General features: G+C 46.4%; 2 protein-coding genes and 1 long non-coding RNA gene across 14 annotated transcripts; 2 read left to right on the forward strand and 1 right to left on the reverse strand.

Moving 5' to 3' along the window:
* Positions 1–908: 908 nt before the first annotated feature.
* On the forward strand, positions 909–22,639 carry Socs2 (suppressor of cytokine signaling 2). 9 transcript variants are annotated; one of them, XM_041670708.1, is made up of 6 exons: positions 2,101–2,302; positions 2,764–2,937; positions 3,727–4,087; positions 5,862–6,313; positions 9,276–9,367; positions 10,760–11,052. In XM_041670708.1, the coding sequence occupies exons 3-6, from the start codon at positions 3,949–3,951 to the stop codon at positions 10,863–10,865; spliced, it is 789 nt and encodes a 262-aa protein (XP_041526642.1). In that variant the 5' UTR covers positions 2,101–2,302; positions 2,764–2,937; positions 3,727–3,948; the 3' UTR covers positions 10,866–11,052. The 9 variants fall into 9 exon arrangements, with proteins under 9 accessions (XP_041526652.1, XP_041526642.1, XP_041526667.1 ...); XM_041670718.1 differs by lacking the exons at positions 2,101–2,302; positions 2,764–2,937 and adding an exon at positions 909–1,210; XM_041670733.1 differs by lacking the exons at positions 2,764–2,937; positions 10,760–11,052 and adding an exon at positions 22,540–22,639.
* Positions 22,640–79,740: 57,101 nt separating this feature from the next.
* Positions 79,741–226,332, forward strand: Cradd (CASP2 and RIPK1 domain containing adaptor with death domain). Of its 4 annotated transcripts, none has more exons than XM_041677792.1 (3): positions 79,741–79,853; positions 95,151–95,457; positions 225,637–226,332. In XM_041677792.1, exons 1-3 carry the CDS (start codon positions 79,782–79,784, stop codon positions 225,936–225,938), a joined length of 681 nt encoding a protein of 226 aa, XP_041533726.1. In that variant the 5' UTR covers positions 79,741–79,781; the 3' UTR covers positions 225,939–226,332. The 4 variants fall into 4 exon arrangements, with proteins under 4 accessions (XP_041533726.1, XP_041533733.1, XP_041533753.1 ...); XM_041677799.1 differs by lacking the exon at positions 79,741–79,853 and adding an exon at positions 93,955–94,051; XM_041677819.1 differs by lacking the exon at positions 79,741–79,853 and adding an exon at positions 94,195–94,213.
* A 33,347-nt stretch (positions 226,333–259,679) lies between these two features.
* LOC121464760 lies at positions 259,680–260,225 on the reverse strand. The gene is made up of 3 exons (XR_005976552.1): positions 260,201–260,225; positions 259,905–259,965; positions 259,680–259,742 (listed from the first exon to the last, which is right to left on the reverse strand). It is a non-coding gene; the product is annotated as an uncharacterized LOC121464760 (long non-coding RNA).
* Positions 260,226–287,752: the final 27,527 nt, after the last annotated feature.

The following is a 287,752-nucleotide window of genomic DNA, read 5'->3' on the forward strand; positions in this document are numbered from 1 at the left end:
AAGTAACCGATTATACCTGTTTCCTGGCCCCTTCTCTAGCAGACGGCACCACTAACTCCTGCCTATGTGGAGGGGGTCCTCCAGCACCCAGGCCTTCCTTGGCTACGTCCTGTAAACGATGAAACAAAATCAATCCTTCTGCCCCCTACACTGCCGCTGCCAGGTGTTTGGGCACAGAAATCCGTAAAGTAACACAGTCACAGTTGGAAGATATAGTCTAACTGATAAGTAGGAATTGATTTGTTTAATTTCTGCACACACTTTATGAATTCATAAGCATAGGCACACACTTTCTCGAAGGTTCTTTACCAAGAAACCATCACACATACAGAAAATGTTGACCTTTGTGAACCAGAGACATTTTAGTGGTTTAAAGTTTAATTTGGGCCTCTGACTACTCGGAGACGCTATGGGGGATCTGATTTGTTCATCGGTATTAACCTGCCCCAACAGCTTTCATCTAGCTTTTAATGTTACGGAAAAGGTTAGGGGTGTATAGGAGGCGAGCGCCCTGTTCGGTTACTCGACCGCTTTGTATTACAGGCTTTCTCAAACTTCACTAGGCTCCACCCTTCCCTTCGAAGAGTCCAAGAAAACAAACAGCTCCAGGCTCACGAATCCATCGCCAACAAAGCCCCTCTCTAAACTGCGTTACATCCCCTCTGTTCACTGTCCTGTCACGTGTATAGGATTATTTAAGAGGAAAAAATTACTGTGGATAAAAATTGGTCCAGGGCTCCTGACCTTGGAGCTGGTTGGTTGTGTTTCCTTTCAGGGCCGGCAGGCGGGGCACCAGGAAAGGCTTGGAAACCGCGCCTCCCCCACCCTCTCTTAGCCTCCCTTGCCCAACTTCCCCATAGCCGCAGCTTCAACTAAAAGTGGCCATTGACCTTTCAGGCTTTTGAGCAGTGATGCAACAGGACAGTATTTCAAAGAAAAGTGGTTATCGAAGTTTTGAATCTGGTTTTCCCATGAGTGTTATTTTGTTTGTTTGTTTGTTTTTCGGGGAAAAGTAGGTCACATTTAAAGTGGGTCACTTTTCAGGGCCCGGCGTTGATGAATGTAGGATGGGAGGCCAGGTGACCTCCAACAGTGTGCAAGGTGAGGGTCCCATTAGGAAAGAGGTGCTGGGATCCGGGTCCCCGGTTTTGCGGGGAATCACAGAGACAGACGCACCGGGCCCGTCACCCCGCAACCGACCGGGGCACAGGTAAGGGCACCTTCTCTGTGGGTTCGAGCAGGTGGGCCGGGTGGGCCTTTCGGGGCTTCCGGAAGGACACGTTGGAGTCGAGCGGAGGAGGAAGGGAGGAGCTGGGCAAAGCTGGTGCAGGGGACTACCCGCCCGAACTCCAGGGGGAGGGATTGAGAGCAGTGAGCGGCGCGGCTTTAAGGAGGCGCTGGTCTCCGCTCGCTCTCGTTATTCTAGGGCACTGGCGGAGGGGGGGGGGGCGCCTCTGGTTAGCTTCCGAGGCCCCCAGGAGGGGTCATCGACCTGGGCAGTAGCCTGCTTTCCCTAGCCTGCTTTCTCGGGCTCCGTGTGTCTTAGAGAGGGAGGGACCGACTTCTGGCCACCCCCACCCCCGCCCCGCCTCCCGCCTGTCCGTGCACCCGGGACTGCAGAGGGTCGCGTCTGGCAGGCCGGTGGTGGTGTGGATGGCTGGAAAAAGATCCCCTCCTCCCGTGGCGAGCCAGAGAGAGGGGCAACTCTATTCGGAGGGGGGGGGGCGGGGACCAAGGTGCTCAGCTGCTGCCGATAGGGGCAGGCACTGGCCGCCTAAAAGGCACTGGCTAGGGACTTCTCCCACTTGTCCCCGAGCACCCCGAGGTGCAGGGTCAGAGGAGGGCGGAGTCCCAGACCGCCACCCCGCAGCCACCGGCATCCGCACCGGCTCTCAGGCCGGCTCCCTTGAAGCCTGCGCATTAGCGCCCGAGCCTCTTTAAAGCGCTGGCGGGGGCTGCGGTCACGTGAGACGGATTCCTGGAAAGTTCCTGGAAAGCGGCCTCCGCAGCGGCCGGGCGGGGCGCAAGGGGCGGAGGGAGGCGGGGAGCAAGCGAGCGCGCGAGGGAGGGAGGGAGGCGCGCGGGGCTGGGAAGTCGCGCGCACACTCTGCTCCGGGGACAGACGGTTAACTCTTGCCAAGTCTCGCCGCCGCTGCGGCTCGCGGGCCTTGGGCTTCCCTTGAAGCATGAGCCTTCCCTCCCGCTACCGCCGACGCTGCGCGGGTCGCGGACAGTGCACGCCGGGGCTCCGGGCGCGCGGACTCAAGATCCCTTGTGCCCCGAGCCCGGAAGCCTGCGGCAGGTACCGCTCGCGAAGCCCGAAGGCTCCGCCCGGGGCAGAGTGGCGGGGGGGGGGGGGGGGGGGGGGGGAGGCGGGAGAGGGCGGCGGAGTGAGAGCGCTGGAGCAGGCGGACTGCCTGGGCTTCCTCAGTTTAGGGCTCTCGGGGAAGAGTTCGAGTCGCGGCTCTGCCCCATCCGGATGCAACTGCCTCCTCTCCTGGGTTCCTTCTCAGCCTCGCGAAGTCTTCGGAGCCCCCAACCCCCAACCACTGCTATCCAAATTTATAATCCTAATAACCTGATCTCCCGCTCCTCCCAGCCAGCCTCCGCCCTTGCTCCCCCCCCCCACCCCTTCTCTTTCGCCCATCTCCTCCGCCACAGCTGGAGGGAAACCCGGCACTAGCGAGCAGGGGTGTCAGCCTGGGGTGGCTGGGGAGAGCGAGGCGACGATCCCTGGGATTTTTTTGTCTGCTTTCGGCGCAGCAAAGTCCGGCTGCTTCTACCGAGCGCAGAGCCGGTTGCATCCCCAGGCATCTCGTTCTTCAAATAAACACCAACGGGGGAACTCAGACGGGCACCCCTCCTCTCCCCGGCTCCCCCGCCCCATGTCCGCTGGGGAGGCTTCCTGGTGCGGAGGCGGCAGTCGCCGCGGCGGAGGTAAGACCTCGGTGCTGGTTGATGGCACGACCCGCTGCGCTCGCTGTCGCGGGCTCAACCCCTGGCCTCATCTGGAGCTCGGGCGGGGGCTTCCCGCTCCGGCCGATTCCTCGACAGCGCCCGCGGCGGCAGCTGCAAGAGCAGCGTTCCGCGTCTCGGAGTGACCGCCGTTGAGCCCCCTCGTCCTTGTCCCGAGCGTGCTCCGGGAAGCCCTCAGGAATGGGGCCGAGGCCGCCCTCGCGGCAGGGATGCAGCGGCTGGCGCACCGCAGCACCCTCGGCTGGCGACCCAGGAGCCCTGCGGCGCTTTAGGGCGTGGAACCAGGTTTTGCCGGCTGCATCCTTCCTAGGGCCATGGGGCTGCCCGAAGTGTGGGATGGAAATGCCAAGTGCAGAGAACTGCCACGTTCTTTGCATTTATTATGCTTTTTTCCTATTTGCCCTTGACAAAGGCCTGTCCCGACCCGCAGGTGACTGTTCCCTAGGCTCTCTGTGTGTGATTCCAGCACAGTTCTTGGGCGGGAAAACACCTTGTTTATTCTCACCCTGTCTTCCATCTGACCCTCTCCACTCAGGCCAACTCTAGCGTCTTGGGTCTGGGCTCTCTTTTTACCCGTCTTTCCCCTAGAGCTGGGCAGGGCGTTGACTGGATGCCTGGGGTTAAATGGTACAGAAGCACGCAGGCGGAGGAGTCCCTGGGATTTTCCACGTGTCTCTTTCCCCACCCCCACCTCGGCCGTAGGGGTCCAGTCCAAACTGACCCAATCTCTGCCCCATTGTCTCTTCCCAGGCGATCTGTGGGTGACCGTGTCTGCGAGAGACTTTGCCACACCATTCTGCCGGAATTTGGAGAGAAGGAACCAGCTGCTTCCAGTCCCCTCCCCCTCCGCCACCATTTCGGACACCCCGCAGAGACTCGTTTTGGGATACCCTGTGACTTCCAAGGAGGACGCGAGGTCCTCTGGCCCCAGCTCGGGTGACCACCTGTCTCTGACGTGTTGACTCCTCTCCCATGACCCTGCGGTGCCTGGAGCCCTCCGGGAATGGCGCGGACAGGACGCGGAGCCAGTGGGGGACCGCGGGGTCGGCTGAGGAGCAGTCCCCGGAGGCGGCACGACTGGCCAAGGCCCTGCGCGAGCTCAGTCAAACAGGTAGGGAGCTGGCGGCTGGCAAGGAGTGCGAGACGGGGCGCCTCCCCCAAGGCGGTGGAGAGAGCGCGGCAGGGACGCCGGCTCAGGTGGGGAGCAGTGAGAGCGATGGGACTAGTCTCCGGCGTCCGGTCCCCGTCTCCGGAGCCGGGGACCCGCACAGAGGGATGCCCGCCGGCTCGGCGGGATCTTAGGTGGCGACAAAAAGCAAAGTGGAGGGACGCTGGAGCTTGGGCGGAGGGCAGAGTGCGAGCTGGGAATGGTGTCCCAGTGCGGTGACCCTGGGCTGCTTTCGGCCGGGGTTCGGGCTTAGGCGCTCCTGCTCGCACCCGCGTGGGAGAAAAGCGGCCGGTGCCTCCCTTAACGGAGGGCGAGCCGGCGGCCAGTGGGGCTGGACTGAGTGCGCTCCCGGGGCTCAGCCTCCGCCGCAGCCCGGGACGGTGGCGGCCAAGTTGGGAGACAGACAGTCTGCGTGGAGCGCAGCTGCAGGGTAGCCTGGCCGAGAGCAGCTGGCAAGGGCCGTGCCCAGGACAGCCTCCAGGTACAGCTTGGTCTCAGGCGGCGCTCTGCGCAGTGCGGAAGCGGTTCCCTGCATCTGCGGAAAAAGAAAAAGTATATATAGTGTTTTTCTCACGAAAGCAACTCTTGTAGTTAAAAATCTGTCTTGAGGCAAGACAACTTTTGGTAGCAATAAGATTGTGGGAAGGAGGGGCAAAAGTTCCAGTCTTTTCTTTCTGCTTCCCCCCCCCCCCACCCCGCCCCCGGCTTTCCCTCCTCGGGAAAGTTTCCCGGATATATACTGGCGGTGTGTGTGTGTTGTTTGAAGAGGGGTGTCGGCCGAATTGGAGGGCACGCTATTCAAACTTATTAAATGAAATGTCTTCTGTAAGTGAGATTCTGGATATGACCAAAACAATTAAATAAAAGTTTCAGAGAACAGGGGTTGTAATTGGGGTTGTAATACAATTTGAACCAGGGCAAAGTCCAAAAGAATATGGTGAAGACTGTCAACTTAAAGTTCCAGATACTATGCACTCTCCCCCCAAACTTAACTAGTTTTAACCAAAGCAGTCCACAAAGTAGTGCTTCCTAGGACTTCTAAAAGAGGCTAAACATTACAGGTTCTTTGAGGGCAGCTCTGGGGGCTACCAACCATTCAAAAAAGATGCTTCTGTTTTTATTGGAAATACTGGAGATAAGTTTTCCACTTTTCCCCTAACTTTTAATTTATTTCTAATTTACTTAGTAGGTTTTTGTCTCAATTTAACTATACTGAAAGTATCATTTTTTTTTCTCAGCCAACATGTCTATCATATTGCAAATGTTCTTTTGGCTCGTTAGAGGAAAATCTTAATGTAGTTTGAAGAAGAGCTACGGAAAATCTTTTAAAAAGAAAGAGCTTGGCTTACTGTTGTGCCTAGAATGGACTTAAGTGTTTATTAAATACCCATCAAAGGATTTGTGATAGTTCCTGATAAACTTCCACCAGCAGGCATTTTTTAAAAAATAGGTATAACAAGAAGAATTAGTTGAGCATGGTGGTGCAGGCCTGTAAATCCCAGGACTTGGGAGGTGATTGCAGAAGAATCAGAAGTTCAAGGTTATCCTTGGCTACAAAGTAAAATTGAGGCCAGCCTATGCTACATGCGGCCCCGTCTCAAACAAAACAAAACAAAACAAGTAGAAAGATGACTGCCACGTGCAGACCATATTCCAGAAATTCTTATAATTAACTGTTTCACTTTCTTTTCTTTTTCTCTGTGAATGAAAACCCCAGGATGGTACTGGGGAAGTATGACTGTTAATGAAGCCAAAGAGAAATTAAAAGAGACGCCCGAAGGAACTTTCTTGATTAGAGATAGCTCGCATTCAGACTACCTACTAACTATATCTGTTAAGACGTCAGCCGGACCGACTAACTTGCGGATTGAGTACCAAGAAGGGAAATTCCGATTGGATTCCATCATCTGTGTCAAGTCCAAGCTTAAGCAGTTTGACAGTGTGGTTCACCTGATTGACTACTATGTTCAGATGTGCAAGGATAAGCGGACAGGCCCCGAAGCCCCTCGGAATGGGACTGTCCACTTGTATCTGACCAAACCTCTGTACACGTCAGCGCCGTCTCTGCAGCATTTCTGTCGCCTCACCATTAACAAATGTACCGGTGCCATCTGGGGACTGCCTTTACCAACAAGACTAAAAGATTACTTGGAAGACTATAAATTCCAGGTATAAGTATTTCTCTCTTTTTTTTTTTTTAAAACACATGCCTCATATAGACTCTCTCCGAATGCAGCTATGTATAAGAGAACCCGGAGGCCCTTCTCTGGATAAACGGCGCAGAACTCTTTCTTAAGGACAATCGAGCTCAATCTAATTTAAAGGTGTGAAGATGTAGCTAGGTATTTTTAAAATTCCCCTAGGTAGTTTTAGCTGAGTGATGCCTCCTTTCCTATGGCTGATCAAGACCAAATGGCCCTTTAAAATTAAAAACAAAACATCCCAAGTAAAGGCGAGGGAGTCTTGCTACCAGAATGACTTGCCTTTTTCGGGTTCCTATGCACTGGGTTAAAAGTCCCAAGCCCCATAGGCGAGAAAGTCCCATGTGAGTTTCTGAAGGAGGAGAAGACCCTGGCTGACCCAGGCTTAGCTCCACTTCTAGATGCCTGGCGGTCAGTCTGCGTGAGAACACGGGATGCTTCCCATCCTGGTGTATGCGGTAGGAGTTTCGTTAAACCGATCATGTTTGTATTTACCCCTCATCTTATGCAATTAACCAAACCAACCAAAAACCAGTCACTGCGAGATCCTGTATTTGTCTTTTTACTACACGTATGAACTCTCCCGTGAATGAGTACTGTAGTAATCCATTTCGAGACAGCCTTACTTACAGAAACATTTCAAACTGGTGCAAACGGAAGAGACATCTCTCTTTTCCTTTAAGGCTAAAGACAAGAATGTCATGCTACACAGGTGCAACTCAATCCTCGATAATAAAACCCAATGTAGATAGAGACATTTTACCCCTTGACGTAGCTGTGAGTCTTAACCTACTGCCATTGATTTTTGGAAATGGCTTTAGAAGTTTCCGAGTTGTCCTTGAATTGTCTGACCACGGACATCAGCAGCTGTCTCCCTTCTACCATGTAGAATACTGACTTACTTTTCTTCCAGATATAGGGGGTAACTTGCCTGTTTTTCAAACTGTTTATTTACTGCTGTTACTATTCGATTAGAATGTATTAACTAATAAAGAAAAACCTCTGACTTTTACAACTTGCATTTATTACTTTGAGTTGTAGATGTCCATTTCCGTGGTAATAAAAGGTTGTCATAAAAACTTACATCAAGTGAAACAGATATAAGCAATCAGCACAGGGTAGAACATTAACTCACTCGCCTCCAAATTAGGCCTGCACCTGCCCTGCGTGGTTTAGAAAGCACGGTTTACAGACGAGGGGCTGTCAGACAGCCTGGTCCTGTGCAAGCTGGACGGGTATAACCCTCAGGCCTTCGGCGTTTTCAAAAGGAATGGTTTAGCAACGATTGGAGTGATGTCAGGGGTCTGCCCTTTAACAAGCTGAGCAGACCCAATACTAAACAAAAGTGGCAAAGCTTCCGGCCCCTTTCTTTGGGTCCCAGTCTCATGACTGCTACAGATGGGTCATCTTTTCTGGAGCCTCGATGTCCGTTTTTCTCGCCACTCATTTTCCCTGCCAGCCCCTAGACTCCAGTGTTCCAGGCGAAAGACGAGCCTGGTGTACTATGGGTGTACTTGGAGTGAGCAGAAAACTATCAAGTGCAGATTAAGAGAACTCGCTTCTCACATATCGTACGTACTTTGCAGTTTTTGAAATTCCCAAGTAGTTTAGCACCTCGAAGGAATTATTAAGTCTACCCAACACCAAGGATTGCTGGGCGTGGCGTAGGAAGAGCCTCTGTAGCCTAATCTTGAAATAAGAGCTAGTTTTATAGAGTCTAGTCAACGGTGGGGCAATAACCTTCTCATTGGGACATTTAGATGCTGCGTTTTTTTCTTCTTCACGACACGGACATTTCTTTGGTAGAATGCCTGACTCCTGGCCGATCTCTTATATGATGAGTAGCAAGGAGCTCTGTGGAATGCCTGCACAGGTCTCCTGCCACTTCTCAGCCGATGGGGGCGAGACATGAGAGTGCCTGTGGCATTAGGACAAGTTCCACATTATGGCAGCAAGTGACCTGCCGCTGGAGATGGCCCAGGCTTCTCCGCCGTTGGCTGTGAAACCGATCGCTTATATCTTCCCAGTCCAGGAAAGTTGAGAGGCATCAGGGGACAGCGTTTTTTTGCTTTACAGCTTCTAATATTTATTTATTGAGTTCCTTGTGTGCCAGTTTCTTAGTCAGTACCTTACCCATATTATCTCGTTCGATCTTCACAAGGACTGAAAGAGCAAAGTACAGTACTTACGGGAGGTGATTTTTTTCGACACCTATTGAGTTAACCAGTTAGAGCAGGCTATGGTAGCAACTGTTGCCTCAACCAGACTAGTACAGATACCTTAATTAGTGTTGCACTCTGTCTGTGTGAGGTTCTACCCAATCTCTGAAAAAAAGTTAAGAAATGTGTTATTTGTATCTACGCATGTGAGTGTGCATACACTTGTGCCAGGCTGTATGTGTGGGAACTTCAGGACAATTGACTTGGATCTGTTCTCTCCTTTCATTGTGTGGGTCCCAGAGATTGAACGCAGGTCTTCAGGTTTGCTGGCAGGCGCCTGTACCCACTGAGACACCTCGCCGGCCCTCCAGCCATCAGTCTTGTCAGTGGTTTTTTCCTTGAGCACCCCCTAAAGGGGAGCTCATAATAAGTGGCGAAGGGGTCAGTTTGCCCCTTTACTGGGTGGCTGCTAAACGTTGCCAGTTACCAGTGATCGCCCCATTTTAGATCCAGTAAAACACAAACAAAGAACATATTCCCCTAAATGAACCTCAGTAGAGGTTGGAAAAATTTTCAGGGTTGTCTTTCTGTGGGGGTGGGGGTGTGAAGCCTTAGTAAGGCTATTTATTGTTGTTATTCTAAGTGTTGCTGTTGTCGTGGGGTATCCTGTGCAGGGTTTGACTGTCCCCCCAGACTTAAGTGACTGCTCTGAATGAGCAGAGATGAATGTCCTTCCTTCCAGTGGACAATGACAGCTGTTTTTTTTTTTAGGGGCCGTACTCTGGCTTGTATGAGCATGGAGGTCTTGCTTTGTGTTGCCGGTATGGAAGTCTGACTTCATCGCAGTTACATAATCCGAATAGGTGACAGGAAGGGACTGTTGGTTGTTCCATGCTGTTTATTTTCTTGGGAAGGGATCCCCTGCTTTTAGAAAATTGTACCCTGCTTGGCGGAGGGTAGAGACAGAGACGTCATCAAGTAATCCAAGGGATGGAATGTCCCGAGAGCAGACTGTGCCCTTCTGGTTGTGGGTTTGGGCACAGGGCAGGAGGGGGTGAGTGGCTGTGGCTCTAACAGCTGGGCTGAAGCCTCCCTGGCTCCCAGTAGCCCTCGTCCATCTTCGGGTCCTTTCTACCCTCCCAAGGAAAGAATGTGGCTCTGAGCCTGTCATTTCCTTAGAGGCCTGTATTCTCTCTTCCAGTTGTTAACTCCCTAGAACCCTGACATTTGAACACACTGTTTGGATCCGTAGTTTAGGTCCTTTATATTGCCAGAGCTTTTCAGATTCATAGATTAGGTTTCTGCCCGTGCTGTAGCCAGCAAACCGGCAACCTTCAAGCAGGTTCTCGGGTTCTTGGAGCAGTAAACTCGCCGCACGTCTTCCCTTTGTTCAAACGGCCCGTACTCTTCCTTGCTGCCGTTAATGCAACTCAAAATTTTCTTCCTCTGACATGTGAAATCAGGCTTTGGAATAACACCACAGTGGGATACTTTCAATTCTTGGCTCCTTCTGCCTCAGTCTCAAGGATTAGCTACTCCGCTGGATTTCAACATGTCTTGATCCACTGTAGTGTTTTGCGTTCATTTGCAATTCAGGCATCTTTTTTTTGTGGGGGGAGATAGTTTTGGAGATTGAACGTAGGGCTTTCCTCAACGCTTGGCAAGCATTCTCCCGCAGACCCACATCTCCAGCCCAGTCTCAGCGTTTCTAATCTCCGTGCTGTTTTAAAATCTCAGCCCTCCCATCCCTGCTGTCTGATGGGTTCAGGATGCCTGGCAGAGGTAACCCCCCCACAGCCACGGTGCTCAGGTGACTGTCTGCTCTCCGGTGCTCACCAGTAGAGTCCTCTTTGGCTCCTGTCCCCTCTTGGGCACATTCCTGCCTTTCTTTTTCATTTTCTTATCACGGCCCGTTAGATTTTAAATTCTTGGTGACTGTATCATGGGCCTTTGAAAGAGGGAAGCAGTCGTCTCCTTAAGCTAGGTAATTGACAGATTTAGGATCCTTAGGATTAAACCTGTTTCTCTTTAGCTCCCTTAAGGTTTTTAAGCACAGCTAGTCCCAAACACCGCACTTCGAACTTTTTTTTTTTTTTAGCTTGTTTATTTAAACAAGCAGAGCTTCTTTTCCAAGAGTTTATGCTCTGTTGGGAAGGAAGGAAGAGGGCCCTTCTTCAGTTTGCTGCTGAGAGCAATTCTTCTCTCTTCGGCTTGCTCATCTTCTCCAGCCTCTTTTAAATAATTTTTTTTTTCAGTTTCTCTCCTGCATGGCTACAGTCACTTCACCTCACACTCAGTGTCTGTGACAGCTGTTGCTGGAGCCAGCCTCGAAAAGCCTCCCCGTCCCAAAGGCTTGAGTAGGTCAGTCGATGCAGAGGCCTGCTGTCTTCCCGCCCCTTCCCCAGCTCCCATCCACAAGGGAGGTCGGACCTGTTGAGTGCCTTCCTTCACAGGGAAGGGGATGCTCACTTCAATAAACATTTACTGAGCCATAAAAATAAAACTGCTTTTATAGACAGCTCTCACTTTGAACTCCATCCTTCACCTAGAGAGACCGTGTCACCTTAGAGAAGGAGCACGCTTTGGGATGGCTGGAATAGGTTACAGCGCTTCTGAGGCCTCGTCTGTTAGGAACAGGGGGAAGGGAAAGCCAAGCCAGAGGCTTGGTGAGAGCTGAGGAAATTATGCCAGCTGCTTCCTCCTCTGTCCAAGCCCACGTTCCTCCCAGGGAGCCCCTTTGCTGGGTGGAACGAGACATATTTGCTAGTTAAATCATCGCAGGACATCATAGACTTTCCTAGATTGTCCCCGTTCCCAGTGGTGTTAAGATAAAAAGATAGCCTTTTTGCCAAATGGTTTTCCCCCTTCTGTTCATCTGGCAGCCCTTTTCCTGTTTAGATTTTGATCTTGTATTGCTGTGATCTTCAGCTTTCAGGAAAACCGACTCCCTGTTGTTTCTTCCCCTGGATGTTATTTTCCGATTTTAACTTCTGCCACCTCGATGAACGTCACTCTCTTAGGTTGCCGGCTTCTTTTCCCTGTACTTCTAGGTAGGAGACCTTCATTCTGGGTTGGCCAGAAAGTGTGTTTGTGTTTTGCAAACCCTTTATTTGCTTCTCTGCTCTCCATTGTCTGTGGTAATAAAGGGTGGAGAAGGTCGGGTTAAGACGATTGGTTTTCAACAGCTTCTGCTTCCTCTCCATTCATCCCCATTCCTGGAACCACTGACAGAGAAATGGCTTCTTATCCTCCTTGCCCTTCTTATTTAAGGATATTGATAAGCCACCGAAGAATTGGGCAAAAAGTAAAGGGTTGAAGCCTCACTAGTGTGTTGGGGGGCTCTCTTGAGTCCATCATGAGGTACCCCGTTAGCTCTCCTAAAATTAGGACCAACTTCTTTCTTTAAAAAAAAAAAAAAAACAGCTTTATTTTATGTGCATTGTTGTGAAGGTGTCAGATCTCCCGGAACTGGAGTTATATAGACAGTTTGTGAGCTGTCTGTTGACTTGAGTTTCCTGCCCTGCCCAGTTCCGCAGTCGTTAAGTCCCAAAGAAATCACCCAGAGGTCTACATTAGTTATAAACTGATTGACCCATTAGCTCAGGCTTTTTATTAACTCTTATAACTATATTAGCCCGTTATTCTTGTCCATGTTAGCCACGTGGCTCGGTACCTTTTTCCAGCAAGGCAGTCACATCTTGCTCTGTGGCTGGGTCACGACTGCGGACTGCGCTTTCTTCTTCCCAGAATTCTCGTTGCCCCACCTCTACTTCCTGCCTGGTCACCCTGCCTATACTTCCTGCCTGGCTGTTGGCCAATCAGCATTTATTTAAAATATAAGCGACCGGGTGCAGACCATTGTCCCACAGTGGCTGTTGTGTGTGTGATAGGAATTGAACCCACGTCCTCTGGGAGAGCAGCCCATGCTCTCGACAGCTAAGCCATCTCTCCAGCCCCAACCAATTCATTTCTATCGTCCTTTGTACCAATCCTAGTTCTGAAGTTGGGGCAGGAGTGGGCAATTTTAGGAGAAAAAAAATCCTTCTGAAGCAGGGTCTTGAGTACCTAGACTCAAACTCCCCGTATAGCTAAGGGTGATCTTGAACTTCTGATCCTCCTGCTGCCACCTTCCAGTTGCCAAGATTACACAGATAGGTGCCAACCCCTGGTTGATGCAGTGCCAGGGAGTGAAAACAGGGCTTCCTGTACTCCAGGCAAGCACTGTTACCAAGTGAGCTACTTTCTCAGAAACAGGAGTCATTTCTAATAAAAACCGGGTTCTACCTTTATATAGGGCAACGTTACCTTGTCCTGGTGGACCAGGTCCTTTCTCCCTCAGCATCTTTTCCGCATCAGCGTTATCTGTAGGGTTTAGAGCCGAGGAGAAGATCTTATTTTTATTCACATGTATGCATGTGTATCTGTGTGTGCATGGATACTCAAGAGAGGCCGGACATCAGAGGATAGGTGTGAGCTACCCTCTCACACCTGTGGGTGCTGGGAACTGAGTTCAGGTCCTTGGAAGAGTGATGAATGCTCATGACACTGAGCCATCTCTCCAGCCTCCAGCCTCTAAGCCTTGTGGCCAGTACTTATACTCATCCAGGCCTAACAAATCAGGGTGTTTTTTTTTTTGGCTTCTATTTATATTCATTTATTCCACAACATCCCCTCTACTCTTCTTTCTCACCTGCATGCTTCTCTGCCCCTCTCCTTCCCGGCAACATTTATTGGGCACCCGTTGTGTTATTCACAAGGAACTCAGAGAAGAGAATCCTCTTCCACTAAAGGAGCCCCTTTCCCTTATGGGCAGAGGTGGAGTAGATGGGATTTAGACTTATTCAATAGTTTGATCTGCCTCCTGCCCTGTGGCGCCATTCCACTTCGTCTCCACAACAACCCGGAAGGTATTACATTCTCCTTTTACTGAAAATAAAACGGAAGCTTGAAGATGGAAAACACAATGCCCGGTCATCCTGCCCGAGACTCTAACATGTATGCAGGGATAGTCATAATAGTTACCACAGGACGGGAGCCCCGAACTTGCCTTGAGGGCTAGGGAAGGCCTCTGAGGAGGAACCTTAATTCCTAATACTTAGGTATTAAGGCAGGAAGGCGTCTTCAGATGAGGTACGTATCTTCGGTGAGGAAGATCTTTTGGTCTTGGGGTTGAAGAGGGTAGAGCCAAGTCTTGTGGGGGCGTGCTGACATAGAGAGCTGGGAATGACTTTAGCTTGATGAAAAATTTAGATGTATCCTGTAGAGAGTAGGGAGCCGATCAAAACCTGTTTCCTTCTCCTCCTCTTCTTCTTCCTCCTCCTCCTTTTTCCCCAGACTCTTCCAGTAGGATTTCTTTATTGTTACCAGATAATCATTGCACACACAGTAAGGGGTTCACTATGATATTTTGATCCATGTATGTAATATGCCTGTTATCTACCCTTTTCTCCTCTCCTGGTCTGATATGAAGCTCCTTATATGAACAAACAGCTGGCTTTGGCTTGTGCTGTGTGCTTGCTGTCCTTCTGGAATCCCTGAGGGTTGGGGTTGGAAACAGGAGAGTAGACTTAAGGAGAGGGATGGGTATGTGGCAGATAGGAAGACAGTAGGGTGCCGGCGAGGAACAGACGGTGGCCTCGTTTGCCACCAGGCTCAGGTTTGGAGTTTTGGGTCGGCCAGCTTTCCATTTGATACTGGCAAGTTGGGATAACTCTGCATTCTCAGGAAAGCAGGGATCTGCCACACTGTGGGTGCCCTGCTGAACTGAGACGGGAAAGACCTCGAGACTGTCTCGAGTTGCTTTGTCCTAGGCCAGACCTTGAACTTCTTAGAGTCTTAGTCACGACATTTGTAAAATTCAGAGATGGAGTCGTGGATGCTTTTTTAGTCAGTCATTTTCAGGAAGTTACCTCACCTGTGAGCACGCTGGGAGGGGAGGAGACAGGAAGGGCGAATGCCACATTTTGTTGGAGCCTCAGGTTGACATTAAGTTTTAGCACAGATTTTACTTCTATGCTATAATAGAATCTTGGAGAAACAAATTCTTTGTGTGTGTGTGTGTGTGCGTGTGTGTAATATATATTACATATATTTCCTTTTCATAGTCTTTTAGCTAGGTAAGAAGAATTTTAGGTTTTTCTCTGAGTTGTGGATCTGTGAGCCCTGGAGTGTATTTAGAGTTTAGACTTGGGGTTTTAGACCTTGGTTGTGATGGAGTAAGCTCTGACATATACCTACTGTTAGCCTAATAACTCTTCGGCTGGGTTTCCATCATGGGGGAGCACAGAGAGCTGTCTTTGCTCTTCTCTGGCCTCTCTGGAAAATGTGGGCAATGGCTAATGTCTCCAATTCTAGACTATTCTAGTTTTCGATTGATCCTTAAAGGGTAGGCAGGTAGGTGGCCGTTGAACTTGTGTTCACTTGACAAGCAATTTGTTACAAAAGCTATGAAAACACCACCAGCACACTATGTAACATATTAAGGAGATTCTTAGATTCCTTAATAAAACCAAAAAAGTTTTCTCTTTTTCTCCATTACCCCATTTGAAAACAGCTTTGGATGTGGACATTCTTGCCTAGTCTATCCATCTTTTTGTTTGTTTGTTTTCGAGACAGGGTTTCGCAGTAGCTGTGGAGCCTGTCCTGGAACTCACTCTATGACCAGGCTGGCCTTGAACTCACAGAGATCTGCCTGCCTCTGCCCCCCAAGTGCTGAGATTAAAGGCGTGTGCCGCCATTGTCTGACTATCAACTTTTTTTTTAAGTTTTATTTTTATTATCGATGTACGTGTGTGTGTGTGTGTGTGTGTGTGTGTGTGACTGTGTGGGCACATGTGTGTGTGTGCCGATGGGGGCCAGAAGAAGGCTTCAGCTCACCTGGACCCGGAGTTACAACTTGATATGGGTGCTGGGAACCGAACTCTGGTGCTGATTCTCAACAAAAGAGCAGCAAGCATTCTTAACCACCAAGCCATCTCTCTGGTCCCTAGCCATCTTAGATTTGGTCTCCTCCTCCTGAGCTTCATCATCTGATACTTTGGTCTCTGCCTACTGCGGAGGTATGCTATAGGTATGGCCCCATCATGCATGGCTCCTCCTGGGCCTGTCTTAAAGCAGGGGTGTTGGCTTCGACTCTTGACCACCACCATTGTTGAGTTCCCCTTTGCTCCCAACGAGAGTCAGGTTGACATTTACTTGCTATTATGATAGCCATGGAAAGGTGGTAGAGACTTGTTTTTTTCTCACAGAATAAGTTAGTCACCATGAGACTGAGTTGAAAGTCTGGCTCTCTCTGTGGGTGCACCTCACTTCTTTTCTTTATAAAATAAAACCTTGGCCGTCTGTTAAGCTAGTAGAAAATAGACGGATGTAGTAGTCAGGGAGAGAATGGGGGTATGAACCTGACAATTCAAAGCTGCCGGGAGATGCAGGTTGAAGCTGTGTTGGGTAGGCCACGGAACTCATTGTGTTCTAAGCATGGGAAGACGGCAATGATTCTAAAACAGAGCAGCAGCTCTTGGGTTCCCAAAGGACCGGGGAAGAAATCAGTAATGCCAGGCGTTGCCCTTGGTACTCACCATATACGACCTCGTTGAAGGCACACAACAAACCACTGAGCTCTCCTTTAGAGATAAGGAGACTGGAGTCATTAAGTTAGGGTATGAAAAGTTAGAGCTGGGATTTGAGCGCAAAGCTGCCTGACTCCAAAGAACAAACCAAAAAAAACTATGACTTTATTCATTCTTCCCTATTTCTGTAGTAAACGTATTATACCTTCATTCAGTGCTGTATGACAGTCGGATGTGGGTAATATGTAGCATGTGATTAATGTCAAGAGGGCATGACTCTTCCCAATGTCCAAATACAGTATTGTTAATACTTTACGGAACCGCCGAGTCCCAGGCTCTGACTCTAGAAGACTCTAATCTAAATGTATTTCTTCCCCCTCCCCCTTTCTAAGCTTTCCATTCCTAGCCAGTATAAACCACACCCCTCATCTCTTTCCAATTATTCTTTTGTTTTCTTAGGAGGTTAATTCTTCGAATATACTGTCAGTCACTGTTCTGTGGCTGGGAAGAGACACCATGACCAAGGCAACTCTTATAAAGGAAAGCATTTAATTGGGGACCAGCTTACAGTTTCAGAGGTTTAGTTCATTTACATCATAGTGGGGAGCGTGGCAGCACACTGGCCGGCTTTACATCCTGACCCACAGGAAGCAGGAAGAGAGGGGGAAAGCCTCAAAGCCCCACCCCCAGCCACCCACCTCCTCCAACAAGGCCACACCTCCAACAAGGCCACACCTCCTAATCCTTCCCAACAGCCCAACTGGGAACCAAGCAAGCAAACATATGAGTCTTTTGGTGGGGGGGGGGGGGCAATCTCCCTCAAACCACCACAGCACAGATGCACCATTCATAGCAGGCTAGGTTCTGCTGTTTGCGAACCCAAGATGCTTGATGACTTAAACAGCAGAGGTTTATATCTTAAAAATAACGAAGATCCCTACATCCGAGTCTGTCAGGTCGACAACAAGGCTCTTAGTCCCGCAAAACCCCAGTCTGAAGAAGCAGCCACCAATTGGATGGTTCTGGAGTGCTGAGCCAATGGGAAAAGAAACATCTCCTGCCAGCATGCATGCTTACCAGTACCTTAACCACTCTCTGTACATGGGCAGGCAGGGCAAACCTCCCTGCTCTCCAGAGGAGAAAACAAATGCTTGGTGAGTGGTACGAACCACCACAGACACCACGCTGCCTCCTAGACAGCTTTTCTCCCACACTCAGCAGGACACCTATGGGTTGGTTAGTGGTGACCCACCTTCCTTTCAGTATTTCAAAGCCTCTGCAAGTAGGGCACAATCCCTCCTTTTCTTTTAGTTATTTCTGAGCCAAAGGAAAGGTCTGCGGCTGTCTTGAGGTGAAACCGGGCATCGTAAAGAGCCAAGCTCTCTACTAATGTCTCTCTGGGCTTCTTCACTCTGTTAAAATTAAGCCTGTCTTTTTCTCCAGTGTGAATAATTCAACACAAATAAATTATATACTCATTCACTTTCAATGTTTACTCTTTCACCTAATTGGCCATGAAGTTGAAAAATAATTTTTTACAAGTCCCTCCCTCCCTCCCTCCCTCCTTTTTTTTTCTCTCTCTTTCTTTCTTTCTTTCTTTCTTTCTTAGATATAGTTTTATGTGGCACAGGCTGACCTTGAACTTGCTATGTATCTGAGATTGGCTTTGAACTCTTGATCCTCCTGTCTTTACCTTCTGAGTGCCAGGATTACAGACATCCATTACCACGCCCAACTTTTTTTTAAAACTCAATTTTCAACCAAAAATGAAATCTTTTTTTTAGACACATTACAAATGAAATACGTTTCTCGTGATAAATTGATACCTAATCACTGATTTTAATTTGCTTTTGAGAGGACTGTATTCTCATTAGCACCAACTGAGTTCTACACTCTATTTTGGGGTACAAGCAGATTGGGGTCTTTTTCTACAGGAAACAGCTGTATAACAGAAGAACATGCTCTGTTTCAACAGACAACAACCCTCTACTAGATTCTTGGACTGTTAGTTCTAACAAGACTAGGACATACAGAATCTACTACTACTTTACAGCTTTCCAAATGGAATTCAGGTTCTTCCTCAATAATACATCTCGGTTTTGCTAGACTAACCTGGCTTGGAGACTCTCACGCTACTTACTTCTTCCTCTTCGTATTTATTTATATCTTTTGTGTATTTATTTAGTTATTCATGCATCTGCTTACTCACACAGTCATCCCACAGTTGCATCTCTGTCTACCATGCATACGACATGGTCCTGGGGAAAATGAAAAGGATATTGTCTTTAAGAAGCCTCCGGCAGCAGTTACAGGATAAGTCCTACCCCTGTCTTGGGGGGATGGGTTCCATGATTCCCGGGGGATGTTTGAAGTTATGGAGAGTATAGACTGTGACACACACACACACACACACACACACACACACACCAGTAAGAAGGTTTCACTTGTAAATAGACACAGTATAAGATTAACAATAGGTAATATTAAAACAGAATAATTGGAAGCGCTTACCTAAATTGTTCTATTATTAATACAAACTCAGGAGTCAGATATTGGGTTACAAACCCGATAGATCTAGAAAATAGCAGAGGAATGACTAGCTGACTCTCTCCATTTTCCCAGATGGAGAGAAAGAGCTGAGAATCTCTCCAAGTCCCTCCCTGTCTGTTCCTGTGCCTCTCTATCCGGGCCCTCCAAAATCTCTATGTCTAATTCCGGTCAGCTAGTCATGGACTCCGCCTCTTGACTCAAGGCTTAACTTTGTTAACAAGGTTTAACTCCAGAATGTCACAGTGCATTCAGATATCCGGCAACAATAATTTTAACAATGTACCAGAAGCAAAGCTATTTGAAACGTATAGCGGCAGGGCATGGTGATGTACGCCTTCAATTTCAGCATTCAGGATGCAGAGGAACTGCAGCGGCAGGCAGACCACTGTGAGGTTGAGGCTAACCTGGTCTACATAGCAAGTTCCAGGACAGTCGGGGCTACATAGTGAGACCCTGGCTGGCTTAAAAGTGAGTTAGTAAGTAAATAAGTAATAATAAAACATGTAGTAGAGTACTTACTTGGCTCCTGTGTGCAAGATGCTGGTTCAATTCTTGCCCACCAAAGAACAACTAGACCCAAAACAAGACAACACTAGAAAAAAAAAGTTGAGCATTTTTATTCCTAGAGTTGGCTACTTGATATTTTCAGACCACAGTTAATCACGGAGCAGTGAATCCAAGGGAAAAGGGCCCTGGGCTGATCGGACTACTACATGTTGTTTCTGGATAGCACAAATAAAGGTGCTTTTTAGAAGATTGTGCTTGTACCGTTCATGCACAGGTCCTTGTCCTTGTCTCCTGCATGTTGTGTCGATTGTTTGACATACATGTGGGGCATCATATGTGATCTAGAAATGACTTAAACTCTGCATGTAAGTTATACAAAAATGCTCTGCCATTTTGCATAAGGGATGTGTGCATCTGAGGTTTGGGGGTGTCCTGTACAAGGTCCTGGAGCCAACCACCGTCTGGTCCACAGAGATACTTATAACTTGGAAGAGCACTGTGCCCTGGGAGGAAACACCTAGATTTGTTTTGGGAAATCAAGGAAGACATCAGGGAGGAGGGGACTTTTGTCCTTGGGCTTAGAGGATGAGTTGACCTGATTAAAACCCTGAGGGACACACAGCACTAAGGGCTTTGCCCATCTTCCAGAAATCTCAGCGTTTACCTGGGAAATGAAAACCGTCAAAAGCTTTTGCGAACTGACTGACCGCCTCGGGCATAGGATTTGAGCTTCTCAACCTCGGCTTTGGCCACCAAGACTTGCATGGGGTCTGTGAGCTTGACTCGGAAACCAGTCTGCACAGTCGTTGTCGCCATCTTCACGATGAGAAATAGCAGTCCTTCAAATGTGAGCCTAGCGACAGAGGCGGGAGAATTACAAAGGATGGGAGGTTATCCCCCATAGAAACCTGGTGTTTTGGTCTGGGATCACAGTTATCGCGTATATTTCAAAACCCCTTCTAATTTTGTTTATTTTTCTTCAGATTTATTTTTCTTTTATGTGCATGTGTGTCTGTGTGAGGGTGTCAGACCCCCTGGAACTGGAAGTACAGACAGTTGTGAGCTTCCAGGTGGGTGCTGTGAATTGAACCTGGGTCCTCTGGAAGAGCAGCCAGTGTTCTTAACTACTAAGCCATCTCTCCAGCACTGCAAAAATATCTTTTATACTTTTAAAAAAAAAAAAAACAACAAACTGAAGTTAATATGGGTATTAGATCTATTGCTGTATCTTGTTATTTAAGGAATCAATAAAGAAGCACATAAATTATTGTGTCACAGCTTAGGGAAATATTTCACATTTATATTTTAGTCTTATTCAATTTTTGCACACACACACACACACACGTGTGTGTGTGTGTGTGTGTGTGGTTTAAGTACATTTTTACGAGAAGGCCCCATGATCTTCACAATATTTACAGAGACCAGTACTCTTGCTGGATGTGTGGGAGATTATAGAGACAATGAATTTACTGATGGATCAGGGATGTGAGGCAAAGGAGGGGTTCAGAACCTCACTGTACCCCTCCAGCTTCTGCTGGGGGTAACATTCTTTTTTTCTTTAATTATTTCTCTTATTTTTAAAGATTATAACATGTAATCAGATCGTTTCCCCTTCCCACCCTTTCCTACAAACCCGCCCATAGATTCCTTCTTGCTCTCATTCAAATTCATGGCCTCTTTTTTTTCCAGCAATTGTTGTTATGTACATCCATGTATGTATGTATGTATGCATATACACATACATGTTTATCTGTGTACATGTATATTCCTAAGTACATAAATACCACCTTCTTAGTCTGTGCGGGGTTACTTAGTACATACGTGTTCAGGGCTGACTATTTAGTGTCGGATAACCAGTTGGTGCGCTCTTCCCTGGGCAGACTCTTTGTCTGGCTTCAGCATTTCTTAGTAACCTGTGTTCTTTGTAGGGTCAGGGCCTCCTGGCAGCAACCTTCTTTTATGTTTATTCCACCCTTTCCTGCCTCCCGTACCTACCTCTTAAAATTTCACCCTAGTAAAACCTGGAACGTGTTTCCAACAGTCAAGTATGAAAAGCCGTACTGAAAAACAGCCTCCTTGGCTCGCTTCCTCTCTGTCTGTCAGTCCTGGTTTTTGTTTTGGTTTATGGTTTTTGAGACACCCTCATATAGCTCACGTTGGTGTTGACCTCCTTACTTCACTGAGGCTGGCCTCGAACTCCCGGTCTTCCTCCTTCCACCTCCTGTTTCCCTAGAGAGGCCTGGCCCTGCTTAAGCCTACATACACCTTTTGAGCCTCCAGCTGATTCTCTGGCCAGAGTGCAACCTGCACGCAGACAGTGCCCTGTAGTCTGTAGCATCTGCTCTATTTTTCCCAGTAGGTGCGGAATGACTATAAGATAAGCTGATTCTTCCCAAGGAGACTTCTTGTTTCAAGGTCACTGTATTGTTTATCAATTCTCGATATCAGTTTTAGAAGCTGCAGTTGCAAATACGTTAGGTGAGCTTCTATGTTGATTCCTGCGCCATGGGTTGAATGTGTTCAATGTGATCTCAAACCAGGAATAGGAAAGGTGGCTTGGAAGAGTCCCCCTGCCACTGCCCTTTACAGTTTTTACTTTGGCTTGGTTTTCTTTGCCGTTGTGAGCCGTGGTTAGTGACAGTTCTGCCGCCTGGGCTGTGGACTGCAGACACCACAGCAGCTGGGCTCCCTGGTTGGCTCCCCACAGGTTCCTTGCCACTCTCCGTGTGAGGTCCAGGAATGTATAGTTTCTGAGGTCTGATATATTTTGATGGTTGCCTGAGAAAATCGATGTCTGCCCCCCCCTTTTTTTTCTGGGAAAAACACATCTAGACATTTCCAAGTCGATTTGTAGGACTTCATGTCATTAGGACGCCGTGGCGAAACTTTTTCTCAAGTGGCTGAAGAAAACAAAGACACTTCAGTCTCCAGGGCTGTGACACTGGGTCCTGTGAGCGCCACAGCTGAAAGGTTGACAAAGTCCTGGATTGTTTAGACGGCCTTTCTTCAAAAATAACCGGGTATTTGGCCTTTTTCCAATAAGGAAAATAACAGCTTTAGCTACTGACATCAGATTAGTGCCACGGCTTAGGAGAAACAGGGTACCTTTTCCTCTCTAGTTTCTAATAACGACTCAGTTTGGCGACAGCCTTGAAAGGTTTGATTGCTGTTTGCCGTTCTTGCTGTTTTATTTTTATTTTTTGGCAAGGAGAGCTACGTTTGGGAGAAACGGGCTTTTGAAAAGTTAGCTTCCCAGACCAGGCATGCGAAAGCACAGCCTTCCACTTCATTTATATCCTCAGCACCCGAAGTTAAGAGGCTGTTGTGAGCGAGTTAAGAGTTAAGAGGCTGTTGTGAGCGAGAGCGAGTACCTGGCAATACCCGAGTTACTTCTTCTTTACTCTCCCTAGCTCCTTCCTAACCCCAGCGGATGGAGAACAAGCAAAGGCTTGTTGGCGAGCAGCGAAGCCTCGGCATACTCTTGGAACAAAATGACGCTTGAAAACAACAACAACGAAAACGCAGTTTTTACGAGATACGCTTCGGCTAGGGAGCCGGGAGTAAATGTTTTAGATTTGGAAGAAGTTAAAAAAAAAAAAAAAAAAAAAAGCTGCCGGTCTTCCGAAAGACTTGACATCTAATTCGAGAGTTATTGAGGCCCGAGGAGAGAGAACTTGGTCTCTTAAAAGCTGGACAGGACTGACTCAGCTAGAGCCTGGAAGCAGCCCGACCTTGATTTACATACACAGAAGCGAGGACTAGGCCGGCTTGAGCTATTTCGAGGAACTGGATGAGGGAGAAGGATCAAGATAGCAGCAGAGAAGCAGAGAGAGAGGGGGGGGGGGGGGGGAGGGGAGGGAGGGGGGAGGGAAGGGAGGATGACTGCAGGAGGGGGACGTCTCCTTTATGGTCTCTATTCTTTCTGTGGGGTCTGACGCTGTCTGGGGCGCACCCCGGCCTTGGAGAGGGAAGGGTTGAGGTGCCACCGGGCGAAGCAGCAGCGTTCTTTGTCTGCCACCATCCCCATCCCGGAGTGCGGAGCCCAATGGGTCTGCAGCGTGGCAGCTGCTGCTGCCGCCCCAGCGCCCTGCGGGTCTCTCGGGGACCTTATGTAAAGCCACCACAGAGGCGCGTGGCACGGGGCGCACACCGCCGGCTTTGACGCTTTCCGCTACACTGAATGGGTTAACGTCTTCCCCTAGCCCCAGTTATCCTCCTACAAACCGGGTTCGGGAATGTGGTAGCTGCCGGTCTTGCTTCTGTTAATCCAGAGTAAATATAATCTTTTATTAACTAGTTTCCCAATTAGTCTGAAGGGAACAAACTCATGGTTAAAAATCTAGCCAGTTCAGCATGTCACTAAAGCGGGGGGACGAAATTGCAAACCCTCTTCCCCACCCCACTCCCTCAGGGTACTGTTACTTGTTTTAAAAAATATTTCGGAACGTTCTAATTCTAGAGAAGCATCTATTTTTTAATCGGTTTTTTTTTAAAGTGCAAGCGAACAGTGTAATACACACACACACACACACACACACACACACCCCATTCTGTGATTTGCTTCCCAGGTTTGCTATTGAGGGGTCTGTAATAGCTTTTCATGTTTTCATGTAGCTTCATTCTTCTCAACAGCTGCACCATATTCCAGCCCATGAATGCACCCCTGTTGATGGGTTCGGCCCCCTAGCTATCAGTGGATAGTTAGGTCGTTTCCCGCTTTCTGCCATTTCAATCGTTTCCCGCTTTCTGCCATTTCAAAGAAGAATGTATGTAAGCAAAGCTGGTCAAAGCACTGTGTGCTTATGGGAGCATGGGCATGGAGTAGGTCCCTGGCCGCAGAACTTTTGGATAAAGGGGTCCCCACACCAGACACGTTTAAAGGTTTTCAAGCACATAGTTCCACCGATATCCAGACTTAATTGCGTTTTTAGCATCGTTCACATTTCAAGCCCTTACAAACCTTTCCTTAAGAGACTGTTAATATTTAAAAAGCACTTTTGGTAGTGAGAGCAAATAAGCCCGTGTTTATCCGCTAATTAAATGCCTTTAAAGTTAAATCTCTATTCCCCCAAACAGAGGTCTCTAGAGTGTGCCGTGCTCTGCCAGGGCCTTTAGAACTAGCAAGAAGCCAGCCTTGGCAAACTCATCCCACTGTCCAGGGACCTTCAGGGCTGTGGCATGTGATTCCATGCCTTTACTGTGACCCCCAGAACACTGGCTGCTTTGAGAAGCTCTAGGGTAGAAACGGGGAAGCATTTGCTTCCTGTGTAAGAGTGTTGTCTCTAACTAGTTCAGTTCAGAAACAGAGATTAAATACAGCCGAGGCGAGAGTCTCCCCTCCCCCTGCCTCTCTCCATAGAACCTCCTGGTACCAGATGGGAACCCAGTTCTAGGAACCACAGGATTAATTGTCTGCCACTGGAAGGTGACCCAACAAGAGGATTAGCTTTACCCTGGATAGTCACCCCGGTGGCGCTATGTTTTATCTCCACTTGCCCCCAGAGGCCTGCATATGAGTGGCTTAAAGAATTCCACCTGCACCAAACACTTCATCTTACTTCTCCCTTGAGTTTTATAGGTAAAAATATTGCAGGTGCAACCAGATCCCAGTGTGCAAGTCAAGTTTTAGAACCTGGGATTCAGGCTGCTGTTAAATTGCTTTATCAGTGATACTAGTAGCTCCCCCCAATTGCCTTTTAGATTAAAGTCAACTTTTGGGGGGCGGGGACCCGGATAGAACTTTGAGTTGTTTTATTTCCCAGATGACCCACGTGACTGGAAAATGGCGAGTTCAAAACCAGACTCCTTCACCCTCAAAACTCATCTTCAACAAAAACACAGTCACATTGGGGTACAGGGCCTGGGTGTCAGCCAAAAGGAAAACAAACAAACTAGCAAACAATAACAAAACTCAAACCAACACAAATAGAGTGGAAACAAACTTTCCAGCCCAGGTCTGAACCTGTGGCTGTCAGGTGCTGCCACCAGCACACAGATTTTTGTCCTGAGATAGAGCAGACAAATCAACAGGCATGGAAAACCGCCTCATAAAAGCCTTTGATTTCAAACCAGTTTCCAGTAACGCACGAGAAGGGCATTGGAAGAGCGAGCGGGTGAAATGAATTGTCCCATGATGTCCTGAAATAGAACGCTCCTTTCAACTCTCAGGAAACACCTGGGGGCTGCTTTAGACATTCAGACCAAAACTGCTTCTGAAATAAGGGAAAAATAAGCTGGGTCCTTGGGCCAATGCCTTTAATATCTTCACACATTTGTTTTGTTTGTTTTCACCTAAATGACAGTGATCATGAATTCTAGACAGTAATGTATTTAACTCTTTTTGGGAGGGCGGGGAGCAGATGATGCCAAGCTAGGGAAAGCAGACAGGGCACTTAGCTTTCAGCCCTGACTCTCCTCTTCTTGCTTTGGCTGGGGCTGTTCTTCAAGTACTTTCATTTTGACAGGCCTTTTCAACAGTCTGTTTAAAAGTTGAAAAGTGAAACAAAAATGTTTCTTAATTGTTACAACTTCTACCATCTCTTTTTAATTCATTATTATTTTTTTTTAATGTCCACGGAGACTTCAGAGCAGGGCTTCTCAACTTTCCTAATGCCTCGACCCTTTAGTGCAGTTAGTTCCTCATGACCTCCAAGCATAAAATTAGTTTTTCTTTGCTACTTCATAACTGTGATTTTTATACTCTTATGGATCCTAATGTAAATATATGATATACAGGATATCTGACTCTTGTGAAAAGGTTGTTCAGTCACAAAGGGCTGAGGAGAACCACTGCTGAAGAAGACATTCTTTCCCCCAAATCTGCTTTAGTTAGCAAATGACTAGGGCTCTTAATGGGACTTTTCCTTTTTGCAAGTATTCCAGCTCTGTTGTTACTCTTTAGAGACGATCAAGCCTTCGTTTTCCCTTGGAGGTTTAATATGAAGCCAGTTGATTTGCTTGAGCATTCTGCTGTCCTAACACCTGATACCATAAGCACACAGTCACCAGGCTACTGAAGGATGTCATGAATTAACCTCAGAACCCCGGTAGTTACAAGGGAAGGCTTGAACTGGTCTGCCATGGATCTTTGCATTTTAAACAAGAATTTCAAAAAAGCAAATCCGTGGTTATATAACCAGCCCTTGAAGCAAGTTTTACTACATTTTGTTCAAACTGAATAATCCAGTCAGAAACACAAGATCTCAAGACTTGTCAGCAGAATTCTGAAAGTAAAGATTTATTGAGGCTTCTCTCAGCGTTATGACTTTTGCAAGTATGCGATGGCATTACTCTTAGATTTACTGGGGTTCTTAAGGTCTTGTCAAAAATGAAACAAGCCCTTTCTGTGGTATGAGTCGCCTGTTAGCACGGCGATGATGGGGGGGAGCAGCTTTGCCCTTGGGATCTCACTCATTACTGTAAACAAGATACGCTCAACTCTTCCCTTCCAGTAGCCGTATTTGTTTTTACTGATTCGGAGCCAGTAGTCAGCTCGGGGGGGGGGGGGGGGGGGGGGGGAATGCTTCACATGTTCCTGTGAGTAGCCTTTTAACCGCGGGTTGAGTTTCTTCCCCCTCATCCCATTTAGAACCGTGGTGATGTGTGTCTGAAGCCCCGGTGCCAGTTCTGTCCCTGTATGCCGTAGCGGGAAGCCCGGCTCCTCCTGCGGTTCTTTGTGGTCCAGAGTCCAGATCTGAAACAGGCTCATGGTCCCCTCGAACCCACCTTGAGAGGCAGGAACTCAGGCTCCTGTTTCCTGTCTGTGTGTGCCTCTCCAGCTGGAATTCCTTTCTCCTGCCAACTCCAAGTGGAGCCTGCTCCTCCTCTTCTCCCAGATTAAGCCTGCTTTCGCTCCTGGGCAGTGGGGTTGGTTCATGACCAGAAGTGCCTTCAAAGACAGGCAGAAAGAAAAGAAAACTTCAAAACCAACCAAAACCACAGCCTATAGATTTTGGGGTTTTTTTTTTTTTTCCCTCAGCTATTTTGGATTTAACAGAATCCACTTTCTCCCTCCTCCTCTCTCCTGACACCCTTTCATCCCCCCCCCCCCCTTCTTCTTCCTTTTCCTCCTATCCAATAACTTTCTTTCTAGAGTCCTGGAGTTTTGTCCATGTGAGAGACTGTGTATGCAAATGTGCATGCATGCAGAAGCCAGGAACGTTTTTCTTTTTTCTTTTCTTTTTTTGGTTTTTCGAGACAGGGTTTCTCTGTGGCTTTGGAGCCTGTCCTGGAACTAGCTCTTTTTTTTTGTTTGTTTGTTTGTTTTTTGGTTTTTTTTTGGTTTTTCGAGACAGGGTTTCTCTGTGGTTTTGAAGAACTAGCTCTTGTAGACCAGGCTGTTCTTGAACTCACAGAGATCTGTCTGTCTCTGCCTCCTGAGTGCTGGGATTAAAGGCATGTGCTACCACTACCTGGCCAGGAAGGTTTTTCTGTGGTTATTTCTATTTCTATTTTTTTTTTTTTTGAGACAGGTATCTCTGGGACCTGGGGCTCTTTGACTAAGCCAGACTGGTCAGTGACATAAGGTATCTGCCTCTTCCCAGCGCTGAAATTACAGTCCTGCCATTATGACTGGGCTTTACCTGCTTTCTGGGGATTGAACTCAGGTCCTCATGCTTGCGTGGGTGGGTACTTTACCTCTGAGCTGAATCCCAGATGTGGTATCTATTTTCTTTTTTAAAAAATTATCTCTATTTTTATTTACTTATACATGTGAGAGCGTGCGAGTGTGTGTGTGTGTGTGTGTGTGTGTGTGTGTGTGTCCTAGAGGTGGCTGTGAGCTCCTGATCTGGGTCTTGGGAACCAAACGTGGGTCCCCTGACAAAGCAAGTGCATTTTTTTGTTGTTGTTATTTTGTTTTTGTTTATAGAGACAGGGTTTCTCTATGAGTCACGGCTGTCCTGGAACTCACTCTGTAGATCATGCTGGCCTTGAACTCACGTCTCCACCTCTTGAACATTGGGATTAAAGGCATGTCCCGTCAGGCCACTGATTGTAGGATGCTGAAGCATGGCAAAAAATCTTAAAATGTGACACTTAAAATTGTTCAGATAGGCAGAGGATGTGAGGACATCAAAGGGTTGCCAAGTGTGGTGGTTTAAATGGCATGTTCTCCTAGAGTATCTGGTCTTTGAATACTTGATCCCCAGGTTGTGGGACTGTTTGAGTAGGATTGGGAGGTGTGGCCTCGCTAAAGGAAGTACATCACTGGAAGGGGGCTTCTGAGTTTCAAAAACCTCAAGCCCATTCCAAGTTCTTCCTCTCTGCTTCCCGTTTGTGCTTCAAGATGAGCTCCCAGCTCGCAGCTTCCAGCTCCAGCCACCCTGCCGGCCTGCCGCCACATTTCCCTGCTGTGATGTCGATGGACTCCTATCCCCATCCTCTGGAACCATAAGCCCAAAATGAACCCTCCCTTCTGTAAGCTGCCACGGGCACTGTGTTTTATCACAGCAATAAAAAAGTGATGAATGCAGAAGTTGGTTCCAGAGGGGGCACTTGTTATGACGGGCCTGAACTGATCATGATTTTCTGCAGGAATGTGGAAGACTTGGGACCTTGGACCAGAAAAGTGGTTGAGAGCTGTACGTGGAGCTGAAATGGGCCATTCTGGTAGGATCTTGGAAGACTCGTAGTGCCAAAGCCACGCAGACTGTGGAGGCTTGGCTTTAGAGCTTTCCGAGGAGAGCAATATTAACAGCAGGGCTAGAGACATCTCTTGTGATATTTTGGCAAAGAATGTAGCTGCCTTCTGCCCTTGTCCTAAGAATTTGCCTGCAGCTAAATTAAAAAGCAGTGGACTAGCTAACTACCCTTTGGAAGAGGAGATTTCCAGACAGCCTAATACTGACTTTGTCTCACGGTTAACGGTAAGGACTCTGAAGCAGGTTCACAATGGAAGAGAGCACGTGTGACAGAAAGAAATAAAAAACGTAGAGTTTGAAGAGGAAAACATCACCAGGAAGCTTGATGTTGCCACCTAGTCTTGTGCTAAGGGCTAAGGAGACAAGAGGCTCTGCATTAGAATAAAGGGAAGGGGACTTTAGGACAAACTTCCAGCCTATGAAAGGAAAAGGCCCGAGGAATTTTCAACTCCTAGAAAGGAATGACCAAGGCCGCCGTAAATGCGATTCAAGGGGACCAGGATTCTTTCCAAACTGGCAGCCTAGCTTGACAGGGTTGTCCAAGTGGTGCTGGTTTTAGAGTCACGAAGGATACGTGAATAAGGGGATGGTGGAATCATCATTCATGGCTTCAAAGAGCTGCTGAAGCCAGGTATGCAGCAGGTGAGTCTCTGCTTGGATGCCCTGAGAGAGGCTGTTGCATGAAGCCACGGAGTAAAGCCGGGATTGCTTTGGAGGTCCCAGAATGTTGATAATGCCAGAATCACAGGATATCTGACAACGGGAGCTGCAGACAGGATGGAACACTACACGGAAGGAGAAATATCTTGCAGGCAGCAAAGCTAAAAGGGCAGAACTAAGCTCTTTAACATCATACACAGAGAGGATTTGGAGTTTGCTCTGTTGGGTTTCAAGTCTTTCTTAGTAATTCTTCACTATGCCCCATTCCTCTCTTTTGGGATGGTAATGTATATTCCATATTCCATTGTATTTTGGAAGTATGTAATTTGACTTTTGAATTTCCAAGATGTTATAATCAAGAGATTGCTTTGAGTTTCAAAAGAGACTTTAGACAATGTTGAGATTAAAAGACTATGGGGAATTAAGTTGGATTAAATACATTTTCTTTTTGCATTATGATAGTCACAAGTCTAAGAAAACCAGAGAGTAGAATGTGGTGTTTTGAATGAAAAGGACCCTCAAAGGCTCACGTGTTTGAATACTTGGTCCCCAGTTGGTAGAACTGTTTGAGAAGGATTAGGAGGTGTGGCCCTGATGGTGGAGGTATGTCATTAGGGGTGGGGTTTGAGGTTTCAAAATTAACTAATACAACAGATACCAATAAATTTCAGAGACAAGAAGGAACAGTCTGTGTTGATGCTGTAACAGAAATGAATCTGGCATATTCAAAGAGGAGGACAGAATGGATGGAGCGTTGTAGACAAGATGGCATAAGTGGGAGTGGGAGTCAGGAATGTCATGTAGGGGTGGGGGCATATTAGAATGAGCCAATCAGACAGCACCAGATGTTTAGATTTTTTTTTTTAAGGCTGCAGAGGGAAGCCCATGAAAGGTAGCAGTGGGGTGTGAGGTAGCTGTTACTTGAAAGATGGAGAAGGAAGGGTCTAGAATGAGATGTGCAAGAAAACAGGTTCAGTGTTCAGGAACGAGATTGGTCAGGGTTGTGGTGATGCAGTCTATTAAACAGAATGGCTGAGCCTTTTCTCATCGCTCTGTAATTTACCTTCAGGATCTAGCACTGTGCTTCAGGGTTTATTTCTATTATTGCTTTCAGATACAATTTATTCATTCTAATTGCTCGAGATGGTCTAGGACCATATCAAAGTTTCTTCACCTATCCACGCTCTTGTTAGATGTTAGAAGTATCTCTTTCCTTGTGTATGCAATTCTGACAGAACTGCCCTTCATCTGAATGTCTGTAGGTAGGGTAGGGTTTTTCTGGGGGGCACACCTAGCACTAGGTGGCTATGGTCTTCTCAGTAGACTCTGTCTACTTCCCAGATAGTTTCCAACTATATTCCAGAGGCAGAGACTCACAGATCATCGCTGTGCACAAGAATCTTCATTCCCTGTGTAATCAATAGTTAAAATTATGCAATTTTTAAAAACCATTGCTGATCTGCTAGATTTCAAATTGGTGGCCCATGCCTGCAATCCCAGTACCCAGAAGGCTGAGACAGGAGGATTGCTATGAATCAGAGGCCTGTCTGGTCTACTCAGTGAGTTCCAGGCCAGCCTGTAATAATGCGGTGAGACTCTGTCAAAGCAAGGAAATAAATGATCTTTTTCAAAATCTCATCATTGGTGAAATTTGCATTCCCTGATTACCATTTGTCTTTTGTCCTTTAGATTTTATTTTCTGGGAATCCATTGCTCCTAGCTTGTGTTCATCCTCTTGATTTTTTTCTTATTAACTTGGAGAACTTCATGTATTCAGAATAATAACACTTTTATGGATTAATACAGGCACCTGAAAAATATTTTTCTCATAGAAAAAATTTCCTGTATGTATTAGCACCCCGCCCCCCAAGCCCTGCTCTCTGGCCCTGTCGGTGCTTGGTACTAACACAGTAAGTTGTGCATGCTGGCCCCGCACATCTGTGCTCTGCCCTACCCTCTACCCCAGCCCTGTCTTCACGGTTCACAGTGGCGGCTTACATTTAAATTCCCACTAATGTCCGGTTCAGCAATGTCATTCTTTCCTTGCCCCAAGGCCATAGAATGGATCTACCAAATCATTCTGTGAACGAGGTAGAGTGTGGATTTCTTCTTTTCTTTTCGTGGCCGACCCAGTACGATTCATTGAAGAAATTCATTGTGATCTCCCTGCCGGTTTTTAAATCACATTTTCCCACGGGCGTGTGTTTGCTATGTGCCCTTCATTCTGTCCTGTGTTGTGTTGACAAATGCCACAGCTTTGTGATAAGCCTTTTTGTCTAGTGTGGTCAAGTGCCTTTTTTTGTCATTCTGTCCTCTTGGTGACGTCTGGCTCTTAAGTCTTTGTTATCAAGAATTAACTTGTCAAATAACACAGGGGAACGTGTAGATGTTAGTTGTAGTTACAGTACAGTTATAGATTTACTGAAAACATTCCCATCCTTGTGTCTTCTCATCCCATCTTGTGAACTTGAAGTGTCTTTCCATTTACTTAGCCATGGTGTGTGTCCTTGAGTTTGACTCCATATCATCTGCCTGCAAATTTCCCAAAGTTTTTATTGCTATAATTAATGAACACTCTGGTGAACGGTGTGGTAGTTTGAATGTAATCGGCCCCCATAAGCTCATAGGGGTGGCACTATTAGAAGGTATGGCTTTGTTGAAGTAGGTGTGGCCTTGTTGGAGGAAGTGTGTCACTATGGGGCGGGCTTTGAAATCTCCTATGCTCAAGATGCCGCCCAGTGTTTCAGTTCACTTCCTGTTGTCTGCCAATCGAAGATGTAGAATTCTCAGCTCCTTCTCCAGCACCACGTCTGCTTGCACACCTCCATGTCCCACAATGATGATAATGGATTGAACCTCTAAACCATAAGCCACTCAACTAAATATTATCCTTTGTAAGAATTACTGTGGCGCAGAGTTATGGTGGCACACACCTTTAATCCCAGCACTTGGGAGACAGGCAGGCAGATCTCTGTGAGTTCGAGGCCAGCATGATTTACAGAGCAAGTTCCAGGATAGGCTCCAAAGCTAAACAGAGAAACCCTATCTTGGAAAAACAAACAAACAAACAAAAAACTCAAACAAACAATGAATAAAAAGAGTTGCCGTGGTCATGTTGTCTCTTCATAGCAATAGAAACCCTATATAAGACAGACCCTTTTTAAAAAGTTCTACCCTTTCTGAGTTTCCTGTTTCTACATAGGCTCAGTGTTATTTGGGGATATTCATTCTTACCTAGGTACCTTGCTGAGCTCTTAGATACTTCTAAGAGTTCATCTGAAGAGTCTTGTATTTTCTTTATCTTTTTTGTCTTTCTTTCTTTTCCTTTTCCTTCCTTCCTTCCTTCCTTCTTTTCTTTTCTTTTCTTTTCTTTTCTTTTCTTTTCTTTTCTTTTCTTTTTGGATAGGGTTTTTCTGTGTAGCTTTGGAGCCTGTCCTGGAACTCACTCTGTAGACCAGGCTGGCCTCCAACTCACAGAGATCCAACTGCCTCTGCCTCCCAAGAGCTGGGATTAAAGGCGTGCGCCACCACCACCTGACAAGAGTCTTGGATTTAAAGAAACAATGTGAACAGTTTTATTACAAGTTCCTCCCAAGCTTTTGAATCTATGCTGCCCTTCACTGGCTTGTATATGCAGGGTTGAAAACGAAACATGGATAGCCATTCTTGTACATGATAAAGTATCTTTATACATTACCTCTTTCATTCCTAACTCCTATCCCTTTTCAGGGAATTTTTAAATGTCGACAAAAAAAAATTTAAATATGTACTAAAAATTAAAATCTTTAAAAATTAGAAACCCTCACTGGCTGATGACCTAATTAGCATATGGCTGTCCAGTCACCGGTGGACAGTGTGTGACTGCGGACTCAGACACACTCCAGTACGTGTCCACGTTTTATAAATCCGGAGCTGTGACAAGGATGGGAAAAAGAAAATAGTCTTCGCTGGGCAGTGGTGGCGCACGCCTTTAAACCCAGCACTCAGGAGGCAGAGGCAGGCGGATCTCTGTGAGTTCGACACCAGCCTGGTCTACAAGAGCTAGTTCCAGGACAGGCACCAAAGCTACAAGTTTCAAAATCCTGTCTTGAAAAAAATCAAGAAAGAAAATAGTCTTCAATACAGTGAGCACATGGGTGCATGTGTGCAAACATGCACACACACACACACACCATCTGTTGATGTGTAAAGTAATATGAGTTACTAAATTGTTTTATTTATTAATAAATAATCATAAATTATAAAATAAATAATTATTATTATAGAAATAAATAAACAATTATTATTTATTTAATAAACCATTTAGTAACTCTTATGTTGTCTTCATGACAAAATAGCTTCGTGACAAAAATAAATCAGTGTCATGAAGAAAACATGCATCATGAAAATGAAAGATCAAATCTTGGAAGTACGTCCATGCCCTGTGTAAGTTTGGGCACTCCTGATTGTCTACTGGGCACGCTCACAAATCCATTCCTAGCTGAAGCCCCAGGGTATGTGATATGTAAGAGACCGCTGAGGATATTATTTTAGGGAATGAGCATGCCTCATGATAAATGCCTCAGCTGAAGCCTGGCTGGAGTTCGAATGGGGGCTACTCTCCATCGATTCTGACTGTGGCAAAAGCCCCACGGATGCTCGGTCCCCAAGACAGTGTTAGGTCCTACCAAATTCTGCAACCTGAGATCTGGGAATAATGCTTCCCTGCCAAGGTATGGGCAGCGGTGGTGCTGAGGAGACAGGACCATGGAATCAGGAAGTAGTTCATACAGCTCACAGCTGATTGAAACAGGAAGGGCCCAAGGCTGGCTCGTCTTTGCAAGCCCCTGAGGGCCTGGCTGTTCACCTCTGAGGGGCTTGTTTTTTTCCACTGGTGTTTCAGACTTTGTTGGAATGAAGTCCAGGTGTGGTCTGACCGAGAGGAGCTCACTGTGCTGTTTAGTTCTCCACTGAATCTGCTTGGTCAAAGACCTAGCCAAAGCCGTTCTCGAAAGTTATGCGAGTAAACAGTCCTGTTTTTAGGAGATCATTGGTTGCAAAAAATAGCTCGAAATCCAGACGTTTGAATCTCAACGGCCTTCAGCTTGCGTGGTAACGTTGCCAGTCAATGCTGGCGTTTTCTCAGGGGTCCTTGTTCAGTCTTATGTGTACTCATGGATGTGATCCCTATTTTCATACAGGAAAACCAAGGCTCAGAAAGGTTAGGTTATTCAAGTCAGACGGCCTTGAACAAACCGAGCCCAGGACGCTCGGTCACTCAGCAGCCCGACGTCACAGCCTGACGTCACAACCTGACGTCACAGCCGTCAGTTTGGGGCATATTTCCTTCCCACCTTGCCACATTCCATCTTGGCACTGGCTACAGGATGTTGTTATTGCATGGGATCTGGTCCAGTTTCCTGAAAGGAATTCAGTTGCTGAATTAGAGTCAAGTTACATAATCAAGAAATTGCTTATCCTTCTTAGCTTATTTGCTTTAAAAAATAAAAAAGTCATTGGGATCTATAAGTTACCCTGCGCGTCTCATTGTGCCGCATTTTTCTAGAGACTCGAGATATTTTTCTAACACAGCTTCACTTGTGGCAACTGCTTGTCAGTTTAAAGGGCTCCCGGCAGTGGTGTGAACCATGGCCTTAGAACACGCAAAACCCATCAGAGGCTGGGCAAGCTCCGCAGGTGAGGCCAACAGAGCCTTGCTGATTGCTTTAACACACAAAGACCGAGTTTAGGATCCCATACTTGTGGGGATGATTGACACGCATCACCAGAGAAACTTCATCTGGGAAACCTCTGACCAGAAGCCACTCACCTCACAGAAATCAAATACGGAAACCAAGCGATGGTTTAGTGGCCGAATAAAGCTTAGCAAGCAGCGGGGCAGTGGTGGCGTGTGCCTTTAATCCCGGCACTCAGGGAGACAGAGGCAGGCAGATCTCTGTGAGTTCAAGGCCAGCCTGGTCTACAGAGCAAGTTCCAGGCCATCCGGGGCTACACAGAGAAACCCTGTCTTAAAAAATAAAGAAACATGTGTCTGTGTGGACATAATACACCTACTTTCAACTTGGCATCGCTCAGAGGGAAAACACTGTGGTCGCTGCCTGTTTCCCGATGAGGTCCTGTTGGCTCTAAAAACTGTTGTCAGTTTGAGGCAAGGCGGGAGGTGGCTCACAGAATGCCCGTACCAGGGGTTAGCTCAAACAGCCTGGGAGACTGTACCTGCTCAAGGCTCTGTTTCTGGGCACTTTCTTTCCTTTCTGTTCTTCTGAACTGATAGATTCTTAAGAAAAAAAAAAAAAAAAAACACCAGCTCAAAATTAAGATTCCGGTCACGGTTGTCCCATGGATGGGAACTTGAGAAGATAACACCGTCCTTGCGTGCACAGGCTGCAGGTGCCCGTGAAGGAGGAAGTGTCTCTTTAAAAATCCAATATCCCAGCGATCTGTGTTTTTATCCTCCAGGACAACAAAAAAGGATTTACCTAATCTAATATTTATATGCTTGAAAGTTTTTTAAATGATCACATATCAAATGAATTGCAATGACCATAATTGAAAGTAGTTTTAGCTGGGGCTCGTGGCATATGCCTATAAGCCCAATTACTTGGTGGAGCTGAGTCAGGAATGCCACAAGTTCAAGGCTTGCCTGGGCTACAGAGTGAGTTCAAGTCCTGCCTGGGCAGCTTATGTTTTGGCCATGTCTCAAAATAAAAAGTATGGAGAGAGCTGGGAATGTAGCTGCCTGTTCTTGTTTAACTATGTGTGAAACCCTACGCTCAGTCTCCAATACTGAAAAAAAAAAAATAGATGCATTTAAAAAAACAATTACAGTTTTAACTACACAGTATACGTGGATTCATCGGGATCAAGAGCCACACTCGTCCTGTCTTGTGTCACCATTCACAGGACATTGTACGCATGGCCCAAGACAGCTCTCGCTTCTTATATTGTTTGTTTGTTTGAGCTATGTTCGAATACCTGACAAGAGCAGCTAGGGGAGGAAGGGCTTCTTTAGGTTCATGGTTTGAGAGGACCGATCATCACAGTGGAGAAGTCACGGCAGTAGGAGCATGAGGCAGCTGGTCACGTTGCAACCTCCGTCAGGAGCCTGAGGGAGTCCGATGCTGGGGCTCTACCCACTTTCTCCTCTCTGTTCAGTCTAGGGCCCTCGTCCAGGGTTTGATGGCATCTACACTCGGCTGGGTTTTTCCCTGCTCAACTAAGCCTTTCCGGGAACACCCTCGTAAACACACCCCCTACACTGATGGGTTTGATGAAGATCAAACTTCTTTCCTAACCTTTAGACGCTACTCACAGTTCATTGGCCAAAATGGGATCACCTGACCCTGTCAGCCCGCAAGGAAAGCTGGGAAATTCAGTCTTCGTTCTGCACAGCCATGTTTTGACAACTCTAAAACCTAGGTTTCTAGGGCTGGAGAGATGGCATGCCTGTTGAGCAAGTGGGAAATCATGTGTTTGGGTCCCCGTCAACCATGTTGCTGGTTGTGTTTGTAACTCCAGCACTACCAGAGAGGAGACAGATGTCTGAAACTCATCGATCGGCTATCCTATGAGAGGTGATCGGGCCCAGGTATAGTGAAAGAAATGATCTCAAAAATTAAGGTAGGAATCCACTGAGGAAGGTACACAATACCAACATCTGGTCTTCCCATATGTGGACACACACACACATGAATAGGTACAATACATCACACACACACACACACACACACACACACACACCCCTTTACATTTCTATTCCAGTAGAAGAGGTGGTGGCTATTTGGGGCCACTTAGACCTCTGTGCATGGTTCCCTTTATTTTCCCAGCACCAGGAGACAGGCACAAATGAACCCATTCAGTATTTGAGAAAAAAGAGAGATCAAGTTACTTGCCAAGGAAACAGCTAATTCTTTGTGAGTCCTTTGGGCGTGACTTTATTTTTGTTCCTTTTTGTGCGTCTAATTTTTCTGCATTCCAGCACGAGAATCGTGGTGGAGCTATCTCTGCCTTCTTGGGATTGCCACAGCCCAATGGCACCTGATTTCACCATGCATACCACTTAAGACAGGCATCCAGGAAGGTGCCCCATGGCCTGTCCTTTAGAGTTGAAAGCAAACACTTGTTTAATTTCGTTTAAGGAATTCTGCGACGCTTGTTGAGCAATGGGTAGTACATTTGAGTGTTGCTTAATCAAAGCCTGGAACTAGACCAAGGAAACGCCACTCTTTGGTTTGATTCAGATTATACCTGGCTTGTAGTCAGGCTAGAACACTTGTTCCCCAAATCTTCCCCCATCCTTTCTCTCCCTCCCTTCTTCCTTCTTTCCTATGTTCTCCTTCCTCATTTTTTTTTTTTGAACAGAGTCCCACTCACCAGGTAGCCCAAAGAGGTCTGAGGTCTGAATTCTAATCCCTTGTTCTCCGTCTCCCAAGTATTACGATTACAGGCGTGTACCACCTGGCCCTAGAATCTTTTTAATTAATTAAGAAGGAAACACTCTTCAAGCACTTGGGAGCGAGATGCAGGATAAGCAAGAGCTCACGGTCATCCTTGGGTACATAGGAACTTTGAGGCAAGCCTGGGCTACGTGAGACCCACTCCACTTCAGAGAGAGAGAGAGAGAGAGAGAGAGAGAGAGAGAATCTTTAATAAAACATTCATTGTTCCATAACATTTTTTTCCAAAGGCCAATGTTGACAAAGAGACAAGCTCCTAAAAGTAAATAAATAAATAAATAAATAAATGGTGGCAGATTTTCTAGAAAGAATTTTATTTTAAGAAGAAAAAAAAGCAGAGAAATCTGGTTCCTCCAAGTTCACACCTGAGGTTTCCCGAGCTAGGGTACCAGATCTAAAGGACACACCCCCAAGAGGAGGCCCTAGCCATACCTGCTGTAAGTTGCCTTTGGGAATGGTAGAAGTCACATTTGCAGGACTCAGACCCGGAGTCAGGTGAGCCGCTCACCTTTGACCCAAAAAGCGCCAGGATGCCAAAAATTTTATAACCAAAATTAATGCTAATTTTTAAATGATAATGGTGCATTTAAAAAATGTTTTAAGAAATCATGATGAACAAATGTCATAGCTAAATATTTTTATTTGTTCTAACAATTTTCATACATGTGTACGATGAAATATATCTACCCCCCATTTCCCTCCTACTGCCCACAACCCCCAGCACAGCCTGCACCCAATTTCATCTTTTTTTTTTCTTTCAAATAACCCACTAGATCCAGTTGGCAATGCTCGTCTGTACATGGTTGTGGGGCCATCCCCAGGAGCACGGGAAACCTGCCAGTGGCCAAACAGCCAAAGAATGACTGTCCCTGCCCAAGTAGCTCTTAATTACCAATAGCTTCTCAGTAAGGGGCGGGTCCTGAAGAGCCCCCCCTTCCCTCAACTTGGCCTTGTGCTGGTAACTTCAGTTGCTGTGGTTTCCTGAGTGCTACAGTCACACGGAGGGCAGCCCTGAAGCTCTTTCGGGCATTCCTCCCCGTTCTCTGGCTCTTATGGTGTCCCCGCATAGCTTCCCCAACGTACCCTGAGCCTTCTTGATGGCGGTGGTAGTGGGTGTAGTTGCGGGGTGTTTTTGTTGTTGTTGTTGTTTGTTTTTATTGTTGTTTGTATTTTTTTGACGACCCACCACCCAACTCCCTAATAAATCACACGGAGACTTTTTTTTTTTTGAGACAGGGTTTCTCCATGAAATAGTCCTAGCTGTTTTAGAACTCACTCTGTAGACCAGGCTGGCCTCGAATTCACAGAGATCGGCCTACCTCTGACTTATTCTTACCTATGAATACCTGGCCTTGTCTTGGCTTATTTCTAGCCAGCTTTTCTTTTCTTTTCTTTCTTTTTTTTTTTTTTTTTTTTTGGTTTTTCGAGACAGGGTTTCTCTGTGGTTTTGGAGCCTGTCCTGGAACTAGCTCTTGTAGACCAGGCTGGTCTCGAACTCACAAAGATCCGCCTGCCTCTGCCTCCCAAGTGCTGGGATTAAAGGCGTGCACCACCACCGCCCGGCTTAGCCAGCTTTTTTTAATTTAAAACATCCCATCTACCTTTTGCTTCTGGGCTTTTATCTTTCTCTATTCTATATACTTTTCTTTACTTCTTACTCTATGGTTGGTTGTGTAGCTGGGTGATTGGCCCCTGACATCCTCCTCTCCTGCCTTCTTGCTCCTCGATCTTCTCTCCCTAGATTTTCCCTTCTGTTTATTCTCTCTGCCTGCAAGCCTTGCCTATTCTTTCTCCTGCCTCGCTGTTGATCGTTCAGCTCTTTATTAGACCAATCATGTGTTTTAGACAGCAAAGTCACCCAGCTTCACGGAGTTAAACAAATGCAACATAAAAGAATGCAACACATCTTTGCATCATTAAACAGATGTTCCACAACATCAACAAATGTAACCCATCTTCAACTAATATTCTACAACAGGTGGGTGTGCTGAGAGAGACCTTCCATCTAGGACTGGGTGCTCAGTCTCTTAGCGCTTGGACCGCCCATGCATTTCAACACTGACCAGCCGAAGCCTATTGCAGAAAGAAACTTCTCTGAGCATACCTGAGGAGAGCCCAGCTCTATGGGTAAAAGGCAAATATTTAGAAAGCATTTTGACAACAAGACCATAGCAAACTAACAATAGCAGGTCCCGCCCTGGTGCTTCTAGCCTCTTTAGCCATGGACTTTGGATAATGCCAAGATTTTAAATAAGGTCAGACTGTTTGTCCTTGCTTTGCCGCCCTGTGTTTCTGTGCAATGAAAACATTACCCTCCGATGAGGCCCCGAGTTCTGTCTCCATACCCACCTCTCTCTGCTGGCTGGGTTAGAGCTATTACAGTGGTGTGAACTGGTTGGAAGGTGGGCTTTGTACATATTCACTCTTTAGATACAGCTTTCCTTAGTTTTCCCACTGAGTTCAAAATAAAGGAAGCTATTTGGGAGACTGTATATACAGTAAACAGTTTTCCTTTTTGGGAGGCTCCAAGGCAGTGGAGTTGGATTTTCCTTTGGGCCGCCAGCTCTCAAATAACAACATGGAGACTTATTATTAGTAAAGTTCACCCTTAGCTTTGGCTTGTCCTACTAGCTTTTTAACTTAAATTAACCCATTTATATCAATTTATATTTTTCCTGGTGACTTTTTACCTTTTTTTTTCATTCTGTATATCTGACTACCTCCACGTCTCCTTGGCATCTCGATTATCTCCTCCTACTTCCTTTTTCTGTGCCTGGAGGTCCCTCCTATACCTCCTACCTAGCTATCAGACATTCAGCTTTTTATTACACCAATCACAGCAATACATCTTCACACATTGTACAAATATCCCACAACAATGCGGACTCCACAACGTGCTATTCAAGAACTTCCTGGGGCCAGGGTTTGTAGCTCAGGGCTGGAACACTTACCTAAGCATGTGCAAGGTCCAGGGTTTGACCCACTGCACCAGAAAGGTAAAGTAAAAGAAAAGGCAACCCCCCAGGAAACCCATGTTTCATTCTAGTGATTCCTAGTACCCGTGATTCCTAATACCAGGGCCACATCTCGCTATATGTATGGCCTTGGTCTCTTGCTTCTTCTCATCAGCAAAACCTAGATAATCATGTAGCTACTCTGTGTCCACCAAGTAGTCAGAGCAGGGCCTGGTACACTAATTACTGGGCTACTTGAGATCCACCCCCTTCTAATTGTTTTATGTGTGTTATAGAGCAACGTAAAACTATGTGTTAGTAATTTCTGTGTTGTTTCTCACAATTGATCAACGCCTTGTTCAATACTGTATGCTGTGCCTTCAAATCATTTCCTGGGATGGCGAGAAGAGTTGGCGAGTAAAGCTGCCTGCGGCCAAAGCTTACAACCCGAGTTCAGTTCCTGGACCCAGCATGGTGGAGAACTGGCTCCCATATGGTATCTTCTGATTGCCAGATGTATAGCATGGATCTAATTAGTCTTAATTAAAAATCTGGAGTCAGATATTAGCGGGTGAAAGCTGAAAGATCAGTACAGCAGCCAGCCACTAAAGTTCCTACCTCTACTAAATCCTCAGACCGGAAAAGGACCGAACTCCTGTCTCCTCCCGCCTTAGAGTCCTCTCTCCGCCCAGCCATATCACTTCCTGTCTCCACCTCCCTCCTGTTGGGATTAAAGGCTTGAGATCCCAAGTGCTGGGATCAATGGTGTGAGCTCTGTTTCTCTTTTAGACTGGTTAAATCTCACGTATATAACCCAGTGTGGTCTTGAACTCCTGATCTTCCTGCTTCCACCTCCTAAGTGCTGGGATTAAAGGTGTGCACCACCACTGCCTGGCCTTGTGTGGTTAACTAGTGGCTTGCTCCACCCTCTGATCTTCAGTTTTTTGAGACAGGGTTTCTCTGTTGCTTTTGGAGCCTGTTGTGGAACTTGCTCTTGTAGACCAAGCTGGCCTCGAACTCATAGAGATCCACCTGCCTCTGCCTCCTGAGTGCTGGGATGAAAGGTGTGCACCACCACCGCTCGGCTTGTAATCAAGTTTTAAATTGCTTTCTATACTAAACACATCCTGTCCTGTTCTCTATTGAGATGCATGCACTTTTGGAGAAATATGGACTTTTGGAGAAACCAGGGCAGACTCTGGAGGGTGACACTCCTGGGTCCTGGTACCTTTAGACCAGTAGTTCTCAAACTTCCTAGTGCTGTGACCTTTTAAATACAGTTCCTCATGTTATGGTGACCTCCCCAACCATAAAATTATTTCCACTACTACTTTATAACTATAATTTTGCTAGTGTTATGAATCATAATGTAAATACCTTATTTGCAGAATATCTGGTATTTGACCCCCGTGGAAAGGTCATTAGAACCCTCCCAAGGGTTCACAACCCCCAGGTTGAGAAATTCTGCTTTAGACAGATTGAATTTTCTCTAAGCCTCAGGGCTCTGGATAATGATAAAAATATCTACCTTCCAAGAAATGCTGTAAGATCAGAGACAAAAATAGCCTCTTTTCAAACCTTTGGTCTGGAAAGAGTACTTAATAAAAGTCTGCAATTATGTTGCCCAGTGCGTTAGGTTGATTTAAATGCATACGAACATACATACATTACAACAGAGGTTCTTGGACCTCAGCCCCCATGCGGATTGACTGATTTCAGGTTGCCCTGGGCAGCGCAGCTTTAGTAGCCTTGGTAGCTGTCGCTCTGCCTGCTGCATGTGTTCCAGCACTGACTTCTGGGCTCCCATGTCTGGAAATTCTGCATCATCTTATCTGGCCAGAGTAGAGCCTGACATCTGCAATCCTAGCAAAGTTCGCAGGTACGCCAGCCAGGTTTTGGTAATGCTGTTCTGTGGTTTAAATGTATGTGAGCCTCCGAAACCCCCACACTGGAACCTTCTACCCAGAGTCTACTATTAGGCGTTACGGGAAGGGATTAAGTTATGTGTTCTCCATCTTCGGAATAAGATTGTCACTCTTGCCAAAGGTTGGGGAACAGGGCAGCCCACACTTTGTCTTCATCCCTCCCACTTAGTGAGGACCCAACATTAGTTCCTTTCGCCCATCTGTCGCAGAGCATAACAACGCTGTGCCATCTTTTTTTTCTTTTTTTTTTTTTTTTTTTGGTTTTTTGAGACAGCGTTTCTCTGTGGTTTTGAAGCCTGTCTTGGAACTAGCTCTTGTAGACCAGGCTGGTCTTGAACTCACAGAGATCCGCCTGCCTCTGCCTCCCAAGTGCTGGGATTAAAGGCGTGTGCCACCACCGCCCGGCTTGAGGCAGAGAGCCAGCTCGCATCAGATACCAAATCTGCTGCCCCGTTGACCTCGAACCTTCCAGTCTCTCTGGAACAACACACTTCTGTGTTTTTAAAAACACATTTTATTAGCATAAATTAATTATACATACTAATGGGCTTCATACACGTATATAATGTATTTGGATCATATCCATTCCTCTTACCTTCTCCTGTCTCCCTTCCATTCCTGTTGGACTCTTTCTTCCCAGCCAGCCCCTCTGACACGCTCACATCTTTTGCTGAGTGTCTGAAACTCAATGAGTTTAAAGAGGGTTGCTTACAGGCACCTTCCCAGCAGCCTCAGCCACTGAAAACACCCCTCCATCCCGTGGCGGACCATTATTGGCTATAGTTCAGGGAGGGGTGTGTCCTCATGAGTCCTCCCCTTGAACATTTTGTTGTTTATAATTACTCAGCCTAAAGAGGTTTGTCTCAGCAGCAAGATGGTAGAGTTGGAACAGTTTTGCGATGTCCTACGGGGGCCCATGCTTGGGTTCTGTGCTGGTTAATTTTATACCAACTTGATACAAGGTAAAGAGGGAGAAAAATGCCCCCTTGAGATGGGCTATAGGCAAGCCTATAGAGCAGTTTCATGATTATCAATGGGGGAAGGTCCAGTCCATTGTGGGTGCTGCTACCCCGGGGCTGATGGTCCTGGATTCTATAAGAAATCAGGCTGAGCAAGCCAGGGGAAGCAGGCCAATGAGCAGCATCCTCCATGGTCTCTGCGTCAGCTCCTGCCTCCAGGTTCCTGTTCTGTTTGAGTTCCTGTCCTGACTTCCTTTGATGAACAGGGATGGGGAGTGTAAGCCAAATGAACCCTTTCCTCCCCCAAGTTGCTTTGGTTGTGGTGTGCAGATGAACTTTCTCGTCAGGACCCACCAGTTCACAAATGATGACACGGAGACTTATTACTAGTTATGAAAGCTTGGCCTTAGCTTAGGCTTGGCTCAGCTAGCTCTTCTAACTTAAATTAACCCATACATTTTAATCTACTTTCTCCCACATGTTCTTACCTCATCTCCTTTTGGCCCATCCTGTTTCCTTGGCATCTGACTGGCAACTTCTCCTTTCTTCTTCCTAGAGCTCTCTGTCCCCAGAAGTCCCGCCTAACCTTTTCATGACTAGCTAATGGCCATCCAGCTTTTTATTAAACCAATCACAGTGGCATATCTTCACACAGTATAAAGAAATATTCTGCAATAGTGATGCTTCTTCATCCTGGTGATAGTCACCCTAGCTAAGGTTCCATTTCTGAAGGTCAAAGGACACTCAACCGTCAGCCCCAGGGTTTCTCATCACACCGCGAAGCTAGCGTTATTGTCCCCGTTTTCTAGACAAGAAAACTAAGACTTGGAGCCATTATTCATTTCCTGGGCATCAAATAGCTAGAAAGTGTTCCTAACCCAGGTCTGACACCAAGAATTCCCCCCGCCCCACCCTCCTTTCTTAGCTCACAGAGGAGATGGCTGGTTTGTTTTGGACTAATTCTCTTCCCAGTGAGGAGTTCTCCAGGGAGACAGGCTGCAGGCCAGTCATTCAGGAGATCAAGAGTGGACACAGCAGAGCCCTGGTGGGGTGGGGGTAGGTGGCCGGAGGTAGGAATTCTTGGCAGATTTGCTTACACATAACTTTATCAATGAAAAAACAAGAAAAGGTCAAGATAGGATTTCTGCTTTGCAGGACTGTGTTGTTTCAGCAAATGTTGTATTCGCTGATACACAAACCCGAATCACCTAATTGTCTATCAAAAATATTTCTTTGAGTCCTCTTTTATTACTGTGCAATTGTTAACTGCCTGGGAGCCATATGTTATCATGATTCTGTTCGTGGATGGTTTTTATAGTCCACCAAATGCAGCATTGCTAAATGAACATAGGGCTAAACCCATCCCAACGCTTTATTCAGTTTGTTCCAATGACTTTCACTCTTTTTGGGTAAATTTGCCTTGATAATGCTGTGTATAGTGCTAATTTCTCCCATCCCCTTTTCACAGTGGAGGCCTAGGTCAGCTGGTGTCTCCATACACTTTCCAAGTCACTCCTCTGCTCAGAGAGGTGCTAACCTGGTCATCAGCCGCTAGTTACACCTCTAACTCATCGCCCTTTCCGGGATGGTAGCTTTTCCACATGGTCCTGGGGAGGTGGGGGAGTACGCTATTCCTTGATTCTATGCTGGAGATGCAGTGGGAACCAACCAGGGGGTGACACCTACCTGCTGGGGCTGTGAAGCCAATGAAGACATGTGGCTCACGTCCTGGGCATGCGCCTGGTATCTGCCTCACAGGTAGCCAACAACAACCTGCCCATCTTAGATGCAAAAGAGCTTTTGTAAGATGCCAGCGTCACTCAGATTCACTCCCAATGATGCCTTTCCCTGCCCAAGCCCCAACCCTTCCCCCCAGTCTCAGTGTGGACTTCTTCTGTTTCTTAGTACCGTTTGCTGGGAACACAGCCCCGCCGCCCCTAATTACTACAATTGGTGCCCAGACATGTGGACAACTGAATCCACTGAAAGCCTGAGAAAGCTTGGGAAAGAGAAGAGCATGTTTTCTTGGTAGCTGCAATTTAATAGAGGCTTCCTGACTCAGCTTTAGCTGCAAAACCCTGCAGCTCATTAAGAGGTCCTGCCACGAAACACTTAAACGGTGTTGACGAAAAGCTGAACGCATGCTTTTCGGTTTTCAGCCGTAGCAGGAAAAAAGCTGCGCCGTTTAAAAATGCCGGCTTTCTGGGCCATCCTGCCAGGGAAAACTCTGACTGTTTGAGGCAGGAGGGCCGGCTACCGAGAGAGGACTTGAGTGTTGTCTGTTGTAGCTCACTTGCTGGCAGGGACCTTGAAATGCCATACAGTTGTTGCAGTAAATATGGCTACAGCCTGTCTATCCGCCATGAGGCTAGAAAGCTAAGGAATGGACTGGATCTAGCTGGCAAAGCCACGCCTTTAGTCCTACTGAGATTGCTTGGTAAATTAAAGATTCATGTGGTCAGAAAAAGAGAGATATACAGTAAAGAGAGATTCAAAGAGAAAATTTCTGAATGGTTTAAAGTGTGTTAAAAATATATGCAGACTAAAAGTTGAAGTTCTTAAAGTAAAAAAACAAAAAAAGGAAGAGAGTTGTTGTGTGTGGTAGCACACGCTTTTAATCCCAATGCCTAGAAGGCAGAGGCAAACGGATCTCTGTGAGTTCAAGGTGTAGTAGTTTACACCTTTAATCCCAATGCCTGGGAGGCAGAGACAGGCGGATCTCTGAGAGTTCAAAGACAGCCTGGTCTACAGAGTTACTTCAGGTCAAAGATACAGAGAACCTGTCTCAAAAAGCAAAGAGTTAAAAGTAAAAATAAACAAAATAGAGGTTAAAATAAAACGAACAAAGATGGAAAATACACAGAGAATCTTGATACTGTATGCTATTATGCTCTCTTTGAATTATTTGAATGCTGAGGAAGGAGCAACAGCTGCTAAAAGATATTTATTTATAAATACTGCTGAACTAATCCAACATAGATATTTTGAATTTGGATCTAAGGATATGATACTTTGGAAAGGAGTTTCTTATTTTGTTTTCACAGAGGATGAGACGCTGTTCATTTCTTCTATTCCGATTTGGTATGATGGACCACGCCCTCCTGAAGGGTTGGTGTGAACGCCTTCAAAAAATTGCTTCGCTCAACTGCCAACTGAGATGAAACTAGCACACAGGTTATACCATGAAAGACCTAATTAACGACGCCCCCATTCAGCAGGAAGCAGTTTGGAGAGAAAAAACTGCGCCCATGTTCCCAAAAAATGTTTATAAATGTTCTTTTACATTTAAAGGGGGATATGATATAGGTATGAATAATTGGCATTAGTATAGATTTTGCTTTATTGATAGAGATTTAAGGTCAATTTTGTTATATGTATAAGTGTTTCTGATTTTGATTAAGGTATTGTGATTGTGTAGTTCATTTAAATATGTACTGTATAATTAAGAAATATAGGTTGTTAATGGATAATCATTGATAATAATAAAGCAGTCTTCTTAGTTAGATTTTCTAGATATATAGAGATATATTTTAGATAGACATTCTTCATGTCTTTCAAAGATTGCAGAATAGGACATTTAATGTTTTAATAATTGAGGACTTTTCATGACAATGAGACACTCTGCTCCTGGCAGCACCAATCTACTTCAAGAGGAAGATGGGCATCGAAGAGGATCCTTATGGAGTTTGATAGCCATTTGGGCAAGAAACTGCTCTTGCCTGGACTATTGCATAAACTGGACACAGAGAACCCGCAGAGAGAGGACTACTGAACTTGCCTAAAGGTGAGATGATCTTTCGGGGTTCCTGATTCATGAAAGAGTCTGCGAGACATTCTGCAGGACACAACAGATAGTGACTGAAATGACTTTGAATTTTCCTGCTTTATGGAAATGTCTGCTGGATAGCATGGGCCTGAAGGCTGAAGATGGATGCCCCAACGGTACAGAGGAACTTTGGGTGACTGTCCAGGCAGCGAGATGTCTCTGTCATTTCTAGAGTTTTAAAAGTTGCTTTTTTCTTGTTTGCTTAGGTAGTATTGTATTCTTCTGTAGTCTTTGATGGAGTTAAGAATAGTTAGTTATAGTTATAGTTTTCCTTAGTTATGATAAAGATTATTGTAACTTTTACTTGATAACTATTTTGTTATGTGTAATTTTGCTATGTTAAAGTTAAAGCCTTTTTTTTGTTGTTGTTGTTTAAACTGAAAAAGGGGAAATGATGGAGGAAGGTCATTGGCTAATAAAGGAACTGCCTTGGCCCATTTTATTGGTTAGAGGATAAGGTGGGAGGAGTAGACAGAACAGAACGCTGGGAGGAAGAGGAAGTGAGGTCAGAGTCTCAACAGCTCTCCTCTCGGGAGCAGACGCCTGAGAGAGACGCCATGCCCCGCTCCCGGGATGAAGCTCTGACCCAGGATGGACATAGGCTAGAATCTCCCCGGTAAGCGCACCTTGGGGTGCTACACACAGATGATTAGAAATGGGCTAAATTAATATGTGAGAATTAGCCTAGAAGAGAATGGGCCAAGCAGTGATTAAAAGAATACAGTTTGTGTGTTGTTATTTCGGGGCATAAGCTAGCCGGGCAGGCGGCCGGGGTGCTGGGGACGCAGCCCCACCGCCCCTAATTACTACAACCGTTTATCTCCTTTGGAACGCCATTCCCATAGCCTACCTGTTTCATTTTGGTGTTGTGTTGTTTCACATCGGTTTCCCCTCCTCTGCCTGACGGCATGTGGGGTGGGCTCTCAGCAGCCAGTCAGACCCACCCTCAGGCTGAATACTGTTACAGCCTCGGTCGCTACAGTGTGGCTTAAGACTGCCAGCCTCCAGGGCTGAAGAGAGCTGTCCTGCCCAGGAATACACCCCCTTTCCATGGTTGAATCACAGCTCTGAAAGGCCAGCCAGTATATGTACATGCGTGCACGCGCGCGCGCACACACACACACACACTTATTTATTTGTTTATGTAATTATTTTTGAAACAGGATCTCACTATGTAACTTTGACTGCCCTGGAATGTGCTATGCAAGCAAAACCGGTCTTGAACTGACAGAGATCCACCTGCCTCTGGCTCCCGAGTGCGCTACCACACCCGGCCTAAGCTAGCTACGCTTTGGGCCAGCCTAAGCGCCCTTAGAGATGGCTTCATAGTCTCACCTTGTCCTGTGCTCAGTCTTGCTTCCTTCCTGGAATCCTGCGTGTGCCGCCATGCCCTTGGTAAAGGAAGATCTTGACCATGACCCTGCTTGCCAATTGAGTGTGTTCAAATGATTCGAGGGTAGTTGAACCTTTGGGGTATTGGTTTGAATCCTGTTCCACCTCCTTTAGTCAAACGCAGCATAGATTCTGCTCAGGAACTTCCTGGGTTTCTATCCTGGAGTTTATTTCTTCCTTTTCACTCTGTTCCATTTTCACTTTCCTGGTCTCATCCCTGCCTTCCTCTCTCCCTCCCTTTCTCCTCCCTCCCCCCTCCTTCTCCTCCAGGTTCCTTTCTCTGACTCAGATACTGGCTCTCAGGCGGTTGAGGAAGGAGGAGAAAGACTGGGGAAAGCAGAGACACGAGTGGGGACAACTCCTTGGGTTTAGGTGTTGGTAACTCCAGCACCTTCCCTCTAAGGCCAGTGTGGACCTTTGGGCAAAGCCGTGCTGCACCAAGGAAACCAGTATCCCAAGGTGCTGTTAATTGCATGGCGGGCCTCAGAAGCAAGGTGACTTCTCATCCTGAATAAGAAGAAAGAGCCTTTTAAAGCAACAAAGCTCCCGTATAAACAGAGGGTAAAGAGAGCTCTCCTTTCGAGGCCCCGTGAAAAATGGCCTCTTGTTAATTTCTCATCCCCAGAACAGTCTCCTGTAGTGAGTCCAGTGTTTTTGGTCTTTTTTCAAAAAGGCTCCTTCTGTCCATCTCAGAGAAAGCACCAGGTTCAACTCTGGAGTTTGAGACCGAGCTCTGGTGCCCGGGAGGCTGCGTCTGAGCTGAAGGCCTCATTTACCAGGAGGCATTTGCTAACCAACCCGGAGCCAAATGACGCTCTGTGTGAGCATACCTTGAGTACCTCACGATGCTGAGAAGAAATTGTCACTTGGTCCTCAGTGAAACAGAGCTTCATAGTTAAAGTTGATATAAAAGCAAACAAAGGAAAAAATCCTGCAAGACCAATATAAAGCTTTAGAAAGTATTTTTCATTTCAGATGGATGTTTGGCCAACGTCCTGGTTAGCTCTACAACTAATAACCAAATGTTCTTGTCATGACTAAAAATGCCAGGCTTCTGTGTAAATCTCATTTCTTCCCTGATACATGGCGAGCCTGAGAAGACACATGAATGGGCCTGGGGGTGGTGAGGTGGACATTATTGTGCTGGATTAACTGGTATTTTTCTTGTTATTCTGTCTGAGGTCTCCCTCATTTCTCCAAACACGTGACGCTCCGAGAATTGACACCAATAGGGAAAGTCTCCCTTTCTCCTATCTGAGTGGAGAGGAAACTATAAGTCCTCAGTACAGGGCAGTTTTCTGCAGCAAATGGGCCTTTCCCTTTTCTGTAGAGGGCAGATGGATGAGGGGCCAGAAGAGGCTCCAAGGGGCTGCCCCTTTAATGATAACAGATTATATAATCCTTATAATATTTAGGGTTTACAGAGGTCTTAGAATTGCCGTATAATCAAATGGGAGAACTCGAGAATGTGGCCACCTTCTCAGCAAGATGTAGAAATCATGGTAAATTGTTTTGGAACAGAGACCGGCTCTTCACAAGCTTTAGGCTCAGCTACAGCCATTTTCCTGCAGCATAAGCCTTATAATCTATGTGAAACAGTGAGCTGTGACAAGCACATGTGCATGTGCTTGCACATGCGTGAGCACATGCGTGAGCACACATACACGATGCCATCATCATAAAAAAAAGGAGACAGATACAGTGTCTGATGTGATGCTTCTACCATGAAGACCATAAAACTCAGCACCTCGTTGTGTGTGTGTGTGTGGGTGGGTGGGTGCATGTGTGTGTCACATCCTGCATGTGGAAGCAGGGTCTCTCACTCATCCTTAGGCATACTATTCTGGCTAGTCTAGCAAGTCAACTTGCAAAGTCTTCTCCCAGGAGCCTGGATTACAAGTGGGCTAAAAACACACACCTGTTTTTAGTATGGGTTCAAGGGATCTGAACTCAGTCCTTACGCATACAGGGCAAGCACTCTATCCACTGAGCCATCTCTCCATCTCTAGCTCTAATCTTCATTTTTCTGACCCTCTGTCCTTCCAGTTGATCCTAGTAGGGTAGGGATGTAGTAGAGTCATTGCGTCTAGGACAACAGTAGAAGGCATTCGTGTTTGTTGATGGTACCTAGACCTTGAAGAAATCATAGCAGAGAACAGGGATTGTTTTCTATGGTTTATAGAGTGGTTCTTCTGAGGAGTTCTTCCATCCACTGTGGGACTTTAGTCACAAGACAATCCAGGCACACTTGGAGGTCTTGAACAGTGACAACTGTTTCAAGCATCAACTTGGCACGACCTCGAATCCCTTGGGAGAATCACACCGAGGAGTGGTTTAGATCAGTTTGACCTATGGGCACGTCTGTGGGGGAATCTTCCAGATGGTCTTAACTGGGAGGACCCAGCCTGAAAGTGGATTGGGGTCCCATTCCTTGGACTGGGATCCTGGACTACAGAAGCAAAAGTTAGCTGACCGCCAAGTCGAAGGTATTGATTTCTCTCTGCTTTTGGAGGTGTGGCGTGACAAGCTGTCGCAGGTCTCGCTGCTGTGACTTCTCTGAAGTGATTCTAACCCAGAACTGGAAACAGAAATAAGCCTGTTTGCCCCTAAGTTGATCTTTGTCGGGATATTTTTTAACCACAGTGACAGAAATGAAAGTAGGACACCAGCCTTCCCATTGGGCCGTGACGTGAGTCAGCCCCAGCGTTTTGAGCTCTGCCGACTTCCCTCTTAATTCCAGAATAAATATATGAATTTGTCCTGAGCAGTCAGGCATAGTTTGATTATAGAACGCTGGGCAAGAAGAGTTTATAAATACCATGAGGGTTGCTGAGAGGTAGGATACAAACCGGGGTCTGACAGCCACCTTGCCACCACAGGTGGTGACCAGAAAAGCCATGCCATGAAGGATAAGCAGTCACCCTAAGTGACCCCATACAGTCATGGCTGACCCCTGATTCCTATGAGAACTCATTCGTCTCTAGATGGGTTAGCTAGGGTTTTCTAGAATAAGGCAGATAGAATGAATATATGTTACAAAAGGGGATTTGTTAGATTGGGCTACGTGATCAGTAGTCTACCCATGGCTGTCTGTACTCTGGAGAAGCCAAGAACCCCAGAGCTGCCCTGTCTATAGATTGGATGCCTCTGCAGTCCCAACCTGGTATTGAAGACTGGAAGATTCCTGGAGAGGTGCTGGCCTTCGTTCTGTGTCTGAAGAAGCTGGAGGTTGAGGCCAGGGAAGGGCAGCTAGCTAGGAGTGAGGATGGGCAGGCAAAAGCAGTCCTGCTTCTCCCCGGGATTTCTGTATAATGCTCCCACTCAATGGGAGGGTTTCTCCCATCAGTTAAACCTGGGGACTCCTCTATCCGAGTAGCCTAGAGACAAGTCTCTTAGTTGATTCCAGATCAAAGCAAGGTGACAGTTAACCTTAACTAATCCAGTGACATTCCCTAGTTAAGTTTCTGCCACCTTCTAACTGCCTAGAAATCACCCATGCTTGAGCCAGCCTCTTCCCTCCCATTGCAATCCCCTTCCCACTGAAGCATGCTGGGCAGTCCTTGGATGAGCCCAATACCATACTTGGCCCCCTAACAGAGAGTAGAATTAGGGTGAGGGTCAAGGGGTGCATCTTGATGGCTAGGGAAAGTATGTTCTGGGGACCAGCTCTGAGGTCTCAGGGGGACGGGTAAGGACAAAGGTTAGCGTTTGTGTGAGGAAGTTCACAGTATCAAGACCAAATTTTTCCTGCTTCCTTGTTTGATCCTAGCAACCTAATGAGTGTGTGTGTGTGTGTGTGTGTGTGTGTGTGTGTGTGTGTGTGTTTGTGTGTGTGTTTGGGGGTATGTGGATGCGCAACTGGAAGCTGGAGTGTTTTTTGTTGTTGTTGTTTTGTTTTCTAGATTAATAAAAACACTTTTTGCCTGGGCTGGTGAAAGTGCCGGAAGGCAGATTAGAAAAACAAAGCCCAAAGCCAAGACACCCTTGCATTCCTGACATTTTATGAGTCACCTATGGCTGATCAGCCGTAGCCACAGTAAACAAACATTCTGCTCACCCAGCGCTCCCGATGCATCTGAGTGGGGGCAGGGCGGGCGCTGGGGAACGGGGCCGACAGTAATATTTGGCTTGACTTGCTCACGCTTTGGGGGACCGCCTTACTAGTTCAGTTCTTCATGGTGACACGCAGGAAACATGAAGTGAAACTGAGGATCTGTCCCTGGTGGCAATTCCATCCTGACCATGCATGAAGACGGGGATTTTATAGTCCCGCTGCAGCCTGGGGTCCTCGCTCCTCTGTGCGCCTGCCTGTAAAAGCTCAAACTCAGCAACACCAAACTGTGGTGTTTGAAGTCGGAAAACTGGCAACTCTTGTTGGTGTTTTCGGGACCTGGGAAGTGTAAGAGAGGGCTCGGGAGGTCTTGGTGATGCCGAATTCTCCAAGGCTGTGCAGGTTTCATGGGAGTGTTTAGTTTGGAAGAACCGGTTCAGTTGCATATCCGCGAGGGGCTCTCTCTCTCTCTCTCTCTCTCTCTCTCTCTCTCTCTCTCTCAATAAAAACATTACAGTGTGTTAAATGCTGTTACTGTAGGCAATCATTGGTTACCGTGGTGGACTTAGTAACAAAATGAAGTTGAGAGTGTCTTTTGTATTTACACTGTTTAAACAGGCAGTAGTGTGCTCACAACTCTCCAGGATCTTTAGACACTGGGTAAAAAGAAACAAAACCAAAAGTAGGGGCTGGCTCAGTAGTTAGGAGAATGTCCTGCTCTTTCAGAGGACCTGGGTTCAATTCCCAGCACCTACATGGTGACTCACCACCATGCTGTAACTCTGGTTCCAATCATCTCACTAGGCATAGACATGGTGCACAGAAAGGCATGCAAGAAGAAAAGAAAAAGACAGACAAACAGACACCTGAAGTACCTGAAGTCTTGTGCCAGCCCAGGGTGGTGATTTGAATATTAATGCACCCCGTAGGTCTATGGATTTGAACACTTGGTCCTCAGCTGGTGATTTAATTTGGGAAGGTTGTGGAACCTCTAGGAGGTGGAGCCTTGCTCAAGGGAGAGCTTCATGGGGGTGGAGATTGAGGTCTTATAGTGTGCTCCTACTTCCTGTTCTGGGGTTTTGCTTCTTGAGTGCAGATGAAATATGATTGGCCAGCCTCATGTCCCTGTCACCAGGCCTTCCCTGTTCCACTAAGTTGTCTTCCCTATGGAACTATAAACCAGAATAAACCCCTTTCTTCAAGCTCTCAGTTGCCTTTCTTCAGGATATTCTATCTCTAGTGCACAGAGCTTGCTGCTTCCCATCCCCCACTGCACGACCACCTGCCTAGTCTAATCACCAGTAATCCTGGTTTGAACTATAGCAACATCCTCCACGGTTGCGTGTTGTATAATCCATTGTTTAAATTTAGATTTAAAACACTGAGGCTGGGAGTGGTGATGCACACCTTTGATCCCAACACTTGAGAGGCAGAGGCTGGAGGGTCTCTAAGTTCAAGGCCAGCCTGGTCTACAAAGGGAGTTTTAGGATAGCCAGGGCTACACACACAGAGAAACCTTATCTTCAGAAACCAGAAGCCAAACCAACCGAAAAAACTGGTTCTGATTACTCCCCAGCCTGAATGTCTTCAATTTTTTCCTAGCCCTCCAAGCCAAAGTCAGAGACCTATTCCACAGCCTCCTGGAAGCCACCATGAAACCCACCGCTCATCAGTCCCTGCTGCCTCTCTGGCCAGTTCCCAGCATGCTTCCTCAGTCTCACCAATTTCCAGCCCCTGTGCCCCACCCCCAGCCTTTTCCTGCTTCCTGTGCATCCATCCACACCTTCAGGATTCCACCAGTGCACATGAACTTGGCACCGATAGCTGCCTCCTGTCCTTTTAGTAAGCGATTCAAATGTTGCCTCCTTCATAGCCTTTCCCAAGCTGTTATTGGTTCTAGGACCTTATTTTATTTTTCACTGTAACCAAGACACACACACACACACACACACACGTGTGTGTGTGTGTGTGTGTGTGTGTGTGTGTGTGTGAGAGAGAGAGAGAGAGAGAGAGAGAGAGAGAGAGAGAACCCCAGGAAACGTGAGCCTTGGTTACCTTGTACAAGATATTTATCAGTCGGAGCACCAACAAGCAGCAGACAACATTCTCAAAATACCTTAACTGAAAGGAAATTAACAAACTGTGCAGGGCATAGGCAGGGTTAAAGGAACCAGTGAAGCCTAGCGAAGATCAAAGTAGCCTTGCCGCCAAGTGGCAAGTCCTCCTATCCCTAGGCCTGAAAGGATCAAGAGGAGGCAGCCATATTAGTCTGCTTTTCGTTACTATGATGAAATACCCGAGACAGGATAACATCAGAAAGTTCAAGGCATCTGTCGATGGCCTTTTTGCTGGGAGAGTCCTGAGCTGGTGCTGCCTCTTGGATCATAAGGCAAGGTCCCACATGTGAGTGCACTTAGGGAGACGAAGTTTTCTTAATATTTCACAACAGGGATTAAATGGCAACAAATGAACGTGTGTGTGTGTGTGTGTGTGTGTGTGTATGTGTGTGTGTGTGACTCAAATCATATTTAGCCATACCAAGACCATGTCTAGAGATGGGAAATGCTGGCATTGAGGAAGAGGGGCTGTGGCAGGGAGCGAGCAAGACAAGGCTACTTTACACAGTTTCGTTCCTCATTCACCCTTCTGTCAGCGTTTCCTGGCCAAATTCTACTCCAAGCCAGAGGTTAAGGAAGCGGAGGGTGGCTCATACATGCCAGTCTCCTCCCGCTTCCGGGGGCACAAAGAGGGCAGGGAAGAACAGCTATCGGAGCTGGATGGAAGCAAACCAGCAGAACCAGCCAATCCCTGTGTGGGCATGCGCCGACTGAGGAAGCCAAGGAAACCCAAGAGACAGCAGATACCTCGAGAAGCGGGGCACAAGCATCTGTAACGTGCAGGCAGGCATCCTCTCCAAGTCTTCAGTCAGGTGTGGTGGCTCACAACTGTCATCTCAGCATTCAGGTTGCGAAGGCAGGAGGATCACTTTGCGTTTGAGATCAGCCTGGCCTCAAATTAAGTTTTAGGCCTTCCTGGGCTACCAATGTGAGGCCCGATCTCAAAAACTAAAAGGGAAAAGTAGCCATCTTTAATTCTCCCAGGAAATCTGCGAGAGACAGCGTCGCCCCCTGTGTGGTCAAAGAGCCTGAGACCTCAGAGGCTAATGAACCTCTGTCAAGAGGAATCATGGCGGTGAGGTTACAAATGAGCCCCAGAGGGTTTTTTTTTTTGTTTTTGTTTTCACTGAGTCAAGTGAAATATGTTTATATACTGCCAGTATTGACAAGGTCAGCAAAGACCCCACACTGGAAATGTCCCTCAATCCCAAGGAGCCTCTGCTTCAGATTCTGTGGCTCTTAGCCTGCTTAGGATCCACAGAGGAGGATGGCTTCCCCCAGCAGGAGACTCTAGTGGCAGGCGAATGACATTTATGCTCCAAGCACCATCTATTGTTTTCTTCATGTCCTTTGTGTGCAGGGTGTGTGAATTTATTTTTATTATCAATAATTGTGTGTCTCTATGTAGATATGTGCACGTGAGTGTCGATGCCCAGATCAGAATCAGTAGGTCAAACGCTAAATCTATTGTTAGTTTTTGGAGAACCCTCTATACTGGTTTCCTTAGCGACCGGATCAGTTTACATTCCTACCAGTGGTATAGAAGAGCTCCCTTTTGCCCACATCCTGGCCAACATTTATTGTTTGTTTCCTTGATGTCTGTCATCCAGGCTGGAGCGAGATGAGATGCGATGCATTTTAATTTGAAGCTATCTGCTTCTTCATAACATAATTATTTGGGAGCATCCCAGCTCTTTAAGTCTCTGGAGAGGCTGGGTTTCACTTGTCCCTTGTTACCTCGGCAGCACTTGGCAGGTACCGTCAGCTCTTCAGCGTCCTTTAGTGTTTAAGGAGAATTTATACGCGACACAAATTTGTACCCCTGTTTGCATCTGATATTGGATCATGAGTAGTTTTATTACCCAAGCTGTGTAAACAGCATTTTCATTTTTTTTTTTTTTTGGATTTTTCGAGACAGGGTTTCTCCGTAGCTTTTTTTGGTTCCTGTCCTGGAACTAGCTCTTGTAGACCAGGCTGGCCTCAAACTCACAGAGATTCGCCTGCCTCTGCCTCCCGAGTGCTGGGATTAAAGGCATGCGCCACCACCGCCCGGCTTTAAACAGCATTTTCAAAATTATTAGCATATTTCAGTTGTACATAGTAATAAGTACATGTCTACAATGTACTTGGATCATTTTTTTTTATCACCCCATCATCCTTCCTTATTCCCCTTTCTCCCTAATTCTAGATTTCTTATTCTTCCCAAACAGCATTCCCTTTACTTTTATGACTTAAAAAAATAAAATCTGGATTTCACATGTGAGGGGAAGTGTGTGATGTTTGTGGTTCTGAGGCTGAGCTACTTCACTCAATGGGATGACCTCCCATTTCATCCATGGTCCTGCGAATGATGTCATCTTTTTTCTTCATGGCTGAATAATTCTCCATCATGTACCCACAGTGTACTCTCTGTATCTCTTTATCTATGGATGGGAGCCCAAGCAGTTTGCTTAACCTGGCTGCTGTGAATATTGTCATAGTACACAGCTCGTCTTCGGTGCTCTAATAGTAACCGTCGGGGTCTAAGTTACTTCAGGTCATTTTTTGTTGCTGGAAACTTAGGTATATTGTATCCCCATTGCACTCAATAACAGTGCGGTCAGGAGCAACATTCTGGAGTTGGATTTCTTCCAGTGGCATTACTTCTACGAGAGCGTCTGTCTTTAGGGAATACCTAGAAAGGATGATTAGGCTCAACAGCTGTAATTACATCAAATAGACTCAGCTTTGAGAATCTAATTTGTTTTGCAATCTAATCCATCTTGTTGTGGAAGAGTCAAAAGATCAGCGTTACCTGGTATACACAGGTGGAAGGATACCTTTGTAAAACCAATTCATGCTTCTATCCCTGGCCCCCCATTCACCTTGCTGGGGGGGGGGGTATGGCTTCTTCCTAGGAGGCTGTGGTCTTCTCCGAAGATATACTGTTTCACCATCTGTAGTGTGGCCTTGCTTGTGGTGAGGTCATTATGACTGCTTCAAGTCCCACCCAAGCCCATGTAAATTTCATTATTATGTTGGACACTGCAGAAGTTTTTGAGGTGTCAAATTGAAATGTCAACTTCCATTGTATTTAAAAATACCAAACTGCCCCCATTGGCATCAGAAAATCCCCTGAAAGTTGCCTTAAAGCCCAGGGAGGGATGTGAGAAGGGAACTATAGATGGAAGTTTCTGTCCTGCTCAGTCCCACAGCCATTCAGTCCCGAATAAACACACAAAGGCTTATATTAATTATAGACTGTTTGGTCTATTAGCTTAGGCTTATTATTAACTAGTTCTTACAACCTAAATTAACCCATAATTCTTGTCTATGTATAACCACATGGCTTGGTAACTTTTCTCAGTGAGTCATTCTCATCTTGCTTCCTCTGCGTCTGGTTGGTGACTGCCTCTCCACCTTTCCTCTTCCCAGAATTCTTTCAGTCTGGTTGTCCCACCTATACTTTCTTTCTGACTACTGGCCAATCATTGTTTTATTAAACCAATAGAAGTGATGAGTCTTTACAGTGTACACAAGAACATATCCCACAGCAGGGAACCAACCATGTTGCTTGAGCATCAGTGTAAATCTGCCTGGAAACCGTACCGCTTGTTTTGCAAGCACTGGCTGAGGATGGTGAAGTCTGATGCCAGCTGCCCTGCCGCTTCTTCATCGACGTCACTTCCTATTGCTTGAGCAGAGCAAAATTCTCAGTTTCTCTTCCTTACTTTCATGATCTGCCAAATAAGGTAAAAATGCCATCTCCTTTCCAGCCCAAAGAAGCCTAAATCCATCTGTACATGAGGACACAGTTCAAGGAGATTAATGCCTGGAACATGTTAAACAGTGTGAATATTTGATATACTGCTTGCCTTAGGGTCACTGTTGCACCATGGTCAAGAGCTATTTGGAGAGGAAAGGGTTTATTTGGCTTACACGTCTACATCACAGCCTACCTCAGGACATGGCTGGAACCTGGAGGAAGGAGCTCACGTAGAGGCCATGGAGGGGTGCTGCTTACTGGCTTGCTCTCCATGACCTGCTCAGTTATAGAACCCAGGACCACCAACGCAGGGACGGCACCATCCACAAAAGGCTGGGCCCACCCCCTGTCAGTCATTAATCAGGAAAATGCCTCACTGCTGTAAAGCAATCCTTTTCTACACTGTGGATATGTATTACTCTCATTCGTTAATAAAAAGTTGACAGGGCAGTAGCTGGGCAGGAAATTAGGTGGGAATGATGGGAAGTAGGAGGATGGAGTGGAGGGGGATACCAGCCAGCCGCCCAGGAAGCAAGACATGCTTAAGGACAGGGAAAGCCATGAGCCATGTGGCAGGGCATAGATGAATAGAAATGGTTAAATTAAGTTGTAAGAGCTAGTTAGTAATAAGCCTGAGCGTTTGGCCGAGCGTTTATAATTCACAGTTAGCCTCTGAGTTGGTTATTTGGGACTGACTGGTTAGGACAGGAAGCATCTGTTTACACCTCACAGAGCTGCCTACTGGCCAAGAGAAAATTCAAACTAGAAAATGCTATAAAGGCATTTTCTCAACCGAGAGTCCCTTTCCCCAGAGGACTCCAGCTTGGGTCAAGCTGACATAAAACACCAACACAGCACTCGTCTTATTCCAAGTGGTTTTTTTTTTTTTTTCCTTATGACTACTCTACGGGGCAGCTCAGGCATTGAAAAACGGTCAGTCAGTGTCTATTGCTCATCAACTCAGCCTGCAGCTCTTCCTTCAGTGAGAGCCCACACTTGAAAGCCTCAAGTTTCATATAAAAGACCCAGATTTTCTTGAAAAAAAAAAAATCTCATGTGGTAGCAACCAGCCTGAGGCAATGCCTCCGGCTTCTTGAAATGGGAGTCTTCCTTGCTAGTGTGCCCCAGAATGTTAGAGATGGGTTTGCCTAGCGTGTGCAGGGCCCTGAGCTCCATCTTGAACACTGCAAGGGAGCAAACACATGGGAATTGTGTCATTGCAAGTAGTAGATGCTAGAGCAATCACTTCGGGCCATGACTTCCGTCTTAGTTAAGATACCCAAGGTGGGACAGGATTAAAACAGTGGGGCTTATGTGTGTTTGAAAACGGTTGGTTCCTCATTGCTGCTATTCCGCAGCTGTCTGCTCTGATCACTTCAGGGTCAGCTCAGAAGGTCTCCTTATAGCTACCGCTTCATCCACTGGGTAGGCCAACTGCATCCCAAGGCTCACAGAGCGTATACTCACACGCATACACACAGGTACACACTCACACACATACACTGCACACACACACACACACACACACAAAGTGAAGGACAGCATACCTTCTCAATGAGGTATACGTTCTGCTTTCTGCAGCCATGTATTTCCTTAAGAAAGAAAATCTTTATACAAAACAAGCAACAACCAAAAGTTTGCCAGACAAGGTAGCCTGAGTAGTTTGTGCACGGGGCTGAGGCAGGAACTTCACAGAACAGATGGTGAAACTGTCTGGAAACAAATAAAGAAGCCTGGGACAGTGGTTTAGTCCCAGCACTCAGTAGACAGAGGCAGGTAGATCTCTAGGAGTTTCAGGACAGCCAAGGCTACATAGTGAGACCCTGGCTACAAGCAGATCCCCAGAAGCCCACCTAAAGAGCACACACACACACACACACACACACACACACACCCTAGTCTCATCTGTCAGCACCCTCCTTGCAAGAGAGAATGTTCTCTGTTGCTCTGAGAGGAGACACAAGGTCTACCCATGGGCAAGAAGGGGCAAGTCAAGTGGATAAACCTCCAACTGCCAGGCACTTCTCAGCAAGTGGGAACACACTCAGCTCCTGCTACAAAGCTAACTGGGGACACGCAGTTTCTAAGAAGTTGTCTCTATTTTTAAACTAGACAAAAAGCCGTAGAAAACACATAACTTGTTCAATCCAACAAATAATTGTTTAAGAAGAAGGCTTGCCACATAGTAATCCTTCAGCAAATGTCAGCTCCCAATTCTCCGTCTTATGGGCAATTTGAGGAACAATTATTTTCCAAAATCACTTTGAGTTCCTTAGAAAGATTTGAAGCGTCACGGGGACTTCACTGTTTAGAGTTTGAAATTCATTTGAGCCTGGCGGTGACGGTGCAAGCCTTTAATCCCAGCACTCTGGAGACAGGCAGGCGGATCTCTTGAGTTTGAGGTCTATAGCTTGATCTCCAGGACAATCATGGCATCCTAGAAAAACCCTGTCTTGAAGAAACAAAAACCAAAGGGAGGAAGGAAGGGTATTCACTGGAATCTTCTGTTCTTGTGTGTGGACATGGACGTGTGTGGACCACAGGGAGCATGTGGGGAGATTGGCTTTCAGGAACTATTCTCTCCTTCCGCCACGTGGATCCCAGGGATAGAACTCAGGTTATCAGGCTTGAGTAGCAAATGCTTTTTTTAGGCCTGCCCTGGTAGGTTTTGTGGCGGCTGCAGGAGCTCATGGGGGATGCCCTTTAAGATGCTCTACAGAGACAAAGCATGACCTTCTAGGTCCTCACCATAGGCAGAACATATTTCCCCAAATTCACATGGTGGAACTTAATCGCAAGAGTGAGTGTATTGTGAGGTGGGACCACCAGCAGGTGTTGAGCCAGCCATGAGGGTATCCGGCCCTCAGGAAAAGGATTGGTGACCTTATAGAAGGTTGTAGGGAACTGATGCTTGTTCCTTTTTGCACCTCTGGCCCTTCCACCATGTGAGGGCTCCAATTCCAGCTGGGAAACCAAGACCAGGTCTTCATTTTGACTTCCCATCCCCCAGCACTTTGAATCATGACTTTTGATGATAGATTATTCTGACTCCGATATTTTGGCAGCAGCTGAAGAGGTCTGGACCCTCCGCCCAGGACTTTTACTTCCCACCCTTCTGCCCGGAGCGGACAGGCAAGGAATCAAGAGCCACAGGGAAGATTACGGTGTCTTCCAATGATTAGGCAAAGCTGTTGCCAATTCTAACAAGATCCTAGAACAAGACCTGAGAAGGAGTTTGCTAGCGGCTAAGCCTTGGTATGGCTGTTAAATGTCCTGGCCAGCGCATTTAACTGTTCCTTCCCAGCTCAGCTTTCTGGGTTGCCTTTCCAAAAAAGCAGGTTGGAGCCCCGCCCTTCACTATCCCGAGGTAATTTTTTAAAACTCCCCCCACCTCTGAGATCCTTAGACCTCTTGATCATTGGCTCATTCTGGGCTGGTAATTTCCCAGGCTGAATCATCCTGACTATCTGGCCATCTCCTGGGGGAGACGAACAGTTTCAAACATTCTCAGTGACTCATGCATCCTCTCTGGTTCTTCTATTTATTTTTTTGTTGATGTTACACACACAGAAAGTCATAGAATACCAACATTTTCCGTGGGCATGCCTTTACTTGAACTTTAGCTTCCTCTCAAACAGCTGAAAGAGAGGTCTAATTATTTCATCTTTAACCAGCTCCTAGGACTTGACCCTCCAAAAAGAGAGACTGTCTGGATGAGAAGGGAACAGTATACTGGTTTTTATGGGAGAAAAACTGCCCAGCACTTGATATGCAGGGCCACTTGCTTTGCTTCCTGTAGTGACTCTGGCATCGGAACCTTGCGTCTGAAACCCTGCAGTAATGAGACTAACAGAGGCAACAGAACAACCCTTCTATGACTTAAAGCAGTTCCAAAACCAGTGTCCCAGGGACCAGGAGAACAAGACCCCATGATAATGTCAGCCTGAGGTGGGAGTCAGGTGCGCCTCTGAGAATAGCTAGGGCCTGGCTTTTAGCTTCTGCAAAGGCTTGGCTCTTGCGAGTTCGAGATCATTGCTTGGGTCTTCTTAAGGCATATTTAAAATGAAACAACCCTTTTTGTGCTTACTCTGTTGCCCATTCGTATCTGTGGCCGCCATTTGTGTTACCAGGAACTGACTTGGGAGGTTCTTAAAGCGTTATTTCAGTCTCTGCTGTAGGTTGGTATGAGCGCCTCAGGCTGCCAGCTTCACAGCATGCCAGACCCTCCATCCTCAGCCTGGCACCCTTACCCAGCCTTATCTCGCTGGCCGTTTCTCCACTCCACTGCACCCTCCTAACAGACTCTACAGTCCAGGCATACCTCATAATCACAGAGTTGTCGACCGAGCCAGATCGCTCTCACGTCAAAGATTCTGAACACTCTGTTCTGTCCCAGCAAATTCTTCCTACCCCGTCTCCCCGGAGAACTCCTACTTATCCTCCACGGCCCAGCTTAAGCATTTTTTTTTCCTCCCTGTATCTCTCCAAACAGCCCCAGAACGTCTGATCCACCCTGTACCTAATGTACAATCCTGTTACACAACCCTCTTGACCTCAGTCTCAGTGAAATGCTCTATTGGTAAGAAATCATTTTGCACTGTTGACATGTTTTCCATGACATGGCATGATGCGATCATAGAAAACACAGGGAAGCCTATGGAGAAAGACCTCCCACACTATAGTAACAGACTCGAGTGGGCAGCTCGTTTCTGAGCTGGCATGCATGTGGGCACACACCCGCACACTCAGATGAAACAGGGGTGTCTGTCACGTGCCCGAGACAGGTCTGAGTAACATAACAAATAGTTTGATATTTTTCTGTATTTTAAAACATCAGCTGTATTATTATAGCTTATGTACCACTCAACCACTCATTTAAATTATAGAATAAATGTGATGAGTTTTGCTACACAGTTGTTAATGCACACAATTATTTTGTGAACGTTTGTCCCTCCCTTTGACAATTTCTGTTTCCCATGCACTCTACCCCCAGCCAACCCTAGGCAACCACTTACTTATTTTCTGCCTGTCTAGACTTGCCTGCTCTGCTCATTTCATGCAAATGGAATTAGCCAATATTTAGCTCTTTGTGCTCCCTCCTGCTTTAACCTTGTGAGAACAGGTGTACAGGTGGGTGGCGCCGTTTCTGGCTAATAATTCCTTCTTATGTTGTTGGTTTGGTATTGTTTATACCTGTTGAGGATTTTGGGACTATATACAGAAGTTTTCTTTCCTTGCTATTTCTGTCTTGTTTGGTTCTCAGCAGCATGCTAGCCTCACAGAAGGAGTTGGGAAGCAGTCTCTACTCTTATACCTTTTATGAGTTTCTAAGGAAGTAAAAATAATTATTATTATTTTAAAAATCTATAAAGTGTGCCAGTAAGACTATTAGTTGTTTTTTAATTTGTAGATAATTCTAAAATTGCTAATTGCCTTGAAATGAAGATTTTTATTATTATTCGAATATTGTGAGGTCAACAACTTAAGAAATAAGTCTGAGGACAGGACAGTTTGTAACTTACGGCTCCCAAGAGGACCAAGCCATGGGGAAACATCAAAGGCCACATGGGGAAATATCAGGGCGGTCAGGGAATAAAGGGGTCAAGGGGAAAAGTCGGGCAAGAGACTTTACTGCAGCTTCTGAGGGGAGAATAGCTGATGAAGGGTGAGCAGGGACAGGATTCCCTGGTAAGAATGACTTCAGAGTATGCTCTTTGGGGCCCGTGAATTGTTTATCAATTGTTTGGTACCTGGCACTGCTGTGGTTAGGACAGATGATAGCTCAGGACTGGGGATGTGTAGCTTAGGGGTCGAGTGCTTGCTTAGTATGCCAAAGACCCTGGCTTCGGTTGAAGGCAGTATTGGATGTGGGTTTATTAGCCGGCACATGTCAAATCTTGCTAGCTGTAGGAACTGGTAGCCTGGCATTGCCTCTCCCCGTGCCCACAAGACCTCAGGTTTCAGATAATCAAAATGGTAATTCTCTTTAATGTTTCTTATAAGATAAATATGTAACTTCTGCACTGAGTTTTGTTTCATTTCATAGCCTCTAATATTTGTTGTCAACTTAAAAAAATGAGTTGAAGTTGGGTGTGGTGACGCATGCCTTTCTTCTCAGGATGCCAGAGGCAGCAGTCGGTGGATCTCAGTGAATTTGGAACCATCCTGGGCTACATAGAGTTCCAAGACAGCTGCATAGAGACACCCTGTCTTAAAAAGCAAAGCAAAACAAACAAAAACCCCAATTAATATTTACATGAGATTGTTCTTCCTTGTTACAAATGATGCAATCGCTAACTTTACATATACGTAATCTAGGAAGCATTTGTTTTTGTTTTTTTGTTTTTCGAGACAGGGTTTCTCTGTTTAACAGCTCTTACTGTCCCAGAACTAGCTCTGTAAACCAGGCTGGCCTCCAGCTCACAGAGATCTGCCTGCCTCTGCCTCCTGAGTGCTGGGATTAAAGGCGTGCGCCACCACCACCCAACTTCTTTTTCTTATTTATTTAGGTATTTCTCAGACTCGTGTCAAGCTTCTAGAAGCCCTCTACTGGGCCTACCAGTGTGTGTTACCTTGTTCAGCTGATATTGTTCTCCCCTGCCTTTATGATTATTATTATTATTATGCCGTGTGTGTCCATGATGTGTGTCCATGTGTGTCTCCTGCCACCACGTGGGTTCTGGGTATCAGATTCAGGTTTACAGGCTCAGCAGCATGCGCCTTTGTCCACCGAACTATCTTATCAGCCCTCTTTTCCTTCTGATGCACAAGTAGTTTTAAAACATAGCTAGGTCTGAAATAATTCCTACAATCCCACAGTTCCATTCCAAAGTGGCTCGCCCTGCACATTCCACCTCCTTCTCGAGTTCATCACAGCGGATGCATCCATTCTCTCTGTGCCTTGGTCTTTCTGTGTGTGTGCCTGTGAGTTCACACACACACACACACACACACACACACACGAGAGAGAGAGAGAGGGGAGGGGGCGGGCAGGGAGGCAAGAGGTAGGCATGGTTTTGGGGCTTACATCAGGGAGGTCTTTCTTACTTTCTAGAATGGCTAAGCATTCTCCCAATAATTTAAACTCATTCCTCTCTAAGCTGCCACACTGATTTCCAGGGCCAGTGAACAGATGGTCCGTGGGTCCCTACTGTGTATCGGGCCCTAGTGTCCAGAGGCACATTCTCATAGAGCATCGCCACCACCATAAGGATGAATAAAATTTACCACCGCATTTTGAAGAATGTATAATTCCCACCCTCAAGAATACAAGCTCAGAAGAGGACTTACTGAGTTAAAAGACTCTTGACATGAAATTGCTTTCTAAGAAGTGGGATCAATCTCCTTTCCCGGGAGAAGTGTGTAGGAATGCTTACTAACATGCAGATAGGACATTTCAATTTTAATTTGCATTTTTATATTATTTTGAAACCGAGTGCTTTTTCTTCTGTTCCTTTAGAGAACCGTGACTAATACCACATTTATTAGACAATTGTATTTTCTTACTGGATTACAAAATTTTTGTGCTTTTGCTAGCTTTTCAATAAGATCTATTTTTGTGTTGTGTTTATTTGCATGAATGATATATTGTTTCTATTTTCCTTTTAGAGTTTCAGTTGAAAATATTATTTCGCATTTGTTTTGTGCATTTAATTAAAAATATTTTATCATTATTTTATGTGTCTGAGTATTTTGCCCGCATGTGTGTTTGTGTGCTACGTGTGTGCCCCAGTGCCTGCAGTGCCTGCAGGGACCACAAGGTGTCAGATGTCCCAGGAATGGAGTTGCAGACAGTTGTGAGCTGTCATGTGAGTTCTGGGAATCAAGCCTGGGTTCTTTGGCGGAGCAGCCAGGGTTCTTAGATATTGAGCCATCTCTCCAGCCTCTGTGCATTTAGTTTCCATGAATCATTATCATTGTCATTGTTGTTATTATTATTATTTTGAGACAGGGTTTCTCTATGTGGCCCTGGCTGTCCTGGAACTAGTTCTGTTCACCTGGCTAGCTTTGAACTCACAGAGTCCACCAGCCTTTTCCGAGTGCTGTCTCCTGACTGCTTTAATTAAAGGTGTGCACCACCAATGCCTGGCTAATTTTCATGGATTTTTGATAGACATATTTTTTTAAAAATTCACTTTAATAAAGGCAAAGCATCCAGAGTTACCTCCATTGTTGTTTCTTTTCTTATGCTTTTACTACAAAATTCTTCCCTGAATCAATCCAGAGTAATAATCATCTGTTTATCTAGTTATTGGTCTCTCTCTTCCACCCTCCGTTCTCCTACTGTTTTATGAAATGAGGTCCTCCCTCCACAACCCAGACTGGTCTCTAACTCATAACCCCCCTGCCTCTGCTTCCCGAGTGTGAGGAAGGTGGAGATTCAGCATATGCTTGCATACTTGCCCTGCTTTCTTTTAACACCAAGGAATCCAAACCAAATGACAAGAGTTATGGGGAGCAGAGGAAGATCTGACTTTATTATCTTTCCTTAAAGCACACTCACAGACCTCACTGAACAAGTTCCCCTGTGTCCGGTGCCACGGTCTGTCTCCACTCACCATCCACGTGGGGCCCTGACATTCATGGACAGTTTTGACTTTTCTCAGAGATCCCACTCCCATTTTGTTTACAGTATAGACATTAATATCAATATGCTTGATATAGCCCTTAAATAATGTCTAGATCCCTACAGAATAAGCGTAAAATTGACATTTAATGGTAAAAATCATATAGATCATTTAAAAAACATTGATCGATTGATTGATTGATTGATTTGTGTGCATGTGTGTGGAAATGCATGTTCTTTACTTTCACTATGAGGGTCCTGGGTACCAGAATTAGGTTGCCAGGTTTGGTGACAAATGCCTTTGCCCACTGAGCCATCTCCTTCCACCACAGGTAATTTTCACCCTTATTTCTTATTGATCAGTCTTAGCAGGTTCTGTAGTTTGGGCCTTAAGCATCCTCCAAAGGTCCACGTATGTAAGACTTGAACCCCAGACTGTGGCTCTATAGCGGAGTGGTGGAACCTTCAAGAAGCATAGTAGGTTAGGTCCTTATGATGCCCTGTGCCGCCACAGGCCGGAAACTACGAAAACAGAGCAGCCGTGACTGAAATGTCCGAAAGCCTGAGCCCACACACGCTTTCCTCTTCAGAAGTTGGGTTTTCTCAAGGATTTCATCACCAGGATGGAGAGCTAATCCGTGAAGGTTGTCTCTGTTTTGTTTACCGTTTCAAACAGCCCTTCTTTGGTTCGTCAGCGTTCTCTTTCTGATGATAGCCCTGCCATGATTTCCTAGTGCTTGATTCAGTGAAACACGGTTACTGTATTGATTAAGCTCGGTACCTTTTTCTAATACACAGCTCTCTGATTTCTGTGCTTTGGGGGCATTAAATTTCATTTTATCGGGAAAGTATTCCTAAGCCGTTTGCCTTCCTGTGATAACACTCATCTCTACTCCTCTCATTTAAACTTTTGATCTTAGTTTCACAAACCTGACTCTTACGTTCCCTACAGTACACTTAATAGAAGAGAGATAATTTAGTTAGGTATAAGCTTCAATCAAACGCAGTCTGTCTAGTCCCTCCTCAAGTTGAAAAGAGATTCCTTTAATTCTCCTACAAGTCTGTGACTTCTCTGATGACTTTCGACATTTTCACGACCTCTGTCAGTTTTGCTTGTTTGTCTTCCTTTCAGGGCTGCTGTTCCAGACATGGAACACCCTGAACACTTTCAGCTCAGCAGGTTGTTCTCAATTATTAAGTTTTTCAGCTATATGATTTGTAACCCGTTTTGTTTTCTATTTCTTCCTTACTTTGTTAGGTCTTCTTTTTTCTTTCTTTTTTTTTTTTTTTTTTTTTTTTTTTTTTTTTTTTTTTTGAGACAGGGTTTCTCTGTAGCTTTGGAGCCTGTCCTGGAACTCCCTTTGTAGACCTGGCTGGCCTCGAACTCACAGAGATCCGCCTGCCTATGCCTCCCGAGTGCTGGGATTACAGGCATGTGCCACCACCGCCCGGCTTTCTTTTCTTTTTTTTTTTTTTAACCAATATTGTGCCTTGACTTTTAATTTTTATCAAGCATGTTATTGGCCAATGTTGACAATCCCGTCTCCTCTTTTTGCTGTCTTTCTTTTAGTGATTTTCTCCACTTCACATTTCCTCAAACCTACAGCAACAGCCTGCACAGTAGACACAGTGGTAAATTAGGTCCTGGGAGAGGATGGGGCCCCTTTTCACAGACTGTTAATGAAGATGAGGCTGTTATCTCTACCTGGCAGAGGAATTCTTTTTCTTTTTCTTCTTCTTTTTTTTTTTTTTTTCCAAGACAGGGTTTCTCTGTGTAGCCCTGGCTGTCCTGGAACTCACGCCTCAAGCCTGGATGGCCTCAAACTCAGAAGTCCATCTGCCTCTGCTTCCTAAATGCTGAGATTAAAGGTGCCACCACTACCCAGCTAGGGGATTTATTCTTTTGTCCTCCATATCCTGTTTGGTCAGCTCAACTCCTAGGTAGCTTAACACAGAAATGACTTTGTAAGATCACGTGAAAATACAAGGAAGAACAGGTCCAGGACTTTGGCATCAACAGCTCAGGTGATGAAATAGGCACCGATAGGAGGAATTCTGAGAAAAGCATTGGCCTCACCTCAGTTTTAGGGTCATTCACTGTGCCTCAGGGCAGAGGACGGCTGGTTGGTGAAAGCAGTGGTTAAGGATATACTTAGTTCATTTTTTTCCTCTTGTGCACATGCATGTGTGCATGTGTGCCCGGGTGTGTGGCATCCATGTGTGTACGCATGTTCACATGTATGTGTGTGTGCGTGGGTGTGTACAAAGTTGATGTCGGGTGCCTTTCTTTGATCACTCTCCGCTGTCTCCATTATAACTATTAAGGCAGAACTCGCCAGTTCTAGTTAGTCTAACGAGCCAGGGAGTCCCCTGCTCTGCTCCCTCCCTTCCTAGTACTGGGATGGCATGGGAGGTTTTATATGGGTACTGCGACTCTCCACATCAGCCCTCATGCTTGCAAGGGAGGTGAGCACCCTAGCTCCCATACTTGACCCCCCGACAATAGTTATAACATCTGGGATAAGCATCTTGCATTTATTAGGTATCCATCATAGCAGGACACCTAAGACAATTAATTTATCGAAACAAACATTTCCTTCTGGCTTGCAGTTTTGGAAGCGCCAGTCCATGGCTCATTGCATTGGAGTCTGTGGTGAGGCATCATGGTCCACAGTGCATTGTGAAGCCGCACTGTTCATCTCAAGGCTGGGAAGCCAAAAGGAAGAGAAGGGAATGGGTCCTACAGACCCATTTGAGGGCACACCCCCAATGACCTAAAGATCTCTCATTGTGTCCTCTCTCTTAAAGTTTCCTCAAGATTCCAATAGCGTCTCCCCAAGGGATTAGACTTTAATGTGTGGACATTTAAGATCAGAACAACAGCCCATCTTACTGTCATTCAGTTTCAAAAATACTAAATAAAATACTAGCAAATCGAATCCAAGAACACATCAGAACCATCATCCATCATGACCAAGTTGGCTTCATCCCACAGATGCAGGGATGGTTCAACATACAAAAATCTGTCATTGTAATCCACTAAATAAACAAGCTGAAAAATAAAAACCACACTATCATTTCATTAAATGCCGAAAAAGTTTTCGACAAAATACAACATCCTTTCATGATAAAGGTCTTGGAGAGAGCAAAGATACAGGAACATACCTAAACATAATTAAGGCAATATACAGCAAGCCAACAGCCAACATCAAACTAAATGGAACCTCCCAACTATTCCACTGAAATCAGGAACAAGACAAGATTGTCCACTCTCTCCATATCTATTCAATATAATTCTTGAAGTCCTAGATAGAGCAATAAGACACCAAAGGGAGATTAAAGGGATACAACTGGAAAAGAAGAAGTCAAACTCTCACTGTTTGCTGATGACATGATAGTTTACATAAGTGATCCCAAAAATTCTACCAAGGAACTTCTACAACTCATAAACACTTTCAGTAATGTAGCAGGATACAAGATCAACTCAAAAAAAGCAGTAGCCCTCCTGTACACAGATAATAAAAGGGCTGGGGAAGAAATCAGAGAATCAACACCCTTCACAATAGCCACAAATAGCATAAAATATCTTGGAGTAATTCTAACCAAACAAGTGGAAGACTTGTATGACAAGAACTTTAAATCTTTGAAGAAAGAAATTGAAGAAGACACCAGAAAGTGGAAAGACCTCCCTTACTTTTGGGTAGGCAGAATTAATACAGTAAAAATGGCAATCTTACCGAAAGCAATCTACAGATTCAATGCAATTCCCATCAAAATCCCAGCAAAATTCTTCAAAGACCTTGAAAGAACAGTACTCAACTTCATTTGGAAAAGCAAAAAGCCCAGTATAGCCCAAACAATCCTATACAATAAAAGAACTTCTGGAGGCATCAGAATCCCTGACTTCAAACTCTACCACAGAGCTACAGTACTGAAAACAGCCTGGTATTGGCATAAGAACAGACAGGAGGACCAATAGAACCGACTAGAAGACCTGGATATCAATGGATAAGGAAAATGTGGTACATTTACACAATGGAGTACTACACAGCAGAAAAATAACGACAGCTTGAATTTTGCAGGAAAACGGATGGAGCTAGAAAACATTATTTTGAGTGAGGTAACCCAGACACAGAAAGACAATTATCACATGTACTGACTCATAGGTGGTTTTTAAACATAAAGCAAAGAAAACCAGCCTACAAATCACAATACCAGAGAACTTAGACAACAATGAGGACACCAAGAGAGACTTACATAGATCTAATCTACATGGGAAGAAGAAAGTAGAAAAAGACAAGATCTCCTGAGTAAATTGGGAGCATGGGAACCTTGGGGGAGGGTTGAAGGGGGGAGGGGAGAGGCAGGGAGCGGAGCAGAAAAATGTAGAGCTCAGTAAATATCAACTAAAAAAGATCGGAACGACCGCCCATCTTACTGTCATTCAGTTACAGTACTGTCGCTGGGGAAATAGGGCCCTGCCTCAGAGTGCAGTTGTTTGAAAACTAAGAGATAATATGTAAAGTTTCAGACATGACCCACAGTTGGAATTTTTTTATTTTATTTTATTTTATTTTTTAAGACAGGGTCTCATCGGGTAACTCTGGCTGGCCTGGAGCTCTCTATGTAGTCCAAACTGGTCTCAGACTCACAGAAATCTGCCTGCCTCTGCCTCCTAAGTGCTGCAATTAAAGGCGTGCATCACTATCCTTGGCCTCCATCGTTTTTCTTTCCAAAGGAAATCATACCCATGGGACAAATGGATGAATATGATCAACTTTCAGGGACTGTGAATAACTTTTCATGTCATTTGTCGGTGCGCTCATACTTACGTTCTTCTCAGTCTGAAATTCATGCATATCCGAGATTCAAGACATCTTCCACCCTCTCCTCCTACACGCAAGTCGAAGCTTTCTGTCTTTGTAATCGATCTCACTTCGTTTCCCGACTGGGTCCCAGAGCACAGGCCGAGGGTGCAGGCTGTGCCCCTGCGCAGGAGCGTTCACGGCTGCGGGTCTGATAGCTGCTGCAGAGTTTTCATTGTTTGCACCTCCTATTCCTTCGCCCTTCTTTTGCGCTACATGCTCCCGCCCCCGCAAACAGCTGCTATTGTTGGCTTCTGCCGTTATTATTCTTGCGAACACTGGGAACCGTTCTTTGGTCCAAAGTCTTCCCAGCTGGCTCTTGGCTAGTATTTTCCAAAACTGAGACGTTTTACAGTTCCCAGTCTCTCACATCAGCTGTGCTTTCTGTATTAGAGATAGTCATGGCACGCTCAAAGGCTCTGAGTCATTCCCTCCCTTCCACCATGGCTTTAAAAGGGACAGAGACAGAAATCTTTAATAAATAAATAAATTAAAAAAAAAGGGACAGAGAGTTCAAACTCCTAAGACAGACAGTGATGGATCACTTAGTTCTTTTCTGCTTGGTGGGATGGCTTGCATCAAAGATGCTCTTGTCTACTCCTCCTCTGGGTCCTAATTTGTTCTTGAAGTTCACGTGGTTCATGCAGTTGTTTTCTAAGTTGTCTTCTGTTTTTATTTCTCTGTGAATAATTCTTAAGGAGTTCCAGACTTTGGAATGGGTACCAGACTTTGAAATCTCATAGACCAAAAGTTCAAAACAACATCAACCACGAAAAAGTTGGACAATAACATTCTGTTACATTGTATGGCCGGTAAAAGAAGAGTGGGGGGGGGGATATCATCTTTATCAGTACAGTATCATAGAAGAATAGTTCATATCGAAATCGAAACCAAGGAAATAATCCTAGAATGAAGGAATGTCCTTCAAGCAGAGTTCATTTAAAAGAGAAACCAGCTATGTGGTGCATTTCCTATGCTCTGCTCCAGACTAGAGAAACCCTCTAAGCCACCCGCTGAAGGAAGGGCTCTCCCTACACCCTCCTTCGAGGTTATCCTGAGCCCTCTTTCCTGATGCTGTCTTTATCAGGTCAAGGTTGTTCCTACCCCACACTTTCCCTTCTTGCTTTAGCACCATTTACAGGCCTTTCTCCTGGCAAAGACGTCAGTGCCGCTGGAGAGAGCCTTGGCCATCAATTCTGTTAGCCTGCGTGGCAAAGGAGCTGGTGACGGGAAAGCCGGCAGTGACGGCAGCTGTGAGCTCTGCGGAAACAGAGCAGCTGCTCACTGTCATTCCAGGGTTCTCTCATCATTCGTCACGCACAAGGGTAGCCGAGGTGCCCTCCTGCATCCTTGTCCTAGCTCTCACCTGGGCAGAGGGAGCCTGGTACCCTTCATCTTGGTACCATTTGTCTTATTCTCTTCAGGGGCCGTTTGTCAGGTCTTTACATCAGATTCTGGCCTGTGGCCCGATGTCACACACACAATGTAGGGCCACACAAGCCAGGATTCCCACTTGGCTTCCCTCAGATTTTCGTCCCCCACCCCCTTCTTTTTGAGGCTAGGTTTTGCATAGCTAAGGTAATCTGCAAACTCTGAGTAGTCAAGGATGTCCTTGAATTCCTGATCAATCTGCCTCCCCTTCCCAAATACAGAGATTACGGGTACCACCATCCCGGCTTTTTGTTGACGTTTTGAGGCAGGATCTCATATAGCTCAGGCTAGCCTCAAACTTCCAATGTAGCCCAGGCTGGCCTGGAGATTATGGTCCTACTTTGTCCTCTCAAACCCTGGGATGACAGGAGTTGAGTCACTGGGCCTGGCTCAGATTCTCTTAATCCCAACTACAACATCTACAAAATTCAGAGGAAGATGAGGTGTCTGGTGTTCTTGGATGTTCCTTTGTTCTCTCCCTTCCCTCTCGTCCCCTCCCCTCTGGTCCCTTCCCTTCTCTTCCCCTCTTCCCCTCCCCTTCTCTTCTCTTCCTTCTCTTCCCTCCTCTCCCTTCCCTTCCCCTTCTCTTTTCTTGCCCTCCCCTCCTTTCTCCCTCCCTTCCCTCCCCTCCCCTCCTGTCACTTTCCTTCTCTTCCCTTCTTGCCCTCCCTCCTTTTCCTTTCTTCCCTCCCCTCCCTTCCCCTCCCCTCCCCTCTCTTACCCTCCCCTTCCCTTTCATGGAGTTCATTGTAAGAACTGGTGACTTCACACTGTCATTCTCTCTTCCTCCAATTCGCAAGCAGTCAAATAAAACCACACGCGTTAGGGGTCAGGACGTTAATCTTCTTCCTCAGAAAGGCTACTGAATACAATAAAGTAGACAGAGAGTCCAGTTTTCAGATCCAGAAGATTTCGTTCCAGCCATGGCTTCACTTGCTGCTGGTTGACTTGGGCAAAATGGGAATGAAAATAGTGAGATCAGCCTCATGGGACTGATGTAAAAATCAAATGAGATTATCAAAATGCTTGTTGCCAAAATGAGTTTACATCGCTTCTTAGCATTTTCTTTCTTTCTTTCTTTCTTTCTTTCTTTCTTTCTTTCTTTGCAGGGGGGGTTGTAGATACTAGAAATGTCCATGAGCTAGCAAAGACACTGGATTGAAGTAATCAAGTTTCAAGACGTTCTTTCCCTACAAACAACATATCCTTCTATAATTTACTATCTGACTCAAGTAGGCACACAGTGAAGTTAAGATTTCATAGCCTTATGTCAGATGCTATATCCATAAAGAACACTGCTGTTTAGACCTGAACTGAATAAGGGCAGCAATGGAAAAGCTAAGGTGGTCAGGGAAATGTCTGTAGCCTCAACCTCAGTTGTCTGGAGCCTTGACCCTACACAAAGAGCTACAGACAACTTCCGAATGCTGAGAGCTGGAGAAATAGCCTTACCCAGGGAAGAGCACACAACTGGTTGTTCGGTACCAAATGGTCCACCCTGCGAGCATCACACAATGAATGTACTTGAGAGGGAGGAATATGGGTATATGGGAGGGCTTGGAGGGAGGAAAGGGAATGGATAAATGATAGAATTTTCTTATAATCTCAGAAACTAAGAGAAATACTTTAAAATATTTCCTAGTCTTTTATTTTGGTTTTTAGATTATGTGTATGTTTGTGTGTCTGTGCGTGCCCGTGAGTGCAGGTGCCCACGGAGGCTAGAGTGTGGCGGACCTCTCAACCGGCAAGAAAGAACAACCACCACACCAGGATTTCACTCAGATCACGCTTTACTGGAGTGCCCTTGATTGATGGGGAGCAGGAAACGAGAGGGGCAGGAAAACAAGGGGCAGGAAGGGAAGGGCAGGGAGAGCATGATGCGAAGGGATGAAGGGCTCTTAGGCAGCTGCTTAAATAGGGAACTGGCACACGGGTTGCCCTGTGATTGGCTGCCACCAACAGCTGACACCAGACCGCATCGGTATAGGCTCAAGGATCCTCATCCACCGCACAGGCGGGAAGCGGGGGACACGCAGCTCTCAAAGGCATAGCCAAATATGGAGTTGTTTATTTCCAACAAGACAGGATGTCGGGGCCATCTTGTAATGGCGATCCTGTCCGGCTCACTACACTAGAGGTATTGTATCTCCCTAGAGTTCCAGGTGGTTGGGAGCCATCTGGTGTGGGTGCTGGGAATCGAACTCAGGTCCTCTGCAAGAGCGGTCTTAACTGCTGAGCCGCATCACCATTTTTGCATCGATAAAGAGCTATGTGACTGAAGTTCGGTGAACGGATTGTGGAAGCAGGTAGTGTATGTCTCTTATTGGGTCTGGTTAGGTTAATGCCCCAAACCTACTGAGCATCATAGTTTGGCAACGTAACAGTGGAGTACAAGTGACTTACCCCTGTGATAGCATGCTTCAGTGTCACCAAGAGCTCCCGAGATGCTTTCATTCCCGTATTGCTGGCCAAGGAAAAGAGCAAACTTTGAAGGAAAAAAAAAAGTTCCACTGATTGTGTCCCTTTGATACCACTGTGGAGTTGAACCACCATGATCTGGCAAGAATCTATGTGGGAAGTCTATGTGCCCTTTTCTCGCTTGGATGGTGGGAACAGGAAAGACCACACAACAACCGCCAGGCTGGAGTTGCAATGTATGGCAAACAACCTAGGAGCCCAGATTCTGCCCTCAAAGTGTAGGTCTTTGTGTATATGCTCCCCTTTCTGCCTGAAGTGGCACCCACCCCTCAACAGTGTGTTGATCCTGGTTGATTTTAAGACTCAGCTCCAACACGCCTTCTAGGAATGGCCCACTCACACTCAGGGTTAGACTTTTGTGCTATGTTCTATACATGCCTCCTTAGAAAAGTGACATATCTTTTGTCAACTGCAAACACAATACATGTTCATTATGGTTCCTAAGGTTTGGATATGGTTTGAGTGTATCCCCAAGAGTGTGTAGGCTGGGAGCTTGCTCCCCAGAATGGTATTGAGGAGAAGTGATAGGTCCTTTAAGAGGGAGCCCCCCCCTCCTCTGGCTTTCTGTCTTGCCATGTGATCTCTCTGTCCTTCTGCCACCACTGTGATGGCATCTGCCATAAGGTCCTCACCAGGGATCAGTTGGTTCTGGTGTCATGCCCCTGAACTTCCAGAACTGTAAGCTAAATGAGCCCTTTTTCTTGAAACTTATTTGGCCCCAAGCAAAAAAGTATTTTGTTATAGTAAATGCTAATACATTGCTATAAACTTTGGAGTGTTCAAATATTCAAAACAAAACCCCACAATCTTCCATTATCTCATCATCTAAGGGGAAACATATGTTTTCACACGTACAACTTAGTTTCCCTTCAATTTTTGTACGAGCTTTTCCCTTTTAATTATATGTCATGAAGGATTTTCTGTTTGCCTATAGGGCATTGTAAAATTAAGTATGCAATAGCTTGTAGATGTCCCATAATTAAGCATACCTAAGAATTAAGCCTTCTTGTTATGATTGTTTTACTATAATGAAATTTCCATCTTAATAAATGATTCTGAGATGAACAGCCTTGAATGTAAATCTTTGCCTACTTCTCTGATATTTAATTTTGGAAGACTCTCTTATTTTAATGAAGCCATGAGTATGACTGTGGGTTTGTATATGAGTGCAGTGCCCTCAGAGGCCAGAGGTATCAGATCTCCTTGGAGCTAGAGTTGCAGACATCTATGAGCTGGGTGCTGAAAACCAAACTCAGGTCCTCTGCAAGAGGGGCACATGCCCCTATCTTCTGAATCATCTCCCCAGCTCTTTTACTTCTTGAAGATAAACTCTTAGGAGTAAAATTCTGGAATCAAGGGGTGGGCAAACGGATCCAAAGGTGAGGAAGGAGAAGTGGAAAACCTTCCCAGGCCCTGCACTTTCCTTCTTAGTGGTTCTCCTAACACCTCCTGCACAGAATTACAGCATCTGCGTTTATAAAGTCCAGGCTGTGGCAAAAGGGGAAGACTATACACTCGTATTACGACTCACAAATGAAACTCCTTCCTTTATATAATTGAAAAAATATTTTCGTACAATATATATTGATTATGCTTTTCTCCCCCAATTTCTCCCATGAAACACTTTTCTAATTTAGGGGGGTGGGCTGCTGAGATAGTTCAGTGGGGAAAGGCGCTTGCCAGCAAGCTTGATGACCTAAGTTTGATTCCAGTGCCCACCTGTGTACCAGGATTTTTCTTCTGGGCCACCAACCAGCTCCCGAATCATGACACGGAAACTTCCTATTATAAGTTATAAATGCTTGGCTTAGCTTAGGCTTGTTTCTGGCTAGTTCTTTTACCTTAAATTAACCTGTTTCTCTTTATCTTTTTGTTTTGTTTCGTTTTTGTTTTTGTTTTTTTGAGACAGGGTTTCTCTGTAGCTTTGGGGCCTGTCCTGGAACTAGCTCTTGTAGACCAGGCTGGCCTCGAACTCACAAAGATCTACCTGCCTCTGACTCCTGAGTGCTGGGATTAAAATTACATGCCACCACCTCCCGGCTTTTATTTATCTTTTGCCTGGAGGCTTTTTACATTTTTTTTCTGTGTCTCTTACTTTCATGGCTTTCCTGGCTGCCTGGCTGGTGGCTGCCTGGCTGCTTGCCTCTGGTGTTTTCCTTTTTTTCTCCCTTGTTCTCTTCTCCTTTTCTCTCTTGCCTAGATTTCTCCTTCTGTTATCCTCCCTGCCTGCCATTCCCACCTCTCTCTTCTCGGCCTAGCTATTATTGGACATTCAACTTTTTATTAGACCAGTCAGGTGCCTTAGGCAGGCAAGGTGAAACGGCAACACATCTTTTCCTAATTAAACAAAGGCAGGAGAAACAAATGTAATCCATCCTTACCCCGTTAACAGAGGCAGCAGAAACAAATGTGACCCATCCTTACCCCGTTAACAAAGGCAGTAGAAACAAATGTAACAATTGTAATAACACCTTCACACTGTTAAAGTAACACTCTGCAGCATAAACAAATGTAAGACATCTTTACATCGTTAAGATAATATTCTACAACACATGGAGGAAGGACAGACTGACTCCTGAAAGTTCTCCCCTGACCTCCCTCATGTGCTGTGGTGCTCACATGCCCCACCCCTACATAAATGTAATTAAACATTTAACTTGTTAGGAGACAAATACTTTCTCAGGCACTTTTGTTTATAGTTCTGTGACTAGTAGTGGGTATAACATTTCTTCCCCAAATCTCCATTGGTCACCATATTTCTTGTATGATTTGCTGTTGTGACTCACATATAATGCATCGGTGTCTTTTGAAATCCTGTAAAAGCTCGAACCGCATCAGCCAGACAGCACAAAGGATGTCTATGTTTCCGCATGAACAGGCATAGTTGAGAGTGTGTTTTCTAGTAATAAGGATAGATGGAAGTGTGGCTCCAAATGCAGTTGGCCTCTAGGGACTAAAAGGTCCTGGGGGAGCTGACAAGGTGACCCAGAAACAGAGGCTTTCTAAGGCAAGCCATGAAGTCATGCCCAAACCTAGCCTTCTTCTCTGCTCTTCAGAGAGTTTTTCATTGGCCAGTGTTTGAATCACCTTTGGCACAGCCTTTATAATGCCATCCTTTTTTGGAACCACAGAGGAAAAATAAAATCCATCCCCGTGTGAAACCACTACCCAGATGGTAATTAGAGAATTGTTCACCTGGACGGTGATATTTGTTAATGAGCCTTTCTGTAATTATCACCCAGTTTTTACCAAGTGTGAGTCTCAGTTAGGAGAAACTGCCATGGTCTCCTAAGAATGAAATTATAGAATGTTGGAGAACACAGGCCAGAAATGTCAGTTCGTTGCCAGAGAGCTAATGCGGTGAGTCACTGGCTGGAATCTAGCGTTTTATTGGACCTCAGAAAAGCTTCTCAAATTTGCTTTGAGAGGCTTAGGAATTCATCTCACAAACCCAAGAGCTTCAAGCTCTGACCGAAGAAAGTGGACGGATTTTTATTTCATGATAAAAGTGTTTACAACTTTTTTTTGTTTGTTTTTTGCCTTAGGGATGAAAACTCAGAACTACCTTCCATGAAGCCTGGGATAAATGAACGTGCTGTCCCTTTGTATCCGACTGATGATCTTCGTCAGCACAGACACGAATCAGTATCACATTCAGGTAATAAATAATTACGCGCTCCTTGCTCTGTCAATAACTAATTACTTGACTGTGTTAACAGAACCAGCCTTCAGGTGCACGGCTATTTAGATTCGGGAGAACTGATGGGGTGTGATTACATTGACCTTTACGATAATTTATCCTAGTCAAACTCTTCACAGCCCCTGCTCAACAAGCCCCACCCCTTTCCTTTAACCTTGGGAAGTGGATACATCAACACCAACCCCGCTCCAGGTGCGGGTGCCAATAATTAAAACCTTGGCATGGCTCTGCAGGAAAGATATGTAAACCGTTCCAGGCCGGGGCTGTGAATTGATTACCGCCTTCCCTAATCGATTGCAGACATCCTTAATCCTGTATCATCCTGACAGCGGAGCCGTCAACGGCAATCTGATGAGAGTCACAAGGTGCAGAGGGCTGAAAGTCGTTCATCTCCCCTGGCATGCATGTGGACGAAGAGATCCTAGAAATACGTTGTTGATAAAAGGAACCATCGGGTTTTGTACCCCCACACACCTTCACATAGACCACACACAAATATTACTCCCCTCCCACACACATGCGCACTCCTGCACATACACATGAGCATGAACTCATAAAAAAAAAGAAAAAGAAAAAAAAATGACAAAAGACAAAGTAAACACAGCTATGAGCTACTGTCCCATAATAATTAGTTAACAGCCACGGATGGGCGCTTTGGATAACACACATGACGTTGCAGCTAAGATTCTATTAAATAGTTTCCAGTGAATGACTCTTCATCGTACTGAACAAAGAATTTTTGTTCCTGTACAGCCGAGAGCTGCTTCTGTTGCTTAGCAATGGGCTCTACCATACCATCACAGGTTTGGGGTTTTCCCTTCCAAGGCACAGCACACCCCAGGTATTTCCAGACCACTGTACTCCCATGAAAAAGAACCCATAATCATTCTGCATTTCATCTAACAAACCAAAACTCCTCAAGGCCACACACTTTCTTTTGAGGCTGCTATAAATTCACCATCCTCTTTTTTTTTCAAAGTGGAAACTGTATCCTCTCTCTATGAAGTAACTTGGGGACAGACTGGCCTTTGAGACCAAGAATCGTCCATCGGCTAATACAGGTACAGAGTTGGGGGCTAGGCATCTTTGTGCGGATGCAAGAGGCGTCTCACACAGGGTCTTTGAACACGCTCTGTATGCTGTAAAGTCACAACCATAAGGTACGGACGGTGTCTCCTCTGTGAACTCTGTGATGCTTAGGAAAGATTAACTTGGGGAAAAAAAGCAAACTGTATGGGACAGTATGCTATTAGCTGCTAGATGACAAAGCATGCAAGGAAAGGCCCTTTAAGGATCCTGAGAGGGTGGAAGGGTAAGGGAAAGAGCCCCTGTTAATCAAGTGCCTCCTGTGCAGTAGGCACTTCAAATGGACGGTCTCTTCCAGTAGTCGTAAGAGGACCTCCAAGCCACCGCTGCCATCCCTCTTCATTTTCAGGAGAGGACAGGAAGTCATAAAGGTTAATTGGCTCGCTTGTAAACAAACCCAGGACTGGGCGAAACAGGAGGGCCCTGGAGAGTGGAGCCAGATGAAGGCCCTATCGTAAGCGCAGGGCTGAATTCCAGGCCGTGTGGTCCTCAGAGGACACAGCTCCGCTTCAGTTCAAGCTTCGGGACCTTTGTGAATACCCGTCCTTTGGGCCAACAGGAAGTCCCCTGGGACACAGATAAAGGAAGAAGGATTTCTTTTGATATGGTCTTTGAACAAAGAGGCCTGTGGAATGGTACGGGATTTGTATAGACATAGTCTGACCCACAAAAGCACAACTCCTATTTTGACAGCAGTCGAATCTCTTCCAACCTCACTGGTTCACATTTCTGGCCCAGCTATCTTTCTCCTTGATTGCCTTCAGAACACTCTGGCCTCTTCTGAGGAAACCTTTCCTTGAATTTTATCTCCTACCCTGCTGTAAAGACTTTCCAAGTAACAGGGCGCTTATCACCCCAGACACCCTGACACAATGCCCCAAGGTTCAGTATCACTTAGGAAAACAGAAGATAAGTTGTTTTCTTCCACAGAGAAAAAGATAATACTTGGGTGGGGAAGGGTCCCTCACAGCACCAGACTGGGCTTAGGGAGTGCTCTGCCTTCTTTTATGGGCTGGGTCGGAGCAGGAGACACAGAAAGGCCTCCTGTATTTCTCAGGCAAATACAGTTGATTATCTTCATGGGCCCTGGAGACAGGAAGGACAGAACTCCATCATGGCCATGTCCACACCATTTCTAAGGAACATTTGTACAATGCATGTGTGTATCAAGAAGTGAAATGATTGTTTTAGGTGTGCATTTGTGCACGTGTGTCTGTGTGTATATATGTGTACCTTGTGTAGGTCATACCATAAAGTCAGGTGTTAGTCTTCAATTTCCACCTTGTTTGAGACAGGGTGTCTTGTTTTTCTGTTTTATCAGGCCAGCTGGCCATGAGCTCCCAGGGAATCTCTGCTTCCCATCTCTCGGTGGGTGTGCTGGGATTACTAGTGCTCACTTTGGTTTTTGGGATTCGAACTTGGATTCTCACACTGTACAGCAAGTGCTCTTACCGACTGAGTGCTCCACCTAGCCCCTGCTAGGTTTAGTTTTGTGTAACATTGCCAACTGTCATGAGAACCTGTCATACACACAAACACAAACCACAAGATACTAACTGTAATTTCTGTGATTGCATGTACCATTGAAATGTTTTTATATTGGTTTTTCTTTTTATTTATTCTTTTCTCATACAATACATCCCAACTGCAGCCTACCCTGCCTCCACTCCTCCCAGCACCCTCCTCCCCTCTCCCTCAGATCCTCTGTTCCTCTTGTTCCCTTCAGAAAAGGGCAGGCATCCCAGGGATATCAACTGAACACAGTTAACAATTTACAAAAAGAGCAGGCACAAACCCTCATATAGATGAGGCAACCCAATAGGACAAAAAGGGTGCCAAAAGCAGACAAGAGAGTCAGAGACACCCCACACTCTGCACTGTTAGGAATCCCACAGACACCCCAAGCTAAACAACTATAATATGTATGTAGAAAACTTAGCTCAGACCCATACAGGCTCTGGGATTGCTACTTCAGTCTGTGAGCCCTTATGAGCCCTGCTTAGTTGATTCTGTGGGCCCTGTTCTCCTGGTGTCCTCAACCCCTCTGGTTCCTACCGTCCTTCCTCACTCTCTTTTCCACAGGGTTCCACAGGCTCTGGCTAATGTTTGGGTGTGGGTCTCTGCATCCGCTTCCTTCTGCTGCTGGAGGAAGCCTTTCTGATGACATTGGGCTAGGCACTGATCTGGAGTTCTGGCAGTTGTCTAGGCCTCTGGTCAAGCAGGGGGCTTCCGTCTGAGTTGTGGGTACGGTTTATAACGGTATTTATGAAACACTACCACAGAATATGAAGAAGAACGGTAGGATTTATGCTAGTAATTTTCTTTTGAAGTGCTTGGGATTGAACCCTGGGCCACCATGCTTGCTGAATATGCACTCTACCACGGGGCTACAACGTCAGCATAATTTAAAGAGAACGGCTTCCTATTTTAACACGTTTGCTTACGCTTTTTTCCCTTGCTTTTTTAAATAAAAGGACTGAGGGAATAAAAAGAAATGAAGAAGGAAGGTCCTGAGGGCTCCTAACTAGGGTGGAGGAGAAAGTTAATTGTAGATAAAGGAAAAACATAGCCAGAGGCAGAGACACCTGGGGGCTGTCAGAGTGACTGTGACCCCCAGCCAGGAGGGGGAAAGGGAGGTGATGGTGGTGGTGGTAAGTCAGGAAGGTAAAGGCTGGTGTCTCAGTTAGGGTTTCTATTGTTATGAAGAGACGCCAAGGCCAAGACAACTCCTATAAAAAAGTATTTGATTGAGGTGGCAGCTTACAGTCCAGAGGTTCAGTCCATTATCAGGAGAGAAGCAGGCAGACGTGGTTCTGGAGGAGATGCTGTGTGGAAGCCGCTGACTCACTCAGTGTGGCATCTCTGAGCCCTCAAAGCCAGCCTCCACGGTGATATATTTCCTCCAAGAAGACCACGCCTACTCCAACAAGGCCACACCTCCCATTAGTGCCATTCCCTTTGGGGCTATTTTCTTTCAAACCACCTCAGGTAGACAAAAGAGGCTGGGTAACCAAAATGACTCGATTATATAGGGCAGAGCTTCTGCTGGAAGGGCCGCCCAGTTTCTGTGCTGGAGTTTAGGGGAGGGTGCCCGGGTAGGGACTGAGGGATGCTGGGAGAACCTGGCCGCCAGGTCTGCTTTGAAATGTTAAATAGGCACCTCAGCCTTTTGACCCAGGTTCGACACCTATCAAAGACCTCTATTTCAGTTTGCCGTGCCCCACCCACCCCGCGAGTAATTTAAGTGCCGCCTTCTGGCTTTTTCCTCTGCAGTGCTTAAGAGAAATCATCAGTGAGCCGTGAGGTGGTTGTCTGGACGGTTCTGACGTGCTAGGTTGGCTGGGATGTGGGATGCTTAGGTAGCTAAAGTGAGGGTGGGTCTGGAAGAGATTAGCATTTGAAATCTGTAGACTGACTACGGAAGACAGCCTTCAGCCACAGGGTGGGTACCGTTCAGCCCCGAAGAACGGGACCTAAGAAAAAGAGTGAATACACTCTTCCTAGCTGGAGCATCCTTTTTTTTTTTTTTTTCTTGCCTGCAGATAGCAAAGCTGCTGGTTTGCAGGCCTTCAGGCTACACTGGGAGTGCCAACACCTCAGAATCTCTCTTCTTGTGAGGGCTGAGGGTGTTAACAGCTGTTAAGTAAGAAGACTTCACTAGACCTTAGCCATATAAGGATCTGTCTTTGTTAGGGTTGCCCCCAACTAACTCGTATAACATAATTATTCTGCTTCTATTAATCTGTGTTCTTCCATGTAGTAGCTATTTTACCTCTTTTCCGTTTCTGTACGTTGAACTTTTTCCTTTTTTTAAAAAAAATATGTGTTTATATTATATACAATTATATACAGAATATTATATACAATATTCTGTCTGTGTGTATGCCTGCAAGCCAGAAGAGGGCACCAGACCTCATTGCAGATGGTTGTGAGCCACCATGTGGTTGCTGGGAAGAGCAGTCAGTGCTCTTAACCTCTGAGCCATCTCTCCAGCCCCCGTTGAACTTTTTCCAAGTCTCCTGGCATCGCCCGTACACCTAGATCCGACTTCCCAGTTTCTCTTTCGCTGCCCGGAAGTCCCACCCATACATACCTCCTGCCTCGCTATTGGCCATTCCGCTTTTTATCACAGCAAATGCAGCGATACATCCTCACACACTGTACCGATATCCCACAGCAGGGAAGCGGAAATAAGAGCCACACAGACTCAACCACTGTGTGGGACACAGAACAAACAGACAGGGAAGAGTTAAGCCTCGTTGACACCAGTGCCCGGGGGAACCCTGCTTGAGCTGCTAAGCCACTTTGAACTGGTGACCAAATCCACGGTACAACCTGGGAACTCCTCAAGATCACTTTCACTTCCTTCCTGCTGGAGCTGGATCCCTGTGCGAGCGCTGTGTGCTTGATTCCAGACAACGTGAAGAAGGAGGCACCCGATATAACATTTATCCAGCCAGCACTCACTGGGCCTTGCCTCATGGTTGGTGTTATCAATAACTGTTCATAATAAACAATGGCATTTTACCCAGAGAGGCTCCTCCCTCCTTCACTATCTTCTCTCCGTCCTTCCTCCCACCCTCCCTCTTCCTTTACTTTCTTCTTTCTTTCCTTCCGTCTTTAATCCTTTTCTCCTCTGTAACAAGTCTTTTTCTGTACTGCCAGGCAGCTCCCAAAAACTGACATGGAGACATCTTATTAATTATGAAAGCTTGGCCTATAGCTTAGGCTTGTTTCTAACTAGGTCTTATAACTTAGATCAACCCATTTATATATATTTTTATACATTTTAAATTGATATTAACTGAGCTCTACATTTTTCTCTGCTTCCCTCCCTGCCTCTCCCCTCCCCCCACCAGCCCTCCCCCAAAGTCCCCATGCTCCCAATTTACTCAGGAGATCTTGTCTTTTTCTACTTTCTACTTCCCAAGTAGATTAGATCTACGTAAGTCTCTCTTAGTGTCTGCATTTTTGTCTAAATTCTCTGGGATTGTGGATTGTAGGCTGGTTTTCTTTGCTTTACGTTTAAAAACCACCTATGAGTGAGTACCTGTGATAATTGTCTCTCTGTGTCTGGGTTACCTCACTCAAAATAATGTTTTCTAGCTCCATCCATTTTCCTGCAAAATTCAAGCTGTCGTTATTTTTTTCTGCTGTGTAGTACTCCATTGTATAAATGTAGCACATTTTCCTTATCCATTCTTTGATCCCATTTATATTAATATATGTTTTCTCTTCCATCCTGCACCTCGTGTTTCCTTTCCATGTCTCCTGACATCTCCCTTGTTGGGAGCCGCAGACCCCTGGTTGCCCCCTGACTTTCTCTGCCTGCAGCTGCTCTGAGCACGAGACCCTGACGTCAGGCTGGTGAGTCTGCAGCTGAAAGATCCCTAGAGCTGGGCGTGGCTAAGGATTCCTATATAAGATGCCCCTGAGCACAATAAAGTGGCATTTGGCATTCTTGTATTAAGGATGACCCTTGACTACATCTCTTTCTCTCTTTGTCTCTGTGTTTGTATGTATGTTTTTAAGTCTCAAGCTTAGTTCCTGGCTCACATACCTGTCCTGTAGTGGCAAGGGAGCTATAGGACCATCAGGATTTTGCAGAACTGTTTGGGTGTTTACACTCCTTCATCCCTAGATACCTCCTCCCCTTCCTTCCTCTCCTGGAATCCTAGCTATACCTCCTATCTAGCTATTGGCCATTCAGCTACACCAATCACAGCAATATACCATCACACAGTGTACAAATATCTCACAACGCTCCTCCTCCTCCTCTTCTTCTTCCTTCTCCTTCCCTCCTCCACTTTCTCCTTCTCCTCTTCTACCTCCTTCCTTTTCTACCCCTTTGTATAAACCAGACTTCTCTGTTACAGGATATTTGCACACTGTGAGGATGTTTTGTTGTGACTGGTTTAATAAAAAGCTGAGCCGGGCTGTGTTGGCGCACGCCTTTAATCCCAGCACTTGGGAGACAGAGACAGGTGGATCTCTGGGAGTTCGAGGCCAGCCTGGTCTACAGAGCGAGTGCCAGGACAGGCTCCAAAGCTACACAGAGAAACCCTGTCTCAAAAAACAAAAACAATAAATAAAATAAAATAAAAAGCTGAATAACCAATAGCGAGGAAGTGGAGGTTAGGCTATACTTCCAGGAGAGGTTAGGCAGAGAGAGAAACTCAGGGGAATGAATCTAGCGTTTCAGGGGATGCGAGCAAGACACTGGGGAAGTCAGACATATAAGATGGAGGAGATATAATATAAATTAATATAAATGGGTTAATTTAAATCTTAAGAGCTAGTTGGGAACAAACCTAAGCTAAGGCCAAGCTTTCATAATTAATACATTTTCATGTCATTATTGGGGAGCTACTGGTCCCAATGTAAGTCCAACCCCACTTCTCTGGGACTCATGATGCAGCCCAGGTTGACCTAGAAGTCATGATCCTCCTGCTTCATCCCTCTGATGCTGGAGTGAGAGCAGTGTGTCTGTGTGTTATTCCTCGAAGTTTGTTTTTATATAAGTGAGAGAAACAACCAGTAGGAACATGACTCCCTGGTGCCGGGCATATGGCTGAGGATGCGTCTGTGGCTGAGATGGGCTAATGATGGCTACGCATCCTTGACATTCCTCTCGTTGAGAAGTGAGATCTGTTTCTTTTCTCCTTGGATCTGGGCTATGGCTGAAGAGTCTGGGAGAAAACAGGCAGCTTCTGCCTTTGTCCCTAGAAGCCCTGAGCTTCTCTAGCAGGCAGCTGAGTAACCTGCTGTAGGGAGCAGGGAGAATGCCTGAGAAGACATGGAGGAGAAGAGCGTCCAGATGAACCTAGCCTTTTAGATGATCCTGCCAACAAGCTAGTAAAGGACAGAACCAGACAAAGCCACCGGATGCTATCAAATAGGCTTGACAACAAATACTTAACTAATTCCCTGCCCCAGCAAATGACAGTCTAGGTGGGGAGAGCAAATCCTCCTGAGATTTGCAAGGATAGGATGCTTCTGTTTATAGTTGTGCATTTTGTGTTCTGAGGTCATAGGGGAAAATCAATGAGGGTCATATTCTATAGCCCTTTCTGCCTTTTCTTTTTCTTTTCAAAGAGGCTGAGCCATTGTTACTTGCGTGGGTAGAAGGTGGGGGCTTGTTTGGGTAGAGACAATAATATTTCAATCCATATCACACTTCTACCAAGCTGGTGTCCAAGCCTCCAAGCATTTATGTATCTGTTATCTAGGAGAAAAGAGACACTCAGAAGCCTTTAGTACCTTTAATGGCTTGCCTCTTTTTGCTTATTAAATAATCAGATTAAATTTTCATTTTAGCATGAGTGTTGGCTCTTTGTTCAGAACTGTATACTCCCTGTCTAGCTATCACACGGGTTGGATGCAGGCCCACTTATCAGCACAAAGGACAGGAAGGGAGCTCTCCTTTTCTGGGGTAAATGGCTATATTTGCTTGTTATTAAGATGTAGCTGAGCTTTTTAGTGGATTGTTATCAGAAAGAACAGTTTAGCATTAATTATGCTAAAACAAAATCCTTATATTTAGCAGACACTGTCTAGGCTTTCAATGGACTTTATGAAATAACTCAAGATAAAAACTTAGTTCATTCAACTCCTTGGTATTTACTGATAGCGCATCCTGGCAGAGCCATGGTGATTTTTACTTTTCCTTGGAGAGAAATTTTCAACAGGATTCATGGTGAAGTTCATTTGTAGTCAATATGACCACTTGGTAAGAGTAATGTCCAGGGACTTTTGTGGGCATGCAAATTTTTTGTGCATATTTTTATGATACTAAAGTCTATGGTTTTCAAATATATGGCTACGCTTGAAACAGGCTTATACATTCTTTGTTGTTCATTAAAAAAAAAAACCTTTCCACTGGGAGATGTAACTCAGTGGTAGAGTGTTTCTCCAGCGTGTGTAAGGTCCTAGGTTCAACCCCTGAGCAGCTAATATAAATGAATAATATCCGGCAACCATTGAGTTGAGTGTGCATTGGAAAATATAAAACATCTTAGCTCATTCCCCTGGGACCAGGGCAGCCTGCTTCTATTTTACTTTACTTGAACAAGAATCTAAAGCTTGGCTGCTAAATTATTTTCATAAAATAACTCAGTCTCATTTATGCCTGCTATTTGAATTTTATAGTTAGCGCCTCTGTCACTGTGATAAAACGGACCAAAAATAACCTAGGGAGGAAAGAGTTTATGTTATTTTGTGATGGTTTACTCTTTTGTCTTTTTTTGGGGGGGGGAGGGGCATACCATCCAACACCCAAATAAATCACACAGAGGCTTATTCTTCGTTAGGAATGCCCAACCTTTGTTTGGCTTGTTTCTTGCCAGCTTTTCTTAACTTAAATTATCCTGACTACCTTTTTTCCTCTGGGCTTTTATCTCTTTTACTTCTGCGTATCTCACTTTCAGTCTATGACTGACTGTGTGACTGGGTGGCTGGCCCCAAGCGTCCTCTCTCCTCCTTTTCTTGCTCTTCCAGATTTCTCCTTCTATTTATACTCTCTGTCTGCCAGCCCCGCTTATCCTTGCTCCTGTCTTGCTATTGGCCATTCAGCTCTTTATCAGACCATCAGGTATTTTAGAGAGGCACAGTAACACAGCTAGCTTCACAGAATTAAACAAATGCAGCATAAACGAAAGTCATAGACCTTAAAATAATATTCTCCGACAAGTTTATTTCGTCTTACTCTTCCAAGCGGTAGTACATCATTGGGCATAGCCAAGGCAGAACCCTAAAGTCAGGGGCTGAAGCAGAGACCATGAAGGGGCGCTTCTTACCGCTCTGTTCTTCATGACTTACTCACTTTATTCTCTAACAATGCAGAACCCCCAGGTCACAGGGGTGGTACTGCCCACAGTGGGCTGGGCCCTCCCACACAATCATCAATCAACACTGTGCCCCACAGACATGGCCACAGGCCAATCTGGTGGAGGCATTTCCTCAATCAAGGTTCCCTCTCCCTCTGTGACTGGTTTGTGTTAAATTGACAAAAATGGAACCAGCACGTTGAAGCCCATACTTCCTCTCTAACCAGTGACACCTGATGTCAGTCCAGTGGATACTCAGTAGATAATTTAATTATGGAAATGTGCCATTCAGGGAACTTAAGGTTGGTTGTTACTTAGTACGAGGATCTCAAGAATATCTTCTTACTGTTAGTCTCTCAGTCTTGCACTTAACTATATCACTGGAAAACCAGTACCTGGGCTGCCTTCTCTTGAGCAATGTATCTGAAGACCAGAAATGTTGCTTGATGAATATTTCAGTACCTTATGCAAAGCAGCATGGGAAAAATCACTTAATTTATCTGGTATTTCATATCAAGACTCCTTTGATAAATTCCTGCTTGAACCAGTTCCAGATTCTTCTGTATCTCTGGCGTCTCCTGTAACTCTGCCCTTCTTTATCCCAGCATCCTTAGTTTGGTTGTCCCTCCTGTACTTCCTGCCTGACTCTCTGCCTGCCAGCTTTTAATTAACCCATGGGAGTAATGCATATTCACAGCGTACAGAAAGATTATTCCACAGCACAAGACATGGTGGCACTTATCTGTAATCTCAGCTACTAGAGCTGGAGAATCACAGGTTCTAGGTCAGCCTAGGCAACTTTGTGAGCCTCTGTCTCAAAACAAACAGTAGGGAAAACAGAAAGAAGGCTGGAGATATGGGTCAGTCGTAAGGTGCTTTCCTAGTATATATGATGCCATAGGCTCAATCCCCAGTACTGGATATAGTAAAGTAAGCTAAAGGTTGAACTGTCTTCTTCTCCTCCCTCTCTTCTTCCACCTCTCCTCCCCCTCCTCCTTCTCTTTTTGAGACAAGGTCTCACTTTATAATCTTCTCTGGCTTTGCTGTGTGCACCAAGTTGACCTTGAACTCACAGAGGTCTGCAAGCCTGTCTTGAGTGCTGGGATTAGAGAGGCGTGTGCCACTGTGCCCTGCTTACTTTACTTTGTTATCTTACTTTATTTGCAAACTCATGTGACGTTATCCTTCTGTTAAAATTTTGATTCTTATTGTATAATGGGAAAATACACACTTTAGTACATTGGAATTTTTCAGTTTCTTGTGACCTAAATCAAGATCTAGTTTGTGATTATTTGATGTCTACTAAAAGAAGGAATCTGTTTTTCTCTGTCTCTTTGTCACTTTATTTTCACATCTATGAAACTGGAAGACTTCTTTGACTTGTTATTTTTTTAATATTGTAAAAGTAAGGATCAAATTGAAAGTCATAAAAATACTCTTTCTCTCTTCAAACCCACAAGGAGTATATCTTGACATAAGTAAACATAAAAGGAAAGGAAATGAGGAAAAGGGAATATCTCTCCTCGAAACTCTGGGTAACAGGTGCTCAATTTTCTTAGGGGCACAATTCAAACTGACAGAGAGGGACTGGCCAGGGTGGTGCAGGAGCCACCTGCAGTGATGATTCTGATGTTTGTTCCCTTAGAGGCCACTGACGTTGGACATTAATCTAAGTGAAGCTATAACGTGGTCCTGAGAAGAACCACCGTGTGCTACCTCGGGTAATGGTCCTCCACTAGGTTGGTGGGTGGTGGTTCACTAGTCAGTTAGAGCCACTCGGGTTGCTTAGGAGGCAGTACAGAGAACGGTCCACAGTTGCACCGGAAGAGGAATTTGACGGTCATGGGCATCATCCTAGAGGTCTAAGTCATATCCTTAACCGATAGCCCCTAAAATTGTTTACTGTAAGGAGTCCAGCCTTCAACGCCAGCTTTAATTCTTATGCTGCTGCTGCTGCCCTCTTCTCTTCTGAGAACTCTCATCTCACCGTTGCCTCCCCACCTCCTGGACTGGGTCATCAACTTACCTTGTAGTCCCAATAAAATGTCAAGTATGTCTAGACACTACAAGTCACCAAAAAGTGCCTTAAACTTGAAAACAAACAAATAAACAATGTGAGTATTTATTGTGCTATTTCTTTTTCCTACCTGTGTAACAATTGTTGCAGCATATTGCTGGAAAAACCATGCCTCCTTTTCTCTCCAAGAAGGCAGGAATCCTCAGCCATTTGGAATCATGCAGAACCCCTTTACTTATTTGGGTGAAGGTAGCAATTATTGGTACCCCTTATCCACCTTTCTCCCTCCTACCCCAAGGACAACAGTTCCAGAGCTAAGGATACCGAGGAAGCCTCTGTGTAACTCAAGAATAGCAGTAGTAGGAGGTGGCCGTTCGCTGATTCACTGGTAATATTTTGGCTTCTATTAGGACAACAGAGTCCATCACATGTGATTGTCTGGTATATTGGAAACAGCATGAAATGAGAGGGACTTGGTTAAAATTTAGGTTTTACTCTGTATTGACAGTGAGATTTTAGCTGACATTGACGTTCCCGAATCTGCGAGTATTTGAAATGTTAAAAGAATTCCTACCACTTATATAAAGATACTGTCACTAAGATGGCGAGTGCCTGTCTAAAAACACTGGAGCACGTTGGCTACTGGCAACTGCACACACAGTCGGAAGGCTTTGAGGAGGGAGGTTTGTCACTGTTTGCTGATTGAAGTGTTGGTAAAGGATTCTTTTCTTACTCTCAATTACTATTTTTTTGGGGGGGGCGGTAAGCCAGGTATTATGGAACACACCTTTAATCCCACACTTAGAAGGTAGAGACCAGTGGATCTCTGTGAGTTCAAGGCCAGCCTGGTCTACAAATTGCAGGACAGTCAGGAATTTTACACAGAGAAACCCTGTCTCAAAAAACAAAATATCATAAAACAAAACAAAAAAAGAGTTGGTGGGGAAGAAATGGCTCAGCTGTTAAGAGCACATACAGCTCTTGCAAAAGACCTCAGTTTGGGTCTAAGCACCCACATCTGGTAGATCAAACTTCCTGTAACTCCAGATCCAGGGGATCAGATGACCTCATCTGGCCTTGTACAAAGATCTGTTTTCACGTGTAAAACACACACACACTGTTATTCTTTCGGTCCCTGCCCTGGCCACGCCCACTCCTTTTAACCCCTGACCTCGCCCGCCATTGCTCTCTCCCTGTGTTCTCTCCCAGTGTACACACGGGGCTCTGCCTCTCTCCTCCTCTCTCTCCCTTCTTCTCTTTCTCCTCTCTCTCTCTCTCTCTCTCTCTCTCTCTCTCTTCCTCTCTCTCTTTTCCTTTCTTTCTTTCTCTCCTTGTTAATAAATTCTTATATGGCTATTTCCTGTGTTTATATGTCTGTTACTGCCGCCACCGCCAGCGCAGCGCGGGCCCTCCCGCGCCGCTTTTTCTCATGGCGGGCTCCGCCAGCCCGCCCCAAGGGATATTTTTTAAGAATAAGACACACCCTACAAAATAATAAAAGAATTAGTAGCTGGGCAGTGGTGGCGAACGCCTTTAATCCCATTTAATCCCAGCACATAGTAGGCAGAGCCTTTAATCCCAGCACGCAGGAGGCAGAGGGGGCGGATCTCTGAGTTCGAAAGCAGCCTGGTCTACAGGAGCACGTTCCAGGACAGCTAGGACTGTTACACAGAGAAACCCTGTCTCAAAAAATAAAACACAACACAACAAAACAAAGCAGTTACATCCTTTTTGGTATATCATCCAATTAATTAAAAAAAATGAATTGCCGAGTTTATTAATCGCTTCATGTTTTAAGAGTAATTTGTGCATTTGTGCAAGTGTGTGTTTTTACTGGGCATGGAACCCAGGGTTTAGTTGCTCGAGTAAATTTTGACCTGCCTGCTATGTGCAAGGCTCTCATGGAGAGTTTGTGTTAAGAGTCAACAATTTATTTACTTAGATAACCTCTTGGATCATTTAAAGTACTTTTTTTTTTTTTTAAATCTGGGAGAGGGTGCCTCTTTTACCCACAGCAAACATGGCGGAGAAAGCTTTAAACTGACCTCTTGGTCCCTCAACAAAGATGGCTCCCACACTTCCTGCCCTTGCCCTCAACAAAGATGACTACAGTACTTCCTGTCTAGGGCTTTTGCCTGCAACAAAGATGGTGTTTATGGCACGGGTTCCCTAACACTTTGGATTCCGGTTGTAGTTTTTTTTTTTTTCTAAGATACGTGGTCGCAGACGTAAGTAACAGGAGTCCATCTTCTCCCGAAATCCCCGCGCTGTAGCGACGTCGCCCCGGCGCGGCTCTCTCGGCGCAGTTTGCTCTGGTCCCAGCTGGGCGAGGGTTTGGGTGGCGGGGCCGGGGGCCTGGGGTGGCTTTCCCGGTGAAGATCATTCCGCGGGTTCGTGTCCCCTGCACATCGCTGGTGTGACACAAGGACGGCTTTCAGCTGCCCCGACAGGGAGACCTCAAAAGTTCCGCAGGGAAGCACGCTGCGGGCTACGGACACTCCCCACCCCTCCCCCGCCCACCTGCCAGCTCAGGACTTTGCAGAGGCTGGTGGTGAAGGTTGGGATCGGGTGTCCCCCCGTCTGCGCTCCCTCCGTGGGTGTCTGAAGCCCTGCCAGCCGCCCATGTTTGCCCTTTCCTCCCCACCATGACCTTCACTGCCACCCCACTGCACACTAGCCACCTGCGCTCATTAAACGTCCATCTGTACTGTGGCCCAGGTTCTGGACTCTGACGATGTGTATAAGGCTTACTGTAAAAGGCACACAAATATTTTCTTGAAGGTGCTGGTCCTGCGGAGGGAGGACTTGTCTGTAAGAAAGATCCATAAGCTCGTTCTTACCTCTAGATTGTCCTCCCTGCCTCCCACCCCCCATGGCTGGTCAGGGTCTATAACTGTCCCTGGTCATTTTGGCAGCTCCTGAAGGATGGGTGCTGCCCTGATGGATGAAAGCAATATTAAATTAAAATCCGCTATGATTAAATGCTGTTCTATGATTCTCAGGGATTGCATTTTATGTGAGGTCTCAGATCTGTTTTCTGTCAGATGGATCTCTTACTGAAAAAGGAATTGAAATAGGGCCCCACAGTGTGGAAAGTAGAGATAGAAACAGATTCCTCATTGGTGTGGTTCATTATGTTTGGAAGTGTTTGAAGTTAACTTGACTTGGCTTAGCTGCCAAGGTAGAAAACACTGTGGCTTGACACTCTCTTAAGATGGGGAGATCTGACTGGCCTTAAGGTGCTTATTAATGATGTTATAGCAGCACTACCTTGAGGGGGTCCATGAGCATTCCCATACCCTGAGTGCTGATTTTGTTTCTTTCCAGGGAGGAATGGATGCCAGAGACAAGCAGGTACTCCGCTCGCTGCGCCTGGAGCTGGGTGCCGAGGTTTTGGTGGAGGGGCTGGTTCTGCAGTACCTCTACCAGGAGGGGATTCTGACAGAAAACCACGTTCAAGAAATCAAGGCTCAAACCACGGGCCTCAGAAAAACAATGCTGTTGTTGGATATCCTGCCTTCCAGGGGCCCCAAGGCATTTGACACCTTCCTAGATTCCCTGCAGGAATTCCCCTGGGTGCGAGAGAAGCTGGAGAAAGCAAGAAATGAAGCCGCGACTCAGCTGCCCGCCGCAGGTAGGCCTCAAAAGAAATCACTTCAAAATGGCTCGGGAATTGTCGCAACTCTGCCCTTTGGATTTGAGAGTTGGGTGTTTTAGGGGGGCGGGGGGCAGTGATTCCTGAACACAGACGAGGACGTTGGGCCGAAAGGGCATCCGGGGTCACAGTATGGAGGTGTTAGGAAACTCAAGGGAAGAGGGGAGAGTGAGCCAAGAGACTGAGAGGTTAAGGAGGGAGCCCAGAGACAGCTGAGATATGCTTCCTGGGAAGCCTGGCAAGTCACTCGGGAGGCTTGTTCTCATGGGAGAGCCAGGTCAGTGTGAGCCCTTTGGCAACAGGAGCTGTTTGGAAAGTGCAGATGGGAAAGCAGGCTTTGGCCTACTGATAACTGAGGTGTGGGGTGCCAAGCTGCCAGCTGGAGAAGGTCAGAGGACAGGGGAGACAGCCTCTAGGAAGGCACACCCTGCACCTGTCCCTCCAACCAGCCCCTGATGCCCAGGGGATTATTAGTTAGTTAGTTAGTTTGTTTTTAAAAAGGTTATTGGTTTAAAGTGGCCTTTGAAATTGCAGCTTTGTTCAGATACCTGGGGCATTTTGTTTTGCAAGGGCAGTCGTTTGGGGGTGTGAGGAGGAGGGGGAATTTCATTCTGCTTTTCAAGGAGAATTGGAAATTGTGGTTTTAAAAGAAACAGTTTGGTGCTGTGTGCGGGGAGCTGTGCTCATACCTCTTCCCTGTGAGTCCTCTAATGAAAGCTATTTTTACACAGATCAGCAAACAGAGGCCTGACCTAGAAAGGCTATTTTTTAAAAACAGGTTGATAAAGTCAACTTTAGCCTTTTTCTAGAGTTAAGAATTCAACATTTTCTGGGTTTTTGATACAGGGCCACTTAAGCCAGTGGTCTTCAGAATTTATTGTTCCTATTAAAAAAAAAATGACTGTAACAGAGCGCAGACCTTTAGTCTCAGCTCCCAGTGGGCGGTGTCAGGCGGATCTCTGTGAGTTCGAGGCCAGCCTGGTCTGCAGAGAGAATTCCAGGATAACCAGGGCTACATAGTGAGACGTGACTGTAACTATTTAAAAAACGCAAATGCTACCAGTTTTGCACCACAGGCCTCGTATTTTGAATGGTTTTGAGACCACATGTACTAAGCAATTATGACATATATTTGAGTATCTGACTAGTATGGGCATCCAGTTAATCTAGAAAGACCCGGTAAACATTTAAGTGGAAAACCTAAAAAAATCTGTATTCCTAACTTGTCCGAATTCCATGTCGTTTTGAAGCAGTGAAAATGCTGGCTTTTGAGGATCTCTAGAATTTTCAGCTTGGGTTGTCCTTAGAAAATGTCATATTTCATGTGCCTGAACACGACCAGGGTAAAATATCTCAGGCATTCCTACCACTTTGTTAAAAGCAGAATATATATATATATATATATATATATATATATATATATATATATATTTGTTATATTGATTTGTGCTTTCCTGGTATTCACTTAGAATACTGGTTCTCAACCTTCCCAATGCGGCGACCCTTCAATATAGTTCCTCACGTTGTGGTGACCCCCAACCATAAAATTATTTCCTTGCTACTTCATAACTTCAATTTTGCTACTGTTATGAATCGTAACGTGAATATCTGATATGCAGGATAACTGACTGATATGTGACCGCCAAAGGGTCGCGACCCACAGGTTGAGAACCACGGATGGAGCCGGCCTTCCTGGCTGCATGCCTTTGGAAATGGCAGACCAACCCCAAGCCTTTCTCTCTCAACACATTTAGTTTACTTATGTGATTATTTTGGGTTCTATAAATAGTTTTGTCGTGGATTGCCCTGGAAATGTGGCCCTCGTTTTTGTTTCTTCAGATTTATTCAGAGAGCAAGAGAGAATTAATAAAAGTGAGAGAGAAGCTGAGGGGAAAGTACTTCTGAAATATATTTATTTATGTGTGCGAGTGTTTTTCCTGCTTGCGTGATTGGGCCTGGCGTGAGCCTGCTGCCCACGGAGGGAAGAGGAGGGGGCCAGATCCCTTGGAACTGGAGTTGTAGACGGTCATGAGCTGTCGTGTGGTGGAAACCAGGTCCTCTACAAGAGCAGCCAGTGCTTTGACCTGCTGAGCCCTCTCTCTAGTCCTGAAAAGTCGCTTTTAAAGGAGAAGTAAAATAAATCAGTGTGTGGTGAGAAAAAAAGTTGAGCATATCTGTATAGAAGCTCAGAAAAACAGAGTTCCCGGGACAGTTAACTCTGTGGAGGTTAAACCGGAAGCTGGATTTTCTGTAGGACAAGTGAGCACTGTGAATTGTTCGTTTTATATTAACACTGATAGTGAAGAAGATTCTGCTGTTGGGGGTTTCATTTGTAGAGTTCTCAGGGACAGTTCCATAAACTCATATTAAAATATCACGGTGGTTAGATACTGACTCTTTTAAGTAACACTGAAGATTTAAGTCAGGCGCAGAGGCTAACCCTCCTCATCTGGCTTTAAGGAAAGTGACCCTCCGTTCATGGCTAGCTCTCTCTTTGCCTGGTGCTCGCAGATACGTGAGCTCTCAGCTACTGCGGCGGTGACCTGTCTGCCTGTCTGCCGCCAGGCTCCTCGCCATGATGGTCATGGGCTCTAGCCCTCTAGAGCTGTGAGCAAGCCCCAGTAAACTCCTTGTGGATAAGGAAAGCAAGTGACCCTGCAATTGCCTTTGGGAACCCCACCTTCCTAATTCTTACAAATGCGCCATGAGTCTGAGGTGCGTCATTCATTCTCTTCATTTGCAGTTTTCTAGCTCGGAAGAATCACTTTAAAAACCCATATTGATTATTGGAAATCTATTATGCCATAGGGCCTGGTGGTAAATGTGTATACCTATAAGTTTTGTGTGTGTGTATGTGTGTACGTGTGTGTGTATGTTTGTGTATGTGTGTACGTGTGTATGTGAGTGTATGTGTGTGTATTATGTGTATGTGTGTGTTTGTATGTGTGTATGTATGTTTGTATGTGCATGTATGTGTGTGTATGTGTATATGTGTGCATGTGTGTGTACGTGTGTATGTGAATGTGTGTATATGTGTATATATGTGTGTATGCATGTGTGTGTATGTGTGTGTACATGTGTATGTGGGTGCATGTGCATGTGTATATGCATGTGTATATATGTATGTGTATATGTGTGTATGTGTGCATACGTGTGTGTACATGTGGATGTGAGTGCATATGTGTGTATATGTGTGTGTATGTGTGTGTGTTTAGGACTGAGGATGGAAGAAATATATTTTAAAGGAGTTGATGCTTTCTGTTACTTAAGACATTAAATATTCTTAACTGTTTAATTTCATGGAACTATGATTGTAAAATTAAACTGAGGTTTAGTGAATTGGAAGCTTGTGTGGGTGTTGGTTTTTTTATTTTAGGGGTGTATTGTGGGGGGCTTAAAGCTACAGACCGTCATCAGAGCTGTTTGCCTTCTCACTTATGTTTCTGGAAAGAAAGCAAATGCAGGCAGAGGCCTATTTTCTGGGACCTCATGTGGTTTTTCTCATGTGGTGTCAGAACAGCCTGAGCGGGCTTTGCTTCTTGGGCCAGGCGTGGCGGCGCACGCACGCCCTCAAGCCTAGCACTAGGGAGGCAGAGGCAGGTTGATCTCCGTGAGTTTGAGGCCAGCTCAGTCTACAAAGCAAGTTCCAGGACAGCTAGAGCTACACGGAGAAACCCTGTCTCGAAAAACAAACAAACAAAACAAAAAAACCAAGCCAAAACAAAAAGGCGTCTTGGATTCTGAGAACTAGATTCAAGGAAAATAGGGTGTTGTAACACAGTGGCTATTTCTTACTTTCCCTCACGTTGGCTGTGCTTGTTCTCAGAGAACGGGTTTGGTGCCCTGCCCTTGAGAAGCCTGGAGAAAGGACGGGACGGACTCGCTTTCTCTTAGCCTAGCGGGTGATCCTTCCCCAAGAATGACCTGACTTTATTTTTGCAACAGTGTTTGGCTTTCTTCCTCTGGCAGTCTTGGCTTTCTCCTTCTTCGTGTATTTCAATTCTGTGTTTCACTTCTACATTTTTGAGCTGCGCCAGGCATTCGTGTGTGTGTGTGTGTGTGTGTGTGTGTGTGTGTGTGTTAGTTATTTGTCTTTGTATATATGCTGAATGTAAGTTTTTAGAGCAAATTTGAGTTGTGTCTCATTCTCTACCCCTCTAACTTCCAGCCCTCAGCAAGTCCTCAAACATAGCAAAAGACTACCCCGGAATCTTCTGATTGTATCTCTGAATTTTCTCAGGTCTCCCCATCTCTATTTAAAAAACAAAACAACAACAACAACAACAAAAAGTAGAAAAGTCCGAGATGTAAGAGGATAACTGGTTTGTGTTTCCTCACCCCACAAGCACTCTTACCTTTCAAAAGAATTCTGCCGCTAAAATGGCTTGAGCCATCTTGGCACGGCAGAAGGAACACTTCTCAGGGCGTCGTTACTGTGGCCAAGGTCACACACTAGACATTAGATCAGCAGGAAGTCTTCTCTGGACCCTTGCTGGGTCACTTTAGGAGACACCGACAGCTCTGGGTGTGGCGAGGGCAGCCTGTGGCTGGTGGCCTGGCTTCCCCTCCTGGGGGGCCTGTCCGCCCAGCAGCTCTCTCTAGCGCCTGAGCTAATCTGGCTTGGGAAAGGAGCTGTTCCTGAAGCCCTGGCCCGGCTATCTGATGGGACCTGGTGTAAGCATGGTGGACCGGCTGCTGGGCCACAGGACCCTCTCTTCTGTCTTGTTTGCCCCGGACTGGCTGCTGGACTCTATCTGTGCCATGGTTCTCTCTTATACAGTCTTCCCGATAGCTCCGCCTTGCCATGGTTCTCTCTTATACAGTCTTCCCGGTAGCTCCGCCTTTCCCCTCATCTTCCTTCCAGCTTGGGCTTTGTTTTTTCTCTCCTTCATCAACCAGATTCCTGTTGTATTCTGGCCACTAGTAAGACGGAAACCATAGCTCTGCCTCCTGCCTAGGTCCTCAGCCTGGTTCAGTGGTGGCCCCGAGGCTAGCCCACGTTTTCAGCCTTGTCTGACCTTCAGGGGGTCATCCCAGTGGACGGTCTGTCCCGGATTGCCCGACTGGCCTCACTGGTGTGGTACACTGGGTTAACTTGCCTATTTCCTCTCTGCCCAGAGGTGTCAGGCCCAGCCTGCCCCTTGTGAGCTGGCCTTGAGTGACCCTGCCAAGCACCGTCAGCTGCTCTCTTGCGAGGTGCATTTTGATTCTTAGGTATACGCTCGGGTGTATTTGACGTTAACTCAGCTCTTATGGCAGATGTATTATTACACACCGCCATGGGTTTATTGGTTTCTGACTTGGGGTTCTCCTTTGACTCCTCCAGTCTCCCTGTGCTGCAAAGTCTGCCCTCCCCCTCCCCGGCCCCATGATAATTGAGGTGCTGATCTCAGTTTCTCCAGCCTGGACTCTATATCCAGGCAGTGAGACTATTCTGTTAAGCCCCAATATGCTTAGCATATAAGTTCCTGCGCACTAAGGATCGTGAATCTAGCGCGCAGGGCCTGCAGATAATGAAGGCTTTCCTCCCTTCAGTCTTTCAGTTGTGTTGTAGCGATCATGTTAGACATTAACACATGGGGACACAACATTAAATGGAACCGTGCACATGGAGCTCACTGTGTTCTCCTGGAGGGGGACCGAGGGTGTGGGCAGACGGTTAGCTAATGAAATCACCATTGCACGTGTGTGGCGGGGAGGTGGTCAGGGAAAGCCTCGGCAAGCCCCTCTGATGTGCCGACCTCACTTCCGGTACAGTAGATGGAGGGCGGCTACGGGAGAGACTTGCTCCAGGAATAAGTTACCCACTGCACCGGCACAGGCTCCGGCTCTCCGTCACTATGTGTTGGGCATTAGACTTTGTAGGGTTCATTTGTGTTTTGGTTTGTTTTGGTTTTTCGAGAGACAGGGTTGCTCTGTGTAGCCCTGACTATCCTGGAGCTCACTTTGTAGACCTGGCTGTAGAGCCCCTCCTGCCTCTGCCTTCCTAGTGCTGGGATTAAAGGCGTGCCCCACCGCCGCCCGGCTGTATGGTTCTTAAAATGAATTTAGATCATTTGGGATGTGGGATTAAATAATAGCGGAGCCCATAATGAGAAGCACTTCCCCTTTGATTCTGTAGCAGTCCAGGTAAGGATAGAGGTTCCATGCATAAACCCTTGCAGGCAATAGAGTTCTAACAGTGTTTAGTTCTGCCCGTCCCCCCCCCCCACCCCTCCCCCAACACACACAGCGTGTTCTCCTGCTTGCAGAGAGGCAGAAACACTGGAAGATTCACTACCACTCTTGGGTGGTTTAGGAAAGGAAGGGTCTGTGTAGCTCATACGGCAGACGCTGCACACAAGTAGCTTTTGGCCTAGGCATTGTCATAGGCTTGTTCGATTTCTACCTTGGAGTGCTTCTCATAGGCTCCTGCAATTACACCACCCAGATGAATATGCCACATCTATGTGTTTGTTGTTTTCCAGTGAGTTCTCTCTGGGCATTTGACCGTGACTGACTAGCGTCTGCCGTGGCGAGATGACAGGAACTGGTTAAGTTTACGGGTTAGCATCTTGAAGTTTGTAACTCTTTATCTAAATACTGTGTTCGCTATTGTGAGGCGCAGCAGGCCACATCCAGATCCTGGTATTTGGGAGCTGGGAGGGACGAGGGACCCGCCCTTCATTTTCTCTTTCTCTGTGAAAACGGAGGCCCGAGAGATTAAGTCAGCTCGCTCATCATCACACAGCTGGTTCGTGTAATTTATTACCGAGACAGGAATCCTAGCCTACCAGCTATTGATTTAGGACTCTCCCTGCTCACAATTCTGCTTCCCCACTGGGTTTGCAATGGAAATGTACGATGGATGCTGCGGTGTTAATAACGGAAAGAGGCTTTTAAACTTCCGTACTAATGCATTTTTGTTGTTGTTGTTAAGAATAAAAACGTCAAGATCCGCAAGTGTAGTGGGTTGAGAGCTCCTTAAAATACCTTGTTTTTATGAACGCTGGTTTGAGTCATCTGCACGGAATCATGCCGTTCAGGGCTGTGTCTTATCAGAGGCTTTTCCTAGCTTCTGCAGGGCTGACAGAAGTAGAAGCGGACGACTTTTATGAGCCTTTATGGGACTGATGAAATAAGGCATCTGCTGGCAGCTAACTGCCACTCTTTCTAGGAACGGCAAGCCATGTGACAGGTCCTGCCCCAGCAGGGATGGCTCCAATTCACTTCAAAATGCATTTAATGCTCTTTTCTGCTGAGAAAGTCTGACGGTGCCTCTCTCTCTCCCGCCCATGGTGGCAGGGACCATTTGGCTGCCGCCAGTCTCCAGATCCCCTTCAAATGGTAAACCCTGGCTTCTGTTGGAATTACCTGGGGGATTTATTTTATTTTATTTTATTTTTAAATAAGAGTCCTGGTGTCCAGCCCCTGCTCCTGTCCCAGGCCAATCCATTACACAGTTTCTGGAGGTGGAATCCAGACAGTGACATTAGACGCATGCCCGCTGACGCGTGTACGAACAAGCCCAGGCACAGATGGCTTCTCAGCTTATTTTAAAGTAGAGAGAAGCTTGAGGTCTGGCCAGCTGGTTAGGTAGGCGGCTCATTTCTTACCATTGACCCCCAAATGTGGGCGCCCCAGAACTATGAATGCCGATGGAACTGTTCTTGTTTTCTGTGGGGAGACGCTGCAAGGGGGTAGAAACAGATGACGCAGGACATTAGAGCCCACATGGTCTTGGTCCTTGAATGTCTTGAACACTTGCTGAAGACTTTTCCGGAATATCAGACCCCAGGCAAGCGTGATTCTACTGCTGCCATTCAAATGTTGGGGACCTACACGTCAGATGCGCCTAAGATCAAAATCGGAGGGATTTTGCGTTAGCTGTGGAAGTCGGATTTGGGGCAGAACTTTTATTGTTTATTCACTCCGTGTGGCACTTGCAACACCCTCCCCTCGATCTCTGTGCTCCGCAGATGAAGCTCTCACCCTTTGGAGATGAACCTGCTAGCGAGGAATGAGTTAGCTGCTGCTCTCAGATACAAAGTGAGCTGAAGGGTGAAAGGGAGGAGGAGACAGTAGTCACTGGGGAGAGCAGATCTGGCTTGCCCATCCGCCTGTCCGCCCGTCTGCCTGTGCGCCTTTGCGCCTGTCCGCCCGTCCGCCTGTCCGCCCGTCTGCCTGTGCGCCTGTCTGCCTGTCCGCCCGTCCGCCTGTCCGCCCGTCTGCCTGTGCGCCTGTCCGCCTGTCCGCCCGTCCGCCTGTCCGCCTGTCCGCCCGTCTGCCTGTCTGCCCGTCTGCCTGTCCGCCCGTCTGCCTGTCCGCCTGTCTGCCTGTCTGCCCATCCGCCTGTCTGCCCGTCTGCCTGTCCGCCTGTCTGCCCGTCCGCCTGTCTGCCCGTCTGCCTCTTGGGTAGCAGGCTGTGTACCTCTGATTTTCTTTGTCATTAAAAATGAGTCTGGGGGCTGGCGAGATGGCTTAGGGCTGAAGAGTATCTGCTGCTCCTTCAGAAATCCTGAGTTTGTTCCCAACACCCATGTCTGGTGGCTCACAACCACTGGTAACTCCAGCTTTAGGGGGACCAGCACCCCCCTCTGGCCTTCTGGGCACTCACAGGCATGTGTGCGCCACACACACACACAGACACACACACACACACAGAGCCGGGACTGGAGCTCAGTTAGCACAGTGCCTGTCTGGGAAGCAGGAGGTCGTGAGCTTGATTCCTAGCAGTGCATAAACCGGGTCAAGTGGGGGGTACCTGTATTTCTAGTGCTGGAGAGGTGCAGGCAGAGGGGTCAGAAACCAAAGGTCACCTTCAGCTGCACAGCAAGTTCTAGGCCTGAGCTATATGGAGACCTTTATAACGTGGGTGAGACCGTGTAAATACCGGGATGTGTAATAACTCACTTAAGGCTATAGAGGTCTGTAGAGCCAAACTGTAAAGCCGAGGTGCTTTGACTTCAAAGCGTGCTAGCTTATGCTCTATTCAAACACTGTATCAAAGTAGCCTTTTCCCTTTCCCAGTCTGGACAGCCCAAGTGTATTCCTGCACTCTCGGGCCTTGCGTATTCTTTGCTCTGGCCAGACACAGGCTCTTAGAAAACCTTTTCCTTTCCCATTGTCGTGGGATTCATTCACTCCTGATGTCCCCTTTCCTAACCTCACTCAGCCCCTTGAAGAGGAGGTTGGGGTCTGAAGCCAGGCCCTATGGAGGCCCAGGAATGGAATCTCCCCATTTCTCTACTATCTTGAGTCTCAAAACAGACTAAAGCTTGGCCACGATTAAGGGGCCGTGTGGTGTCTCTGCTGACGCTGGAATCAGGTCCCACTTTGCAGCTCTTAAATCATGCTAGCTCCGGCCAGCGGGCGCAGGAGCACGCAAGTGCGGCTGGCGGGGCTCCCGAGAGTCACCAGCCGCCTAGCAAGGTCGCCGTTCATCTTTCTCAGCACGGTTCAGACTTGCAGGCTGCTGCTACAGCCAGCTGCAGGGATGTTTGCTTTCCCTAAAATTAATAGGCAGCTGTGTTTATACTTGTTCTTCAGCTCGGCCAGTAAGAAGCAGAGATGTATGTGATTCTTTGGAAGCCCCCCCCCCCAAACCTTAATGTGATTTTCCAAATAATAAACTTGAATTCAAAAGGAAGTGTGCCTTCTAGATGTTTCGTGAGGTTTTAGTCCTAGGCTTTCTTTTGCTAACGGTGTGAAGAGATGTACCCCTTTGTAGGAAGTGCCGGGCTGACAGTTCCTGGAAATGTCCAGGCTCTGTTTATACTCAGCACCATAGCAGAGAGGGTGGTAACACAGTTGCCAGAATAACACTGCTGAGATGGCTGAAGTGGCTGAGAGGACTCGGGCCGCACATTCTCTCACTCAGTCGTCAACACAGACGGCTGCTGTGACTGATGGGGGCGGGGCGGGGACGGGGACAGACCGACAGACGGACACAGCACCTGGGCGTCTCCTGCTTCAGCCGCCAACCTGAAGCCAGCCTGTGATCCCACACTTGAGGACTCAGTCCCTGAGTCTGCCCTCACTTCTAAGGCCAGCCGCAAGTTCAGTCAGCTTAGAGATTAAAGCCCTTTTGCTTAAAGGTGGGATCCCCCATGACTATCCCTCTTGCTCAGCTGATTTTCTTAAGCTTCTCAGAGAATTGAGAGAAGCATATTTACCAGCTTATTATAAACAGTTTATTATTGTGAAGGATAGAGGTGAAGAGGTGCATGGGCCATGGGATGGAAGGAGACACTCTTCCACGTGGGCCACATTCATCCGGAAGCTCCCTAAACCTCACCTCTTGGAGGTTTTAATGGGCTTCTTTATACTGACGCAACTGATTAAATCACTGCACTGATTCAGGTGCTCTCTGCTCTCTGGAGGGACGGGATTTGAACAGTCGTTGTCCCAGCACTAGGGGGATAAGAGGCACGAGGACCAAAAGTTGGACCTGCTAAGTCTCAACTTCCCACTCAGTCTTGGACTTTGAATGACTGTCTCCATCCAGAAACAATCAAGAGGCTGTTGGTCGTCAGTCAGCTTAGTAGCGTGGAAAAAGACAATTGCTTCGAAGATCACCAAAATTTGGAAGTTGTATGCCAGGCAGTAGGACAAAACATTACGTATTTTGTGACGTCATAGTAGCAAACGAGAGGCCCGTGGAGTCGAAGCCCAAGTGTAAGGCCGTAAGAGCCTGTCTCAGTTCCGCCAAGTGTGGATGGGTCTGTTACCAGCAGCAGCTCGTCGGCTGGGACTTGCCTTGCTGCCTTGACCATGGAGGTGAAGAACTGGCGAGGATCTTAGGGACCTCATTTTTATAGATCCCCTGTGCCTGCTTTGAGTTGCAGCCCGTTGACCAAGCCTGGGTCACAGTGCTTCTGTTAGGCACCGGGATCATGTGGAGCGGAGAATTCTGGTCATCCAGAGAGGAGAGGGAAAGCTGACGGACACAGTGCAGGCTGTCTGTACTCCCCAACTCCTTCTGGGCTTAGCAGGCTTATATACGTGGGCCTGACTAGAAACACTGGCCAGCTTTTTAAGGTAGGAGGATGTCCATGTTTTTATAACAAGGGCCAAGTTAAGGGACAAATGTGTCAGAGAGAATACAGGAGAGTCATGTTTGGAATAAGAGAAACCTCCCTAAGCTTCTTAAAAATCAGAATACATTGGCGGGGGGGCGGGGCAGGTTAGAAAGAGAGCTGGGTTTTGGTACTGGCCTCAGGGAGCACACCCACGCCCGTACCCGCGCGCGCCCCATCAGTTGGGTATGTAAAATCAGTCTCACGCTCTCAGAGGCCGTCTGAGTTAGGTATTATGATTATCTCTTCCACTTTACAGAGACTGGAGCTGGGTACATTGTCCAAGCTCACATGATGAGGCTGCTGGATTGTGAACAGACCATTCTTTTTCAGTCACTTGGCAATCTTATCTTTATTGCTGATGTCAGTTCTTGCCTCTAACTGGGTCACCTTAGATTTCCTGAGCTGACCCGAGATGACTTCTTTTCTGACTCAGGCTTTCCACGTAGCATTCTCACTGCCCATTTACCAGAATTTCTGTTGCTTGTTTTGAACTGTTTACCAAATAAGACTTCTTAGACCTGGCGGTGGGGGTGGTGGCGCATGCCTTTAATCCCAGCACTTGGGAGGCAGAGGCAGGCAGATCTCTGTGAGTTCAAGGCCAGCCTGGTCTACAGAGTGAGTTCCAGGAGAGTCAGTCAGTTTCTCAGGTACATAGAGAAACCCTGTCTCTAAAAACAAACAAACAAACAAAAAACCAAATAAGACTTTTTAGAAAACAATTTTATTTTTATTTTTCTATCATGTGTATATGCATGTGTTTGTGTAGGGAGTTTGTGCACTGAGTGCAGTTCTTGCAGAGGCCAGAAGAGGGCATCAGATCCCGCTAGAGTTGGAGTTACAGCTGGTTGTAAGTCGCTGGGATGCTGAGACCCTCGCTGGGGTCCTCTACAAGAGCAGTACTGTTCTTAAATGCTGAGCCATCTCTTTACCCCCAAATAAGAGGTTTAAAAAAAAAAAGATGAAAGATTTCTAAGAAATGTGATGAGACGGAAGAAAGATCTTGAACGTGATAAGACATGGAACTTCTTTGTTCAGTTTTTAAAAATTTTTATGTTATTAGTGTGTTTGTGCCCACGTGTGCCCTTGTGCATATGTGACAAGAGCATGCGGAGGTCAGAGGGCAGCTTTCAGGAGACTTGGTTTTGGGGATCGAACCCATCATGTGGTTTCCATGGCAACAGACATCGAGGCTGGTCCTGTAAGCTTACTCCTAAAGCTTGTCTTTTCCTCTTTCTGTCTCTGTTACAGCTCTGTTGCATGCTGGTGCCGTAGGCAGCTAGGCCCCCTCGGTTCTTTCCTATTTGCTTTGTCACAGTTTGACCGAGGACTCTTTCTGCTGTAACCAGATAGAAATCATGAGTTGGCAAGGGGAAGCTTTTGCTTTTGCTTGGTGTGTGGCATCGGGGAGCCGCCACAGTGGGCAGGGGGCAGCAGTGACGGTGGTAGCAGCAGCAGCGCCTTGTAGTGTTATCATCCTCGTGCAGGCTTGAGAACCCGCCATACGACCTCGCCATTGTTACAGCCCTCAGCCTGAGACCCTGGCTCTGAAAACCTGATGGTTTTCTGGAACTCTCCTTGGGCCTTCACTTCTCCTCTGTCTCCTTACGCCCCTTTCTCCTTCTGTGGTCTTGGCTCTCCCTTCTCCCCATCCCGTTTTTTTTACTGCTTCTCTCCCCTTTCAGCTCTGCCTTCTCTCAAGCTCCTCAGCCGCTGTCCCCTGAGCTGCCAGGCAGTCCCCTGCCTCACAGCTTTCACAGCTTGATCGCTTGAATGTCTGACCACTCTGCTGGCTGCCTCTGCCACTTCTGTTTCATGGTCTCCTTTGTGTTAACAGCTCAGCGGAGAAAAGACCTTCCGAGAGAAGCCTCTTACTAGGCTTGTTACTGCAACACCAGGGGAGGCAACACAAGAGAGTGTCTCTCAGTGCAGTCTCTGAGTGAGCCGCAGCAGCCTGTTCGTCCAGCCAGAGAAGTGCCAATATTGCCTCGCTCCTTAGCACTTGTGGTGGCCACGGAGGGTTGCGTTCAGACCAGTCACAGCTTGCCCCTTAGACTGGTCAGCATCTCCAAGCTTCTGTTTTGTGCCACTGCCTTGTCTTAGACCGTAAGCCGAAGCTGCCCCTCTGCTTGAGCTCCAGGGCAAAGGCTGCCTTTTGGATCGTGTGGGAACTGTTCTAGGGTTCCAGAGTTCCCCAGGGGCTGTGTAGTCAGCCATATCCTTTGCTCAGCTGTCACAGACGCCTGGGGAACTTGGGGAATGTATTGTGCAGAATTCTTTTTTTAAATTATTGTTTCAAATTTTTATATATACTTACACACATATTATGCATACATATACACACAGATATGTGTATGTATATCTGTCTCTCCATGTAGGTCTTAATCACACATATCTACTCCTCAGCCCCTCCATTCGACTCTCCCTGCTCCCCACAAATTCATGTTCTCTTTTAATTTTTTAAAGATATAACGTGTTGAGTCTGTTCACTTGGGGCGTGAGTGGGCAGATTGCCAGTGGCGACTCCTCAAAGTTGTCAAGGATTCTTAACCAGGAAGTTAGCGCTGATTAGTTACTAAAGGAGTGAGGAGATCTCCAGGGAACGCCACTAGAAAAAGCCCCCCCCCCCCTTTTTGGAATGGAAGGAGAGTACAGGACACAATGTCTAAGAGGGTAAGGGTGCTGAGGTTGGCTCCCCACAACTGATGGCTTTTGACGAGTGTGCGGCAGGGGACGCTCAATTCTAGTTAAGGGGCAGGCCACTGAGAGTTTGACCTTGCTCCAGTGAGTGTATGGATAACGCAAATGGAATTTTTTTTTAAATTTTTGATTCTTTTTTTGGGGGGAAGTTGCAAGGAAATGGGGGCAGACATGGGAGGACTAGGACATGAGAGATGGGGTTGCATGATGTGAAATTCCTAAGAAATCAGAGAGAAGAGAGAGAGAGAGAGAGAGAGAGAGAGAGAGAGCGCGCACCTGCGTGCTTGTAAGAGGCCCTCCCTTCCCACCCCTCACCCCACCCTTGGAGTCAGGCCTCATTGGAGAAGAAGTAACTCTCCCTTCTTACAGAAGTGTTCCTTGAGATCAGGTCTCCCGATAGGGTGCCTGCATGGACCAGAAAGCAGTCTGAGATACCTAGCAAAGAGGCCGCCTGGAAAGCAAACACTATTGACTCTCAAAGGCTACCAGCAGGATGTCTTAGTGGGTTGGAGCATCCCAAACTCAGAAAAAAAGGCCCTGCCATTGCCAAAGCCTTTTGGTCTCCCTCCAGTGCCTTCTAAAGCTAACGTTAGCACTGTATGGTCCAGCAGAGTCCCACAGAGCTGTGGCCTCTCCGGATCCAGCTCAGCACCAGAGCAGAGAAGGTGGGGAGTGAGTCGTGAGGTGGAACTCCCAGGGCTGCTCAGAGCAAAGAGCTTTTGAATATTTATCATTACTGGTTATTCTGCTAAGGATCGAAATTGTTGTGTTTATTTTATTTTTCATGTCTGTACGGCTAGGCTGCAGTGTTCTTCAGGGCAGGGATCATCCTTAAATTTTAAAAAGTCAAACTTGGAAAGCATAGCCGAGTACTAGTTACACATCAGTCATGGTGCGTTTACGGATGAACAGAGGAATTCCTATAAAAGCTGAGTCATCCTTTCAAAGGGCTCAGGCAAAATAGTGAAAGACAGGAGCAAACATGTATAGTCTAGTAGTCCAGGGATTGTTGATCTCTCTGCTGCTGGGAAAGTCACCCTGACAGGAACGACTCGGACAAATGATTTATTTTGGCTCATAGCTCCAGAGGGACACAGTCCATCATGGTGGAGAAGCCTTAGCTGTGGGAACGTGTGGGTGGGTGCCTGTCCCTTTACCTCAGCTGGCTGGAAGCAGAGAGAAAGAACAGGAAGTGGGGCCTGGGCTATAAAATCTCAACACTAGCTAGCCCTCAGTGACACCCTTCTGCCAGCAAGGCTCTGCTTCCTAAAGGACCATAGTTCCTCCAGTGCCTTGTGAAGACATGGCAAGGACCTCCCCAGACACCAGACACTGAGTGCCAGCACCTTGATCTAGGACTTCTAGTGCCCAGAACTGAGAAATAACTTTCTCTTTGTTTATCACCAGTCTGGTGTTTTGTTACAGTGGTACAAACACGAACTGTTACTATATTGTTCATAGTAATTATATACATTTTTTATTTGTTTTTCATTACATTTAAAGAGATAACTATGGTTTGTAATAAACTAGTGATAAAGTATAATATGAAATTTTGAGCTGTCCTTTTTTTTTTAATCTATTTATCTTGCACCCTGGCTGCAGCCTCTCCCTGTCATTATTCTGGCTTCCTCTTCCACTGTCTACCTTATTTATTATTAAGTGTAGTTTATTCTTGTGTGTGTGTTTTGTTTGTGTGTATGTGGGTGTACCACATGCATGACTAGTGCCCACAGAGGCCAGCAGAGGGCGTCAGATCCCCTGGAACTAGTTCCCACCCCTATGTGGGTGCTGGGAATTGAACCTGGTTCTTCTGGAAGAGCGGCCAGCACTTTTAACTTCTGAGCCATCGCTCTGGCCTCCAAACTTATATGAGGTTTACGGCATGGATGCCTTCATAAGAGAAAGCCGGACTCAGGAAGCAGTTAAACTTGTGTGTGTTTTTTTGAGCTTGATGAAATATGGAGAAACAGTGTAACATAACGGCTGTAAACCAGGGAACTTACAAGGCCTGCAAGTTCGCCTTCTCCTCTGGGATCAGGACTTCAGAGGCAGGAACTCTGCTTTCTTTGCTATAGGCAGGGACCTCTCACAGGAGGGTCTGACAGTGGGCTTCAGGGAAGGGGCAGGGAAAGCCGTGGTGAGCAGCCTCTGTCTGTTGCTTCCCCAGATTGTACGGTTTGGAACAGAGCACCCTAAAGCCCCCTCTCACCATTGTAGGGGCTCCCAGTGGGGAAGCGCTCGCTCACCACAGTCATTTCCAGAAAGTCACTGTTTACTTGCTGCTAAGGCTGAAGTCTGGGATTTCTTACAAGACGCTTAACAAAAAAGAAAAGTTGAGTTATGTATGTGTGAGTATGTCACAACTTTTCGAGAGTCCCGACTCAGCCTGAGAGAGTCTTTTCACGATTATTGAGACCTGTTGCAGCTTCACTTAGCAGAGGCTGAGGGTGTTATGGCGGGTGGACTGAAATGACCCGAAGTGCCTCTTAAGGAACTGGGGACAGTATTTTCACTGTGCTGTTGAAATATTTTTTGTTTGTGTATCTTTCGGTGAGGATCCTATTTCAAAGCCTTTCCCTAGATGGTTATATAACCTGACTCGGGTTTTTCAGCATCCTCCGTTCACATGCTCTGTTGGGAGCAGTGAGACCCCAGATCCTGAATTTCTTGTAAACAACTTGTTTTCCCCTGATCTGAGTGCCTACAGCTGCTCTGAGCATGAGACCCTCAGGAGTTCCTGGTGCCTTTGGCTGGGGCGTGGTTTGTTGTTGACTTACATGTCATGCATTACCTAATGTACAGCCACGTGCTATACTAGGGATTAGGGTTTCCAGGTGGGAATTTAGGGGAGACACAATTCTTTGCATGACACTATTGCTCTACAAAGCCTTTGAGTGGGATCATTAAGAACTCAAACTATGGGGGGGGGGGAGCTGGAGAGATGGCTCAGAGGTTATGAGCACTGACTGTTCTTCCAAGGTCCCAAGTTCAATTCCCAGCAACCACATGGTGGCTCACAACCGTAGGTAATGAAATCTGGTGCTCTCTTCTGGCCTGCAGGCATACAAGCTAGCTGAACACTGTATATAAAATAAATAAAACTTTAAAAAAACAAACGAACAAAAAACAAACCCAAACTATAGGGCTAGAAGTGTTCAGTGCCACCCTGGAACTTTAGGCCTACAAGTTAATATGCCAAGTGGCACCTGAGAAGTTGTCTCAGGTGAAGGCTTGCCTGGTCAGATCGGCCTGTGGGTGTGTCTGTGGGGATTGTCTCAGGTTCATTGATGTAGACGCACCCAATACGCTGTGTTTAGCTCTGCTCTCAGGGCAGGTGGTCGTGGGCTGTACGGGTGGGCCTGGGCTGTACGGGTGGTCCTGGGCTGTCCTGGGGTGTATGGGTGGGCCTGGGCTGTGCGGCTGGACCAGGGCTCTGTGGGTGATCCTGGACTGTACTGGTGGACCTGGGCTGTACGGGCAGTCCCCGGCTGTACGGGTGATCCCGGGCTGTATGGGTGGTCCCGAGCTGTGTGGGTGGTCCCGGGCTGTACGGGTGGTCGTGGGCTGTACAGGTAATCCTATCCTGGGCTGTATAGGTGGTCCTGGGCTGTACGGGTGGTGGTGGGCTGTGTGGGTGGTCCCGGGCTGTATGGGTGGTCCCGGGCTGTGTGGGTGGTCCCGGGCTGTAGGGTGGACCTGGGCTATTCAGAAGGCTAGCCAAGCATGAGCCAGTAAGCAATGATCCTCCATGGATTCCTGCTCTGAGTTCTCTCACTAACGGGCTGTTCCTCCCTGAAGTTGCTTTGTCGTGGTTTTCTGTCACACAACAGAAAAATAAGGAGTACGACTGGCCTCAGCTGTCTTGTTATAAAACACAAAACAGACTAAGACACCTATTATTGTTCACATTTTATCTTACTTTTAGCTTCCCTTGGACAGCTAGCAGATCTGTCTCCGCCTGACCTTCAGTGACAATGGCTCTTTGGCAGTTTCCAGTGCCTGCTGTGTAATGTTTGCTGAATACCAGCCACGCGCTGTTCACTTCACCAGACTTGAGGCAGTTTGTTCTGGTCACCAGCCAGATAATTTCTAACATGTCTGGTTATGAATGCGTTTTATTGTTGCTAATGATAGCAAATATTATAATAATGAATTCCACTTGGGAATATGCTCCTTATCCTTTCTTTTTCTTTTCCTTTTTTTGTTTTAATGACTGGAAATTTCAGTCTTGCGTGTCCTGGTTAAATACAGGAACAGCTCTTGATTAGAACCCGTGGGGCCCAGCTCTGTCCGTGACCAAATCTTTTCTAAAATAAGGGAAATTCTAAGTGAGAGTCTGAAGCTCTCAGGATTGGTCCCCGCCGGACTGATTTTTCCACAATCACTGCACACGTAAACAAGGTGAAAGCCACCTCTCCCACGTCCACATTGCTCAGCGGAGTTCCAACACCAGAGCAGTCTTTTCTGGCTGAACAAAATAATTTTCTGTACGTAGTAGCTTTGATTTTGGCAAGGGTTTGTGCAGGTTAGCTTTTGTCAGTTCAGCGCAGACCGGACTTACCCTGGGGCAAGGGGACCCCAACTGAGGGACTGCTGCCCTCAGGTTGTCCTGTGGGCATGTTCTTGTCCCACTTGGCTTAATCTTAGGAAGCTGACTGACTCGAGACTGAGCCCTCAGAACTGTGAGCTAAGAGAAAACCTCCCTTAGTGGTTTCTCTCAGGTCCGTGGTCCAGCTATGCAGAAGAAACTAAATACTTACTAATTTATGTGTCCCTGCCCTGGCTTTTGTCTCTGTTCTAGGTTAACCCATAGCCCACCTGAGTTAGCCCTTAGCTTCGAGCTGACTCCTCTCTCGCCCCTTCATTCTCTTGGGTGAGGCAGAAATGATGGGGCCCCCTGCTGCTGCCTTCGCCTCCCTGTTCTTTCTCTTCCTCCTCCATTTAGACAGCCTGTAGTTTCTGTGTTTGCCTTTCTTAGGAGCTGAACAGTTTTAAAACTAATTCAAGTCTTTTCAACAGGAAGAAAAGCTTATTTCATATACTATAAGGGGGAGTAGGCTGGGTGGTAACAAAAATATTGCCTGCAGCCCAATTCCTATTTGTTTCATTGCTACCTCGCCATGGGGTATGGAGTGTAGAAGTTGGAAACCTGTGGCCTCAGTTATCCTGCTTTCTATGACTTATAAACTAAGAACAGTGTGTGTGTGTGTGCGTGCGTGTGCATGTGTGTGTGTTTGTGTGTGTGTTTGAGATACTCCCACTGTGTGCTGCAGGCTGGCTTCCCATTCATGATCCTCCTGTTTCAATTGCCCAAGTGCTAGGGTTACAGGTATGCACCAGCAGGCCTGGCTTTTTAGAATGGTTTACACTTCCCCACCCCCACCCCATTTATAGCAGTGCTGGAGATCAGACCAAGCCTTGCATGTGCTAGGGAAATTCTCTACTACTGAGCTGGCGTACCAAGTCCGATTTTAAATGGGAGAGAGAGAGAGAGAGAGAGAGAGAGAGAGAGAGAGAATATTCCACGATGGCTGAAAGCCCATGACAAACCCAGTGTGTAGAAATAAAGTTTTATTGGAACACACGGTGGCTAATGTGTTAACATCCTTCCTCTGGCTGCTCTCAGAGGTAGTGGAGCTCGCAGGGCCTCACGATTCTAAATGCTTCAGTGAGGAAGGTCAGGAAGCCTGTGGTTCTTCTGCTGACTAGAGTCAGCACTGGTCATCTTCCTTCTCTTGGTACCCAGCACAGTGCTGGATTAAAGCCCATGTTTAATGTTAATTGTTTGGGAGTAAAGACTAGAGCGCCGTCTCAGGGTGAATGTCCCCTGGGAAGGTTTGTCACTATCTCTGCCATTTTTGCATTGAGTTTTGTCAGAAGAGAACTGTCCTCCCAGACTGAACCTTTTCTTCCATTTCTGACTGTTTAGAGGAGGAAAGAGCATTAGGTAAACCTAGCTGATGCCTTTGTGTTGGGCTTGCTCGCACGAGGATTTGATTTCAGCTTATCCTGTGTACTTATTCCTGGTTTAGACTCGAGATTTTTAAAGCACTGGTCTGTAAGATAATGTTAGCATTTGAGTACCACACACAAAAGAGTTAGGCAAGGTTCCCACTCTGGAGCCTCACCTTTTGTCCCCGCCCATCGGGTCCTTCACGTATTCCCGCCCAACCATCCATCTTGTCTTTGTTCTCAACCCTTTTGGAGGAAATAATTTGTCACGGAGTCTCAAAACTCCTGACAAGTGATACCAAGCAAGGGTAAGACGTTCTTCTGTTCCCCGAGGTGGTCATTGTGCTATTTCTGTCTTTGGTTGTGAAGTGCAGCTAAGGACTTGTTAGCACGGACGGTGCTGTGGGCCCTGAACGGCATTAAAAAGGTCACATCAGAAACTCCAGTGAGAGCTTTTCTCTTTCAAGGGGTTTATGGTCCTAGTCCATGTGGAGAGGGCTGAGGGTGCTTGAGTTAACATTTCTCCTTCTGTGTTTGTCCTGGTGCTGGGAACTGAACCCAGAGCCTCACAGACGCCACAGCAGTGAGCCACGTCTCCAGCCTCTAAATGTGAATTTCCCAACATGCAATGGGGGCCTACAAAGAAATAACAGCGAGACAGGTGTCAGTCCCAGCACTCAGGAGGCGGAGGATCTCTGTGAGCTCAAGGCCAGCCTGCTCTACGTAGCAAGTTCTAGTCAGGCAGAGCGACATAGTGAGACTCTGAAAGAGGGAAAAAAAGCAAAAAGAAAAGTGCCAGCGAGTTCCACCAGAGAACACACACACACACACACACACACACACACACACACACACACACACACAGAATCTGTTGTCCCTACAGCCCAAGGCCGAGTCACATGACGAGAAGAAGCCAGGGCTCTTGTTCATGCGCTTTGCCATCTTTAGCATGTGACTTGCGGTCTCATGGTCCTATATTGCCTCCGGAGTCGTCCTAGTAGGGAGGGGAGCCTAGAGCAAAGACAGCAAGAGGAAGAGAAACTGATCAGTGTCCCCCAGGGAGAACAGATCTTCTGGGAAGAAGAGCAGTCCTAGGAGATCATACCTCCATCCTGTCTAACGACTTTGAAGATCCCAACTTCCTGTGGTGATGATCCAGTTACTGAGTCTGGCATTCCTGGGCCTGTTTTGAAAGAAAGCCTTTTCTTCCTGAGGGCCCGCCCTTCCTTCCTTCCTTCCTTCCTTCCTTCCTTCCTTCCTTCCTTCCTTCCCCCTTTCTGTTTACTTTCTAACAATCTCTCTTTCAAAAAAAAAAATGTCCATTTGCAGGGCTGAATAGAACCTTTCCTCAAAACCTCTCAATATTCTATTGAATTTGGAGTGGCTTATTTTTTTCTTGTCTCTCTCCCTGGGTTTTTATAGCAATTTTTCTTTTACCATCTCTTGTAATTATCTGTAACGATCTGTAACTCCCTAACTTTCCTCACCATCAGTTGCTAGGCCCCCTGTGGAAGCCACAGCCATTACAGAACCTCTTCCAAAGTAGGCGCTTCAGCCTAACGCACGCCCAGTTGAGCTATTGCGACTGGGTCAAAAGTATGTTCTTGAATAACTGAATTCTGTGAGGGGAAACCAGGAAACAGATTATTTATTTGGCTTAAAGGAAGAACTTGTGTGTTTTAAAACAAAAGGGAGGGGGAAAGGGAAGGAGGGAGGGAGGGAGTGCATGGGGGACCCTGATGTCCAGGCACTGAGCTTGAGGAGGCAGGGGAACCTACAGGCTACTTTTCTTTCTCATTACTGTGACTAAATCCCTGAGGAGAAGCTACTCAAAGGGAGGAAGGACTTGTTTTGTCTCCCAGTTTGAGGAAACATGGTCAATGATGGCGAGAAAGGCAGGGACAGAAGTGGCTCATGGGAGTAGTATCACAGTCTCCTGGGGTTTATATTGGCCATAGGCAGTCAGTTAAGTAGAGGACACTAGTCCAGGCAGGTTCAAACATGATTCAGGGCAGAACCACCAGAAATTCACTTCCTCTTGTGAAACTCCACCTGATAAAGGTCTCAGAATTTCCCAAAATGTCCACGCTAACTGGGAACTAAGTGATCGGACACACGAGTCAGTAGGGAGACCTTTTGAATCCGTAGGGGTGGGAGTGGGGCCGAAGTGTAAGGGCTCTGACTTAGGGTGCTAGGAAGGCGTCAGTCCCAGTTCCCATCTTGGTCAGCTGCCCCTCGTCTACCGGATTTCTCCAGATCGTGGGTGACATGGAGACTTCCATTCTGTTTCTCTTCTCAACTGAGAAAAGCTGACCAGACTGGGGTCTTGGCTGCTGCTGGCGGTGCTAGGCCTGCCGGTGATAGATAGTCTTAGAGAAGCGCAGGTCCTGCATCCCAGGTCATGTGCCTTGGGCTCACGTGATGAGGTGCTCTATGCTGCGGTGCTCTATGAGGAGGGAAACCATCCAGCATGTTCCTTGACTCTTTATCAGTCTTCTTGGCACCAGGCCCCACAGACTGCTGCTCACCAGCTCCTGCCACCCCAGTCCATTCCTGTAGTCTCTCTGTTGCCTCCCTTGCCTGTGGAAACGGCTCTCTTCAAGTAAGTGTACCAAATAGGTGCTGTGGTGACCTTCCAAGGGGTCACAGCTGCCTGCGTGTTAACAATATTGGTAGTGCTCCGTGGGACTGTTGAGAGCGGTGGCCCTCATTCCCGTACACAAAAATCCCCTTTTGGGATAAGCTGTATTCTTATTCATTTCACAAATGGCTTAAATCGCTTATGTTGTTTTGTTCAGCTCACTCAGGAAATGAAAGGGTAGACGTTTTAATTGTTTTGAACAGAGTTTCACTCCTCACTCAGACTTCAGGGACCTGCCAAATGCAGATTTCGCCTCTCAGACTGCCTGATTGCACACTGTGTTCTTGCGTGTGGGGGAGGTTGTCTAGCCAAGGACTGGGGTTGCCTGCCACCAGGGCCGCAAGGCAGCTTCTCTCCTGTTCATTACAGAACACAGGTGCCAAGTAGGTGTCCCCTTTAAAAATGTTCCTTCCTTTTAGAGATCATTTGGATAAAATGTGTGGTATAATAAGAGAACTAGAAGTCATCTGATCCAGGCTCAAAGTTTTGGCTTCGTTCTGTTGGCTCTGGGTCTCTGTGTGAATTGCGGTGGGGTATAGGCATGAGTCACTGCTGATGGCAAGGTGTTTTGCTGTTGTTATTTTGTTACTTGTAGAAGCACTTATTTTTAATTTATGTGTATCGGTGTTTTCCTTGCATGTATGCATGCACACCACAGGCCTGTCTAGTTCCAGAGGTGGTCAGAAGAGGGGGTCAGATTTGCCGGAACTGGAGTTGTGCATGGCTGTGAGCCACACCCTGTGGGTGCTGGCAGCCGAGCCAGGACCTTTGCAAGAGCAGTAAGTGCTCTCAACCACTGAGCCATCTTTCCGTGCCCACCATTATTACTTTTAAGTAATTTAAGACAAGAAGCAGTAACACAGAGTTCCCAGGTCCTCTTTGTTCAGCTTCTCCCAGGGGTAGCACTGTAAGCGACCACGTTGTATTGTCAAAAGCTGGAAGCTGATCTTGGGCAGTCCTGGTAGCAGGCCTCACTGGGATCCTTTTTCAAGTATTTTTTTTTAAATTGACCTTATTGAGCTCTACATTGTTCTCTGCTCCCCTCCTTCCTCTCCCCTCCTCTTTTTCCCTCTCCCACGACCCCCTGCTCCCAGTTTACTCAGGAGATCTTGTCTTTCTCTACCTCCCATGTAGATGAGATCCAGCTTTCTCCATGTATTTGTGTGTGTGTGTGTGTGTGTGTGTGCACACCTCTGTAATTCTGTGCAATTTCACTTTTAGATTCACTTGTGCTTTTAATTTGTAACATGCTTATCTCTCATGAAATTGTCTGGAATGTCCATGTGAATAAGGAAACAGCACTGGAAATTCCTTCCTGGGGAAGTCTTGGGGTAACGTTCTTAGTTGAAGGTTCCTGAACCAGGAAGTAGAAAGTCAGGTTCCAGTTCTGTGGCTAGCCAGCTCTGCGGCTTCGATGAAGTCGTGAACATGCTCAGAGCATCCACCCCTCATCTCACAAACAAAGTAGCTAAGTCAAGCAAGACTCCTGATTTCCCCCCTTTTTTTTCCTTCCCCAAATCCCCTCACTGTCCTAGCCCCAAGCACTGGGCCCATGCCGTCTTCCTCCATTGTTGCCCCTGCCCTCAGTAGCTGTGCCCACCGTCCCACGGAGCCCCCTCTGACGTCTTCCCTGCATCCGCGGCCTGTCTCCCTCCTTGTCTGGGTTCATGGACTAGATTGCGTGTGGGGTTCCAGCCAACCACTGTCTGCACAGCCGCCAGGATTTAAAAAGCCCATCATGGTGTCCTTTGCTTAAAACTTCTCTTCAGCGGCTCCACGTGACACTGAAGGCAAAGCTGGAGCTGTCCCCTCCCCTCCCACTCCCCCCGTGTGGGATTTGAAACTGCTGCTAATCTTAGTGTCGGTCTGTCGTCTTCCCTTACACCGCCTGGGCTCCAGCCACGTAGGCTCCTTGTCGCGGCCCGTCCCCAAGTCACTGCTTCCTTGCGGCCTCCCCTCGCGGCTTGTTCGCGCTGTCTCATGTTTGGTTCTGCTAATTAGCCCCATCTGGTACTTGCCGTGAAGCCACTCCACTGAGGCTACTGTATCAGCTCACGCCAGCCCCTCCCAAGGCGCTGTCCCTTATGCCACTGTGTTCCTCGTCCTCTACAGCATGTAATACTATATGGAATAACCTTTACACTTGGTAGGACTTGGCTGTGACTAGCCTGGTGAGCTAACCCTCCCTAGACTGCCAGCTCCATGGAAAGGTCTGTCTTAGCTGCCCAGGTCACCCTGCGTTAGGATGATGCCTGGGTCAGCGTAGGCATCAATGACTGTTGAGCAGGTGTATTAATGGACCAGATAATCACTAAAGCTCTTGAAATTGAAAAAAAATTTAATATGGTTAATTAAGTAAAGTGATTATTTTTGGCATATTTTGGATTCTTCTGGGAACATTCTTAACGAATTCCTGTATCGATTTCTCTTATGTATGTGTATCGCTGAAAGATCTTTCCTGAGGCAGGAGTATTAGAGGTGGGAAGGTAAATGTTTTGTGTCTTGATAAGAACCAAGGGCCTTGTACATGCTAGACAAACACATCATCCCCAAGCCACAGCCCAGCCTCAGCTAAACACACCATCACCGGGCCACAGCCCAGCCTCAGCTGTGGTTTTGCTTTAGAGAAATCAGGGTTTGACTTTCTTGACCGTATAGAAAGTTCAGGAAACTTAGGATCATGTAGTTTGACTTTCCCTCGCTTTTGCTGTCAGCCTGAATGCCTTCCTTACCTTTTGCGTTAAAGATGTCAGTCAGTAAGGACTCAAGCTGGGAGCTGCTCATGCTCTCATTTTAACCAAAGGATGTGGTTTATGTCTTTGCTTCTCTTCTTAAATTCTCATTTAACTCCCATTTACTGATGGTCAGTGCCACACATTGAAAGTCTTAGTACCAGACCCCATACAGACCTTAACACAACTGACTCCATGATGGAAGTACCATTCAGGCCATAAAACTCAGCACGTAAACAGCACCACCTGCCAAAACAAAAACAAAGATCTAACCCATCAAAGCCCATAGTTCTGGGAGTTGCTAAATATACTAACCTTGCCTTTTGGCTTCTATAATTCCACTTCTGGCTAACTGTTCTTGTTAACTGAATTATGTCAACCCAGAACATGTTTTTTTGTGCTTAAAAGCTCACCCTGAGAAAGGCTCAATGCTAAACTGTGCTCCTGAACACCCATTGCCAGCTAGCTAATAAAGACTTTCTATTGGCTTAAACTCATGTCCAAGTAGTCTTCTCTGGTGGATACCCAACAGCATTTCTTTGCTACCCATTGAGGAGTGTGATGGAGAGATGGAGCATGTATCCCATGCTACCCACTGTGGAGTGTGATGGAGAGATGGAGTGTGCATCCCATGCTACCCACTGTGGAGTGTGATGGAGAGATGGAGCACACATTATTTACTACCCACTGTGGAGTGTGATGGAGAGATGGAGCATGTATCCCATGCTACCCACTGTGGAGTGTGATGGAGAGATGGAGCATGTATCCCATGCTACCCACTGTGGAGTGTGATGGAGAGATGGAGTGTGCATCCCATGCTACCCACTGTGGAGTGTGATGGAGAGATGGAGCATACATTATTTACTACCCACTGTGGAGTGTGATGGAGAGTTGGAGCATGTATCCCATGCTACCCACTGTGGAGTGTGATGGAGAGATGGAGCATGTATCCCATGCTACCCACTGTGGAGTGTGATGGAGAGATGGAGCGTGCATCCCATGCTGCCCACTGTGGAATGTGATGGACAGATGAATCATACATTCTTTACTGACCATTGTGGAGTGTGATGGAGAGATGGAGCATGCATTCTTTACTACCCACTGTGGAGTGTGATGGAGAGATGGATGGAACATGCATCCTATGCTACCCACTGTGGAGTGTGATGGAGAGATGGATGGAACATGCATCCTATGCTACCCACTGTGGAGTGTGATGGAGAGATGGATGGAGCATGCATCCCATACTACCCACTGTGGAGTGTGATGGAGAGATGGAGCGTGCATCCCCTGGTCATTCTGAGTTGATGACTTACTTCCAGAGTGGTTCTTATGGGGAGGAAATCCTTTACATTTCATTAACTAGACTCATCAAAGGATAATTTTCTTTTCTCTAAATTCTGGAGGCTGTTTATTATCTGCTTATTTCCTTTTTTAATTTTTTGCAATAAAAAGCAGACTAGTGGTAGCAGTGTTGACTCTTGGCTTTTTTAGTTACAGTTTTCTTTGTTACCATTGACTGAAGAATTAATTTCCATCAAGCACAAGTATACTTCATAACATTTAAAGATAGCATTGTCCCTTAAAAACATTGCACCATTATATTTTTGCATTGTTATGCTATTAGCTTCTAGGGCATTTTCTTGGGTTCTTTCTTCTTGTTGAGTTTTTTTTTTTTTTTTTGGTTTTTTTCAAGACAGGGTTTCTCTGTAGCTTTGGTGCCTGTCCTGGAACTAGCTCTTGTAGAACAGGCTGGCCTTGAACTCACAGAGATCCGCCTGCCTCTGCCTCCTGAGTGCTGGGATTAAAGGCGTGCGCCACCAACGCCTGGCCCTTTTTGTTGATTTTTAATAATAGTGTGTCAATATGAGTGTGAATTCAGATTATGAAAATGGGAGTGACAGAAAGTATGACATATACTTCAAGATGTCTTTATCCCCTGAGCTTGCCCTCCCTCTCCATGGTTGTGCCGTGTAGCCCAGGGTGGTCTCTAGCTCACTAGCCTTTATCTCTTCTGTGTGCTTGCATTGCAGGCGTATGCTATCATCACCCCCAGCTCAAGATGGTAATTTCTGTGGAACAAGATTTTTTTTTTGAGACAGGGTCTCATGTAGCTCAAACTCAAAATCATTCTATAAAGGATGACCGTAGGCTTCTAATCCCCCTGCCTCCACCTCCCAAGTGCTGGGATGACAGCCCAGCTTCAAAGCAATGCTTTTGTTCTGTTGTGTCAACATCATTGGTTATTCAGGTCTGCCTTAATTTTTTTTTTTTTTTTTTTTTGAGAGAAGGTGGCTTGGGAGAAGAGGGAGGGGCACAGGATGAATGTGCTGTCTCTAAGCCTTTCCTTGTCAGGGCTGGAAATGGCTGCAGTGGCGAGAAAGTAAACCGCAGGTAAAAGAGGCTCACATTTCAAGGGTCTCTTGGCTCCATAATAGAGTTCTTTTGGAGGCACGAAAGGATGCTGTAAAGGGAAGGGCCATTTGCAATCAAGTGTTTCCTGTTCGCGGAGCATCTGAGGGTAATTTTAGAACTTCCCACTGTCAAACGCAATCATTATTTAGTGGTTAGAATATTTATATCTATGGCATGATTGCACGTTTCGTTTCTGTTTTAGGTCTTACCCTTGCTTTTTAAGTAGTGTAATGAATTATTTTCTTGTCTGTAGGGTTGACTGAGGCAGAATGAACATAGTTTGCCCAGTTGCCCGATTCTGTGGCCTGCACAATTCACACCGATGCTGTGGCTTTGCCTTGGGTCCATTCCAGAGGACTTCTGTGGACCTGCAGTCCTGTCAGTGTGATTGACTCCGCCTGAGTCACCTAACCTGTCCCTTTCCTGTCGCATGAATCAAATCTCTGTGGAGCAGTCGCTGGATGTTGACCTTGACTGTGAACCTGTCGCTGTGTGAGTGATGAGGAGGAGGCCCTCCAGTGAGCTGTGGGCCAGCAGCCATGCGGCCTGACGGTTCTTTGGTTTCCTTGTCTTTTTTTCCGATCTACTGTACGGTAATTTGTCCCCCAAATTGGGACATTAAAGCCACTACTAGATATTGCTCGTTATGTCATGGGTGTGGCCTTCAGAAGGGTTCAGCATGAGCCTCCTTTTCGTATCAGCTGAAGCAGCCGGGCCTGAAAGACATACCCTGAGATGCTTCCTGCTCAGTGCCTAGAACAGTAGGTAGTCGGTGCCAGCTCCTGGCTGTGTGCGTATCGGGGTTCTTGATCTAAGTACTGACACATGGTCTCTGTTGGTGCCTGTGGTTGGTTTCTCGTTGAGTTTCTCAAAAGGCGAAGGCAGCATTCCAGGGCTCAAGGTTTCTTGTAAAACTATAACCAGGCACACTATTCGGCATTACTTCCATCCACTCCGTAGAACACTGGTCCTTCTGTATATTGTGGTCAAGGATGTCACTAAGATCCACCAAGACTCTGGGACCGGGTGAGGGCAGAGGTGAAGTTACCCTCACCTTTCACAAGAGGAGAAACAATTCCAGGCCATCATCAATCACATCAGGACAGTGTTTGTTGAGTAACAGTTTGTCCCCTCCTGAAGCTCAGCAAGCTTACAGTGTCGTGACTAAGTAGCCATTCTGTGTCCTGGGCCCTTTCACATGTGGTATAGTGTTCACTTAAACAAACAAACATAAATGGATAGTTCACAGACTGTAACTAGCTATCACAGTCCTAGAAGCCAAGAAGGCCATGTACTAGCTCATACAAAGGCGACACGTCCTGCTGTGTATATAACCGTAGAGCCAACGGCTCTCTGTAGCTTCTTTTATAAAGATACGGATTCTATTTGCAAGAGCTACCTCCTCACGACTTTAAACCCCCCTCCCCCCCCCCCCCCCAGAGCCTCAGATACCTTTATACTGGTGGGTAGATTTCAGGGTGTGAACTCTGGAGGAATATAAATGCTAAGGAGTATGACTAGGCCAGATTCAGCAAAGTGGAGAACACTTGCTCCTCCTGACTGCCCGCACGATCAAGTACAAGAGAGGTGAAAGGCGTGTGACCCATTCCCAGACACCTGATTGAGCTCCTGGCATCGCGGTCCTTCAGCATCCTCAGGTGCTCACGGGGGCACTGTACTCGGCTTGTACAGGGAGGATGCATTTTGAGTAGGAGCCTTAGATCTCCGTTCGCATTTCATGGAGATCTTGCCGTTCTCGAAAACTATTTTGTAGCACGGCCTTTCTTTGTTTTCCCCGTGTTTATACTTCCAACTGGAATATCACAACTTTTACTTTAACTTGCTCAGATTGCTCATCGTGTTCCCAGCCTTAGCTACCCGAAATGGTTTCTCAGTTCTGACCGTTTTGTGTGTTAGCTGGCCTCCAACGTGGTATGAGTTAACATGTCAGTAATGCAGCAAGTGCGTTGGGTTTCAGACCTCAGCCGGGACTGGGATGTCCAAGGAAGGTTTTACTTCCCTGTCCCCTGTTCACTGTAGATTGGAGCACTCTGGTTTTCTGTCACAGCGTCCCTTCTTCTGGGTTTGCATCTGGCTTCCTTGCTGTGTGGTGACCGAGTGCTGAAGTGAGCTGGAGTAGCAGCCACTTGTCTTGAAGACGAGGCACATTCTGTTAGCCAAAGTGAGTAGTAACACAGTCAGCTCAACTCAAAGGGAAGGGAAATCCTGCTGGCATGCGCATGTGCGGTGCGTGCATGGAGAGCAGGGGCATCTTATGCATGCTTGCAGACTTGAGCGTGCTGAGACACGCCCTGTCTTACGTTGTCAACAAGACGGGCTTCATCAGTAAGGCCTCTGGGCTTGGAGGATCACGTGATCTTTTTTGGCTTTGAATTCCGAATTGCTTGATGAATAACCCGCCGCGAAAACTTTACGATGAAATAGGCGTTTGAGCCGGCACGGGCAGCGTGCTTTCTGCTTTGACAGTGAGCCGCTCCGTAGCGGCCAGTGGGTTTCTCTTCCCTGTTAACTCATCTTGCTGGTAGACTCAGCTACTTTCCCAAGCGGCTCACTGGTTAAGTGTGTGCCTGGGCCCAAGTCAGGCTGCGTAGAGCCTCCTGTAACTCAGGTCCAGGGGACCTGATGCCCTCAACTAGTCTGTGGAGGCCCTTGTGTGCTTGTACACGTGTGAGCTCACGTGCGTCCGCACGCGCCCCCCCCCCCCACGCCCTGCACACACACACTACAAATAATACAAAATAAATCTTAAAATAAAAGTACACCCAGAGGGCCAAGAAGCAGAGGTAACAAGTACTTTGTTCAGTGATGGTGCAATATTTAGAGACGGAGGGAGGCTGGAACTCCGCAGTTTACATCATCTGTCTCCAGACTGGCCTCTGATTCCATTCCTGTCTCCTCTGTGCCGTTTCTCACACAGCACCCAGTGGGGCCTTTAGAAGACGAAGTCAGGTTGTATTATGCTCCTATTCAGAAGACCCCGGCGGGTTTTTACTCTGTCTGTGATCAACACGGGCTCTCTATTACATTACCCACCCCCCCCCCCCCCCTTCCAGTGTCCCCTCTTACTCTCCTTTCTTCCTTGCCTGTGATTGAGCCACGTTTTTTCCCTTCTGTTCCCAGAGCTCGCTCGGGCTGTCTTGCCAGGTTCGTTCCATCTTGAGGCCCTTGTACTAGCAGTTCCCTCTCTGGAACACTCTGTACCTGGATCTGCGCTGGCTGCTTCTTCATTTAGGCCTCAGCCCAGATGACTGCAGCCAGATCGTTCCTGACCCCAGACTCCTGCGGTATAACCGTCTCCCTTGTTGTTGTTCCCTTACCTCTCTATTTCTTTTCTTTTTAAATATTGGTTATCTGATTTTATTTTGTTTGTGTGAATGTCTGCCTGTATGCCTGTCACCGTTGCATGTGTGGGCCTTGGTACCCATGGAAGCCAGAAGAGGGCATTGGCTCCCCTAGAAGTGGAGTGGACAGACCATTGTGAGCCACCATTTGGGTGCTGGAGGCTGAACCTGGGTCCTCTGTAAGATCAGCAAGTGCCTTTTAATCTCCAAGCCATCTCTCCAGCTTGTTCTTCTCAACGGAGCTCTGTTTTTTTCTTACGTTAGGCATTGGTGGTGCATGTGTACAGACCTGTTACCCGAGGACAAAACACGTTGGGTGCTGTTTAAAAGAACATCTGGTACCCAGTGTGCTCTCTCTGTGTTAGCTTTGTCAAGATGTCGCCTCGCTATTGAAATGTGCCTTAATTGTATCTACCTATTGTCCCTCACTCTTCGCTGGAGCGTCTGCTCTCTGAGAGCTGTTTCCCCTTCACTGTGCTGCCAGGCTGTTGTCATCGCCAGCACAGCCTGAACAACTTGTAAAACCAGGAACCGAAAGGCCAGTGGCCATGCCGAACAGGCCAGTGAACCGGGAAATCAGAGGCTGGGAAAGCCGACTGGTTTGTAATAGAATGTTTACTTGTATGAACCAGATTTGGGATTTTAATTCAGTGCTCTCTTGCAGGACACTGAAAGAATCTGGGGACAATTGACTGTTAATTTTTCCTGTGGAATTCTGAAATGTAGCAAGTAGGATTATGTAGGTAGGCAAGTCTGGCTTTTCAAGAGTGAAGGATATGGGTCTAAAATTTAGATCGCTAATCCCAACACTTGGGAGGCTGAGGCAGGAGAATTGGAAGGACCTCTGCTTTCGGTTCCTCCATACGTTACTCACCGAGTAGAGGGAAACTCCCGGCTTCACCCCTTACCTTCAGCGAAGACGAGCATATTGGTTTTATTTTCAGTTGTCTGAAAATGTCATGCACATGACAGTTATTATCTGTCATGAGAATACTTCTCGAGAGTGTTGCTAAACAAACACAAATGTTAGCAGTTCCCAGCAGGCATTTGTTGCAGAGCAGACCATATGTGCCAAGAGATGTGTAAAGAGTCGGAGGGTAAACTGCTACCGCGGAAGAGGCACGAGTCGGGCAAAATTTAGTGTTAGGAATTTTTGTTATTAAAAACCCTTTGCCAGGAATAGCCAGAACCGCAAGGTGCATTTAATGGAAGCAGGCAAGAATTGATGTGCAGAGATCCAACCTGTTTGCGCGTGGGACCTTGGTGGCAGTAATGGACTCCTGCGACCCCTTGGGCATTTCTTAGACCCTTCGCTTCATTTGCTTTGGTCTGTGGTAGAGAAGTCATTTCTCAAGAGAGGCAGCTATCTATATCAGCTCTTTAGTGTTACCCACAGTCTGTAGTTTACATAGGGCTCGTCTCTGTGTTGTAGGTTGTTGGGTTTATAAACATGTATAATGCCATGTGTTATAGTGTCATATAGAATAGTTCCAATGCCCCCCAAAAGCCTCCTCCTCCATAATCCTGGTAGTCATAAATGTTTTGAATAAATCGGAGACAGGTTCTCAGGGAACCTTGAACCCTTTGTGTAGCTAGCTGATGGTGACCTTGAACTTCGGATCCGCCCACCACTACCTCTTGAGTGTTAGAATTACAGGTGTTTTCCACCACACTCAGTTCTATACCCAGTGTCAGGGGTCAGACCCAGGGCTTCGAGCGTGCTGCGCGCTAGTGTTCTCTCAGCGGAGCTACGGGAGCTACGTCCTCCGCCCTAGCCACCAATCTGCTTTCAGTGTCCCCGCAGTTTATCTTTGCAGACTGCAGTGTGATTGGAATCGTATGGTTGATGGCATTTTTGAATGCCTTCCCCCATGTGGCAATAGTCATTTACTTTTCCCTATGGCTTTCCACGAGCGACTAGTTTCTCCCGGGTGCTGAATAGCATCCCGTTATCTGAATGTACCTTGTTTATTTATCCATGCACTTTCTGAAGGTCAGCTTGGTTGTTTTCAAATTTTGGCAGTTTTAAATCAAGCTTTTTAGGCATCCATGGGCATGCTTTCTTCTGGGCTATACAATTTCAGTTTTACTAGGTAGATGAATACCTGGAAGCACTATTGTGGCTCACATGATGAGACTATGTTTCGTCTCATAAGGAACTGACGAACGATCTTCTAAGATATCTTCCAAGGCTGTACAGATTTGCATTCCCACCTGCAATGAACGAGGGCTCGCGTTGCTCTGAATTCGCACCAGCACGTGTGTTCTCAGTGTTTTGGATTTTGGCCGATCTATTAGGTATATGGTGGGATCTCAGTGTGTTCGAATTCGCAGCTCTCTAGTGATTTAAAATGCTCACCACATTTTCCGCTGCCCACTTGCCATCTGGGTGTCTTCTTTAGCGAGGTGTCTACACAAGTCTTTGGTCTTTTCCTTATTGCCGAGTTCTTTGTGTACGTTGAATAGCAGTCTTTCGTCTGGTGTGGCTTTCCCTCTGGCTTGTTCTCTTGACAGTTCTTATTGAAAGAGTCGACCTCTCTTCTATGGATGCCCGTAGGATGTACCCCAAAAGTCATCACCATACCTATGGTCACCTACATTTTGTTTTCTCATTTTGTTTACTTATGTATTTGCTTATTTGAGACAAGGTCTTGCCATGTGGCTTTGGCTAGCCTGGAACTCACCATGTAGAACAGGCTGGCTTCGAACTCAATAGAGATCTGCTTGCCTTTGCCTCTCAAGTGCTGAGATTAAAGGTGTGCACCGCCACTGTCATGTCTGCTCAACTATACTTTTTATCAAAGACTTATTTTATGTGTCCATAAACACAGAGACCAGAAGTGGTGGGAGCTGGGTCCCAGAATGAGTTACAGAGTGTCAGGAGCCACCAGGTAGGTGCTGGAAATAGAATCTTCTGTAAGAACAGCAAGTGCCTTTATCTGCCCAGCCATTTCCCCAGCCCGAATCTTACTTTACAAAAATCCTTTGAGAGTTTATAGCATAATCTTAAGGGGATTTTTTGAGAGCAGAGAACAAAAACCGTAGAGATAAGGGTTTTGGATTTTTTTTTTTTTGGTGAAAGAGTCTCTTTACATAGCCCTGGCTGTCCTGGAACTTGCTGTACAGATCAGGCCGACCCTTAACTTACAGAGATTCACTTCCCTCGAGCTCCTGAGTGCTGAGATTAAACGGTGTGTCACCGTGCCCAGTGAGATAAAAGAGCTTTAAGAGTAGAAAGTAGGAAAACTTCATGATAAGAGACTTCGAAAGTGTAGAGCAGAGAAGGTTTAGATATAAAAAATTTGGGGGTCATTTGTTTGTACCATGGCAGAAGTTGTTGCCATAAGAAAAAAATTGAAAATCAGCTGTGCCAATTTCTGACCATTGACTGAGCTGTACTGAGACCAAGCTATTTGCAGTAAGATTGGAGGCTTCAATAAAATCTCTGAGTCTGAGGAGGAAGAGAGAAATGGTCATATAAGGCCCAGGAGGGCATAAGGGGAAGAAGGGAGCCGAGAGACAGAAGGGGCAGGGATGAAGATAGGAACTCTGTCCGAGGGAAGGTTCTAGTATTGAAGAGGCCCAGAAGGGCTTCAGGGTAATCGTCCATGTTTTGCTACAAAGGAATCTGGAGCAGTTGGCTGTCGGATTTATCTGAAAGGAACACACTTGTTTTTAGGTCCTCTTCTCTGTGGACTTGTTATGTTTTACCGTCAGTGGTCTCTGTGCTTTTCATTTTTAATCAGTGGTCCACTCTGGGTATTAGAGAGATGGCATATCCAAGAATAAAGCCGTTTGGACCACTGTGATTCCAAGCAGTGTTCGGATGAGTTCTCTCCAGCACTGCCTGTTCCGCTCCTTGCAGCTTCACTTTGCAGACTGGTTTTGAAGAAAAAGAAGGAAAATCAATTTAAAGAAAGAGGAGAAAGAAGAAATGAAGGAAAGAAAGAAGGAAGGAAGGGAGGGAGGGAGGGAGGGAGGACGGACTCAGGTGTTCTGACCCTCCCTGAAGTCTGAAGACCTCTGCCCCATGCAGCAGGGCTTCTCTCTTCCCACCCACATCCCTTGTGGATTATTTGGGAATGCCATCACTGGAAGTGATGTCACGGTAGACTGTGGAAAGCTGTAAGAAATTCTAACTGTGTTGAAGAGAATGTGTCTTGTGGAACACTGTGCTATAGAATGCACTGCAGCGAGTGATGGAAAGACTTTGTATATTAAGCAGAAAGTGTCCATTGTGGGCTGAGAAGCTGGGACATTTGTGTGGACCATTTAGTGTATGAGAATTTGAATAGGAAATTAACTGGGTGCGGGTGACCTGTCCCTACTGTTGTTGTATTTACTGATTTCTCTTCGGCTTCAAAAGCCTCTTCCTGCTGGGCGTGACAGGGCACTTTTAATTCCAGCGTTTGGGAGGCAGAGGCAGGCTGATCTCAGTGAGTTCAAGGCCAGCCTGGTGTACAGACTGAGTTCCGGGACAGCCAGGACTGTGTAAAAAGACCCTGCCTCAAACAAACAAACAAGCGAATAAAGGAACATTCTCCTGTGAGAGAGTGCTTCCCTCATTTTACAGACAAGGAAGCTCAGAGAGGTAAATGTTTCCAGGGTCTCAAAATCATATAATTTTTCTTAAACCAGCACTGATCTGGTCCTGTGGTTCCTCTGGATCAGCCTGCACGTTTGCAGCCCCCGCAGTGCACGCTGCTTTTGTGGTTAATGGGCACAGCTCGCGGAGAGCAAGTACTTACTTACTGCTCTCTTGACATTGTGAGGCCTCTTTATTTGAGACAATATATAGTTATTTGGGGTAATGTATTTTTTATATTTAGCTATTTTATTTTGTTTTATTTTGTTGCTTTTTATATTAGGGAAGAGATTCTTCTAGAACGTCTAATGCGGGCCATTATCAAATTTAAAGAAAATAAAAACTTACTTAGGTTAAAAAACATAAACAGTGACCGTGAACTTTAAAGAGCTTTCTCCTATAAATCCTACCAGCTGAAGTACCGGGAGGGAACAAGCGGTTATAGAGTTTGAGATGTGATGTGGCCTCTCATGCACAGGAAGGGACTAGACCTGTTGAAGGCAATGGGAGATGGAGGGTCAGCTTTGGTGGTCACCGTCTCCGTTTCAGGGTAATACGACCTTGAAAGCCGTAACCTTGGGCTTGCTCCTTCGTGGTTTGCTCTTGGATAATACTACGTGTGTTTAGATTTTTGAAAGGTCCTTCTGTTTTTCGCAATTTCATCTTTTCAGCATCAACTCTTAGTAATCCTGTCATGCAATTTCCCTTATTTACGGATGCTCAAGAGGGAAAACTTTCAGCCTCTGCCAGAGAAGGTCACCTTGGTTGAATTGTTAGGTTTTAAAATCCCCAGTTATTGGAAATCCGCTGGTTCTGATGTAAAAGCCAATAATTAATAGAGGCAGATTTAATCTGAGCAAAACACTCCTGGGTGGCCCTCAGGAAGGTACAGGTATATTGGCAAATATGGCTATTAGGTCTTAAGAAGCCTATAGGCATGGTCTTGAACATCCCCAAGGAGAGGCTGATTTTTGGCCGTCTTTCTCAGGGGCGGAGTTTGAAGAGGGCCACGCCAGGGAAGGGGTCTCCGCTTGACGCACTGAGGGTGGGGTTTGGAATGGGACCCTAAACTGGAGATCCCAAACAGAAGGATCTATTTTGACTCAACGTTCTAGGGTACAGTCCATCTTGTTTCTGTCCACTCTGGCTCCCAGCCCATGGACCGCCATTCGCATTACCCCAACCCGAGACCCCCCCCCCCCCCCCCAACACACACAGACCGCTCTGTTGCTGAGATAAAATACCACGACAAACGCGACTTAAGGAAAGGCGGGCATATTTGGGTTCAGATTCCTGAGATGGTCTGTCACGGCAGAAGTCCCGCCAGGAGGAACCTGAAGTGGCTGGTCACATTGTATCCACAGTCAGGAAGGGGAGAGAAACGGGTGCCTGTGTCCAGCTCAATTTTTCTTCCTTCTCTCTCTCTATCCCTCCCTCCCTCCCTTCCTTCCTTACAGTCTAGGTTAGCAGTCTGGGGAGTGTGTCGCCCACAAAGTGTGGGTCTTTTCATTCCAGCTAACCTAGTCCAGTTAGTCTTCCAGAGACATGCCCGGGGCCATCTTCCAGATGTCATTTAGTTGATGATTAAGATTAGCCATCTGTCCTAGATAGCTTTAGCTCTCTACTTAACATAGCCTAGAGACATAAAAGGGAGTGTTAGTTGAAGAGTTACCCAGACATATTATGAGGTTGTCTTGACTGATGGTAGGTGTGGAAGGACCCACCCACTGATGGGTGACACTATCCCCAGGCGGGTAGACCTGGGCTGAGGAACAAAGTGAGCTGAGCCCCAGCCATGAGTGGGCTCTAGTGTGAGCAGTAAGCAGGGTTTGTTCCCTTCCTGAGTTTCTGTCTTGACTTCCCTCTATGGCGGCTTGTACCCTGGAAGTGTAAGCCAAACCAACCTATTCCTCTCTGCTTTTGGTCAGAGCGTTTTGTCACGGCAAATGAAAGAAAACCAGAACAGAAGTTGGTGTTAAGAACAGGGGATTGCTGTGTTTGCAGACTCTGTTATTTTGGGGGAGTATTGTGGAAGCAGTTAGAAAAACCCTTGAGTACTTGGAGGTTAGTGGGCTGTTCTGTGGGAGCTTAGCGGATACGGAATGTTGACGGAAATGCAGGCAGTGGGGGACTGGCATGTAAGATTTCAGAGGGCAGCGGGGACTCTTTCAGCCCTTTCTGTGGTGTTTGGGATTAAGGATCTGAGATTATTGATCCACTGGAGCTGAGGAATTAGCGGTGGTTGACAAGGGCCCAGCTCTGCCGAAGTGAAACAATCTGAGCTTCCCTGGGACCACGGGTGCTGACCAGCTGGGGCTGAAGATGTAACCGATTAGCAAGGGTCCAGCATCAGCCTCCGTGCTTGAGACTGACTATGAGGCCAGCACACAGAAGCTGTCCTCCAGGCTGGGCCAAGCCTGCATCTAAAGCTGGCACCTGAACGTGCCAGCATCCAAGAGGCCTTTATGTGGTACCGGTTTTGAGGCTGCACCTGAGGCCTGGTCCTGTGTGACATGGTTGGAGCCTCTCTAGGGAGGCCAAGAGTCCTGTGGTGAAGGTGCAGCCCCCTTTGCAGTGAAGATCCCGGGGTCCCCGCGATGTGGTGATCGCGGGGTGACTGCCAGTGAAGTGGCAGGCGTGAAGCGGAGCTAGCCTAAAGACAAGCTACACGTGCTGCCAATAGCAGAGCGGGAGAAGCAGGATTGACCGAGAGAGCCGTCTGTTGCGTATAGTTCTGAGGGGGCGGGGGCAGAACTACCTAAGCCCTTTGACGCCCCCCCACTCCCAAACTGGGCTGTAGCGCCTGTACTAGGGGATGGTACGCCAGCTGGGAATTAAGCTGGAGACTTAAAAACACACGCACACAGACAGACAGACAGAGACACGGGGACACGGGTCATCCATGATACAAGCATGCCAAGTTTATTGTGCTCCGGGGAAGCGTATTTAGGGATCCTTAACTGATAGCCATGCCCTAGTTCTCGGGATCTTGCAGCTGCAGGCCTCATCAGCCCCCTCCCCCCCCCCCCAATCAGGTCTCGTGCTCAGAGCAGCTGCAGGCCTCATCAGCCCCCCCCCCCCCAATCAGGTCTCGTGCTCAGAGCAGCTGCAGGCACAGGGAAACAAGTTGTTTTGCTCGGTTCACTCCAGCAGGCAAAGGGTCTGAGGCAGGCAAAGAAAGTCAAGGGGCCAGGGGTCTGTGGCCTCCAGCACTGCCTTGCTTTGGTCGAATCTTTCCCATGCCTCCAGTCCTCTCTTTTGGAGCGGAATCGTATGCTACAAGCCCGTTCATTTTTAGAGCTTATTGATCTCAGAATTTTAGGCTAAGAATAATTGATTTCTTATTCATCAATGGCGTTTAAATAACTTTTGAGTTTGAAGAATACATAAAGTGTTGGGATTTCATACAAGTCGTTTCGGGGTAAAAAAAAAACGAAGTTAAATCTGGACATCAACATTTATTATGTAAATAAAAGTAAATAAGGGCTCTATAAAAGTAGCATGGTGAGATCAATGCCCATGTCATCTTTATTGTCTCGTGTCTTTGGTGGCACCACTGCAGGTCTCAGTCGGCCTGACACCATTAGCAGAACTAGAGAAAACTTAAAAAGCGAAAGCAGATACAATTCTGTGAGAGCTCTCTTCATAAGAGCTTGGTGTATAAGGCTAAAAACTAATGTCAAGATGGGAAAACGGCTGGCTGCATGTGCAGCAAACAGCTATTCCCGGAGTTTAGAAGGAGCTCTTACAGATGAACAAGCAGAGGAGTGTTGGGGGCCGCAGACCCCTGACCCCTTGACTTGCTTTGCCTGCTGGAGTGAACTGAACAAAACAGCTTATTTTCCTGTGCCTGCAGCTGCTCTCTGAGCACAAGGCCCTCATGAGTTCCTAAAATAGGAGAGTGAATTCTGATGGGTTTTACAGCTGGAAATCCCAAGAGCTGGGGCGTGGCTATCAGTTAAGGATCCCTATATAAGCTTCCCTGGAGCATGATAAAGATGGCATTTTTGTTTCAAGGATGACCCGTGTCCCTGTGTCTCTGTCTCTGTGTGTCTTTGTATGTGTAAATCTCCAGCCTAGTGCCCGAGGCTCACAGACCATACCGTAGCGTGTAGAGCAGACACTGCGCTTTACAGAAGAGGAATTGTTCTGATAATAAACCAAAAACGGGACACAGATATGTGAGGGCAGTATAGCCACAAATGGCTTCCAGCAACTCCCTCCTACCCTGACTGAGACCCTCACTGCCTGTCATTCACTGCTTGCCTTGGGCTAAGAGCTTCCTATTAACAACACTCAGTGAAGAACTGTGGTAGGCATGTCAAGTTCTGAAGATGCTCAGGGGAACGGCTAACTGGTGCTGATGGGCACACGAAGTGTATGCAGCCTCCCTGCTGCTGGCATCCTGCCACCTCTCAGCACGTCTCACTCCACCTCCTACCCTAAACCTCCCTAGCCCAGGGACTTCCCTTCCCTTCCTCCAGCTTCTGATTCCTACCGAACCCAGCTATTTTGGCCACAGGCTGTGTTGGTTCTCCTCTCTTGGTTCACTTGTTCTCTCTTCCACTACCCCCGCCCCCCACCTTCTTTTATGGCCTGGTTCAGTCTGGATTTTTCCAGGTACATCTGGCTGTTGTCTCCTGCATATCTACAATGAAACCCTTTTCAACTGCACCTTGGAGACTTCATATAAATGACTTATATTTTTCAATTAGGAACTTCTACTCTGGGAGTTAAGGCAGTTTGTTCTCAGTCATGATGCATTTAGCCGGGCAGTTGGAACTTAGGATTGTCTGTCTCCAGAGTTCTTGTTCTCCAGGCCAACAACAGTTGACTGCTTCTGTACTTAAAAGGACAATGCAGTGGAAGCAAGCAGAAGCTACTGTTTTTCTCTCAGATTGGCTTTTAAACACAGTACTTGTTCTGGCTATTTTTTTTTTATGTCAATGGGCACAACTAGGGTCATTTGGGAAGAAGGAATCTTACTTGAGGAAATGCCTCCTTAGGATTGGTCTGTAGAGAAGTCTATAGGGCATTTTCGTGATTGATTGGTGCTTGATGTGGGAGGGCCCAGTTCACTGTGGAAGATTCCACCCCTGGGCATCCAGGTGGTCCTGGATGGTTTAGGAAAGCAGGCTGAGCAATCCGCAGGCAGCAAGCCAGTAAGCAGCGCTCCTCCTTGGTCTCTGCTTCAGTTCCTGCCTTGCTCGAGTTCGTTGTGACTCCCTCATGCCAGCCCGTTGCTGGGACAAGCAAACTTTTTATGTTCACATTTCTATGAGAGTAATTGATAGGTATCAGCTTACACAGACACAGTATGTCTCAGGTTTTTCCAAGAACTACCAGGCTTCTTCTTTCTTACCATGTTTAAAGTAATAGTTGGCCAGCTCTTTGGTTTGCAAGCCCAGTCAGTGTGAAAGCCGTGTTGGGTAAACTTCTTGACAGAAACGAGGAAGTTCTGTTCATCATGTTTGTTCAATCAGGAGATCAACAAAGTTAGTTTTCTTTACTGAACTTATATCTTTACTACAAAATGAAATATCCTGATAGAATTTAGCAAAGTTGCCGGGGAGAGGTGATTGAGGTGATTTTGGTTTAGAGAAGATTTTTTTTTTCTGACAGTCATGTTAGGAACATCTTGAAAGGTTTGACATCTCCATAATCAATTGTAAAATGAGATGGACTTGCTGGTGCATACCTTTAATCTCAACACACAGGAGGCAGAGGCAGTAAGATGTCTGCAAGTTTGAGGCCAGACAGCAAAGGCTACATAGCAAGATTGTGACTCAAATAATTATAGACCAGCGAGATCCATTACTCATGGGGCCCGTGAGCAATTTGCACAGTAGTGAAACATCGTCTTGTCTACTCAAAGACCATTGCCCAGTGATAACAATCATGGGCTAATTAATATAGTGCCTTGGGTCTGGAGAGATGGATCAGCAGACGAGAGCACTGGCTGCTCTTCCAGAGGACCTAGGTGTTGCAGAATAGTTCTTCAACTATACAAAGATGTATTGCATTTGTCTAACTATGTAAAGATGACTTGCATCTGTTTATGCTGTAGAATACTTGTTTAACTATGTAGAGATGTGTTGCGTTTATTTAATTATACAGGATGTGTTACTGTTTTACTTTGCCTGCCTAAGGCAACCGATTGGCCTAATAAAAAGCAGAATGGCCAATAGAAAGAGAGGAGGTAGAGGTGGGACTTCTGGGCAGGGAGGGGGGAAGGGGTCGAGATGCCAGGGGTGAGCCAGCCACACATGGAGGAAGCAGGAATGTAGGACACACAGAATGAAAGATAAAAAGCCCTTATGCAAAATGCAGATGAACAGACATAGGTTAAGTTAAGAGAACTAGTGGAACAAGCCCAAGCTAAGGCCGAGGATTCATGATTAATAAGAAGTCTCTGTGTCTTTATTTGGGAGCTGGTTGGTGGCCCAAAGAAAATTCCAACTACAGCGGCGTTCAGTTCCCAGCACCCACATGACAGCTCAACTCTGGTGCCCTCACACAGACGTCCATGTGGGCAAAGCTCCAATACACATAAAAACAAACAAAACAATAAAAATATAGTGCCTTTTGAGATTCAGCTGCAAAGATGCAAGTTGTGTGTAAAGGTGGATTTGGAAGTAGATTGCTTCATTTCTTGTCTGATAGAGAAATAAGTACACGCAGTGAAGAGCTTGGCTTTAGAAAATCCTAGGGGCCATTAGGGGAGCAGAACAAGGGGACAGTTGCAAAGAAAATGCTCCGTAATGGCTTTTTGAGGGGTACTTTAATGCAGAGGTTATTTAGAGTTATCTTGAAGATACTATGTTGGCCCCGCTCTTTCGTTTTGATGTTCTCTTTTAGAGGGAACAAGTTGGAGTGGCGCATTTGAGCAGGAAAACTCTTGTTAGTGGTTGAGTGCATTTTGGGGTCAGACTGACCTCTGGGTTACAATTCAAATCTAGGCTCCATCAGTTTAGGAGTTTTAAAAACTTGGGCAAGTTTGAGCTTCTCTGAACTGAAGTGTTCTCATCTCAAGTCACAAACTTCCCGAAGCCACTGATATTAAGTGAGATATAAAGAGCCAACAGCACCACACCAGATGCGCTGCAAGTGGCTGCCTCTGTCGTGTAGATTTGCTTATTTTAGAAGATATCCTACTACATACAGCAAAGACTTTACCTGCAGTACAGACTCCTGGCTCTGCCCCTTAACAATCCGGCATCTTGAGCACGTGGTTTCTGCTCCGAGCCTCAGGTTCTTGCCCATGAAATGGCGTCAGTATTCTTTCCCTTGTCAGAGCTTGTGAGATTAGAGGAAATACAGGTCAAGCTGCCAAGGTCCATGCCTGGAACAAAGTAAGTATTCAATGAATGGTTGTTGTTACAAAGCAGGTAAACACCAGGGAGCACCGCAGGTCTTGCCGCATTTTCCTTCCTGCCTCTGCTCTTTACCATCAGCTGTGGTCTTTAAGAAATCGGATGTGCACAGTTAAGACTCCAATACAGGGAATGCTTAGGAAGTTACGTTCAAATTTACTGTAAAGAGGGGCTGGAGAGTGTTGGGTTGGAGTTTCTTTTATTCTAGTCCCACATTGGAGTGCCAAAATGTTTTTTTTTTCCTCTATTTACTCTTTGCTATTTTGGGGGCCCACCACCCAGCTCCCCAAAAAATTCACACACATAGAAGCTTATTGTTACTTATAAATGCCGGACCCTAGCTTGGCTTGTTTCTAGCCAGCTTTTCTTAACTTATCCTATCTATCTTTTGCTTCTGGTTTTTATCTTTCTCTATTTCTGTATGCCCGTCTTTACTTCTCTCTCCATGACTTGCTGTGTAACTGGGTGGCTGGCCCTTGATGTCCTCCTCTCCTTGTTCTATCTGGCTCCTTCTCCCAGATTTCTCCTTCTATATATTCTCTCTGCCTGCCAGTTCCACCTTTCCTTTCTCCTGCCTCTCTACTGGCCTTTCATCTCTTTATTAGTCCATCAGGTATTTTAGGCAGGCAAGGAATCACAGCTTCATGGAGTTAAACAAATGCAGCATAAAAGAATGCAGCACATCTTCGCACCATTGAACAAATGTTTCACATCTTAAAATAATATTCTACAACAGGAGAGAGTGAGTACTTGGAGGTTATTGGCTGCTCTTGCAGAGGACCCAGGTTCAGTTCCCAGTACCTACGTGGCATCTCACAATCACCTATAACTCTAGTTCCAGGGGATCTGATGCCCTCTTCTGGCTCTTGCGGGTACCGGGAATGCACAGTGCGCGCAGATATAATATAGGCGAAGTAGACATACACATAAACTTACTTTTATTGTGATGCTACACTTGCTCGAGACACAAATAGTCACCAGCAGCGGTGGTTATAGTAGGGAAAGAGGTGTCTACCTTGGGCCTCTTGTGTCTTGGGAAGAAGTGTCAAGTGGAGCATATGATTGTCCTACCTCTAACTTCACTGATGAAGCTGATGTCACTGACGTCTGGCTGTGCTGCCCAGCTGAGCAGCCAGCCCTGTGGTAGCTCTGGGAGTACCTGGTGCTTGCTAAGCACCTCGTACACCCCATCTGCACAGCACATGCCCAGCAAGTCTACTTGATAGGCACAGTTAGCCTTTACTTAATTATATGCTTAAGCCCAGATGTCAGGAGGTCAGATGAGAATGGCCCCCATAGGTTCATATATGTCATAAAGAGGTTACAGAATGTAACAAAAAGAAGCTGGGTCAGTGGAGGGCTGCAGCTTAGCTGCCCATTGAAGGACCAGCGTAGCATGTTCAGGTATTTCCATTCGTGAGCTGTTGCTGTACTCTGATAGTGGTATACTCTGGAATCTTCTTTTTATGGTTCCCCAGATAAAAACAAAGCATTTACATATGTTTAGGATGGTGATATTTTTCCTAAAGACAGATGGAAGGCAGTAGCTATTATATACATATTGACTGTATAAATATATGTTGTCTACTATATTGGCTACTATATACATATTGACTATATCAATATACAGTCTCCTATATTGATTACTGTATACATATTGACTATATAAACATATATTGTCACTATATTGACTACTGTATACATATTAACATTAAAGAACAAATTCAGACTTTGCTCTTTACTAATCAATGTCTAATAGGTGCAGTTTTTAAAGCCATTGGACATCGTCTGTTGTAAGGATGCTGCCCTCCTAGGGGCAGATACCGCCACAAAAGCAGGAGGATGGTCCGAACTGCGTGCAGCTCTCAGGCACGTGATACAGTAACGAGGAGAAAAACGGGGGTGAGGGGTGGGGTGGGGGGTGACCCCACCTTGTTTATCCTGGCTGCCAGTAATTAAAGTGTCACCTTGGCTACTGGGTACCTTTAAATCATGCCCATCGCCCATCTTTGGGGCCTTCCCAGGCCAGGGATCTGGGTAGTCAGTTTATAGTTCTAGGAAGCCGGCAGGACTGCTGTGTTAGCACTTGCTTGCTTTTTATGGAACAGGGGAATGTTGTTGAGGGAATCCAGGCAGCTGGAACCTGACACATTAGCAATTTGGTCTGAGGGAGAGTTTGGGGGTGAGAAAATGTAGCTCATCATGTAAAGTCATTTGGGTCCCCCAGCGACTGCCAGGGGACAGGAGAGTATTGGGAAGGCAAGCAGGAGTTTCCCAAGTGCTCCCTCTCTATTCATTTCTGTGAGGGCAGCCTTTAGCTTGCGGACCCGACCACGTGGCTTCTTTTGAAAAGGGCAGCCGTGTTCTGCTGCCGCTTCTGAGCTGCTTTGTAGCTGGTGCAAAACAACAGCTCTGCTTTTTTTTTTTTTTTCAAGGTTGGAGGAAAAAGGGCTGGCTGAAGAGGGGGCTCGGGGAAGGACCAAGGACCTGAAGCGGGCCCTGTGGCCTCAGGCATGCTGGGCACTCTGCCCTCCGAAGCCCGTTAGCATCTCATCGTAGTTTAACGTAGGATGGAATTCTATGGAGTAACTTCTGGAGATGCCCTTGCCAACCTCAGGCTGCTTACAACAGAGAGGTGACCTAACTCTGTGAGCTAGGCAAGCCAGTCCTTGGGTGAGCCCACCAGGATAATGCCCGGATATCCTCACCCTGCCCAATGCCAGCTTCATCCCTAACTGAAGTCGATGTCTCCCTAACTTGGGCCTGTTCTGTTTTGTGCATGGAGCCCTGCCGCCTGTTTCATCGCCATAAACAGTAAAATCCTTCTCTGTTGAAAGTTACAGAAGATCACGGGGACCGGATTAAGGGAGAATAAAACTTTAGCAAGTCAGAGCATTCGGCTTTAAAGAAAGGCGACCCAGAGAGAGAGGGAAGGAGGGATATGAGAAAATCAGGGGTAAGGGACAGACAGGCTGTCTGGTTGGCTTTGGAAACTGTCCCGAGGAGAAAACCGTCATTCAGTCACTGGGACGTCTTTCTCTCCTCTAATTTCCAGGGGTAAAGTGTGACTTTGAAAGGATTTAGGGAATCCAGGGGCTGTATCTGCCCTCCTCCCCCATTTCACGGCCACTGTGTAGGTGTCTGGCTGCCTTTGAGCTGGACTGCGCTGACCGAACTTGGCTGTGGTCAGAGGCTAGGAGGAAGTCCGGTGCTGCCGGCTCGGCACTGTAGCCTCCTCCCTAAAATTATATATAGCCTACTTATTTACAGTATGGATTTGATGCTGAGCCCCATTCATCTAACAGGATGTGTTGAATGGATCTAATCCATTATTTTAAAATGTGCTTTTTGGTTTTTATGCCATCAGTCTGGTTTTAGGGTAAGCCGACGGGTTACGGATGGCCGGGTTTGCCTGAGCTATGAATCTAGAATCTTTTATTGGCACCAGGGGATAGCTTTAAAAAAAAAAGACTCCTAAGATTAAATATCACACAGAGTGTCAGTACAAACAAACAGTCAGAAACGCCAAGGCTGCTGCCAGTTAGTTCTTGTTGCCATGTTCCCTGGAGCTGTGGCAATGCCACCGAGTTTTAAAAACTCAAGACCACCACCAGCACAAAAGGAAAAAGAAAGATGGTAGAGGTTAGAATTATTGTTCTCATCTTAGAAATAAGGAAATTATTTTTTGTTTCTTAAGGGAAAAAAAATATCCAGTGCTTAATGGTCAGTTCAGGATCATGTAGGGAGAGCATTAGAGATCATGGCGGAGGCTGCGGTGCTAATTTCAACCGGGCTCTTGTTGTTTCACTTTCTTCCTGGCTGTGCCTCTCTCGTTTAATTATCAGAGGCTTTCGTGAAAACATTCAAATCATTTATTTTGGAACGCTTAACTTCAGAAGATGTTTACTGTGTCTTCTAACAGAAAATATAAACATTTTAGTGTAGGAAACAAATGGTGAACTAGGACTGTACCGCAGTAGGGGGTCTGGCCCCGAGAGAGCAGCGTGGGAAGATAGTGTCACGGAGGCTGTACCGTGCGCACTGAGGACGCCAGTCCTGTGCACTAGGATCCGGGTGCCCACAGCCTGCAGCCTCGCCTGCTTACAACTGACTTTTAAAATAGGAAGAAAAAAAAAATCTGCTGACACAGACCAGGTGCTTTCTAGATATTTAATGTGTTGAGTTGAAATTAACTAATCACGGGGAGTAATTGGAGTAACTTCTCTTCAATATCTAAGGGTTTTCTTTCTTTAAAAAAAACAACAAGAAAATAAACCCTCAGTTAACGGTGATAAACTCACAGGAATGAGGCACCATCTAGCTACAGGAAAGAGACTAGTGTGGCTTTTAAGTTACTGGCATTTTTCCTATGATGTTAAGAGTTTTGTTTTTTTTTTAAATTTGGATTTTTAAAAAATATGTTGCGTTCTCATAACCTTTCATAATGTGATTTGCTGGAGGTTTTACTGTTAAATTAAGAAATGTTTTTTAAAGAATCGGGGTGAATGTTTGCCACCGCTTTTGTTGTTGTAACACAAGAGCGTGAGACGGAGGCTGTTCTTAGAATAGGAAATTATCTCAGTTGCAGGAATGCTTCTGTGGTGAGGACCCACCCCGACCCGAAAATGTCACATTTGGTCCCTCATAATCACTTGGAAATTTGCTTGTCATTTATTTAAAAAAAGTGAACATTGACTAACATCTACTTGGCTATTTATAGTTTCTGTAGCAGTTTAGCTATTTTCCATGTAACTGGGTACTTTTCCTAATGACTGGTGGTAAAACGAGCATTATTTTTGATAGGAAGTATGTTCCTTTGATAATTTTGCTGTGTGTGAGCCTACCTGCTCCAAGCCGTTTTGACTTTCGGTTTTAAGCAGCCCTGCCGTTTACAGTCTGCAGATTCCAGCTTTCCCTGTGGTCTGCTCGCCAAGTAATCTTGCAGCATTTTCCTTCGCTCTCTTATAAACAGTTTAGAGTCCTCCCTGCCTTCCTTCAGGCCTGCCGTAAAGCTCGAAGCAGAGAAGTCGCTATGAAACTGTCCTTTCTCTTGCCAGCATCAAGAGGGAGTGGTAGACTTTGTGTGTCCCCCGTGAGCTGCTAGAGCCGGGGCATCCACAGCCACTCTTGTAGGGGAACTGTATCCCTGCTTTATTCTGGGGAGGTGGTTTGGTCCGCCTGAGAGTTTTGCGATGGGTCTTGTTCATATGCTTAGGCAAAGATGCTGCTTTTCGTTTATCTTGTAAGGTGTTTGTTCTTCCATCCAGAGCACCCAAGCCTGGGCTAAGCCCAGAATCCTTTCATGAATACGGATTTGGTTACTAGAAAGAAGGGATAAAATAGACCCTAAGGATTTTGAGTCCCCTCTATAAGGACTGTCAAGAGGAAGAAGTTAACGTGTCAGAGAAGCTACAGGAAAACGATTTCTTCTGTAAAATTTGCAAGCCTAGTAGGAAGCTTTGCATCTTACTTCCAGCTAACAAAATAACGTGTGTGTGTGTGTGTGTGTGTGTGTGTAAGATGCCACCAAAGTGGAATCCACGTAGCCACCTGCAGCAGATGGCCCTTAAGGTGTGTGGTTATCAGGCCTTGCCTTGGTTTAGAGATTATACCCTGCGTGATGAGTTTGCAGACAGGGTTGGTGGAAGTTGGTTAGTCCTGAGTTTCCACTGAGTCAGAGCCTGGCTAAACAGAAAGAGCCTTCCACCTCTGCAACTTGCTGTTAGCTCGTTGCTATGGTCAAAGTAGATTTGGGAACAAAGCACAGATTTTCTTCATAGCCAAAAAGAGGGGACAAAGCATGCTCTTTCTAGGCTCTGAACTAAGTAAGGCAGGCTCGGTGCTCAATCTACTCTACTCCTAGTCTTGGGTTAATCAGGTTTGCAAGTCCGAGTTATGGAAACACAAGCAGCTCAGTGTCCTCGCTGATATCAACAACCCGAAGGCCTTCTCCTACCTCCTGGGAAAGAGAAATCTTTCTAAAAGATGGCACACCGTTTTCCTGCTCCCCAGCAGGTCTCGAGCTGCATCTGGCCGAGTCGGGCAATCCAATCTATTTTAAAGCAAAGATTTTCCGAGAAAGCAGGAAACCAGCAAGGGGAAGGCTTTCAGGCATCTGTTGTTTCGTTTCCAGATCCCTTGTGTTAATTTAATGTTTCTAGGGAACCCGGCTCTTTTCTTGGAATCTCTTCTCTTGGAACTGGCGTGCCGCGATAAGGGTAAGGCCAGGGGGCCGCAGCGGGAAACAGCGTCCAGGGTGCAGACTTCCCGCCACCGCGTTGGTGACAGCACACTTGAAGGAGTGTGCACTGAGTAGGAAAAGCAGATGCGAAGCCATCGACAGGCCCTCACCCCATCAAAACCAGGGTAACTCGACTCTGTAGAGGAGGCAAAACCCAAGCCCCAGTGAAACGCGAGCCTTGCACAAACACTGGCTTTGTTTTGGGGATACCGGGAAACCTGGCGTTTCTTCCAGCAGCCTCCGCAGAGCTTCGCTCAGCTAGCAATCCCAGGTTGCGGCGAGTTTATGGGATGGGATGAGTTTGTTCCCCTGCTTGCAGTCAGGTGTTCCCACCGTTGTGCGCTGGCTGGGTCTCTCCAGCAGACCACCAGCCGCCCTGGCCTCTCCGGCTTCTCTTCTCCCACCACAGACCTGAAACTTCACCCCAAATTTCACTTCTGCAAAGGAGTCCTGAACACAAAAGCCTGCCTGTAAAATATAGTCTCATTTTAGAATATCATATGCTATTCCTGTTTAGACTCTTGCGACACTGATAGTCCATGCTACCCCAAAAAAAATCGTCCTTGGTACCTGATGCTAAAATAGAATGAGTTCACCTGGCTCTACAACAGTAGAAACTGAACCAGAGCTCCAATAAGACGAGCGTTCTGTTGGTGAGCTGAAGCAATCACAGAATTCTAGAGGTGGACCAGAGAGTGTTGTCGTTTAGGTCAACTTAGTTTTTGGACAGTTTAGCAATCTTTGCCTATTTCTGATTGCTGTGGAAGGCAAGCAGTTCCATTGCTTGAGAACTGTAACGATTGCCATGTTATTTCTAAGACTCACTGGAACTCTCTGAGAAACTGCTCTTTAAATAGTGGAAGGCTAAAGTTACTCTTTTCCACATATTTTAATTAGTGTGGGTGTACTTGAAGATCAGGATAAAATGAGTCTTCCATCCTCCTGTTCCTGTTTAGCTCCCAGTCCTTGCTGTGTGTAATCTGAATCTGAATTGTTGGAAACATTCTTTGTTTTTAGGTAGTGTTTTGAAGTTGCATAATAAAATGTGATATTACAACATTTTAATTTTTTTTAAACGATCTAACAGTTAAATATTGATCCCCCCCCCCAACTCGATGCTGTCATCCTCAGGAACAATTGCTACTTTCTTTGGGGCAGGGTCTCTCACTGGCCTAGAGCAATACATACTTCACTCCTCTCACTGTGAGCTGGGGCAGAGGGTGGCTCAGGTGCTATCCTTGCTCTGGGCCTCAGAAAGTCTCGAGTCAGCATTAGGCCTGGGCTCCTCCCCCCTTAATCATTAGGTCTTGGGAAATAATTCAGTTCTTTGGCTGAGTTTAGGTCTCTACCAGGCTTTCTTTAGGGCCACCAACCAGCTCCCAAATCGCGATACAGAGTCTTCTTATTAATTATGAATGCTTGACCTTATTTTATGCTTGTTCCACTAGCTCTTATAACTTAAGTGGTTTCTCATCATCTATGTTTTACCTCAGGGCTTTTTACCCCTCTTTTTATCTACTCTAAAGTGGCATATGATTTGTATTTTGATAAATAAATCTAGCCTGAAGACCAGAGGCAAAGCTAAAGTCCCTAGAGGTCAGGCAATGGTGACACACACCTTTAATCCCAGGATTTGAGAGACAGAGGCAGAAGGATCTCTGTGAGTTCAAGGCCACTCTGGGCTACACAACAGCAAGGCAGAAACAAATCCAGGCATTAGTGGTTCACACCTTTAATCCCAGTCCTAGGGAGTCACACACTTTTAATCCCAGCACTAGAGGGAATATAAAATTGGGAGGAGAGAGGGGCTCTGGCTGCTTAGTCTGCAGTCGCCCAGTCTTGTAGAGGTCAGACTTTTCCAGTGTCTTGGCTGCTTTGCTTTTCTGGTTTCTGGGTTGAACCCCAATATCTATCTCTGGGTTTTTATTATTCATGCTACACTACTTCATGTCTGTCTGGCAGATGCCTGGCTCTGGATGTCTCTCTCTCTCTTCTGCCCTCTTTTCTCTCTCCTCTTCCCTCTCAAGCCTAGACTCCTCCTCCTACTTATCCTCTCTGCCTGCCAGCCCCACCTATCCCTCCCCTGCCCAGCTATTGGCCATTCAGCTTTTTATTAGATCAATCAGGTACCTTAGGTAGGCAAAGCAACACATCTTTACATTATTAAACAAATACAACTCATCTTTGCATAGTTAAACTAATATTCCACAACGAATTCCATGAGGATGTTGGGGGTAGGGGGATCTTGTTAGCTGTGGGTGGGGGTCTTCCACAGGCTGCTCCCCTCCATCTGCACAGCCAGCAGTAGCATGTGGGAGGAGTCAAATCGCTGTGCTTCTCTCTGGCTGCCTCTTTTGCTTTTAAAGAACTCGCTGGTTACACCGAGCTCACTTGAACAGCCCATTGTGATTTCTCTATAGTCAGCCGATTAGTTACCCGAATCACTCCTGCAAGTCGCGGCGGAAGTTATCCAGTTACCAGTTGGATTGATAGGACTTCAGGCCTAATATTTAATATTTCTGGATGCTTGTGTGTCCCACCATCTAGCTAGGGTTTTCCTTTGGTGGCAATAGCCATAATTCATCATTTAAAGTGACTTATAAGCATCTTAAGGATTAATTTTCTTTTGCAAGATAAAATTTAAAATCCTGGTAACATCAGATATTACCTATTAATCATTTTTTGAGTTTAGGCAACCATAAATATTTACCATAATTGTTTCCCTTTCTTGTTTTTTTTTTTTTTTTCTTTTCCTCCAAGAGGAGGAAGCAAGGCAGCCTCGAACTTCTAGAGCCTCCCATGGTAGCCAGTGTGTGTGGCCATACCTAGCCTGGTGTTTCAAACTCAGCCTTTGCCTCACAAAACTTCTCCAGTCTTTGATTTTGATAATATAGTAGACTTGTATCAGCCAAATGTCTGTTTATAGTTTCAAACACATATATACACAGTAGCCATAGTAGTAATTGTTTAAACAGGAATGCTTTTCATACAAATTCTGATTGCAGCCCTGGAGAATTTTTGATAAGCTGTAATATAATTCCTCCAGAATTTTGTTTTCAGTGAGAAACAAGGTCTCCTGACCTCACTGTCACTTAGCGAACTTGCACCTTCCTGATTGTAGCGCATATATAAATGCCCTCTTCACTTCTCACAGAACCTAGTGGCTCTTTAGGCTTGATTTTATATCTTAATTTAACGTTTCTGAAGTTTGATTACTATTGCTACATAAATTTTATTTTTTTTTTCTATCAGAAAATAATGGTATGTGTGTGTCTCAGGGGTTCTAGGCAAGCACTCTACCTACGGAGTCAGTGGCGCACACCTTTAATCCCAGCACTTGGGAGGCAGAGGCAGGCGGATCTCTGTGAGTTTGAGACCAGCCTGGTCTACAAGAGCTAGTTCCAGGACAGGCTCCAAAACCACAGAGAAATCCTGTCTCGAAAAGCAAAAAAAAAAAAAAAAAAAAAAAAAGCACATTCACATGCAAATGAGAAAGCAGGGTTTCCCTTGAACTTGTCTTGTTTTGAGAGAGACATTTGATTCTTTCCTTCTGCTGGGAAGGTTAACTATAAATTGTAACAAAAGTCATAAAAACATAATTTTGGCAGAAACTGAAATGGACAATGTGACAGACTGAGGCAGACAGGGCTCAGCTCCTCCCTTTCCTGTGGTCGATGCTGGGCTGGAGGCTTCTGGGATGGTTCTCTGGGAACAGGAAACAAGACTTGAGTTTTTTTGTTTGTTTGTTTTTGGTCTTTTTGCTTTGTAGATTGAAAAACTTTAGTACAAAGAAGTTTCCTCTATTTTGTACTTGTAAAAAGAACTCATGGTCTGTCAGGGTTTATTTTCAAGTTACATACTTGAAATTAAGAATATATTTTTCTCAAGGAAGTAATGTTGTCTCTAAAGTATTTTGGCTTTTCAGTGAACCCAGAGTTCAGAGAAGTTAGATTGAAATAAGCACAGGACTCGAATTTTGTATTGAGACCTTTGTTGAACCTGTGAGGTGCAAGTGTGTTCCTGCTGCCTAGAAGGCTGAAGAAGGAAGCATTAGGAGTTCAAGGCCAGCCCAGACTCCTGTGGGTTTAAAAAACAAACAAAATGGATTTTTGCTGAATTCAGATTTTTTTAAAAAAAAGGATGATATTATGTGTATACCAGTTGTTATAAGGCCTTGAGATGTGGTCTGGAAAAGGCCTCTGTAATCAAACACATTAATATTTCTGCAGTTGGTCTGATGAATATTCACACACTGTGGCAGAAATACAGACTATAAATAGCCTGCTGTCAGCTCAGGTCAACTTTTGTCACCAGATGAATCCAGGCTTGGGGAGTTCAGCTCAGGTCGGGCTCCTCTGCCAAATAAGTTAGGAGAAATGTTCAGTTCAGAGCGTTAGGATTGCAAGTAAGTACATCTCTTTTAAACTTAGTTTTTCTTTTTCAATCCAAAAAACCCCACTAGTATAATAAACCCTGGCTATAATATAATATTATTTTATGGTAAAATGTATTTAATAGCAAATAATCAGCCTTGAAAACATATGTACAAGTAACATATGGTCCAAGCAGGTTTTATTTATTTGTTTTTATTTATTTATTTTTTGAGACAGGGCTTTTCTGTGTAGCTGCCCTGGCCATCCTGTAATTTGCTCTGTAGACCAGACTGACCTCCAATCAAGAGATCTACCTGCCTCTGTCTCCCAAGTGCTGGGACTAAAGGTGTGTGCCACTATGTCTGGCAGCAGGTTGTATTTATATACTTAGGGGCATACATACAAAACAACAATTAAAGAAAAAGAGGCCATGAATTTGAAAGAGAGCAAGGGGGGTGGATATGTGGAGGGAAGAAAGGGAAGGGGGAGATGACATAAAAGAATTAAAAGTGTATTAAAAGCCTATGATTCCCACTCAGGAAGCCATCACTCTTATATGCAGTGGGAATGAGAAACTCCACCAGGTGAAGTCATAGTGAACTGACCTGGGATAGACACGTGGAGCTCAGGCTGATGTTGGTTGGAGTGTGGGAGATACTATAGTCTAGGAAGTGTGAGGGGAAGAGAGAGCCAAGGTCAAGGGGTGACTTTCCCTCTCCCATTGTTCCCTTTTCTCCTCTTCTTTCTTCAATCCATCGTTCCATACACAGCTTTGAAAAGTAGCTAAACTTAGGTCTCATGTTCTCCATTTTCCTATTTGTGGACTGTCAGGTAACCGGTTTGCTTAAGTTGTAACTGGGGAAAAAAATCCCGTGTGTGTGTGTGTATGTGTGTGTGTGTGTGTGTGTGTGTATGTGTATGTGTATGTGTGTGTGTATGTGTGTGTATGTATGTATGTATGTGTGTGTATGTGTGTATGTATGTGTGTGTTTGTATGTATGTGTGTATGTGTGTGTATGTATGTATGTGTGTGTATATGTATGTATGTGTGTGTATGTATGTGTGTGTGTATGTATGTGTGTGTGTATGTGTGTGTATGTATGTGTGTATGTGTGTGTGTATGTGTGTGTGTATGTATGTATGTGTATACACGTGCGTGCACACTCATACTTCCTGAGACAGTTGGGAAGACTGAACGTGGTGTATTTTGATAAGCATCAATGTGGGGCAGCCTTTTAGTCCACAGCAGTGTCCTTCCTCACTATCCTCTCTCACAGCCTCCCAGGACTGGCTGCGAATCAGGGATTCAGGCCAGAGTCGACTCCGTGTGGCATGGGTCGACAGGCCGGAAAGGAAAGAAGGTCCTCGGATGGCGAGAACAGCAGCTGTGATGGGGTGATGAGAAGGGATGCACGAGGGCTTGGAGGCTAGCTAAGGTGTTTGCGTTTCATCCAGTCACGGGCTCCGGCCTTCTGCCTTTCATAAACTATATCACTTAGAAGTTTCTGGAAGAAAGAATCACCTTCGACCCCATCTGCAGTAGCATAATAAAAGGAATCTTTGGGGCTTACCTGAAATGGTTGTAACCATGAAGGCTGATGTAGGGTCTGGCAAGAATAAGTCTACCAGAAAACACGAGAAGGTGCACGGTGACTCCCCAGCTTTGTCATGCATGGGTCCTGCGGTGGCATTCTGGATGTTTATATTAACTACATGAATTGCTTCAATAATATCAAGTGCTTAAATAATATACGTGCTAGCCACTGTTCTGGGGGATAGAACAGTTAATGGACTAGGCAAGATCCTGTTGTCATGGAAACACTGGAGAGTAGTTTGTTTGAAAATAACAACATCAGGTTGAGTGGGTGGGTGAGGGCTCCTTAAGATGGGCAGTTAGAGATGGGTCAGAGGAGGTGGCAATGAGGCTGTGCTTCAGGATGAACAGGAGCGAGTAGCCATGCAAGGCCAGCAAGGCCAAAGGATGTGGACTAACATGGTGTGGCCTGGGAACCTGTCAGAGACATGAGTAGCGGGAGACCAAGACCAGGACCAAGCCCAACACGCTCAGCTTTGCCAGCCCCGGACTGAACAGGAGTTCAGGTTTTATTCAGAGAATAAGAAGCCCCTGAGGTTTTCATCTGGGGGAAAGGCAATCTGCATGAGTCTCCTTTGCATTTCCAGTGGGTTCCTGTGGCGTTAAAAGCTGGCAGGACTCAAGGCCAATCCGGTGTCACATCTGCTTTTAAGCTCAAGTGCAAATAATTCGAAGTCACTGTTCCTCCTTTTATTTTTTAGGTTTTCACTTCAAATACTGTTGACTGTCATTGTTAGTGTGGCTTGTGGGTATAAAGACATGCACACAGTCATCTCTATAATACTAATTGGTTTTCCTGTGTTTTGTTTACTGGACTTTCCTTTTCCTTTAGTTCTGTAAAGGGGTCTGTTGTCTTCCAACACCTGCATCTTTGCTGTCAGCATCAGTGGGTTTTCATTCTTCTGTTTTGTTTTTGTTTTTGTTTCTCGAGACAGGGTTTCTCTGTGTAGCACTGACTGTCCTGGAACTGACTCTGTAGACCAGGCTGGTGTCGAACTCACACAGATCCACCTGCCTCTGCCACCACCCCATCCCCACTTCACCCTTAAGTCTTTACTTTGCTGTCACACTTTTGGGATTGTTGATACTATTTTATGTACATCTCTTTCATGACCTCTAGGGGCATTCTTTCTTGGGTGTACTTTTTTGCTTTATAAAACTTGGTTCAATATAACAAAGATAGAACACCCCCCCCCCACACACACACTCCATGCCTGTAAGGTATTCAGTTTTTGTTATAAGGGTGGACAAACCTTACATTTTTTTTTAAGTAGTATGTTGTCTAAGGAGGCCACTTTGGACTCTCGGGGTGAACACTTAGAACCATAATAAAGTGCGGAACACAGCGCAGGGGGAGTGTTGGAGTATAAATATGGCTTCTGAACCCAAGATCCAGCCCGTTCCAGCTCTGGGAGACACAAGTACAGTTAGCGTTGTGTCTCGGGAACAGAAGTGATCTGAAACTTGGTACTGAGGTGGCAAAGGGGAGGATGGCCTTTCAGAGTCAGCCGAGGCAGGGGGCACGTGAGTCTCTACAGAATCTAGTGGTGGTGTGTTTATTATTTGCTATTAATTAGTCCTAGATTCTGCAAAGTTAGAGGTTAATACGATATGAATGAGTTTAGGCAGATTGAAAAGAAAGCCTCAAAGGTTATGTATTTTTGGTTTTTGCCCTATAGATACTAATCAGGCAATGCTAAATCTTTTACATAATTTAGACTTGTATTCTAACATTCTTTTTTTAAAAAAAAAATTTATTTAATCTTTAATTTGTGCGTGTACGTGTGTGCGCGCACTCGCATGCGTGTGAACTGAGAAAGCCAGAGGTGTGAGCTCTCTCAGAGCTGGAGTTTCAGGCCACTGTGAGCCACCTGATGTAGGTGCTGGGAACCGAACTCGGGTCCTCTGTAGACATGCTCACCCTCTGAGCCAGCTCTCCAGCTCCCCTGGTATTCTTTTTTTAACTGGTTTTCTGCATTAGGTTCTTTGTCACCTTGCTGTCATTAGTGAATTATATAAATTTTGACATGTGCTCAATGTGTATTTGTATAAAGTCTGTATTTTTAACTTTGGAAAATTACATTTTGACGTTCATATTCAAGAGCGTCCTTAGGCACGAATGTACACGTCACTACCCCAATTCCATGATTAGGTTACCCTGTAGTTTCTGAATGGAAACATCCCAGTGTCACAATAAAGAGAATTACAGTAGGAGAGTGAGGTTTAAAATTCTGCCAGGGAACTACTTCCCTTCAAGAGTGTCTCGGAGGGCGCTGGTCTGTGTAGTTCAGTGTAAGCAGTCTTAATGCATTTTAGAACAGTCTCAGGGACAGCTCTCCTTGACTTAGACTGGAGTCCCTGAGGTAGTGGCTCAATAAACATATTCATGGAGAAGGACAAGACTTTGCCCAACAAGAGGCAGCCAGGGTTTCTGGGTGTAGCCTTGACTGGGCTGGCCTTGAACTCACAGATTCGCTCGCTGGGATTAAAGGTGTGAGCCACCACCACCCAGAGGCAGCTTTTGTGTACACTAAAAGCAGGTGCAATCAAAAGGAGGAGGAGTCTAGCGGGCAAAGCGGCTGCGAATACTAGAGGCAAGACTCTTGACTTGCTAGGTATTCAAGTGTCTGGGGAGCTTCTAGCCCCAGGGGTGCACAGCTTGCTCTTTGGGCTGACTGGGGAGGGGGACTTGATGGGGGAGGGGGAGGGAAATGGGAGGCGGTGGCGGGGAGGAGGCAGAAATCTTTAATAAATAAATAAATAAAAATAAAAGAAAAAAAAAAACCCAGCCAGCCTCTCTCCCTCCTCCCTCCCTCCCTCTTGCGAGCCCACCTGTAGTTGAGAAGCCGTGAGCACCCTCTTGAGGCACAGAAACAATTCAGTGTGAGTTGAAAAACGTAAGTTAGGTTCTTGACTGTGTTTGCTCCCTTCATCACCACTGTCGTGGCAGAATTTTTCATCTAAGGAACCGCGACAGCTTAAGAACCATGTCTTAAACCACCCACCTATTTTGTTGGGAAATTCATAATAAAACCTGCTGTACACGCCCCCATTCTTATTGAGCCTGTTTCCTAGCAGTGTTGGGAGCATCGCCTGGTATTTCCCTATCATTTCAGGACCTGTTGCAATGGAGTTTCCCAATTATTTCACAAATAATAATTTACTATGTTTTTAAACTCCCCCCTGGGAGGTTTAAAAACTCCCCCTGGGATGTTTAAAAACATAGTAGATTATTATGCCTGGGTCGCATCATCTGCTGTCCCGCCTGTCTGGCAGGCTGTTGGTATTCATTCTCTGCACTGCCCTCATGGCTACCTGGAGAGTTCTCAGACTCTCCAAATACAGTTTCTCTGATATGGAAACAAGCCTACTTCATCAGGCTTACTTAATAACGAATAGTACAAAATAAATGAAAAGTAACCATCCACAATAGACTTTGTATATGAGCTCATAATACCCATGAGCCTCCTCCAGGCTTGCCCAGCTCTGATTCTCACAATTGTTTTTTGCAAAGTTGAGCTCCTCAGATGCAGGCTTCTAGATAAGTGAGATCAGCAACTCATGTTTCTCTTCTCTATTTTGAAAGTAGTCAGGCACACTGATTAAAATCTGGCCACTTTAACCTGGTTCTCAAAGAGCTGGGCCAATGTGGGGGCACCATCTGTCCAGCTGCCCCAGGAAAAGAATGGTAAGGAAGGGGAGAGGAAAGGGGAGATGCCAGGACCACCAGTGTCTGGAAGGAGCGTTGAAAGATTCCTCTGGCTCTGGGTAGAAAAAGTGGGCTGGAGGATTGTGGAGGAAGCGAGGTGGTGGTTGTCGAGGCCATGGATGCTGTCCTATGGGGCAGTGGTGGCCCATGCAAGGGCGGAAGTGGTGTGGGTAGGGAAGCAGCTAGATTTAGCCTTCGTCGGAGGCAGAGTCACAGGGCGAGGTGTTAGACCCAAGACTTTGTGGTACACTAATGAACTTAGTGTTCACACTCTACACCTGACTTTGCTAAGGCATGAAGTTTATTAGTTCTTGTGGCTACTGCTGCTACCATGGTGGATTGCTGTTATTAAATTAAAACTAGTCGTTACCCCATGGGCAAGAAATCCAAGTGTTCTGAGATTAAAATCTACATGTACTTAGCAGTGAGCATACGATCCCCTCTCATTACTTTATTTATCAAACAAAGATAAGCCTGGAAATTTGTTTATATACTCTGCAATTTTCATGGACCCCCCCCCCCCCCCCCCAGATCTCCACATCAAAAACTTAAGTATTTCTCAAGGGACACTAAGAAGGTAAATCAACTTGTTGCTTTTATTTACTCCATTAGCAGTTCTTTATAGTCCCCGGCAGCTCTGGATGACATAAGACCGGCTCTGCAGTTCCGAGCTGTAAATGCGATCGCAGGGTTTGCTACTGTTTAGAGGGACTCTCATGCAAAGGCTTCATTAAGATCTCAGGATGTGCCTGTTTAGCCTCAAGCCGATGGCGCCACCGAAAGTTCTGATACTTTTGTCCGAGGAAAGGAAGTATGGGATCCTGGGCTTGGATCGGTCATCCGAACTCAGATACGTTCTCTCTGTCATCTTGGGGCTGTTGTTTGCCCTGCCTTCTGCTGAGCCTTGTCTTCTGAGCTATCCTCAGAGGTTTCCAGGAACTCAAGGGCTCAGAAATATCTTACCGAGAATTCGAAAATATCGAGGCATTTAATTTTGTGTGGGTGTAGAGTGTTTTATGACTCCTTAAGCTTTGAGGACCGGCAGAATGGAGAAGGATATTGTGTTCCACTGCGTGCTAGTTATAAATGTTTGTTTTTATTGCACATGATGTAAGCAGAGTGGAAAAAGCCACAGCTATAATAACCGTTGATATAATCTTGGCTTAGAGGAAGGGGCACATGGGGAGTGGGGAGAAGAGCAGAAGAGAAAAAAGTCTGTTACCAATTACAGCCAAGTTGTTATAGTTAAAAATTGCATATATGAATAATAATAAGACATTCTGCTAACTTAATTGTAGGGGAACAAACTTCTTTCTCCTTGGGTACCGCATGAGTGAGAATTCTTCCTGCACACTTTGCTTGAAAGCTGAATTAGTTTGCTCTGCGAATCCCCTCATTCCTGTCCTCACAGAGTGCTAGTTGGCCATTTTGAAACCATCCATGTCCTCAGCTTGGTTGCACCTGGCCAGCTGGAGCCTTTCTGTTTGTCCTTCTGCTCTCGTTGCCCCCACCTCCTTTCCCCGTAGCGGTAGCGGTAGCTGTAGCCGAGGAAGGAACTTGTTAACCCACGGTTTATCTGAGGAAGAAGCGACTCCTCTGCAGGTGCCCCGCCGCGGTCAGATCCCAGCAAGACGGAGCTGGAAAGCCGCAGGAAAACGCACAGCTAAATCCGACACGGATCAGCAGACGCTGCCAAAGGCAAAGGGGACAACAACAACACTCGCGGATTTCCAGGAATGGGAATTATTGGTAGTCTGCTTTGACAAGCTAAGCTGTGATTGGGAGCCAAAGCACCCTCTTAGTTCCTCCCGTTTGCCGCAGGAGTGTGGCAAACGGGATTGTAGAGGTCAGCCTGCTAATTGTAGATAGAGCATAGAGCGGACAAGTAAGCTCGCTCCCAGAGAGGCGGGAACACCGGCCATTTGTCATTCTGGCCCCGGCATAAGCAGGACACCAAAGTACGCGGAGGATGCTCAGTTGAGTGGAGAGAGGAAAACGATAGAAAAGAAGTGCAGCGGCGTAGATAGGCCGAAGGAGCTAGAGGAAGCCTCATCCTACTGCTGTGCCTAGATAAGCCCCTCAAGGGCCATGTGTGCCGGCTTGCTCCACAGCTTGCTGTTCTAGTGGGAGAAAGTGGGGGCAGGCTGGGCGTTGATGAGGATACTGGATCCCCAGCCCCTTTCTGTTTCTCTATTTGTTTCTTGGCTGTTGGGAAGGGAGTGGTTCCCTTTGTCACCCTTTCTTTCCCTGGTGCACCCGACACAGGCTCAAAGTGACAGGGCCAGTCAGTCATGCCCGAAACTTCCAAAGCTGTGAGCCAAAGCCAGTCTTCTCACTCGTGATCTTATTGTCTCAGGTGTCTGTCACAGCAGTGACAGAAAGCTCCTAACCCAGCTACTGATGTTAGCGTTAAGTCGTGATTTTCCTCTCACATACCCCTTCTCCCAACCTCTGACTTTGCCCTTGTGCTTTTTGAGCTGGTCATGGGGCTGAAGTGTAGACAAAGATGACCGAGAGCAAACCTAGCTCCATGAACAGGTCTGCACACAGGTACCCTATGTAACCCGTAGTGCACTCGGCTAAGTACCAAGCGGAAGTTTCCCAGAGCTTCTGAGAAAAGTGGCCCTATGGGTTTGCGGAGGCCAAGAATCGGGTATGATTGTTTACACACATTCCTTCCTGTACCCAAGGCGTGCCAGGCGTCCTGTTGGGAACTGAGAATAAAATGGGGAACATGTGCAGACATGACCCCATCTTCAGGGAGCTTGTGTGCTAACCGAGATAGAAGACAGGCATGCGAAGCAAAGAGCCTCCGGCTGTGAGGAGGGCGGAAAGGGGGTGATGCAGGCAGTAACCGGGGAACCACCTTCCCATGGGCTGCCTTGCGAAGATTCCTTGAACACAGACATTTCAGGAATTATCTGAAGGATAACAGGGAGCCAGTCTGGGAAGAAAGGGAAGAGTGTTTTAGTCAGAGGGAGCACCACGAGTCAGAGTTCTGAGAGCCGTGTCTGCTCCATGACATCGTATGAGGTCAGGATGGTGGGACATGGTAGGGTTTCCCAGATGAACCCAAAAGATGATAAGAACCTTCAACAAGCTGGGTTTTAGCGTAGCTTAAGTGAGTGTCATCGAAAGGGGTTGCTGTGCTGAGTTCTTACATTCCAAAGTTCAGTCTTTGATATCTGTAGAATACATGTTAGAGGAGAAGTATGGAATCATGATAAATGCCTCCTATATATGTGTGTGTGTGTATGTATACATATATCCTCTGTATATGAAGGAAATGGAGAATGAGGAACTTAGTGGGTTAGAAGGTGTAATGAACAAAGCGATATTTATCTGATCTTTTAGGAATGATTGAAATTTTGACAAGCAGCCGGGCGGTGGTGGCACATGCCTTTAATCCCAGCACTCGGGAGGCAGAGGCAGGCGGATCTCTGTGAGTTCGAGGCCAGCCTGGTCTACAAGAGCTAGTTCCAGGACAAGAACCAAAAAGCTACGGAGAAACCCTGTCTCGAAAATCCAAAAAAAAAAAAGAAATTTTGACAAGCAGGCTTGGAGAAAAGAGGTTTCTAGTGAGGGGCGGGGTGAGGGGCGGGGTGACCGAGTGTGGGGCCTAGAGGCAGGAGGCAAATTTGGAAGTGGGCCAGCAAATACCAGCAAGGAAAATGCAGGTTTCTTCTCAGTTACAGGTGAGGCCACACTTCTAGGCGTCTGAGTAATAAATCTGGGGGGGGGGGGGCATTTAAAAAATCTTATCTAGGCCCATTTGATTCACTAGGAGTGTGTTCTGGTGTTTGTTTTGATTTAAAATGAGCTAGCTCCATAGAGCCACTCTGTCTCTCAGAGGCCTAGTGTGGGGATCGTCATATGACTTCCTCTCCTGTGTAGTCTACAGAATGATGTTGAGCCAAGTTGGGCATGGTGGTGTCTGAAGCAGGAGAATGGCCATGAGTTCAAGGCTAGCTAGGTTCTCGTAGAAAAAAAATCCTATCTCAAAGAAACAAACAAAACCACCAGAACAACAAAAAGGAAAAGAAGCCAGGCGATGGGTGTAACGGGGCTTCTGCGGCAGGAACTTACATGGAAGTGTTGTTTCCTGCTTGATTTGTAGTCACTCATTCACGGCCTCCTGTGGCAGGTGGCTTGCCTCTCCCTAAGGCCCTCAAGAGCGCAGGGCTGTCAGGTGCCCTCCTTCTCGGGCGACCATCTTCCTCCCAGCAGAACCTACAGTGTCCGAGTTGGTGTTCTGAGTGTTAGCTGCATTCTCTGACAAATGGGAGTGGAGAGAAAATTCTTGGTAATTTTCCTCATTTTAATTCTCTGTTTTTCAGTATGCTCTGGGTCCTGATGGATTTCTTGCTGATTTTTTTTTTTTTTCAGAAAAATTCTGCCCAGGCTTTAATCTAAAGGAACGGATGAATACTGCAAATTCAGAAAATTGCAGTATTTCTGAGGACAAGCTTTTGCTTTTCTGCCATTTTCTGTGCTTTGTTTCTTCCTAACCATAAAGGAGACACCACCCAGCCAGTGAAACCCGAAACAGATCCAGCTCAGCGGAACGTTGAAGCCCAAGGAGCTTAAAATGCGCTTGAAAGTGTTATTACCTGGACACGTTTTTTAGGTTGGAGGAAAGTTGTCTTTTAAGTGACAGTCGGGCTCCTCAGCATCCCGGTCCAGGATGAATAAAGGCCCCTGGGTGTGGGTGAGTGAATGGCCACAGCCGCTGCTCTACCCAAACGCGCTACCCAGCGTCCATTGCTTCATTTCTGGCACGGCACGGGGGCTGGTACTGAATCCGCTTGCTTTTTGCCTCTGCTGGAGGTATATGCCTGTCTCTCTTTAGTCGGTTGATAATGACCTTAAAGGGAACCAGAAGCTCAGAGGAGGCGCGGTCAGCCAGGAAGGGCTGAGTCAGTGAAGACCCATGGGCCGCAGAGACGACTCTCACATACTTCGGAGTTGAACTGGACTCTCAGTGAGTTAGAGACCTTCACTGAGCTTTGGGTGTTAGTGTTTAGAATTTATTTAGAACAGCTGACGATGGCGTGCACGTGGTGCAAACGCTCGGGGTTTCTTTCTGCTGTTCCCAGTCCCTCGGTTCCTCTTTCCAGAGCCTGTACTGTTCATCGCCTAGAAACTTCCCCATACTTACTGTCAACTGTTTGATAATGTAGTTGATGAACATTTCATAAAAATATGTATCCTGTTCCCAGGAGTAAAACTTCACAGAGAAGGGGGCTGAGTCAAGCAGGACGAAACCAGCCTTTCTGGTCTGTTTTCTCGAGCAAGCACCCCTGGTGCTGTTTGCTCCTGGACGTATGCTCACGCCCTGATTGGAAGATCAGTGACTACACAGCCAGCCCTTTGAGACCAGTGCTGAAGATTTCGGACTCCACAGCTCTTTAATCTCCATAGCCACACTGTGGCCCGTCCTTCTTACAGCCGAAGAAGCCCGGACTCAGGCTTAGTAAACTCGTACAGGCCTCCTAGCAAGTAGGGCGTAAAGCTGACTTCCAAGCCAGATCCTTCCTTGCTTGCTAGTCATGGGACCTTGGATGAGTGACTGTAAAGTTAGGACTAAATAACACACTTGCTCTACGTCTTCAGTGAACCCATGGGCCCAAAGCACTTAGGAAGTGGCCAGTCCAAAGTCAACGCACTGTGGTCTGTCTTAGCCCCAAGCCATTTCAGAGCTCTCCTTCCTTTTCCTAGACCTGCAGTGCAGGGTCTGGGGCTCTTCCATCTTGGGACCTTGAAGGAGAGGCGGAGGGCAGTGGATCGAGTAAGATGCTCACCGTGATCCCTGCTGCTTGTGTGACTGCCTTAGTGGGACAGAAGCCAGCCGTTTCATGCCCTCTCTTGATTCCTCTTTTTTTCCTGTTTTTTTCTTCTAAATTTTTAATGGAAGGGGGATTATAACAATTTTTCTTCCTGATTATGGAACTCTTTGTATGAATTTGTGTGTGTGTGTGTGTGTGTGTGTGTGTGTGTTTTCTTTTTGGTTGACAAGAAATGTCATTAAAATATTTTAAAAATTACCTTTCTCTCCTAGTGTTTTTATGTCAGAGAAAATTATCCTTATGCAATCTAAGTTTCTGTGAGCTGTTAAGGAGTTGAATACTTCACTATATGAAAACCATCCATTTAATCTTGATTATTTGAGAAATAATCCCTATGGGGAAATTAAAAAGTTTCTCCAATTTAGAAGTTCCGAATTGCATTTTTCCCTGGTAAGTTGGGATAGAACTGAGTGAACATTTAATTGTGAGAATAATTGCAATTCAGAAATGTAAAAAAAAAAGTCTAAGGTCCATCACAGAGGGTAAGGACAGGCTACATTTTTTTCTTTTTCTGAGTCAGGGTCCCATTGTGTAGTTCACTGTGTAGACCAGGCTGACATCACACTCAGAGATCCACCTGCCTCTGCTTCCCGGATGCTGGGATCATAAGTGTATGCCGCCATGCTAGGTCTAAGGCTGGATAACTTTTAGAATTCCTGGTTGATTCATGTTCTTGTTGTACCTGAAGACAAACGCTGTTTGGCACAACTTACCCTCAACTCAGGGAGCAAAGAACTGGATCAGTTATTTAGCAAGGTCACGAGAGAATTGCTGGTTTTGTTTTCCATGAACAGAGACTAGTAGATAGTGGTCTCCCAGTGGGTTTGCACAGCACTTTACAGTTACATTTGTCCCTGCAAGGGCATGGCTCATTTACTCCTCCGGGAAGGAGGCAGAGGCAGTGCCGTTAACCTAGTCTACAGATCACGAAACAGACCCAAAAAGTTTATCTGAGGCCATCTAATTCCCGAAGCAGCATTTTCCCCAATAAACACCAATTTGCTTGGTGCCTCGCGGTGATCTCTGCTTTGCAGTTCCGTGAGGTAGGAGAGAGTGAGCAGGCTCTTCCCGGTGTGCTGCCTGTACAGTACAGGGTTCCAAAATTGAAAGCGCAACTCCACTCAACACTCGTGCCTGGGAACATGGGTGTTTGTCAGCTTCGGGTCTGTGACAGTCCTAAGGAGGGCTGGGTTCCTTGCCCAGGCTTTCAGAGATCTCGGCACTCGCCTGGCCTGTGGTTCTGCCCCCATGGGGACAGCGCAGGAAGAAAGGCAGTTCACCTCATGGTTGCTGGGAAAGCAAAAGAGAGGAAAAAAAGGGGGTAAGGGTCTGACACCCCTCTTCCAGGGCTCACTCCGACCTTCTTCCCACTAAACTCCATCTCGTAACAGCCCTGCCACCTCTTTGTAGTGACAGGAACGAGCTGGGGACACTCCAGATCCAAACTGTAACTCAGACTCAACGTTGTCAGTCCTCTTAAAATTTGTTTGTGTTCTATTAGCGTTCCTTGAAAAAAATGATAATAGGAACACAGGTTCAAAGCAAGAATTATGGAGAAAATGCCTCTCATGGACTGTCAGCTTCTTTTCTGTCATGTATGATTTTGGCAGAAGCTCTGGTTTAGATTGGGAGCCCCAGCAGGCAATCCTTGGAGACACAGCGAGAACCACTAACAGGATTATTATAAAAGTGATTGAAATTGATCCGATGAGCACTAATATAGGTTTTTAAATTCATTGCGAAGGGAAACATTATGCTAGGAACCTGATCTCTGAGAGATGGCTGGTAAATTTGGAAAACTCACTACGTCTCTGCTTTGCTTGCCGACTCTGATCCACTTTACTAAGCCCCTTTGCCGTTTTGAGACCTTTTCCGTAAGCCTCCTCTAAATGCATCAAAGGCTTGGGTGGTGCCGGGCCATGCCTTCTGTTTGCCATGCCACACCTCAGCCCAATCACAGTGTCTTTTTGTTCATATCATGTTCAACCTCATAATAATTGGAATGTAACGGGCCATTTGGTGTAAAGACTTGGCTATTCTGATGAAAATGCAAGCGAGAATGTCCTCAGTCCCTCACCTGCAGGAGAACGCTGTTCTGGAGTTCCCCACTGGGTTGGTATTTGGTGTGGCTTTTTCTGGCCGCCGAGTCCTTGTCCCTGTATTGAGTCAGTAGAGTTCTCTACACTCTCGACTTCTTTTTTTTAAATTTTTTTTTGGTTTTTCGAGACAGGGTTTCTCTGTGGCTTTGGAGCCTGTCCTGGAACTAGCTCTTGTAGACCAGGCTGGTCTCGAACTCACAGAGATCCGCCTGCCTCTGCCTCCCGAGTGCTGGGATTAAAGGTGTGCGCCACCACCGCCTGGCAACTCTTGACTTCTTATTCGCCCATTGGCTCTGGTTAGAACGAAGTTTGGGGTAAAACTTGTTCTGATGAGGATTTTTTTTTGTCTTGTCTTGTTCCCAGTTAACCCCTCCCACAACCTCCACCACCACCAGAAGACCCGTGATTTGGGTGTTAATGGTATCAACTGTCCTTGCTGAGAAAAGTGCCAGGAAGGCAGGGAACTTGTTTGGTTCCTCCCCGGGTCCATCCCTGCCTTTGAGGCAGCTCCCAGAGCTCTGAGAGGAAGGCTTTCTGCTTAAGGGATTGAAACTCCCTGTGGGGGAGCTGGAGGTGTCTGCGTCAAGGATTTATGGTTGCAGCCGACTCATCCTAGGTTGATCCTGGACTTATTTCCATGTTTCTTTTCCGCTTGTGTGTGCCTAGCTAGACACAGGGCCTGGCTGTTTCCGTCTGAACCCAGGCAGAAAGCTCATTGCCTATGCTTTCCAAAATGTTCAGTCTCACATTCATCAGAGGTCTGATTTTTCTCCCCGCTTTTCCGTCATTCCGCACCCTAGTCATCTGTGTAAATGAGCCCAGCGAGCTTCTTTGTGATTTCTTCACACGCTTTGTCTTCCAGAGATTGGATGCGAAATTAACGAATGGCCCCTGTTCTTTACTGCTGATAAACCTTAATCCAAGCCTCTTCCTGTGTGCTGCGCCTTCCCTGCCACCCTCGGTCGCTCGCGCTCTGTTTCCTCAGAGTGTTGCCAGCAGGTTGTGCTATGCTGCCTTGCATGTGTTTGTCGTATGATGGATACATTTGTTCCCTTACCCTCGATGTTCTGCACTTGTCAAGCTGATCCTTACTGAAACTGACTCCGTGTTAGGTCCCGTGTGTTAGGTCCCGTGCTCCGGGCTTTAGAGCAGAGAGGATTCTTGCTGATTCCCCCAAGCTGTTTTTGTGTTAGGCACCAGTCTCCCTTGTTTGTAGGCTAACTGCCAGTTTTGAGCGAGGAGCCCTGGGTAACTCGCAGAGCTGGGGTTGAATGTTTTGTGGAAGGACAGGGTCTCATTCTTGGAGCCCAGGATGGCATCAAGCTCGCGACCCTTCTGAGTCAGCCCCACGAGTGCTGGGATTACAGGGCACACACTGCCTGCTCAGCTTGGAGGTTGAATACTGACCTAGTTAGCTGTGGTGGTTTGACTAGGAATGGCCCCTATAGGCCCATGTAGTGGGGTGCTTACTTGGTCATTAGGGATTGGTGCTACTTGAGAAGGATTAGGATGTGTGGCTTTACTGGAGTAGGTGTAGCTTTACTGGAGTAGGTGTGGCCTTGTTGGGGTAGGTGTGGCCTTACTGGAGTAGGTGTGGCCTTGTTGGGGTAGGTATGGCCTTGTTGGAGTAGGTGTGGCCTTACTGGAGTAGGTGTGGCCTTGTTGGAGTAGGTGTCACCTTGGAGGAAGTCTGTCACTGGGATTGTTGGCTTTAAGGTTTCAAGGGTCCAAACCAAGCCTGGTGTCTCTCTCTTTTCCTGCTGTTTGCAGGCTGGATGTAGAACTCTTAGCCACCATGTTTGTCTGCATGCCTCCATGCTCTCTGCACTGTGAGGATAACGAACTAAACCTCTGAAACCGTAAACAACCCCCTATTAAATAATGCTTTCTTTTTATCCAAGTTGCCACCGTCCTAGTGTGTGTTCATAGCAGCAGAACATGGGCTAAGACATTAGTTTAAATAGATCATCATATTTCACATCCTCTTAAAGGAAATAAAGGTTCATGGTTCCTGCTTTCGGCAGCCACCACCGTTCCTCAAGAGTACATCAGAGAGATCCAGGCAAGCATTGTGGCTCACGCTGTCAGTGCCAACACTCCGAAGGCAGAGGCAAGCAGGCGAATCTTTCCTCGTTGAGGCTAATCTGGCCTATGTAGCAAGTGCCAGGCTAGGCGTGGCTACATAGTGAGACCTTCTCTGGAGATCTGATGAAGGGAATGTCATAAAGAGATCCTGGAATAAGCTTTTGATAGACTTGAAGTAATTTTTTTTTAGACAAGATTTTATTACATAATCCTAACTGGCTTCGAATTAAGAAATCTGCCTGTCTTTGGCTCCTGAGTGTGGGGATTAATCACGCCCAGTTTGGGATGATGCATTCGTATATAATACAAGTCCTCGGAGCAAACGCACACCCAAGCAAATCAAAGTTAACATCACCAGAAACGTTTTCAGCAGAATAAACAATTGTTGACGTTTGTGTCTGTCCTTTAGATAAGTTACTATCACATTTGCTTTTCTGTGTGTCTTGTGCATGTTTATATGTGTGTGGGTACCTGTGTGGCGTGGCGTGTTTGTGGAGGGCAGAGGACAGCCTGCAGAAGTGCATTCTCTCCTTCCACCGCGTAGGCTCTGAGCATGGACTCGTTTTCAGACTTGGTGTAAGCGCCTCCACCCATTTTACCATCCTGCTGCCCTCACGCCACCTTCCATGGTTGTAAAGCAAAGAATCAAGTGTTTACATTAGGAGAACCCCAAGGCTAAATAAACCCTGTTAACAGATTCTTAATGTAGCCAACGCCGTGCACTTATTAGGCGTTAGTTTTTCCTCCTATTTATTCTAATTGAACTTATTATTATAATTATAAAGTCTAATTTAACAGTACATAAACCTTTGGAATACAGCTATAGAGATGGAGTCGTTGCTTCTGCTAAAATAAAGTCAGATGCTTCAGGAAAATGTGATAACGATGACGTTTTAAAGCAATCACTCGAAGTCGGAGTGGGTGGAATAATTGTGCAAGATTCGAGAGGAAATATTAAAAGTCATGAAGGATTCAGCATTCATATTGCTTCATGCATTTAAATTTTTGTTCCACATTAAAGGAACTAAAACCAAAAGTGGAGCAGAAGATGAAATATGAATATGATTTATGCAGATATTGTAGAGTCTCCAGTGCTAAGTCAAAATATCCACAGTAGGTGGTTTTCAAATTATTTTAAAAATGAATCTCCTACTTTACTAGCTTTTGAAATTAAGCAATTTCTGGGCCCGTTTTAAATAAAAATGTTTGCTCCATGTATAGCTTGGGAGTATTATGTAACTTACTGTCTATTTTTGCTTAGTATTTTATGGACACATTTAAAGTCAATAAATATGGATTAAAAAATGCTTTATAGCCTGTGTTGGCTGGTTTTATGTCAACTTGAGCGAGCTGAAGTTATTTTGGAAGTGGGGACTTCAATTGGAAAGTGGCTCCAGCAGATTGGACAAGGGACAAGCCTGTGCTGCGTTTTCTTGACGTGGGAGGACCCATCTGATGGAGGGTGGGGCCATGCCTGGGCACCGCGTCCTGACTTGAGCAAGACCGCAGGCTTAGCAAGCCATGCGGATCAAGCCGGTCAGCAGCACGCCTCCCTGGCCTCCGCGTCAGTTTCCACTTTGAGGTTTCTGCCCTGTTTGAGCGCCTGCTCAAGTCCTCCAGTGACAGAGTGTGACTTGAGGGTGGCCAGCTGAGATGAACCTCCTCACGCTGCTTTCGGTCATGGTGTTTATCGCAGCAGAAAAATAGAATTGTAACGAATACATAGTCATTTGACATACTCACAGAAAAGTGCCCAGCTCGCAAGTGTTCATTAAATTGTTAACTTGAGATATCTGAAATTACTGATAATGACATGAACACATCTGAGTCTAACAATAAACAAAACTAAAATTAAGGAAAAAAACATTTCTTGTACTGTCAGGAAAAGAAATGTCCTCCATGGCTTCATCTTTCCCACTAGAGAAACCTAGCATTGTAGTATCTGCTTTTGAATTTTGTGTGGGTGAAATACCGTGATTTGGTTTTGGCTTTCTGTATTTAGCATCGTTTGTGAGAGCCATACATTTTCCATGCATCTTCTCTGCTGCGTGTTACTCCCCGGAGAGAGCTCGTCGTCATAGTTACTCCTCCTAATGATAGCCATTGAGGTTGTTTGGAGTCCAAGGCTGCTTGTAAAATGTTCCTGTACCCACTCTTGTGTTTGTGCTGTGGTTTGCACATGCAGATTTGAAACCCGTGTTTGTTTAGATGCTCTGTGGTGGCGGTGAAGTCATGTTACCCTGCTAAGGTGACTGACCTGGATTCCTGTCACCATAAGCATCTGTGGACATATCTGGAATCGCAACAACTTCCACAATGCTGACGCGGTCACCATATTGATGTTGATCCAGGCTGGTGGCGTGTTGTATCTTGTGAGTCGCATTTTCTTTTTCCTGATAGCTAGTGAAACGGAGTCCTTTTAAAATACCTATATGGGCCCCTTGCTGTCTTTGAAGGGAGTCTGATGTGCTAAGTCTCTAGCCTGCTTTCCTGAACAGACCTCGCCTTAAATGCACATACTCTGGATGCTGGTTCTTCATTGTTAGAAATACCCTGTCCTACACGGTGGCAGTGGCACTTACCTTTAATCCCAGCACTCAGGAGACAGAGTATAGCAGGTCTCTGTGAGTTCAAGGCCAGCCTGGTCTACAGAGTGAGTTCTAGGACAGCCAGGAGTACACAGAGAAACCCTGTCTCAAAAACATAACAAAAAGATAAACCCTAGGGCCGGGCGATGGTGGCGCACGCCTTTAATCCCAGAGGCAGGCGGATCTCTGTGAGTTCGAGACCGGCCTGGTCTACAGAGCTAGTTCCAGGAAAGGCTCCAAAGCCACAGAGAAACCCTGTCTCGAAAAACCAAAAAAAAAAAAAAAAAAAAAAAAAAAGATAAACCCTGTCCTACGTCTGGGGAAACAGAGGTTTAAACATTTAAGGCCCAACCTAACAACTCATTCTTTCTGTTGCTGGTACATTTCAGTCTTGTGAAGTCTGCCAACTTCCAAGGCCGTGAAGACCTCCCTGCCGTATCTCCTACCAACTTTATTGTTTCAACCTTTCCCACATACATCTGCAATTCATATACAATTAATTAGTGGATATGATGAGACGTTAGGGTTAAGTTTTATCTTATTTCATATTGGTATCTAATTGATGAAGAATCCTTTAGCACAAAGACAACTTATCTCTCGTTGCTTTGCCGGTCGATCCTTTTCATAAGCCCAGTATCCGCTAACACTAGCCTCTAACTTTGGACTTGCGTTTCTTTCCTTGGAGTAAAAAATGCTTTGCTTACTGTGCTTTAGTAGACTGAAGACCCACTTTTTCTTTTAATAAATTGTGTGCACAGGCACATGTGTTTGCATACACGTGTCCACAGAGGCCGGAAGAGGGCACTGCCTTTCCTGGCGCTGGAGTCACAGGTGCTTGTGAGTTGCCCAGTGTTGATGCGGTTATCAAATCTAGGTCCTTCCGAAGAGCAGCAAGTGCGCTTGACAGCTGAGCCCTCTGTCCAGCCCCAAGAGAATCTCGTTTGTTTTTAACTCTTTGTATCTCTTAATAAAGCTCAACACACACACACAGATCCACGCAGAGTTGCCAAGATTCTGTCTGAGTTTATTTAGATTTACATCTGTTGCTTTCAATGGTCCTAGAGAGGAGAATCTGCATATGTGAAACTTTGAACTCTCTCGTCCAAGCTCAAGGAATAACTTTTCCATTTATTCCGGTCTAATTTACCTAGTGTATATTAGTCATTTAGTTTCAAAGTAATTCTTTTCAGTGGCTGCAGAATATTATATGAGTGTCATCTCCGTTTATTTGATCCACCTATATGTGGTTTTATTTCACTGGTGTGAACTGTGTGATCTTGAACATCATACACTCACATCTCAGTACCTTTCTGTCTTCCCAGAATTCACTTGTGACATTGGACTCGGGAGTCACACAGCCCGCGCCTCTTCCTCTTCCCCTGTGAATTGTGGGTTTTCCCCCACTTAATTATAAATAAGCCCCCCCTCTTAAGAATTCTATTTTATGACTTTCCAATTTGATAGGAAAAGAAATAACTCATTTTAATTTAATTTGATTCTTTTGCTTCTGTTTTTTTCTTGCTTGAGACAGGGTCTTATGTAGCCCAAACTTACCTTGAACTCTTGATCCTTGTGCCTCTGCCTCCCCAGTACTGGATTTACAGGCTACATGTGCTACTGTGCTTGAATTTTGAGTATTTTATTGCTCGTGAGATTGAGCAAATTTTCAATCTGCCAGTAACTTTCATGGGATCAGTATATTAATCCCATTTTCTTATTGATAGTGTTTCTTATATATCATAGATAATAATCACGTGTCACATTTATTTACAGAACATAAGTCTGTATAGTAGATTAACCAGTATTCTTTTATTGTTGGAGTAGGCCTGCTTTTTCGTGGGGGAATGAGAGGAGGAAGAGGAGAAGGGTGGGGAGAGAGAATGTTGCCAATTTGTTCCCAATTAATGCCTTTAGATCATTTAACAATATCATATCAATAACATACTTAGTATGTTAATAACTAGATGAGCTAAAAGGAAGAGTGGGCAGATCATTGGCATTGGTCTGGAAGGTGGTTCTAGACATAACTCCATCACTTTTTACCACGGTGATACTAAATAGCACACATGTTCTTTTAGAGCCTTAATTTCCACATCTGCACCGTAGATAGACTTTTGCCCATCCTCTCAGGGCTAAGTGAGATCGTCTGAAAAATGGTTGCTAGGGCTGGGGATGTGTCTCAGTTGGTAAAGTGCTTGCCTGGCATTTCCAGGGTTCCAGGGTTCAGTCTCTAGCACTGTCTAAAACCAGGTGTGGTGTATTCACCTGTAATCCCAGCACTTGGGAAGTAGAGGCAGGGGGATCAGGACTTCAGGGTCATCCTCAGCTACACATTTGAGGCCAGCTTGGGCTGTATGAGACCCTGTCTCAAAAACAGATAAGAAAAAAGATGGCAATGGTAACTGCTACATAATATAAGTTATAATGCTAATGACTATGTTCTAAGCATAGCTAGTGTAGAATGTATTTTTTTTTCTGAAAATATCTTCTCAGGTAGCCTCATTTATAAAATAGTCTTAACAAATATCTTTCTCGCTTTGTGGTTTTTGGGGTTGCACTCATTTGAATGGCTCTTTCAGAAAGAAATGGTTTATTGCTTTAAAAATAAAAAAGTTCAAGCTGATGTTCTTTGCTGCCATGTGGAGGGTGTTTGTGGCTTTATTGGCTTTTAGGGCAGTAGGCTGTCGGTGGTATTGACAGTCCTTATGAGCTTGTTAGCCACTGTTCTGGTAAAAGTCATTTTGATCTGGGATGGAGGCCCAGCATTAAAGGAGTATTGAGTTGGAAATCTGTATTTTGGGCCTTTCATTAAAATGCACCCTTCACAAAAGAGGCAGTGTGGATTTGCATTGCAAAGGGTAGCTTATTTCCTTCTGGAACTCTTGAAGCTAAATAATTTAATTACATCTCTGCCATAGCCTTTTATCTCCCCCTGCAAAGGGACTTTCTCTCCTCTGACAGTTCATATTGGAAGCTGGTCTTCTTATCCCTAGAATTAATTAACATGCAAATACTTGTCGAGAGACGCGGGAACACAGCTTTTTCAATTAGCTTTTAAATGTCACTCTTAATGATGGTAGATTGTCTCTTTAAGAGAAGATTAAATTGGTGCGGTCGTCTCCTGCTTTTTCCTAGTGAATACCATTATTGATTTTTCTGGTGATTGGTGATTAGTGGGCTCTTTATGTTTTCACCATTAGTGACTAGCAGGTTTGGATGGGACTTGATTGCAACGGTGCCTGGTTCTCTGCCTCCTGGGTGCTGGGATTCCAGGGGTACACCTGCGCACCTGACCCTAGAAGGGGATTTTTTTTTTTGAACTGGGTGTTAGAGCATGAGTGGCAGTTGCTTAGGAAATTGGTCTGCTCTGAAACCTGGACACACAGACACACAGACACACAGGTGCACAAACACACTTGATTGATGTAACTAGCCTTGACTGTATGGATGCGCACTGGGAAAAATTAGAAGAACACAAAATAAAAAATCAAAACTAACTCTAGCTTTTGTTTTCAAATCAAATCACCCATGGCAGATTATCATTCAGCCTCCACAGATTGCTATTCATGTATCATTTTGTCAAGTTTTGGCTGGTGAGCAATTCCATGAAGTAACCATTTGCATGGAGGTCAGTCACTGTCGAGTAGCTCCTCGAGCCAGTAGCTTTTTGACAAGACCCATTCATCTAGGCTCAGTAATCATGTTTTTTTAGGTAGGGAACACCCCTGTGAAGGATTTGAAGAGGTAGAAATAAGAAGCACGGAATCCCAGTGAGCCAAGAATTATGTGAGGGAATAAACACACGGTACCTCGAGGAGGGACCTCTCTTGGAAAGGTTTCTGTTAGGTGCTCTGTTGAGCTTAGTTTCCCGAGGTTGATGGAAGTATTTGGTATCTCCAATGCAGTCAAACAACAATGAAAGAGTATGGGTTGCCTGTGGACTAGCAACTAGGACTCTGGGGATGGAAGATTTGGATGAGAGTTCCATTAGTAAGTGGCAGAGCCTGGCCTACTAGAACAGGGCTTCTCTGATGTGTGAGCATCTCCCATAGTGGCATACTACCTTCTGAGAATGTAGACTGAATTAAGAATTTGGTCTTTATGATCAAAGTTGTTAGAGATCAGTGAAGTAACAGGAATGCTTGCCTCAGCAACCCCAGGTCCTTTTTGGTACTTGACATTCATTTTCTCATAACTTCCGTCATTTATGTATGTTGGCAGGGAATGCTTATTTGTTCCTGGCTGCTTAAATGTGAATTATTATGCAGCAACTATATTATTTGCAACACCATTTGGCCAATAGCTTATGTATATTTCTAGCTAACTCTTACATCTTAAATTAACCCATTTCTATTAATCTGTGGATCACCACGAGGTTGTGGCTACCAGTAAGGTTCTGACTGGTGACTGACATCTCTCTCCTTCAGCAGCTACATGCTGTCTCTCTGACTCTGCCTACTCTTTCTGTTTATCTGTGTTCGAATTTCCCACCTGGCTTTGCTCTACTAAGCCATTGGCTAAAACAGCTTCTTTAATAACCAATGGTAATAAAATATATTCATAGCGTGCAGAGGGAAATCCCACACCATCTCCCCTTTTCTGTCTAAATAAAAAGGAAGGTTTTAACTTTAACATAGAAGAACTACATATATCAAAACAGTTATTAAGCAAGAATTATAGTTAAAATATTTAGTCCATTTACACTTGGCAAATTAAGGAAAATATTCTCATCTCTCCTATATATGTGAATCTAAAGTTTTGTGCCAATCATCTTTTATCATAACTAAGGAAAACTATAACGAATATCAAAGACTCTAGAAGGATATATTATCCAAATAAACAGAAAGTGCATTGTAAGCAACTTTCAAAACTCTATAATTGACAGAGACATCTTGCTGCCTGGACGGTGACCCAAAGTTCTTTTGTAATGTTGGGCCATCCATCTTCAGTCTACAGGTCCATAGTATCTAGCAGCATGAAGAAGGAAATTTGAATCTGTTTTGCCTTGTCCTGGATAAGTTCATCAGTTTCTTTCTTCTGCAGAATGTCTGACAGTTTTCTCTGTGAAGTGGGAACCCCGAAGGAACATCCCATCTTTTGGAATATTTCCGTCACTTCTCTGTGGGTCCTGCATGTTTAGTTCATACCGCATACCATAAGGCAGTCCAGGCAAAAGCAGCTTCTTGCCCAAATGGCTAGCCTTGCCACATTAAAGGCAAATTCCATAACAAATTTCTTCAATGCCAATCAACCTCTCTGAAGTAGTTGGTGCTGCCAGAAGCAGACATTTCTCACTATCGAGAAAAGTCAAAGTTCTTAAAACATTTTAAATGCCATATTCTGTAGGTCTTTGAAAGGGTTGAATAATATGTATCCATCTGAAATATCTCTGTATATTTAAAGCTATATCCAATGGCTTATGCATATTTCTAGCTAACTCTTACATCTTATAGACTTCTCTGCAGTGTTGAGAATGGTGACTCCTAAGTGGTAGGGTGGGCTCACGGCAGAAGGGGTAGGTGCTTGGGAACCGGCTGCTAATTGGCACATTGTTTCCTTTGAGGCGATGGAAATGCCCTAAAATTAGATTGTGGTGATAGTCGCGCAACTCCAAATACAAGAAAACCCTCTGAATTGCAGATTTTGAATGGGTTGAGTTTTATGATGTGTGAATTTTAAACCATTCTAGTGACTAAGAGAAAATTAAAGTAAGTGGTGCCCCAAGCACGGATGGGACAAAAGATGAGGGTGCACGCTTCACCACGGGCTTCTGGGCCAGGCAGAAAGGCAGACATAACCAGTGTGGCGGGAGTGTGTGGGAGCCGTGCATTCACCTGGGCTAATGACAGCCAGCTGTGGGGGTGCATCGTGCAGACTTAGAATCAATGTCCTTCAGGGTTAGAAAAGAGGTCAGCACCCTGAATCACTGCCCTGTTCGGGGTCAGTCCCTCACATACACAGGCGGCCCTGTTCTTCTGGAAGGCAGTAAGAGTTTCCTTTGCTGACCCACAACCAGCGTTTGGAAAGGACAGGTTGGGTGAGAGGGGAAGCTGGAGGAGCTGAGCTCAGCTGCTGAGTCAAGGGAAGCCAGAGGAAGACCTGAGGTCACAGAGTTGAGGCCCTCATTCTCAGCGAATAAGTACAGTCAACTTGAGAGTTAGCAATTAAACTTTTTCCTGCACAGTGGTCGGCAGGGCACCGTTCTTCTGGAAGTGTTTGCCAGTGAATAGCATGATAAGGATGTTTGAAAGGAAGTTAGCATTTTAAGTGGCTCCCAGTTAGGTTGATAGATAACATCTAGCTCAAGAAAAGGTGATTAATTAACAGTACACATCAGCAGTTAAAGGAGAGGCGACAGGTCCCTCCCCCAGCCCATGGCTCCTTGTCTCTGTCTCCTTTGAATGCCGGCTGCTTCTCACCCTGACCTGTGCATAAGTTGGATTAAACTACAACATCCCAAGCCCTTTTAATTATGTTCAGGTCTGAATTTTTCAACGCAGGAAGAACGGGGGTCCCCATGCTTCATTCGAAGGCTGTTCACCTTTAGGTAGCCCTGCTGGTCTAGTGAGTTTACTGTAGAAGCCAGGGATGGCGTATGTGTGGGTCAGTGTTGACCTAATAACCAAGCCACTCTGCGCTAGGCAGAAGTCCTTTTCCTTGTCAGTGCTTTTAGTCACTCTTTGTGGTTTTGGTTTTATTTTGTTTTTTCCTTTCATTTTCTTTCTTCCTCCCTTCCTTCCTTCCTTCCTTCCTTCCTTCCTTCCTTTTTTTTTCCAGTTAAACTGAAGACTAGTCTTTGGAGAGCTGGAGCCTCAACTCTACTGGAGCACTTGTCCTGCACATACAGTACTGTACAGGTCCAATCCCCAGCCCTCTTTAAGACAAACAAACAAACACAACCCTTAAAATTAGTCTTTGTGCTTGATTAGTGGATGTACAGGAATCTCAGCTACTTTAAAAAACTGTCCAGTCATTTTTTTTCTTGTTTATTTTTTTTTCTTTGCTTCCAATCTTATTGTGAATTACTACAGAAACTTCAGCAGCGAGGAAATGTGGTTAGTGACTCAGTGTGAGGAAGGAGAAGAGAGAGTTGCCTGCCTGGGCACGGGGGCTGAACGGGGGCTGGGGAATGTTTCTGTTTGCATTTATTGCTATTTTTAGTTTAAGGCTGTGGCTGACTAGGGAGAAACTCAGCTTAGTTATGATCCTGACACACCGAACTTTCTCCTGAAGTCCAGGAAGTCTCACTCTCTGGGAGAAGCCAATCTTCCCTGAATGTTCGAGTGCAGCCCCTCTCTGATGTAACCTCCTCGTAGTCACTAAATGAAGAATAGCATTTTGACAGGTAAACTAAAAAATAATGTAAATTTTTCCTTCTGTTAGTCAAACGCGAACCACACAGAGTTTTTGTTTCCTAAATGTAATTTTGAAGCCAACTAGCCATGGCCTACAGTAGGATTCCTTTTGGGTCTTGTGTTGGTTTATTGGAAATAGCTATGAATTCACAGGACTCATGACTACAAGAGCAAAGCATCTCCACCATGTTCTGAGTTGGGGATAAACTTTCATCCTTGGCCAGCCCCGTAGAGACTGACTGTGAACAGCCCCCACTTAACTTCAAAGCACAGCCTGTTCTTTTGCCATTGGCACTGCAGCGTCTTAGTTATGCTTGGACAGCTATTGCTAGTGTAGACAAGTGAGTAGGGATTTTCCTTTGTTGGTTTATATTGCTGCTTTGTGTGATACTGTATGAGCCTAAGCTCACCCAGTTGTCACAATCACCACGTGCCGATATACAGTCATCGAAGGAGACTTTTAATTCTTTCAGTGTCTGATGGATGGATGTTCCATGCAATATTTCCTGCCATGCTATCTTCGTAAGCCACAAACCTAGAAATACACTCTTGGGCTGGAGAGATGGCTCAACAGTAAAGAGCACTGGCTGCTCTTCCAGAGGACCCGGGCTCAATTCCCAGCACATGGCAGCTCATAACTGCCTGTGGCTTCAGCTCCCTGGAAGCTGACACCTTTACACCAATGTAAATAAAATAAAGTTAAAATAATTAAAAAAAAAAGAAATATACTCAACATGATTCTGAAGTGGAATTGGCTAAATCCTTGGGCGGGAATAAGCGTGGTATTGTTTGCTGACTGCAGAGGAGGAAAGTAGGGTGTAATCAGTTTTACTAACTGTGATTTCAGGAGCATGTACTTAAAGAAAGACAGGTGCTTTTCATGTCCACATGCTTGCAAAGATGCTTCCAAAATAAGGAAAAGAAAGAAAGGAAAATCCAGGCAGCAAAAGCACAATATTTTAGATAGGGAAGAAAAATGGAGGGAACCATTTGAAGAACAAGACTCTCTTGTTGTGCTTGGCTCTCAAGAGAACACATACAGAAGACTCGAGGAGGCACAGACGAGCACAAAGTCAGAAGAGCAGTGTAAACCAGCAGCAAAATATCCACAGAGCTTAAGTTCAGACCCCACTAGGTCTGGAGAGAATGACGAACCTGACAGAAGAGATCTTGACAACCGTGTCCAGAGTGAGAATAAGTAGAGACTAAGCTCATGACTTGAGGCAGAAGTAATGTTGTTAACCTCTCACAGAAAGTAGAGCGACTCAAATGTTTGGCTTCTCTCTTCTATCAAGGAGAATGATCTTCAAATGGGAACATGCAGCGTAAACACGGTTGAGAATTAATTGAGTGTGCGAGACCCGTGATAGTAACAGGCACAACAGTTTGCTGAGTTTCTGTTCAGGACTGAGCACCGCGAAAGGGGGTTTTTATTTTGTCTTAGCTAGGGTTTCTGTTGCTGTGAAAGGACACCATGACTTCAACTCTTAAAGAGGAAAACATTTAATTGTGATGTCTCACAGTTCAGAGGTTTAGTCCATTCCCATCATGGCAGGACATGGTGGCATGCAGGCAGACATGGTCCTGCAGAGGTAGCTGAGAGTCCTCCATCTTGTGCAGGCAACAGGAAGTAATCTGACCCACCGGGCTTGGCTGAAGTATTTATGAGACCACAAAGCCCAAATCCACAGTGACATAGTTCTTCCAGCAAAGCCACACCTCCTAATAGTGCCTCTCCTTTGGGGCACATTTTCTTTTCAAACCCCCACAGCCTCTACCCTACTTTCATGCTTTCTTTTGTTTTTTTTTGTTTTTTTTTTTTTTTTTTTGGATTCACTGGATTTAATTAGGGCAGCTTGTGTTATCATGGGTAGAATTTATTTACTGGAACACGGGCAACTTCCCAGGGTGCACCACTGGAGAAAATGAACGGCTGCTTCTTTTCTTCAGTAAGCACCCCAACTCTCATGCCTACTAGCACCAAACCTTTAAACTGGATTGCATGTTCCAGTTTAAATTATATTGTCAGACAGATAAATAAACAAGATAAACCCAATAGGTGGCATTGAAGAGCCATACAAGGCAATGGAATGCCAAGATTATAGATTATGATGAACAAGGCTGTGGGCCAGCTCATTTGCACAGTGCTTGCCTACTCTGGGCAGGGCCCTGGGTTTGATCTATAGCAACTGCAAGCAAACTGACTTGATTTATTCTTAAAGGTTCACTTTAGGCTTTTTGAGCCAAAAAATTTGATATTGATTCTTGGCAAATCAGATATTGCGTCAGGGAGTTGGTCTGTGAAGTTCCAAGCGAAAGAAGGGAACTTGAGGAGACAGCCTATACGTTCACAAAGCATGCTGCATTGGGTTCTCCAACCCACGATCCTTTTGATGGAAGATTTCATAGGGGTTTATAAACAAGGGGATTCATCTGGGCTCCATACGGTAGATCCATATTTGATTTAACTTCTTTTGTGGAATATTGATTTTCAACAGGTTTTACTAAAATAAGATTGCGATTATGTTATTCCTCTGGACCATCAGAATAGTAACCCTTACCAGATGTGGGAGGTCCTTCTGTCTGTGTGTTGCTTTTATTGGTTAATGAATAAAGAACTGCTTTGAGCCTATGGCAGGGGAGAACAGAACTAGGCGGGGAAAGCTAGGCTGAATACACAGCCCATGACCTACACATGTGTCCTGTGGCATGTACACATGTCATGTACATAAATAAATAATTGAAAACCTTGCGAGCGGAAGGCCATTTTATTATGGTCCCATTATTAGCCAGGAAACTTGTATGTCATCTCAAGTTCCCAAAAGTTGCTGGCCTGATGACTCATGGGGACAGTAGTTGGGAAATGGGTCTATTTTAGCAACCTTTCGGTTTATTGCAGCTATTCTGAGACTATTCGTGGCTCAGGCGTAAGATGGTTGGCTGTCGCCAAGCCCTTATTGTACGTGGTTTTCTTTTTATAATGCTCATTAAAGAGGAGACATAAAGGTTCATCAAGAACCTGTTGGCATAAACACTGTGCTGAGGTCTCAACTTCACAGAAGTTTGAATGAAAAGGAAATGAATCTTGCTTACAGATGGACTGGAAGCAATGCTGCCATCGGTGTTTAGTTTTTCCAAACAAGTAATTTGAAAACAGCTAATTTTCCTATAGTAGAGAATAAATTACAGAGTGTTGGGATTAGCGGGACTAGGTTTCATTAGCAGGACCAGACTTTGCCAGCACACAGGGCTGGTATTCGGGACTGGACTGGGATGAACTCCATGGCTGTGTCTGCATCTGGGAGACCACGGGGAACAGCTTTAAATGCTCACAGCACCACCTGCCCTTAACAGCTTGAAGTGAGTGAAGGGCCCCAGATCTCACTGCTGGTGAGGGCGTGTGAGAGTAGAGCCTGCGCAGCTCTCAGAGGCCTTGTCCAAACCTGAGAACCGCAATGACCACGGTGGGCATTTGTCTGCTGCCAGGCCCATTCTTGCCTCTGCTCCTGAGCTCTGAGCCTATCGTGTTGTGGACATGTGTTCAGGTGCCCGGCTTGCCTGATGGCCTGAGCTCTGATCCTGCCACATCTGCTCAGGTGCCGGCTTGCCCAATGACCGGAAGCTTTCGAAACCAGTCACCGACTGACACTGTTGCATGAACTTGATGTGGACTGCTGACGTAGCCACAGATCCAGGATCACACCGCTCTGGGGGCTCTTGCACCATGGTGGCCCCATCCTCCCTGCATCTTAGCTTTGAGGTCTTTGCAGTTGAGTCTGGGCCTGCAACACATGCTTGTTGAAGGAATAATAAACTGCAAACTTTTGTGTGTGTGAGTATGTGAGACAAAGTCCCACTATGTAGCTATGGCTGTCCTAGAACTCACCCTTGTAGACCAGGCTGGCCTCAAACTCACAGAGATCCTCCTGCCTCTGCCTCTTGAGTGCTGGGATTAAAGGCGTGCACCACCACCCTGACCGCAAACTTTTTATCCACCCCTGTACTTATAGAACTTTCTGAAAGAGGGACCCGACAACAGAGACACTGGTATCTGCTTGTGTGATGGTTTGAGTAAGAATGGACCCCTTAGGGCTTTATGTCTGGATGCCTGGTCATTAGGAAGTAGCGCGACTTGAGAAGCATTAAGAGCGTGGCCTTGTTGGAGAAAGACTGGGGGTGGGCTTTGGGGTTTCGAAAGCCCCAGCCAGGTCCATTGTCTCTTTTCCTGCTGCCTGTGGATCTGAATGTAAGTACTCTCAGCTACTTCGCCAGCATCATGTCTGCCTGCATGCTGCTATGTTTCCTGCTATGATGGCATGAACTAAACCCGTGAAACTATATGCACGCCCCAATTAAATGCTTTCCTAAGAGTTGCCGCAATCATAGCATCTCCTCGCAGCGACAGAACACTGACTAAGACAGGCTGTGTGTATGTAAGCATTGGCTGTTGACTAACACAGACACTGGGATCCAGTTGTGTGTGTGTGTGTGTGTGTGTGTGTGTGTGTGTGTGTGTGGGCAAGGCATGCAAAAATTCCTCCTCCATCTTTACCTCACATATTGTGTATCTAGACCTTGTACTGAAGGTCTTGTGTGGAAGGCAGACTTTTTCAGTTAGATCATAGAGACTTCCTCAACTATAGTTCTCAAAAAAGTCCACTGAATAGTGCATATTTCTTCTACTTTAGAAAAATTATGAAAAAATTATGGTAGTTTTGGCTGTCATTTGAAAAATGACCACACTCCACAACACTCTGGATCGATTGGCTTTCCAGAGCCAGACTGAAGGTACACCGTGCACCAGATGATGGCAGAACACATCCTTCCTTAGGACATTATGATGGGCTGGGCTTCTCTTTTTTTCTGTCTGTGTGTGTCTCATTATTGGCAATGATTTCTGAAGCATCAGGCTTTTTTTCCACCTCTGTGTGAAGTTAATCAAAGGCACCTTCTCTGTGGCCTTGAGCTGTTCTGTGTTGAATCCGATCCTTGTCATGACGACTCTGTACACAGAGATGAGGTTCAGTGGAGAGCAGTGCATGGCACGTGCTGTCCCAAATGCCTTTTGACTAATAACAACGTCTTTTCTAAAAACTGTATCAAAGGGATCAGAATGAATAAATGCAGGGGTTTGGTTTGTTGTAGGTAGACATCATTTGTGTGTGTGTGTGTGGTGTGTATGTGTATTTGTGGTGTGTTGAGTGTGTGTGTGGTGTGTGTGTATGTGTGTGGTGTGTGTATGTGTGTGGTGTGTGTGTATGTGTGTGGTGTGTGTGTATGTGTGTGGTGTGTGTGTATGTGTGTGGTGTGTATATGTGTGTGGTGTGTGTATGTGTGGTGTGTGTGTATGTGTGTGGTGTGTGTGTATGTGTGTGGTGTGTGTATGTATGTGTGTATGTATGTGGTGTGTGTGTATGTGTGTGGTGTGTGTGTATGTGTGTCGTGCGTGTATGTGTGTGCTCTATGACTGTGGGCTTACACGCCGTGGTGCACATGTGGCAGTCAGAGGACGGCTTTGTGGGTGGGTTCTGGTAGTAGAATTCAGGCTGTTAGGTTTGCACCACCGTGTGGCAAGTACCCTTATTCATCTCCCCAGGGTCTTTCTTTTGCCTTTAAGATCGAATGTAGAAGGAGAATGTTTGTTTCGGACAAGTTGGGCTTTTGCTTGAGCATGTTGCTTTTCCATTGTCAGATGCTAGCTTTTAATCTTGTTTGAACTTCCCAGCAATCTCATTGTAGAAATGACAAGTTCCAGAGCAGCAATTGGCTGGGGCTCAGCATCCAGTGTGGTATCAGGCAGCGGCCGCAGTGGAACCTTGGCCCCACTGTGAATGCTGACTCTGCCTTCTGGAGAGTGTTTGCCGTTCAGCCAGGGTGGTTGGTTGGGATAAAATGGTGGAGATCCTAAATATTTTAAACTCATCATACATTATAGTACACACACACACACACAGACACGCGCGCGCGCGCACGCACTCACGCATGCACACACATATGTATTATGAATTTTCAAACTTGGTTTTGCAGTGTGAGTGTATTCAGCAGCATTTCTGACAATTTTCTTCAGAAAGGAGGAAGTTAAAGGACGTTCACAGGTCTTGTAACGCAGAGAGTCGAAAAACTGAAGAGCTGAAAAGCTGACCCGCGAGCTGCTGCCTGCGTTGTTGGTAATTGAACACAGCACAGCCGACATGAAGGGCTTCTCTCGTAATGTTTTCCCCTGGGCGTATCAAGAGAGTTCTTTGCTTGTCAAAAGTGAAAAACATTGGTTGCAACGTATCTCTCTGTTTTCATTTGAACCTCACCATATAGATTTTTCTTTTTTTAGGGAAAACAAAGGGTTGGAAGGCATTATCTATAGGACAGGGAGTGGGGAGGAAGCCGGACATCTCTGTGGTCTAATGCCTTATAGTTTGGGTCTTGAGCCTACATAAATGTCTTTTTATATAAAAAGTGAGAAGAAAAGCAAGTCCCTCGGAAAACACGGCAAGAAATGAATATAACTGTGTGCCACAGAGAATCCGAAATATTTTGACTCTGCCTCTGTTGTGGAAAACAGCTTAAGGCAGAATGAAAATGGTCACAAGGAATACTTAACCTGGGTCCAGTATCCTCAGTGTTCATTTACTGTTAGTTAGAGATGAGTAATTGCTACAGCCAGGAGCTAAGTTCTGTGTAAGCCAAAAGGCTCAGGTATACACTCCAAAGAGCAACAGAGCAGTTACCTTTCATTGGAACAGGAGATCTCAGTATAGATGCGTGACTTATGCCATGAGACGTGCAGTGGCATCCAGTAGCATTTAATACCTGTGGTACCCAGACTGTGGTGGCCTCCAGATGGCCTTTCTCACCAGTAAGCATTAGGACTCCTTGCCGACACAGCTCGCTCCAGGTCTGGAATATGGAACATATAGAGTGGTCTCGGGGCATCTAAAAGCTGAAAACCAGCAAAGAGAGAGGTGGGATAACGCCAGAACGGCTCAGAAGCCAGCCTCGAGGGGCTCTGGGGACAAAAGATGGGACAGTGAACAATGAAAAGGATTGAAATGCATGAGATTGCTTGAGTTTATCATCATACTTAGAAACCAAAACACAACGAAAGCCTGCTTGTCTGTCCCGTTTGAATCTGCGAAGTGGCAGGTGATGGTTCTGAGGGTAGATAAGGAGGAGCGGGGAAATCTGGCGTGCATCCCCACTGTGCTTGTGGGCAAATCCCTCACCGAGTGAAAAAGGAGGCTGGAAAAAGCTGTGGCTTGATACCCTTTAGTGACGCGAGGGAGGTGGGAAACAGCCGGGAAGGGCGCTAAAACCGGAAGACAAGGCTGACAGTACTTGAACCCACCGATCCGTGTCCATCAAAAACGGGCCAACCAGACGCTATGTTGCGCAGAAACAGCAGCACCTGAGAAGTTTTCTGGTCCACACTCTTGTCCCCCAATGAACTTGAACCAAATGTGATAAACATACATGTCTAATTACAGTGGATCCCCACTTACCCATGGAGATATATTCCAACCCCCCCCCCCAGTCTGTGAACTGTATGGCATACTAATCTGCACACACACACACACACACACACACACACACACACACACAGTCTGTGAACTGTATGGTATACTAATCTGCACACACACACAGACACACACAGTCTGTGAACTGTATGGTATACTAATCTGCACACACACACACACAGTCTGTGAACTGTATGGTATACTAATCTGCACACGCACACACACACACACACACACAGTCTGTGAACTGTATGGTATACTAATCTGCACACGCACACACACACACACACACAGTCTGTGAACTGTATGGTATACTAATCTTCACACACACACTCACACACACACACAGAGTCTGTGAACTGTATGGTATACTAATCTGCACACACACACACACACACACACACAGTCTGTGAACTGTATGGCATACTAATCTGCACACACACACACACACACACAGTCTGTGAACTGTATGGTATACTAATCTGCACACACACACACACAGTCTGTGAACTGTATGGTATACTAATCTGCACACACACACACACACACACACAGAGTCTGTGAACTGTATGGTATACTAATCTGTACACACACACACACACACACACACAGTCTGTGAACTGTATGGTATACAATCTGGCATCCATGCTAGTTTCTTTCTGTATATACGTGTGATAAAGATAAATTTGTAAATTAGAGAAAGTAGTTAGATTTACAGTAAGAACTAACAATGACCTAGAGCGGTTACAATACCCATAATAATGGTTACGCAATTGTCAGCCTCTCAAAAAGTCCTGTTGTCTGTACTCAGACCTCTCAGTGACCGTTTTCTTTCCCTTTTTGTGTTGCCGGAGATCAGACCCACGGCCGGTAGACAAGCATTTGATCACCATGCTGCCTCTGAACCAATTTCTTTTTCTTTCTTCACGCTCTCTGAAGTCCCTATTGTAGATCCCAGCGACCCCTGCACACCTAAAAAACTCACTTGAAAAATTAACTCTTTCACTGAAAGGAAGCATTTATGGCTTCTGTTTTGAATATCCACATTTTCAGCGTTACTTCTCTTGCACTTTGGGTCATTATTCTGCCAAATAAAAGTCACTGGAACCCGAACACTAAGATACCATGGCAGTCAGTCAGTTAATCAGTATGGCTTCTGACAGATAGGCCAGTGGCACATTTGGGATCCCCCTCCCTCCAGCAGAACAAGTGGACCATCCGGGACCTTTATCACGCTACTACTCACAGTGGCGTGGAGTTGAAAACGTTTGTATTGTTTGTGTCCGGATTTTCCACTTAATATTTACAAACTTTGGTTAATCGGAGGCAACGGCTCCTGATGAAGGGGATTCACTAGAATAGTTAATAGGAAATACAGGGGCCAGGGAAACATGTTCAACACCCCAGGTATTAAAGTAGTCCGTGCCCGAATATAGAAGTTCTACCAAACGAGTGGGTCCATTGCTTCAGCAAATAAATGTTACAAAAGAAAGTGGCAGAGGGGCCCTAAGCCAGGGCCGGAGACCTCTTAGCTGGTTGCAGATCCCAGCCTGTTTGGAACTGAAGGCATACCGCCCGGACATAAGATATCTTTCCTTTAAAACAACAGGAGAAAATGGAATGCCGCTTGTGTGTGTTAAGGGATCCTTGATAATTTCACTGAGTGTTGGCGGTACTGAGATGCTCTGTAACAGTCCTTATCTATCGGACAGACTTACAGATGAATTTAAATGACGTCGGAGATTTTCTGTAGAAACAGTCCACCTTGAGGTCGAAGACACATTGTAAAGACATGAAATTGTCAAAATATAAACACAAGATAAAAGAAAGGGAAACACTGCCTCGAAGCAAACAGGTCTGCATAAGGCCATAGATAAAATCGGAGCTGTTGAATGAACTACTAGTGTTTGGTAATGAGGACAGGAAGCTCTTTATGGCGTCTCTCCACTTTATTGTATATGAGAATTGTACAGGGTACAAACAGTTATATTTTGTTGTCCGAGAGGCAGAATCCGGCAAGAGGCCTGACTGACTAGAATGCTCGCCGCTGTCCTCGCCATTTCTCTCCTTTCTTTTTACGTCCTTTCTATTTCTTCAGAAGACATTTGCTAAGCTGCATTTGTGCCTGTTACTCTGGTTTCACAGATGGAGAAAATAAAGCTTCAAGATCATCCTGCCCACTGAGGAGCTACCGTGGCAAAATTACTTGATACGATGGTCATTTGGCCCTCATTCAGGAACCGTGAGGCTGCAGGCTAAAATGCCCGGAGGGTTCCCCTTGTCTCCCGATGTTTGGGAAGGGGTACACCCGACTTCCTTCCACTCGGTTCCACCTCCTGAAGGTCCCACTACTCCCAACAGTGCCACAAGCCAGGGACCAGGCTTCTCACATCTCAACCTTCCAGATTCTTAGCTAAACCACAATGTCCAGCTTCCCGCTTGTCTGTCCTGAGTCCAAGTTCATATTCATTGTTTTCCTTCAGAAGCATCAAGGTTGTTCTTCCTTTGTTTGTGGGTTAACTTTGAACAGCTGAATAAGGACAAGCCAAGTGGGCCAGCGCTTGTATTTCTTTGCGAGAGGGTGCAGGCCTCCTCCCTGCTGTAGCAGTTGTGAAGACCTAGTCAGAGGCAGGCTATGATGATATATGGCAACTTACATCACGTTCATAATAGGATAAAACCCTGCAAATCAAAAAATAACATTTGTTTGTACTCAGTCTCCAGTGAGATGTGTTCAGTAATTGTTTTCCTTGAATAAGACCTGAGGGAAAATAGATGATTTGAGTTTGTGTGATTGAAACATTTTTTAGGACTATTGTAATAATAATAATAATAATAATAATAATAATAATAACCCTCTAAAAATGTCAAAACAATCATACAAAGAAAGTCCTGAACTTCTTCCTTGCTGTGATTTGCCTTATTTTCTAAGCAAAATTATTTTGTCTTTTGTAAAACCCCGGGGGTGCCTGAGGGCACATACCGATCTTGCTGTCGTCTGCCAGGCATCACACTCGAGATGTCAAGAGAGGCAGTCATCCGTCAGGAAAGGGGAGTGAGCTGCCTCGCTGAGTTCTTGCTGTGGGCTGTGTAAGATCCCTGCCTTCTGCTCCACAAGATTCAGTGCGAAGATCCGTGCCCTGGAGATGTCTGACGGGGCCTGTGGAAACTTTACTATGGTTTCTAACATTGTCGCGTCCTTCAGAAATCAAGGCTCTAAATATAGTCAAGATGAATGAGAAAGTTTTATTCACATTCTGGGACTAGTGGGAATGTAAAGATTAGAAGAATAAATATCAGCAAGATGCGTTGAGCCTTACGGTATGCCAGATGTGGTGCTAAGCCTTATAAATACATAAATATAGTTATAAAATACATAAATAAAATTATAAATACATAATCCCGTGCAGCCCTCCCAGTAAGCCCATTTTACGGCCGAGCTGGTCAGTGACCTGCCTGGGGTTAGAAGGAGACCGAGCTGGGTTCTAGGTGCACTCCAGCTAATCCCAGAGGCTTTGCTCTCTATCCGTGTGCGGTCTCGGTGGCAGTGGAAGGTAGCAGATACACAGTAAAGAGTGAGACTTTGACAACTGTAGTTTCTAGCCTACATATAGAACATATAGTTTCTACATGTAGAAACATTAGAAGGAGCACAACACAGTATTTTATGTTGTAGAAAGATGAGAACTATATTTGAAAATATATATTGCCCGGGCACCTCTAAAAGTTATTTTCTATTAGCAAGTTGTTGTGGGTGCCTTTCCCTCGTCTGTGAGGAGTTTTAAAATGTGTATTTGATAAGCTTGGTATTTTTAGGAATAAAGAGGATATATTTTTACAAGCTTACATCAGTGGAATATGCTTTGCTACTTCTGTAATAATTGACGCTGACTCAGGCTAATTTTCTCTAACATCAAAAACAAAGATGAAAATCCTGTCCACTCTGGCAGGTGGTGAGTGTGAGCCCTGCCGCATTCTGGGTGGTCTGCGGGTCACGTGATCTCCAGCTAGACCTCAAGATGTGCCCCTTCCTGGTCCCAGCTCTCTCACTGCAGTCGCTTGACACCTTCCAAGGTGTCCTCCTTGGTTGTGTATGTGTGTGTGTGTGTGTGTGTGTGTGTGTGTGTCTGTGAACTGAAAGCCTCAAAGCCAGAGATATCTGGGAAGAAGAACCCTGATTAAGAAAATTGCTTCAGCTGGGTCGTGGTGGTGCATGCCTTTAATCCCAGCATTTGGGAAGAAGAGGCAGGTCTGGTTGGTTAATGGAGTGAGTTCCAGGATGACCAAGGTTACAGGGAGAAACCCTGTCTCAAAAAAAAAAAAAAAAAAAAAAAGGAAAAAGAAACTGTTCTATTAGATTGGCCTGTGGGAAAGTCCATGGGGATATTTTATTGATTCATGATCAATGTGGGAAGGCCTGGCTCACTTTGGGTGATGACACTTTGTGCAGGTGGTCCTGAGTTCTACAAAAAAGCAAGCTGAGCAAGCCAGTCAGCAGAACTCCCTCATGACTTCCGCCTCAGTTCCTGCCTCCAGGTTCCTGCCCTGACCTCCCTCTGTGATGGAGTGTGACCTGAGACTTACAAGCTGAGGCCAACCCTTTCCTCCCCAGACTGCTTTGGCCGCGGTGTTTGCTCACAGCCATAGAAACCCCAAGACCACAAGGGAAACGCACGTCACCATTTTACTCATAGCGTTGCGTGTGCCCTCAGCGGAGTCAGGATGTTTGAGAGCATTTGGGGGCCTCACAATAATGAAGGCTCCCTTCTCGTGACCTCCTGCTACAGCATATTCCACAGCTGGGATGAGGGTGGGGGATAGCAGGAGGGATGGGAGAGAGAGACCAGCGTGGAGTTGGTCAGACTAGCTGTGTGGGTTTCCTTAGCGCTGGCTCGTGGTATAAAGCGGTGTTAGATTGCCCACGTTTACTACGTGTCAAACGCCTCCGTGAACTTGGTTTAAAAGCTGCACCTTCAACATCCTAAACAGGAAGACATTTAGAAAAAGAGATGTTTATAGAAAATATTGTTCTAGAGAGACCAAGGCAAACACAGCCCAATTTTTGTGGTTTTGAAAATTTCTCCACAATCCCTTGTATGGGGCTAATTGGAGATCTCACAGGACATAAAAGTGGTTTAGAAGGACCGTCCCGAGCCTGAGCCGCCTCTGTAGGTTAAGTCAAGCCTCTCCCAGGGCTCAGTGGATCTGTCCTGTAACGGAGTGTTTGAGCAGCCCTAAGCGGCTGGAGTTGTGGGGGAGAGGTGATGTCAGGGATGCTGACTGGAGACCACAGAGTTGTGGCCCATTTGAAGAGCATCCCGTGCACGGCTCCAGCTCAGGTAGGACTTCTCTGGTTGGGCACAGCTCACAGAGCTCCTCCCAGGAACTGTGCTGAGTGCAGCTCCTTTCTCTTTCCAGTCTCCCAGAACCAAAGAGGTAAGCTTGAGGGTACAGCAGTGCTAGGCATGGTCTGTAGTTGGACATTTTTTGTCGGGACCGCTGTCTCCCCAGTAATGACACAAAGACTTGTTATTAATTATAAAAGCTCAGACACTAGCTTAGGCTTGATTCTGACCAGTTCTTATAACATAAATTAACTCGTATCTTTTAACCCATTTTTTTTTAAAACATGGCTTAGCAAAACATTTGCTTGCTCTGCATCCCCAGTGTCTCCTCACGACTCTGCTCTTCTTCCCAGCATCCCCTGTGCCTGAAACTCCTGTCTAGCTGTTAGATGTTCATCTTTTTATTAAACCAAACTGAGTAACCCTTTTCCGCAGTGTTCAGAAAGTTTGTTCCGCAGTGGCCTGCTCGCTGCTGGTGACTTTCACTCACCTGGACTCTCTAGCTTGTCGTTTTATGACTTTGAGTCTCTATTTCTTGGTGAATAGTGAGGGTTTCAAGCCTCCCCACCCCTAATTCTTCTTGTGGTGATTCAGAAATTGAAATCCATGGTTTAGTTCCTAGACTGTCCCTTAGGCAAGAGACCTTTTCACTAGGAAAAGTCAAATGTATGAGAAATTTGAAACCCAGTGTGATTTTCAGGTCTAGTCGGGGTCTTTAACTTTTCCCTGACTATAGAAATTAACTTTTAGGTTCCAAATTTTGGGCAGAAGTTAATTTCTTATGATAAGAATAATATTTCACATGAATAGGGCAAAGGAAAAAGGTAGTGTTAGCTTCTCGAATAAAAAACACTGGATATATTCTATGTACATCCATGTGCATGCCCTTCCTAGTCCTACATTCTATGTACATCCATGTACATGCCCTTCCTAGTCCTACATTCTCTCTCTCTCTCTCTATATATATATCCTTAGAATTATATTGTTATTTTCTATTAATACGAAAAGGAATATTATGCTATTTCAAAATAGAAGAAAGTAATGCAAATAGGTTTTTCTGTCTCAAGTCTAACTTTCAGAGAAGTCTATGATGACACAGACTGGTTGAATTTTTTCACTTATCTTTGTTTCTCTGAATTAATTTGTAATAGTTTGAGATTCTGATAAAAAATTTAAGATTATAAATACTTCTGAGAATCCTAAGATGTTACGAACCGCATGTAAATTGCCATAATCTTTCAAAGCATTTTTTGCTTTGCTCCTCTCTGGAAAGGCTTGGAGGATACAATGTATTTGAAGAATAGACTTCTGGAGGGATAGCCTGGTATTGCCGTGAAAGATTCAGGCTAAATCCAGAATTCAGGAACCTAGGGCTTCAAAATCATGGGGCTAGAACATCAGAGAAGCTCGTAGGAAGAAGGGAAGAAGATGCTGGCGGCTCTTCCCCCATGTTTACCTTTGCCTCAGCTGGACCCCTTACGGGGAAGATTTGTCTCCTTGCTTTCCGCATTAAATGGCTTATGACTGCCAAGTCCAGCTCATGCTTGTAGTGCGCACTTTGAGTACTCGGTGAGTTAAATAGGTTTTAGTAGAAAACTGCCCACTGTTGATATTATTAAATCTGCTCCTTAAGGACGTTTAAAGTTGGACAGTAGGGATTTCCAAGGTCATTATGAACTGTCGTAGTTAGAGCAGTTGTTATACTGGATGCAGTAGCAATATTTCCTATAAGAAAGAATAGAGTGTAATATATGGGAGATACTGATCTGCTTACGGGACAGTTGTTCGTTTACGTAATTGAAGTGGATGCCGTCATTACCCTCAATTACAAGTGAAGAAACTAAGAAATGAGACCATTAATCCCTTCCCAAAGGTGCATAGGTGGTAAGTGGCAAAGCTTTGACCTGAGCCCGGTTAGTCGAGGTCCAATTTCTGTTCTGAATTGCTAGACTGTCTCAGCAGGACTGAGATTTGCATAGCTAAAACAAAATTAACAAGTTTTTCCCAGTCTATAGAACAAGTTAACAATAGGTAGGACTTTCTAGATTAGAAAAATTCCTCCCCCAAATCTTTGTCCTCACAATTATCTCAGAGATAATTGTGAATTAATAAGTTACAAGCTAATTATACAGATTAATTAACACAATTAATTGGCTTAAATTTGCATCACCACTACTGAGGATTTAGCCAGATAATCCCAAATAAACTACATTGTTGCTAAAGAAAATAAGTCATTTGTGTCCAAAAAGCAAGAATGAGTAAAGGGGCCAAGAAAATGAATTTCTCCTTGAGGAAAATGTTTCCCATGCAAACACTCAGACCTGTTCAGTCCCCAGAACTCACTTTTGAAAAGCCCACACAGTGCACACCTATAAACCCAGCACTGGGAGAGAGGAGGGCCCTGGGATTTGCTGGCCAGCTAGTACAGCTCAATCTGTAAGCTTCAAAGAGGGAGCCTGTCTCAAAGAATATCGCAGAGCGAGATTGAAGAAGACACCCAACATCAATTCCAACTCACATGTGCACACTCGAAACGGGCAGACATAAGTAATTAACAGCTTGGTGTCACAGGATCGCCACCCTGGGGAGGTGGAGACAGAAGGCTCAGGAGTTCAAGGCCAGCTAGGACTATGTGAGAGCGTATCTCAGAAAATGAAGTGGAGGGGTAAGAATAGGAGAGAGTGTCCAACTATAGTTTGCTCAGCACACATGGGTGATAAGGAGCCTTTCCCGAGTTTCCAGGAATTCCCACCGCCTGGCTGTTCCACAGCAAGCCAGGCTGTGAGGCCTTCCAGCGTCTTAGCATAATTTTGATTAGGCATCAGCCACAAACTCTAGGAATGTTCCAGTTTTAGTAATCTCAAGTGATTCCTCAGTAAGATTGTCACCTCATCATCCACAGATCGAAAACTAAACCAAAACAAAACAAGAGCAACCTGGCAAAAGCCTCGAAAGGAGGCCTTCCTCCACGGCTTGGAACGAGGGTGTTTCCTCACCCAATCAGCATCTTCCGCGACAGTGATTCTGACCCCTTCCCTTCTTCAGGAAAACAGCCTGGTCCTTGCCTCTGGCTCCGCTGTTTCTCTCCTTCCTTCTCACTTCTTAGAGAGCTGGCTTCTCATTTAACTCCAGCCATGGCACCTCCCCAGAAAGATGTTTCCTGGCCACTCTGCATGGTGTCCATGCTGCTTTAGGCACCATCTAACCTGTGGTCTATTTCATTTGAATTTATACAAGAAAGGCGTGTGCGCGCGCACGTGTACACACACACACACACACACACACACACACACACTCACGCATAAAGCCAATATGTGAAGCGTGAAAGTTAAGTATCTAGTTATTAAGCATCTATTTTGCTCTTTACCTATAAACCGAGAAGAGTGGGTCCTGTTCAGTGCTGCCTCCCTGGTGCCTAGAATAATACATAGAACATTCAGGAGATGAATATTTATTACATGCATGAACAAAGGAATGAATTTTGTTTGTGGTCGAAGGCGTGGAAATTTGCACCTAAAGCCATCTGTGCGCCTTTGCCCCAGCCTAACTTTCTCTTCCGCAAACTCTGTCTGTAGTGGGAAGGCTTGTTCGATGTGGTCAATAGATTTGGAGAAACACTGTACTGTGGTGTTTTGCTGTTGTCTGTTTTTGTTGTCTTCAACAGTCGCGTTTCATCCTGGACACCAGCCAGAGGCATCTCGTTCAGCTCCTTTGAAAATGAGCAACTCCATGACCGCTAGCATGCTTCTTGACCCGTGGCATTTAAGCTCACGGCGTCCAACCGTCAGCACAGAACACAGAACACAGCAGGTCCACTTGTTCCGTGAGCCAAGACAGACTTCCTTTTACCTTCCCCTGCCTGTATTTAGTGGTCACTCTGCTCCTTCCTATCCCTTCTATGCTTCATTTCCTATATTAGAAACAAAACAACAAAAAAAAAAAAAACAGCCCTGGCCAGGTGTGATGGCACACACCTTTAATCCTAGCACTTGGCAAGCAGATCTCTGTGAGTTCGAGGCCAGCCTGGTCTACAGAGCAAGTTTCAGAACAGCCAGGGCTACACAGAGAAACCATCTTGAAAAACAAAAACAAACAAAACAAGCAAGCAACCAACCAAACAAACAAAACTCCAGTCTTACACATTTCTAGTTCAGCACCATCAGTTCATAGAGAACCCGTTTTGCGAGTTTGTGTAGAAAGCCCAAGGCTACGCTCATATCTGGACTTGAATGTGATACCAGAGCAGCTTTCCTGGAAGCAGCTGCAGTAAGGGCAGGGATGTAAGTGTGACCACTGGACTGCAGTGGGTTTGCCATGCCTCAGTATTGTTGTAATGGTGACGTAGTTCCTGATAGACTAGACTCTTGGCCACTTCTCCAAGCAGGTCCTCCTTCAAGAACGTTCATGTAGACTGTAGATATTGTGGAAGAACCGACTACGATCTCCTTATCCCGTGGGCACGATCATAACTCTGCTTCTGCACTTAATGGATGTGGGGGAGCAGATTTTTCTCCTTTCTTCCCCCCCCTAGGATTTTTGTCCCCAAAGAATTAAAGAATTTTATCTTGAAAACTCATGCAGAACACTGAGCCATTGGGAGTTTGGTTTTGGTTTTCTGTCACAGTGAACAGTTTTGCGTGTAGGTGGTATCCTTTTGCAGTGTACAGAGAGAATTCTATTCTTTGAGCAGTGTCCTTTTAGATCAGTAGAAATCGTTATAAGGGTGATCACTTTCCTTGCCACGGTCATCTTTTAAGGTTTTTATTGGAAGTCTCTATTTCCTAAGGCCCAGGGCAAGAGAGTCTGTTTCTTGATCAGGGTTTTCATTTTGCGGTCCCTTCGGCCTGTGCTCTGGTAAGAGTCTGGCCCCTGGCAAATCTCTTTCCTCCCGTTGGCCGTGTTTCCTGGTGCTCACACTCGGGCCTGAGGTCACCTGCTACCTCCGTGTGTTACCAGCCCTGGCTGCTGCAGCATCTGCTTCCCCTGGGGTGAGCTCCTCCACTTACACATGAGCGTCAGGAGTCGGGGGCCGAGCATGCTGCTGCTGGAACATCTGGCATCAGACTTAAAGGAAGTGATCTTAGGAAAAACATCTTGATGAGGGAAGATGATGAAGCCCCAGAGGCCTGGACCTTGGCAGAGTTACTCTGTATGAGTCAAGGGGAAACATTTATTGGTTGTTGAGAGATGAGGGGAACTTGTGCTATAATAAAAGGCGAGGGAGGAGGCGGGACAGAGTGGAAGGAGGCCCTGAACATGTAACCCCACCAAATGTTGAGAAGGCCGTGGGTTTATAGAAGCCGTAGAGCCAGCGGGGGAGGGGGGGTTAGCTATCTTTTCTTACATCTCAAGGGCAGTGAGTGTCCAAGCTAACATCTAGGCTGTATCTTGGTGATTCTTGACATATCAATTCTTACTGACCCTATGAATGTACGCAAATAGTGTGTGCCATTTTCAGTCTTAAAACTTGGGGCTCGTGGGATGGCTCCGCAGGGGATGGTTCCATAGGGGTTGGCTCCGCAGGGGATGGTTCCGCAGGTAAGGCAGTTGCAGTGCACTTCTGACCCTCTCTGTTTAGTCCTGGGACTCACAAAGGTTGAGGGAAAGAACTAACTCCAGAAATGCCCTGTCTCCCACTTGCGTGTCAAGGCATGCACACCCCCTGCGTGCTCGCGCGCACGCACACACCAAATAAAGAAATGTTGGCAGATAGGAGTTTAAAGCACCGCAGTGGATAATTCGGCTCCTTGCCTTGTGTTTTGTGTGTATTTGCTATGTTGATGTGCCTTTAATCCTCCTACAATTTTTAAAATTGCACAAAGAACATTCCAACAATGAATAGCTAGGGCAGCATTAACAACCGAGGAAACAGAACACGTTTAGGCCGGCTACACTAGCCGGCTACACTAGCCGGCTACACTAGCGGGCAGGTGTGCGAACAGAAGGACCAGCAGGTTGTGGTTCTCTCGCAGAAGGAGCCCTTAGGGTGAGCTCACAGTCCCAGCACAGCGGGGACGGCTTTGTCGTTCCGCTCTAGGAAGGTGAGAGATTCAAGGTCATTCTTCCCTGACGCTGCAAACAAAAAGATGCTGAAACAAAACACCGGTACTGGAGCCCCCAGTGGTTTATTTACTTTGTAAACTGAGGCAGCCCGTCGCTGGCCGTCTTTGAACAAGCCCGTTAACAACACCTCCTAGTAGAAAACACGTTAACACGTGTACTATGATAGCTATTCCCCAATCCAGGTCTTCCACCTGCTAGACAAGCACTCTGCCACTGATCCACATCCCCTGCCCTTGTTATTTTGAGATAAGGTCTTATCACGTAAACCAAGCTGTTCTCAAACTCACTATCTAGCCCAGTCTGGCCTAAATCCCAGGACCCTCCAACCTCTACCTTCTGATTGCTGAGATTACAGATGTGCGTCACCACACCGAAGGGTTTCTCGTTAGACACGGGCAAGTTTATTAAGCCAGACATGGAGGCACATGTCTCAAGAGACTGAAAGAGAAGACCAACAAGCCTGAGGTCTCCCTCTCAAACACACAACCAAAGTTTGTTTATTCGGGGATACACTACATTAGAGTTTGGCAGAGAAATAGAACCAGTGATTGATTTTTATGCACACACACATGTACACATATATTTATTACACATATATGCTATAATGATAGATCAATACATAGATGATGGATTGGTAGATGATAGACGGATGATAGATGGATTACAGATAGATAGATAATAGGTAGGTGGATAGATAGATAGATGATAGATGACAGATAATAGGTGGATAGGTAGTAGATAGGTGGATGGATGGATGATAGATGGATGATAGGTAGATGACAGATAGATAATAGGTAGGTGGTAGATAGATAGTAGACAGATAGATGCATACATACATATATATTTAGCCAACCTATTGTAGGACCTGGTACAGTTGATTGTGCAGCCTTCAAGTCACCTGGGATGTGGAGAACTAGGAAAGCTGGTCATGTCATTCAGTGGAGGGGAGGGGAGAGGAGATGGCATGAATCCCAGTCAGACGCCAAGAGGCGTGCCAGCCAGTGTCTTAGGACAAGCAAGGATGGGTGTGCCAGCCAGTGTCTGAGGACAAGCAAGAATGGGCGTGCCAGCTGCCTTTGCTCACATTTTCATTCTCTTCAGGCCCTTTCACACTGGCTGTGTCTCGCCCACATGGGTGAGGGTGATCTTTACTCTTCTTCTGCATCGGATGCTACACTCTTCCAAAACACCCTCGCAGACGTATCCAGAAATAACGCCACAGCCTCCTGGCATTCCTGACATGCAGGGAGGTTGACATACACAGTACTCATCACATAGGGTTTTGACTTTTTCACGTTTGTTATTATCTTTCTCACGTGTGTGGGTGTTTTGCCTACATGTAAGTCTGTGCACCCCATGCGTGCTGGGTGCCATGGAGCCCTCTGAAACTGGAGATGGTTCTAAACTGCCTTGTGGAAACTGAGAATTGAACCCTGGTTCTCAGCAGCCAGTGCTTATAGCTGCTGAACCATATCTCCAACCCTGAAAATCCTTTAGTGTAGCTGTGTTGTCTCCGGGTTTGGATGGTTTATCTTTGTGGTGGTGTCTGGCATGCTCTTCTGTCACTTGTATTTCCGTAAGATGCGGAGACTCTATTAGATTCTGGTTATATTTCAGGCACACACTCTACGGTGCTATGCACGTTCTGTGAACGTGTCACGGGCAGGCCCACTCACAATGCTTACAGGATCGGTCAGAAGTCTCCAAGGTTTTTGGTTTTATCCCCCTACGATAAAGTTCCTGTCAGCCTCTCACGTGGACTCGGCGTCAGCTGGTGACCACTGTTGAGTTGTACTGGTTCATGAGCACAATTCCACATTTGTTGGCTGGCCTTCGCCTCGAAGAACTTTCTCCTTTCGACCGTCAGATTATCTTGATGTAGCTGTGAGGTTCTGTGTTAAATCATGGAACTCTGAGCAGGCTCTCACGTAAGTAGGTCCCCATAGGCACGTGAAAGCAGCGTCGGAAGAGGCAGCAAGGCAGCTGGGAAGCTGGAAGTCAAGCCGCTAAGCTCTTTGCCTCAGGGATTCACCTGGCCATGGACGTCCCCCTCCCTGTCTGGACTTTTCCAAGCCCTGTAACAAGGCGCTGGAGTCGTGACTGCACCGTGGGTAAATGTGTCCTCGTTGGGCCTCTGAGCGCGCTCCTTGGCCCTGTAGTCTCCTGAGGAGAGAGACAGCATGACTCAGGCCTTTCCTCAAGGGGAGTTTTTGTTTTTCTGAGATTTACCAAACAATGACCTAACATTTTATCCCTGAGGTACATGCTTTCCCAGGTCCCTTTAGCTTCAGGACTACCTCCTTCTGGTGGGAGCAGGTACTTCGGGAGGGGGTGAGGGTGTGGTCAGCATGGTCACCAGGGTGTGACTTGCCGCGCACCTGGGCCTTCTCAGCGGGGAGCTGCTCTCAACAGCCAGCCTTTCTTCTGCTGGAAAGGTTCCTGGGGAGGCCTGGAGATAGCAAGTCTCCTGGGGGTCTGGAACTCTCCACAGTGTCCAAAGAAGAGAAAAGCTGTGGTTCTGAAGCTGCATCCCTTAGCTCCAAGTTCTCACTTTATTGTACAGATAAAATGCCACCCTTGGGCTGGAGAGACAGCTCAGTGGTTAAGAGCACTGGCTGCTCCTCCAGAGGACCCGGGTTCAATTCCCAGCACCCACACGGCAGCCCACAACTGCCTGTAACTCCCAGATTTGACACCCTCACACAGACATACATGCAGCAGAACACCAATATACTTAAAATAAGAATAAATAAATTACAAAAAAAAAATGCCATCCTTCAGCTCCTTGGGTGTGGTATTTGTTAAGATTGGCCACTTTTGGAAGTAGATGTGGATACTAAATTCTGAGAAAAGACCAGCATCTATCAGAATACCCTTCTTGTACACATGTGTACAAACAAGATCATTTTGTCTCCTCTTCCTCCTCACGTGCAAACTATAGTGCCCAGCCTTCACTGCAGTTGGGGGAAATCAAGGTTGACTCTGTGGGGTAGGAATAAAGGAATAAACTCCACGTCTGTCCCATGAAAGCCTCCCATGTGTCTTCTCTTTCTTCTTCCCTGTTCCTTTGGACTGACTGGATTGGAGACAAAAGCCCTCAGGACCACTTTGGAAGTTGTCAGTCTCCGTCAGCCAGGTACCTAGTTCCATCAGAACCTCCCTATCTGCACAGAACTAACTGTCCATGAGTAAGAAAAGAGGCGTGTCCCATATGCGGCCTGCCTTAGAAAACATGGTTCTCTTCTCTGAGTCATTTCACACTCTTAGCTAAGGATCTAAAACCACCCAGCTCCACCCCCAAGTGCCCCCACTTTGCTAGTAAAATAGCAAGCTTTAACCCAGGAGGTCTGTCTCCTCTGGAATTCCGGGGAGCAGAAGCCCAGATGACTTCCAGCTGAAGCAGAAAACAAGCAAAGCAAAGACATCTGTGGTAAGCAGAGCCTGCCTCATCTTAGAGAAGTTTGTTCCTCAGTCCACAGAACCTTTAAATCCATCACATAGTATGCAGACACAGTTCAGGGTATTGCTTTGATATGGAAGACTGTCCCGGACTGGAGATTGCAGTAGATTGTAGATGTTCTCGAACGCATCACAAGAAAAACAGGGACGCAGAAAGGCAGGCCATAGAGATGTGCTGTGAGAACTCAACTCGGTATCATGGCTTGGAAGGGACACAGGCAGTCTCCAGAGGCCAGAGAAGGACAGGCCAAGGGAATCTTCCCAGACTGTAAAGGGAACGCAATCTGCTGATGCCTTGGTTTAGCTCCCTGAGCCCCGCATCGGGGTTTTGACCCAAAGGACTGAAAAAATAAGAACATCGTATGAAAATGGTCACCCACACAGAAAGTAGTAAAATCGTTTTTTAAAGTGTCTCAATGAAGTAGACACGACCTTACCGTATGATTCCAGATGTCTGGAGGGTGGACTCCCGTTGCCCGGCGTATCTGAGGGAACTTCTAGTTTCAACCTCAGTGCTCTGGCAAGGGCTCACATGCCAGCCCGTGTGAGCAGCAGAGGAACCCCCACGTCTCAGAACAATGCTGCTTGCTAGGCCCTAGGTGTCAGCCTCACATCTGGACAGCGTGCTCATCAGGACTAGCTGCTAACACTGTGGTCAGGCCCCTGGGCAAGCAGCACAATTAGGATTTTGTTTCCTTCTAAATCATACATACTCCTCCTCTACTGTTGAAATGTGGCTAGCTGCTTCATCTCCCAATTAGAGAGTCGTCTTTCCCATTCACACCATGCAAACACAGTTGGAAGAGAAAGTCGTATGGTCTGCTCAGGGGGAAGGGAGACCGGGAGGAAGAGCCAGCAGTTAGGAAGCGAAGCGGCAGGAGAGGCTCCCACATTCAGCTCTCCCCGAGCTTGCCGTGGACTGTGCTGGGTCTCGCATTAGTCTCCCTGACCCTTAACTGCTCAGAACACAGAGAAGAGGAGCTCTACTGTGACATACGGAGGTGGGGAGGGGTGTCCTCAGGGGTTTGCAGAACACCTTGAAGCTTCTTGGGAGGCTGATGAGTTCAGTAAGTCATTTATGAGCGGAAAACCGGGTGTCTTTTTGCTGACTATCCTTAAAGTAATTGGCACCAATTTCCTTGCTATAGTTGTACTACAGTTGGAAAGATCAGTTGCGTTTATCTTTGCATAACTGTTGAGGTTCCTTCCTTCCCGTGCACAGGAGCCCTGTAGCAGAAATCAGCCTTTATGCCGAGTTGGGGGCCAAGAAATATTTCTAAGTCATTTGTTTAAATATATGTGCTAAAACCCTTACTGTGATAAGAAACAGGAAGTCATTATAGAAATCACTCTGAAGGGAGAATAGACTTTCTTATTTAATAAATCACTGATTTATTGGAGTTTACCTTACATCCAGTCATTTTTTCTTCTCTCTGATTTTTAGACTTTTCAGAGCCCGTTAGGTGAACTACCCGTTTCTCCCACCCACTTCATTGAGTCACTCAGCCAAAAGGAAGATAGGATCTTATACAAAAATAAATATGTAAATAAAAGCAAAGTAAGCTAGCTAATGTGGAAACAGAAAAAGCCTCCTCGGGGGTCTCTGGAGAAGTGTGTACTAGCAAGGCCACCGAAATCTGAGCCTGGAGAATGGAGCCATGTCCCACTACTTGCTCTTCTTACTCTCTACCCTGCCTGGGGTCCTAGCCTGCTGCCGACCAGGAACCTGTGTGGTAAATGTCTTGGCGGTGGATGCACGTGCCAGAGGGAAAGAGGGGGCATGGTTGTCATGGTGCTGTGGCCAGCAGCGCCATGTCACAGATCTTTTAGCTGGGCACACCTCAGCAGGTCCCCAAGGGATGCTGTGACTCAGCAGGCCTGCATCATTTGATGTTGGCCACGGTGACTGTTGGTCATGCGCTGACTAAGTCAATTTATTTTCCTGCTTTAAGATGCTTCTATATTTTCCTGCTTTAAGATGCTTCCTAGGGCACGTGGTTCTGTCCCTCCCCCCATCCCCCAGGGGGCTGAACAGGTCAGTTCCCAGCAGATAGGGGTAGCCTGCCTTTCTAGAGACAAACAGCCAGGCTCCATGTGGTCGTTCTGTGTCCCAAGTGCCTGCTGTTCACCTTCTCCTCTTTTCTGCCTCTCCGGAGCCTAATGTTTGTCCTGAGTGTCTGTGCTGGGTGCCTCCAAAAGAACGCTTAAGAAACGTGCTTCCTGGCCTCCAAACTTGACATCTTCAATAGTAAGAGAAAACATGACACATTTTATAAATTGAAATAGGCTGAACATTGTGTGTGGAGTGATATTCCTTCCATGACATGATTTGCTAAAACAGGTTTTGATGCCCTTACTCGAGATCATGTTAAGTCTAAGATAAAATCAACAAAAACTTACATGTAGTATTTATATAGCTTATCCCTGGCCACACCAAAAAAAAAAAAAAAAAAAAAGATGGTTTCAGAAAATATTACAGCTGCCTTAGAATTAATCATACCACATTTTGTTAAGACCCAGAGCATCCTAGTTCTGGCTGACTTCTCTCTGTGGTGTCTTTGCTTCTTTCTTTAATGTTGTTTTGCAGGAAGGGCTAACACAGATGGAAGGACCCGTGACGTCCTCAAAACCAATGTTTTGAGTCATGGGAGGCATCACTCCTTAATAAAGTCTGAGATACAGAGGTAGGACTTTTCTCTTGCAGAATGAGAGAGTGTTCATGCCTAAGATTCTTGGCCGATTTTGGAAAAGGGGTACATACCCGACTGAAGACCAGAGCCCGCTACTGTACCTCCCTGCTCTCTGTTCCTGACTCCTTAGAAGGTCCGCCTGAAGACAGCTGTGATTGGCCACAGACAGGATGTACTAATCAGCTTGTGCTGCTACAGTGAAATACACAAGGCAACCAGATTCCAAAAGGAAAATGTTTGTCTCGGCGTGGAGAGATGGCTAAGCAGTTAAGAGTTGTCTGTCTCAGACAATGTTCAGTTTCCAGCGTCCACTTCCAGGGCCCAGAACTGCCTGCAAATTGAACTGCGAGGGATCTGACACCCTCTTCTGGCCTTTGTAGACATCTGCATACATACACATAAATAAAAATTTAAATCTTAAAAGAGCTGACTTCACAGCTTTGGAGGTTCAAGTTCCAATGGCATAGTGAACCAGGTAAGGGTTGCTCCCCAATCCCTGCTGCTGTTCAGGACACAAGGTGAATAGCAATGATTGGCTTGCATAGAAGAACAGAAAGATTATCCCTCTAACCAGAGGAGCCAGGGCACTGGCTGGCTTCTGTCTTTTGTAAGGACTCTCACCTGAAAACGTTGTAAGCGCTCTGTGTGTGTGTGTGTGTGTGTGTGTGTGTGTGTCTCTGTCTGTCTCTGACTCTGTCTCTCTCTCTCTCTCACACACACCCACACCCACACACACAGATGCATCCAGGCACCTCCCACTAGACCCCGCCTCCTTTAGTACCATAACTCCGCCCACTACTGTCATCCTAGGGACCAAACCTTTACTATATGAACACTTAGGGAACCCAGTTAAACAACTGAATCACTGTAGCACCCAATAAATAGCCTAAAAGGAGGAACATAGAAAGAAGGTGGCTGAGTGAAGTGCTTATCTGCAGCAGAAGAGGTGTAGGAGCTTTCCTCCATTGCAGTCAGGTTGGAGCAGTCCTGGCTTCAGCACCGCCACCCCCACCTCATTCCTTAAGATACAGGATTCTGAAACAGGGAAGCAACCTCCAGCTCATGACCCGAGACACGTGATGTCCTCGTGATATGTATGAAGCACCATTCTAAGTCCCAGCGTCCCTCGGTGCATGTGATCTAACATATGGTATTGGATAAGCGCTATGGGGAAGATCCCCTGAGTGACGGAACCGAGGTGCCTCAGGACAGGCGTGGCTTCTTAGAGGAAGCAGCATTCAAGCTGAGACTTGAAGTCACACCGAGGGCATTCGTCAGACCCAGGTGTCTTCTTCTTCTGTGTGCTCACTATGTGCTGGGCACTGTTTGGAAAGCAGAGAAAAATCTCTGCTTGGGGACATGACTACGGAATTGGCGGAAGGTATTGGCGCTCAAAGGGTGTACGTGTATGGTGACAACCACACAACAGCCATGAGAGAGTAAGTTAGGTGATATGTTCAGAGGAATACAATGCTATAAGGGGGGTATAGAGAGGGAGTGTGGTTTCAGGCAGTTTACCCCTGAGCAGATGTCTGCCGAGTAGAGACTTGGAGGCGCTCACCGTGGGCTAAAGCTGTGGGAGGAAGCTGACAGAATGGCCCTCAGTCGGAACATGGCTGTCACGTGTCTAAAGAACAAGAATCTGGCCAGTGTCTGGACAGAAAGCCAAAACCATCACTGAAGGTCAGGTCTCCTGGGCCTCACAGGCCATTGAGACGATCTTGTATTTGCTCTCTAAACACAGTGAGTGTGTGCTGTGGGAACTACTGCAGCGCTTGGAGGCGACAGGTGACATGATCCAGCCGAGGTTTGTAATGGATTGCTCAGCTGCGATGGGGAGAGGAAGAGGGGGCCCTTGAGGACCCAGGTGCGAGATGAGAAGTGATGGGGCTCTGGCTGGACTGTGAGGATGGAGGTACCATGACCTGTCAGACTGGGTGGGGGATGCCGGGGAAAGAGGAAGCCGTGTGTGGATTAGGTCTGAACAGGTGGAAAGAGAGAATCACATCCGGTGAGGTGGATAGGCCTCAGTACAGTACGTTTTATATTAAGACTAAGGGCAAGAATTCTAAGAACGTGGAATCCTTTTATTTTCTCTTGTACTTAAAAGTGTTACTGGATTTTTTTTTTAGGCATTTAAAAGAAAATGGTCATATAGGTCTTAATTTATGTATGATTTTTCAAAATGGGGAAATAACAGAAATGGGGCAAAATGAGGTAAAAGGTTGCTTTATTTTACTAAAACTTAGGATACTCAAGAAAGAAGTGAGAAAAAAATGTGGTAAATATTCCAGGAATGAGCAAGAAGTATAGTAGTAATAACAAACAGGAGATTCCTCTTACAAGACAGAACGTGCCTGAGTATAGACCTCTCTGTGCTCTGTTAGTGAAATTATGACGGCTAAAAAGGTATCTGTCTCAAAGAAAACATCAAAAGATAATCAAAGGATTGGAAAGAAATATACAAAGCAAACAAAAACAATGGTGGAACCCTCCCCCCGCAAAAGAATTCAAGATGAAAGTCCCCTCCGTGGGCTAGCTGTGTAGCACTCCCTGTTGGTAGACCATCTGCCTCTGTAAGTGCCTGATGACCATCTCGGCTGTTGGAGGATGGGACACTGGCAATTCCTTGTCTTGATGCGGCTGGTCTCGCTCTGAAGAGAGAAGGCTGGGGCCTCAAAATGATTGCACATCTCGAGACAGCTGTCTTCACAGAAAGTTTTAGGGTATTTGGAGACAGGGCACTTGGTCAGTACTTGTTGGGGATCGTTAATATAAAGACCCACGACTTTCTGCAAACTCGGAAAATGAAAAGATATTACCCTTTCACTATTTCACTATTTCATAACCTTCTTTTCTAGCTTCTCTTAGATGGCTGTTAGAATGTAGGGGTACTGTTTCCCCAGGGTTTAGAATGTTAGAAACTTTAATATTTCTCTGAAGTGTTAGAATCAATAACATTGGATTTTTCAACTTCAAGTTGACTCTTTTGGCATAGATTTGATGCTGTTTTTTTCTTCTTAAAATAGTATGACTAGTCATTGATAAAGATAAAAATTATATAGTGAAGCCCTTTGCTCTGTGGCAAAACGGGTTAGCTACAACATCTAAGACGTCCGTTCTTCCTTCAGAAAAACCGGAGCATCACTGTAAGTTAAGACCCAGAATCCAGCGGTACAAACTGCCCATAGATTCCAAAGAGCCACATGCTGGACACAGCCAGTCTCTTGGGAGGACGGGGGAAGCCAGAATCATCTTCAGCTCCGGAGTCAGGGAAAGGCCAGCAGTGCTTCAGGGCCATGCTGGTGCTTACCTTAGTGGCCTCCAAGTTCAGATGCTAAATGAGTCATGGTGGCTTAATAGCCGGGTGTGCTGTATAAAAAAAATGGGGAATTAAAATGCCCTGTAAGTTGTCTAGGGCTCTTCCGTATACATAGGACACGTTCCCTAGACAGCTCTGTTTTATTGATAGAATAGGGATAGGAGCTGGGAATGGGGATTTTTGTAGTCTGTGTTGTCTGTCAAGAATGCAAATAAAGAAGCGACTGCATTTGCATCAGGGTGGAGACAAGTTGAGAGGAAGGGAAAAGATTGGTGAACACAAAAAACGGGCTGAATTAGAGGTCTCATGCCCGCATGTTTAACTTTCAATGAAGAGCCATGTTTAGTTCATTTTCACCTACGTTGAAAAGACGAAGAATGATGCCAACATAATGCCAAACAAACGTGTTCTACTGAGTAATAAAAATACTGGCGCTGGGAGGCAGGGTTCAGTAGTAGAGCACTTGCCTACTATGCTGAAGGCCCCGGGTTCAATCTCAGAACTTAAAAAAAGCCGGGTGTAGTGGTTTACACCCTGCTCTCAGGAGCTGGTGGAAAGGCATTGCCACAAGCTTGAGGCCAGCCTGGGCTACTTAGGGAGTTCTTGGCTGGCTAGGACTCCACAGTGAGATTCTATCTGGAATCAATTAACAGCAATGATTTAAAAAAAAAAAAGCTTTACTATAATTATGTGGCAGTAATGGGGGTGAAGACCACGTCTTCATAGGGCAGCCAAGGACACGCCGTCATGGAGCCCCCTTCAGCTCCAGCTGGAAAGTCGTATACACCCCGAAAAAGCAATGGCATGGCTGTCAGCTCTGCACTTCGCTTCTCGGCTGTCCAGATTGCTATGCAAAGCGTGCTTCCTCAATTAACCACTCGGTTTTGCCCCGAGACTAAACATTGCTCCTTCCCTTAAGCTTCTTCAGCCACCTCTCCAGGCTGTACCCAGCTGTGCTTCTTGAAGCAAGATGCTCTGTGCTTGTTTGAAAGCTCGTGTGACCACTGTAATAGAAGAACCCCCAAAAGAGAGGGTGGGCGTGGACTGCGCACACTGTGCACCTTAAGGATGCAGAATTGCAGCGGGACCCTCGACACACACGTTATAACTGAGACATGGATCGTGACCGGGTAGATGGCCGAGTCCACATCATGCCCGACAACGTACGTGTCGGAGCTGGTCTTAAATAGTGTTGGACTCAGACTGGCCATTCTCACCCGATGGCTGCCTAGCTCCTGGACTGTGTGCCAAGGGACAGTTGTCTTGGGTTCAGAATAAGGACCAGCTGGGACCATGCCTCAAAGGCGCAAGGCTGAGCTCCCTTGTCTCAAGCTGTAAATATTCCTAAGTGACTAAGTTCTGTATAGGTTCAAATCTTTGGTCCCCTTTTCCTTTTTCTCAGCTAGGAATAGAATCCAAGGCCTTATGCATTCTAGGGGCTGAGCTACAGAACAATGAACGAGGGCTCCTCTGACACCCATTCTAGAGTGAGGAGACAGGAGTGGCCCTCTTTTTAAATCTCCCATCCTAGAACTGCTGCCGCTGAAACCCTGGATTCCTAAGCCTGTTCCTGGGACTTTTACTTAGAGAGTCAATTCCGGTTCCACTTAAGATCTCTGGCCTTTCTGATGGTGCAAAAGCATTTAGTAGAAACTATTTACATTTGAACTTCGCTCTTCCCCTGGGCTAGTGATGTTGTGCATATGGTTTCTTGCAGCGTTGGGCGGCGGCAGCAAGCTGCAGCTCACCACAAGCCTGTCGAGAGGAAACAGCTGGCCTGCATCTAGCCTGCTGCTGAGCTAGCATATGCAGTCTGTTGGGGGCATTCAATGCCTTCCTTTGTGATGGCAGCTTAATTTAAGATATGTTTATCAGGATATAGCTCCGTTCTAGCTTAAGGGCCCATATGCGCATCAATAAAGGTGACGTATGGAGTGATTAGGCAAAATTTGATCGACAGCAGGCTGCCGATAGCTAGAGTTACATTGAGGTGTGGCTGCCCCTAATGCCTGTCACCTTCCAGACCCACGGTGCCTTGCAAACCTCGCCTTGGGGGATTTTGCCAAGGGGGAGAGGAAGGGTTTCTGGTTTAGGGAGGGAGAGAAAGCCAAGTGATTCAAAGTAGGACATCTCCTTTCTGCATATGTTGACTAAGGACAGGAACGTGAATCTATGAAGCAAGGTGGACTTCACGCACCTGCACCATTGGAGAATCTTCCCTGAGCACCGAGGTGGCTCAGGGGCAGGACAGTGACGCTGAGAAATCACCAGCCCCTAAAGCCAAATCACCCCGAATTTGGACCCCAGCATTCTTCATGCTGCTGTGTGACTCGAAGCTAGTTTCCTGACACCATAGAGTCTCAGGTTTGTTTTTTTTTTTTTCTTTTTTCACCCGAGAAGCAATGATAAAATACACACACTGAGGGCTACCAAAAGGCTCGGCAAAAGGAGGGGGCATGAGAGACACCTAGGGAGTTCAGCGGTTTCCTCTTGAGCTAGACGAAGTTTACCGCGTGACCCAGTTGTGTTCCCAGCTGTCTACCCAAATGCTCAAAGCGCATGCCCATACACACTGATTCAGGAATGTTCACAGTCGGCTGTTAGCAGCCAAGACACTTGAGTAGCTGTCATGAATAGTGTGCATCTGTATGGGGAAATATTATTGGGCAACAGTAAAGAAACGAGCTAGAGAACCGTGAAGAGACACTGATTGCGTGTTGGTCGGTATAACACGCCAGTATGAAAAGTCTACGTACTGTGACCCCCAACATTACTACCTTTGCTCTAGGTTTTCATTGCTGTGACTGTGTCTGAGTGAATGGGGTGAAAGTTTGGGGAAGTGGATTCTTGGGCTCCCAATTTCAGAGGATACAGCCCATGGTCACTTGTCTCCATTGCTGTTGGATCTGAGGCAAGGCCGACGTAGCATGGCAGTGGGAAGATGGGGCAGAGGTTGCTTACCTCATGGCAGCCAGGAAGGGTGCAGCACAAGACACAGCTTTCATACAGATGCTCCGTAATTCCTGCCAATAGGCCCATCACCTCCCGGCAGTGCTGTTCAATTCTGAGTCCACCAGTCCACAAACCCATGAAGTTAGAGCTCAGAGAATCCAGTTATTTCTCCCAAACTCCCTATTTCCGAATTGTTACATGGAAAGCCAGGTCCTCATGCATAAACCTTCTGGAGGGATGCCTCCTATCGAGAGCTGTGGCTGGCATTCTGGGAAAAGCAAAAGAACAGAAATAGTAAAAAGGCTAATGGTTGCCCAGCGTCCAGGAAGAAATGGGGGTGTGGAGGTGGGGATAAAGGATGCTTAGGTGAAGCACCAGATACTTAGAGCTGGGGCAGCTGTTCTGTGTAACCCTGTAGTAGACACATAACACTGTTTATGTCAAAAAACCTACAGTGTGCAACAAAGAATGACCTTTGTATACTCTGGACACGCAAGTCAGTTTTCTAAAAGAGTAAATGGGATAAGTATACAATAGACTTCTTACCTAACACACGGTGGGTGCCAGCGAATGGCGAGTTTTGTTTGTTTTACTTCATTCTTATTCCATTGTGATTTGAGCATAGTTTCTATTTGTGTTTTAAAACTGCAGTGCTACTACTAAATGAGAACTGGCTACACTTTACAATAATAGATGGGTACAAGAGGGTGAGGTGTTCTCTCCCTTGCTCCACATCTTAGTTAGACCCATGTAGCGTGTGCGCCACAGGATGGTATGTGAGCCTTAAACACACACACACACACACACACACACACACAGACACAGGGACATGGGTCATCCTTGATACAAGAATGCCAACTTTATTGTGCTCCAGGAATCCTTAACTGATAGCCACGCCCAGCCCTCGGGATCTTTCAGCTGCAGGCCTCACCAGAACCCACTCCCCACCATCAGGGTCTCGTGCTCAGAGCAGCTGCAGGCACAGGGAAACAAGTTGCTTTGCTCCGTTCACTGCAGCAGGCAAAGGGTCTGAGGCAGGCAAAGAAAGTCAAAGGGGCCAGGGATTTGCAGCCCCCGACAGACCAAGTTAATGATAATTCGTTGCCAAAACCAAGGAAAGGAAACTGGCGTATGCAGACGTTCTGATTCAGGCCACCATGATTTGTAGTTGGTGTGAAGTCTGGGTCTGGACTTAGTTTGTCTCCGTGCACTTCCAATAGACTGCATCTTGAGTTGATTTCCCCAGATCCTGCATTGTTATATAAAATGCTCATTTTAATCAAAAGATGGTCCAAATGCACTACCCTTCTGTGTCCTGCATGAAGTCTCTCCTCTTTTGTTTCAGAGAGCTTTCGTGTCGTTTGTTTCCTTGTTCATTTTTTTTTTTTGGTATGGCTCAAATTAATGTGCAGAGAAAAGGCAAGTAAGTTTGAATGAACTGCTAAATCATACAAGAATTAGAAAGCATTAAAACAGTGCACAGGAAACTTCGCCAGCACCTAATGGAGGGCGAGAGTCTATAGTTAAATAGAAAGCAGCCTATTTTATGACTGGAACGCTTCTTGCCAGAGTCTCCTTCCTCCTGAGATGCTAAGAAACCTTCCAACATGACCCCGTCCAACGAAACCTTGAATCCATGCAGCAATGTGGAAGTTGTCAAGAGCGTATGATAAATAGACTCTGAATTTACAGTACACTTAGAACGAAACGTTACATTCTCCACCTTCGCTCTTGGCAGCTCCTCTTGGCTCGTTCCAGAAACCCGGAATTATAATCAGAGAAAGTTGGGACAGAAACTGTGATATACACACTCCGTGTGTGTGCATGTGTGTAGGTCAAAGGGTAATCTGTAGGAGCTGGCTCTCTCCTAATTGATGTAGGAGTTTTTTCTGTTTATTTGTTGCTTTCATTGGCTAATCAATAAAGAACTGCTTGGCCCAATAGGGCAGAACTTAGGTAGGTGGAGAAGACAGAACTGAACACTGGGAAGAAGGGCAGAGTGGCAGATGCCATGTATCTCCTGCCTGAGACGGATGCTGGTTAGAATCTTGCTGGTAAGCCACAGTCACGTGGCGATACACAGATGAATAGAAATTGGTGAAATTAAGATGTAAGAGTTAGCCAATAAGAAACTAGAGCTAATGGGCCAGGCAGTAATTTAATTAATACAGTTTCTGTGTGGTTATTTCAGGTGTAAGCTAGCCGGGCAGCCGGGACAAACAAATGGGCACCCTCTTCATGCAACACCTAATACCTTGTGGGTCCAAGCTATTGAACTCAGGTCATCAGGCTGGGTGGCAGGGGTCTTTAGCTGCTAAATCCCTTTCTTACACACCTGTGCCTGTGCATTCTCACTCATCCACATTGTATGTGCCTCCTGGAAACTCTAATGCTTGTTTCTTTGAGCCCGTCTTTTGTGTGACCTGTCACTATTATAAGTTAAGTTCTCTGCTTCCTGGATTGTGTGATGGATGATGATCTCAACGCCAAAGGACCCTAAGTGCTCCGAGTGTCAGCAGGGAGGCTTACATCATGAGATGTCCTTGGTCTAGGTTCTGTGGATCTTCAGGAATCGTTGGCCTGAGGAAGGTTTGGAGCTGAGCAGTGGAGAGAGACAGGTGAGCTTAGAGGGGCCCAGGCGAAGTCGAGAGGTATCTGGGGGAATCTGGGAAGAGACTGGGTTGCTAGTATCCCAGGAAAGGGACTGACCGAGGCCAAAGGAGATTCCTCTGAGACCAAGCCCAGGCTGAGGGATGAGGCAGCGAAGGGCAAGTGAGGGCAGCAGGATTGGTCGTCCTAGGCTGGTGGCCTGAAGAGGTTTCTCAGCTGCCTGCTGGGTCCATGTTGAGGCAGTGCCAGCCGTGAAGTACAAGCCAGGCTTCAGTCCTGGCCGAAGACATATTGTTTTCCCATGACTACTGTCATTTAAACAGGATCCAATTTCTTGGCCTGAGCAAGTTGTTCCCGCGGAGGACACACACTCCGCTGAGGGGCAAGGCAAGGCAAACCCTCTGTGGAGCTGGCCCATTCTGAAGCAAACAGTATTGGGGGAAGAGTGAGGCCTGGAGACTACACCGCCCCCAAACTACACAGGGTTCCCATGGAATTATGCAATGGGAATGCGTCGTGACTGTAACTTAACCTGTTTGGGGGATCTGAGCACTTCCCCTGTCCTCCTCGGGAACCCTAGAATCCCGTGGCTCTGAAAGTGACCTCTGCCTTTCCCTCTGGGAGAGTTCCAAGGAATTCGGCTTCGGCTGTGACATCTGAACGTCTGTAGATTGCTGCAGGAAGCGGACGCATAACGTGGAGCCTGTGCCAGGGGCCCAGCCTCCCCAGCTTGCCTGCTGCTCACTCCTGATGCCCCTGGACCTCAAGTGTCCGCTCTAGAGCCTTACCCCAAAAGACAAATCTCTTTCATTTCGTGTTTGTTTCTGGGGCCTCTCCCCCAAGCACAGTGTCTTGGGTACCTTGACACAGGCTGTTGACTCAAGAGAGAGCTTATACAGCCTTATTCAACAGTCCTAGTCAGTGTCTCTCTTCCTCCCTCTCTCCTTCCCCACAAGGTGTGTGTGTGTGTTAGACTAGACAACCTTGGGTGTCATTCTTGAAGTACATTCACCTTTAACTTACTGTTTTTCTCACCAGCCTGGAACTTACCAATTAGACCTGGCTGGCTGGCTATGGAGCCCCAGCCCCAGGGATTCACCTGTCTCTGCCTCCCTAGTGGCAGAACCACATGCAGACACCATCACACGACATTTTTTTTTTTTTAACAAGGGTTCTGAGGACTAAACTAAGGCCCTAATCACTACAAACCAGGCGCTTTGCCAACCAAACTCTCTCCAGCCCGGCATTGCTAGTCTTTCTCATGTGTTCTTGATGATGCGTTTCCAGCTCACGTCCTGCCTCAAGTCAGGTCGTCTTTATAAATCGCAATGCTAGGGCCAACCGGTTAGGTTCTTGTTAGAAATTTGAGTATTTATCTGTGAGGAGGAGATGACAAAATGGGCCCTGAACAAAACGTTAGCCTCCCTTCAGTCTGCGAGGCAGTTCTCCCTCCTGATTCTCCTAGAAGGGGGCTGGAGGCCTCTGCTTGCTGAATTTGGGGGTTCCCTTACTCGGCCAGCTCTGTCTTGGCGTGTTTGTGGGCGGGAAGTGAGGAGGAATACTATCACTGAGGAATGTGAAGAAGGATCCATTAGAGGGGACTGTGTGCAGGGGTTGGGACAGGGACCAGGAGCCGCCCGCTGATAGCAGAAAACTGGTCCCAGGTATGTGGCAGGGAGGATCCCTCCCAGGCTCTGGGGAACGGAAGACAAGAGCAGATACAGAGAGGAGCTTAGCTCCAGAGTACCCCCAAATGCAGTAAGGTGAGAGGTGGCCTGACTTCTAGGCAGCCTCACCATCAAGCAAGGTCGGTCGTGTCACAGGGCACAGCCAAGCACGGTGCCTTCCAGATCCGACGCTGTGATCCAGAGATGGGGCTGGCAAAGATCTGCAAGGAGAAGGAACAATTAGCCAATTCATTATGTTGACATTTCTGGCTACCACAAGGCCAGTATTTTACAAAATAAGGCCTTTCCCCTTAATTGGGGTTGTGACAGAGAAAAGTGTATCCCCAGCTGACTCATGATATCCACGTGTCCAGGCCTATTATCCCTACTTGGCCTGCCCCGTCTGTGTAAGAGGGCCCACTCTGTGTGCCACCATTGGCAACACTGTAAAGGATTCAGAAGGAATAAATACGGGGCCTGCTTCCTGTTCTCCGTCCAGAAGAGAGGACCCATTCAATACATAGACCAAGAGCCAGCAAGCTTTGCTGGTTCAAGAGTGGGGAAAAGAAAGTGAGTGGCAGGGGGAGGGTCATCCAAAAGCCAGTTCATGTGAGGAAAGCCCCAACAAGAAGTCTAGAAACCAGTTCAGCTGAGGAACAGGCATATGTAATATGAGAGAGGGAGAGCAAACAGAGCTGCAGGCATCACCTGAGATGCTCGGAGAGGCAGCAGAATCCAGTGTGTGCTGTTTCAAAGCACAACCAAGAAGCCAGGTTATCAGGTTCAACTTCCGGTTAGTCCACTTGAGGCAGTTCTGACCCTGGTGTGTTAGTTACTAACCGCTGTGCTTCCGTTTCCTGCTTAGCAGAGTGACCATCACGTGGTGTCTGTCTGGAGAGCTGTTAGGAGAATTGAGCGGCAATGGTGAGCTCGAATTGCCAGCTTGGCACGACCTTGTGTCCCGTGGGGGAAAAGTCTCGGTGAGGAGTTGTCTTGATGAGGTTGACCTGTGGGGATGTCTGCAGGGAAATATCTCGATTGCATTGTTAATGTAGGGCGATCCAGCCTGATAGTTGGAAGCATACTTGCCTAGTGTTAGACCCTAGACTTCGTGAGAGTAGAGAAAGCCAGCTGAGCGCTAAGCATGGCTTTCTCTCTCTGCTCTGGGCTCTGGATGTGATATGAGAAGCTGCTCCATACGTCCACTGGCTCGACTAACCTGCAGTGGTGGATTATCACCGGGGATGGAGAGCTGGAGCAAGCCTTTCCTCCCTCGGTTCTCCTCGCCAGGGCATCTTATCACGCAACAGAAATGAATAAAGGACAAGCAGGTGAACACATGACAACAGCATACTGCCTAGCAGGGTATGCACAGTGTGTTGGTGTCTATCGCTGTGTCTAGGAAGGTTACAGCAGATAACCAGAGAAGATCCAGTGCTGGGCCGGAACATACAGCCTAACTTCTTTAGTACTTACTGTCCCCAGAAAGTACCTTGAAAAGTCACGAGCCAAGAAAACGACAGTGTTGAACGGATTGTTTTGTAGCCCAGACCCATGTAGTTCTGCCCCCTTTTTAGTCTCATGACCATGCAAACGTCTCAATCTCACTTCTACCGGCCCCCCTTGCGTGCATCTTTCTCTGTGTTATCATTATGTGTGTGTGTGTGTGGCGGGGGGGGGGGGTGTCCCACCTTGAACGCGCAGAAGTCAGAGGACAGCTTTGGGGAGGAGGAGTTCACCTTCCATCGTGGGAGAGTTGAACTCAGGTCATCCAGCTTGCTCAGGTAGCATTTCTACCTGCTGAGCCAGCTCCCTGGCCCAGCCTTCTCCTCGATTCTAGTGGTGACAGTCACCCAGTCACTTACACTAGAAGCCTGGCAGCCTACTGTCTTGGACGACTCTCTTGTCTTGCCCCGTATTTAACCCACCAGAGGACATCATTCCCTTTCTATATCACCACAGTCTGTCTGCTTTTCTCCATAGCCCCTGCTCCTACTTGGGTCAAAAGCCATGATCAATTTTCCCCTACAGTGACTTTCTAACCATCCTTCTGGTTCTTCCCCTGCCTGTCTCAAGGCTGAAAAACCTCCAAGGAACCATAGAATAGGAAAACTTCTTCCACCCCCTCTGAGGCTTTGCAAACCCTGGTTCACAGGGCAGCACCCCCTGTCCCTGCCCCGACATCCTGGTGCTTTGCTCAGCCGTAGGCACTAGCCCTCTTTCCAGCGCCTTCCTCCAGGTACAGTCAGAGTTGTTTTGCTGGCTAGAAACTGGGCCATGCCAGTCACAGCCTCATCCCCAGTCTTTCAACGTTTCCTATGCCCTTGCGCTCCAAAGCAAATCCCCGCTACACCCTGTCTGAAGCCCTGCGCTGTGTCGTTTCTGGCTTCATTATCAAATAGACATTAATCAGGGCAGTGATTTTGCTGGAAAAGCATGCCCCGGGACAGATCACAGAATGTAAGCTCTTAAAGAAAGCTTAGAGACATGGCCTGGTGCCGAGGCCACAGACTGAACCCTTAGGACTGCAGCCAGCCTACACATACGTTTTGCTTGGCTTACATAGCATTCTTAAATGTCTTTTTTTTTTGTTCATTGACACTATGTAAAACTAGGAGATTTTTAGCCAAAGATGGGGGCGCATGCCTGTTATCCTGGCACTTGGGAGGTGGAGGCAGGAAGATAAAGTATTCATGACCAGCTTAGTACCTAGGAAGTTCAGGGCCAGCCCGGGCTACATGAAACCATCTCTCAAAAAAAAAAAAAAAAAAAAAAAAAAACCATTCAGAAAGATTTTACCTAAAATCTGTGGCTTTTCTTCTCAAAGATGTGATGTAGAGACATTGACTGCCTTGCCCAGGGCTACAGGTGACTCCTTCTGAGCAGCAGCTGACCCCTAACTGGGGCGTGTCCTTGTGGGTCTCCTCAGCCCCTGTGGATCATGTTTATACTGATTTATAGTCTCGATCACACCTTTGGGGATGTTTGCACTTGCGGTCTCTGTAGCTGGTTCAGCCCTTTCATTTTACAGCTGTAGAAGACGTGTCCAGTAGGTGTCACACCGGTCTCTAGGTCGCAGACTTAGCGCATCACCTATCACATGGCTTCCCGACTCCTAGGCCTCTGATCTCTGTGTTGGGCACGCTGTACTAGTCTGCCTGCTGCGCCCGCTAGCTGATGTGCCCTTTGGCTGTTCTTGTTTGTCTCTGAAGCGAATGGAAGGCCAAGACGGCGTTCTAGAATGCCCCTGCTTTGTAGGAGACTGTAGCCTGAATAAGCAAAGGTGAGGAAACGGGAGAATTGAACATGGCCCAGAAGGTAAATCTGGACCCCAGCCTCTTCTTGTGGTGTTGTAGGAAGGAAGGGAGAAAGCTGGGCTGCTCTCTTCCTGTTGACGGGCACATAAATGTGTGGACCGCTATGAGTCAGCGGCAGAAGGGTGGATTTCTGGTGTCTGCGCCCTATACCATATTGTCACCTCGATACAATCACTGTGGACAGTGTCATTGCTAAGAAAAAGGAAGGCTTAAAATTTTCCTCAATGAACAATGTCCTTGGCCAGTCCAAAGGAACCAGAGTGACCTATATAGGTCTCAGAGTCTTAACTCTCATGAAAGACTTCCTCCCGGGGTCCTTTAGTGAAGGAGGCTACGTTCATCCTTGGGGAAATTAATCTCAACAAAGAGCCAGACCGTCCCAGCTACTGTGTCCTCTTTGTATCCCACTGAATCGTTGGCTCTGCAGCTAAAAGACAGATGTGTTCATTAATTCCCTGATGCCGTGATACAACGCTCTGCCCGAAGGCAATGTTAGGAAGAAGGTTTATTTTGGTTTGCAGTTCCAGAGGGATAGAGTCCGTCATGGCGGGGATGGCAGAACATGGGATAGCAGCAGAAACAGGAAGCTGGCGGGTCACATCCTTATACATACGCAGGAGGCAGGCAATGAGGGGAAAGAGTGGGGTGTACCCTCAGAGACCTCCCCAGTGACACACTTCCTCCAGCCAAGCTCCACCTTTTAAAGGTTCCCTAGCCTCCCTAGTGTCACCAGCGGGGGCCAACTGTTCAAATCTCTGGGCCTATGTGGGATATCCCATTCAAACCACCACACAAGGCTACCCTGTCATGACTGACTCTAGACTTTACGCTCAGGCCACCATACGCTTCTGTGTAAGCCGCAGAGGGGCAGGGCATTTATGAAGAGGGAAGGAGTAATGGGGCAAGTTCTCAGAGAAACTGTGTGTGTATGGGGCTGGGCACGTGACATGCACTCACCTTCTGGGGTCTGTTTCTAGAGGGCCTTTCTGTTTTTTTGACCATTGGAATCCTGAAATACCTAGTGATGTTTCATGGCGTTTCCAGCATTATGGTGGTGTAAGTTTGGAGTCAACCCTTATGCAGGGGAGGTGCAGATAGGCAGGTTCCTGGGGCTTGCTGGCTACCCAGCCTAAAGTTCCCTTTATTTGTAGTTAAGTGCATGCAAGAACTTCTAAGACACAGACTCTCTAATGAGTAAGTAAATGTGAGCAGAATAATGTAGCATGAAGAGAATCATGGAACCAGAGAATGATGGAACCAAGGGGATCGGTAGCCGAGTCAATCAAATGCTCACCATTGCGAGCCTGAGCACCCGAGTTTCACTCCTAGGACCCCAGTTTAACAGCTGGCTACGGTGGTGTATGTTTGTGTCAATCTTTGCACAGGGGAGATTTAGAGAGGCAGATTCCTGGGCCTCACTGGCTACCCAGTCTAAACTAACTGGTAAAGTCCAGCTAGCGAGAGACCATGTCTCAAAAACAAGGTGGACAGCACCTGAGGATCAACACATGGCATTGTCCTGTGCCTTACACACACATGTGCATGCACACACACATGCACACAAACACGCACGCCCAACAGGTACACATATAGGCACACATACACACATACATATGGGTCAGGAAAAGAGAGGGAGGAGAGAAATATGTTGTCCAGAACCAGGCTTAGATGTAGAATCAGGTTATCTTTCAACCTTCTGAGTCATGGCTCAGAAATGGAAATCAGATTTATGATGCTGGGATGTCATCTCCTCCTAACAGTGGACTAATGAGACCAGTGATTTATGCCCCGAAAGGGACTCGTGGATGAACAGGCTCTCATTGTTGCCATTTATTTCTAGAATCCCAGGGATTTTTATCTGTTTTTTTTTCCCCTTTAGAAAGTATACCCGAAGAGCGAGGTATAATAACTCACACTACCCGCTTCCACTCGTTTCCCTCAGACAGACAATAATAACTTTTTAATTGCTTCTGCTAATGTATTTAATTGGTTGGATCAGCGGAGATAGGAAGCACGGTTTTCTTCTTCTTTTTCTTTTTTAAGAATTCTCTGCCACTGAATTCTTTCAACCAAAGAATGTTGGCTCCTATCCATCCCTCTTCAGTTCAGGCTTTGTTTATTTGGAGTATGAATCCATTGCTGTTCTGGGCTTTGCCTGTCTTTTTAGATGGGAGGACCTTTTCCTTGCTGGGCTGTGGCTCATGCAGAAGTGGCCATAATGACTGAGCTAAGAGCGCTGGAGGAGGCTCCAAGGAGCTCCTGGAGGTGGGGCGGGCAGTAGGGAGTAGTCAGCTGGAGCACAGAGAAGAAGGGCTTTCCGAACAGCCTGGCTCTCAGAGCCCAGGCTGGAAAAAGCCAGCGGCAGCATCTGGGCAGTTAACAAATAGCAGAGTGTCCATCGTCAAAGCGTTTTGAGAGCTACCCTGCCACCGCAGTGGAACTGCCGAGCTGTGGAGGACACTGTGACCCCAGCTGACACAGTAATGAAAGCGGTGGCATTTCCCCACTGAGTGGAAAGTTGTTGTTTGTACCGTGTTCCAAAACACTGGCTCCAGTCGAGTACGTGCTCGGGTTGTGTTTGCGATGCTCTTCATTGCTGCTTCCTGGAAACTCTCCTTGGAGTCCTCGGTGGCCGCATTCACTCACCTCCCTCCCGCTCACCCCCGTTTCACCTCAGGACTGCAGTTAGGACACACCCCCTCCTCGTGTCCAGGGCTGCAGCACACTCTCAAATGCTTCCAGTAATTGTGCAAAACACGAAACCCAAAGCAGATGGGACCCATGTAGATGAGCTGTTGCTCGCCCATCCCTCTGGTTTCCTAAGTCCGCCAGACAGCACTTCCATTTTCTAACCATAAAAGCTGCCTCTGTGGTCTTTGGGACATCCACCCAGAATCCCACCAGGAAACAGACTAAAAGAATATGACAAGGGATTTTCTGTTTTGTTTCTTCTTCCTCCTTCTCTTCTTCTAGCACCTTCATGCTGGGGGAGGAAATTGAAAATATTACTTTGGCCCAGCCTTTAACCTCAGCACTCAGGAGGCAGAGGCAGGTGGATCTCTTGAGTTTGAGGCCCACCTGATCTACACAGTGAGTTACAGGACAGCCAAGGAGGTTATACAGAGAAACCCTGTATAACCTCAAAGGAAGGAAGGAAGGAAGGAAGGAAGGGAGGGAGGGAGGGAAGGAGGAAGGAAGGAAGAAAGGGAGGGAGAGAGGGAGAAAGGAAGGAAGGAAGGAAGGAAGGAGAGAAACTATTACTTTGAAGCCTGTGTTTTTCAGAGTTTGTGTTAATTATCTCTGTGGAACTGATTATGCTCAACTCACAGTGGGTTACGTCTTGGTAAAGCTATCCTAACCTGAAAATATCCTAAGTCACAAATGCATTTTAACGTTTCTACCCTGCTGAGCACCGCTGCTTAGTAGCGCGGTTGATGATCAGGTTTCCCTGGGGTAGTGTGCCACTGCTGGTAGCTGCAGCCCAGCACCACTGCCCAGCACCTCAAGAGAGAAACATGTTGCAAGTACCTGGACAAGATCCACATTCTAAACCTGAAATATGCTTTCTACTGAGTGGATCTCATTCTGCTGCGTGATAAAGGGGGCCATGTGGGTGGTCTGAACCCCGAAGGATCAGTTGGAGGATGTGAGAGCCGTATCCATGGCCCAGCCCCTGCTGAGCAGTCTTCCTAAAAGCTCCCACTCTAGAAATAAAGCAAAGCATTCATTCGTGTTCATTCACCAAGAGGAAGGTGCTGTCGGCTCCGTCCACATCCTCCACATCCTCTGCAGTCAGGCGATGCCACTGACCTGTAGGAGGCAGAAGATGCCACTGAACACAATGAAGCAGGCTGGAAAGACATGAGCGAGCATTTTAGGTGTCTCTTTGGACCACTCCTCTTTGGGTCAATCATTGTTCACATTGTCTTTACAAGTAGATGTTTACCAGACGTGTCTTCCCAAGGGGCTTCTCCTAAGTCAGTCCTGCGAAGTATGTTCCTGTTGTCAGTATTGTTTGTTAGCGTGGATCCACCCCTAACTCCGCGACAGGAACTGTTTCCCTCTAGGATTCTATGGCTGCAGCATGAATTATGGAAGTGTGTAAGAATCAACTTCTGCCTTCAGGCCATGTAGCATTCTTCTCCAGAGTTTTCGGGTTAGCCATCCAGTAGACGTGTGTGTCTCCACCATTTAAGAATTGCACTCAAATAGTCACAATGACTTTCTGGTCATTCTTTTATTTTCTCTTGGGATTTGTGGGTGACATCCAGCTATATCTCATCAGCATCTTAGCAGCCTGTCTGGAAGAACCAGGCCTTCCGCCAGCCAGAGCGGGATTTAAATGGGTCTCAGGCACTCACTAGTCAGTATTTGGGGCATGTCATTCAGTGTCTCCTGATACTAACTGCTCTTTTTGAGAAGCTGATGGTACCTGTCTTCTGCCAGTGCCTCTGGGAGCACAAGTATTTCTTTCTCTCCCCTCATTTAAAAATGATATGAACAGAGAACACACTAGAATCAGAGCTCTCGGGGACCGGAAGGGACCATACCAGGACTCATTCCTAAATTTGGAGCACAGCAGCTGCTGTATTAGTCTACCCAGTCATGGAGGAAATTACTTCATTTTGCTTCCCTTTTCTTATCCCCCCTAGCCACGAGGAGGGAATTGTGGGTCTGGCTAGCCTAGGATAAGGGGCGACCGGGTGTCAAGGACCTGTTTCGCACAGCTCTTTCTCAGAAAAAGCCGCAGTACACGGCAGACCCTTCAATGCCAGGACGCCAGGGACCCCAACCCCAGAGGGGAAGACACATCAGTGCCGTGTTCCCTCCTCTTTCTCCTTCCGCCTTCTTCATGATTCTGGTTGTTCCGTTCATGAAAGCATGGGCCGTTGGAAATGAGCAAACACGACAGAAGCAACCCCAGAACCTGGCAAGTCGTTACAGAGCTCTGGTTCTGTGTTCTGCCTGTAAAATGCCCGAGGACAGCAACAGTGTCTTCAGCAGAATCGGAAGAACCTTACCAACATGCGGACACCTGCCTCCGTGAGGAATGTCGGCCACATTCTTCGTACCAGGGGCCCGTCTGTCACTCACATCGCCAATTCAGACAGTCTTTTTTCTTAAGCCAAGGCTGAGGCAACAGTCAATTTTGCGGAAAGATCTCTTTAATAAGAAATGAATAAAACTATCAATACTAAATAAAGTAGACCACTGTGAAACTTGGGTTAAGTCCCACGGGGAAGGGTATGTGCGATTAACGCATTATGTAACAAGACCGCCTTTTAATAGCTGGCATGGTTCTTTTTGTTGTTCGAAGGGGAAAGTGGCCAAGGCTGAAGCCAGAGCACATGATATTATTTGAAAGCGCTGCAGCCTCTGGAAATGTTCCTCTGAGAGATGTCCAGAATCAAGGTTCACTGTGATTTACGGTTCTTCTAAATCTTTAATACTTTCGACGTTTTTCAAAGCTGTACCCGCTGCCTCCAGAAGCCTCTGGGTACGTTTCCGCTGCTTTGAAAGATACCTTTCAAGTGGAATGTTTTAGAACTATGCAAAAAAAAAAAAAAAAAAAAAAAAAAAAAGAAGGTCCCGTCGTGCTTGATTCTGTGTGATCCCCATGGGTGAAAGGGATGGGACTGGAAGGCATGGCCCACAGCCTCCCCCTCCCCTGCGCATGCGCGTTGCTTGTGAGTACCAACAGCGGCTTCCCTGGAGCGCATGATCCCAGAGTGCCAGCTCCTTCTGTCAGCCAGAGAGTTGGGCCAGAGGCTCTCCAGACCTCTGAGAGCCCCCCCCCCCCCCCCAAGCTGTCAGGTATAGGGGCAAGACGGAGGTTAAGCCGGGGCCAACTCGCATTTCTTCCAGTCCGAAACAGAAGGACAGTGGAAGTTGGGCGAGCACAATCTACAAAGATAACTAGATGGGAATCACACACATGGGTGAGGATGCAGCACCATGGGAGCGTCTGGGGAGGAGGCTCGAACACAGTGACGCAGGGTTGGGGCCGAGACAGAAATGACACGGTTGGGTGCTCTAGAGGGAGCAACTCAACTTCTTTGAAGTATAATCGGCATGAAATAAACTGTAAAGTTCAGTAAGCTATGCAGGATAGGGTGCTGCATACCTAGAATCCAGCACTGAAGGAGCCAGAGTCCAGGGCCGACCTCAGCTACCAAGCCGGCCAGCCGAGGCTGTGTGAGGCCCTGCCCCTAAAAACAATGGGATTGACAAGTTTTTGACACATGTATACACCATCTCCACAGTGGGATAATGATATGCATGTATGTATGTATATGTGTGTGTGTGTGTGTGTGTGTATATATTTGAAAACTTTTCTCACGGTCCTTTGTAATTCCCTGGGCCTGGTAAAACATGGATTGGCTTTCTGTTGTTATTCATGAGTTTTATTTTCTAGGTTCACAGATATGGAGTCCTAGAGTCCCCACCCCCCACCTTCGTCCTCTCTTTTCTGGCTTTCATTCAGCGTAATTATTTTTAGACTCATTCAGGCTGACGCCTGTGTAATATGTCATCGCTTTGTTAGACGGCCATAGCCCACTGCACAGATATCCTATGCATTGTTTCCTCATTCACACAGCTGCTACGAACAAAGCTGCGGAGAACACCCGTGTGCGTGTCCCCGTGTGGATAGAGGTCACCTGTCTCTGTCGCAAATGCCTAAAAGTGCAGTTGGGAGAACAAAGGCTCGCTTTATATTTAACTTGCTAAAAGCCCGTCAGGCTGTTTTCAGAGTCACCTTCCCATGCGATGATCCCCCGGCAGCGGGTGAGAGAGTTCAGTTGCTCCGTGACCCTGCCAACATTGTACAGAGTTCTCCTTAATTTCAACTTTTTTTTTCCCCCATTGGACTGTGGACACAACGTGAGACAACACAATATGTCATCATTAACTAGACACAGTGCTGTATGACAGATGTGAGGGACCTATTCATCTCACGTAGGTGAGATTGTACCTGACAAAGTCATTCCCTCTCCTACCTCCTGCTCCCAGCAAACATGACTCCACCTCTGTGGATGTGGCCATATCAGACGCTCATGCAAGCAGCGTCTTGCAATATCCCCCCTTCTTTGCCTGGCAGCCGTGTTCATCTGAGTTGAGTGGTATTTGACCTTCCCTAGTGACTGATTCACAGTGCCTTTTTGTATATCTATTCTCTACCCTGTATCTTTGTCACTGAAGTCTCTGGTCTAAACTTTTGTTCACTTTCAAAGCGGCGTGTCTTATACCACATACTTAGGACACGTGACTCAAGCTGGATCTGACCTGAAGGCCTCTTCCTTTCATTTGGTCTTTCATGGTTCCAGAAAATATTATGCAGATGACATCAGGGAGCTGACAAGCAAAGCCGCAAATACTGGATTTTATGAGTTTCCTATCAGAGTCTCTGTAACTGAACTGCATAGGCCAAACAGAACTCATATGTGGCTGGATTTCGTCCATTGACTCCTGGCAGCCTCCGATGGATGAACTCTTTATATGCTCGCAGGGTCAGCTCTTACATCAGTTCCTTAAAGGGTTTCTTCCTTTGTTTGTTTGTTTAATAAATTAATTAATTAACTAATTAATTAATTTATTTTACATCCTGGCCACAGTTTCCCATCCCTCTCCTCCTAGTCTCTCTCCAGTACCCCCAACTGTTCCCACGCCCCAATCCATTCTCCTCCATTTCTGGTTAGGAAAGAGCAGGTCTCCCATTGAGTATTGACAAAACATGGCATGCATCAAGTTGCAGTAAGACTAAACACCCATTTCAACAATTGCTTATTGAGTACACACCATATGCCAGAAAGCATTTGGGTAGGAAGCCATTCCTCTCCTGGGCCCTAGGACTCCTGCTCCAGTCGGGGGGTGGGGGTGGGGGTCTCAGGTTTGGCAAAGCAAAGCATCTTGGTGGCACCTCCCCCTCTCTCCTAAATCGGCTAATGATGGATGAGCTTCGGACCCTACCCTCTCCCCAGCCCCTGAACATACACTAGAGCAGGACTAGGCAAACCTGCCTGCTGTCAGTTACTAGGATGCAAAATCAATTTCTCAGTTACTTAAACACGGTTAAAATAAGGCAGGGCAACATATTGCGAAGGTGGTTTCTTTTTTCTGTTAAAACTCTCCTCACATATATGCACTTGCTCATAATACATCCATATCTTTCAAGGTAAATTCTTGGTTAAAAGTATAGAAAAAGGGCAGGTGGTGGTGATGGTGCATACCTTAATCCCAGCACTCGGGAGGCAGAGGCAGGCGGACCTCTTAGATCGAGGCCAGCTTAGGCTCCAGAGCGAGTTCTAAAACAGCCAGGGATATACAGAGAAACTGTGTCTCAAAAACACTAAAACATATATATATATATATATATATATATATACACACACATATCTATATATATATATATATGTTTATATACACATATACGAGAGAGAGGGAGGGAAGGAGGCCGGGAGAAATTCCTATTTTCATGACTATTAAAGGAATTAACAGTAGACACTGTTGTGCATGCATTCTTTCTGAGCTCTGCAGAATGTGCACCAGAATTGCGACCTGGGCTGTTCCTGCAGCTGTCATAGGCATGGGTGCCTGTTAGGACAGGACAGCACATGACTCCGTGGCTGAACTTACGGCTGGAGTAAGCAAGTGGCTTCAGTTCTCTTATTTCAGCTTCGTCGTGATACACGAGTTTGGCTAAACAGTGGTGCTCAAGCCACTTAAGACGGTCCCTAAGCAATTTTCATCATCGGCTCGATTCGCCTGGTGGTCTCTCGCCAGTGCCTCACACGTGCCTAGCTGTAATAGTGGGCCTCTGTGAGAATTTGCATGATTAACGTATGTAGTCCTTGCATTTTACATGAAGTGAGCTGTGTACCCATGAGAGACAAAAATATCACAGACGTCACTTTGCTCACACCATTGAGACACTGCAAAGTCTAGAAAAGTACAAGCTTATCAAGAACCACAGAATTCCACAGCCAAGTGGTTTGCTCCAGTTTGCTTCACTCTCCTGGGCAACAGCACGCCCTGCGCCTTTTCAGGCCAGTCACATGTCACGTGAGACTTGAGGCCTGCAATTCTTGAATCCATTGCAGCTGCCCCAGAAATCAGTCCTTCCTGGAAGCAGCATGTAGCGGTCAGGGCAAGTTTCTCCATTTCCTTCTCTAGAGTGATGGGAAAATTTAGTGGTCTCAAGACCGGATGCTAGAAGACCAGCACTATTTCTCATTCGTTCAGTTTCTCGTGACTTTACCATAAAAATTCTGCATGTGCTTTGGTGGAATCCAAGCAACATCTAAAAGGAAAAGGAAAAAAAAAACTCACTAAGTATCATCATTATTAAGGGAGTATCTGTCTAAGCATGGAACTGTGGGTAGATGGATGGATAGATGGATAAAGAGAAAGGGGGGTGCTTCCAATAGAAGAACACCCAGGAGCTGTAGTTACAGACTACGGGAGATGTAGTTACAGACTATGGGGGATGTAGTTACAGATTATGGGAAATGTAGTTACAGACTGTGGGAGATGTAGTTATAGACTACAAGAGATGCTATTTTTAAAGTTTAAAAATCACATTTAACTTTCCCAAAGTTACCAAGTGCCTTAGTTTCGGTTACTATTGCTGCAATGAATTACCATGACCAAAAGCAAGTTGGGGAGGGTAGGGTTTATTTGGCTCACACTTCCATATCCCTGTTCATCATCGAGGAAGTCAGGAGAGGAACTCAAACAGGGTAGGAACCTGGAGGACGGAGCTGATGCAGAGGCCATGGAGCGGTGCTGCTTACTGGCTTGCTCACGTGGCTTTCCTTGTAGAATCCAGGTCCCACCACAATGGGTTGGGCCCTCAGCCATCAATCACTAAGTAAGAAATGCCCTATAGGTTTGCCTACAGCCCAACCTTGTGAAGACATTTTCTCAATTAGACTCCCTCGTCTCAGATGACTTTAGCTTGTGTCAAGTTGACATAAAACTAGCCAGCACACCCAGAACAAGAGGAAACTGAGAAAAGAATTCTGAATTTTAAGTAAACTTTTTTTTCAAAGTAATAAATGCTGTTTATTTCTCCTTATAAAACCAAGGGGGGCGGGTTAAAGAACTTTCTGTGTGGGCTTTGTATTTTTCTAGTTGTTTCTGTGGTAGATCTGGTGTTGCTGTTCACTTCTCTCCCCTTCTGGAGTATTCAGCAGACCCCCCCCCTTTCTTTTTCTTTTTTCTTTTTCTTTTCTTTTTTTGTTTGATAAGTGCATGAATGTGTGCACTCAATAGCACTGTAGCTGTACCGTAGAGAGTGGAGCTAAAGGAGGATTGTAATTGAGGTAGATCACCCTTTGTATTTTCTCCCTTATCCTGAATCATCAAGGGAAGGACTGCTGTATGCCAAGCCTTGCTCTGGGTACCTGGGTGTATCAGAGGGCAATGGGCAGAGCTCCCTGGTGGTGAGGCATTGACTGTGTTGTCAGAGACAGTAAGCAGGACTTGGGAGGGGGAAGCAGCAGCAACACATAAGTAGGGGATGAGACGTTGAAGATCGTGGGTGGACAAAGGAATCAGAGTAAGTGGGGATTGAATTTGAGAATGGGCAGGCAGAATGGCTTGCTGAGACTTGCACTTGACCAAAGATGTGTCCCACAGAGAGGGGACAGCTACCATACAGCTGTGGACAGAGGACAGAGTTCGGGGAAGGATAAACAACATACAGCCAGACCTGTGTCAGGCAGGTCCCTGTGAAGCTGTGGAAGAAGAGGCTTCAAAAGAACTTCTAAAATGTTTTATATAGTTTTGGGGAAAAAAAAAACCCTACTGTGCCAAATATTTTTTTCGCCTTTATTTTTCTCTTCAGGAGGCATGATGTCTTGACAAAACAAAAATAATTACCTGAAATTCATTCTCAAAAGCTTGCAGGCCTGCTTCCTCTTTAACAGACATATAAAGGGATAGAGAGATAAATGGTCAGTGGTTGATTTAATGAGAACCCCAAATCACAGGTCTGCAAAAAATAATTGAGTCGCTTCTGAGAGATAGTACTACGTTACACCTAATGACGCCTTGAGCACTGTCTGGTTTTATCTTTTATAAATGAACCATCTGGGAAGCACTAAGTGACTTAGCCAAGCTACCTGGTTATGCAGGCCTCCTAACCCCAGACCCAGAGGGCGTCCACCCCACCTCCTGCCCAGTTCATTCAGTGAGAACTCAGTTGTTGCTGGCTGTCTCATTGTTGGCCTTCCCAGACTTGACAGTCACATCAAGTTTCCCATCACAGTAAGCAGGGTGCGATTGTATTTTGCAGCATGACCTTCATCTTTGCAATAGACTGTCCCGTCATCATCCTGGAAATTGGCTTCAGGAAGCTCAAATAGCCAGTTTGATCTGCCTCTCTGGGAACGCAGGGTGTTCTTTGTGACTGTCTGTCAGAATGAAGGTTTCTAATTGGTTTGCTTTTCATGGTGCTTCGCTTTCCTCTCCCAGAAGTCATTTCCTCAGCCAAAAGATGTTTCCGCAGTCTTTGTTTTCAAGGACCAGAGTTCACACAGATCCCTAGAGGTGGCCACTTGCCAGCCAAAACATCCCCAACCCAGCCCACCCACCACAGATAACATCCCACGTGGTCCTTGCCAGGAGAGACACAAGATAACTGCTTGGTGGTGTGGGTCTTCCTGGTCTGCCCTTCTTCCTTCCTCCCCCTCTCTTCCTTCCTCTCTTCCTGCTCTACCCAAGCCTGTCCTGTTCTCCACAGTCATCCACTTCTGTGTGTTACACTGTATTTTATTCGCTGATTTAAGAAACTTTTTGGCCTTCATTTCTCCTTACTTCTGTTCTCTCTTAAAGGAGCCGGGCCTCTGGTGGGATAGAAACTTTGGTCTACAGGATTGGCATCCTGTTTAGGAGGTGTAAGGTCAGGCTCTCCGAGCCCTCTCTATGACTGGGATGGTGAGACCACTCAATGGCCTCTGCTCTCCTCTCCTGTCAACTCTTGTCTCTATGGCTTGTTTTTTCATAACGGGGATGGGGATGGGGAGGGGACACTTTCTCCTTGTGCAGGGGAGAGGAGCTGCTGCTTTGGCCTTGAACCCCCCACCCCCCAGCTGGGGCCCCTTCTGCAGGGGCAACAGGACTTGCAGCTTGGAGCATCACCCCCCTGGCCCTCAGGCTGGTACCCAGGGAAGTGTGGCCTTCAGCCAGAGCTCCTGGTGTGGCTTCTGACAAGAGATGGGACTCAAAAAAAGCTTGTGAACAAAACAGCCTGTCCGTGGGCATGATCCGTGTTTGTGTGTATACACAAGGAAGCAGAAATAAGTGGCCATCCGTGGATTTCTCTTCTCTGCAGCTTTTCTCGGATCTTCTGCAGCGAACACTTTCAGGGATGCTAAACGGCACTTTCAGCCCACTGCACCAAGCAGTACCGGAAGACCAGGAGTAGCTGCCTATCTGGCCCATCTCCTCCGTTCCCAAGCCTTCCCCGTCTGAGGTGCTTGCACGTCTCATTCACCTCCCTGTCCCTTCCTCCTCAGGTGACTGGACGGCAGGAATCCCTTCACACATCCTCAACAGCTCCCCGTCAGACCGGCAGATCAACCAGCTGGCCCAGAAGCTAGGCCCGGAGTGGGAGCCCATGGTGCTGTCTCTGGGACTGTCCCAGACCGACATCTACCGCTGCAAGGCCAACCACCCCCACAACGTGCAGTCGCAGGTGGTGGAGGCGTTTGTCCGCTGGCGCCAGCGCTACGGGAAGCAGGCCACCTTCCTAAGTTTGCACAAGGGCCTCCAGGCTGTGGAGGCCGACCCCTCGCTGCTCCAGCACATGCTGGAGTGACCCTGCCCCTGCCACTTGCTGGGGCGTGGGCCCCCAAGTCACACAGGCTGAATCGGACTTCACCCAGCAGGTGGCTTCGCTCTGGGTAATTTTTTTTTCTTTTCAGTGAGCCTTAGGCGGAAGGAGAACACCTGTAGTCTACCGGCTCAATAATCCAATGGCCTTAATTGCTTGAAGATTGCATTGTTGTGACCGCAGTTTTGAACTGCGTGGTTGCCTTTTAACAGAGGTCCAGAAGAAAAACAAAACAAAACCAAAAAAAGCCCCTTGCTACTGCATCACACGCAGGTGCCCTACATACAAAGGAAGCATCTGCTCTTACGTTGCCTGGAAACTGGACTGTGGACTTAGCTCTTCATAATGATGATGATAATAAAAACTGAATTGTGTAATAGAATGTGCCTCTTTCATGAGAAAGTATATCCCCCCCCCATTCTTCTGCTGCATAGTTTGAGGGTGTAAAATTGTGGGTGTGGAGTGAGTTTGATAGCGACTGGGAAATAGTGGGGATAAGTAACTCAGGCAGAATGAATGGATTAAGCCCGAGACACCAAAGCTCCCTGCAGAAGCCAGGAAGAGAACTGAAGCCCCCTCATCCTAATGGATTGCATAAGAAATCTCTGTCCATTTCTTAAAGGGAATTGGGTCTGAGACAAAGGGCGCTCAGTGTTTCCCTCGAGGCCTGAACGGCTGAAGGTGTTGCACTCCTGAGGAAAGTCATGGATTGTCGTCCAGCCTTTCGTCAACAGCAGTGTTAACCAGACAGGTATACATGTCTGTGACCCCAGCTCTTGACACGGGATAATCCCCTCAAGGCCTAGCCTGGGCTATGGCTACACAGTGTTCCAGATCCGTTTCAGCCATTAGCAAGACCCTGTCTCAAAGCAAATAAACAAAAACTGACCATGCAGGGCTTCTCAAATGCTCTTTTTCAGGGCTTGTTCACTCGTGTGTTCTTGTCTGGGCCTCTCAGCCCGAGTAAAAGGGTGGTGCACCCCTCCTTCAGAGGTGGCAGAACCCACATAGGCTAACTAAGCCAGAATGTGGTTAGCCTCGGCATGACTGGATTAGAGGCAGACAGGATGCTTTCTAAGAGCTACATAAAAGGCTCTCGTAGGGGCTGTGGGTGTAGCTCAGTAGGTAGGGTACTTGCCCATCATGCTCAAAGCCCTGAGTTCTAGCCCAGCACCTCATGAACTCAGTGTGGTGGGGAAAGCCACGATCTCAATAGGAACTTGAGGCAGGAGGGGCAGAAGCTCAGTGTCATCCTCGTCTACAGGGTGAACTCAAGCCCTGTGTAAGCTACGTCTCAAGGGGAGGAGGAGAACAGGAAGACAGTTCGTTCATCTTTCACAGTGACTGGAGAGCCCAGTTTTTAATTCTGTAGAATTCTCAAGGGGAGAAAAAGGTATTCTGCTTAGCCCCCTCCACCCAAGGAGAAGCCTAGAAAGAGGAACATGAACCAGATGCTCAGAAAAATGGCAGTGGTCCTTCCAGATATCTGGGACCCTCTTTCCCTCCGCCAAAAAGACCAACTGCTCCCCAGTTCACACAATCCCCAAAGCCTTGTGTCCTGGCCATACCCGCTCTAAATTTCCATCCTGTGGTTCAGTCAATGCTGCATTCATTATTCTCTAAAGCTCGTGCTCTCGGCCACGTCACTGTCCGCACTGATAGATCGTTCTTCTGTAGGGTCGTCAATAAGCCACTTATCATTCTGAACTCTCTCTTTGCTGCTCTCTCATGTCCCCTTGGGAGTCCCAACAGTGAGTTGCTTTGCCTATTGTTCTCACTCTTCAGTCCTAGGCTCTGCCGCAGCGAGCTGGTGTAGACCCAACGACTAGCTGACTAGCTGCATGCCCCTCCTGTCCTTTGCAATGAACCTGTCCTGTACAAGGACACGTCTTTGCTGTCAGTCCTGGGGGGTAGTGGGAAACGAGGCTGTGAAGGGCTGACGGTGGAGGCAGTCTTCAGAGCTCTGGTCACTGCCTTTAGTAAGCAGGGCGGTGCCACTGCCAAATGACAAGGGCCTCTCCTTGCCCCTGCTTACTTCCTGCAGAAGCTCTTCGGAGTAGAGCCAGGCAGCCGCATCATGGCCTGTCTTTCCCTCTGCAGAGTGATGCTAGGTCTCATCTGTCTGCTTCCCAGGAGGCGAGAGGAAACCCACAAGGATTCCATGTGTTTTTGCACAGAAGAGTCTCTGGGTTCAGAGACTTGCTGCCCCAAAGAAAATCCTGCATGCATACAGTGGGGGCAGAAGGACCTCTGAGGCACTAAAAGCTGCAAAACGATGTCCTATCTTTCTCTCTTTGTATGTCTGTCTGTCTGTCTCTGTGTGTGCATGTGTGTTAGGCAGAGCATGTATGTACTTGAGTATGTCTTTTAACATTTTAAAACGAGTAGCTTCTATTAAATTTTCTCAATGCGCATGAAATGCATGTCTGTTGTGTTGTGTCATTTTGGAAAACTAACAATGAATAAAAAGGAAAAGTAAGAGTGTTGTTTGTCCGTCCCCCCTGTTCGTCTGTGTCCCCCCCCCCCGTCTGCCTCCACATCACCACAGCCTGCCTATTCCTCATGCAGCAGGAGCCTGACTGTCCTGTAAAGCCCTTTTACACTTGGCTTCCTCGACTTAACACACAGCGATTGTTCTAATGCCATTAAGGACTTTACAACATCCTTAGCTCTTAGAGCACACTTGTAAGTGCTGTAGTCTGGGCAGCACCTTTGAAGAGATGAAAGGCACTTAGCGGCAGAGTATACCAACAGCTTCCCCCATAAGGACCTTCACTGGCATTGCCCTTCTCCCTTGATCCCCCTCCCATCCTGTGCCATCCGCCCCCCCCCCCCACTGCCACCGTGTTACAGTTTGAACTGTTCACCGCCCCCTACTGGGCATTTTACATCCCCCCCCCCCCCCCCAGAAGCAAAGCTTAGCATGTCTGGACTCTGAGCTTTTCCCATGCCCCAAGATTTCCCCTCCACTGTACTGTATCTAGTCACTGCTGGGTTCTGTGTCTTGTTCTGCAAGAGGATGTTGGGCAGGGGAGGGTGGGGGACAGTAAACTTACATTCCCTGCTGATTACAATTTGGCAGTGTGCTTTAAAGGTCGGCAGGCCTGTGAGTGGCTACGGTTCAACCCTTTTCCAGTGTGTGCAAAGCCACCATTGTTAACCACCTCGGTTTTAGATGGGGCTTTAAGTGCTTTCGCCATTACAAACAATGAAGGGGAGTCCCCACTGTCTCCATTGTGGAATCTCCATTCACCAGAGGTTACCATGAACTACCGGTATCTATTATATTTAGCTTTAAATGTATTTTAATTTGTTGTCAGTTTTTTTTTTTTATCTATTGCAAACCATTCCAACATGCATAGACTTAGAAAAAGAAATGTACCAGCCTAAAACATTTCTGTGAGCTGGGGGATGTCGCTGTCTGGGCCAACTCTGCTGACTTCAGCTGGGCTCACAGGGTCACCAAAGCAGGTAGGCTAGCTGCCCTCTGCAGTGGGCTCGCCCACCCCTCTTCACCTGGCGGTGCCAGCAAGAGTCACACAATGAGAAGGTAAGCCCACGCTGTCCACGCCTGCATTTCTGCTGCTAACATTCTGTTGCCTAGAGCCAGTCACGTGACCAGTTTAGAGCCAGTGTCATCAAAAGACGTGGAGCAAGGAAGAGAATAACTGGTTCCCTGTATGCACAGGATTCTAGATTCAATACTCGGCATAACATTGCTGGGGAAGTGGATAGGGATGGGGGTGGGATGGGGGCAGGGGCAGGAAGCCTACCTTCTCTTTGGCGACATGGAGATTTGGATTTCTATGCTACTTCGCCCCACTGGGCTTCCATAGCCCACTGAAAATGGGTGTTGGAGTGTGCACACTCCACACTCCACTCGTCTCGAGACAGCAGGAAGACGTCCTCATCTATTGCTGGGCTTCCCTGGACACGAGAGTTCTGACTGAGGGGCGGGGGATCACCCGCTGTTGTAGAATGCTGTGGTCATTTCTGCCTTGAAATCAAAGCAGCCATGGACTACCCATGTTTGACTGTCATAGGACTGGCCCACTGACAGTCCCTCGTGGGAGTGAGGCTCCCAGAATGTTGGAGGGAGTCGCTTGTTGGTTCCTGGCCGCCCTGCTAGCTTAGACGCGAAATAACCACACAGAAACTGTATTAATTAAATCACTGCTTGGCCCGTTATCTCTAGCTTCTTATTGACTAACCCTTATATTTTTTTAAATCCATTTCCATTAATCTGTGTATCGCCACGTGGCAGTGGCTCACTGGCTGAAGTTTCAGCATGTCTGAGTCTGGTGGAGGCTCCATGGCTTCTCTCTGACTCCGCCCTTCTTCCTCCCAGCATTCAGTCTAGCTTTTCCCACCTACTTCTGTTCTTCCCTGCCATAGGCTCAAAGCAATTCTTTATTCATTCACCAATAAAAGCAACCTCCGACACCAGTAGAAACTGCACCTGCCCCCCCCCTTCCTGAGAACATGTAAGCAGTTGACAGTAGTTGGAGGGGAGAGACTATTGGGTGGTATAGTTGTCAGCTGTGAGTTGCCCGTGTCCCTGTAAGTAACTCCTCACTGCTGTCCCGTTGTTCCTTGTAAGTGGCTCCAGGAAAACCCTCATTGTACCAGGCTAGATTTGGGTGGTGTGGTTTCTTTGGGCTGTCACTGATGTGCTGTCTGAGGAGAATCGGCATGTGCTCATCTCTCAGGAAAAGGCAATACCGTGCTCTCGAGTTGCTAATCTTGTCTAGGTTGATGGAGGACATGAACAGCTGACCAATAAAATTGCAGTCCCTTCTCTCTTGGACTCACTGCCAAACGAGACAGCCACTGAGGTCTAGTCACAATGTGGTGGGATCAAGTCTACACCCGAGTACTGAGCCCGTGGGAACAGAGAAATGATCCCCTCTGCATTGCTCCTTGGGACACGGGAGGCCTGAAGAGCAACAAGCTCCATCACTCGGGCAAGTCCCTCCACCTTCTTGGGTAGGTTTATTCACCTCTGCACAGTAACTGGCCTACAGGTGCCAAGACCTTCCTGAGGTAAAAAGATACACTGTGCCTACGATGGATTCTATCACAGGATATGTCTGTTTTTTTTTTTTTGTTTGTTTTTTTATAACATTCTTTACTCAGCCAGGGACTGAAAAATGTTAGGCCAAGGCCTCTCCTCCTTCTGGGACTTGGGGCAGCAGGGAGTATGTGGTTCTTCCGTTCATCCCTAGGGACACAAAAAGCAAGGCAGTGTGATCTGTTGGCACACTGTGGAGCATGGTTAGAATCTGGGTGGGAGTCTGGTCTAACGCTTGGCTCCCATTAAATGAATCCCTACAGTCATGGCCCAGATTCTTGCTGGTTACACAGCATTCCAAGTGACTGGAGATCCAGAGATAAATAAGACATAGTCTCTGCCCAGCAGGATCCCAGCCCGTCGGGATGGCAGACACAACAGCCTGCAACTATGACACTCTTTGGCCTGCACAGGAAAGGGAACAATTAAATTGGCCGCAGAGGAGGTGAACCCTTGTAAGCCCTGCCCAAGTTAGTGTGATGGTCCCCTTAGGGGATCTTAGGAGACACAAGAATTCCATTTCATGTATTTGACATCCAGCTTGACAAATGGCACGCCTGCCATCTGTCTGCAAGATGAATATGCCTCCAGAATGCTATCTCAAAGCCATTAGGAAGTAAACACATCGACAAATCCCATCCTGTTCCGTACCTCAAGACAGCAATGGCATGTTCAGCCACAGCAAAAGCAGGATCAGTCTTCAAGGTATCAGGCAAATTTGAGGGCGCTTTTTTATGCCACCCCTCTCTTTTTCTCCTCTAACATTTATTTGCTCAAACTCCAATTAGATGTTGCTGCCTGCCAGGCGTGTCTTGTTTACGTCTTTGAACTGTAAACAGCTGAGAGGAGCAGGGATGTCTGTCTCGTTGGCATTTACTGTTCTTACAGGAAAATGAAAGTCTCTCAAAGACACAATTCAGCGAGCCAATTAAACCTTGCCTGGGCTTTGTTAAAAATGCACAAAACATATGGCCACGATTCCGATAGCTATTGTTCATCCCAGGCATCAGCTATGAAACCCAGGTTGGAGTGCTCGGGAGAAGAAAAAAGATCCAGCATCTTGGCAATAGGCGTGTGTCTCCGTTTCATTTTCATATTTTATCTCTAGCCAGTGCTGCTTTGGGCGTCACATTGCATTCTTGGTGGAAAATGTGAAATACGGGTTGGATTTCACGAAATAATTACTCTTCGTGTTCTTGGTGACACTTAGCACCCCAGTTTCTAGGAGACAATGGGTGTTGTGAGGACCTTGCTGTGCCAGTGTCTCTGAGGTGACTAAGCTCATTGCTCACCCCTGGGATGAGGCTGGATGCCTCCTCATGGTTACAGATGGAAGCAGATGGCAGTGAACTTGAGTCTCTGGAACACGCCTGGACCAAGGATGAGGCATCTGCTTAGGAGATATTTCTTTGAAGAAACACATGCAGGAGAAAGTGATTTGTTTCCATTTAAGGGCACAGATTTCTTCCTGGATGAGTATTAGAAATTGGTAGAAACTTCCTTCAGAAAAAAATACATATAAGGCACTTGCACACTCATGTGCACACACACAGACATGTACCTCCGTTGACACGGAATTTTGAGGGAATTTTCAGTACATCTGACTCCAACTCCCAAGAACCCCACGTATTCACATGATCCCTGGTCCTGCAGCGCCAAACTCTTCTACCAAGAATATTTTTGGTTTTAAGTGCTATTGGGAGGCCTCATGTTCAGTGGACTTGGAGCTCTTTGTACTGGATTACACATGAGTATAAATCAGGATGAAGGTACTGGAATGAAGGTAGAGTCATTTGTCTAAGTCCAGGTCTTTATATAACTGATCACAGACCTTTTCCCTTGTGGGAGTCTGGCCTGAAAGCTCTCCCGGACCCACCTTTTGGCAAAGAAGAATTTGCGGCCATGCCGTGTGTGGCAGTCTCTACCCCTGAAGGACTTCCTGCCTTCACCTCATCTTTTTAGAGCCAGGGCTCCTCAGTGCGGGGGAAATGAGTGTCTTATGCATCACACACTGAGAATGGTTGGTTTCATGGGGGAGATCAGAGAAAACAGAGCCCCCATTTACTTCAATACTAGGAATTGTCCCTAACAATATCTTTTTGTGTGGCCATCTGCCTGAATCTCATTTCTGCCGGCTTCTGGAAGCAGTTATTTTCCACCCAGGGACTAAGCTCCCTGCTGGTGTTTTGCTGAGGGAGTGGACCCTTTGGCTGTCTGTCGTCAAGACCTTTTTTGTCACTCGATACTGTCATCTTCTGCTTTCCAACGGACATCTGACGCAATGGCTATAAATAAAACCTCCCAATGCACCCTTTCTGAAAGTGTGAATGACAAAATGTCCCAGTCAGCCAGGGTAAGCTCTTACCGGGGCACAGACGGAGTAAGAATGTTCATTGATGAGGAATGCAGGAGCTAGTGTTTTGGAGGACATCACCTATGTGTAAATATGCTATGTTTCCCCGGCTGATCAGACCCAAATAATCACACAAAAACTATATTAACTGCAACACTGCTTGGCTGATGTCTTAGGCATATTCCTAGCTAGCTCTTACATCGTAAATTAACCCATCTGTCTATCACCACAAGGCTGTGGCCTACTGGTAAGGTTCTGGTATCTTTCTCCTTCAGCAGTTACATGGTGTCTCTGACTCCACCTTTTTTCCTCCCTATGCCCCCCCCCCCAGCTCTATTCTGCCCAGTCACTGGTCAAAGCAGCTTCTTTGTTAACCAGTGGTAATCAAACATACTCAGAATACAGAAAGGAATCCCACATCACCTATGGGTTTCCTGGGAGTCAGAAAGAAGGACGAGGCAGGTTTTAGGCTCTGCAAAGATTGGATGGTCCTTTGCAGTTAGTCAGTTCCTAAGCTAAAAAGGATGAAGCATAGCTTAGCCATCCCCGCTTTCCCAGAGCAGGGGGTTTAAGTTCAACACTGTCAGGCCTCATTTCTGTTTGAAATGAGTGTCACGGTGGTCACATTTGATCGCGTACCTCCTGAGGACTGCTTACGCGTGTGTGCAGTTCCTGGGGATCCGAAGGAGATCACACACTGACACCAAATGGTGACAGGCAGTGTGCCCTGGAGAAGGCTGTGGTTTTTTCCAGGCTGCTGTAGTAGGGAGGAATCTTGTTAACAAGAGAAAGCTCAAGGGAAGTATCTTAGAGCTTTGTGGGGAAACAAAGTGAGCAAAAGAACTATCGTGGTGTCTTCTGAGAAAGCATGGAGATGTGTCTTAGAACGGCCAAGGAGTGGGTTGTTTTCACGGTGGTTAGCGGACTGTTTTTTTTTTTTTTTTAATTACAGTGTGAACACAATAAAGGATCTTATTCTTTTGGTTTGTCTCACGTTTGTACCGATCATGGAATTAGCGTATCCAATGCCTGACACTTTGTTTTTCTTTAATTGTCATTGTTCTCGGGGAACACAAGATAAAGTTGACAGTGTTAAAAGTCAGACTATTGTTTTTAACTTTTAAGGCCTGGTGTAGTGTGGGTACCATTTGTCCCTAAGGGCTCATTTGTGGGTAACTTTGTCCTCACTGTGGGAGATGGAATCTTTAAGGGTCGGGGGATCTAGTGGAAGGTCGTTAGGACTTGGAGAGCTCTTCACTCAAAAAAAAAAAAAAAAATACGAACCTTCTAGTGGGATCCTGGGTCAGCTCTTTAGAGTCAGAGTCGTTATAGGATCAAAAGTGACCCCTAAATTTATCTCTGTATTGATTTCCTGTTTGAATGTGGTCTTTCCCATACACAGGCTCCCCTGCCATGAAGCCCATCTCTGCCAATAGGCCCTCACCGGAGACAAATCAATGAGGTCACCCAATCTTGGACTTTCTGTCTCGAAAGCTGCAGTCTAAACAAACTCCTTTCATTATGAAGCTGGCCTTCTTTAGATATTTCATTGCCTTAATGACTAAATATAAGAGCCTAAAACAAAAGCCTAAAACAAATTTGAAAGAAAAAAAATCAGTTCTGTAAGATTTGAATATGAGACACATCAGAATCGTGGCGTTTTGAAGGCCTGTTTTCTAACACACCCTTGTCTTCTTATTTAGTCTGGGAATGGAATCATCAGTAATGCTAAATAGAACGAAGGGAAACAGCTCTTCTGCCATTCTACATGGAATGATTTTCAGTTTGGGTCAATCATTCAGCTTACACTTGTTCACTTCCTGAGCAACTTCAGGGACCCCGGGCAGGAACTTTGTGATATGGTACTCGATACAACAACAGTCCAAAGCTGCTCCCTGGGATGAGCTCCCTGCTCCGGAGAAAGCCTAACCTAACAAAGAGACTGTGAGAGCCAGGGGAAGGAGAACTACTTCAAAGTGTCAGAGAGAGCCTGGCAAGAAGGTAGCTTGAAGCCGAGCAGCGGTGACACATGCCTTTAGTTCCAGCATTCAGGAGGCAGAGGCAGGAGGAGCTCTGTGAGTTCAAGGCCAGCCTGATCTGTGCACGTAGAAATGAAAAGAGCTGTTCATGGACCAAGTATCCCACACACCCAGGGCATCCCACACACCCAGGGCCTCCCACATACCCAGAGCGTCCCCAGCACCCAGAGAGTCCCACACACCCAGAGCTTAATGCCAAAGGAAACCTGAAGTAATGCAATGAATGGCATGGCACTAAAAGATAGAGATCTGATAAAAACTCCCAGTAAAGAGCAAGCTCACTGTGCAGAAGACTAATTGAGATGGCTCTTGAACTGGGGCGTGGCAGAAGTCTGGGATAAGTGAAAATGCTCAGAAAGGGTTAGTAGAAGTTAGTCCCGAGGAACATTGCCTGCAGCCCCAGTATTCAAGAGTCTGAAGGAGGTGTGGGTCACAAGTCACAATCCAGTGAGTCCAAGGTTAAATCTGTCTCAAAACCATACAAGCGTTAGCAGATGGAAGAGGAAGGCAAGGTTCGGTCCAACATGAAGACACATGCTGGAAACACCTGTGTGGAGCTGGCTTGCCCCTCCCCTGACAAAAAGAAAAAAATAAAAACTATCTCGAGTGCTGGGATTAAAGGCATGCGCCAGAGGCCAGCCTGGTCTACAAGTGCTAGTTCCAGGACAGGCTCCAAAACCACAGAGAAACCCTGTCTCGAAAAAACAAACAAAAAAACAAAAAACTATCTCGAATGAGGTAGGGCAGGTCCACTGGTTTGGATCACACCTTCCAGATCACAAATGCAAGAAAAGAAATCGCAAAACTTTCAGATAGCCATGTGCACCTGCTACCCACGGTGGAAACGGGTGCTCCTTCCCACACTTACTTACCACTGGAATCTTCTTTCGATGACACCACTGGGAAATATTTGTTCCTCAGACACACTGACGTAGAGAGCACCCAACCTTGGAGTGCACTGGGAAAACTGGTAGCTCACTGCTACCAAAAATAGCCAAGACTTTTTAAAGGTCATGGATAGTATTCAAGTGATATTTCAGTAATATTAATTTATTCTCCTTCCCCCCAAATTCATCTTCACCCATGTAACGCGTCGTGTTGCAGAGCACTTGCAGAGAGACATATGGTTCTGTGAATCTTCCGCCCCTCCTTTAACGATGGATAAATCTGTGCATTTTCCACTCTGTGACTCTGATATCCTTGCAAATTTCCTCCTTGGCTTTTTCTACTCTGTATTCAATCTAAGCCGTCACTTGTTCTGCTTGCCCTTCGGTAGCCCGCGGACTCTCTCGGGTCATCATCAGCGGTCAGATGTGGCACACATACTTCAAGCAGAAAGGAACTGGGGTTTCCCCATCAAAGGATGTCCATGCCAGCAAAGTTGCCTGTGGCTCTAGGCATTTCCTGTCTCTTCCCATTCCTACCATGTCTTTACTGTCTTCTCGTTTGCATTCTCATTTGCTCTCCTGGTGCCTCCGCCACCGAGCCCCAATATAAGTGAACTTGACTTTCGTCTTCCCTGTGTGTATTTGTGTTTCTGGTGCAGTGTCCATTAAACCTCCGCTTCAGCAATGTATCCTAGTTAGGACTGGTACCAAATCCCACAGTGCTCCAGTCCATGGTATTTGGAAACCTTTAGAGGCTTTTTCCTTTTTGCAGTGAGAGTTGTCACCCTGCATGTGGGTGTTGGGGTGGCAGAATCTAGGGCTATCATATACTATAGATAACTGTACATGATAAAGAGATGACCTATCTTCAGTGTTGGTGACACCATATATTAGCTACTGTGTTGGTCCTTTCTAACCAGCTCCACTTGACGAAATAACTTAAGAAAGGAAAGGTTTATTTCAGCTCATGGTTTCAGGGGACACAGTCCTTCATGGGGGGACATGTGTCCTGGTGGCCTTCTGTGGCAGCGGAGCCCGGAGCAATAGCCCTTCATATCACGGTAGAGCAGGAAGCAGAGAATAGACCAGAGGTAGACCTAGATTCTAATCTTCAAGGCATGTCCCCAATGACTTATTGCCTGCTTGAACACAAAGGTTCCATGACTTCCCCAAACAGTGCCCCAGATGAGGACTAAGTCCTCCGACACACAGACTCTGGAGGGACATTTCACATTCAAACTGTCACCATGGCCGCAGCTTCAGGAAAGTACATTGCCGCGCACCGCGACCCCATCTGAGCTCCGTGCGTTATTACCCAGTTCGCGAGCTTCGGGCAAGGGAGCTGGAGGTTAAAATACACAAACACACACAGACAGAGAGACAGAGACACGGGTCAACCTTGAATTCCCCAAGAATGCCCCCTTTATTGTGTTCAGGGGCAGATTATATAGAGATAGCCACGCCCCAGCCAAACCCACCAGAAACCACTCTCCTGCCATCAGGAACCCCTGAAGGTCTCATGCTCAGAGCAGCTGTAGGCACTCAGATCAGGGGATTACAAGAAATTCAGGATCTGGGGTCTCACTGCTCCCAACAGTACATATTGGTAATATTCAGCTTCTAAAATACTACCCATGCCGGCATTCATTTACTACTTTTCTGGACCCATATTTTGATTCCATATCCTTTGGAGTTTGGTGGGAATATCAGCCTAATATAAGCTTTCTCTTCTGAATCACAAAGGTCTAAACAATCACCGTGGAGACTCCTCGGCATGCGCATTATAAAAGCAAAGCGTCGGAGTTTGGAGACCCATAAACATACTCTGTTTTATATAAAAATGTCTGTCCCCTAGCAAGAACAGTACCCATGACTCCAGCCAGCCATCTCTTTGCTGGTTCCAAAATCAAGCATAAAAACAAGGCTCAATTAGCATTTCCCCCTCTGCATATAGGCTCAGTGAAGGGTGTTCTGGTGTCTTCATACTCTATCCAACCTAATCCGGAGTCTGCCATACAGTCTTGATTACAAGTCTTCATGAAAGAATAAAACCACGAACACATGTAGGTGGTGCCGTCCTTCCAGTTCTCAACACAGAGGAACACACATGGCCTTCACTCTCCCAGAACTCACAGGAACTCTCCTAGTAGTTATCTCGAGGAACACTAGGACAAAGCCAATTGGCTAAATTCCTGTCTTTGCAGGAATGAAGTGTGTGTGTGTGTGTGTGTGTGTGTGTGTGTGTGTGTGTAAAAACTAAACATACACACAGGGTTTATCTGTGTAGCCTTGACTGTCCTGGAACTTGCTCTGGAGACCAGGCTAGCCTCGAACTCAGAGATCCTCCCACCTCTGCCTTCCAAGTGCTGGGATTAAAGGCGTGTGCCACCACCGCCCAGCTTTAGGAGTGAAATGTTCCTGTACAATGAGTAACGGAGGGGCAGGGGTGCAGGGGAAAAGATGAGTTGTCACAGGACTCCTGGTAGGCACTCCTGGTCTTTGGGAGGGATTCTAAGCAAGCGTGAGTGTCCTCTCATAACAAGGACTCACCAACTTCCCTTGACAGGCCGCTAAATGCGGAGTAAGTCTCAGCGGTTCTGCCTTTATCCTGTGCTCATCTCCTTGACTCTGGGTCGGATTCCTGCTGAATTTGCTACCTAGGCATGTTAAATCCCTAAGGGGTATCTGTCTAAAATCGGGCAACAAAGGTTGATTGGTTTTGAATGACCTCACCCCCTTTCAAAGCTGCAAGTACAAGATTAAATAACTAAATTATTTTAGCACCATTTTTACAACATCCTGTTCCAGACGCCGCCCCCTCCCCCAAAGTGACCCAAAATCTCCAGTCCTGCAGTCATGTTAATTCCAGAAACGCTGGAACCTCATAGGCTGATCACCCCAGAGGGGATGGCAGAAGTAATTACCCGAGAAGGATAGCTGGATCTGCCTGCATACCCAGAAGGGACCAGTCATCTCATGGGAACTGGATTTGTCCCTCAACTTCAATAAGAACTTCCCTGAAGCTACTTTTTAGAACCAGAGCTTAGGTAATAATGAGATGTGCCCCAGTTTGACCGAGTCTGCTTAGTTATACCCCTTCTCATCCTTACCCCCTTTCTTCCTCTACTTAGAAAAGCTCTTATCTGTACCCCAAAGATAGGGTGAGTTATTCAGTCTCCATCTTTGTGACCTGGCCTTACTGCTAAAATCCCTCCATCTTTTTCTTTCTTTGGGAGGATAAGTATGTGTATATAGTATCTGTGCAGAAGGGAATATCTATTTACATGTGTGTTTGGGAGGCCAGAGGCTGAGGTTAGGTGTCTTCCTTGACCACTATTCACCTTATATATTGAGATATGGTCTCTTGGTTGAACCCAGAACTCACTGATTTGGCTAGTCTAGCTAGGCGCGTTGCTCTGGGGAATCCCCCATGCCTTCCTTCCAAGTTCTGGGGTTATAAGCAGGCTACTACACCCGACTGGCATTTCTATTAGTGCTGGAGATTCGAACTCTGGTCCTCATATTTGTATGCCAAGCACTGTACCCACTAATCCATCTCCCCAGCCACCTCCCACTCCTTGGTCTGCTTCCCTGGAGACAGTAGCTGGATATGACTGGTCATCCTTGCGGTCAAGGACTCCAGTTACAGCTTAATCCTCTGATATTCTTAGGAGTCAGGGCTTGAACCCTGTTTGCCTTTATTTTACAGACTGGAGAAACTGATGCCCAGGAGGAGTTAACCGCTGTCTGAGTTTTTGTAACCCCTGCCATGTTCTCAGGAGGGCACCCCCAGAAACTCTATCAGCAACATTGAGTACAGGCCACAGGTCACATTTTCACATCCTCACGTCTTCCCAACATAGTGTGTGTGTGTGTGTGTGTGTGTGTGTGTGTGTGTGTGTACCACCATCAGGTCATGTGACACAGTGGAGTAGAGAGGAGCTGCAGTTGGTTGTCCCAGGGGATTTAGGAATAGTAAACAGTCAAGATCACGTGTCCGCAAATGTGGGGACAGGTGCAGCCTGGGGTTCTGACCATGGGACTTGTCTCAAGGCTATAGGAAAAGCACTCCATTGGTGACCTTGAATAGACAGCTCTTTGCACGAGAGGGTATAGGAGAAGCCGGCAGAGGCAGCGTGTTTCTGAGAAAGGGTTCTGCTCCGCCCCACCCCCCACCCCACCCACCGCCTCGAGTGGATCCTACATCCCACCGCTAGCAATACTGTTTTTTTTTTTTAACGTTTTTGATAAATGGCTTAATTTCCCCTTCTCCTACTATTCTAGGGAAGATACAGTGACGACACCTCAGCGTGCGAGCCAAGGAGTGTTGTGGCTTTTGCCAGCCGGCCACACGCAATGTCCTCCTCCTCCAAGGAACCTTCTTTGCCCTCTGTCTCCACTCTAAACCCTCTCTTTTGTCCCCGTGGAGCCCATGCCAAAGCTATTTCCAAAGTGAAATGTCATTTGCCTCCTCTACCCCCGGAGGAATAATCCTCCTGCCCTTTAGCCATGTCTGCCGCGGCATCCTGCTTTCCACACAGCTAATCTCATTAAGCCAGCAACAGCATTGGGAAATGGCCTATCTTCCAAATTTGTCAATTCCAGCAAAGATTATCTAAGGTCGCTGTTGTTCAATCTAAAGTTTGGGTTCCTAAGAAAAAGCCAGAGGATTCTCCTCCTAGCTCCATGAACAGCTTCCCACCGAGGGTGCCCTCCCCGGAAACTGCAGGGCACTAATGTTCCCTAAGCCACTGAACAGGCCAACTTGCCCTTTGCAAACTGTCTTGTGCGAATCAGCTTCTTTTGCTTTCCTTCCCTTTGCCTGACGTGGAAAATTCTACAGAAAGGGCACACCTGCCTGTTTATGATATTAAATGTCAGACTCGTCTAAACCAGGAACAGGGAATGACAAGAGAAAAAGAAAGACCCACTAGGTCATGAAGCCTTTTAGTCAGTAACCTTCCTTCTAATTTACAGAACTCAGAATATCGGTGATTTTTCAGATAACACCAGAATATGCATCAAAGAAATGGGCCACTGTAGGAGTGAGGTTGTGCCTAGCCATCTGTAAAATGCTACTTTGAATTTACTGTGTAAGTTTTTCCCTTACAGTTGTTTGTGAGTTTGCCCTGGACGGGAATCTACCATCTTCAGCTTGCTACTTTGTTGCTGGTAGAGGTTCTCTAGTCTCCTGTTTTGTTGCTCCATTTCTCAAGTGCCGGGTTTTCTCCGGTGGCGGCAGAAACAGGCTTCTCACAGTTAGAGCCCCAGTGTTTAGGACTCACAGTGGGTGCCTGCAAACATGCCCAAGTGGAATTTCCGAGCACAGGCGAAACTTGGCTCTTCCTCCCCGTGTCCAGACCGTTAGCACTGTGGCAGAGGAAAGACGGATGGCATAATTTACTCTCTACCCACTGGCAGTTCTTAGTCAGGATGGTCCCGTATAATAACAGAGATCAACAAGAGAACAGGAAACTGAAATTTAACAACATGCATGTATAGTAATAGGGAAAGGGGGGTAAGTGTCGGCTGCATTGCCTGTGGACTGCTGACTGCCATCCATTCCTAGAACAGAGACGGGAGGGTGAGGGGCTCTGCTGAATCCTGGCAGGATGCTCAGGACACACACGAATGTCCCATGTGCGGGTCTGTGCCATCCCTTCTCTGTTGTGCTGTGTTTCTAAGGACTTAGTCTCATTTCCTTCTTGGTGCAAATGAAGAGCCCTTCGTAGATGGAGATTCCTCCTACAGGCTTTCTTCCCATCTGTTCTCAGCTTCTGTGGCTGCAGCTTCCTACATTCAATTCAAAATGCTCCTCATACCAAAGAGGCTCTTTTGGGATGACCTATTCCAGACGCCCACAGCCGTATTTTGCAGTAGCACGTTCTGGGTTATAAACCTCTCGTATCTCACATCAAGCCGTCAGCGTTTCTTCTTTTCAGCTCATGACATGGTTTTGGAGCCTATATTTCTCTGGCTTCTGTAAATGTCCTTGCTCTCAGTTGGTTCACTTAGTCTTTTAGCAAACACATTTTTCTTAGTGTCTCCAGTAGACCATACAAGGTATACTTAGGTATACAAACAACAAAAGCAAGTATTAAAAAAAAAAAAAAACAGGCCCTGTCCTAATAGAGCTTACAATCTACTCTAAAATTGTAACTATAGAAAATGATCAGAAGCAAGTTATGAAGCCTGGAGAGATGGCTCAGTGGTTAAGAGCACTGGCTGCACTTCCAGAGGACCCAGGTTCAATTCCCAACACCTACATGGCAGCTCACATCCGTCTGTAGCTCCAGTTCCAGGGGATCCAATGTCCTCTTCTGGTCTCTGGGGTACTGCATACATATATGTACATGCATACATACATGTAGGCAAAACACTCACATATGTAAAATAAAAAATAAATATAAGGAAGCAAGCTATGGGAGCATACTGAAAGGAGTGCTTCTCAGGGAGGGGGTCCCAGGCTGCAGATCTGGATTCTGGATTCCTTTTATCTGTCTTCCATTTTGGTGGCTCAGCTCGATGTTTATTTAATCTGTTGGTATTACTTGAGTTTTACCATCTCCAGCTCCCCGCGTCCTCACAGACTCGGTTCAGCTGCTCATACCAGTGTACTAACTGAAGAGGGAAATTCCACATTAAAGACCTCAAATAACTAAGAACAGAAAGTATGGGGGGGGGGCCATACTTTCTGTGTTACTCTCTTGTCACCATTCCATCCACACAATAGTGTAATAACTGTTGTGTCCAATGTTCACATTGCATTGGTTGTTAACATGACTATTAACAGTTATTAAATCTTGAGATGATTTAACATATCAGGGAGCATGTGTGTAGGTTTTTTTGCAAACACTATCCAGTGCCGACAGGGAAAGTCCTAGAACCAATTCCCCGTGCCTAGCAACAGATGACTGTACACATTAAAATGAAAATTTTGAATGTGGGTTTGTTTTGCCTCCACAGTTTAATTTCTACAATTCTATGTAGAAGACTGAAGATGAATATATGAAACCTGTTTATTGCACCATTGCTTGTAGGGCAAGCTGGAAAAGAAAAATACACAGTATGAGAATCCATGGTGCTGGTGACTCAAATGTGACTCGTCTCTTGTAATCTTTCCAAGGGGGCACATGCGCAATAAACTAATTTAGTCCCTTTCAACGAACATTGAAAGAACGCAAGTTCAAAACTCATAGCTCTACTTAACGATTTATATTTCTGAGGCCTTATTGTTTAATATTTCAAGCACTGACAATCATGGAACAGACACAAGGTTAATTAATTACTATCAATCAACATGAAACGATATAGGAAATGTATTGTTTATTAAAATCATCATTATAAAATAGAATATATCATAACACCATAACCGCTTATGTTTAAATTTATACAAATTTATATAAATCTTAAATTTATATAAATTTATACAGTAGTTCATATCAGACTAAATTTCCCATTAATAATAATAAAGCATATATATATATATATGCCTAAATATGCAGAGTTCTAAAGACAGATTCAAAAGCAGGCACGAACTGAATGGGGGCATAATTGCACTTTAACCCCTCTCCCCCGCAGACATTCACACATCTGCAGGAAGCAGGTTTCCTCTGCTAAGGAAACTCTGAGGGAATTCGTCCAGAAGGTTGGTCCAGTGAAGAAGGAGAGCCCAGATGTATATACAAAATCTTGGCAGAAGTTTTAGGTGGGAACGTCCAGGGCAAAATTCCAAAGATCACAGCAGCTGGAATGCCAAGTGGAGCTCTCAGCAGCTGCTCGGCACGGGGGAGAGAGTCTGGAGTTAACATCCTACCAACTCAGAGGAGCTTGACCGGCATCTCGAGAATTCCGTCTCTAACACACACGCGGCATGGCTTAGCTATACCAGGGCATTCCTAGAGGATGAGCTGTATCACAGGACTCGGGGCAAAATTAAACAGGACCAGCTTAGCGAGGCTTAGGAAAATGCTTCCGTTGCATTCGGGTTATCCACAAGAAACTTAACTTCCAGGGGCATAAAACCAGTCTCGGTTAAAGCAGTGATTCTCAGCCTTCCTAATGCTGTAACCCCTTAATACAGTTCCTCAGGTTGTGCTGACCGCCCCCAACCACGGATCATTTTTGTTGCGTCTTCACAGCTGTAGTTTTGCTACTGTTGTGAATCACAATGTAAATATCTGATACGCAGGATATCTGACATACAGGCCCAAGGGAGTCCCGGCCCCCAAGTTGAGAACCACTGCGTTAAAGGGCAATACCATACGTTCTGGTTTCTACAATGTCCAGCGTACAACCAGAATTACCAGATGTACAAAGAAGTAGAAACATGCGGCCGGGACACAGAAAATGACTCATCTCAGCAAATAATGAGGCCCCCCCCACGAAGCAGGCACGTGTTAGAATCAGCAAAAACAGAATTTTAAATGACTACTAAATTTTACCAGAACAGATGAATATATTGTATAATGTAGGGATTGCAGGAAAAATAGAAAAACTCTTAAGGAAAAAAAATGGAAATTTTAGAACCAACATACAGTGTTACAACTAAAAAAAATAAAATATCTGAAATTAAAAAAAAAAACATGTAATTGAAAACATGGTAGGTGAGAATTCCAAAACATTTGTTTGGAAAAGGCAGAAGAAAAGATTGGGATATTTGAGGAGTAGTCACTAAGAAAAAAAAATTATCAAATTGATGAGAGCAAATGTCTGAAGAGAAATGAACAGAGCTTCAATTACCTAAAGAAAAATATCCATAAATATTCACTATTTGTAGAGAAGAGAGAATTGATGAGGCTAGAGATATTTAAAGAGATTTGGTTTAATCACTTTCTAAATTTGCTTACTAATTTAGATAATTATTATTAGAAAAAATAATGATTTTTAAATCTATGAAAACAAGAAAAAAAATAGAGGAAAACTCCTATGTGGAAATACTCTTACCAAATGACTGAGAACGACCATTGGAGGAAAAAAACCTGTAACAGATAGATAAAAAGGCACCCATAGAAGAGACAGAGAATACTCTTACCAAATGACTGAGAACGACCATTGGAGGAAAAAAACCTGTAACAGATAGATAAAAAGGCACCCATAGAAGAGACAGAGAATAAGGTTGCCAAAGATTTTCATCAGAAATAACTAAGGGCACAGACAGGCAAGGACTGGGCGTGGCAGTATCCAGCTCCACAGCAAGGTTAAACCCAGCCTGAGCTACACGAGATCCCATCACAAAGAAAAAGATCTTAGTCTGTCCTCCTAGTGACACAACATCCCCCTCCCCCCTTTTTTTTTTCTTTGGTTTTTCAAAACAGGGTTCCTCTGTGTAGCTGTTCCTGGCTGTCCTGGAACTTGCTCTGTAGACCAGGCTGGTCTCAAACTCAAAGATCTGCCTACCTCTGCCCCGCAAGTGCTGGGATTAAGGATGTGACCCACAATTCCCTGCAACATCCCTCCTTTTATAAGAGGCTTACCGCATAGCCTAGGAGTACCTGAACCCTGAGATCCTCCTACTATAGTCTCTCAAATACTGGTTTTATAGTCAGGTATCTTCCTCTTAATTCATTCCAAGTCTTTGAAATTCTACTAAAGGGCTACGGTAGGCCACTAAAGGAGAAGTAGGTACCCAAGAAAACCTACACCTCGGTAAACGCCTGTGGCTCCTGAGCCATGGCCACTCGCAGCTCTACCATGAGCTTGGGGAATTAAGACATCAAGGGAGGCCTTTCCTCTCTCCTTACCCCCAATTTGGGGCTACAGTCTCACCCTTTCAGGGATAGATTGTCGGCAGTTTTCATGTTCTGTTACTCCACGTTGTGGGAGCTATATTCCAGGTAGACACAACCAACAGCTCCCTTCTACTTCCGAGCCTTGCCCATACTGGGGAAGCTGGTCTGTCTCAGCTGCGGTAGGCAGTGGTACCGCAGAACTGGGTAGTACCCTACTACTCTGAACACTTCTACCACGGACCAGCCAGAGAGTGGCATCTCCACACTGGGCCCGGGGGCATGACTGTTCCTGGGAACTCCATTTCTCTTCATCTCAGACAGAGGTTTCTTAGTCACTGTTTTCTGTGAAGAGTCACTATGACCAAGCCAACTCTTATAAAACGAAAGAGTTTCACTGGGGACTTGCTTACAGTTTTAGAGGCTTTAGTCCATTACCATCATGGTGAGAAGCATGGTGGCATGCAGGCAGACATGGTGCTATGCCCTGATCCGTAGACAGCCGGTAGAGAGAAAATTTCAAAGCCCACCCCCGAGTGACACACTTCCTTCAACAAGGCCAGACCTCCGAATCCTTCTAATCAGATCAAAGAGTTCCACTTCCAGGTGACTAAGCATCCAAATAGATGAACCTATAGGGGCCCTTCTTATTCAACCTCCACGGAGGGCAAAGACAGACCAAAGAATTAATTCCAGCCCAGTGTAGTAGTAAATCCATGAACTTGCTAGAATCACTTCCAGTAGATGAGGAGTTACTTCTAGGGGCAAGGTTAATGGTGGGTAGCTGGGTCACTGAGAAGCTCACCCCAGTGTGGCAACAACCCAAGAAAGCTTCATCATGGCAGCTCCCTGGACAGTCTGTAGGTGGGTATCGGAGGAAAGGGTTTTTCTTCTCCAGCAATTGTTTAACACTTATAGGACCCCAGGAAGAGCCACATGGGACTTTTAAGTTCTCTCTCTCTCTCTCTCTCTCTCTCTCTCTCTTGTTTTTTGAGACAGGGTTTCCTATAGCTCTGGATCCTATTCTGGAAATTAGCTCTTGTAGACCAGGCTGGCCTCGAACTCACAGAGATCCACCTGCCTCTGCCTCCCAAGTGCTGGGATTAAAGGTGTGTGCCAACAACACCTGGCTTTCTTTCTCTTTGTGTTTTGATTTTAATTTTGTTTTATGTGTATGTGTGCTTCTTCTGCAGATCTGTGCACCGCATGTGTGCCGTGCCCTCAGAGACCAGAAGAGAGAACTGGATCTGCTGGGACTAGAGCAACATGGTTGTTAGCCACCAGATGGGTGTGGGTTCCCTGGAAGAGCAGCAAGTGGGTGTAACTGCTGAGCCATTTCACCAACCCTGGGTCATGTAAGTCTGTCTGGGCTTTGTAACATGCTTTTGAGCTTCACGAACCTCCTAACCTGCCTTTTCAGCGGCTCTCTGTGAAAACACGATTAGCTTAGGATCTTTGTCCTTGAGGGAAGAAAGGGGAAGGCGTATATCGACAGCGCAGATTTCCTGGGCGCCTGGCCCAGCGTTAGCTCACTTCTGAGAATCCAGACTTAGGAGACAAACAATGTCAGGCTGTCCTCTGTGGGTTTTTTTTTTTTTAATTTTTTTTATTCTCCTGCTTCTTAGAGGACTTCTTGGCCTTCAGAATCAACATTTCAGTCTCAGGAGACTTCAGAAATGAGTGAAAACAGACCCAACGGCAACAGTAAGGGAGTTGGAATGATTGTGCCTTGGGGGCCAAAAAACGTCAGCTTAATAGAGCATAATTTTATTAACCTTGAATGTAACTTAACTGGGCATAAGAGAAAGCAGATGACGTCACCATATGGTGCACACGGAACTGAACTGTGAGGGCAAATTCGGAGACCAATTTGGAAACCTTCTGTAAAACAAGAGAGTTTTCATTTTGTCTTTTGTTTCTACATATGCTTTCTTATTCAGCCCCTGAAATTCAAATCACCACATTTAGCTTTGTCCTGAAAAAAATTAAAGCAACTCTCTAAACATTGAAAATAGGAAGTATGAATAGAAGCTATGTACAAAACTATGCTTTTTTAAAAAAAATTGAAAAGTGAACACAGGTACCAGCTACAATGCTAGACACTGAGGATTTGAAGCAAGACACAGCTCATTCCCAGCAAAAGAAAATCAGACAAGGAGGAGAACGTTCCAGAAGGACAGTCACAGGTGTCTCCCTGTATCAGGCTTGTCCCGCTACAGGGACTGGTTTCCCCCATTACAGTGATCCAATTAAGAGATCAGCCACGGCAGGAACTTCGGGACCTTGTGTAGCTTGCCTTGAAGATGTCATGTCCTTTCTTGTGCCAACTCCTATTGGTCACGCAGCTTCCCCTCCGTACAAAGAGCACAACTTCTAGGAGTGTGGGTTTGTCGGGAATCACTTGGGAGGCTGGTGATCGCAGCTCCCCAGGGACAGGCAGAGACAGTACTGCTTTTAATGAATAGAGTCATCAACTCAAGTCTTAATTGTGGATTAACAGAAGGGCAGACTTGGTGGCACACACCTGTGATCCCCGCAACCCAGAGGCTGAGCAGACAGACTGCAAATTCAGACCAGCCTGGGCTATACGGTGAGGCTGTTTCAAATAAAAGCAGAATTCTCCAGGATCCCTAAGTCTGGAGAGTAGGTCATGGTACTTTCTAGAAGGGATGCATGGGAGGAGGTGACAGAAGGGCAGAGAAAGTCACCTCCTGAGGCTCCTGCAGGGCAGACGCCAATGCTGAAAAACCAACCACACAGAACCTCAGAGAAAGAGCACCGAGCCTCTGGAGGGCAGCCTTGCCTGCTCCCTGACTGCAAGGCCCTGTCCCTGTCCCAGACACTCACCAACCAGATTAACAACCTAATCTCTTTGTGTTGGAGAAGAGGGGAAAACGAGTTCAAAACTCTTTCCTCCTGTCCGGAAGGCGTTATCATCCTTTCTTTCCCAGTGAGGAAGCCGAGCTGCGAGACAGCTTTGTTATCATGAGGGTCAGTCACAGGGGTCAGTCACAAAAGGCCACAGACGTAATTCCAGCTGCGTGTGTGATGAACTCCAGATTATCTTTTAGACGTTCCTTCTTTGCCACAGCCTAAAGTCAGTGCTATGGACTCACTTCAGGACACAGAAGCGCAGGGGAGGACGTGGATGCATGTGTCGCTGGCTGCCCTTTGCCGAGTGAGAAAGCCGTCATCCTTGGGGCTAATAGTTGGGAATAGGACCCAGGTCCTTTTTGTCTTTACATCCCAGTTCGGTGCTTTGTCCTCTATGGCATTGACAAGAGCTCCCAAGCACATATTCCCTTTGAGGTTGCCCGGAATATTGTCCTCCTCCAACTGTGTGAGGGGGGAGAGAGTGACTTGGGAAGGACCCCGAACTTAGAGCGCAGTCTCCAGTTCAATCCAGCTCCATCTTGCACAGGCTGGTATGCCCCTCAGCTGCTTCTTCTGAAAAATGGGTATGATGACACGCACCAGCTTCTCAAGCTAAAAGGGGATACCAGCCCTGAAACATGTCTGTAGGATCAAAGGCATTGGGCAACACAGGGAAGGAACCAGTCTTTGGACATGTAAATCTGTAAGCAATCTAACTGCCCAACTAAGATGGCCAGGTCCCTTGCCTCTTACCTTGGTCTAAAGAGGGTGTTAGCGCTCTACCCTTGGGTATTTCACTCCCTCCTCCCCACATGACTTTGTTTCCCCTTCTCCACTAGGGTTTTGAGTCCCTCTCTATGATTACAAGGAGGAGCGCCACTCTCGAGAGCAGAGAGTTAGACAGTCTTGTCATTTGCCAGGAATCTCCAAAGCTTTCACTGCTCCCACGAGCGTGGACACCAAGGCTGATTAGCAACTGCAGTTCACAGCGAAGATTTGTTCTCATAGAAAGTGTTCTCCGTCCAGGGGGCTTCTGTGGGGGACTGTCGTGTGGCTACGGTATAATGAACAGCAGAAGGTCTGGAGAAGGACATTAGCACTGTTCATCGCTTGTCACACTCAAGGCAGAGAGACAGAGAGAGAGACAGAGAGAGATGGGTGAGAGAGAGAGAGAGATATGGGAGAGAGAGAGAGAGAGAGAGAGAGAGAGAGAGAGAGAGATGGGTGAGAGGCCGGCGTCTTTCTGACTCTGGAAGCTCTGGAAAGCTATGGAAGGTCAAGTGGGTCACGAGCTTCTGCATGGAAGAGTTAACATTTGAATCCATAACCTCTGTGTTTCCTGTAACTTCATGCCAAGGGGCATCCAATCTAGTCACTTAGATTTTGTAAATAAGAGCAAATACGCGGGGCACCAGAATAATTCTGCTGCCTTAATCAAAAGCTTCGATCCACAGAGGCCTTTAGTTTTTGACTTTGGTAAGGCCAAGCTGTTGATTTAAAGTGAAAGAGAAAATTCCTGTTTCTCCTCTTAATGCCAGGTGCTGACATGCTTTTTAACAACACTTTCCCTTCCAAACATACCCTCCGGAGATTTCCAGGCCGGGCAGGGCTGCTAAGGAGTAAAGGGCGAGGGTCATGCTACAATACAGTGGCCCTAAAAACGAGGTTATGAAACCGTATCTGTCTGGCAAGGAGAAATGAAAGGAAACACAGAATGTTCTCAAATACATAGAAAGGGATTCGTTTCACAACTTCTCCAAACAAATTCTAAAATATGTGTACTTCTAGGAAGCCGGGCCGCTCGCAAGTGCCCAGCTGCTCGCAGCTAGTTCGTAGCCTTGTCAGAGAGCATGGCCTGACCCGCGCGTCTGCCTTTCCCGAGCAAACACGCGCTTTCCTGGTAGTGACCCTTAATGTAGCTGTTAGAAGGTGACTCATGCTGTTGGTGCTCTGAGCACTTTAGCTGGAAAAATAGATCTCACTGCGCACATAGTCAGCTGCGACCAGATCATGAAGGCTACACTCGGAGCCCCATGGCAGCTCTCGCGGGGCTTGTAGCCAGATGGGGAAAGGGTCATGGCTTGTATATTCCAGTGAGAGTTGAAATAAAAGTAGCCAAGGTAGGTATGGGAGTTCAATAAAGCGCATCTAAGTGTTGGAAGGTCAGGAAAAGGTTCCTGCCTCGAGTGTTATCTCAGTGAGGCCCCAGAGATGAGGATGAATGGGGTGTATTCTCTGCACGAGGTGGGGGTATACGAAAAGGAGCAGAAGGGAACAGGTCTGTTGGGGAAATTGGAAGAGGTTCAGTGTGGTTAGTTGAGACAGCTGAATACTGATGTAACACTGATTCCAAGTCCTGCCAAGGTGACCGTGAAGCTTAGGCATCCCAAGTCCAATTTGGGAAGTGATGCTGGAAAAGTGTAGGGCAACCAGATGAAGGTTTCCCACGAGACTGTGTTGGTCCCATCTACCATCAGCACGCCTTAGAGGATGCCATGACTCCATAGGTTCAAGTGTCTGACCATTTGTGTGCTGAAAACCATGGCTCAATTATACTCATAGGTGCAGAAGTAACAGCAGTAGGCAGAGGTATCTGCTTGGAGGGGCCTCGATGGGAGGGTGAGGCCATTCTCCTGCTGATAAAGGAGTTAGTCCCGTGGAAAGCGTAGCTCACTGGCACTTGGGACCTTGCTCTGTTTTTGCTTCTGAGCTGGGGACCTCTCTTTCTAAGAGTAACTGAATGAGATTCCAACCCCCACAATCCCCAATTAAATGGTGGCTAGACCTTCCATTTCTCTACTCTATTACGATTATGGAGAAGCAATACGTGTGCAGCTAAGAAAAACTTAAAACTAAATTTTCAACGTGCATCCTTGGGCCAGTGGTAAAGGTGTGAGCCTCTGTTGCTGCTGTGCAGAGGCAGTGATCCCCAACTCCCAGTCAGTCAGACAGTCTGAGGGGTGCCCTTGACGCTCTTCAGCGGTGGTTCTCAACCCATTGCCTGAGACCACTAGAAAAAACACAGATATGTACATTAGGATTCATAAAAGTAGCAAAATAACAGTTATGAAATAGCAACGAAAATAATCTTATGGTTGGGGGTCCCTACTACATGAGGAACTGTATTAAGGGGTTGCAGCACTAGGAAGGTTGAGAAGCTCGGTCTACAGTGAACTGTGTCTAAGCTGTGATGTTCCACAGTATGGGTGTATTATAGTAGGTATGCTAAGCCCTAAGTCAGGAGCATCTATATATACAATAGTTAGAAAAGAGATGTGATGATTAATGTTGACTTTCAACATTAGTTGAAACAATTTAGTATCACCTAGGAATCCACCTTCTGGGTGTATCTATATGGCTGATTCTGGAGACAGTTCACCAAGATAGGACGATCCAGGTGTAGGCTGCACTGTTCAGTACACTGGAGTTGCAGACTGAGTCCAAAGGAGAAAGCAATGGAACTCATCTGTCTCCACTTCAGGACTCTGATGCCATGTGATTAGCTGCCAAGGTGCCTAGGGGCCACTCCAGAGTTGGTGAACCGGGTCACAGATGCATCTCGAGCTCTCAGTCAAAACTGGCAGTGCCATCCACACAACACTGGTTTTACAGGCAGCAAAAACTGCAAGAGTTCCGGGGGTCATGGAGGCTTACACCAAGTTTTCAGAAAGCAACTGAGGCCAGGCAGGGTCAGATTCCATGCAAGGAGGCCCCAAGAGGCCATGGCACGAAGTTGCGAAAGTGAAGTCTTAAGAAGAACTGGGGATACCCAGACTCTGGAAATGCCAAACCATGGAACGTTAGCAAAGAAAGCCATAGGCACCCAGTGAAACCTTTCTCGATGGACCAACTTAAGAATAAGACCAGCCCAAGAGAGAGTCTACATGCACTGGGCTGGCACGGTAGCCAGAATGTGGTCACCGAAGCCCTATGGTTCCATCACATGACGTGACGCTACGATATTTGGTGTTTGCCGTGATGGGTTTGGGGACTTGCTTTGGTCCCATCTTTCCTTGTTATATCCTTCCTCTCCCTTTTGGAATGTAAGTGTCATTGTTTGCTGGAAGTATCTAAGTTGATTCTGGTGTTACAGGGTCTCAGCAGTTAAGAGACTGCCCGGGTCTCAGAAGAGACTCTGCTCAGATATGTACACATACATTATATATAGACATACATTGTATATGTGAAAAGTTTGGGGCTATTAAGACTCTGAGGACTCTTATATGTGGACTAAATATGTTTTACATTATAAGATGAGCATGAGACTTTAGGGAAGGGGAGTACATACAACGTTATCATTCCAAAGTGATGTGTTATGGTGTCAGGTTGACAAGCAGTGGTCTTGCAAGGGTTAATCTTGATTGTCATTGATGGGACTTAGACTCCCGTAGGACATATTTCTGGGCATGTCTGTGAGGGTGTTTCTAGAGAGTCTTAGTCCACATAGGAATGGAGGCAGCACCATAACACAAGCTGGGTCCCCGAACTGAAAAAAACAGGAGAAAGAGAAGGGAACACCAGCCTTCCCCTCTCTGCTCCACATCTGTGGATAGTGTCACCATCCGCCTTGTACTTTGTCTGCTGTGTCTTCTCCACCATGATGGACTGTACCCTCGGAATGTCATTCAAAATCAATACCTCTGGAAGGTAGTTCATCATGGAATGAACAAAGGAACAAAACGAAAGCGAACAGGAGAGAGAAAAAGAACAAAAGGACAAGAAAATGAGAGAGATGGAGGGAGGGAGAGAGAGAGAGGGAGGGAGGGAGAAAAGGAGGGAAGGAGAGAGAGAGAGAGAGAGAGAGAGAGAGAGCTGTTTGACAGAAGCAGGAGCCTGGGAGCCGAGCCAGCCTCTGAGGGTGCGGGTGGGAACCTGTCTCCCTCCTCTGTACACACCCAGGGCCATTAGAGCTTCTTAGAACTCTCTGATAGCCTGTAAACTCAGTCCACACCTCCCAGGATGGAAGTGGGCCAGGTTGTTTCTTAGCCAAGGGATTTGGGGAGCATTGTTTGTTTTCCAAGCTTCAGATTTACCCACTGTAGGTGAGAGTAATGAGTGCAGAATCCTGAGGCGTGAAAGACACAAATCCCTGAAAGCCTTGAACTCTGCTAAGAGGTACTGTGTTATCAGTAAGTGGGAATGATTATTATTGTTCCTTTTGCTAGTTGTCAAATAGAGCAGATAGAGAAAAATGGAATGTTTTTAATCATTTGCTAAACATATTTTTCAAGGCAAGGTGAATATTCTAGTTTTTAAAGATTAGTTAAAATGCGCTCGCACACACACACACACACACACACACACACACTATGAGATAAATAAGATACCTTTTCATAGTCAGCTTGGGACCTTGGCGTGCATCCACAGAGGGATGAGGCTGGAATGTTCTCGATGGGGAGGAACAGGCACTTAGAAAAGGGGGTTCCAGGCTATGCCTGGTCCTTCTAGCCCTTTGCAGGAGCTTGTAAGTTTGATAGTCGTGGAGACCCTGTCGTCCAGATGTGGGGCAGATACCATTTTCTGAAGGAGTGGGGGACAGTGTTCTCGCTGACCTGCTGAGATGGTACCAGGTTTTCCCACACTAAAGGCCTTCTATCTGATGGGGTGGGCGAGATGGCTTAGCTGCTGTAGGTACTTGCCACCAAGGTTGATGACCTGTGTTCCATCAGAACCCACATGTCAAAGGAGGAGAACCAATAAACTTAAGTTGTCATCTGTGGGTTATATATATATATATATATATATATATATATATATATATGTGTGTGTGTGTGTGTGTGTGTGTGTGTGTGTGTATTTATATGCATATTCATGACAAATAAATATTAAAAAGCTTTGAAACAAAACAAAACAAAGGACCCTGATTGTAGCACTTTCCAGCTGCACTGAATGAATTTTCTGAATAGATTTTGTCTTATTTTAAAATTCATATTTCATAGAATATGCATTCCACAATATTGTGGATTTTTGCAGTACTTTTTTTTTCCTTAAAGCATTTCATCACTTACTGTGATTACTGTTTTTTTTTTTTGTTTTTTTTGTTTTTGGTGTCCTATCAAGACCTAGACCCCAGCCCACGTGTCCTGGACTGACGGGTTAACCCTGCACTGGGCTGCCTGAGGAAGCCAGTCCAGCCTCTCTGCAGCCTCCTCACAGCTGCCAGAGGGGTGGCAGTAACTCTTCCAAAGCAGGTGGGTGCTTGCAGAATGCGGACCAATTTGTGTAGCCAAAGCAAACAATCTCTAAGAAACAAATCTACCAGGGGAGGAGGAGTGCATTCCAAAGACGGTCAGGAATTATCTCTAGAATATTTATTCTTTTATGTTCTTGGCACTTCGTTCCCCAACATACAGGCTGGCTTCCAGGGGATCATCTTTCAGTTGCTGCCCTCCCGGTGTGGGGACAGGACAGCGTTGCCTCTTTGTCCTGCCATGAAAGGCACAGGGAACCCATTCAAAGTAGTTCTGCCTTGGAAGAGAAACTGTTTTCCTTGAAGTATCTCTGCGCCGGGGCTTTGGATGATGGCAGAGCTGGTGCCAGGCACCTGCCTGCTGCCCACCCCTGTGTTCTCCACCCACTCCCAGAATTCCGCTTGCTCTTAAACCAAAGGGCAAGGTTGGAGGTTTGGCGGAATCAGTGAGTAGGGAGAAAAAGGATTTCTCTGTTTCTTTATCTAACTGAGAAACTAAAACTTCATCTATACGATAGAAGTCTTCTCAAGTGGTATGAATAAAATGTCAGCCTTTGGGAGGACAGATGAAAAGGGCAGAGTGTTCTAGAATACTCAAGAAAAACAACTGAATCAGAGACCTATGTATCAGCAGAGGGAAACATCAAATTTATCATCGGGCTTGATTCTTTTCAAGCCTATTTCCAGGGAAACTTGAGCTGACTTGCTGTCTAAACATCCTGAATCCAGGATGGTGTCTGAGTTAGTCCCCTCCCTTTCCTTTGTCCTTTTCTCTGTTCCTCCAGTATTTGTGAGTGTCCTTCCCTACCTCTCCAGTTCTGCTCTCCCCATCTCTCCAGTCATGACAGGTCACGTGTGTGTGTGTGTGTGTGTGTGTGTGTGTGTGTGAGAGAGAGAGAGAGAGAGAGAGTGCGCGCGTGCGCGTATGCCATGGACCACACTAGGTTTGTGCAGACAATACTCAGGACATCCCATTATTCCATCTCCCTCTCCCCCACATGAAAACTAGATAAACTGAGGCTTAGAGCATCTGGAAGATGGATGGAGGCTCTGTCCACTGTGAAGAGCAGAGCTGAAGCCCCAGGGTGGTGCAGGAGAATTGTCTGTATTCTGCCAACCAGGGCAGGCCAGCCTCTTCCCACACACGTGTTTCTCCACGCATCTTCCCTTGCACCTCTCTCCACAACTCCTCAACCTGCCTTTTCTTTCCTACTCTCCAAGACCATCTCTCATCTGCCTGGCCACTGCCGGCGTTGCTACATTTTGTGATGTGTTCCATGACTGCCGTTGGCTATGGTTTATCAAACGCTAGAACTTGATCTTCACAATCCCCTGATGGAGATATGGCCAGGCTTAAGCCTAGGGGAGCAATCTAAGAGGTTGAAAGTGAGTTTGCACCCTCATGGGGTTAACTGCTCTTCTGTTTCAAAATTCAGGGCTCTTCGGGTGTTCGCATTGCTCAGAGCTCCTTTGTAGGGACTTTCCAATGTCAAAGTCAAGAGTATGCTACCGCTGGGATCGTCCCCTACCCGTGAAAGTGCATTCTGATACTATGAATGTTAGAGATTTTGTTCAGGGTGGATTTTTGAAAACTAATCTTTATTTAAACACATTATATTGAAATATTATTTATTTGAGCTCTGCGTGTACCCAGGTGGTACCTCTTTTGCCTCTGTCTCACTACCTACAGCAAGAACCTCCTGCAGGGTCAGCCTGTGTGAGCTGGCAACAGGACTCCCAGCTGCCTACCTTCTCTGATCCTCGTTCTCACTGGTTTGGTTCGGCCCCAGATCTTCCAGAAAACCTGCCTGATCAGAAGGGCCCAGGGAGCCGGTGAGCACCTGAGTGGGTGCGGGGCGGGAGGAGTGGGAGGACGAGACTTCACTTGCTTTTTGCCAGAGGGACTGATGATGCTGTAGTAGACAGGTTGCCGCCAGGTTGCTTTGAGGGAATTAGCATAACGAAGCCCTTTTCTGGGAAAGGGGACTCTTCAGGACCCGACTTCCATGGATTCCCCTCCTCTTTGGCCTTTAGGAAAAGAGAAGGAACATTTCGATCAAGGTTTTTCTTAGAAAAGACCTCCGTGGACCTGTTATGGGAAATGAAGCTGGTTTTGTTTTCTTTGATTAATCACAGTGTCCTGTTTCCAAAAGCAAAAGTGGCCTTGGAGCCTCCAAAAGATCACAGCCTGTGCTGTGAAGGAGTCCCCAGGACCCGCGCAGCCCCGGTCCTCTCCCGGCGCCACCTGTACCTGCCTAGGAGTTCAAGTTACTACTCCCCATTTCCCTTTGTGTTTTCTGCCGGTAGGAGCCAGGAGAGGTCTTTCAAGCTTTCTTTACAATTCCTTGAAAGCTAGAGGGAGGACGCCAGAAGGGAATTATATAACGGCAAAGCCGTTTTAAAGCCACAGAGGCTTCCTATGGGCATGGGATAGTTCCCGGCCAGTTTCTGTTTCTGACTAGACAGGAAAATGTACACATTCTGTGAAGAAGATCAAGGATTCCCCACCCGCTCTCCAACCCCTGCCCTTCCCTCCAGCTACTTCCTGTTCTTTCATCGGAGAAATACAGTCCCTAGGATGCTGATGGGCGCCGGGAGGGGGAAGAGGAGGTGGGTAACGAAAGTGGACAGCAGTAACAACAAAAATCTTCCAGAGCCCTTTCTGAAGAAATCTTGTTCGCTAATCTTGGGGGCGCAGCACTGTTATTCTGTGAGAAAGTGGAAGAGTTGGGGGAAACAGTTTAAAGCATGTGGAAATCTTATAAATAACCAGCCCGGCTTTTTCTTTTCAGGGGAGCCCCGCCCTTTAAGCTCTGCATAAACCCCGGCTGTTTTCTTTTATCTGTAAACTAAACATCCCTGAAAGTGTGTCACGTGCAGCCTCCATAGTCCCTTGTTCCCACCTTCTCTTTGTTCCCGTTTTAGAGATGAGGAAACTGAGACCCACGGATTCCGTGGCTTGCCTGGTATCCCAGCCCACCAGATGGTCAGCTAGCATCGCAGGCATCACCCCAGGAACCCAGCTCCTTGCCTCTGGGTAGTGATTTTCACCTAAGGGCAATCTTGCCTTGGGGGGGGGGGGGGGACTTTCAGCAACATCTGGAGCATGTGTGTTTGTGTCCATCCATGTCCTTGTTCATCCATTTGTCCATCTGTCTGTGTCATGTGTCCAAAAGCAAACATGGCCCTTGGATTTCCCGAAGGAGCGCAGCTCTACACAGCCCTGGCCTCAGGGACTAGCTCTTCGGCCTGTGGCTTCCAGAGAGTTCAGGCTACTCTTGTGTGTTATTCTGCCAGTGGGGGCCTACAGTGGACACGGTAGTAGGAGACTAGGGATATCTACATATTACCCCCACCACACAGACAGGCTCCCCAAAATGCACCCCACACGGATCCCAAGAAGCCTTGGTCCTTACTGTACTAGACAATGGAGGGAAACTCTCAGCTTTGAGGGTTGCTAAGAGCTGTTCTGCCTCACAGCAGGATTGGCCTCTCTCCAAAGGCTGCCACAAGAATCAAAACTGCCGTCCTGAATGTCCTCTGGCTATGGTCAAGTGTTCCCCACCACCACCACCAAGCTGACTGCAGGGACACACAGCAAGCTCATCCGCTGGATCCGACGTTTTGTAATTTATAGTTACAGGGCGCCTGTCTTCATTTAGCAGCAAGTCGGCTGGCATCCATCCTGCCAGGGAGGAAGCAGTTACAGAAGAGGCCCTGAGGTCCAGGCCAGCTGACAGCCCATGGTATTCGGGGATGGCTGGTGCTCAGAGGCACCTGGGAATAGGCCCGGCCTAGATGGCGCTGAGCACGCGGTACCCCTTCAGACCCATCCGTCAGCAGCGGGCCTTGCCAGAGGATGGCCTATTGAACATTTCCAGGAATAGCACTGCCAACCCTGTCAACTGCTTTCTTGGAAATACACTCAATAAGGATGGCTGTCCTCCAGCAGGCAGAGCAGAAAGCCCGGCCTGGACCGCAGCACCAAGAAACGGCAGCGCCCGGAGGCAGGCTTCCTCGGGACTTTGGGAATGGGGTCTGTTCTTGTGGGGCTCCTTGGGGGACTTCCAGCAGTTTCTGGAGTCACTCATGGTGGAAGGAGAGGCGGCATGGCCTGCAGAGCTCTTGGTACCGATTTCTTCAGACAACTTGATGTCCTTCACAAGCAGAAGCTGGGTTTTTTTGTTTTGTTTTGTTTTCTTTTCTTTTCAAATAGCAGCAAGCAGGAGAGTGACCGGACTAGACAGCCAAGTCCCTCAGCAGGGAGCTCACATGACCTGGCAGTGCTTGCCTCCACACCTTCACTTGTATTTCACTCTCAAGGACGACCAAAGGAGCCCCAGAAAGGGAAATTCTTTCTTCTGAGAATATATCAAATACGAGACAAAAAGGAAAGGAAAAAGCTTATAATTTAATTGCCTTGCTCCAACTCTATGCAAAATTAACCTTTTCTTTCACAGAGGCCTGATATGATGGTTGGCATGTGGCCACCCTGCAACCTCCCTCGACCTCGAGGATGGTTCCAGGAGGGCATGAGTGGTGGTGTTGAATTCAAAGGGCTCCCTAGAGATCCAGCCTGGGTGTCGTGCATAAAGAGACCCCAAACTCTCCAGAGCATCCGGGAACTGCTTGATCATATCTTTTAAACTATGGGAGAATTACAGAGTTTATCATAGAGCAGTCTTTTATTTCGAAGAGGCACAAGAAAACATTTGAGTCCTACACAGTGTCCCGTGAGCTAGGGAGTCACATAGCCAGAAACTGTGGGATTCCCAGTTTGATTTAAATTTCGGCTAAACAAGAACTTACCTTTTGACATATGTCCAAAATATTTGTTGTGTATTCAAAATTCAGATGAACTGGGCAGCATCTGTTTCATTAAATGATCAGTTTGTTAAATTATGACAGGAAATATCGAGACAGATTCAATTAAAAAAAATTCCAGACAAGCAAGGGGAAGGAAAGAGAATGGAACTCAGGAAGAAAGAAAGAGAAAGACAGGAAAGAAACAGAGACAGGCCAAGCGAAAGAGAAATAGCAGGCTGAGGAAAGAGGTGGAGATGAGAACCTCTCTGGAGGATACGAACGGTCTGGAAAATGGTGACCTTTGCAGAGTGCCATCCCTGGGAGATGCTGTTGGGTTGGCTTGGCATCTTCTGATGTGTCTTGTGTGGTGAAGCCCACAGCTGCCGCTAGAGAGAGATGATTCTCCAAGCTGTGACTGCAAATCGTGTACGTTGACATTACCACAGATGGGGTTTTTTTCCAGAGACCCACCTCCTGTATCAGAACCCTAGCCACCAGGCCAAACCTGAAATGGTACCCCCGTGCTAGGTCAGGTGAGCAAGCTGACCTCTGGAAGCAGTCAGCTTCCCCTAAAATACGGAGAGTCATAGCAATGGATAGGTAGAGTTTCGGTCTGTTTGGGCTGGCATGATTAGGTCCCCGTTTTTCCTGCAAGGAAAGTGACTTTGAGTGGCAGTCACCCTGTTAGTCTTGGTCTGTATCCCTGAAGCCCACTGACTGCTTACACTTCACTCGCTGGAGCCCTTTCTACAGAGACCACTCACCCCCCCCCCCCCACCAAGAGTCCCCGATAAAAACCTGTGTGACTTTTAAATGCCTCTTGTCAAATACCGCTCTTTGATAGGGTGAGAACAGATCTTAGACCCGATCCAATGGCAGGACAGGCTCCTTTTACCTTTCCCCACATCTCCCTACACAGCGTGGTCACTTTTTAAAGAACTGGAATCTGAACAGTCCAATGGACTCGGTCGCCACAATTCCGTGGAACATTTTCTTGTTGTTGAAGATGACTCAGGACCCTCCAGCAGCTTCTGCTCCAGGGCCATCATCTTGAGGAGCAGAAGTCCTGGCGTCCAACAGCAGGAGCTTCTTGAGTTCCTAGCACCCTTCTCTTTTACCCACAGATGGAGGTCAGGGTGGCCTAACCCGGAGACGAAGGCTTGGCAGGCTTCTGAGGGTGGAGATGGGAACTGGGCCTTCTGACAAAAAAGCCTGCACAGGCTGAGCCTGCCAGCTGCTGTGCGTTTGGAGAAGTTTGAAAAGAGGCTGCCTTCCGTTAACCCTTGCCATTTGGATGTTAAATGCCTACCCTCCCAGGTCCTTGAGGACCGCCCTTAAAAGAGACTGGTGGACCTTTATTCTCTGTGCCCTGCATCCACCCCTCCCAGCATCCTGTGAATGGGTGTGTCTTAAGTATTATTTCTCAGGGTCTCATCCACTATTTTTTGTTTTGTTTTGACACAAGATCTTCCACTGGCCTAGATCTCGACAAGTGGTCAACAAACCCTACGGAACCCCTTGTTTCTGCTCCCCAGCCCTCGGATTACAAGTATTTACCATCATGTCCAGCTTCTTAAAGGGATCCTGGCATCCAGTTCTGGCCCTCATGTTGGCAAGGCAAGCAATTTACCAACTGAGCTGTCTCTTTGATCCCTGCTTTTTCCTTTTCTTCCTCTGCCTCCTAGCCAGGAGATGAGCAGTTTGCTCCGCCATCCGCACAGCTCCGTTGCAAACCAGAAGCGGCACAACCCAAGGCCTAACAGCACATTATCTTTCTGATAATGGTCTAAAACCATGAGCCATCACAAACCTCTTGGCTTGAGGAGTGATTTGTTACAGTGATGGAAGACTGCCTCTCGTGCTGGACTGAGAAGCAGGTCCCACTGTAAATCCCAGGGGAGAGCAGGAGAGACACGCGGAATGTCCCCCTGTGCCAAGACTCTATTGCGGGCACTGGGGACGTTCAGGGCAGCCACATAGGACAGTACCAGGAAACAGCCAACGTTTACTGAGAAGCTGTTCTGACTGTGCATGAACAGTATCCCAATCAATCTTCAACAACTCCTTCAGGGAGCTGACATCATCACTGCTCGTTAGAATTATTGAGAATCATAAGAACATCAGTATCAGTAGGAATGAATACTTATTGCCACATAATCTCTGAGACAGAGAAGTAATGGCTTCGGCGATTAAGCTGTTGCCTGGAAAGTCAGTTGATCACCGAGTGTGAGGGTTGAGACTCATTTCGGGACTCTCTTAGCCCTGGACCCGGCGCCTTCTGTACCCTTTGTGTCATACTTGAGGACCTGAAGCCCAGCTGCCTTGCCCACCCCTACATGATGCTGGGCTAGTGACTTCACGCCCCTGTGCTTTCTCATCGCGTGTGGAGAGGGGGTAGGAACAGCGCCTCACTCACAGAGCTATGTCGAATCAGTGAGCTTACGTTAGCGATTGTTACCACTGCTGTTGATGCTCTTTAATTTTAGTTATTCCAAAGGCGCTGGTTGGGCATGCCAGCTGTCAGTGTTGTCTGTCTGGAGGGCACAGAGGACGCAGTCCTTCCTTTCCTGTCTTCAGCCTTTCCGTTCGTTGGTGAGTAGTTATTTGGTCCTGAGGTAGACAGTCCAAGATGGCTGCCTCTAAACCAGGAGGACTGTACGTGGAACACCAGTCATAGAAGACTGTGTTCTTTCTTTGTGTCCATTCAGGTTCTGCCAGTTGAAGTGTTATCCAATAATAATGACAACAGATCACCTCCTCTAAGGCATTACAGGGTCTCTTTCTGTATTTTGGGTCACCTGATCACCACAAGCAAGATTAGGAAGTAGTTAATGGAACCATCTTTACATCCAGCCAAAGAACTTAGGCCCAGAGGTGCAAATTGACTTGTTCAAGGTCAAAAGGTGGGTTTGCTGAAGTCCAGACCTCAGCAGAAGGCATCCCAAGGCACCTTTGTGTGCTCTGTGCTCACTTCCCAATCTCTGTGGTTTCTGTGTGACGCATTGTCTGGGCGGTACCCATTTATACTTCCACTTGTGAATAAGGTGCCTGTAAGCCACAGAAAGCCCCAAATACTCTCTCTGTGAAAGAGTTACTGTGAAGAGCGGATTTCTCTAAGTTTATTCTCTCTGTCTGTTGGTGATGGGTACTAGTCAGGGTCTGTCCGTGAAACAAACACAGTGCTGTAACAAATAGGCCCCCAGAGCTAAGTGGTCTTATCACAGTGAAGATTTCCTCCCAGAAAAGCGGAAGGAAGCCTTCCTTCAGGCACTCATTCGGGGATCCAGGCTGTTTCTACCTTGTGCCTTGTCCCCTTGTTTCCATGGTCACAACCAAATGAGATGGAAAAAAAAAAAGAAGAAATGCCCTGGCCTGCATCTCACATACCTTCAGTTTCCTCATTGGCCAGAAGAGTGCTGTGGCTCCAACCACAGCAGGTAAGAAAGTAGAGGAGCATGCGGCCCTTTTCTTCCCAGATCCTCTGTGAGCACTCCCTCAGTGAGCAAGCCTCAGTCATAGCCCCAGGTCAGGAGCAAACGCTAGTGACTTTACAACCCCCGTGAAAGAACCTTCTTCTTATCAATTATGGTCACATATTTATTTGATGGAGGCACCTTTAATCTGTCTTCATCCAATAAATATTTTTTCTAATATTATTGAAATGCCTCTCCCAGGCATTTTATTTCTGGGGATATCAGTGAATGAAACAGGAAAATACCACCCGTTCAGAGAGTTAGCCTTCTCTTAGCAAATAGGGAAGACACACAATAAACACAGAAAATAAGAAAGGAGAAGGATGGCTTGTGAGTTGTTGGGTGAAAAGGTGGGACACAAAACAGGGAAAGAACCAATATGCGTGTAAGTATACATGTGTAACTCTATGTGTGTGTTCGTTTGCGTGTGTGTTAATGACTGTGTTTGAGTGTGTGCAAGTGTTTGTGATTGTGATGATGTGCATGTATGTATACGTGTATGAAAGGGTATATGGTTGTGTAAATGTGTATAAGGGCATGTATGTATGTAGTGTTTCTGTAATAGACAGCGAGCTTATAAGTGTGTATGAATGTGTATGTGTGCACATGCGTGTAAGACTGTACAAGTGTGTGTTTATATAAGCATGTATATGAAATATTTGTATAAGAGTGTGGGCCTGTGAATGTATGTGTATGTGTGTATTTGTATGTATGTGTTACTGTATGTACTCATGAGTGTGTAAGACTGTATAAGTGTGTGTTTATATAAGCATGTATATGAAATATTTGTATAAGAGTGTGGGCCTGTGAATGTATGTGTATGTGTGTGTTTGTATGTATGTGTTACTGCATGTACTCATGAGTGTGTAAGACTGTAAAAGTGTGCATGTGTAAGTGTGTATTTAAGTGTGTGTATATTTGTAAGATGTGTATATATGCAAGTGTACTTATGTGTGAGAGATTTAACTGTATGTGTATGTGAGTGTGTATGTGTGTATAACTGTGTAAGTGAATATTTGCGTGTGAGTATATGCATGTAAATGCATGTGTATGCGTGTTAGTGTGTGTAAGCATGTGTGAATATGGATGTGTGTGTATAGAGGAGCAGTTTTAAACATGATGGGCTAGGGCAGGCTTTCTGGGTCAGGTCACACTGACTTGGGGCTCCATTCTGAGAGCCACTGCTCTGCTCTGGGAGATAAGTGGCATCTTTTCAATGAGAATCTTTGTTTTTGTTTTCACGATGCTGGAGCTGAATGAACCCCAGGGCCCTGCAGGTGCTAACCAAGTGCTCTGCCTCTCAGCCCTGCTTCTGGTTTCCTTCTCATGTTAGACCTTCCCACACCCTCCAGGACCACCTGCCCTAATTCCTCCTACAGCAGCCACACAAATTACAAGGCCTAACCCCAAACCACAGGTTCTCGCTCAGAAAAACAGAGGAGAAAGGGGCAATTACCGAACTGTAAACATTGCCATTGAAAAGTATTTTACTATCAAAAGTTGATAAGTGTAATAACATTAAGTAGCTACTTAATGGAAAAGAAATATTATGAGGTCATGATTTTGTGTAATAAGCAACACTTTACGTTGTGTTGGCCTGGCAAGTCATAAGCTGTCTCCGGTTTGATCTCTTGCCTATTCACTCAAATGGTGATGATCATGCGTTCAGCAAATTCATTTGCAAATGACGCCATCGAAAGCCATGCCAGTTGCTGTTGGCCAAGGGAAAACCAAATACTTTCAGATAAATTTAACTTTGATAATAAAATCCAATACAGGCATTCCTGGAACAGGTGTCACGACTCCATAGGCCGATGACATCAGGATAGAGTTCTGAAAAATGACTTGAAATATTAATTTTAGTAAACCTTGCAGTGATAACATGTGTGGGACTAATTTTCTGAAAGATTTAGCTCTTCTTACAGTTCAGCTTCCAATATTTCAGTATTAATTATTACGTTTTCTGATAGATCCTGAGATGTGTGTAACTCGGGGTTGTCATGGTTTGTATATAATTTAGGATTTTTTTTGTGTGTGTTCTCAGTGGCTGTATATCTTCAGGCACCAAGAAAATTAATTCAAGGGATATTTAGTCTAACTGCCAGTTCACTGGAAACTCTGTATGAAGTTGGTGTTTCATTGTGTCAGACAGAACGATCTTCATATTTGAATTCTATTTCCAGGCCTGTCGAAGTGTGGCTTGTGACACGCCACCCGTTCTCAAAACCAGAGGTTCTAAACAGTGGAACATAACCACAACAGTCTCACTCTGTAGCTCAGCCTATCTGGAAACTCACAATCCTCCTGCCTCTGCTCAGTGAGTCCTGGGGTTATTTATGGGTGTGTGCCACCACACCCCTCGTATCCTTTACTGGCACGTGCCTGTAACGTTCTTATTTTATAATATTTTACTGAAGAACTTTCTCCCTGGGCATCAGCAGCCACTGTCCCGGTGTTGACTGGAGAGTTACTATTTGTCTAGATACCAGAGGGGAAGGCATGGATGGGCAGAGAAGCTGTGTCATCATGTTCCCCATGCTGCCCTCCGAGGATGCTCTCCTCCCTCCCACAGCTGTTACTGCTGCTGACCCTGCATCCGCTACTCCGGTTGGTCCAATCACCTTAGACTCAGGCACCGCTGTCAACCTTTCGGCTTACACGTGGGTCCTACCATTGTTATACTCACAAGCTGAGCTTGCACGTGGATGGTAGCTTTCTGTTACTATAACGAAATGTCCCCCAGTGTGATTAATTCAGGAAGAGGGAAAAGTTCATTTCAACCCCCAGATTTGGAGTTTCTTCCCCATAACTGGTTGACCCCCTTACGTTGGACCTGTGATCATAGTGGAAGCGTGTGATGGAGTAGTTACACTTTCGCATACAATATCCACAGTAAAGCGTCTACTCCAGTCCAGGGAGTCTAGTGTACCCCACCTCTCACTGGATGGGTATGTGACATGAAGACATCAAAGACTGTTCTCTCAGCAAATGTCCGGGCTGTCGACTCTGATATCATTCATTACGGTCTTCACACTGCACTTTAAGTTGCTCGAATCATTCATCCTGCAACAGCGCGGCCTCATAGAGTTTGGCCAGTGTCTTCTCGTTTCCTGCTTCCTCTGCTAACCATGGATTTGCTGTGTCTTTGCTTTCCCCTTAGCCTGCCTTGTAATTCTGTTTTTACTGAACCATCATTGTTCATGTGCCGCATACTGTCTGTCTGTCTGTGTCTGTTGGTGTTGCGGCAGTAGGAATACTTGGCTCACGAGGCCTACAACACTTGCGGCCTGGGATTTTATGCGTTAGATTTAAAATTTTATTTATTATGTATACAGTGTCCTGCCTGCAGGCCAGAAGAGGGCACCAGATCTCACTACAGATGGTTATGAGCCACGATGTGGTTGCTGGGAATTGAACTCAGGACCTCTGGAAGAGCAGACAGTGCTCTTAAACTCTGGGCCTTCTCGCCAGCCCTTGCACTACTATTTCTGAAGTTATTTATTTTCCTAAAGCAAGTCATATAAAGCTTATGTTTGACCACACTTTAAAATGCCCATATAAAAAGGATGTTTGGGATGACTTACCTCACTGCGAAACTGACTCTTTAGGAAAGCAGCAGGTGTTTGTCCTGTGGCTTCACACGTCCTCGGGCACATTGCCCTCCCCCCGGTCTGCAGAGGCAGTTCATGGAATACATGTCATCATCACTCAATACTTATTGAGCAGACCAGGGGCCACCAGGTGTGAGACCGGAGATGGCAATGACACCACCACGCCTGACCCATCAGAACAAACAGAGCTGGAAAGTCAACGGGAAACAGACTCGCCGATTCGTAACATAGGCAACTCCAGATCCAGAATGACCGGAGGAAGGGTGTCAGGGGCAAAGGGGGAGACCCGGAGGAGCGCTGTGGCTGTTCCAAACCAGCACATATTCCTCTTGACTGTAGGGTCAGAAAAAGCTGCCGCCCAGACCCTGTCTGGTCTCAGATCCCAGATAAGGCTTAGAAAGGTAGTATTCTGTAAAAGGAGTATTACCAACCCTGCTTTAAGAATTTTTATTATGGAGAACTGATAAAACCAGAAAAATGGATCAAGAGACTAGCAGAAGATTAGAAAAAAATTAAAGAATTAGAAAAGTGTGATCCAAAGCACACATACTCAGTCAGCACTTGAGAAAGAACAGATAAGGTAAAGATTAAGAATCTTCTGTAGGCAATGGTGTTAGGATCTCTCCAGTTTGGAAAACCATGATATACTCAGGAGACGTCAACAGGAATGGAGAGGGAGCAGATTTTCAATCGGAAAGTACATACAACATACATGCAGAAAGTGACAAGAAAGTCACCTCAACTGGTATATACTTAGGTCTTACGAAGAGCCGGAGTCCTGCTTAGGTCACCTGACTAATCACCTTGGGCTTCATTCATATTGGATGCCTTTGGCTTGGGGTAACTGGTATGGCCAGGACAACAGTGGTACAGGAAGCAAAATGGCAAGGCCACCATTCCCAGAAGTTGCCGAGGAGCCAACAGGTTCCATAGTGGGCCTGATGGGAACACTTTGACACTAAGAATAAAGATTGGGTTGTAGGCTGAGGAAGCCTTGGGAGCACCTGGTTACCGCCAATTTCAAACATCCCATGTGAGTTCATTTATTATATAAGATCAACAATCGACCCTAGGTTTTTTAAGGCAAAGAAGCCAGAGATTATTTATGACCGAATTTTCCAACAAGTCCCAGAAAGTCGATTCACAGAATAGCTGCTGTTCATTTTTTTTTTATTGCTGTCTTTCGTGGGGACTTTGCTCAACTCTTAGAGGAACAATTTTGTGATTAGCCCTAGTGAGGGTTGCTTGTGGTGAGGTTGGGGTTTCCTGACTGCCCTGAGAGGCAAATGCTCTCCTTGCTGAGGAAAGCAAGCACAACAGCCCAACCCTCCGTGACTCTTTCCACATGTCCTAGAATTGCAGAGGCCCGGAGCTTGCAACACATATTCCAGGGATAAGTTGGTACACCTCAGCTGTGGGAGCCTCTTTGTGTGTGTGTGTGTGTGTGTGTGTGTGTGAGAGAGAGAGAGAGAGAGAGAGAGAGAGAGAGAGAGAGGAGAGATTACATAGAAGTTTCTAAGCTGATACTTGGAAAATCTATTGCTGGAGCAGAAGTCTAAGGGATACGCTGATATTTGCTTTTCAAGTCTTTGCTGAGGACAAACGGGGCACCCTCTGTAGCTCTACCCAAGAAAAACCTGACTATGTCTATTTTTCATTTAACCCTTAAGGGAGAAGCACCTCAACACCCAATAAATCTTCTTGACCTTATTTTATTTAAATGGAAAGTAATGAAGTAGACATCCGTAAATGAAAGAGAAGTAGCCTTTTCTCTGACAGTCCTCGCACAGAACACAAGTTGCAGTTTTTATGTATTGGTCTTTAAAAATTATTTTTTAATGACTTGTTTTTTTAATCTTATGTGTATTGGTGTTTTACCTGCACATATGCCTTTGTGGGGATGTTGAGTTCCCTGGAACTGGATATATATATATATAGTTGTGAGCTGCCATGTGGGTGCTAATAATTGAACCTGGGTCCTCTGGAAGAGCAGCCAGTGCTCCTAACCACTGAGCAATCTCTCCAGCCCCTATAACAGCCTTCTGACAGCGCCCCCCCCCCCCCCCCCCCCGCCAGTTCACTATACAGACCCATAAGATTGGAATGCTGACTCTGGCACCTGGCACCTGTGGGATCTGGCAAGCTTCCTAGATTCTATAGGCTTCCATTATCCCATCTGAGAGATAAAGATAATAATAGTACCTATTTAAAGATTAAATGGGAACATCTATGGAGTGGCTAGCTCAACGCCTGGCATGCACTGGGGCAGCTGTAACTGTTAGGATCATTTATCACGAAAATAAGGGAGCTGGGGGTTAGAGAGATGGCTCAGCAGCTAGGAGAACTTGCTGTTCTTACAGAGAACCTCAAATGGATTCCTAGTATCCTTCCCTACCCCCCTGCGAACACTCCCCTCCTCCCGTGGTAGCTCATGACCATCTGTAACTCCAATGCCCTCTTCTGACCTTCTCGGGCACAGTATCCATGTGGTATTCTTACATACACACACACACACACACACACACACACACACACACACACACACACACACACTTAAGATGATCTAAAATCAGGGAGTTTGGGAAAGCTAGCTGGTTAGGAGATGTTAGTGTTAGCTGTTATTCCTAACAGCTGAGCCACACCCCAGCCTCTTCCTTTGCACTGTGAAGAAGTTTCTGGAGAAAGATGGTGGTGACGTTCACTCAGCAATGTGGATCCACATAACTCTACGTAAAAGTGGTTTAACACACTAAGCTGCATGTTCCATATATTTTATAAGAGTCAACGAATTAAAATTGAGGCTATTTTTAAAAAATAAACAGCAGACAGACAGACAAAAATGCTTTACAAGATCACCATTTGGGCTGTAAATGTCCGTCAAGGTACACATGGTAACAGCTAACAGCTGGGTTATGCGCCTGTGGTACCAGCGGGACGGGGGCAGAGGTTTTGGAAGAGGGGCCTCAGAAGGGAGGAGGTAGGCCACCGGGTTGGAGTGTGCCCTTCAAGGGATTGGGAGGATTTGTGGAAAGAGGGCAGGATGGGAGAGGGGAGGTAGGACTCGGGGATGGGGGAGGCCTGTTTCCCTCTGATTTCAGTCAGAACAGATACTGGCGCCTTTAGACGAAAGTAGTCCCAGCCTTCGCCGCTTTCTCCTGCTATCGTCATAACGTCATAACGTAAGGCGTGGCAGGAAAGGCGACTCAGAGCGTGAGCTCCAAGCATGAGGCTGAATTCTCTGTGGTTTTTTCCTTTATAATGACTTTTTCTTTCTTGTCCCCCACCTTCTCTGGGTCCACTCTTTATCACAAAAAAGAAGTGCTTCCTCGGCGGCAGCCAAAGAACTTTCCAGAAAAAGATAGGAACATCTTTTCTCCTGACTGCCTCCAATTTGCTGGCCCATGAGCATGTTCCCTAAGGAAACCCAGGCCCTGTGATGAGTCCCCTCCCCCAAGCCGGCACTTTTGTGTAAAGGGTTTCTAAGGTGAGTATGTTTCTCTTTGCCCTGGGTCTCCTCAAGGGGAGGACAGGGGGTCCTGGTGGTGGCCGTTCAAGAGTCCAGTACCACTTCTTTCAAGTATCCTCAGGGAGATCCAAATTGGGAAAGAAGACAGCTCAGGTTGGGCTGCGGATAAACCATCTTTTCAGGAGGCCATTGAAGAAGTAAGCTTCACCCACTAGTCAGTGAACTGGAGAAAACGTGGACATCACAATAAATGATGATGGCTCGTGTGAGGGATGAAGAGCGGTTGCCTACCATATGCAAGAGCCCTAGGTTCTACCTCAGCACCACGTAAACTGTGTGGCGGTGCACGGCTGTAATTCCAGCTCTTGGGAGGTAGGAGGATCAGAAGTTCAAGGTCATCTTTCGCTAGGTAGTAGCCGAAGGCAAGCCTGGGATACACGAGGCTGTCTCAAAAATTAAATGAAGAAGCCGGGCGGTGGTGGCGCACGCCTTTAATCCCAGCACTTGGGAGGCAGAGGCAGGCGGATCTCTGTGAGTTCGAGACCAGCCTGGTCTACAGAGCTAGTTCCAGGACAGGCTCCAAAGCCACAGAGAAACCCTGTCTCAAAAAAACAACAACAACAAAAAAAATTAAATGAAGAAATAATGGCAGAAGCCATTAGTTCCCAATTCCCATTATAGCCCGTTGATTGGCTATAAAGTGGGAAGTCACGAGTCCACATACCCAAAAGAATAAGTAGAAAATTCAGACACACAGAAAAGATATTTATATACTTTACACTACCTCTCTCAATATACTTACTAATTACAAAGAGCAGCCACAGTTCTGGCAGATGCATCCTTCTGCAAAAGATTCAAAGAGGATGGTCAGCTGAGTTCTCAGTCCATCTGCCAGGCTGCAGCAAGAGGGCCCCAGCAACACCCTTGTGCCGTGCCCGGCTGAAGATGAATGCCTGACTGTTATGGGAAACACAGAAAGTTCCAATCAGAGGATCTTTTTGTAACTCAAGTTGTCTTCAAAAGAGTCAGAGTCATGAATGGCAAAGACCTAGACACTTTCAAACTGAAACATAGAAAAAGACAGGAAACCAACCACATACAGCTTCATTCTAGGTCCCTTTACCATGAAGGGTATGATTGGGACAACTGGTATACCTTCAGATGGGGTCCAAAGTGTGGGCAGTGGAGACGAAACAATGTTTACTTTCTGGTGATGGCTGAACAGTGACTATGCAGAGTGGCATGCTTGTTTGTAGGACTCATACACTGAAATGTCCAGGGTGACTGGACATCACAGCAGCAACTGGCATATCTGATCATTTAAGGAAAAATTCTGTGTCCTGAGCTCTTGGTTTTAAATAAGTGTTACCGTGTCTCAAAGTGAAAAAAGAGGGAGAGAAGGAAGAAAGCAAGGGAGGAAGGGGGGGAGAAGAACAGAGGAAGGGAGAAGGAAAGGAGGGAGGAAGGGGGGGAGGGAGGGAGGGAGGAAGAAGGTGGCACCATCACAGTGTGGTTCATTCAGTTGGTCCTAGCTTCAAGCTTCTTAAACTTGTGGATCCCATTTAGAGATTCCTGTAGGAATGCGTACCAGTTGCTTTAGTAGCATCGTAAGGGGAGAGGTTTACTCAGAGGCACGATATGGAGATGCAGTCCATAAGACAGAAAGGGCAAAGAAGCTCAGGTGACTGCCTGTGGCAGCAAGAGTTGGTGGCAACTTCTTTACCTGTTGGTCAGCCAGGAAACAGAGGTCGGGTCAAAAGCAGTGTTTTCAAGGCTACCCACAGTGACCTATTTCTGCTAAGTAGACCAAAGCTTCCACAGCTTCCTAATAGTTCAAACCTTAGTAAGACCTGTGTGGAAATGGGTGGGGACAGAGGGAAGAAGGAAGAAGGAGGAAAGAAGAAGGAAGAGGAGGCAGTATGAGCAACAGGTAAATGTCTCTACTTAATCTGCGGACAGCACAATATTTGATTGGAAACATCTTTAAGTGGTTACCTGTGTTCCTGTGTATAGAAACTTTTAAAATTGGAGCTCACACCAATACATACAGTTTATGACCTTACCTATTAATATCTTCTGAAAATTACTTTTTTTTTTGGAGACTCGCTGTGTAGTCTTAGCTGACCTAGAGCTTGCAATGTAGACTAAACTGGCCTTGAACTCACAGAGAGCCACCTGCCCCTGCCACCCACGTGTTGGGCCTAAAGGATGTGGTCCCACGCCCCGTGACACGTTATTCTAAAGGTTAGTTAATAAATAGCCCTCGGTTGTGAATCATAGTCATTTATTTAACTAACCCCAGCTGTAGTTCGGCTTAGCACTCCTGTTCCACCCTCTGTCCTCCGGATGTTGGCCTCTGTTATTCCCCAGTACGAGAGCGAAAAGGAAAACACCTACAAGATAATTTCGAGGAGACCTTATAGTGTTTCTGCTTTCCCGTGGATAGAATTGGGCTGTGGAGGGGAAGTTTAGGGAAATGAGCTGAATTCATATTTTTTTCCCTTTTCTTCTTTTATTTGTTTATTTATTTTTGATGGTAGAAGACTCTCCCGGAGACTGAATTTAGGGGCCTCATGCATTCAAAGAAAGCACTCTATGCCAAACTACAGCCCCAGCCCTGAAATGATCTGAGTTCAAACCCCAGTTCTCTTCTTCCCAGGAATCTTAGGACATGCTTCCTAATATCTCCATGCCTCAGTCTCCTCATCTGGGACATAGGGGTGAAATAAAACGTACACAAAGTCACCGAAAGACCGACGAGTTGTGACGCCTTCGTACGGGGTATGTGTTCACACAGGGGATGTGATCACTGGCTTTAGCCATTGTTCGTGTTATGAATAAATACGAAGCAGTTTTTGAGGCCCAAAGAAAAAGACAGCAAGTAGGTGAGCCCCTTTCCCGAAAGGGGAAAGTCCCCTCTCCTGGTGACAGGAGTCATTATGATGGAAAGAACATTTTGCAAGGACTCATGACATTTTAATCTCTGAGTAATAGATTCCATTGCCTACAGAGCCATGGCATTTCCATTTATTGCTTTTTCCTCTTCTCTCTCAGACCTGAAGTCTGTTCTCCCTCCGGCCACCAGGCACTGTTCCTGGACCAGACTCACTGGTATGCCAGGTCTTACTCTGGCAAGGGGGCCTGAAGACCCAGCAAAAGATGTGGAGAGCCCTTAATCCCCCTTCTGTCCTTACATTTTCTTCCAGTGGTATGGCCAAATGATGTTGGGTATAACGTTAAGGTCATTATATTGGTGTCAATACTTCACAATGTTGTCCAAGGCACTATACTGTAATTGTGACCATAACCTCAGTATTCCAGAACATGGTCCCCCTGACACATTCAGAGACTGCAGTCTGTATGTTTCAATGGTGTTTTATTTAACTAAGCTAAGGAAGCAAACTTCTCAGTGGGGGAACATGAGTAAAGATGAGGGGATTGGGCCTAACCCAGTCTTCACAGTCTTAGGATTCCTATGGCTTCGATGAAACACCACTACCTAAAGCAAGTTGAGGAGGAAAGAGTTTATTTGGCTTACACGTCACATTACTGTTCATCATCCAAGGAACAGGGCAGTAACCTGGCATGCAAAGGCTATGGAGGATACTGCTTACTGGCTTGCTTCCCATGGCTTGCTCCAGGACCACCCACCCTGAGATGGCACCACCCCCAATGACCTGGACCCTTCCCCATCAATCATTAATTAAGAAACTGTCCTACAGGCTCGCCTACAGCCAAATCTTATGGAGGCATTTTCTTAATTGAGGTTCCCTTCTCTCAAATGACCGTAGCTTGTGTCAAGTTGACATTAAAGTATCCACCACAAACGCCTATTACACACTTGCTGGGAATCTCACCACTGTGACTCAAGGCGTGCTGTGTGAGAGGGTGTGGGCAGTTTTCCTTTAAACTGTGGGTAATCATTCCCCTGATCCCCGTAGATCTCCAGTAGTTCTAACTGGTCTCATTCTCCTCTCCTATCGTCAAGCCCTGGCTCTTTGTATTCATCTGCTCTGAACCCCTTCTACCCAGGTCAGGCATGGCAGAGCAACACAGAAAAGCAATGATCTCCTCACCCAAGGGTGCAGTATGAAGGTGGGAAAAAGAAACCCTTGCTGGCATTTTTTTTTTTTTTTACCTCCAGCTGTGAACATGACTTGGTTACCCAAGGAGCTGTGGAATCTCTCTTTTCTTCTTCCACAAGGCCTGCTGTCCCCAGCAGTCTACAGGCCTGGCTTAATCACCATAAGCTTCACGTGATGGAGAAAAATAAACTTACATCAAAGTTTCTGCTTCAGTCCCAGAGAAAACAGCTGTCGGCACACCTTCAGTGTCAAGGTCGCTGCTTAGCTTATCAGTAAAAATACCATAAAACGGGGGGGGGGGGGGGGGGGGGACCTTGACTCTTATTCCAAACAATCTCCATAACCTGGAGGGTAAAGATAAAAGTAATTATTTCTTTTCCAGGAAAGAGGGTGGTGCTTGGGCAAGGAGCGAGGAAGAGGATCGCACCCCAACTTCTGTAAGCCTGGTAGGGACATGTCAAGAAAACAGACATGGGGGGGGTGTTGTGGAATATTGTTTTAATTGGGCAAAGATGTGTTACAATTGTTTATGCCTCAGAATATTACTTTAACTGTGTAATGGTGCGTGACTCTTGTTTATCCTGCCTTTGTTTAACGATGCAAGGACGTGTGTTTAATTATGTAAAGATGTGTTGCATCTGTTACACCTTGCCTGCCTAAGGCCCCTGATTGGTCTAATATAACGCTGACCGGCCAATATCTAGGCTCGTGATAGGTGAGGCTGCCAGGCAGAAAGAATAAATAAAGAGAAATCGGGCTAGAAAAAAAAAAGGAGGAATGAGAGGAGGAGGAAGAGGAGGAGGAGGAGAGAAGGAGGAACAGGCTTGGGGCTAGCCAGGCAGCCACTAGTCAGCCAGACAAAGAGAAGCGATGAAAGAAAGAGACACAGAAGTAAGCAAGGTAGTAAGCCCTGAGGCAAAAGGTAGATAAAAAGAAACAAGTTCATTTAAACTAAAAAGAGCTAGCCAGAAACATGCCTAAACTAGGCCCAGCATTCGAAACTAATAGTAAATCTCTGTGTCATGATTTGGGAACTGGTTGGTGGCCTTTGTGTGGTGACCTGCCAACTCCAACTCCTTCCTGGATTCAGCGTCAGAGAAGCCATGTCATGTGGTAGTTTGATTGTTTCTAGAACGCCACAGAATTTTCCAAGGTGGTTTCTGATACTCGGCAATACTTGGAAATTTTGAATCCCCCTCCATCACAGAAAGAAGAGCTTTTCTTCCCCCAATGTTTGGGGTCAAACTAAGAACCTTGCGCATGTTAGGCAAGTACTTTGTCAGTGAGTTACACTGATTCCTGCCCCTATTGTCTTTTCTTCCTATTATTAAAACAGACCAAGAAAAATGGTTTTCCCACAATTAAAAAAATTACCACTCCAAACATACATACACATGGAAAAAAATTAAGAAATTAAAACGAATTTGTAATTTTACGGAAAGACACCAGCCTTACTTCATCCTGAGCTGGTCCCCCTTTTTCCAGAAACCATTTCTCTGAATTATAAAGTTTCAAATTTCCTGATGGTTAGCTCCACAGTGATTAAAAAAATGCTATACAGACTTTTGTGGCTTATATTTATCCTTTATACACTGACTTCCTGTTCAAGTGAGTTTCACCCTTTCTCTCTTCCAAGCTCCCCCGCCCTTTACAGTATATATCATTAGCTTCCGTGCATGGCTTTTATAAAACCCTACCATGGAGTTTCTATTGATCTTATCATGTATTATATTTTGAAAGCAGTTTCTGTTAACTTAAAGAAAAATCAATACCGAGTGGAGGAACAGAGTGAGAGGCATGGTACCCTCTACATGCCTATAATTCGATCACTTGTGAAGCTGAGGCTGGAGAATCAAGGCTTGAGGCCAGACTAGGCTACAAAAACAAGCTCCGGACCAACCTGGGCTACATAGTGAGACGCTCAAAAAAAAAAAAAAAGCAGCACCCATTTGGAGCCTGTAATTTAGAGGTCACAATAAAACAGCATTGGCTCTTGTTCCCCTACGTGCTGTTCCTTGGGAGATGGAAAAGATTGTCCTTGCTTATCTCCCTTCTTGTGGGGAAGTAGAGCAATGGCGAGATAGTCCTCACGTGACATGCTTGCTTAAGTCCAGGTAAAATGATTGCTCTTCTCTGAGTAGGAGGACAGACAACAGACAAAGCTCTCCTCCTTCATCCATGTCCTGAGTGGTGTGTGTTCCTGCAGAGAGTGAGGGTGTGTTACAGGGAGGCTGGAACACGCCTGCGCGTAGGCCGGTTTCTCTACATTGGTCTTACTGGGAGTTGCTTGGCTTTGTGTCTTAGGCCCTAATCTGATCACTTGGTGGGACCGATGGTCACACAACAAGCCGATTTAAAGTCAGCAGCCACATGTGAGTCCACGGTCCACCTGGCTGAGATTCCTGTTTGTCTTTTTTAAAAATTGTTACTCTTTGAGATTATAATACATTTGAACTTTCAATTCACAAATGACTTGAAAGACAAGGCCCTCACTCATTCGCACTGGGTTGTCGCTTTTGACACAGCCCTTCACCTCTCTGTCTTCCTGCCAAGAACCGGTGCTATCACATGGTTCCCTGAATTCTTGGGAACTGGTGGAGAGCAAGTGGCAAGGGTAAGCCAAAGGGGCAAATCCCAGGTTCCCGGACTCAGCTGAAAAATTGAGTTTTTAGAGATGTCCTTGCTGAAACGTTCTGTAACCCCTTCTGCAGCCTCAGCAATACAGTTAGCATTCCCAGGGTGCTGCTCTAAGTGTCCGTGGCTGTACTGAATTTCTGCATTCTCCTTCCTTTTCAGCTTCACCCTGAACAACACCCTGACATGGATACTCTTATTGCCAGTTGGAGTGATAAACTTCTAAGTGGTAAATTGTTCAAGCCGAGTCATCTAGCTACTGGGAGAGCCAAGGTTGGTGAGCGAGCACCGCAGGCAAAATTCGAGCCGCTCTGCCCCTCTGTCTCCCTTGCAGAGTTAGCTTTGGTTTTGTTACTTGGCCATTAACCTGTGAAAACAGAACATGGGAAAAAGCACTATTTAGTTGAGCAAAAGGTTTATGTTTTGACCGAAACGCTGTCGAATCGGTTTTGTGTGCAGGCACTCAGAGAAGGAAGTTTTGAACTTTCTCTGATTGGTCTGACAGGCATGCAAATAGTGACACTGGTGGCTCTGAAATAATTTGGATTAGAACAATTAGTGAAAGAAAAAACGGATGCATTCCCTGCTTAAAATGTCTTACTGTATTTATTGGTAGAGGCATACCAGGGTCAGAGGACAGCTTGCAGGAGATGGTTCTCTCAATCATGTGGGGCCGGGAGAGCAAACCCAGATCACCTGACTTGAATGGTAAATGCCTTTACCCACTGAGCCATCTCACCAGTTCCAAGGTTGATTGAATATTGTGAATTTACCCTGTTACCATGATGCTGCGTTATCTTATGATATTCCTAGATTTCCTATTATTTTTGCTACCATATACATATGTTTGGTAGAATGTCACATATAAATGTACACATTTTATACCGTATATACTCTGGAAATATGTATCTGAAAGATATTTCAGTTTCCAAAAGCACATAACATTTCCCCAAGGATATCTTTCAGATATGCCCATGACCCATCTTCTTTCCCACTCAGCTGCAAGAATCGCAAGAGTTTGGCCAAGCCCCTGGTATCTGCTTTTGCTAAGTCTCTGCCAGCCAACTGCTGGCTGCAAAAGGGTGTATCTTAAAGGAGATGGGAGTTAGGAAAGATTCAAGTTTACTCAAGACCCACAAGCTTGGGAATAAAGAGGGGTTACTGACTTAACTCTCCAACGGGGGCGGGGGAGGGGCTCAGGAGCACAAAGGGCTTTGCAGGGCAGAAGAAAGACCCAGGGTAGATCTGTGTTCTCTTCTCTGAAACTCTGTGGTGAGTTATCCTCGGGGGCCAGTTCCTGCAATTCTCCTTTTGAATCCTTGTGCTTTGTGTTAGTTGAGACATAGAGCCAAACAATGAATTTCTGTGAATCTGAAAACAAAACCCAACTTAACTGTAAGCGTCTTACCCATCTCCGTGGGACTTTTCTTCAGAATTGAGAATGCCCAGTAAAAAGGAAGGGGGACATGGAAGGAAGGGGCAGTGAGGAGGGCAAGAGGAGGGGGAAGTCAAGGACAGCTCCAAAGGGGTGGCCCCTGGTAAAACTGGGCTCTGGATGCAACCCTAAGGAGGGGAGCTGCTTTGATTTCCAAGAGGTTTGTGTGTGTGTGTGATCTGTATGTGAGTACCGGTGTGTATGTGATGTATGTGTATGTGAGTGTGTATATGTGAGCATATGTGTGTGTGTATATGTGAGGGTGTGTATCTGTGTGTATTTAAGTGTCTGTGTGTACGTATGTGAGTGTCTGTATGTGATGTGTATGCATGTGAATGTGTATGTATGTGAGGTTGTGCATACGTGTATGTATGTGTGAGAGAGAAAGAGACAGAGACAGACAGAGAGAGAGGGAGTGTGCGTGCGAGTTTCTTCTTATTTCTGCTGCCCAAGCTTTCACCCATCTGTATGCAAACACAGAAGCTTCCTGACCCCCCAGACTTGACCTTTTGAGCCCGGACCAAAGAAGAATCAAGTCATCTTGCAGCTGCCCTCACACTTGCTGTGGGATGGAGGCAAAGGGGGAAGGAGAAGAATTTCCCTGGAGGGCGATGCTTTCCTGGAGAGAAACACACTTCCTAAAAGCAACGTAAGCATGATTTATGCAATGCCTGCCCAGCAGTCAGGCTCCTTTCATTTCTCTCCAGCTCTGAAACACAGGCTGGAGGCTCCTGCTTATCTTCCATCCCAAAAGGAGGCTCTGATCCTTGGAGGAGGACTTGGTATGATGCCAGGCTCTGAATTAGAAACCACAGCCTTGAGATGAGGCCAAGTGGGCCAATTAAGAAGGTGTTGACGACGCTTCCCAGGAACGAGTTTCTAGATATTTTAACTTTGATGGAAAAGTTTAAGCTTCTAAAAATCCCTCCAAGAACCTCATATTTTCCAGGGAATAGTGCCTGGGCTCTTAAGAGCTTCCAAGAAAACAGGCTTCTCAGAAGGTCTTCCGACCTCCAGGCTCACTGGTCCAATCAAGAGATGTATGGGAAAACAGAAGCAAAACAAACTGTGCCTTCTCACACACCCTGAGAGATCTGAGATAAGTCTTTAAGGAGTTTGCTGCAAATCAGGACAGTGCACCGGCTTTGGGAAATAAGCTCCCTCCTGTTCTCCCCGTTTTTGGCTGCTGGGCACAGCAGGGTTGGCCAGCAACCATGTCATGTCAGAATAAGGGGTTCAGATTAATACTTTCCCCACCTGGATTTCTCTCTGAATCCTGGCACACCTAACTAATCTCCAAAACTGGCACAAACTGGTTATTACAATCTAAAGTGTAAGGGCCCACGAAACCTGTGTTCCTACTGCAAACCCTGCAAGGTAGTCTGTCTGTAGATGAGAAAGCTAAGTCTCCGGAGGAACCGAGAGATTCAGGGGAAGATCCCTTGCACAGGCGTGACTCAAACAGGCTCAGACTCACCAGTCCAATCTAACTTGGGAATTCCTAAGAACAGGTGAGAGCAAGGTCATGGCCAGGGAGGTTTGGAGAGTCCGGCTGCTCCCCGTGTTAACCCTTCAGCTCCTGGACCCTGGTGGTGTTGCTGGAGTCCTGCAAGAGAGGCCTGACTCTAGCGGGAAGGGATTCCAACAAAATAATAATAATAAAAAAATCCAGATAATGGAAGAAGAAATGGTGGAAAACAACAGAGAAATTTAATCAGTATAGCTATGCTAGCAAGACAAAGGAGAGCAGTGCCCTTAGTTCCTGTCCCAAGGAACACTGACATGAGCTCCCAGGTTATAGGAAAGGGAGAGAGGGTGGGGCAAGAAAATTACACCTACTCAGTCCCTGTCAAACGGTGGTTCCATTGGTCATTATCTCTCAGCGCTGGTTAGGAAGAGCTTTGTTGCAACAAGAAAGCCTTGGACTCTTGTCGCAAGATGTACTGAACCCTGAGGTAAGTGCAAAAGAGAACCCTTCAAAGCCAAGGAGGCATAGGCAGAATGGAGCCAGCGACGCCAAGGTTTTCTGCTTTTGGTTGTCCATTGGGCGTTTGGGAGCCAGGTGGGGAAGAGTTGATGCTGTGAGCAAAGGTAGCCTCTAAGCCAGTGGTTCTCAACTTGTGGGTCACGACCCCTTTGCAGAGTTGCCTGAGGCCATCAGAAAACACAGATATTCACATTGCGATTTCTAACAGTAGCGAAGTTACAGTCATGAAGTCGCCATGAGGATAATCTTATGGCCGGAGGTCACCACAGCATGAGGAACTGTACTAAAGGATCAAAGCATTAGGAGGGTTGAGAACCACTGCTCTAAGTTCCTGTTCCCCTGGAGCAGCAGGAAGAAAGCAGGTGAGAAAGCCCCTTTTTTATTAAACTATTATTTTAATAATCATAGAGTCAACACAGCCAGCCGAAGACTGGAAACGAGTCCCAGACATAGGTGGATTAAGGCAGGGGTCAGCTCTGCTTTTGGGGCGGAGAGGAAGCATTACAGGATGGGCCACTAGGAGCATCTGGGGTGGGGGAAGAATGCACAAATGCTGGGGCATCAATCCACAGGCCTGCAACTCATTTACTGTAGCTAAGTGAGGGGTGAGGTTTGGAGCTGGGAAGTGGGAGAGAACCATGACAGAAGAGAAGAGAAGGGCACAGAGAATGGGGCATGGGAAAGACACATAGACTGGGAAGTTGGATAAAATCAGCTTAGGCTTTGTACATATGAATATGTATGGGTTTTAAAAATCCTAAAATATAAATTATCCAACTTTCAAATAAAAACGTTAAGCAAGTATTGCAGGTAGCAGACGCTTTCCTTACACCACGGAGCTGAAACCCATGCGCTGGCTCGCCTGCCCTCCGAGACAGTCACATCACCGTTCCCTCGTGACTCCATGTTGGTCTTGCATCCCAGCTGCATTTTATCTTCTAACAATTTTGCAAGAACTGGATCTTTAAAAAAAAACCATTACACTGCTTAGGCAAGTGCTTGCCTTCTGCCCACATCTCCCCAGGAGTCTTCCCTGGGGCGGAATGTTGCTTCTCTTTTTTTGGAGATTGGTTGTGGATTTGCTGAGAATGAAACCAACCCTCAGAATCACAGCACAACCCCCCCCCCCCACACACACACACCGCCTGTGGTACCGCCCGACACCTGGAGTCCCAATTGCCCCTGCTGAGCCGATGGACTGAGCTCATTTATAGACCCACGGCCACCTGCAGTCAACCGAGAGCCATTAAAATATTGCTATTCCCTCCGAGGTCAGCACTCCAGCTCAGCAAATTCCTTTAGCCCTTCATTCCTGTCCCACATAATCCGGAAGCCCCAAGTCTCTGGACCTCTTGTTAATGCAGATTTATTAGGATTAGTATACGAGCCTCATGAAGCCACAGCAATAAGGGCAAGTGACCAGACGTCATACTTACCAGTGCCAAACGTCCAACTCTCAACACATATATTTGGAGAGTTTTGTTCTCTAATTTGATTGCTTTTGGAGGAGAGACTCCATAGTGTTTCATAGTTTACAACCCAGGTGGTACCCATTTTCAGGGATCTGATCAGGTGAGTGCGTTGTGTGCGTGTGTGTTTGTATCTCTGGGTGCACAAGAGTTCTGCTCACTTCTAACTGGAGTGACCTAGGTTTGTTTCAAAGAGGAAATCAGGTGCAATGGAAGAAGCCATTGGCTGGGTGTCTTGAAGTTTGAATTCTAGCCCTAGCTATGTGCTCCCTAAACAACCCGGTCCCTCCATCTTCCATTTCGTCCAATGCTAGACCTGTCTCTGTCTCAGCTTGGAGGGCTGGCTTAGTGATCTCCCAGAGGTGGTGGTTCTCATTCCCTGTGCTCGGGGCATATTTTTAGTAAATAGTGAAGCCCAGTCAAATGTTCAAGGACTGTAACAACACTGGAGACATCAGCCACCCTCAAGTGCATTCCTTACTACAACAGAGCCGTACCTCCCATTTCCCGTAATGTCACCCACAGCTTTTGGATCCATATCCGGCCAGCAAGTTCTTTCTGTAAGTTGCCCCCCACTCACTGTATTCCCTCAATAACCCAGAACAGCAGGTTCCCCTCTGTATCTTTTCATCATCTCCACCCCTATCATACCCATGCCTCCAGCGCATACTCGTCTCAAAGTCTGTCTATACGGCTTAGCGTTCCATCAGATATATGAGCATGCGCAACACGAGCGCTCAACTATTACCCAAACTGATTTGTAAGTGAGCTGGGCTAAATATTAAGAATAACTATGTCTGAGGGTCACACTTGCTAGAAAGTCCTGTAGCTTTTCTCAGTGGAAACAAAACACATTGAGGAAAGAGCTGACTGGGCTGGTTCTGTAGGCTGAGTATGTTCGGGAAGGGCTCAGATACCAGAGGACTGGTGCTCACCGTTCCTGCGCCAAGCATACTGAGGTGTCGCCTCTGGAAGAAGTTAAGGTAGGTCTCAAGAGACTTCTGTTACTGCCTTCAAGGGTGAGATGCCCTAACAGGGTGAGCCTGATGTTTCTCTTGGTCCCTGAGTTTTGTTTCATCCTCTCACCCGCCCCCCCACTTCCAACATGATGCCACCCACCATGGTGTGAAGGAGCCAAGGGAACTCCCAACAGAGGCTGAACCAAGAAGGCCGCCTGATCTCGGCCTCTCGGCCTCTAACTCCGTGAGACAAATAAAACCCCCTTCTTTAAAAAAAAATATGGAGCTTCAGATTTTCTATTGTAACAACTAAAAATAGATTAATATATGTAGAGTGTTTAATAAGTCTATGTTAGTTGGAGAAAGGATTCCTTATTGAAAAGAAAGAGAGCTGAGAAGCCTCTGCAAGGCCCCCGCGTCTGCAGAGCTTCGGGAACATTGTGGGAAGAGCGAATGGAACGGCTCACATGGACTATGAGCAGCAACGGGGCAGAATGGTTTTTTTTAAGTACTCAAAGACAGGTCGTGGAGGGCACTGAAGCCTCGGCTCGGCTGGCTTCCTGTAAATCCTCTTCGCTTCCTCCAATGCCTTTTCCAAGCATCGGCTGGTTTGCTGTTCTAGACAGAGAAAATGGCAACCGGCTCAGTGGCCGCTCAATAGCGATTCAGAACTGTTGTCAAGGAATGGCGAAGATCAAGGCTTTTCAGAGGCCGGCGGCAAGTGGATCAAAGGAAGTCTTTATCATGTGTCTGGTGGGGTGTGACTTTAAACACCAGAAAATTGGCCTTTGGAGTGCATGTATTTATCATTAAAGTGTGTCTTATTTCTAGGGAAACAAGGTCCTCAGCTCCCAGTCCACATTTTTTTTTTTTTAAACCAGGAAATGAGTAGCTAACAGGCCTGTGCTCTTCCCTTTCTTCTCTAATGAGACTCAGGCATTAGAGTAGGTGTGTTTACGGTATACCAGACGTGTACTAAACACTTCAGGTGCAGAAGCGGCTGAGGCCCCAGCCCTCCTGGAGACTGCGGGGAAACCTGGCAGTTATGGGAGGTACCCCCAACCTGTTCTGGCTGATGCGAAGCCAGGAGCACAAACCCGGGCTCCAACCTGCAGGAAGCCGGTGTGATTGAGGTGGGACAGTGCACCAATGTGTATGGTTTCTAGAGGAAAAGAGGGTTGCTACGGTCAGATTAGAGTCCAGAATGTAGAGGGAAACCGCCAAGGCGCTAGGACCCAGAACGGCCAATTTACACGCAGCCCTGGAAGCCATGCTAGACTAGTGAGCGGGGACTGATGGTCGCAGCAGGTTTTGAGAGAGTTTCCCAGAGCAGGCTGCTTCGTGAGCTGTGCCCACGTGGGTGTATTGTTGGAACTACATCCTGCAGAGTGTCAACAGGATGGCTGTGCCCTGAGACAGGCCCTTGGAGGCGATTCCATACTCTTCTGCTTTCCCCTTTCCCCCATCCCGATCTGGTGAGGCCACCAACTCCCAGAGAACGGCAACCGGAAGCTGACTTCTTCCCGTCGTACGATTTTTTTTTTTTTCCATCTCGGGTTGAGCTGCTACTGGAAGTCCGTTTTTCTTTTCCTTAGTGTTGCCGGTTGAACTTTTGAGCCTATGTTAAGTGTACTGTCCCCCGTCGAGCGACATTCCCAGTGATGCGACCAGACATCTTCAAAAATGACTGGGAATATTTGAATATTTCCTCCAATTCATCTAGATGCCATTCTCCCTCCTGTTCATTCCCATTGGGGTTGGATTAAAAACAAGAGCTGATAGCAACTGTACAACCAACCCCCCCCCCCCCCCCCGTTATCTCGTGGGACAGCAGTGAAAACTTTGATGTGTGTGGACTCACAGGGTTGAACTGGTCCTGCTGCCCTCCGGAATCCCATTTTGTACAGATTTAAGCAAAGTTTCTGGAAGGATCAGGGTTGGGACATGGAGTTGGAGCCAATCAGCATCCCACATTAAAAAAAACAAAACAACATAAGACTATTAAGAATGACTCATGAGCACCCACTGAAGGTAAATGCTAGTGGCTTACTGGAAGACTTTATGCATGAACGAATGCCCACAGCCCACACTGCATCTGCAGGCATGAAGTAGAGCCAGGCTAAAACTTCAAGACCCCAGCCCAGCCTCATCCATGAGTGTCAGGTCCAAACAAGAGAGATTGTCTCAAAACTCAAGGTGGAGAATGGCTGGGGGATGACCTCCGACCTCCACACACCTGCGTGAACACGCACATGTGTACAGATACACACACATGCACCACGCAATCTGTACTTACAAAGGCGTTTCCTCATGGGATACAGAAGGGTGATTCTAACTCTCTATGGTCTCAATGGAAAAAGTGACCACTTAAATCTGTCCCAGAACCAGGCACAGTGGCACATGCTTGCTAACCCACAGGCCAGTCTGGACAGCATACAGTGTGAGACCGTACTTGTTACTTTGATGCCATTTTAACACAATAGTCTTCGGAGAGCAGGGGACCTCAACTGAGAAAATGTCTCTATAAGATTGGGTTGCAGGCCAGACTATAGGGCATTTTCTTAATTAGTGATTGATGTGAGAGGGCCCAGCCCATTTGGGCGGTGCCATCCCTGGGCCGTCAGTCCTGGGTTCTATAAGAAAGCAGACTGAACGAGCCATGAGGAGCAAGACAGTAAGCAGCATCCTCCATGGCCTCTGCATCAGTTCCTGCCTCCAGGTTCCTGCCCTGTTTGAATTCCTGTCTTGACTTCTTCCTTGGATGGTGAACTGGGATATGGAAGTGTAAGCCAAATAAACTCTCGCCTCCCCAACTTTGCTTTTTCGGTCATGGTGTTCCATCCCAGCAATAGTAACTAAGACAGAGACATGTCTCAAAAAAAAAAAAAAACCCTGCACAAAACTTCTCCATATTCAAAGCGCCTTCTCAACAGCTCCCCCCTGCAAGTGGATACCCCACCCCCTCATCCACTTTTGTTTTAGGAGACATAGCATTTAAGTCTAAAGTCAAAGCTACCATTTTGACATTTACTCAGAATCTTGGCATTATTTCCTGGCTATTTCCCACCAATACATGACGTACACTTCACTCAATAATTTTTTTTCTGGTTAATATAACTTTTTATTACAGAGCTTTTAAATTTTACTCCTCTCTCTTGTAGTTTGGATCTTAAATGTCCCCCCAAAGACCGTGAGTTAAAGGTTTGGTCCTCATCCATTATGGGGAGATGGTAAGGGAACCTGCCTTGTGGAAAGTAAGTTAGGTCATCGGGAGAGTGTCTTTGAAGGGGATAGTGACCTCAGTCCCTTTATGTCTCTCCTTTTCCCATCCCTACTGCTAGGACGGGAGCAGCTTTTTTCTATGACATGACCACCTTGATGCCTCTCCATGGGCCTAAAGCCACCTGCCCAACACTAACAGACACATCTGGCTTATCCAGAAGACCCCCCCTCCATCCTCTTCACACTGTCCTATGTGGTCATTTCTCCAAAGAGATGGAGAACCGCCACACTCCACCAGTGATGATCAGCCCTGCATGGCGTCTGCCCCAGCGGTACAGTACTTGAGATGCTCATCTTGTTGGAACAGGGTTGATGTCACTGAGAAGAGCTTGTTGCCCAGTGTGCATAGAAACCAGTGCTTTGAGCCTGGGTTTTACAAAAAAGAAAAGGCTTTCTTGCACAGCCGACTGGCAGGAGCTATAAACTCTGATCTGATTCTCCAATCTGTTAGAAGTCAGAGAGAGGAGCTCGCCAGAGGTAAAAAAGAGGTATACTGCTTGTTGGTTGGACGACAAGCTTAAGGCAAGCTGGTGAATATTATTTCAAGGTGTGTTACTTTTGTTTATGCTGTGGAACGTTGGTCTAATGATATAAAGATGTGTTGCTTTTGTTTATGCTGCATTTGTTTAACTCTGTGAAGCTGTGTTACTGTGCCTGTCTAAAACACCTGACGGTCTAATAAAGAGCTGAATGGCCAATAGCGAGGCAGGAGCAAAGATAGGCAGAAGCTGGCAGGAAGAGAGAATAAACAGAAGGAGAAACGAGGAAGAGGAAGAGCAATGAGGAGACCTAGGGGAGGAGGACATCATAGGACCAGCCACCCAATCAACCATGGAGGAAGAGGGAAAGTAAGATATACAGAAGTAAGAAGAGGAAAAAGCCCAGAGGCAAAAGGCAGTGGGGATAATTTAAGAAAAGCTGGCAAGAAACAAGCTGAGCTAAGGCTGAGCATTTATAACTAAGAATAAGAATGTGTCTCTGTGTGATTTATTTGGGAGCTGGGGGACCCCCCCCCAAAGTCAAAAGAGTAAAACATAACACAACAAAGACCCATCCTTGGTAGGGGAGGTCCTTCTGTCTATGTGTTGATTTTGTTGGTTACTGAATAAAGAAACTGCTTTGAGCCTATAGCAAGGCAGAACTTAGCTACATGGGGAAAACTAAACTGAATGCTGGGAGAAAGAAGGCAGAGTCAGTGAGAAGCCATGTAGCCCCTGCCTGAGACAGATGCTGGAACTTTACCCAGTAAACCACCGCCTCGTGGCAATACACAGATTCATGGAGAGGGTTGATTTAAGATACGAGTTATCCAGAAATATGCTTACACTAGTGGCCAAACAGTATTACAAATAATATAGTTTCTGTATGATTATTTCAGAGCTGAGCGACCGGAACAAGTAAGTGGCCTCCTACAACACATCTTCTTTCTTTCTTTCTTTCTTTCTTTCTT

This window comes from Microtus oregoni, unplaced genomic scaffold (assembly GCF_018167655.1).
Source record: "Microtus oregoni isolate MIOR12 unplaced genomic scaffold, Mior012 000001F_ref0000356, whole genome shotgun sequence".
Lineage (NCBI taxonomy): Eukaryota > Metazoa > Chordata > Mammalia > Rodentia > Cricetidae > Microtus > Microtus oregoni.

Excerpts from the sequence above, each read along its gene's own strand:
- Socs2 (XM_041670718.1), top strand. The coding sequence starts at position 3,949 with ATGACCCTGCGGTGCCTGGAGCCCTCCGGGAATGGCGCGGACAGGACG. Across the intron at positions 6,314-9,275 it reads TGGAAGACTATAAATTCCAG|GGGCCGTACTCTGGCTTGTA; the intron begins GTATAAGTATTT and ends TTTTTTTTTTAG. Across the intron at positions 9,368-10,759 it reads CAGTTACATAATCCGAATAG|TTTCTCTCCTGCATGGCTAC; the intron begins GTGACAGGAAGG and ends TTTTTTTTTCAG.
- Cradd (XM_041677792.1), top strand. The coding sequence starts at position 79,782 with ATGAACGTGCTGTCCCTTTGTATCCGACTGATGATCTTCGTCAGCACA. Across the intron at positions 79,854-95,150 it reads CGAATCAGTATCACATTCAG|GGAGGAATGGATGCCAGAGA; the intron begins GTAATAAATAAT and ends GTTTCTTTCCAG. Across the intron at positions 95,458-225,636 it reads GACTCAGCTGCCCGCCGCAG|GTGACTGGACGGCAGGAATC; the intron begins GTAGGCCTCAAA and ends CTTCCTCCTCAG.